General features: G+C 42.4%; 4 protein-coding genes and 1 pseudogene across 4 annotated transcripts; all 5 read right to left on the minus strand.

Annotated features, from left to right (window-relative positions):
• Positions 1-17,179: 17,179 nt before the first annotated feature.
• On the minus strand, positions 17,180-18,485 carry LOC146606969 (dynein axonemal heavy chain 5-like). Its single transcript, XM_085349102.1, has 3 exons — positions 18,459-18,485; positions 17,565-17,751; positions 17,180-17,349 (listed from the first exon to the last, which is right to left on the minus strand). The coding sequence occupies exons 1-3, from the start codon at positions 18,483-18,485 to the stop codon at positions 17,180-17,182; spliced, it is 384 nt and encodes a 127-aa protein (XP_085205228.1).
• A 74,250-nt stretch (positions 18,486-92,735) lies between these two features.
• LOC146606970 (NACHT, LRR and PYD domains-containing protein 12-like) lies at positions 92,736-201,743 on the minus strand. Its single transcript, XM_085349104.1, has 9 exons — positions 201,470-201,743; positions 195,267-197,037; positions 195,014-195,187; positions 191,922-192,098; positions 189,638-189,814; positions 99,484-99,660; positions 97,179-97,376; positions 94,632-94,805; positions 92,736-93,956 (listed from the first exon to the last, which is right to left on the minus strand). The coding sequence occupies exons 1-9, from the start codon at positions 201,741-201,743 to the stop codon at positions 93,947-93,949; spliced, it is 3,132 nt and encodes a 1,043-aa protein (XP_085205230.1). The 3' UTR covers positions 92,736-93,946.
• On the minus strand, positions 114,448-117,005 carry LOC146606971 (ribonuclease inhibitor-like). Its single transcript, XM_085349133.1, has 3 exons — positions 116,920-117,005; positions 116,096-116,275; positions 114,448-114,756 (listed from the first exon to the last, which is right to left on the minus strand). The coding sequence occupies exons 1-3, from the start codon at positions 117,003-117,005 to the stop codon at positions 114,564-114,566; spliced, it is 459 nt and encodes a 152-aa protein (XP_085205259.1). The 3' UTR covers positions 114,448-114,563.
• On the minus strand, positions 117,512-126,935 carry LOC146606972 (protein NLRC3-like; annotated as a pseudogene).
• A 35,976-nt stretch (positions 201,744-237,719) lies between the features above and the next one.
• On the minus strand, positions 237,720-243,756 carry LOC146606973 (NLR family CARD domain-containing protein 3-like). Its single transcript, XM_085349118.1, has 2 exons — positions 243,483-243,756; positions 237,720-239,494 (listed from the first exon to the last, which is right to left on the minus strand). Exons 1-2 carry the CDS (start codon positions 243,754-243,756, stop codon positions 237,720-237,722), a joined length of 2,049 nt encoding a protein of 682 aa, XP_085205244.1.
• Positions 243,757-288,358: the final 44,602 nt, after the last annotated feature.

Raw genomic sequence — 288,358 nt, forward strand, 5'->3', positions numbered from 1 at the left:
AGACACTTGTTTTCAGATTTTAGTGAGGACACCAAAAAGCCTCAAAAATATCCTCAAACTCGTGAGGACGGCCATTTTGTGGGACTCTATTAGCCCACATAGTAGCATACCAACTCTTTGTCCTCACAAACATGTCTAAACAGGTACACACACACACACACACACACAGACACACACACAAACAGGTTTGTCAGGTTCCTCGGCTCGTTCTCTGCGTTCAGTCCATTGAAGGTGATTATTGAGCCAATCACAGCTACAGAGCTCACTGTGACTCTTCTTCTCTCTACAGTCACACAAACAAACACACTCAGAGACTCTGACAGCAAAACTACAACAATGTGGTGTTAACACTCACCCTGCCTCAGCTCCACCGTCCTCCTGCTGCTCTGACGGAGGCTCAGCTGTTTCTCTTCCTGTTCCCACCTGCTCGGGTGGCTCCTCCCCTCTGCAGTTACAGGAAATCAGGTGTGTGTGTCTCTTGTTGAGACTGGTTCTTCCTGCTCTCTCTCTGGTGGTGCAAAAATTTTTTATAGCGGGTGTGTTGTTAGGCTCTGGGCATCTGCATAGACATGTTCTTTTTTTGAGAATGTGAGGACAAACTTGAAAGAGAGACACTGTGAGAGTGGACACATCCACACTGCTGCTGCATCTGTGCTCACCACGATGGCCTCCTTCAGAGAGATGGAGGACTCACTCTGTCTTCTGGCTGATGTAAGTGTTCAGCTTTGAACAGCTGTCGTTCCAGCTGCTTTTAACTTTGTAGTTTCACATTTGTACAGACTTTATATTTTTTATAGACGTGTCATAAACCAGTCCTTAAATCATTTTCATTATCACAGATACAGTCTACACTCTGCATCATGAGCTGGTCAAAGGGATTAATATCGCAAAAGTTGTAATTCGTTTCATGTTTCATGTAAACTGCTCTGAGGTCACAGTGACACCAGCAGATGTAGTTACAGCCTCTCTGTCCCCACCATCCCGAGGCTGACGGCGCTCTGTAAGCTCTTCATAGAAGTTTTGCTTCTTTTTTTTGGCTGTCAATCTTTAACGGCTTTGAATCTCAGTGACCTCCACCTCAAGGAGAATTTTACTCAGCTTCCTCCTAATATTTCACAATAAAAGCTGTGCTCAGTGTTTTTGTGAACATGTTGCTTGTGGTGTGAGGCCGAGCGTCCCAGCAGGAAGCGCCTTTATGGCTGTTGTTTGGCTCCTGTGGGACTTTCTGAAAGAGTGTGAGTAAATTCCTGGAGTGCTGCAGTGTTTCTGACAGCAGACTGAGCTCAGACGTGTCTGCCACCGAACCCTCAGTGAAAACACACCAAATAAGACGTGAACTGAAGCAACATGGCCGTCTGCTTTGTGCTCTGTACAATAATCATATTCATGCTATTTATTTCAGACCGTAACAGACCAGCTCAGCTTCCCCGTTCTCCACTGACGTCCTCGCTGTGACCCAGGCCCCAAAAAACAAGTTCCCCTCAGCTGTGGACTTTCTTGGAGCTCCAGAGATCCACCCAGCAAGGTTTAGAATCAGAATCAGAATCAGAATCAGAAAGGGGTTTATTGCCAAATGTTGAGCAGGTTTACAACATCAGGAAATTGCTGCGGTGCTTCAGTGCAAACATAGTGTCATAAGTTGCGCTTAAATAGACATGAAAAAATAAAAGTAAGAATAAGAATTAAAAGTGCTACGTAGAAAGATATATACATGATATATACATGAGTGCAGGTGGTGATCAGTGCCAAACATGGAATGATGCAGTGAACACAGCATAGGGTCATGTGTTAGTGGCGGGAACAGTCATACGGTTATTGTTCATGTGTCCGACAGCAGAGGGGAAGAAACTGTTCTTATGGCGAGAGGTTCTGGTGCGAATGGACCGGAGCCTCCTGCCTGAGGGGAGCAGGTCAAACAGACTGTGTCCAGGGTGAGAAGGGTCAGCTGAGATCCGAGCTGCACGCCCCAGTGTCCTGGAGGTGTATAGGTCCTGCAGAGATGGGAGTCTGCAGCCAATCACCTTGTCAGCAGAGCGCACAACACGCTGCAGTCTCTGTTTGTCCCTGATAGTGGCTCCAGCGTACCACACAGTGATGGAGGAGGTGAGGATGGACTCGATGATTGCAGTGTAGAATTGCATCATCGTCCGTGTTGGCAGGTTGAATTTCTTCAGCTGCCTCAGGAAGTACATCCTCTGCTGGGCTTTCTTAATGACGGAGGTGATGGTGGGCTCCCACTTCAGGTCCTGGGTGATGGTGGTACCCAGGAAGCGGAATGAGTCCACAGAGGTGCTGGGGGTGTCAGTCAGGATGATGGGGGGGAGTGGGGCTGTGTGCGTCCTGAAGTCCACAATAATCTCCACTGTCTTCTGGGCATTCAGCACCAGGTTGTTGTGGCTGCACCAGGACACCAGACGCGTCTGGTGTCCTGCTGGTGATTTAAAGGTCCTGCTGGTGATTACCTGGGCAGTGTTTTACCTGTGGCTGTGTTCAAACGTGTTCACACCTGAATCCTCACAGCTCCAATCACGTCTGACACATCCTGATAGGAATACTTCAATCAGTGAAGTACTCGAGTAAATGTACTCTGTTACATTCCAGCACCGGTCATATCCACGCTGTCGCCCAATGGGGTCGGTGCCCCCACTGTGGGCACGCCCCTGTGTAGGGGCGGGGTTTAAACTTTTTTTAAAACAGCGTGACAATAAAGAAATGTTCTTTCCAGAGTTTGTGTGTAAAAATGATCCAAATAAAGGTTGAAATCAAAGTGAAAATGTGCAGAACGTTGTTTATTTTATTTATTTATTTATTTGGCACTTTTAATTACAACAGTGGTGCTGTACAAACATACAAATTACACAATAAAATAGCAATATCAATTAACATCAATGCTAAATAGCTAATAAAAATGAGTAAATAACTCTCATGTAGTATTAAAAGCCAGTGAGTAAATGCACGATCACCTCTAAGAACCAGCCTCGACCTTGGTGATCTAAGAGCTGTAGGGGGCATATAAGGCTGCAGTAGGTCTGACAGACACCCTGGGACCTGTCCATTCAGTGCTTTATAAGTCGCCAATAAGATTTTAGGCTTTTAACAGTTTTTATTCATTATCAGGAAAAGCATTAAAACATAACAAAGCAGACAAACAAGAGAAAAAACCCCCAAAGGAAATACATTGAAGTCATTATCCCATATGGAAAAGATATATATAAATCTTATAAAGTTTTTATCTGTCTTGTATGAAACTTGTATGAAAAGCATACAGGAGTGAAAGCACATATAAGATCCCTTGAAAAATTATATAATGAAACTTGTATGTTTTATATACTTACTAAAAAAATATATGAAAGTAATGAGAAAGTGACCACTTTCATGAGTAAATCATATATGTTTTTACTATTTCTTTTCCATATGGGATATACCTGTGCAAATACACATATCGGGGGTGGGGGTGGGGGGACTGAAAGAAGAGAGAAACAAACAAAGAAACAAAAAAGAAAGGAAAAGAGAAAATAAATATTTACTCACAGATTTAGAAAAAAAGATAAACTACAAGAGTGAACTGTTGTGCTTTACACTCACTCCATATTTACCTGAGGACATCTTAGAAGCAGCTCCCCCCCCCCCCCCCCCCCCCCCCCCCCTCAACTGTTGGGACAGATCATTTGGCAAATAAAGAAATCAAAGGGGACCAAACATTTAGAAACAGATCCTCATTTGGACGGGCTTTATGTTTGCTCGTTGTTTGCTAAAGAGACTTTTCTGCAGCATTTCTCTCCCGACTTCTTTGTAGCACCTTTCACTGTCACACATTTGATCTTTACAGCAGGGCTGTGCCATATCATATACCATACTATAGAATTTTGACATAGTAGCTATATAATGTTACTCCTACTTTATAGATCTCCATCACCCGATCCTCCAAAAACCTCTTGGAGTTGGCAGCACTCGACTGAGCCATTTTGTGCAGAAGAAGATTAAAATGATGCTTTAAACTCCAGATGTTATCTGAGCTCAGATCCTAAAGCCAGACCTCTGCATCTTCATTCTTGTGGAAAAGCAGAGCAGATGTTGTTTTCAGGAGGATGCTGCTATAATGGCTTTAGTTCCTTGCAGGTAATTATGACGACAGCGGAAGCAGCAGGAACAACAAACAGCCCAAACTAACAGACAAACTATTAATGAAAGTCCAACCCAATCTCCTCCATCCCCGTATCCTCCACTATTTGCATCTTCATCTGTGAAACCTGCAGAGCAGAAACAGTGTGTGGACAAAGTTAGCCGGTATGCAGACATGTTTGCTTTTGTTACAGGAGTTTGAAACACATCTGCAGCTCATTCAGAGGCTTTGGGGCCGTACACACTTCATTTTAAATCAGTACAGCCGATCTCACAGCTGCTGGATGTTTCTTTGAATCATAAGAACATTAAGACAAACAAGATGATCATGAAAATCATATTAATGATTGATTTGGCCTACGTTTGATGCTGAACTGCAGTAGCTCCTGACATTGTGCTTTTATTTCGTCTGGATTAGTTTGCAGCACTGCTGCACAGTTTACATTAAAGTGCACTTTTGCAGAGCAGACGACCCCCTGCACGACTGATGGGGTGAACCAAGGCCCTGCATCAGACAAAGAAGCATTATTTCAACTGTGAGTCATGCAAAGCAGCTCTAGTAGAGTCCTGTAAATGAACAGACTGGATCCCTGTAACGTACCACCTCAGTGACCAGTGGAAACATTCAAATGTTCAGGTAGTCATCCTAACTGACTTGGGGTTTCTGCCAGTGTGTTACAAGTGAAGCAGCTCGCCTGGTCTACACACTGGGACTCGTTTCTTTAAATCACCATTAATACAGTTTCAGCTGCTGACACATTCACTAGTGGGTAGTAATTAAAGCATGCTGCACCACTCATGAGTGCTATCATTCAGCACTCTCATTCATTTGTCTTAAAGCTGGTAATTAAACTCCCTGATGCCTCACTCTGTCTCACTCTTTTCTGTGTGTGAGAGAAAGAAGATGCAGCTGTGTTTCTAACAGCTTCTCTGGAGGAAGCCCTGCAACTCTAGAATCTCACCTGAGTCTGTGCCTGTGAGCTTGATGGAGTGCCTGAACTCCTTGATGACTCTCTCACCACAGATGCTGTGGTTGGCTGTAATCTTACATTCATATCTTCCTGTATCGCTGATGCTGATGTTCCTCACAATCACAGAAACGTCTCGCTCCTTCATGGATGAGCGTCTCAGCTCCACTCGGCATTTGAAGGACTCGTGCTGATAGTTCTCATCTGAGTGATGGCTTTGGAAGAACACAGAGCCGTCTGACTCGAGCTCGGGTCTGCTCCACTCTAATGCTGTGATATCTGCATCTGTGGGTCCCCGACACTGAAGAGTGACGTCTTGTTCAGACCTCACTTTGACATCTGTGTGGTCTAAAGTGAGACTTCACTCAAATGTGTGCTCAGATGAAATGATCAGAAGAGTTTCGTGATGAGAACTTAGAGTCAGATCAATATTGCTGCAGTTTATTACTCAAGACTATAAATTTCTATAATTCCATAACTATGAGTGTAAGATTATTATATTATCTTATGCCACGTTGTACCCCTAATTAAAGATTGTGAAATTATTATGTAGTTTTAGTTTGCATTATTCTCCAGACTTAGAAGAAGGTGATAACTATTTGATTTATCAGACTGATTTGTATTACATCAGACTGCTGATTTATGGTGAATGAATGATATTGTTTTATGATGCATGATACTGCTGAGTTATAAGAAATACTGTTTTCAGAGAATCAAGGCCTTATTTGTCTGATTAGAAAAGAACAGAACATGCTGCACAGGAAGCCGAGGTCATAACTCAGGCTCACTGAGAGAGAAAGAATGTGGATGTTTAGCTTGGAGGGGCTGAAGCTATAAGAATGTGAGAAACGCTCAGACACTTGGAGATCAGGCGGACACCCTCCCGCGCTCATCTCCCCATCCGGATGGTTTATGGTCAAAGTGTTTGTCTGGAATAAAGAGATTGTTGTTTGAGCATTTATACACCGAGTGCTGTTCTTCCTTCAGCCCAAAGAGCAAAGAACTGGAATATTTAACATGAGAAAATCAAGAGGATTTTTTGCATTTTCTGTATATTTTGCAGTAACAGCAGTAGTAGGATGATCCAAACTCACCCGAGGCCTCACTGTGAGGTTGATGAAGCACTGAACGATCTCTCGTGCTGTTTTTGTTCCTGAACACAATCCGACACTTGTTTGTGCCGTTATCGCTGATGATGACGTTCTTCAGAATCAAAGTGAGGTCTCCATCCTTCAACTCCACTCGGTCTCCAAAGGACTCAGGCTGCTGTCTTTGAAACAAGTTACGATAGAACAGAGGATCCAGGCCACGTCTGCTCCACTGCAGCAGGGTGATGGCTGCAGCTCTGGGACACGGACAGCGAAAGGTGGCCTCTTGTCTGGGCGTCGCTTTGATTTCTGTGTGAGTCATGGACACACACACACCATCAGTGGCTCTGATGCCAATAGACCTGTGTCTGTTTCTGATTGGTCAGAATCGTAAACATGGGAACACTGCCTCTTTCATGTGAACACACTCTTACCTATTGATTGAAAAAGTCTGGGGTAATTTATCAAGTTGAAAAGCACCTTCATGTGACCTCTCATCAGTAGGAGTAACGCAGCTCAGACAGGTAGGTGGGGTGAGAAAATAGAAGGATTTAAAAATAAATACAAGAACTTGGAAATGTTTTCACTGCCCACATGTTTCTATATCAGCACTGCCAGTGAATTTTGTCCCCCCTTTCCTTTAGTCTGTGTGTTGTGGCGTCTCCCCGTGCTTTCTTTTCCTTTTCTCCCTCCTTTTACCACCAATACACCAGCAGATGGCCGCGCCTCCCTGAGCTTGGACCTGCTGGAGGTTTCCTCCTGTTACAAGGGAGTTTTTCCTTCGCACTAAGTGCTTGTTCACAGGGAGCCGTGATTGTTAGCATTTCCTCTGTATTAATGTAAACTATTTCAGTCGAGTACAAAATGCTTTGAGGTCACTGTTCTTGTGATTTGGTGCTAAAAAGATGGAGCAGAACTGAAAGTTTGGGGGACTTTGGTGTGTTAGCCTCGTATGTTGACAAAGGGATAAAATTGCATTTTTTGAAACACACTGTTCTTTACAATCACTGCTCATATTTTTTATAATTTCCTTGTTTGCACATGTTATTAATAATCTGGTATCACAGATGTTTGATGTAGACTAAAGCTCGTCTGCGTCATCATCACCTGACTGCCAGCAGGTGTCAGGCTGACTGTGAACTGCCCGTCTCAAATATACAGTGTGTCATGTTTCGGCTGTGTACAGGCAAGAGAAGGACCCAAACGCAAAACTCACCACGCAGGAATAAAACTCAAAAAGCTGCTTTATTGCAGAATGGCACAAAAATATAACAAAACTAAACTGGGGCATGGATAAACTGACACACAGGGAAACACAGCCATGAGGGAGACTACGACACTGACAAAGAGAAACACAGGGCTTAAATACACTGAGGGATAACGAGGGAATGAGACACAGAAGGAGAGCACAGCTGGGAGTAATCAGGCTGGACGAGACAAGGGAAGCAAAACTAGAAACACTCACATGAGACATGGACCTTCAAAATAAAACAGGAAACACACTGAACTCTAAACATGCAAACTTAACAGCAACTGAGAAGACAGAACATAGGGACCAGAAACATGGTATAAAGAGGTCACAGTAGACACAACATTGAACACAGGGAAGCCATATTACAAAGCCAAAGAACTAAACCTATGATAACCATAACTGAAATCTAGGGAAACAGGAAACAGTACAACAAAGGACTCAAAACATAATCCATAATATAAAAACACGAGATCTCTTCAAAATAAAACAGGAAACACGAGAGGCAGACATGACAACATAAGACAACAGACATGAAACACACGAAGGGCAAGGGAGACTTCACGGGTTGAAAACACAAGGGGGAGCTAATAAGCAAACGAACATAGGAAACCTAATAAGCTTAAACATACACTATAAACATCAAAAGAACTAAAACTCAAAACACTGGGTCATAAGACCCAGGATCGTGACACAGTGGCTTGCAAAAATATTCGGCCCCCATGAACTTTTCCACATTTTGTCACATTACAGCCACAAACATGAATCAATGTTAGTGGAATTCCAGGTGAAAGACCAACACAAAGTGGTGCACACGTGAGAAGTGGAACGAAAATCATACATGATTCCAAACATTTTGTACAAATAAATAACTGCAAAGTGGGGTGTGTGTAATTATTCAGCCCCTGAGTCAATACTTTGTAGAACCAGCTTTTGCTGCAGTTCCAGCTGCCAGTCTTTTAGGGTCTGTCTGTACCAGCTTTGCACATCTACAGACTGAAATCTTTGCACATTCTTCTTTGCAAAACAGCTCCAGCTCAGGCAGATTAGATCAGGGGCGTCAAACTCAATCGCACAGGGGGCCAAAACTCAAGGCACACTTTAGGTCGTGGGCCAAACAAGATAAACATTTATTGAACACACTAAAACAATGTTTTTTTAAACATAAATATGAATAAAAACAGACAGGAATAATATTCCAGATTAAATAAACTTTAAATATTTTGCTCTTCATAAAAATATATCCTGTCAAAATTATGCAAGTTAGAAATATGAACATGCTGCCAAAACCCCCAGAAAAAGCAAAAAAAGCACACACAAGGGCAGTTTCATGTCGGTTACACTTTAACATACGTTTTCAAAAATGTCTTTCCCTGTCGTTGTCCCGTGCATCGATTTAATGTTCAGTATTTCCTCTCCACGGATGAAGATGGCCAGCTGTGCAATGTCCATCATGTCTGTACTTTCATCCACAGCAAGCAATAAAGTTTTTGCTTCTTTCACACAACTGTGTTCTTAAATCAGTGGCCATCTCACAAACCCGATCAGCAATCGTATTTCTGCTCAGGCCCACATTTGCAAAAATCTGCGTTTTGTTTGGACACAAGACGTCGCACAGCTTCATCATGCAGCTCTTCAGAGTGGTATCGGGCTGATTTGGCTCCTCTGCTACAATAAAACTTGCTCTCACAACAGCTTCACTTTGTGATTTTGCTCTGGTGATGTTACACCCTGAAAAGGGGCTGAAAAGGGGATAAGTCAATGACGACGCTCAGACACGATGCTTCTCCTTCAGCAGCTTCATTGCTTCGTGGCCAGAGCTCCCCCTTCCGGCAACGGCAGGCATAACTAATCAATCGTGATCACTAAATCACATGGATTATTCCCCAGGCTCAACAAGTAGATCACAGATTGAATGTTACACAGGTTGTAGTCGCATTAAGGATTATTATCCGGTTGAACATAGTCATGAACTCTTTTAACTATTTTAGCCTGTGTTACATTACATCTCTTTGATGGGACTTCGTTTACCCTTGTTTATACATTTACATATTTGAAATAAATTGAATAATATATTGGGTAACTTTTAACCACAACTTTTTACTCCATTATGAACTTCAACAAATAATCAATCTATCACAGTGACAAACGTCTGCTGAAATGTCAGATTCTTCTTTAGCTCTTCTACTTTCTGTAGTTTCTGCTCTGCATTTAGGTTTTTCAGGTTATCCTGACGTTTTGTCTCGAAGTGCCGTCTTAAATTAAATTCCTTAATTACAGCCACATTAGCTCCACTAATAAGATACATGGGTTTACCAGCATGTCTGTAAACATATATTCAGTCTCCCACTGGCGCTGAAAGGCTCTGCTTTCAGAATCAACTTTTCTCTCCACCATTGTGGGCGGCTAGCTTCAATAACAGAAGTTTGACTTGATTGATGCGGGAATGTTCCCAGTTAGCCTGGGTGCTTCAGCACCCCCCAAAATGAATCAAAGCACCCCCAAAGATTTCTTACTTTTTTGACAATATTTGCTGTTTGTGTGACACACTACTAAAAATATAAAAAGCATACAGACTTGGTTGAGACGTAACACTTTAACAACAAAAGTATAGATAACCTCCCCCCCCTCCTAAAGTGGTTTGTTCCAGCTCTCCCCTGCTCTGGCTTTAGCGCCCTTTCTGCCAGAGGATGGTGGCTGAGACGCAGCAGAGCGGAGGTGTAAGTGCCTGGCTTAAAACAGGACATATTGGCTGCATTTAACCTTCAGTTACTCTTTATATAGTTAGGTAGGAGTCAGGCCATGTTTCTTTTAGCTGAAAAACATTACACCAGGTAACCTGCAGTGTTGAAAGCGTGTTTTCCCACGATGTTTGCTACCCTACAATCCGTCCTGCTCTGTAGTAAAATCAGCGACATTTGACCGTCCTGTTGCTCCCATTGAAATGTATACAGCCTATTTAAAATCTAAAACTTATAATTGTCCGTAGCCTGCTGTTGTTACCACTGTCCTGTTTTAAATGGATGCTAACTAGCTAACTGACTGAATGCCCATTAACCTTATAACTCCTGTTGTGTGTGTGTGTGTGTGTGTGTGTGTGTGTGTGTGTGTGTGTGTGTGTGTGTGTGTGTGTGTGTGTGTGTGTGTGCAGAGAGACAGCCAGGTTCATAATGGATATAAGGAAGTTTTTTCAAAAAAAGGAGCCACATTCAGGAAAAAGTGTAAGATCAAATGATCCGTGAATCAAGAATAATGTTGGATCAGTGTTTCAATGTTTATATCTTTTATTAGATGTTCGTGTGGTTTGGTTATTTGCCTTTTGGTTGAAAGTAGACTGAGAGAGGACTTTTTGTTAGTGATCTTAATAGTATTTTTTCATATTAATTTAATTTTTCATCTGATTGAATACAATCTATTTGTGTATGATTGTCAGTCGAAAGAGGGAGAGAGGAAAGAGGGGAACGTGAGGAGAAAGTACAAGGTCAGGAAGAACCAGGTAAGAAAACAGACAGGGAACAGTGACAGGCACAACAGAAACTGTTAAAGTGACAAAGAGAAAAAACCTGATTTTACTCACAATATCTGGAAGTTGTGTTCTCCCTATATTAAAGCTGCTAAACAGAATCTGCAAAACAAACTGGGTTGAAACATTTTGACCCTCTTTAACAACATTCCAACATAACATTATCATTGATTGGGGAGATTAAAATGAATGATATATTTTTATGTGGTTCAGCCACAACTCTACTAAAACCTCAGCCAGTAATAGGTCGGCCAACTTTTGGACCGTCCAGTTGTCTGTACGACTGCCGCAGTACATGCATCACATTTGCACACTATCAGAGCCAAACAGCCCTGGTGGAGTGAGGAGCTGTAAAGAGAAGCAGATGCTCTGTTTATATTCTACAAATGTTTTAAGCTTGTTTCAAAGATTCTGTACTGCACCTTTAAATGTTTTCCAGAAGCACACATACACTTATCAGTGTTTTTCACACTTTTTACAGTGTGGACCACCTGATAAAAATGTCAAGCTCTCCCAAGCACCACTATGAAAGCATGAAACTCATAAATCTAAAAACACAAAATTAGTATCTGCAGTAAAGATTTTTTCATGCATTGTATACATTCTACCACAGGCAAAGTTGCCTCCATTTTTATATTCGTTTTTTAAATATTTTGTAATAATTTATTTGTAATAATTTATTTATTTATTAATGTAATTATATTTTTTATGTATCTGTATTATATTATACAAACACATTAAAAGTGAATCTCTGTCCAAAATATGCACTCAGTTTACTTCTTACTCACTATGAGCATCATTCATTATTCTCCTCCAGTAATTAAGGTTAGGATATGTATTTTTTTTATTCCAATCCATTCTTCTTTTGCAGCATTTAAATAACCTTGATCAGAATTGATGGTTTTGTTACAGACTTTTCAAAAAAGTGTTTTGCTTTTTTTTCACAAATGTGGGATTAAATTGTTAAAATGTACAAAACAGTGATGTCATGTTTTGTGACGAGGACTCAGACACAGAGAGACTTGATGGATTTAAGAATCTTTTGATTTAATAAAGAAATTTGCAGACTTGCACAGAGATGGTAAAATTATGATGACTGATAAAGGAGACGAAGACAACAGACGATGAGGACAGGGAGGATGCAGGGACAGAGACGGGGAAGAAGTCTCATTGTGACGAGTAAAGTGTATCTTGGCTGGCTGGGCAGCTCTCTGGGTGCTCAGCCCCCCAAAGCTCTGATCCTAGAATCGCTCCTGCAAAAATTTTACATTTTCTGTAAATTCTGTGAATCTCGGGCAGCTCGACTTGCGTGAAGTGTTTCCAGCTGGGCGTCGTGTACCTGGAGTCGAGTGTTTTAATTGAAACGATACATTTTTAGACATAAGTTGTAACGGCCGCCGTTTTCTTTGTGAGTATTTATTACACGGCGTGCTGCAGGGACAAGCCTGTTCTAACGTTTGAGTCTAAGCTTTAGTTTTTGCTTCTCATCCGTAAACACTCTGCATCTTTCACGTGATTCAGTTTATTTTGAAAAGTCTCAACAGGCTTTATGGCTTTATTGTGAAAGGTTTATGTGGAAAATAAACAAGCGGACAGTCGATGGTTTTACCATCGTTGTTGCTAACGACAACGCATAAAAACAGGCGCTTGTCCGTCCGTAGTGTGGTTATATTAAATATAAGAGAAAGAGAGAACTTTAAGAAATGAATATAGCCTCTACAGTGACCATCAAAACATGAAAAAATATTGCTGTAAACAGTTTATTTTGCGACACCACGAAACAAACAATGGCGTAAAATGAAACGATAGATGTTTTTATATCGTCATCCGACACATATCGTTATATCGAACAGCCCTAATCAATACAGTTTTCAAAAAATGCTTCTCTGTGCAGAATCGTTTTAAAAACATAAACAGCTGTGGGATGCTGCTTGTCCGTGATTTGGACATCATATTTTCTTCTTTGGCTTGGAAGGAAGTTGGTTTGGAAACATATCTGGCGACGCTTCATCTTCTGCTTTGCAACTGTGTGGGATTTAAAAACCCGTCCATGATGCTGGCAGTGTCCAAGCATGTTGTTGTTTTTAAGTTCATATCCCCCCTGCAACGGCTCTGAAAACATGTGTTCTAACAGCAGCAGTACTGAGCTCAGTCTCAGAGAGATGCAGATGCAGTTTGCATGTAACTACACGCAGCCTTCCTCTTTCTCTCGCTCCTCTCTCCCTCCTTCTTGTGGAGCAGGTCTCTCTCTCTCTGGTACACAACTGCACGCACACACGCGCGCACACACACAACAGAAGAAAGGAGAACTGGAAAGCCGAAGACTTGTTGACTAGATTCCCAAGCAGTGACGCGGTGGATATTCATCATCATTTGCCCTCCTGTCCACCTTTGATAGTTTACACTCATTCTCTTGTGCCCTTATTTCCCTTTACACCACATAAAGGGGGGGGGGGGGATTAATTTGATGCTACAAGTGCCTAAAGCAGGTGCCCGAGAGGATCACATATGGAGAATGATGTATGGCCACATCTGCGCATCTGGTTTAGTAGCAGCCTTGGATGAATAGACTGTTGTGTTGCTTTAAGAGGCCCCATGGGCAGATTAGCTCTTCTAGTCCAAGACAAAGCTCAGATTATAGAGGCAGTGCCATTTCACATCCTCTGAACACCCACAGTCCCGCACAACTCCTACAGATTAAGCTGTGATGAAGCTCCACTGTGATGATGATGATGCTCCCGTGCGCACATTTTATTACTAACAGTCATGGAGGTCATGCTGAGCAGGGAGGGGATGATACGGATCAATAGCACTGTAGTGTAACATGGGTAAAAAAAGCCATCAGGGGAGATCAGGTAGAGAACATGAAGGTCCAGTCACACTGAATGGATTCATTTTTACCAACAAGTGCTTTAAAGAGAGCTCCTGCTTGGCACAAACACCTGTGTGCCTTCAGAGACTCAACTTCCATCAAATATTTGTTTTTTAATTAAGGCACAAGTGCACAGGCAGCAGTCTGTGTTCAGAAAAACCCAAAACATTTGATTCAAATTTAGAACAAAAACACCACAGTGGGAGGGAAACAGAGAAACTGGCTTCTTTTTTCCACTATAACTGTGTTTACAGGCCGTTCCAGTCTTTATCTGTCTCACACACTCGACCAAATAACAAACACAAAATAAAAAAAGAACATCTCACATAAATAAATACAGAAATAATCCAAAAGTAGCTATATTAGTAGTGAAACAAACAAGAAAAGCATTTAAAAACCAAACGTGTAAAATCAGTCAGTGCATGATTACATTGCTCCGCCCATCAAAAAGTGACCTGTGTGAATATCACCATCTCATTTATAGGACTGATGAACGTTGGTTGGAACATTTGTAGTCCAATCATACTTCACAGACATCTTTAATCCTTCACTGAGTCAGGCTGTTGTTCTCACAAGCCTCAAACTCTCCACCATCATTCCTGTGCTGAAGTAGTCGTGTCCCTCCTGCATGAAGGACGACTGTCCGGTCCCACTCACCTCCATCATTATGAAGAGCTTTGAACAGTTAGTCATGCATCAAATCAAAACTTCCCTCCAACCTGGATCCATGTCAGTCACATACCGCTCAAACCGCTCGACCGATGATGCGATTTCAACTGCCCTCTTATTCAGCCCTCACACATCTGGACACTCATACGTTAGAATGATGTTCACAGACTTCAGCGTTCAACACCATCTTTCCCCAGCAACTCATTCACAAACTGGATCTGCTGGGCATCAGCACCTCGCTGTGTCACTGGCTGCTGGATGTCCTGAGAGGAAGACAGCAGACAGGTCGGCAGCAACACCTCCAGCACAAGAACACTGAACACAGGCTCCCCAAGGATGTGTGTCGAGCCCCTTCTCTTCACTCTGCCTCTCATTTCTTATCATTTTCAGTCTTTTAAAAGGTGAAGTGTTCAAAAGAACAACAGCACCTGATCTCTGCTGAGGTGTTAAAGAGCTCTTATTTTAGGATGTGATGATGAGACAGCATACAAACTTACAATTACATGATAATAATACATTTGTAATACACAACATTTGGCTTGTAATTGGTGACATCTGTAACACCACATTTGTGATTGAGACCTTTTGAGGTCAACATGGTGACTGAGGACAACGGGTCCTGCAGAGTCAGTAGTTTCTATTCAGCTGTTTTGTTTTCATGTCTTCTCCTCCATCATCAGTTATCAGGAGAGCCGACAGTCAAAGTGCAAGAAGTCAAAGAAACACAGAGATTCTCCTTACAGAGCAGACACAGCACAGATGTTTCCTTCATCGTCCTTCTCACTCGTTTCAGCTTCTTTTCATTTCTGTCACTGACACCAAGTAAAGCCGCCCTCTTCCTCTGAGCACCAGCTTTTCTATTATTACAAAGAAGAAGAAACCATTAAAACACCAAAGCACAAACACACTGTGGAGCCTTTTTTGTTTTCTTAACACACTTTTACAGACACTGAAAGCACAAAGCTGCTCCACAAACACAGGATTAAGAACAGAAGAAGATTTCTGTCAGGAAGCATATCTGGAAGAATATTCAGGCCCAATCTGACACACAGACCATAATAATAAAAGTGGAGAATGATCAGAATCATTTCAGAATTTTCAAATAAATCCAGATTCAGTTTTGGCAGCAGAGCACAGGGATGCACATGAGACTGAAAATCAAGTCTTCTGTATCTTTGTAAGTCCTGTGACTGTCTGGCAGTCGGTGACCTTCACCTCTGATGAAAAACTGAAATGAGATCTTTTCTCAGCTGATTTTAAAAAAGAAATGTGAGTAATGATCCAATCAATCATTGTTATTGTTGGCCAATACTGTGAAGACCGAACTAGGATTCACGTAAACGCTGAGATTCAAAGTATAATTCAATGATTATTGTCATAAATGACAGATATAGTATTTTTCTATTTTGTCTCGTATGTTATTCTGTTTATCTGATTCTATTGTTTCCCCTTGAAATCTCCTCCAGTTTGCGCTGATCCAGGACGTCACAGGTCTTGGACTCAGTCGTGGAGACGATGGTCTGGTAGCGAACACAGATCTTCTCCACGCCCTCCACCTGAAACACACCTGAGCTCAGTTTGAATCCGTCTCATTTCTGGAAAATAGACTTTTGACACGATTAATAAATAATAAAAGGAGGAAATACATTTATACAAAATCATTACAAATGTCCATTCATCACTGTAGCTTTGCATCGACTTTAATTCGACCATTTTTATATTATAAATGTCTTATTATAATTATTATTGTGCATTGATGAATATCTGATGGAGTCACTTGTTTCTAATCTGACAATCATCCACCTTCATGCTCTGCAGAGCAGCCAGGCTCTCCAGAGTGGACGCCATGTCAGCCATCTTCTCCAGACGGCGGCAGAAAGAGTCAAACTTCCCGAAGATGTAGTTCTCACTGAAAACACGCACACACATGTGTAAAGGTTAGCGTGACGCTGCTGACACGCTCTGACTCAGAGTCAGTTACTGATCACCTGAAGTCAAACTGTCTGTTCTCAGGTTTCCTCTCAGTTTGTCTCTGACGCTGTGGAAGCTTCGCTGATACGCCGCATTCAGATTACAGCAGTCAGAGACTCACTGCAGCACACACACACACACACACACACACACACACACACACACACACACACACACACACACACACACACACACACACACAGAGTTCAAAGGCTGTTTGCTTGTATTCGTGTCAGTGTTGATGTTGTACTTGCACATAAACTCTACATTGGACTCTGATGTGTCGCGCCATACCTGCCACCTACTGGTCAGCCAGTGTAAGTGCACAAAACATTTCTTCAAACCAAGATGGAAAAATGCATGTTTAAAAAAATGAAGTTCAAAAATCTGTTTTCATCCCTAAAGATGAATAAAAATACTAAAGAATAAATCCTGATTGATGTCGTCATAATTCATGCATGAAAGGGTTAAAAACTATTCTACAAACAAACAAACATGAATATTTTGGAACATTTCAACTTTAAAGAGCAGAAAGAGAAAGAACAGAAAGTTATATTGTGTAAAAGTGGTTTTGTCCTGAAGTCTCAGAGTGGAGACTAAACTGTTGCAGGTCTGAGGAGCTTCTGTCCACAGACGTCAGATCATGTTTGATAAACTGAGTTTAAAGTGAAACCTGTAAATGCTGACGCTGCAGGAGATCCAGCTGAGAGGACGCGTCTACCTGTTGAAGGTCACCGTGCGGCTCTTCCAGCGCTCCAGCTCGGCCGACGGCCCGACGTCGTCGGCCTCTTTCCTCATCTGCTCGCTCTCCGTCAGCACCTGCTTGATTTGATTGGTCCACAGGGTCGACACCTCCTCCAGACGCTCCACCAGCTCACTGTTATTGGCTGAGAGCGAAACACACGAGTTCCTCTAAACACGCGTGAACACGGACTCATTATTTCAAAGAAGCCATCGTCTCAGGTCAGATGCTTCCTTCAGCTTCCACAGATAAACTGGTTTGATTTACCTGAGAGTTGATTTTTAAAGCTTTAAATGATGTTTCCTGTATTTCCAACAGTCTTATTGTTTGTGTGAGATGTGAACAGCTTGAGCTTCATACCTGCTGCTCTGTAGTCTGCAGGGCTGCTCAGCTGGCTGATGGCGTCAGGAAGCTCCACGTGCTGCAGCTGCAACTTTCTCTCCATGTTCAGTCGGGCTGAGCTCAGATTACTGACAAACTGATCCACCGAGGACAGGAAGGACTGGACGTGTGGACACGAGGCGCCGTCCTGCACAGAGCCCCACGACTGGGCACAGGGTCAAAGGTCAGCAATAACAACAAAGGTTAATGTGTTTCCTGTTTCACTTTTTACCTCATTCACAGCCAAAAGCATCAGGAGGAGCACTGCACACAAATAAGACTTTTCATGGATCATTATGTAACAGCTGCTCTACAGTCAAAGCCCACAAAGAGAAACCAGCAGGTACAGATGAGCCCAAGGTGTGGCCTCCAGTAACACTGTGAGGAACCTTGGAGTCATGTTTGACCAGCACATGTCCTTCAACGCACATATTAAACAAACATGTAAGACTGCGTTCTTCCATTTGTGCAACATCTCTAAAGTTAGAAATATCCTGTCTCAGAGTGACGCTGAAAAACTAGTTCATGCATTTATTACTTCCAGGCTGGACGACTGTAATTCATTATTATCAGGATGTCCAAAAAACTCCCTGAAAAGCCTTCAGTTGATCCAAAATGCTGCAGCAAGAGTCCTGACAGGGACTAGAAAGAGAGAGCAGATTTCTCCTACACTGGCTTCTCTTCACAGGATTGACCCCTCATGGCTGCCCCTCCCTGCCCCTTTCTTTGCTTTCAGTCTCTTCCTGTTTAAAGAGAGTTCTTCCTTCCCACCATCAACAAAGTCTTCATATATGGCGTCATGTGATCACTGGAAGCTTAAAACATCTCCCTTTTTGTGCTCAGTGAAAGCCTGAATGGATGGAGGTGTTTTACCTGCTGCGACCTGAGAGCAGGTAACATGATGTGAGTCAGCAGAGTTTCCAGACTGTTCAGGACGCCGCCGCCGCAGTCCAACACGCCAAAGTTCACTTCCTGGAAACATCAGGTTGCACGAGAAGATCAGAATGATTGGCTGCATCCACGTCACAGTCAACCAATGAGGTCTGTGCGGTTTGTTAAATGTGCAGGTGAGGAGGTGACCCAGACCAGTTACTGACCTGCTGCACGTTAGCGGTGGTTATGGCCTTCTCAGTGGTTCTCAGGAAGAACAGACATTTCCCCAGTAAAGGCTGGAAATACAGAACGTGATGGAGTTCAGATTCCTTTAACGTGACGCAGACAGAGCACTTCCTCTGCACTCTGTCACCAAAGTTCACCATGCAAAGGAAAACCTTTCATGGGCTTTAAAGACGGGGTGGTTGGAGAGCTCTGCAGGCTGCTCGTTACCAGTAATGGGAGTAACGGCACTACTTTTTCAGTAAAGAGTAATCTAATTACTATTCCTATCGTTACAACGCCGTTACAATTACTAACAAGAAAATGTGGGGCGGTCCGTTACTATTTTTCAACAAACAGACGGTTGAAGCTGTGTTCAGCTTACAGCAGCTTATATCAGCTGCAGGAAGTAGCTGTAAGTAATCTGGGCGCTGCAGCTTTAAGCAGCTGTGCGCTCCCGCAGACAGACCATCGCTTTTTGGCACAACAGCTGGAGCTCAGGGGGCAAAACAATCGCATGAGTGCTGCTGTTTGCCTGAGGAAGAATAAAGGAGTCGTGGTAAGACAATCACATGACCACTTACAGACAAAGCAACAAGGTGACATATACCAGTTTATAAACTGTGTTGATAGGCCAGTAAAACCAGAGTCATGATAAACAATATATACGCGTGTTTGTTCCTCAATAGTTTCATGTTTAGTGTCTAAGGACAGCAGCGAGCACTCTCTGCTTATGAGCTGCTGTCAGACCTGCAGGTATCAGGCTGTGATCTTGTCCTTTATACTGGACACTAATTATTATTTTGGAGTCGCACAAATAATTCGTGTGGCGTCTTATTGAATGCAGAACAGCTGATTGTTCTGGAAATAGTTTAATGGTTATTAAAAAAAGGGTAAAAGGTAAATGGCTGCAAATAACTTTGTTGTTTGCAAAACTTGTGTGTATAATTTTCAAATTTATATTTACATTTAAAGTTATGAAAATGATTCGTTAAACATGTTCGTGGTTGTTACAGTAAAAAATATAACTTTTTTGTTTTCTGTCTGATTTTAGATCAATTGTGTTAATACAGTTTGTCAAAATGAAAACATAACTGCAGATTCAGACACGTGAGGTTGTGCTGAAAAGAATGATACCAAACACGGCAAAGTAAATAATTTTTAAAGGTAAATGTAGAGGAAACATAAAAAGCTGTCACGGCTGGGGCAGCAGTCGTGTGGTGGAGTGAATGAGGACCAAGATGCAGACGGCGGTGGAGATTTATTTACAGTGAAAATAACAAAGGTGAGGGAAGAAGTGAACATCAACCTAAACTGGGACAAACTAACAGACAAAGCAGAAAACATGAGGGCAGCAGGGAAACACAGAGATGACACGAAGAAGGCAGAGAGACGTGGAGACACACCGATGGACACGGAGACACACAGAGTAATGCAGACGACGCCACAAGCAACACAGGCAGACACACACTATAAATACACACGAGGTAATGAGGGGATGACACACAGGAGGGGAGCACAGCTGAACCACAAGACGAGACACAAACCTTCAAAGTAAAACAGGAAACACACAGACTGTTTTACAACACAAGGACACGAACAGAGCACAGAGGACAGACACAGGCAGGGCTGATAAAACACGGAAGCACTAAACATAAGAACCAAACCCTAAGAACTAAAACAAAATCAGAATAAACACCAAACACAAGATGAAACCAAAAGGAAACACAAAACGCTGCGACCCAGGACCCTGACAAAAGGAGTCACAATGGCCGATTATACCCTGGAGCCCAGAGGGTATTTTTAAAGTTACACAATAGTTACTTTTCCTAGTAATTAATTACATCTAGAACCTTGTCACTCAGTTACTAACTAAGTTACTTTTTGAAGAAGTAATTAGTAACTATAATTAATGACTTAATTAATTTTGAATGACTATTTGAAGGTAACTTGCCCAACACTGGATATGAGTGAGTTTCCCAGCTGATGCAAACTGGAAAGCTTCTCCTGTTTGAAGTGGATCTATTCAGCTTTTATTTCCTGATCATTTTAAGCATCAACAAAGTTTCTAAAAACAAGCAACAGTTTGTCATCATTCATAAACTCTGACGTCACAGGAGTGTTTTTATTCCTGTCCCATGTTTGAACGTTTCTGCATATCAGAGCTGCCAACACGGCACCGACTCAGGCTGGAACTGACTTTAAATACTTCATCATTCATGATCCTGTTAAAACCACATCCAGGGGAAATGTTATTAGCATGTAGCCTTTAGCTCATGTTCTGATTGCTGCTCCTCCATGTTTGTAGTCCTTTTTTCTGTGAATAAGTGTTTGTGGAGCTTTGAGCTCCTCAGACTTTGGCCTCTCGACCTCCTGATGTTCAGCCTGCAGCTGTCAGTCATCCAGTGTTTGCTCAAAGACTTTAATCACCTCGTTAACCAAACAAAGCAGCACAGTTTGATCCATGGAAACACAAACACGCTCAGGCTCATCATCTCTGAGCAGGACGATGATGAATCGTAGGCTCGGTATTGTTTGGAGCTTAAAGAGAAACCAGATACATCAGAACACAAAAACCCCGAGAGGTGGATCAATGTGACGTCACACACCTGAGCTCTGAGTCCTCGAGTCTGATCCAGGCTCGTGCTTTAAGACACGTTTCTGTGTAACCCTCAGCTCAGGTGTGTTCAGGACATTTGCTTGGAAGAAGCCGTCTGTGGATAAATCCTGCTCTCCACCTCAGCTGTCAGGTTTATCCAGAGAACGGCCGTCCTGACTTCCAGCAGCCCCACAGTCCTCGTTTCTAATAAACTGGCATCACTGAAATGAACTGTCTGCCTCGCTGTTCAATAATCTGCTCTTTGCCAATTTCCCAGCAGAACCTTCCACTCATATCAGCATTTTTCTGTGATTCTCACATTAACTAAACACAAAAAGCTGAAGCCAACCTCAGAGTTCCCCGTAGTGAGGAAGAGTTTCCTCTGAGCCACAGCTGAGTTTGATGCGTCCACAAAGGAAGACTGACGGGAGGACAGACTCTGGGAGAAAGGCAGATATTAAAAGATATGAATACAAAGTACGCTGCAACAAACAGGACAGCGATTATGAAGAGCGGTTAGACCTTCATGTGTCAGTCATTGAAATGTGATCAAACTGGGACAGTGGCGCGGCTGCCCCTCTGTTGGTCTTCCTTGGTCTCTTGTGTTCTGGGGGCCTCTGGATGTCTGGAGTTTTGATCTCCTCCATACCTGCTTCATGCCCTGGAGGACGGGGCTGTGGCTCCCCACACTCCCTAGCAGATCGTTACATGGAGAAACCTTTGGAATGCAAGCATGCTGATCCACACAGGTATGCACACAGGTGTACACACGGGTGTTCACAGACGCGGACTACAGCTTTCTTGGCTGCTGCCTCAAAGCACATTGTGCGCTGTCTATCTTGCGTGCTGCACAATATCGTTTATTATTTAGTATCTACTGATATCTACTGCTAGCTAGTTTATTGTGATGGTGCTGTTTTTTTTATTATGTTGTTCTTTGTTGTTTGCTTTCTCTTCTGTTTTTTTTCTCCATACAGGTGACCCAGGTGTTTTTTTTTTTTTTTGTTGGTGTTTTTTTTGTTTTTTGTTTTTTCTTTCTTCCCCCCCTTCTCACCGTCTCTTCTCCCCTTTGGTTTTCTTTCTCTCCCTCTCTTTCTTTCATTCTTTCCCCCTGTCCTATCCCACAGTCATGTCTGTCCCGTTTGTAGCAACTGAAAATAAAATAAATTCATAATTATAATAAAGGTCAATCAAATGGACCAATATGGCAAGGCCATGATGATCCACTTGGTAAAATAAATCCGCTTGGCATCTTTCTTGGCCTTAAGACAACAATTCTGATGGCTAAAGATCCAAACGGGACACACACAAAAAAAAAAAAGTGAAATGTTACAATTAACCCCATAGTCTGGGTTAGTTGTAACACATCCTGGGGTAAAATGTAACACAATGAAATAAGGGTACTAACAAAACATTAACATGTAATCTTTGTTTATTCAACACATGAATGCACTTAGAGCCATTTATGTAGCTCTGTGTGTGTGTGACAGAATGCAGAAATCTAACCTTTGAACATATTCCAACCCCCCAAAAAAGACAAATTATGGAATTTTCTGCAACTGAATATTTCATTAATTTTGGTTGGTCTTCCTTGAGTTTGGCCTCATTGGCTCAGTGGGCATTATAACCTACAACTCTTGCACCAATTTTGAACATAACAATGAAGCTGAAAAAATGTAGTTGTTCACCAGCATCGCAGTTCCATTACTTTTTATCATGGCTTACCTTGGTGTGGTTTGCAAAGTGCTTCAGAAAGATGAGGAAATCTGTTTCTTGCACCCATCCTGATTTATTTCCACTACCAGTATTTCCTACTGGTCCATCTCTGATGCAGAGGTCTGCATAATGTATGTGTGGGAACACAAACAGTGAAGTAATTGTGTTGCCAATGGCATTAACCACATATAGAAATGTGACCAGTGAACCTCTCTCTGCTGATGTCGTTGCCCCAACTTGTTTAATATAAGTTAAAGTAAAAGTGTGGTAAGTTGTAACATCTGCATTATTGTTACAACTAACCCAGACTGTTGCTGTTACAACTGACCCAGACTCCTATAGCCATGAACTAGCTAACATTACAGCCAACGGCTAAAACATTAGCACTAAAGACCTACACAGAATATATCCCCATAGACATACAAATAACATAATTCAAGTTTGATGAGTTTAACTGCAAAGCAGATAATGCTATTAGAAATTGAAATAAAGTAGAAAAACTTACTTTTTGGCATACAAATTACTTTTTTTCGTGTTAAATTGTCTGTGTTTGACAAAATGTGCTGATTTTTCACATGTGATAGCAGAACTGAGTTGGGCATGCACAGGATGAGTCACATCATTTGAAACTTAGCCCTGATTGGAGAAATTGGAAGTGTTACAACTGACCCACGTTACAACTATCCCCGGTCTCCCCTACAATATCCTTCTCTTAACTTTTACTCAACTTTTAGCATTTTTGTGCATATGGTACAGTGTTTGTTTGAAATGCTTTGTAACCATATGGTATGGTGTTTGTTTGAAATGCTTTGTAAAGCCTCTGGCGCAAATTTATTCAAATAGCACTGGGTGAACCTTGGAGTGGTTATATGTTAATTGCTGACTGGCAAGCTATTCTATACTTTTCTCTTGGCAAAACCGAGTAACCCACATTCCTGCAGGACTCTGTCTCTCTTTGTTGGCCCTGTGGCAGACTGGCAACCTGTTCAGGGTGTGTCCCCTGCATCTCGTCCTGTGAAACTGGGACAGGCTCCAGCTCCACCACAACCCTGAATTGAATAAAGCAGTAGAAAGTGACTGAACAGATGGATCTGAGTCTGATCTGAACTGTAGTTTCATTTTGAAAGAAACCTGCCTGCTGATGAAAACCATCCCACGTTTGCTTCCAAGAACTGCATCAAAGAGTTTTTCTGTTTTATTGAGTTCTTTGAACTGAACGTCAGATATGTCTGAGCTTGTTTTTATCCTCCTGCCTCCTGAATTTCCCAACCTCCCCACCACTTCTGATGTTATGTCTCTGATCTGATTCCAGTAAGATCCAAATTTTTCTTCAGCTTGCTGACTCCGGCAAACATGCAATAATTATGTCAGTTTAAGCAAGTTACTTGTCTTCCTTGGAACCCTTAAAATCCCCCGAGAGGTCACTTACGTTAAAAATAAATCTGACAAAATTTAAGCCGAGCTTTAAATCTTAACTGGAAATGTAGAAGATAATATAATAAAGGTATTACAAATTGTTACTTACAGATTTACATTTCAACATTTCAACTTCTAAACGTGTATTTTACTATGATCCTTCCTTCTTAGTTTAAATAATTTCAAAGCGCTATGACAGTAATCCCTGCCTTGACTCTTACACTGTCAGTTTTTTTAAATTTTAAAATACACAAGATAGTAAAATAATCAAGGACAGTCATATAAAAAAATTAAATAACTGCAAAAAACAAAACAAAACATATAAGTAGGTTAGGATCTCAAAAACCCATGTATCAAATATGACACCCTTGTCAATAGGGAAACCTGGTCATTTCTATTATGAAATATTCACTAATAACTTGGGGGGAATTATCTCTGACACAACATTAAATGACATCCTCCGGATTTCCAAATGTTGTGGTTTTAAACCTTTGAACTTTTCCATTCAGCTGTCTGCTGTTGCTGGTGAATGAAATCATCTCCAGCTTCACATTTTACAGTGAATCCAAAGCTGAATGTGTGACCCTTCAGTCACTGAGTTTATGGTGCTCTACATGTCTGATCGTCTCTCTGAGTCACTGCCAACATTCCTCTGAGTGATGCTTTTTCAGAGGAGCAAAGTTCTTGAAACTTCACAAATAGTTTACCAGGAAGGATAGAAATCTTCATTGTGTTTACAAACTAAAAATAGTTCATTGACGAGAGCCATGATGGTGGCAAAACATACACATAGGACTCTCAGTTGTAAAATTAATAATTTATTTGGCTTAATTTATAAATCAAATCAATACAATGGCAAATTTATAATGACAGGTAAAGAATACATTTGTAATAGAGGTTTATACTGCTACTACTACTAATAATAAGAATTTGTTCTGAAATTGCAATGAACCCAAATGATGTCTGATACAAATACACATTTACTGGTTTTATTGGATAGTCATATTTTGGATTCAAATCCAAATTCTACTATCATCAGAAGTTTGGAGAAAATATTATGATAGTTCAAAACATAAATAAACAGAAACAAATAAATGAAATAATACAGTGATTCACAAATAGACACTTGTTCAAAAGATTTTATTTTATTCCTGTTTTCATTTGTGCTTTTCTTTGTTCGCTAAAGGTGCGCTGGAGGTCCAGAAAAAGAGAAGGAAAAGTTGCAGCCGTCTTTATTTCAAAATGTCCTTCCATTACAGAGGGAAGCTCCTCTCTTTCCTTGCAAGATTAGAGACTGCAGTGTGGAACCACCCATTGCAATGAATACCTTAAATAGTATAAACATATTTTACATAACAATGAACTGAATAATGTTATCATAGCCATAGCAAGATCAGCGAGTCACATTTCAGCATTTTTCTCCTTACAATAGGTGCTGCCATACGACAGAAACACTGTAGTGCTCCCCACTGCTCTGAGAAAATGTTGACGTCATTGTTGGCATTTTCACCACTGCTTTTTTGGAGTTGCCAATGACCATATTTAGATAAAAAGCTTGACGGCTAAGCTAGCTGCTAATACTAGCAAACTTGATTGGCAAGACACATATCTGCTAATTAGTGCTAAGAAACAAACTAAGTGCGCACAGTTTGTTCCTCCTGTGCAGAGAGGGTTAGTCTCCGAGCACTAAAAAGAAGAGAAAAGAGGAAGAGAGTAAAAAAAAGAAGAGAAAAGAAAAAAAAGAAAAGAAAAAAAAAAAGAAATGTGATCAAAGTTACCTGTTTGACATCCTGATAGAAGAAAATCAGCTTCTTGGATCCGTTTGCAGCAAAGAATTCATGGATCAGACTGAACTGGAAGAATCAGACATTAATGACTCAAAGGTTCAACTCTGAGGAAGGATCACGTCTCTGAACTTACTCTGTCATCAGAGACGATGGCGTCTTCCACCGCCGCCTCCTCCAGGCTGCCGGCGTCTGCCAGCCTGCTCATCAGGTATTTATGTCGGGCATCCAGAGCTGCCCGCCGTTCCTCCTTCACGGCTCTCGCCTGTTTGGCTACTTCTCTCCTCGCCTCATTGGACAGCAGCATCGTCCTTTTACCAGACACCTGGAGAAACATCAGCTCAGTCTACAGACGCAGAGACCAGTGAGAGCTTGGCCCAAACATCTGCAGGTTTCTGAGGACCACGTTTGACCCTGACTGGAGGCATCGATTCTGAGTGTGACTGCCTAAACTGAGCTACTGTCCCCCCTCCACTGAGACGTTGTCCTGTGATGTGTCATGGGGGGAAGTGTTCCTCACGGTTGGACTCGTGAGAAGTTCAGTCAGTTTATTCAAACTTTAAAAAGACGCATTTTCAGTCTCTGGATTTCAGCAGAAACAAATGTGAACACAGCACTTTTTGATTGAGTATAAAAGGATGAAAGAGTCAGTGATTAGTAACATTGTTGCTGACTGATGCTGTTGTAGAGCTGTCTTTGGATCCTCACCTTCCTGGAAGCCTTCCCTGGATTGCTCATATATCATTAACTTGTTTGTGTTCAGTAGAATCAGGTGTTGTGGATGCAGGTCGTAGCTGTGTGAGGCCTGTACAGTCAGCGCTGTGTGAGCGCTGTGTAACGTTAGCTTAGACTTCTTTCTGTTGTTATCATCCTTCAGGTTAATGTTGTTTTCATTATGCATCACAGGAAGTGTGGGTGGCTGTTAGCCTCACAGCTCATGGAGAGTTGCTGCTGCTCTGCCTCCTTTTTGATGTTTCTGCTCTTTGTGGCTTTGTGTTACTTTGTGTCGTGTCTGAAACAAAGTGAGTCCATGTTACTAACTGTAGTCGGCTCTCTGTCTCGTGCACAGCTGACTGTTGTCTGAATGAAAGTGTTTTTGTACTTTGTGTAATCTGTTGGGTCTTTGAGGCCTTTTTAAACAGCATATGAGCCATATGTATGTGTGTATATGAAAGGTTGTTTGTAATACATCAAATTGTTGCTTATTCTAGAGCTGCTGCTGTGCCTGATTGGTCTACTCGCTCGAAACTGAAGGTTGACTTGATTCTTTTGGTTTTTTACATTTTGTCAATAAACCAACTTCTTTATGATTTGAACGGCGTCTCTGACGTGTCACAGGCCTGTCAGCTTTCTTGGTGATTGGTATAGATTTGAGCTTCATGCTCTGGCTGTTGTTGGGTTTTCCTCTTTCATATTAAAGCTTTTGTCCTACATTTGGCTCTAAAGTCTAATTCTAATCCCAGCACTGTGTCTGGGTGTGTGATGCTTGTTTTCCTGCTCTTTCTCATGAAACAGTCACAACATTCTCAGTCCAACTTTCACTCTTTGCTGCGTTTGCTGCAGCTGCAGTGAACATGGTGCCGTTTGCCTTTAAGAAAGTTGTGCACAAAGGCTTTTTCTCTAGCAGACAGCTGTGTGGCTAAAAGTCAGATCATTTTTTACCACCTCAGTCACACTGGACTGAAACAAGAGTGAAACTAGGAAGAATCAGAGTTTGTCCAGTGACTGCACTGATTTTCTTCATATTCACAAACTGATTCTAAGTAGTTGCATCAGCTAATCACCCGGACACTGAGCGTCCAACACGCTCCCTGAAGGGAAACGATTACATCCTCCAAACAATCACAATCTGTCTCTGAACGACTGGAATTATTCTCTGATTTGTCAATAACTGGAGTTTATCAATGCAGACACGTTGCCAACATGATGAAGTCAGTCTGAGTCGCATCTCTTTGGCTAACTTAACTCAAGTGGTTGCCGACTATTCTGGTTCTATTCCCATATAACAGCAGGGTTGCTGAGCACCTCTGTCACTCTGCACTTATGTTCCCAGTTCTCTTTTGTGGAGGAATTTTCCAGGAATTCCTGGGACCAGCTTTCCATGAGAGACCCGATCAGGAGCGACTGTCCTGGACACTCCCAGCATCACAGGGACTCACAAACCCGTCTACCACAGTGAGAAGACTGATGGTCACAGGCCCACATGTAGCTTTAGATCACACGTGTGCACTTCCTGTGGTCACTGCTGTAACTCTAGACTCACCGAGGGGCCAGTGGTTGGTGAGGCAGCAGCAGCTGAAGTCATGTGACTAATGGCTCTCAGCTTCTGTCCTCCTATTCGCCGGTGTCCTTCACCTGTCACACCTGGTCAAGAAAGAGTGAGAATGTTCAGAGCTTTAATGGAAAAGAATATTATTACATATAAAAGGCCTCTAACAAGTATTGTAGTGTTAATCAGGATGAAGTCCATCATGAACACTTCAGAGTGGTTCAGACAGTCGGTGGTTTCATCCACAGAGCCTCCAGTCTGCATATCAAAGCATCCTGAGGAATGACAGTGAAGCCCGAGTTCCCCTCATTACATTCATGTGTGTGACTGTGAGGAAAAGGTGATTGTATGAACGTGTGTGAGCGAGTGAATGAGGCTTGTATCAGAGTGGAGATAATGTCAGCGGCACAAGCTGGACGCTGCAGGTGTCACATGTGAATCTGTGCATCAGTGTCTGCACCTTTGTGGAGGTGAAGCTCAGGAGGTTTGGATTTGTTCAAAGCTCTGTCTGCTCCATCTTTCTTTCCCTCAGGCCTCTCCAGATCAGGAAGGAGGTCCTGTTCTCCTTCTCCCTCCTGGATTTCTGGATCCAGGGAAGGATCAAAGTCTCTCAGCCCAGCATCAGAGCTTCTGGCTGGGGGAGGACTGGAAGTTTCAGCTGGAGGCTGAGAGCCTGGATCTGCCATCTGAGTCACAATTCAAATATTCTCAATAATCTCAAAAAGCAACAGAAAGGTGCCATTTTCATGAGCAGTGGGTTATCCAGCAGTTTGATTCATGTCAGCAGCATTTAGTTTGTAACTGCTGACTCACCTCTGGCTGTGTCCTGCTCTCAGGGTCACAGTGGACACTGTACCTTTGACCGAAGCTGCAAAGACAGTCAGCAGGGGTCTGGATGCATTCAGCACCACGTCCTTGTTGGGCAGACACCTTCAGTGACAGGACAGACAGTCCAAAGTAAGGAGACGTGGGACACAGTGAAGACACAGAAACAGAAACCAGAACTATAATCACAAAACAAACTCAGAAACATAAAGAGTGAATCAGCTGATTCAGTGTTTGTGACAAAAACATGGATCCTGGTTAATAACTTTTATTTGTTTGTTTCTGTATTATTTTGTGTATCGTTCTTATCAGCTGTTGTTTTGTCAGTGAAATATTATTTCATTGTTTTAAGCTTTTTGTTGACTTTGAAGTGCTTAAGTTGATATTTTTGAACATTTAATTTGTTCGATTATTGTCGAGTCGATAAAACTGTCAAACGCACAGCTGCTTCCAGCACGGCCGGAGGAGAGGTGGCCGAGCAGACGCACAACACACACAGCTCACAGGTTTGCATTTCTAGATATTGCAGAATTTGAGAGTAAAGAACTCAGAGATCCAGCGCTGTCTCCTGCCCCTTATTTATACACCACAACACAACGACAGGCGTAACTCACACAAATGGGTAACATGAGGCTCAGATGCTTTGGACGTGTTCACATATACTGGACACAGAATGATGAAGATGGAGCTGCAGGAAGGAGGAAAAGAGGAAAAACACAGAAAAGATTCACAGATGTGGTGAAAAAGGACACGACAGCTTCTGTTTGTTCGTTTGGTTTTTCTTTATTTGGTAAAGATTCAGAAATAAAGAGAAGATCACATGTTTGAATATTATATTAACGTTCTGTAATTACAACAAGTTGTAAAATCTTTCCAGAGTGAGACAGAGACTGTGCAGAGACTGTAGAAGGACAGAGCAGCAGCAGAGCAGTCCAGATACACTGATGATCCTCTGTCAGATCCAGAGGGACACACAGGGCTGATGCTGGACTCTACATTGTGTCTGACAGTGGAGCTGTTCTCAGAGCAGTTCACTCTGCAGCACTGACAGTCATCTGCACTTCATTCCTCTGTCAGTCACTGCTGGATGAAGCTCTCCTCTCCACCTCCCAGTAACATGGCCCAGTCAGAGCGTCTCTACACACAAGCTGCTGCTGCTTCAACCTCTCTGGATCATCAGGACACAGCTGCTCCTCTCTCAGCACACACACCGTCCTGTTTACCATCATCAGCTCCACCTGCAGAGAGAAGGAGGAAGAGCAGAGGAGATAAACGAGTGTTTCCAGAGACTCTTCATCAGCTGTCAGTCAGTGATGCAGCACATCCAGTATAAAGAGCAGCAGGGACGTCAGTGCTGGGACTGTACTAGGACTCATTGTTGCTTCACTTTTTCTAATCTTTGGATTTTTATTGAAGTTGCTGAAAATGTTTTTCCCTCCTAGTTTGAGTTTGGACTTTCATTCATTAGAAGAACCTTGGTGTGTCCACTCTGAGCTCTGTAGGAACCCCAACAACAAGCCCAACAATCCAGATGGACGGTTCCAGCTGTTAACTGGAGGAATTCCATCCAAACATCTGCTCTCACTAAATTCTTCCTCACCTACAGACTGTGTTCTTCACTGCTTTAAACTTGGAAATCAATGCAGTCATTGGTCTGCGTGCTGCTTTGTTCAGAGAGCTGATTGGCTGTTGACAGTGTTTGATCAGAGCGTGTCAGCCGTTACTATGGTGACCATAAAGGTGAGAAACAGGAAGTGTTTGTGTCCAATCCTGAAGCCTGTCACCGTTCTCCTCTCACAGCTTCACTGAGAAGCTGCAGCTTTACAGGAAACACTGGATCTTTGTTTCATACTGACTGTGTTTAGTACAATACTGCTGACAGCACCACCCACTCACTCCATCACTCTACTGACCTCAGAGTCTCCAGTCTGTAGTCTGGACTCTGCTGAAGATCAGACAGCTGCTTCACATCTGGATCCTTCAGGTTGTTGAAGTACAGGTCCAGCTCTCTCAGATGGGAGGGGTTGGACTTCAGTGCTGCTGCCAGATAATCACAGCTGATCTCTGACAAACCACAGTTCACCAATCTGTATAAAGAATGAAAGATGTAAGTTTATTAGACAAAGTGCTTGAAATCATTCAGTGTTTCATCATCTGTTCAGAGCTGAAGAAGGTTCAGAATGTAGAAGTTTAGAAAATGGAAACTCCAAACAGCTGAAGCCAACAGGAAGCAGCTTCAAACAGGAAACTGTGCAGAGTTTCAGACTATATGTCCTGATGCAGCCAGTTGGATTTTGGAGATTTGAATCTCTGTTCTGTGACTAAGTCCTTGAATCATTTCTTCCAGTTGGTCCAACAAGACAGACTAAGTATTGGACATGTGTTGTGGCTCCATCAGGGGAGCTTCTAAATGTGATGTGATGGCCCCTCTGGGTCTGTCAGGTCACAGCACTGAAGAGAGCTCAAACTGGGCACACAGTTGTTCCAGTCTGGACCAAAGACTCTATACTGGGACTGAGGGACTGCTTTGACTGCACCCACTGGGACTTTTGAAAGGCTCATGTTCTCACTTAGATCATCGATTTCTACTGACATTTCTTTCTGGGAAAAATGGGGATTACTTTGGAAACAGGAAGTATTTTCCCCAATAAGCAGCCCTGGATTAGTAAATCACTCCAACATGTTCTCAGGCAGAAGAAGCTGTCTTGTTATGAGGGAGAGAAGAAAAAGATTGAGGCACAGAAACCTGTTGAAAGAGAGATAAAGCAGCTAAAATCAGGTGTAAAAGTAAAGCAGAGGATGAGCTGAATAAAGGACACTCAAGGCTGGCTTGGAAAGGAATGAAGTCCATGGTGGGGATGCAGAACAAGGAGCAAAGATGAATGTGATGCTGAATCAGCAGAAGACTTGGACTCATTTGATTCCAGCTTTGATATCATTGATTTCAATGAAGAGCTTTGTGATTGTAGCAAAGGGCTGGTAGCTCTGAGAGTCCCACTGATGAGGTGTTTGTGTGGAAATCTCTTAGTGGGACCAAAGAGAGAAAAAGCCCTGGTCCTGATGCTGTGGGAGGGAAATGATTGAAGTGTGCTGTGAGGAACTGACTGGGAGATTTTCACACATTTTCCAGTCCTCCTTGGAACAACAGGAAGTTCCCAGCATATGGAAACAAAGGTTAAGTGTCCTATGGCACTCAGTGATGATGGTGCTGTGGCCCCACCACCTCCACCTCTTTGTAAAGGAACTAACTGTAATCTGAAGCTTCAAATGGAACTAAGACTTCCTCCACTAGGTGGCAGTGTCTGATGAGAAAGTGTTAGTGGAGCTGGCCTGGAGTCAGAAACAGGAAGATGCAGGATTTGGGCTGAAATGGGCAAAAGTGGTTAGCACTAGTGCCTTAGAGCAAGAAGGTTGTAGGTTGAAGCTTGTTGGTCAGCTGGGCCTTTCTGTGGAGGTTGGATGTTCTCCCACAGTCCAATGAAATGCTGCTTAGGTTCATTGGTGCTTCTACATTGGCTGTAGGTGTGGATGTGAGGGAGTGCTTCTCTGTCGCTCTCTGTTGGCCCTGTGATGGACTGCTCACCTGTGCAGGTGGACCACGCCTCTTGCCCTATGACAGCTAGGGCACAGGCTGCAGCCCTGTGAGCCTAAGCTGAATAAACAGTTAGCAAAAATGATCCATAGATGGCCTGAAATCCCCCAGTTAGCAGTTTGGTAGATAGCTATGACATGCTAATCCCATCCAGCAGCTGTATTCTACCTGTAAGCTGATCCCTGCTGAGCCAAAGCACTTTTTCATATACAAATTACAACCTTTAATAGAAACCTATTGGTCAGCATCTTATTAGCCTGCTGTTAGCTTCATTCCACAGAAAACTGAGAGAAACTAACAGAGTTGATAAAGAATAAAGAGAAATGTGCTGATTTAAAGCCTTTGAAGTGCTTCAGATGATCTCTGTCCACTTCTGTCCACTCATTCATTCATGTAAGCTTTCTAATGCAGCTTTGATCTTCACAGTCTGCTTGATGAAACTCATTCTAACCCTGAATGTCAGAGTGTTCCTCCTTCTCTTTCCCATCATTCATGCTGGCAGTGGAGGAGATTTGGATGTTGGACTGTGTTTTGGATGATGTGTGTATGTTTGTGTTGGACTGCTGTCTGTAAAGCAAACGCACATTTTGCTTTGGATTTCAGTGTCACACAGACTTTAAGGTGCAATGAAGAGTTTGAGAGTTTCACAGTGAATTTTCCAGTGGAGGATTTTTCTTCTTCTTTGAAGCTTTGAAATGTGAACATTGTTCTGCTGCAGTCAATGGACTAAACCAGAGAAGAAGAAAACAGACTTTACCATGAAGATCCTCAGTGTGGATCAGTATAATATCAGCCTGATGTCTGCAGTTTAGTGTCAGCACAACTTTCACATCATATTCATCTCAGCACAACTAAAACATGCTGACTGACCCCAGAGTTTCAAGTTTACATCCTGGACTCTCCAGGAAACCACACAGATGCTTCACTCCTGGATCCTGCAGCTTGTAGTTGTTTCTCAGGTCCAGCTCTCTCAGATGGGAGGGGTTGGACTTCAGTGCTGCTGCCAGATAATCACAGCTGATCACAGACAAACCACAGCTCTTCAATCTGTATAAAGAATGAAAGATGTAAGTTTATTAGACAAAGTGCTTGAAATCATTCAGTGTTTCATCATCTGTTCAGAGCTGAAGAAGGTTCAGAATGTAGAAGTTTAGAAAATGGAAACTCCAAACAGCTGAAGCCAACAGGAAGCAGCTTCAAACAAACACAACAAGAGAAAAAACTCTGAATGTTTCACATTAAAGTCGTACATTTCTCATAAAAACAGGACAAAGACTTGAAAAAGTCGTGTTTTTCCTTCCAGGAACCACATGGCTTCACTTTTAAAGGTGAAGTGTGACAGAAATGGACATATTTGAAGTCCAACACCTTTTTCCAGTCACATTATTAAAGCAGACAAACTACAAGCTCATTTTCATTCCAACAAGTCATCTTCTGACCTGGACTAACAACACTGGTCTCTATGTGCAGCTGGCTGTGAGACCAGTGCTCAGGGAGCGTCTACAAAGTGCAACACTGAAAGAACATCACACACTCATTTGCTTCCAGCACTTTCACACAAACATCTACTGTCATTATTGTCACCAAACTCTGTGGATCCTTTATTGCAAATTCAAATGGGATCAAATGGTCAGACAAAAGAGGGTTATGAGGAAATATGATGAAATGTTGTGTATTAGCAGCAAGTTATTGAATCATTTTCCTCAGAAACCAAACAAAATGATTGACAAACATGTTTTTACAAACTCAGTGTTGGACTTGGATCAGCAGGATAAGCTGATGTTTAAAGGCATTTGAGTCTCGCTGTATGAGAGTCCAGTTATTACTCAATATTTATGGATGATGTTCTTTCAGTGTTGCACTTAGTTTGGCACAAAATGAAATTATTTGGCCTCTCAGATGCTTTTAGAGATTCCCAAATGACTGATGATGACATCTCTGGGGTCTGATTGATAGAAAAAAAATCTCTTTGAGACCTTTTGTAACTGACAAACTCTTCATCTGCTAACAACACTGAGTTGAATCTCCATGGCTGATAGTTGGAGCAGGCATCAGGAATACACATTGAAAAAACAAGAGGAGAAATCATCAGAGTCTTATAATCACATTCTGTAACTAAAGGGAGACGTTTTTCTATACAAATATATGTTTTATGGACATTAGAAAAAAAAGAGTATTGATGTGAAGCAGGATTATGAAATCTCCATACATCAGCCAGCCCATAATGATCAAGAAAGCTCTGAATGACGCATGCTGACTTTGGACTAAGTGTACTTTTGTGTGAACTGTGGTCCATAGCAGATAATGAGCAGTTTAGGTCTCCCTCAAAGATGATATTGTGTGATGACATATTGGGGAGCCGCGCAAAGACATTAGTGAAAAATCTGTGATCGTTCCAATTAGAGGCGTAGATATTTGCTAAGATCAAATGAAAACCATAAACTATATTTTCTGCACTTAAAATCCTGTAATTTTCTCATAAATCGACAGTGCGGCTTATGGATGAATTCTGGTTGTGCTTACTGACCTCGAACCGATTTTATGTGGTACACGGCGCTCAGAAACCTTTCAAAAGATGTTTTGGTACGACTTTGCTCAGCTACGAGGCCGCACCGCTTGATGGATTGTTGGAGCATTACAGCTACGAGGAGCCTCGCGGAGTGATACGTACTCTGCTTCAACGTAATATTACTGTATTGAGTGTGTATAAGGACCATAAATGGCACCTGTAAGAGACACGGTTACAAAGAGGGTTTCAAACTCCAGGCTGTCAGTCACGCAGTAGAACCTGGGAACAGAGCAGCTGCTTGTTATTATGCTCAGCGTCTGTTTACATTTTGACTGCACGATTGTGAGCTTTTTGTTATGCACAAAAACAACATTGTTTTCTTTTATTTATGGAGCATTATTATTTAATAAATGCTGATCATTTATTTCTGAGTAATTGTTTCATGTACATCTACGCTGTATGTTAATAAATGTGCCTGTGTGAGATTTGGGACACAGCTTTGACTAAGAACTCTCTTTTTGTTCGAACTTTCTGGCTTTAAAAATATCGAGATATATATCGTATATCACCATCCAGCTAAAGAATATCGAGATATGAACTTTGGGTCATATCGCCCAGTCGTAATATTGCAATAGGCTGTCCGTTAAACTCAAGCGGGGCTTGGGCCCTGGCACGGCGTAGCCACACAATCCTGGTAGTAGTGACGCTCGGCTATGACGGCGTGCGGGTTACCAGCTGGCTTTCTCAGGATAGGGCTCCTGTGTGAGCGGTCGACAATAACGTCTTTATCCATACCCAGCACTTCACGTAGTAGCACGGATACGGCCGTGGAGGAGCTCGAGTCCAGGCCCTCTGGGATCCCTATGATGTGGATGTTAGCTCTCCGCTTCCTGCCTTCATCACATTTATCCTTCAGGTCAGACAGCTCCTCCTTCATACTCTCTACTGTAGACTGCAGGGTGGTCACCTCATCGCTCCACATTGACAGCCCATCCTCAGCTTCTTTCACTCTAACCTTTACTCCATCAACTTCGCCGCACGTCGCCGCCATGCTGTTAGCGATCTCATTTCTCAGTCCTTGCACGTCAGCCCTTATATTGTCAAAATCTTCTTTCAATGCATTTCTGACTTCTTCTTTTAACAGCGTACTAATGTCCTCTTTAATGGATTGAAGAAGCTCCAGTTTTAGAGCAGTAGGATCCACATCACGCGCGTCTGTTGAGTCTGCTCTTCAGCGGCCGTAGAGCTGGACGCTGCCCTTTGGCCATCATCGATACTCTCGCCCGAGATCGCACCGGGGCTAAAATATTCACCTGCTCAGCTGTTTTTGATCAGTTTGAGCCTGTGTGGTTTGATCAGGTGGAGGAACGATGTGATGCTATAAAGACATCATCTTGTCCAAATGATGTTGTTCCAACACGTGTTTAAAAAGATTTTAAAGGTTGTCGGTTCCGACATCTTAGCGATTTTTAACAGCAGTCTTAGTTCAGGTGTTGTACAGCCTGTTTTAAACATGCTGTTGTACAGCCTGTACTAAAAACCTGATCTGGATCCTCTGTCTGCTCAAACTTCAGGCCTATTTCAAAGCTTCCCTTCCTGTCGAAGATTTTGTAAAAGATTATATTTGTTCAGCTGCAATCTGTTGTAAAGGTTTCAGTCTGGTTTTAAAGCTCTTCACAGCACTGAAACTGCACTTTGAAAAGTTCTTAATGATCTTTTATCAGCCACTGATCAGGAGACTCAGCTGTGCTTTTGGATCTGACCGCTGCCTTGACCACAGCATCTTGACCTCACCATTGGAGCATGGCGGCATCAAGGGCGCTCTATTAGACTGGTTCAGCTCTTTTATTAAATCGCATTATTACATTTGGGGCTTATATTTGACGGCAATTTGAAAAACAGCTGAGCTCAGTTGTACAGCGGTCTTTCTTCAAACTGAGGCTTTTATCTAAGGTGAGATCATTTATATCTTTTAAAAACCTTGAACGGGCGATCCACGTTTTCATGACGTCCCAGCTGGATTATTGTAACTCCTTATATGTTGGAGTTAGTGGGACCTGCCTGGCAAGACTGCAGCTGGTCCAGAAAGCTGCAGCTCGTCTTCTGACACAAGCTCAAAGACATTTATCGTCCCAACAACCACATATACGCTGGTCCCTCGCTGTAACACAGTTCACCTTTGGCGGCCTCGCTGTTTCGCTGATCTTTTTTGTGCAATTTTGCATGTTTTTGTTTTTTACAGCGCGTTGTGTTCTGCGTCCTGATTGGCTGTAGACCATTGTCAGCCAATCTCGTGCCGTGTCTCCTGTACAGTACAGAATGTGTTCAAATTTACAGCAGTGTGACTCTGCAGTGCTGCACTGTATGTTTGTACGTTTTGTCCCAACAAACAACAATGATGACGAGACGTTTTGCACCTGTGGTAGCAGCCAAAGGCAGAGGAAGATGCTGACCATCATAGTTTCAACAAGGAGGCAAAAAGGTTGTAACTGTCCACAACAAGAACATCGTAAGGATGGAGTCAGCTTTGGCTTTGTGGCTCAGTGACCGCAGGAAAAAGAACATCGTGCTGGACACCAACATTATCTGCAGAAAAACTCAAAAGCTTTATGAAACTTTACCTGACAGCGAGGAGCCCAGGCCATGGACGAGTGCTCCTCACACAGAAGCTCATTTAATGCCAGCAAAGGCTGATTTGACACGTTTCAGAAACACTTTGCTTTCACTCTTTAATAATGAACTTATTTTTCTATGAAGGTTTGAACTTTGTTTAAACAAGAGAGAAAAGTGTGAAAATGTTCATGCCTGTCTGAGAAAAGTGTAGAAAGTGTGCAGTGAGGGTTTAACTGCCTTAAAACTTCTATAATACTTGTAAAACATAAAGCTGCTACTTCATTCTGAGACTTATTTTTAGAACGTAACTCGATAAACGAGCGACCGCAGTACTGTATTGTGTTTATTTTGAAAACTCTCAACAGGATCTTCAGATTTATTTTGAAAGCTTTATCTGGAAAACACAAACACATAAGCAGGAAACAAAGAGCGTGATATGAAACGATAGACGTTTTCATATGGTCATCATATATACATCGTTCTATCGAACAGCCCCAGCTCCTGCTGTCAGTCTCTGTAAATCTGCTCTGAAAACACATTTGTATTCACTGGCTTTTAATACAGCATGAGAGTTATTTGATATTTGATGTGTGATATTAATATTAGGAGTTATTTTAATAGTTATTTTGGATTCTTGTACAGCACTGTGGTCAACGCTGCTGCTGTAATTAATGTGCTATAAACACATAAACAATCTGCAGTTAAACATCCAAAACTAAAGATGTGATCGCTGCCTTTAGAAAATGTGCTGATGCACAAGATATCAGCTCCATTAAGGTGGAATGTGGCCGTGTTAGAAACATGTTGGAAGAAGTTTGAAGCTGAAACTGTGAAGCTGAGAGTGAAAGAGCTCCAGCGTCTGTCACAGGAAACTTTCTTATTTCCACACTGATGAAAGCATCAAGCTTTGATTTCCTGCTGCTTTTATTGAGTCACACTGTGAAACTGAGCCACAGCTGAACCAGCATCCCTGTACAGCAGACACTTACAGCGCTTGGCTGCTTCCATTGGACCCTCTGCACAGAGCTTCAGTTTCCTCTTCTGGTCCCAAAGTGCAGAACAACAAGGTTTCAAACAGCTTCGTTCCAGCAGCATCAGCCACAGACATGCATAGAGAATCCTTTGGTTGTGTTGTGCGTTTGCATATCTGCTGTCTGTGTTGCTTTGTGAGGATGGATCATCTCCTGCAGCTCCAGATAAACAAGCTGCACCTGAACCTGGTAGCTTCACTTAGAAGACACTTGTGACGGGAACGTGTGAGAAGTTTTGTGCAGACAAGTGTGGATTTAGAGTGTGGGACGAGCTCTCCACAGTCTTTGTGGAGATCCACATTCTGCATACTGCCTGTGAGAAGCTGCAGACATTTGTCCTCCAAATCCACTGAGCAGCTGCTCGTGGTGGTATTAGCTTCATGTGTGCGTGTTAGCATGAAGCCTCAGTCACACTCTGCTGTGGACACGGTCACGGACAGCTGGACGCCTGATGGACGAGTCGTCCTTCCTGTTAAACTTCTTTGAGCATGAGAATAGCATGAGAAGCTCAGTGGACACTGTTCAGGGTTTTAACTCTCGCTTTCACTTCAGCTTCACCAACAACAGCACAAGCAGAGCAGCCCACTGCCTGCATGGCTGGGACAGCGCCCCCTGGTGACTGTAAACCACTACAACATGTAGACGGCCGTCTGCAGGCTGGATGTAGCACCACCGCAGAGACGTGCTGCAGCTCTGTTTAGTTACCCAGCTGACAGCAGAGGCTGTAGTTTACTGTTACCAACATGGAAAACTGAAGCTTCACCAGCTGGAGCTACAGAGCTGGAGAACAAAGGAGACTGAGAGGCCAGAATGATGTGGGAGGAAACATCAAGAGCCTGTTTGAAAGGAGACACATGTGGATGCTGTGCCAGTCTGTGGTCTGTCAGAAGTCAGCTGAGTCACACTGCAAGAAGCTGCAGAATCTCAGAGGAGGAGATTTGGAAGTGTTTGTGGGACAAACTGGACTCAAAGAAAGAAGATGTTTGTGAAGTCTTTGGTGGAGGTGAGCAGTGTGAAGCAGAACACATGCAGATGAATCAGGAGGTCAGCATCAGTGTCTCCTTGTGGTGGACGGTAAAAGAATCAGAGCCAACGCTCCCGTCCACCCTCGGCATGAAGCAGTGCTGTTTCTGAAACAGGAGGACAAGTCCAGAGAAGACAGAGGAAGCAAAGATGAGGGTGGGACAGGACAGCAGGACTTCCTTCACACCTGCAGCTCCATCACACTGCTGTAGCTCCTCTTCATCACACATGTACCTGCAGCCTGTCTTCGAGTCCAGGAGTCACCTCCACACAGTGTAGAAGCCTCCTGTGCAGACCATGGAGTCCAGCCTCTGTCAGGGAAGTCGGCACTAAAGCCGGAAAGACTTCAATCTGTCTCTGCTCCACCCGAGAAAGACCAGCACCGTACTTGTTGTGCATTCAAGGAGGGAACATCAGCGCTGCATCGTGGGAACAACACCGCAGGAACAAAGACACAGCACGGCCGATGAAGGACGAGGACAAAGGAAAGGTGAGTGAGAAGACCCTGGTGGTGTGGACGGACCTGCAGGGGCTCCAAGACTGAGGAGCAGAGACGTCCATGTACCAGCTGAGGATGCTGCAGTGATCCAGGGAGCTCGGTCCAATCTGAGGCCGTGTGAACTACGTGGACCACAGTTTCTTCACAGACTTCAGCCACGTGAACATCTGGAGATCCAACAGTGCACGAGCTGTGAGCCATCAGCTGTTTCTCTCATCAGCTGCTGGAATGAGAGCTGCTGGAATCATCTCGAGCAGCAGGAAATCACTGATGTTGTTTCTAACCAAAGATATGGGACTGAGCTCCGCTGAGCTCCTTCTACTTTCATCCAGATAGAAACTGCTACAGTCTGCTGATTATTGCTTTGCCTCCATCACACGAGCTCTTTATCCTGTTCTTCACTCTCATTGGTTCTTTGTCTGCTTGTTTTTACAACAGTAGTCTTCTGATTGGTCAAAGAAGACAATCAGCTGTGACTAAATGTAGCTCCTACAGCAGTGATGGGAATAACTACTGAAGCTAATCCAGTATCAAAGCTCAGGAATCAGCAGCTCCCACCTCGTTTTCTTTCAACAACTATTTTTAGCTGCTGTGTTTTTGTGTTTCTGCAGACCTCAGACATCCTGCTGCTCTGGACAGCTTTTTCATTCTTTTTTATCATTCTTTTGCTTTTCTTTTATTATTATGTTATATGTATTAATATGTGAAACACTTATTCTTTGTGTTTTTGCTTTGCTCCTGTCAAACTGCTTTAATAAAATCTGCTGCAGTCTAAACTGTGGACATTCCCTTTTTAACCCTTTGTGAAACAATAAAGGTTTAAATCTGAGTATTCATCTATGTTAGTGTTTAATGGGTCTAATAGGTTGCTTTTAGGGGGTGGGTTTTTATAATCGATTTATCGATTAAAATCGATTCTGGCTTGGATAACGTAAAATCGATTAATTAAAATCCTGAATCTATTTTTTAATATAAATTTATTTTGCTTGAAATTCCAGAATTTCTGGTGAAATCTCACAAAATCTCAACAACAGCTAAGACAGTAAATGAGAGCAGGAACACGGATTCTGCACAAAGACTTAAACACACAGCGCGACCCGCGAATCAGAATCAGTGAGATGTCGCTTTTCTCACCCGATGACACGGACACGGTCGGGGTTGAAAGCCGACAGCTCGCTGATTCTGATGTTTCGGCGGCTCCGCGCTTTGTGTTTAACCTGTTTGAACCTGCTTAGCTATACCATACCGTCACTGCCATTATATTATGCTGCTATTCATACTGTCATTATAGTAATGCTGCTATCCTGCATATATCTTACTATTGTTTGAATACTTGCGATTGTTTTATTGTACTTTTTATATTTTACATTTATATTTATTTTTGAATCTTGCACCAAGGGAGTGGCACTCCAATTTCGTTGTACTCTGTACAATGACAATAAAGGCTATTCTATTCTATTCTATTACGTCCTTTTTACACTGATTCTAAAGCTGTTAGTTTTATCTCTCTCCAAACAATATTGACTGAACCAGCAGCAAAAGAAGATCCAAACTACGCTTCACATAAACATCGTCATGAACTCACTCTGACTTTTGCTGTTTTGCTTCCACCAGGATAAAATCACACTTCATGCACAGCTCTCTCTCTCTCTCTCTCTCTCTCTCTGTACTTCAAAAACAGTTTCCTGTCTAAAAATCTGTTTTCTGCATTATTCACTTGCTTGTTACGCACAAGTCTACCGTTGTTTACAGCGCTGTCGGCCGCTGTTTTTTTTCCTTTTACTTACTTTCGAAAAGAAAGCCTCATTTCTGCCGTTCAATACTGAACAAATTTAAACTTTTTAAAATTATGCAAAACTGCAAAACGCTGTGTTTGTAATAAAAACGGTGTAACTTTGCTCTGCTTCACTTCAGCAGCATCAGGTAATGTTTATGTGTTTTTGATCTACTGCAGAATATTTTTATAAAATCCCAGGAAAATCAGCTTCATGTTTTTCTGTGTTTTATCTTCAGCTACTTTGACACAAAGGCCTCTGCTGTGATGCTCACACCTTTGATAAAGTCGCGAAAGTGCCAGCTTCCCTTTTATAGATACAAAAATATGTAAATATACTGATCTGAATTATAATATTTCTGACTGTCTGAGGCAACATTTCCCAGATTCCAATCGAATTGAATCGAATCGATTCTAGAAATCAGTGACGATACCCAGCCCTACTTTGAATTGTGTTACACAAAAATAAGCAAAGTTTCTCGTTGTTCAGGCAGAATCGAGCGTTGAAGAATGAATTCACACGTCAATAAACATTTTCATCAGCACAAGCAGGACAATGAAAGCAGGAAATACCCCAAACTGCTATTTCTCATTCTACAACTTCAACAACTGCACATGAATTATACTTCATACACAGACCCACAGTCTCTGATTGCTCTGAAATCTCACTGACAGCCAATAGAAATAAAGAAAAGTCCAGACTGACAGTCTCTGTGGGGTTAGGCAGTGAACTGCTCACGCTGCGTTAAAGTGCATCACAAACTATTGGAATTGGATCCAACTTTGTGAAGCAGATTTTTTCTCAGCTGCTGTTTTGAACATTTCCTCATGAACTGTATTAAACTCTGTAAATGAACTGAGAACTATTTCTACATTTGAAACTATGGATTCATTTTCCCGTTCACTTCTGTACGTTAGTGTATAAATGAATGTTAGACTGGGCTCCATGGAAACACTTGGACTGGTCTCAGCTGCCTTCTTTCTGTAGTCCTTTCTCTTCTCCAGCTTCTGTTTGAAATCCTCTCACAGAGCCTGAAACCTGCTTTGCTGTCATGTTTGGGCCTGTGTTCCTCTGCTTTAACACAAACCTCACCACAGCAGCTGTGTGGGTCGTCTCTGTAGCAGCCCGATCAGCTTCTGATACATGAACATCATCACAGCTCCTAACTTCACCTTTATTAGCTTTGACATTCATGTCTTTCTTTTCTCTGTCTGTTTCCACACAAGCTCAAAGTCTCTGCAGCCTGTTTTTATCTGCTATCATCAGATCTCCAACAGCCTCATTCACATCCCTCACACACTCTACAGCCTCACCAGTACTGACTTCATCTTCACTGACTGACGGAGCACAACATGAACCTGTGGAGGCTGAAAAGCTGTCCTGACAAACATCTCCCCGTCACCACTGCACTTCTGTCAGCCTTTAAATGAACCCTGCTCAAGTCTGTCACTTCTATTTGGAGCCAAGAGGAAAAACTGTTGTTCAGTCGTTTGGAAAGACACAACATTTCTGAAAGCACTCAAAGACACATTTCTCTTCAGACACATCCTGAACATTTAGGAACTAAAGAACGTTTCAAATATCAAAGATCTGAAATATAGAAAAACAACAACAGCTGCAGTCAGTGAACTCACCTCAGAGTCTCCAGTCGACAGTTTGGACTCTCCAGTCCAGCACACAGAAGCTTCACGCCTGAATCCTGCAGCTCGTTGTTACTAATGTCCAGCTCTGTCAGATGGGAGGGGATGGACTTCAGAGCCGAGGCCACAACTTCACAGTGAGTCCCTGAGAGTCCACAGTCAGCCAGTCTGTGATCATAGAAAATACAAAATGTGTTATTATAAAAGCAGAAAGTCTGCATTATAAACACAGACTGAATGTATATGAAGACAAAACAGAGTGAGGTCATAATCTGATGAACATCTGCTCTTCACATCTGTGCTTCAGCTCCTCTTACTGTGTTTGACATGACACAACGATTGAGTCTCTCTCAGACCTGCAGACTTTTAATGAGAATCTTTGTTTGGCTTTAATCTGCAGATGAAGGAGGAAGATGGTGTCACATTTAGGCTTCCATAATGTCCACAGTCTGTCAGTGAGATCTGATCCAGAGTCAGAGTGAAGACACACATGTGGACTGTTTCCTGTCTTGAATCCAGAACATTTTGAATGAGCTCAGCTCAGTGAAGAGTTCCAGCTGGAAAGACGATCTCTGTTTGCTACCTGCTGCTGTCAGGTACGACTGTTCACGTCCACACTCAGGAAAAATCTGCTGACTGTCACCAAACGGAGCAGAAATGTCATCACTGGACAATAATGATGAATGAACTCAGAGCTGCTGATATCACATCTGATTTCAGGGGAACTAAACACAGAAATGATTGGCTCCTTTTAGCTTTCTGAGCCATTAGTCTGCAGGTTTATCACTAGTTGGCAGAAACACACTTGTATTAATGTTCAGCGCTTCAGTGTTTATGACTCCAGATCCAGGTGACAGCAAGTCAAAATGATGTTACCTGTCTGTGTCCAGCAGCAGCCTTTGAATATTGTTATAAACTCACATGGATCAGTTTGTCTTTGATTGGTTTGTAAAGTTCAAATTCATTTATATTCATCAACTCTAAATGAAAAATGTTTTTCTTCTTCTTTGTTTATTATTAGAGTAACAAATTCTTATAGTTTCCTGTTGTTGAGAATTTCAGTGTAAAACCACTCGGACCTGTGCATCACTGCACACTGTGAAAGTATTACTGCAGTTTAATCTATAATCCTAATCAGTGTGTTTACTGGACTGTAGTCAGACCTCCGTTATACCAAAGGAAACACTGAACGTCTTCAAAGTCACAATAAATTTATAATAAATGCTAATAAATACTGGAGTGTTAGAAAAGATGCTTCCAGCGTGTTTGTCTTTGATAGGGTTTATTCTGTTCGTCTATTGTCTGACCACTTGGGGGCGCTTTTGTCTCTTTTGCTCTGAGCCTTGGGTTTATTCAAACTGATTTTAATAAACTATTTTCTGCAAGTTGAAGCTTCATCTCCATCTCCAGTGGTTGTTGCATATTTTATGACTATATTAGTAACAGTCAGAGAGTTTAGAGTAAATTAGATCTTCACGTTTGATTTTTGACACAACATAAATGGTGAGCCGTGTCAGAGGAAGTGACAGCATCCACCGAGGACCGGGGGGAGTGGGAGGACTGGGGGACCAGGCCAACAAAAAGGTGATCACTGATACAGGTCAGCAAACATTTGCTCATTTGGTGTCTTAGAGCAGACTCCGCCCAGCTTTGTCGTCCATGGTTGCTCTTTCAAAGGAATCTAGTTACATATTATTTTACTTAATGATCTACTGACACCACTGACTATGCAGGACAACCCCACGTCTGGAGCCAGTGCACATGTGCAGTTCAATTCCTGGGCAGGTTCTGAAGATGGCCGAGCTGTCGAGGACAAAGTTACTAATGTGAAGCTAATGTGGTTAATCAAGATCTTCATAACTATGTGGAGCACAGTGTGCTTTCATCGTGGAGAAATCACACTGAAGAACTCGGCACACATTTTGGGGGCCTTTCTGTTTGTTGCTACAATCTGCAAATTTCATTAAAAGTTTAATAAACTATCATCTGGTCTTTATTTTTAGTTAGCACATACCTTAAAAACTCTAGCTGTAAGCTAATGATAGTTATATAACAGCAGATGCATGCTGGTGCAATAAGCTGTATGTTTTATTTTTGATCTGATTAGTCAAATAATCACAAAAATAATCGTTTGTGGCAGCCCTACTGTGACCTCAAATAAGAAATGATTGCAGTTTATGACTGAGTAACTAAACTATCACCAACTGATAATATTAATGATCACATCTGGACTCACCGAGCCTTTCTGAAGTTCCTCACAGCTGGAATCAGTCTCTGTCGTCCCTCCTTTGTTGTGTTGTACTTCTTCAGGTCCAACTCATCCAGAACCTCCTCTGACATCTGCAGCATGAAGGCCAGAGCTGAGCAGTGGATCTCAGAGAGTTTCTTTGATTTGTTCTCTGACTTCAGGAACTCTTGGATCTCCTGAGATAATAAGATGTCGTTCATCTCCATCAGACAGTGGAAGATGTTGATGCTTCTGTCAGGAGAGGATTTTGTCTTCCTTTCTTTAAGATTCTTGATGACTCTCTGGAGGGTTTCTGGACTGTTCTCTGTCTGACCCAGCAGACCTCCTAAGAGTCTCTGGTTGGACTCCAGACAGAGGCCATGAAGGAAGCGAACAAACAGGTCCAGACGACCATTTTTACTCCTGAAGGATTTTATTAGTGTTTCCATCAAAAAATCATCCAGAGATGACTCGTTGTATTTTTTTCCCAAGAAGTTCTTCAGCACCTCTGACTTCCTGTTGGTGAAACAGTGGAACATGTAGACTGCAGCCAGAAACTCCTGGATGCTCAGATGAACAAAGCAGTAGACTGGTTTCTGGAAGATCACACACTCTCTTTTGAAGATCTCTGTACAAACTCCTGAGTACACCGAGGCCTCTGTCACATCCAGACCACACTGCTCCAGGTCTTCTTGGTAGAACATGATGTTTCCTTTCTCCAGATGTTCAAACGCCAGCCTCCCCAGCTTCAGAAGAACTTCCCTGTCAGCCTCTGTCAGCTCCTGTGGACTCGTCTCATGTCCCTCGTGGTACTTGTTCTTCTTCCTCTTTGTCTGAACCAGCAGGAAGTGTGAGTACATGTCAGTCAGGGTCTTGGGCAGCTCTCCTCTCTGCTCTGTAGTCAACATGTGCTCCAGAACTGTAGCAGTGATCCAGCAGAAGACTGGGATTCTACACATGATGTGGAGGCTCCTGGATGTCTTCATGTGGGAGATGATTCTGCTGGACAGCTCTTCATCACTGAATCTCCTCCTGAAGTACTCCTCCTTCTGGGCGTCAGTGAATCCTCGTACTTCTGTTAGCCTGTCAACACATGTAGGAGGGATCTGATTGGCTGCTGCAGGTCGGGAAGTTATCCAGACGAGAGCCGAGGGAAGCAGATTCCCCTGGATGAGGTTTGTCAGCAGCTGGCTGACTGATGACTTCTGTGTGACATCAGACAGCAGCTTCCTGTTGGTGAAATCCAATGAAAGTCTGCTTTCATCCAGGCCGTCAAAGATGAACAAAAGCTGAGAGACAGCCAGCTTCTCTGCTGTGACCTTCTGTAATGTTGGATGGAAAACATGGAGCAGCTCCAGAAGACTGTACTGCTCCTCTCTGATCAGGTTCAGCTCCCTGAATGAAAGCAGAACCACCACACTGACATGTTGGTTCTCCAAGCCCTCTGCCCAGTCCAGAGTGAACTTCTGCACTGAGAAGGTTTTTCCAACACCAGCCACGCCGTTGGTCAGAACCACTCTGATGGGTCTCTGTTGGTCAGGTAAGGCTTTAAAGATGTCCTGGCACCTGATTGGAGTGTCATGGAGGGCGTCCATCTTGGAAGCTGTCTCCAGCTGCCTCACCTCATGTTGGCTATGAACCTCTTCACTCTGTCCCTCTGTGATGTAGAGCTCAGTGTAGATCCTGTTGAGGAGGGTTCTACTTCCTGTTTCATCACTTCCTTCAGTCACACGTTCACATCTCCTCCTCAGACTGATCTTATGTTCATCTAAAACCTCCTGCAGACCAACATCTGCTGAAAGAAAGAAAAACAGAAAGAAACCTCTTCAATGTCTGAACAACAACAAGAAGTCCAGTTTTCAGAAATGAGTCCATCAGCAGACAGATGTTCAGTCTTACTTTGTACACAGCTGCTCTGACTGGCTGTCTGCAGTCCAGCTCTGCTTCTGGATCTTTCTCCACACTGGGGACAGGACCAGTCTCCTGATGAAGCAGACTGGTCCCAGTATGAGGAGATGCACTGTCTGCAGAACCAGTGTCCACAGCTGGTAGAGACTGGATCCTTCAGGACGTCCTGACACAAAGCACAGCAGGACAGCTGCTCCTCCTCACAGACACCACTCCTCTTCCTCCCTCTGTGAACACATTTCTTTATCACTAAAATCATTGACTGTCAGTGACAAACATCCAGATTTGATGACACTGTGCAGAAGCTCTGATGGTCACAGAGAAAAGTCAAAGTGGAGAAACTTGTGTTTGAGTTCAGAATCCAAGTTTCCTTTGCTGTTCCTGCCTGTCTTATTAAACACAGAGTGATCAGCCTACAAACTCCACAGTAAAAGCCTTCATCACAGAGCTGATTATGTCCTTCACTGGATGTACTGGAAGTTTGGGATCCATCACTTTCAACTGACCTTTGACCTCCTCTAAAAACTGTGGTGGAGCAGCGGTGTCACATTCAGAGCTTTCAGCTTTATTTTGAAAGAGTTCAGTCATCAGGAAGTGAACTTCTGGGTTCTGATTTCCTTTCTATTCTTTTACAGAAGTGAAGAAGAAGAACTAAAAGCTTTGAAATGATCTGAGTGATATTTTTGAACATTGCCACCAAATTGAGTTCAGCCTCCAGCAGTAACTTTGTTTCATGATGCCTCCCTGATGATGTGATGTTTGATTACAAACCTGTTTATGTGTTAGACATTAATCACATGAACACAGGCAGAAAAAAGAAGCCAATGAAACAAATGACAGAAACGTGTTCATTCACTGCCATGATCCATATTTGATATGTACAGATGTTTGTAAAGAACACGTGTGCAGCGCTTTGTTCTGAGTATCTGCTGTCAGCACACAGTGCAGCAATAACTACAACCACACGTTTCTGTAGATCCTGAACATCAGCCTGGAGGAATCTGACCTCAGGTCTGCACACAGAGGAGCTTCACCTCTGGGATGATGCTGGCTTCAGCTCCTTCTACAATCAGGCAGAAGCTTCTGCACCATCAGGACACAAACAGAGAGGAGCTTCTATCCTCAGACCATCCAAGTCCTAAATCAGAACATGCTCCCCTCATAGCATCACCATCAGGGTTTAAACAGGACCTTACATCATGTTCTTGTCTCACTGTCATATTTCAGATCATACCTGATTCATTATGACGTCACACGCTGCTACACTGATCCTGCTGCTTCATTACTGCTGATATTACTCTGCTCACTCTGTTCAGTTACTCTGTTTACATCACTTTGCTCATTTGCTTTGTTCTGCTTGCACTGCTCTGTCAGTACATGCTGTGCTAATGTGGCACAAAGCACTTTAACATTACATCTGCACAATGTTTCATTATTTCATTTAATGATTGTTTATAATGTTTTGTCCAGTCACAGGAGCAGCTCAGCACATTTCACTGTGTTGTACGTGTATGACGATGCCTGTGACAAATAAACAGCCTCGGACTCTTCAATCTTCTGCATTTCTTTGGAGATCAGCTCAGTGGCCTGTTGAGACCATCTTTCTATTTCTGATGACTCAGTTCAGATTATTATCCTGATACTTTCTTTTAAAATGTGATGAAATCATTTATCTGATGTTCTGACACAAATACACCAAAACAATCCCAAACAGCACAAACCACCACGTTACACACAGTGTAATAAAAATACAGGCAACTACAAATAAAAACACTTTTAAAATATAAACTAAAATTACAAAGTGGTCACAGAATTTCAAACACCCGTAAATGAGTCAGCAGCTCTCTTACATGGTCAGCTGAGCTCCATGATTGAAGAACATTGTTGCTGCAGGTTCATGACTGAAATATGGAGGTGTGTTTTTGGACCGGTCACTCCTCACAGACACACAGCTGGATGCTGGAGACTGTGACCTCTGACCTCTGCAAACACAACCACATTGCATTCATTTCACATCAATTAGTACACCACAAAAGGCATGCAAGAAACACAGTATGAAGGCAAACTTCTGGCTTCAATAACATTCAACAGGTCAGGTGGAAACTTTTCTCAGATTTGATTCATGTTTTTATAGAACGATCCAGCTAAAAAAAATATACCATTAGGTCAGGGGTCAGCAACCTTCAGGACCCAAAGAGCCATTTGGAGCCAGTTTCCACGCAAAAGAAAACACTGGGAGCCACAAATACTTTTTGACATCTAGAATGAAGATAACACTGTATATACTGTTTTTTACCTTTATGCTTTGTATGAACAACTAAGGTGTGTTGCTTATGAAATCCATGAAGTGCTACAGAGAAAATTACATGTTATTTACGTAATGAACATATTTGAACTCTTAAAGAAATATAACCAAAGGAAAGACACCCAGCTGAACTAAAATGATGTAGCAAACAAAAACTGCTGTGAGCCGCCACCCTTATATCTCCTTTGGGCTTTTGGAGCCTTGACCTGACTTTTAAAAAATAATTGGAAAAAAAGCTCTATGCTGCTGAAAGATGAAAAATAGATATTTGCAAAATTCTGCCTAAATATGTATTTTACCTGGTTAATGTGTGTGGCGGGGCGTGGTCTGCAGCGCCGCTGCAGGGGAGGCGGACGCACCTGAGCGGCACCCGCAATCACGCCTCGCCGCCTTAACGTCTGTGCTGTTGTGTTGGTGTGTGTCGGGCTGTGAGCTGCAAAGCTACAGCCGGCTGTGTGCGTACAGCAACCGTGTGTGAAAAGTGGTCAATAAAGAGAAGCTGAAAAGCGAGTTCATGCAAACACCGTCGGGTCTGCCGTGATATGTTTACAACGGGACTTCTGCTCCTGAACCTCTGCGCACAGCGTCTGCAGGTCGGGGCTGTACGAAGTCACTTTCATCTTTACAGGACTGTAAGCTGTCGTCTGTGAGGCGTGAGCGGTGTTTGTTTTTAACATAGTTCACGGTGGAGAACAGCTGCTGACATAATGTGGATCCGAAGATCCATAATTGGCCTTCCTGGGGTTGAAAGTCTCGATAAATGCACGGCGTTTCGGCGGGTACACCGGCTTCCACGAGTGTGACGCTTATTTGAGCGATGAAAAAATAAAAAATATAATTTTATTTTTATATTTCAATATCACAATAATCTTCCAATTTAGAACTACAAGTTAAAAAAGAACATAAATAAAATACACTTCAGCTAAATACTTCTAATTTATTTTCCCAAACCACGAGGAGCCGCACTGTAAGGACTAAAGAGCCGCAGGTTGCCGACCCCTGCATTAGTGTTAGTCAATGTTGCAACTGAACTGAAAAACAACATATTTTGGTCAGGTCCAAAGAAACAAAGTCACTATTAATACAACACAACCCCCCCAAAAAGAGCCATGTAGACCCCGGGCTCTATGGGTCTTGTGCTCGGAGCTTGTTCCTGTGCTGCCATGATTAGTGCCTCTGTGCTGTCTTTCAGTCCAGCTTTGTTCAGCCACTGGTAGGATTTCTGGATGTCAGCCACTTCCTCTGCCTGCTGGTGGTGCAAACTGTGTTGTTCTGAGTTTCATTGGACGTCTTTGTCCAAAGCACCAGACAAAGGGCAAAGTAGATGCATTTGCATCAGCAGGAAAATACACCCCAAACTAGCATCATCATTATACAACTTTAACAACGGCCACTAAATGATACTTCATACACAGACCAGGGGCCCGTTCTTCGTACCTCGCTAAGTAGGTTAGCCGGATTAGATTGTTGACGATTTCGCGTGATCCTGGATCAGTCGGTTCCCCGAAGCTCATCCGGGACTTGCTGTCATAGCAACAGAGCCGTAAGCGTAAACCTGCTCGGGAGCAGGTTTACTTTATGTAAACAGGATTAGATCGCGGCCACGCAGGTATGTCCGCGTCATCATACGAAAGCAACAGCGACATTCCGCCACCGTTTCACCACAAATAAATAACATCAATGTAACTAAAGATAATGCAGCACTTGATCCTTTTATTGATTCCACACAGATACATACAGGTCAGTCCCTAAAAAAAGGGAAATGTACGAGTAATCACGCTATGGCATGTAGGTGATCACGCCAGATGCAACACACATTCCACAGTAGAGGAATAGCAAATTACGTCGTGTAATCAAGATGACAGACCACGGCTATAAAAGCGAAGGTGGAAGTGGGAAGTTTGTCGCAGCCATGTCCTGTCCGTTTCTACGCGAGCCACCCATTGCGGAAGGTGCAAGAGTGATAAGGAGAGTGTTCAGAATCCAACGTATATTGCGGGATAGACAGGATCCTTTAGCACAGCGCGACAGTGTGCTCATAGAGAGATACTGATTTTCCCGTGAGGGTATCATCTACCTAACCAACTTGCTGGATCCCCGGGGGGCGCTCGTGTGCAGCTATGGAGTAGACGTGTTTTCTGTGCTCTCCGTGCCTTCTCACTCATAAAGTTGCACTTTAAGTTTATTTCTAGCTGGGTAGTTTTAAAATCTGTTTCGCGGACTGTCGGGGCCGATCTTTTGTCATCATGCCGAAGAAAGATGAGAGCCAGAGGGATACGTCCAAGGCGAGCCAGTCGGCGGCAGGTAATGATGCCATATTAGCGGCTATCGCTAACCATGGAGCTGAGCTTTCCAAAATAACCTCGCTCGTGGACGGGTTGAAGAAGTCGGTTGAGGGCCGTCTCGATGCAATTGATGCAACGCTAACTTCTCTCCAGAAGAAATATCATGAGTCTGAGCGCCGGTTTGAAGACCTTGATGAAGCTATGTCCGCTAACGATAGCCGATTAGCAGCGCTGGAAGCATCGTGCAAAGAGCTACAGGTGGTTAACACTCTCCTCAAAGCTAAAGTCAACGATCTGGAGGGGCGCTCTCGCCGACTCAACGTGAGGATTGCGGGAGTTAAGGAAGGGGATGAGAAAGGCAGCCCTACCGACTTCGTTGCTAACCTACTTCCAGAACTTTTGGGTTGTGAGAACTTCAGCAGGCCGATAAAAATAGACCGAGCCCACCGTAGCCTGAGACCGAAGCCACAGCCCAATGAACGGCCACGTGTCATCATCGCTAAAGTCCACAACGACCGTGATGTGTTTGACATACTACGACTCAGCAGGCAAAGGTCTCCTTTGCTGTACCGCGGAGACAGAGTTTCCATTTTTCCTGATTACACTGCGGAGGTCTCGGCGCAGCGGCAGGCCTTTGGTGGTGTGAGGAAGCGGCTGATCGACGCCGGTGCTAAGTGCTCTCTTCGCTTTCCCGCAAAGCTCCATGTCGAATATAACAACACATCGAAGACTTTTATGTCGCCGGAGGAAGCTGCACGGTTTGCTGACTCCATTGGCTCTGCAAATGAATAATAATTCACAAGTGACTTACTAATTTCACGACATGTTTACATATTCGCGCATTTTCTGCAGTAATGTTCTCTACCCAGCTATGTTGAATGTTTTGATCCAACATCTTTGTCCTCAGCTGATCAATGCGCAATATAAAGGTTTTTTTGGTTTGCATACTGTGATTTACATACTGTAGAGTTCATCTCTTTCCCGCACTGAAACGGTGTACAGTGCCTATTTTGCCTATTGGGTTTTGCCTCTACAGTATTTGTGTTACGTTGTGATATTGGGAATATGCACATGTTTCTGTATGCTCTGTCTCATTTCTGCATATTTGCAGTTTTGTTGCAACGGTTAAAGTTTTATGTCCATCTAGATATTTGAGTTGGATCTTTCGTACTTGGTGCACAATTTTGTTTTTCATGTTTGTTAAATAGATTATATGTGGGGCGCACGGGGCTCCACGGTATTTTCTTTGAGTATTAGTGTTCAGTCAGGCTGGCCCTGGTTCCCGGCTGCCTCCCTGTTGGATATTGGGGGTGTTCCGCTATCTTTTTTTCTGCGGTTTGTGGGGTGGGAGGGGGGGGGTCTACTTGTTTCTAAATATGTGTCGTTTTTGTTTTTTGATGTAAGTGCCAGCTCTTTATTTGTCAAACCTCAAAGCCTTCATTTTGTCCTTCCACATCGTCGTACACCATCCACTCACTTAAGATGGGGATGAGCCACATCACTTTTACAACCTGGAATTGTCGGGGTATGGGCAAAGCTCTTAAACGTGGTAAAGTATTTTCGCATTTAAAATCTCTGTCTTCTGATATAATTTTTTTACAGGAGACCCATATCCAACCTTCAGAGCAGAGGCGATTAAGATCGGTATGGGTGTCACAGGTGTACCAGTCCGCCTTTTCTTCCAGGGCGAGAGGGGTTGCCATTCTTGTTCGCAGAACTATTCCTTTTATATTCAAAACTCAGATATGTGATCCAGGTGGGAGGTTCATACTTGTTACAGGTACAGTCAACTCCACCCCTGTAGTCCTCTTGAACATCTATGCCCCTAATTTTGACAACCCTGACTTCTTTAGTAAAATATTCAATCTTGTCTCACAATACAATGACCATAATATCATTATCGGTGGTGATTTTAATTGTTATTTCGATCCATTGTTGGATAGGTCTTCTGCGTCCCTGGCCCCAACCTTGAGAGCTGTTTCTGTACTCAATACTCTTACTAAATCTTTGGACTTGGTTGACATTTGGAGGCACCAGCATCCGTTAGAAAAGCAATACTCTTTCTTCTCCCCTGTCCATGGCAGCTTCAGTAGAATTGACTATTTTCTTATTGATTCCAGGCTTATTTCGAAAGTGGTTAGTTCCACTTATCACAGTATTTTAGTTTCGGACCACGCACCTCTCTCAACGGTAATTGACTTCAACCTATATACCCCCCAATACAATTGGAAATTTAACCCCTCTTTATATCTAAATGACTCTTTTACGGTTTACCTATCTACTAAAATCGCAGAATTTTTACAATTTAATGATAATGGTGTAGTTTCAGACTCTGTTTTGTGGGAGTCCTTTAAAGTCGTTATTAGAGGCCATATTATTGCTTATCAAGCTTCTCAGAAGAGGGACAAACTCAGGCTGCGTACTAATATTGAGGCAGAGCTGTCTGTGTTGGAGGAGAAGTATCGCGATACCGGGGCTGCTGACACACTTAATACCATTCTCAAATTGAAATATGACTACAACCACATGTTGGGGGAGCAGGTCATGAATTGTATTCGTCGATTAAAACAGAAGCATTTTGAGCTTGGTGAAAAGGCTGACAAGGTGCTTTCCAGACAGCTGAAGGGCATTCAAGCTGAAAGGGCGATACACAGAATTCTCTCTGCAACTGGCCAGTTGCTGTCCGATCACAAGCAGATAAATGACAGATTTCGCAGTTTTTATTGTCAGTTATACACATCTAGTACTACGGCCACAGTTGCTGAAATCACTAATTTTCTTAATGCTTTAGACATCCCGACTCTTCCTGAGGCTGCACGGGGCTTACTCGATGCAGACTTTACGCTGGAGGAAATTAGAAATGCAATCTGCTCCTTTCCTAATGGAAAAGCATGTGGTCCGGACGGTTTCGGGATAGAGCTTTATAAGACACATATTGACGTTATCGCTCCCCTGCTACTTCGGATGGTAAATTGCGCAGTGTTAAACGGCTCATTCCCTCATTCTTTCTACGATGCCCATATATGTCTCCTCCTGAAAAAAGACAGAGACGAAACTAATGTTTCTTCCTATCGTCCCCTAAGTCTTCTCAACTCAGACCAAAAGATAATTGCTAAAGTCCTAACCAACCGGTTAAATAAGCACATAGGCTCTATAATTCATCCTGACCAATCGGGTTTTATCCCCAATAGATTCTCTTTTTCTAATACTAGATGTCTCTTAAATGCGATGTACTCAACGACACTGCCCAATTCTGTGGTGATTTCACTCGATGCCCAGCAGGCTTTCGACCAAGTGGAATGGAGTTATTTGTTTGCTACTCTTGAAAAATTTGGTTTTGGGTCGAATTTTTTGAATATGATTAAGTTGCTTTACGCTTGCCCTCGTTCCTCGGTCCTTACCAACCATGAGAGGTCGCTCCCGTTCCTCTTACACCGTGGGACAAGGCAGGGTTGTTGCCTCTCTCCAATGCTTTTTGCTTTAGCTCTTGAGCCGTTGGCCATTGCCATCAGAGCCAATTCCCATATCTCTGGTATAAATTGTGGCACGTCAGAGTACACCATCGGTCTGTATGCAGATGATATCATATTGGCTCTTTCAGATTTAAAGATCTCCCTTCCTCCACTTCTTAAGCTGATTGACAGCTTTGGCCACCTATCAGGGTTCACCATAAATTGGAAGAAGTCTGTTCTTATGCCGCTGTCGTCTGGTCTGGGCCCTGATTTCCTGTCTAGTTTGCCCTTTAAGGTCTCCCAGGATTACTTTTCATACCTGGGTATTAACATCCCTAGGAACTCAAAACTCCTCTTCAGGCTTAATTATTCGGTTCTAACTGATGAGCTCAAGTGTATGATAGATAGGTGGAAACTTCTCCCACTTTCAATGATTGGCCGTATCAATATAATCAAAATGGTTGTGCTCCCTAAATTCATGTACCTATTCCAGAACGTTCCTATTTTTCTCAGGTCTTCCTTTTTCAAAGCGTTGGATGCCATTATCATGCCTTTCGTTTGGGCCTACAAGCCCCCCCGCATCTCGAAGTCTCACTTGCAAAAGCCCTCGGACGAGGGTGGTCTGGGCCTTCCAGTTTTCAGACATTATTACTGGGCCTGTAATGCCAGAGCCTGGGTCTTCTGGAATCTGCCTATAGTTGGTGATGCTGTGGGATGCAGGTCCAGCCCTAAATGGCTCGAATTGGAGCTTAGCACTGCTATCGAGCACACTGGAGCATCCTTGCCAGCTATCTTATTTTCAAAATCGGTTATTAAAAGTGCATGTGATGACTTTATTCTTTGCAACTCCGTAAAAATATTGAATCAAATTAAGAGAATCTTGAACCTCCCGGTAGTGTCAACTTTTGCCCCGATCTGCCACAATCCTAGCTTTACGCCTAGTACAATGGATGCTGCTTTCAAACAATGGCCTGTCAAAGGGTTAATTGCTATAAAGGATCTTTATATCGACAATCATTTTGCCTCTTTTGCTCAGCTTCAGACAAAGTACAATCTCCCTACAAGTCATTTTTTTCGGTACTTACAAATTAGGAATTATGTCAAGCAAGCATTCTCAAATTTAGATACCATCCCCATACAGCATGTCTTTTACAATATGATGAACGAACCTCCCACCTCAAAACACTTAATTTCTCGGCTTGTCAACCTTTTTTCTTCGGCAGCCCCCTCTTGCCATATTAAAGAGGCTTGGACAAGGGACACTGGTTTGGTTATCTCTGACGATCTATGGGCTGAAGTGTTAAGTCGGATAAAACTATGCTCTGTTAACGCCCGGCTTCAGTTAATTCAATTTAAGGTTGTCCATAGACTGCACTATTCCAAAACCAAATTGAACAAGATTTTTCCTAACGTTTCCCCCAAATGTGATAAATGTAAACTTGTGGACGGTACTCTTGGGCATCTTTTTTGGTCCTGTTCTACGCTTACAGCCTTTTGGACTAGTATTTTTAGTTTCTATAGCACTGTTTATGATAGGCAACTGTATCCTGACTGTCTTATGGTGATCCTGGGCTGCTCCGGCGACTCCTTGGCACTTCCCTTTGCTGTTCAACAGGCCCTCATGTTTGGTATGGTGATTGCCAAACGTTTGATTCTGGGGGAGTGGAAATCTGCCTCCCCTCCCTGCTTCAAGAGGTGGCTCGAGGAGATGGTCTCCTGTCTATACCTGGAAGAAATTCGGTTCTCTACGTCTGATTCCATGGAGAAGTTCAGGAAGATATGGGGGCCCTTTATAGACCACATTAAGAAGGACAGTCCACGCCCTGGGTCCTGACCACATTGTTTTAACTGCTTTCATTCTGAGCTGTTGCCCATAACTGTTTTTGCATGATTGTTATCAGCTCCTCCTAGCGATCTTTGGATTTGATCTTGTGGATTGGACTCACTAGATTGTGAGTTGTTTGACATGTATACCACTTGCTTTGTTTGCTTCTCTGCTGTTTTTAATAAGTGCTGGCCTTGTACCCTGTTGTGTGGTTTGTTGCTCTGTTTTTTTTGTTTGTTTGTTTGTTTTTTTTGGTTGTTATTGTCTTTATTGTCTGTGTTCTTCTGTCCCGCTGTTTGTGAATGTGTAAAAAAATTTTGAAACTTGCATAAATAAATACATTAAAAAAAAACTTGCTGGATCCCCATGTTAAGAGTACCACCCACCGTAGTCGGGCATTAACAACTGCACAAACTGTGTGCATTGCCTTGCGCTACTTTGCGAGTGGCACGTTCCTGTACACTTGTGGAGACGCAGAGAACGTTGGGAAAAGTGCCGTCTGCCGGGCCATTCGCAAAGTGTACCTGGCACTCAAGCATTTCCTGGGTGTGTTTGTGGTTTTTCCAAGCCACTTAAGACCACAGGTCGTCAAACAGGGCTTTTTCGCCATTGCAGGTACAGTAAATTGGATAGTGAATGTGATGCAATCATGACCTATGTCGGTAACTGTAGCTCCAACGTCCGCAGGCTTCCCGAATGTGATTGGCACCATAGACTGCACACACATTGCGATCAAGGCCCCCCCAGGCCCCACTGAAGGGGACTTTGTCAACCGAAAGGGGGGCCACAGTATAAATGTGCAGGTGAGCAATACTAACACTCCAGATGGCAATATACGATGGGAGGAGTGTGGTCACACATAATGGAATCCCACAGATGGTGTGTGACTCGATGTGCCATATCACAAATGTGGAAGCAAAATGGCCCGGATCAGTGCATGACTCACGGATCTTCAGAGAGTCAGGGTTATGCACATCATTTGAGCGTGGTAAGTAAAAGAGGCTTATGTTGATGCTACATACTCATGTCGGGCCTAACATAACAGCATTTCTTCATTACACAGGGGCCTACGATGGGATCCTCCTCGGAGATAGAGGTTATGCATGCAGGCAGTACTTCATGACACCGTTCCCTGACCCCAACCCTGGGCCACAAACCCGCTACAATGCAGCCCTAGCCAGGACAAGGGCACGCATTGAAATGACCTTTGGGCAACTGAAGGAACGATTCCAGTGTCTAAAACGCCTGAGGGTTGCACCTGACAGGGCATGTGACATTATTGTTGCATGTGCCGTACTGCACAACATTGCCACCATCAGAAGAGAGAGGACCCCCGTGGTGGAGGTGCAGCCTGATGATGACCTCCAGCCAGTGCACCTGGACCAACCTAGTGGCAGAGCTGCACGGGACAGGATTGTGCAACACAATTTCGCATAATAAAAACATGACATGACACATTTTCTATTGACGTTTATTTGAGCATCGTTGTCTGTCCCACCACACACAGGCCAGTCATCAGTTGCCTGGGAAAACAGAGCATGTATACTGCGTCACGCAGGGTCAGCAATAGTGCTCCGTATGAACATGTATTCCTACTTACTCTGGAGTTCCTTTTGAAGCACCTCGATTTCCAATTGTAGTTTATGCCTCATTAGGGCTTGTAGTTCGATCTCACCTAGGAGCTTTTGTTTCTTCAGCTCAGTATACTCCATTTTTTGCTGGAGACTTCTCTTGTAGAGCAGACGTATGTCACCCTGTGTCAATTGTGGTGACAACATTTAACGGGGAATACATGTCATATAGGCAGTATAATTGATCACAACACTGCCCACCTCTGCATCAGCAGGCCTCTCTGCCGGCCTCTTGGCCTGCAAATCATACTGCAGTCAGACACACATGGCAGTACACAAGTAGATGGTATTTCAGGCCAATTCATGCATGTACTCACAGGGTCTTCCGCCACACCACAGCCATCTGACAGGGTTGCGTCACTGTCCTGTGCAATGGTAACACAATGGTGTTACTAAGGGGTGTGGTACAGCCTATAGGTCTGTACAATTGGGTGGGGACAGATATATGTATATCTCCCAACTTACTGTGCATGTTCCAGTCACCCCTTCCATGGGAACAGGTAAAAGTGATGGTGTGTCATGTAACACTACACACAGAGAAAACCCACAGTGCCAATGAATGAATGTCACAGTTCGAATAGCATTTTCATTTAGGCAACAACCACATATTTGACATTGTGCACATGGAATCATGAGCCCATTCACCAGTTATGTAGGTGCTGCTGCTACTGCACCCCGGCTTCTGGTCTCCGGAAGAGCTGCCCCCAGGGATGCCCTCAACAATGGGTCTGGTGGCATTCAACCTTAGGGCCAGCTCCTCTGCTGGGGTGTGACGAGGGGGTGCAGGACCACCACCTGTCTTTTGTTGCTCTGCCCTTTTCTTGGTTGCTGTTATACACAAACACAGGGATTGTTTCAGGGGTGTCTTTTCAAGTGACTGACAGCAATATGAGTGTTGGATATTACCATTCTGTAGTATGTTCTTGTATTTCACTCTTACTTGTTCCCATGTTCTGGTGGGTCCGGTTGTGGCTCTAATGTGTAAGAGGATATCATGTGGTATGATTTGATATGATAAAATATGATATGGTATGGTGCCATGTAATATGTTGCATTACTTACGCGTTTAATTTGTCAGCAACTTTCTGCCAGCCCTCTCTCCTTGCTTTTGCAGCCTTCGCACTGTTACCTTGCGTTTTAATTTCACTCTGGTACTCCTGAAATCCCTCAATCAGGAGTTCTTGCTCCGCTGCGGTGAAGTACTGTGCGCGCTCCTTCGACATTTTCGCCGACCAATCAGAGGCTTGCCGATCACTGTTTCTGCTATCGATGCGTAGCCCCTTTTACGGCACCCAGTGATCGCGCATTACTTCATCCAGCTGTAGTAATCGTCAACAGCAGGTGTGTTCGGGGAACCGGATTAGCGAGCTCACGGTTAGCGCGATGATTTGATCTTGGATGTGTCATTTGATCTTGGATGTAGTAAGCGACGTACGAAGAACAGGCCCCAGTGTTAGGTTAAGTTATGATGTCACTGGCAGAACATTTATAGAAACAACCTTTGAACTCTGAGTCAGCAGCTCTCTTACATGGTCAGCTGAGCTCCATGATTGAAGAACATTGTTGCTGCAGGTTCATGACTGAAGCCTGGAGGAAGTATTTCTCTGGACCAGTCACTCCTCACAGACACACAGCTGGATGCTGGAGACTGTGACCTCTGACATCTGCAAACACAAACATCAATAACTGATCAGTTCTCTCTGACAGCCATATGATCAGCTGATCCCTCTGTGATATTGTGTCTGCCTCATAACGCTGACAGGTCAGCCAATCATCAGCCAGTTTTTCTGTCTCTGAATGAACTCAGTTTGTTCTCAGCTCTTCTCTCTGATTCTGCTGCACTGACTTCACTTAAACTTACAGAGTTCAGATCTTAGCAAGAAAACAAGTCAATAAAAATCAAACTCAGATCAAACAGTTTGAACCAATCACAGATCAATGATTCTGTCATGGTTATGTTGAAATGACTAATAAAGTTAGTAGTGTTCTTACATTGTTGCTGCAGGTCCATGACTGTAAGGTGGAGGTGTTTGTGTAACTCCGTCACTCCTCACAGACATACAGCTGGACGCTGCTCCGTCCTCTTCCTCCATCTTCTTGATGTCAGGGTGGAGTTAGTCTGAGAGGTAAACACACACACTCAGAGGTGCTGTTGTACTGGAAGCATCACACTGTGTTTGGGATCATCATCATGGTGAGGAGCCCACATGTTACGGCTCCTTTGGAGAGAAGCTGAGGATCACTGCAGGAAGTGAGCTCATGAAACCAAACTGCTGTTTGTGAGCAGCATGACTCTGTTATTGGACCTGCTCTGTGTTCTACATATGATCAATACTTCAAATATCTGTAAACATCTCATCTTATATTTGTTGCACTTGGTCACATCTGTCTTTAAAAATAGATTTTTAATGTCACTGAGAGTTCTTTTCTACCTTTATTGATTTATTTTGGAATAAATTAAATATAAAGGTGCCAAAAACTGCCTGCAGCTTCTGCTCTGTGACAGGAAACTACTGTCAGGCTCAAAATGACTTCAGATTATTCATCACAGAGTGTTTATAGATCACAGGACACGTTACAGTTTCACTGTTGATGTTTTAGTTTTAAAAAAAATGCTGTGTTAAGGTCTTACTGTGAATCTGCGCGCTCATTGGCTAATAACTTGAGACTGACAGGTGGTTATCCAATCAGCGTGCGGCCTCACACGGACATAAAACTCTTAAAGTTTGTTTCTGAAGGGATTTTCAGATCTGGGCCCTGTTTCAGGAAGCCGGTTTAGTGGAAAAACTGAGTAAGTATACCCTGAGTTAACGAAAACTCTGGGTTTTCGGTTTCACAAAGCGAGTTCAGCTGAAGCCTGAGTGAGTCACTATGACGACACACGCCGTGAAGCTAACCTGCCCCCTAGCAGGTTTACTACAACTAACCCTGACTGTCTCCGCCCCTTTGTCGGAAACCTGACAGTAGGAAGTGTCAGACATGGCGTGTCCCTTCCCTGAAGAGCCAGTAGATCGTGAAGCCCAAATTCTCCGCAGAGCTCTCCGCCGGGAGAGAGTGATCAGAGCGCGTTTGGACATTTTATCATTTCCTGATGACTGTCTGTGCGAACGTTACCGTTTCTCAGCACAATCTATAATTTATTTGAATAACATCCTCAGGCCATATATTACGCATGTGACACATCGCGGACATGCTCTCAGTTCTGTACATATTATTTGTATTGCACTTCGGTTTTTTGCAAACGGGAGCTTTCTGTATAATATTGGTGACGCTGAGCACGTTTCCAAGGCTACCGTCTGTCGGGCAGTCAGGAATGTTACAGTTGCACTGAAACGTCTCCTGTACACGTTTGTGGTGTTCCCCGGTCATAGACCCACAAGATTTATCAAAGAGGGATTCCACAAAATTGCAGGTATCAGGATGACCAAAACTTAATTTATGATGTGGTGATACTTGAACTACTACTTAAATTTTACATTTATTTTCAGGGTTCCCAGGCGTGATTGGCTGTATAGATGGCACTCACATTCCAATCATTGCTCCTTCAGTAAATGAAGGAGACTATGTGAACAGGAAGTCTTTCCACAGCATTAATGTACAGGTACATAGTTCCCTGTAGCATTTCAAACTAACAAATTATTTCATTATAGTAATGGATGCTAATTTGTGTTCTCTGCACTGTGAAGATCATATGTGATGCTGCCAACATTATCACAAATGTGGAAGCCAAACGGCCAGGCTCTGTCCATGACTCACAAATATTCCGTGAATGTACACTGAGCACAAAATTTGGACATGGTGAGTTGAAAATACTTTAAAATATATAAAGACCAATTGCTTCAGGGACATTTGAACTGAAGTGTATCCTTCTGTCTTAGGAGAGTTCACTGGCTACTTGCTTGGTGATAGGGGTTATCCATGTTTACCCTATTTGCTTACCCCTTACTCTGACCCTGAACCGGGCCCACAGCAGCGATATAATCTGGCTAATTGCAGGACAAGAACCAGAATTGAAATGACTATCGGAATGCTTAAGGCCCGGTTACAGTGCCTGCAAAGACTCAGGGTCACCCCAGAAAGGGCATGTGACATTATTGTGGCATGTGTGATTCTTCACAACATTGCCACAATTAGAGGAGAACACTGTCCTTCTGAACCAAACATCAGCAGTGATCCAAACCATGAACATCCTGACCCTCGCACGGACATACAAGATGGAAGAGCAGTCAGAGACACCATATGTCACAATCATTTCCTTTGACCCATCACCTCAACATGTTGAAAGAAGAATAAACAGGTTTTTTGTTCAACTGGCTTTATTGGTCGCCTGTGTTTCCTGTACACAAAGTATTACTAGTACTGCATTTCGTTGCCCTGTACCTGTGCATGTGCAATGACAATAAAGTTGAATTCTATTCTATTCTATTAAAAGATGTAAACCTCATAAAGTGTCTCTGTTGCTTCCTCCTCTGTAACAGCTGTCAATGTTTCTTCATTATTTTCCTGTAGTAAAGAAATAAACAACATTGCTGTTCTACTGTACACTCATATAATCTGTGGAGTATTACTCACAACTGCATGTTGGTCTGGCTCAACAGGAGGCTGCACCAGATGCAGTACACCATCACCATCAACTGATAGAATATGAGGTTCATACAGGTCACTTATAACTTACAAGGGACCAAATGGCAATTAACAAACATATACCAATCACCTTACACTTCATTGTCATTATGCTCTCAAAGACAACCAAGACTGAGGGAAGGCAAAATCAGTCGGAAAATAACTTCACTACAAAATAATTCATTATGGTAAAGAGTTTATCAAATGAATGAGTAGCACTGCAAAGGTGACTGTGAAGAAAGGATGTATGCACATCATGTATTATTTTGAATTTACCCCCTATGTAGGCACTTGTGTCTTGCGGGGTTATTGACTCAGAGGATGTCCCCGCAGAGATGCCTTCGGCCACAGGGCGCCCACTGTTTTGGCTGAGGGCCAACTGCTCAGCCTCTGTGAGTGGTGGTGGTGGAGGACCCCCACCTGTTTTTCGGGCCTCCGCTTTTTTTCTAGTAGCTATAACGGGTCACATTTGAGCATACAGAGTAAGCAAATATGTACTTGTAATGTGCTCAGATAATTTTAATAAGTGCTTACAGAAAGAAAATTAATGTAGCCTCTAACTGCAATTGATTTACATGGGACAAACAGACCAAGCACTATGGCTCATAATACAATTCCACCTCACCTGTTTGGACTATATTTTTATATTTCATTTTTACTTGCTGCCAGGAACGTTTGGGGCCTGTTGGGTTGCACCTGCGCTCACATCACATCACAAAATAAAATGTATAAAATAACAAATAAAATAACATATGATAAAATAACGTGTTAAATGGGTGGAAATCCCTAGATCAATGTTTAAATTAACACTCACGCATTGACTCTGTCGGCTTTGTTTTGCCATGCATGCTCCCTTTCTTTTGCAGCTGAGGCTGTGTTACTTTTTTCTGCAAAATTTGCATGTTATCGGCATATGCTGCCATCAGAATTTCGGCCTCAAGCGCTGTGAAATACATTGACCGCGCCTTCTTTCCCTCCGTCTCCATGGTGACTCGCTTAATCTGTGCTCCGCTTATCAGGGCTTTATGTATCCTCGTCCGCGCGCTTCACTTGGGGTTAAAGCAACTCCGCGTTGATTGAACTAATTGTTATCAGCCTTTCTGAAACCGAATATTCCGAGTTGGACAGTTCGGGGTTACTCAACCCTGAGTATCGTTTTTCACTCTGAGTTTTCTAAACCGGCTTCCTGAAATAGGGCCCAGACCTGATGTTTCTGCCTACAGCCTGTTTACCGATATAATCAATATCAGATATCAGAGCAACAGAAACCTCGGTGATCAGGACGCCGGGACTGAGAACAGGAAGTGGCTCAAACAGTTTAAAGTCAGCCTGAAAGGAGTTTCTGTCGCCATTTTTTTTTGTCGTGATAAGGGCGGGTCTTACTGTGAACCTGCGCGCTCATTGGCTAATAACTTGAGATTGACAAGTCGTTATCCAATGAGCGCGCGGCTTCTCCCAACATAAAGTAGTTTCCTTTGAAAAACCAAAGTCTGATTATTTTTGCCTCCACTGACGGAGCCTGTTGTTCCCGCCACAGAGACACAGTAATGTCAGAGCGGTGTTAACACTCACCTGCCTCAGCACAGCTCTCACTCTCCTCCTGCTCTCTCAGCTAAACTCACTTCCTCTCTACTTACAGGAAACCAGCGCTCAGAGGAGCCGACCGGCCTCACGTTTCACCCACAGACACGAACAGTGTGGAATTATTTTATATCATAAGAAGAAACATATTCATGTTAACACTCACCTGCCTCAGCTCCACCTTCCTCCTCCTGCTGCTCTGAATGGAGGATCAACACTTTCACTTTCACTGCTCCTCCCTAAACACAGAGGATGCTGGGACTTGTAGTTTTTACCTTGTGTGATATTTATGGCTGTGACACTAAATCACAGCATGAAAACTTCCTGCAAACATGTCACAGGCGATAAAAGTTTCACATTAAAGGTGAAATTATTTTTCTGTCTCATGTTCAATAAACAGTGAGCTGGGAAAACTGAAGAACAGACTTCAGACGTTCCCTGCAGAGTTTCTGCTGCTCGGTCGTCTGCATGTTGCTGAGACTGAGCTGATGATGAAGCTGTGATGGGTTTATGGCACGTTTGGTTGTGGAGAAGAGTTTTACTGCCGGTGCAGGTGAAATGATCAGAGGTTACAGCCTCTGGTTAAAGTGGAGGCAGCGATCAGGACGGCTGAGCAGCAGAGGTCTCGAGGGTCCTAAAGTGTAAAAGCATCAGAATCAGAATCAGAAAGGGTTTTATTGCCAAATGTTGAGCAGGTTTACAACATTAGGAAATTGCTGCGGTGCTTCAGTGCAAACATACTGCCATAAATTACGCTTAAATAGACATGAAAATAAAAATAAGAATAAGAATTAAAAGTGCTAAGTAGATAGATATATACATGATATATACATGAGTGCAGGTGGTGATCAGTGCCAAACATGGAATGATGCAGTGAACACAGCGTAGGGTGTTAGTGGTGGGAACAGTCATACGGTTATTGTTCATGTGTCCGACAGCAGAGGGGAAGAAACTGTTCTTATGGCGAGAGGTTCTGGTGCGAATGGACCGGAGCCTCCTGCCTGAGGGGAGCAGGTCAAACAGACTGTGTCCAGGGTGAGAAGGGTCAGCTGAGATCCGAGCTGCACGCCCCAGTGTCCTGGAGGTGTACAGGTCCTGCAGAGATGGGAGTCTGCAGCCAATCACCTTCTCAGCAGAGCGCACAACACGCTGCAGTCTCTGTTTGTCCCTGATAGTGGCTCCAGCGTACCACACAGTGATGGAGGAGGTGAGGATGGACTCGATGATTGCAGTGTAGAATTGCATCATCGTCCGTGTTGGCAGGTTGAATTTCTTCAGCTGCCTCAGGAAGTACATCCTCTGCTGGGCTTTCTTAATGACGGAGGTGATGGTGGGCTCCCACTTCAGGTCCTGGGTGATGGTGGTACCCAGGAAGCGGAATGAGTCCACAGAGGTGATGGGGGTGTCAGACAGGATGATGGGGGGGAGTGGAGCTGTGTGCGTCCTGAAGTCCACAATAATCTCCACTGTCTTCTGGGCATTCAGCACCAGGTTGTTGTGGCTGCACCAGGACACCAGACGTTCAACCTCCCTCCTGTAGGCAGACTCATCCCCGTCCGAGATGAGTCCAATAACGGTGGTGTCATCAGTGTTAGTAACACAAAGATCACAGAATGGGATCATCCACACAACACTAACATCTAAATCCACGGCAGGAACTCTTCCAGTGTCCTGAAAAATCTGTGTGCACGATGCTGAGATTAAAATCTGTCTGCTCATCTTAATGCAATATTTACTAAAGTCTGGTAGAAGTTTTACTGATTTCCAGTCCACTTAGCAGACGTGTGGATAGGTGGTGGGTTGTAGAGCAGACTGAAAGCTTTAAATTCATCCTCTGATTAAAAACTCAGACCCATAGATACAGGAAGTATAACCCTGGTGTAAGAAAGGAAACAGCAACATGGCAGCCATCTTTTTCCTCCCATGATGACCAGTGTCCCAGCAGAAGCTGGGGTTTGTTAGATCCTGTTCGATCCAGAGAAAACAGGCTAAAAGAGTCGATCAGGGGGATCATGGTTTTATTATGTGCTCGTTATGATTGAAGCTCTGGTTGTGTGTTAGAGACAGAACCTGCAGATTCCTCCACTCTGCCTCCTCCTCTGCAGGAATCAGCCTCTTGGCTGGTTTTATTCACCAACGTGAATAAAATCATCAAACTAATCCAAGTTCATTGTGAAATGCCTGAAAATGGAGGAATAAATCTGTCAGTTACCGTATAAAGTTTGAGTTTGTCAGTGTTTTACACGGAGACGGTCGTCAGATGTTGAATGTTTAGCATGAAAGTTCCACATCTGGAGAAACCTTCAAGATTAAAGCCAGTGAAAAGTGAAGAGTTTCTGCAGCAGCCGCACTTCCTGCAAATCTGTTCTTTCAAAATAAAGTGAAAAGTCTAAATTTATATTCACGACAGGTTTAAAGGTGAAGGTGGTCACATGGTTTTAGTGGAATGCCTACGTGGGCGCGTCTGAGTGATTTTGATTCAGATTCGTGCAGCGTGGAGCAGTAAACACTTGTTTTTGTTCATCTGGACTCATGAAGGATTCCAGTTAGCACATTTCCAGCCAATGAAACGTAACTACAGATGAAGACAAACACATTTAAGCTGCCTGACTCTCGAGTGTGGGTGCGTGTTCCCATTTTCAGTCTGTTTTAGTTTTCAGTTTAGAGGAACGCTGCAAACTCATAAAAACTTCTTTCTTGTGAGGTTTTGTTGTCAGACTGATAAAAGCAGCAGCAGCTGGTGTTTGATGAGCAGACGTGTGTTTCCTGTTCTGTAATAATCAGCTTGTTACCATCACATAATGAACTCAGCCGTGACCAATGAGGCCGTCCTTGTGCGGTTCTCTGGCGCTGATTCTGACTGTGACCTTCACCTCTGCAGGGTCGCCTCTGCTCGTGGCTGAGCTCGTGTTTGTCAGGCTGACAAAATAAAAGCTTCTTTATTTCTGTGGCTGAAGAGGAGTCTGCTCTTCTTCACCAACAGGAAGTGAAACATTTCTCACTGATTCTGAAATCTTCACTTGTCTCACAAATTCACAGTAACACACACACACGGTTGTGTTTTCATATCCTTGTGGGGACATCTATTTGACATCATGCTCTCCTCAGCCTTTTACTCTAACCATTAAGACTGAATGCCTAACCCTGACCTGACTGTCCCTGACACTAAAACCACATTCTGAGTCTCACAAATGTCTTCAAACTTGTGGGGACGGGCATTTTGGTCCCCACAAGTTTCCCACAAGGTCCCCGGAGCTTCCACAGATTCAGTAACATTAGCAAGTGGTGGAAGCCAGCAGGTGGAGGAGGGAAAGGGGGATGCAGAAGGAAAAGAGACCCGAGGCAGCCGCCGGTCCAAGTGTGAACTGAACTTCAGGTAAGAAGTTATGACCTGCAGTCTCTCTGGGTCAGATAGGAACCAAGTTTAGGTGGAGTTTATTTTTGTTATTCTGACTTTTTCCGTACTGCATACTAGCTAGCATGACAGAGTTTCTATACAGCTGGGTGGTGCTATGAAGTTAATGATGTTGAACTTTATTTTGTTCATAAGTTATTAGAATTGCCAACCGTCTCATCTGGTATTCAGAGAAAATATTACGCATTTCTTATTGAGGTGAAAAGGAACAGTTAGTCCCGTAATTCAGCTACAATGAAAAAGGCACAAAGCTGGAGTTATTCTGTGTCTTTGCTGCACAGCTGCCTCTTCTTCTCTCATTCTCCACCCTCCCTCTCCCGTTTCTACTTCAATCATGAAAACTGATCAATGATCAGCTGATCGTCTCTCTTGTTTGTTTATCTCCCACTTTGCATCAGAAAGAGGAAACCAGCGGAGTTCACGTTAAACAACAGCAGCACGTTTAAGCTTGATCAGCTGTTGTTAGAATTTATTTAATATTAATTTCTAGTATCAGCTGATGTTTGCTGGAGCCACAGCTGTAAAAAAGCTGCTGGTCATGATGTCGGTTTGGTTATGTGGTGAGAGGGAAACATGAAGATGAAACCAGGAGATGTCCTTACTGAATCATCAGAGCTGTGATGGAGAAACAGGTTTACCTTTTAGGTGACATGAATGAGTTGAAGGGAAGTTATGAACTGTTTCTGAGAGACAAATAACACCAGGATCCTTTTTTAGGTAGCTGACAGCTGGTAACTGTGCAGGGGCAGCTCTAGCAAAGTTTTGCCAGGGGGGCCAGGTAGGGCATTAACAGGGAAAGGGGGGCACAAGGAAATACTTTTCTATCTTATTCTCATTTAAAGTGTCTCGCTTTTAAAAAATCATTATCTGAATCTTACAACAAACGATTGATAGATTGATGCATATACACCATCAAGACAGTGAGCATCACTGTCACAACAGCGTTTGTTTTCATTCAAAGGCTTTAGGATTTTTGCTATAATGGTGGGCCGGTCTCTAGTCACAATGCCCAGGCTGATTTTTTTGTCCCAGTCCAGCTCTGTATGCAGCTCATCTGCAGTCTGGTGTTACCTACATCTTCCTATTCAGAAGGCAGAATTTCCGAGTTCTGAGTACAATCGACAGCACCACGACTGCAGTTTTTGTGTTGGATGTAAAAGGCGCACATGATGCTGTGACGTAGGCTAGAATCATGGTGGCGGTCAACGGCGGTCCAGGCGTGGGATTTCTCTCGTGGAAATATGCACATTATCTTTTCCTTTCTATTGGTAGGTGGCACAGTGCACTTGTGGCAGGTAAGCAAGCTAGAAGACTGGCAAAGTTATGGAAGCAACACATTAACAAGAGAATTCTGAGTAAAACCAAAGTTACTTTCCCTAGTAACTAGTTACTTTGAAAGTAACGAGTAACTTGAAGTAACTGAGTTACTTTTGATAGAAGTAACTAGTAATGTAACTAAGTTACTAATTTAAAGTAACTTACCCAACACTGGTCAATCATTAAAAATAAATCCTGGTCTTTCATTTTGCTGCTGCATTGTTCACAGAAACACATATTTTTCTGTTTCTTTCTGTTTGTGTGTTTCTGCTTTTGCCTGTTTAGAGCTGCTGAGCAGGAAAACCCAGACGAACAAAAACCTCTTTTAAGTAAATGTTTGAGTCACTTTGGGTCTGAAATGTAAAAATCTGCAGACTGAAACAGATTTGAAGGCATCACAGGAACAGCCTCACATTCAAAACATGAAAGAGAGGACTTTTATTTTGAAACACTCAGGAAATGACAGAGGGAAAGTTTTTTAATTAAAACAAATTATTAATTTATACAACCACCAAAACTATGATGATCCTCCTTCTCCCTAAGATGGCAAACTGAAACACAAGTTTCCTTGTGGCTCAGGAAACTAACCACTCCAAGTTGGTGACTTTTGGAGATTTATTTTCCTGGATGATTGAGAATGCATCAAGACGAACACAAAAGGAAGTTCACCGCTTTTAGCAGCTCCCCCCCAGACAAACAAAGAGGCAGTTGGCAGTTATAAATCAGCAATCATTCACACACCCCTACTCCCCTCCAGAATTCTCAGGTAACAACCTAATTTACATATGAATGACTAGCCAATTTAGCTTCCACTTGGCTGAAGCTAAAGCCTAGCTAAAAGCCTACCAGCCATTTGGCAACTCAGCCCATCACACGTCCACGTCTCTCCTTGTTTCGTCTTTTATTATGAAAGGGTTGTGTTTCCATGTTCAGTGTGTTTCATTTTGCTTCCCCTGTGGTGTCAGGTTCATTTGTGTCAGCTGTGTTTCCACTTCCCTCCATTCTCTTCTGTGTATTTAAGTCCGCTGTCTTCCTCTGGGCAGTGTTGGTGCGTTTTCCTCCGTTCACGTTATTCCGGGTTTCAGGTTATCTCCTGATTCTGTTTAGGTCCATGTTCATGTTCATGTTTTTTCATCAGAGTTTCTCGCATGCACCTCCTCGGATTCATGTTCATGTTTTTCTTGTCATAGTTGTCATAGTCATACCGAGTTATTCCCAGTATAGGTTTTAGTTTTAGTTTCCGCCCCTGATTGCTGGGCCTTGTTTTGTGTTCGTGTCTTTCAACCTAATAAATGTTTTTTTTTTTTTTTCTTTTTTTTCTTTTTTTTTTGGCCTGTCCCGTTTGGCTCTTTTGCCATCAGAATTGTTGTCTAAAGGCAAAGAAAGATGCCCAATGGATTTACTTTACCAAACTGACCATCCCAGCCTTGCCGTAATGGTCCATTTGATTCACCTTTTATTGTTTATTTTATTTTCACTTACTGAATACGGGACAGACTTGACTGGGGGAAAGAAGGGGAGAAAGAAAGAGGGAAAGAGAAACAGCTGAGAAGAGGGACGGGGGAGAAGGGCAAAAGACAAAAACCAACAGAACGGGCAGAGAAAAAAAAATGCATCTATCAATCACCTGGATCACCTGCTGAGAAAGAAAAAAGAAAGCAAGCAGAAGAGAACAAGAGTAATAGAATAAACAGCATCACAATGATATATGGGAATATGACAGTAAATACTAAATATTAAACATTATTGTGCAGCACATAAGATCAACAGAACACAGTGTGCTTTGAGGTAGGAGCCAAAAAGGGTGTAGTTTGTGGGTGTGATCACCCGTGTGTACACCTGTGAGCATGGACGCGCTTGTTTTTTGTTTTTTTAAAAGGTTCCTTCATGTAATAATCTGCAAGAGGGTGTGGGGGGGCCACAGCCCCGTCCTCCAGGGCGTGAAGCAGGTGTGGAGGAGATCAAGACTCCAGACATCCAGAGGCCCCCAGAACACAAGAGACCAAGGAAGACCAACAGAGGGGCAGCTGCGCCACTGTCCCGGAAAGAGCTGAGGAGAGTCCCAGATGAGGGCTCACTCAGCAGCCGCGGAGCAGAAGCCAGGGGGAGTTGCAGTGACGCGCCCGTGAGCTCCGCCGGCAGCCAGCTGCGCCTGAGTGACCGAGCCCCAGGCCGAGAGGCCGGGGGCACCCCACCTCCGAAGTGGCCCGAGCGAGCCCCAGGCTCCAGGCCCCGATAAGCGGCCGTCAAGGAGTGAGCCGGTGTGTACCTGGACGCCCATCCCCGGACACAAAGAACCACCAACGCACCGATGTCTGAGGGAGTCCGCCACTGGCAGGGGAAGTGGTGGTAGGGGGAGATAGGCCTCCAAACCTTGGAGGGCCTGAGATGTCCCCAGAGAGGTGGCGCCTGACACCCAACCTGACATATAGACACAGACATACAGGCACACACAGATACAAACATCCATTCCCACCCTCATGCTCTCATATGCACTTACTCCACACTCAACCAACGTGGAGACAGACATAAAGAGACGCTGTACACACGATCACACTCCCCAAGCGTACTCTACAAACCGGGTCTAGGTGCCCCCGCCCCTGGAGGGGGGAACTGCACCCAGACCCAGGTGGCGTTTCCCTTTTCCCTGCGGTGGGGGGAGGCAGACCGCCCCGACTCCGCAGCAGCAGGAAGGCTCCACACTCCAGACCGCAGTCGGACGGCCAACTCCTCCTCCTAGTCCTAGCCCCCCTGCTCCAGCAGGTCGCAGAGAACGGGGGTGAGAGAAGACTCCAAACCTCCCTCCACCCGCTCATTGTAATGTTGATGCATGTGTGTTCTAAGGTGCAATTAAAACCCAGGAGGGCTTGGAGCTACCTGCCAGAGAGCAGCAGGTAAGCGCATGGTCCCTCCTGCTAGCCCTCAATGTCTACGTGTATTTAAAATTGAGAGGTGGGCAACGATGCCAAGGGTGGGGTGTACACCCTGATGGTACTTTGGACTCCGTGTATCGTGCCCACCCCCAAGATCCTATATGTATGTGTAATGAGAGTGTGAGTAATGTGAATGTCTAAGTTGTGGGATAAAATTGAGGCAGAGGCAGCCAGAAGGGGACAGAGGGGGGGGGGGGGGGGGGGGGGGTAGCCTCCTCTGCACCCTGGTGACATACCCCCACTCCAAGGCCCTGCATGTGTGGGTGGTTGTGGTGGAGCGGGAAGAGGGAGGCAGCTGGAGATGGGGAGGGAAGGAAGGGAGGGGCAAGTGACCCCTCCCTGGGGCCAGCTCCCCCGCTGACCCCAGTAGGCACCCCCATACTCCGCGACCCGCCAGGGAAAGGGGGCCCAGGCCCATCCAGACCGGGCCCAGTGCAGCAGCGCCGCCCGGCCCCACAGAGCCCGGGACAGTCCACCCAACCCCACCACAGAGAAAACTGCACCCACCCCACCATCCACTCATCTTCCAGACTACATAAGACAATAAACACCCAGGCTGAGATCTTCCTCCACCTCTCCTGTATCTCCCCCTCCTGCAGAGGCAGCTCCTGAGGAGAGGAAAGCTCCTGCAAGATGTGACAATCTCCCCCACCAGTTGAAGAGCCCCCCAGGTGGCTCGACGCACCGGCGGCACCCTGCTCCAGGGCTGGGCCCCCATGCACCCACCTGCCCACAACCCCGGCAACACACCAACCAGGACCCAAGCCCCCGAGGCCCGGTCCGGGTCCCAGCCCAGAGACGGAGCGCCCCCAGAACCTCACGCCCATCCCGGACCCACCCAGGGGCAGCCAGGCTACCAGGTCAGTAACCCACGTCCGTCAGCACAGACCCTCCCCTAGCCCCGCTGCACGCAGCCGCGAGGAAACAGTCACCTGAGAGCCAACAGAGCCCCTAACCGGACATGACCGCTACCCCGGGTTGAGCCCCCCAAGGAAGTTTTTGTTTTTTTGTTAAGATTCAGGTCCATCTCTCCCTTGTCTGCTTCCGGGTTCATATTGCAATCACATCAGCCACAGTGACAATAAACTTATTTTGATTTTTAACTTTCTTTATTTTTTCAACAATATTATGTATATATAAACATTTTGCATCTTACAATATAAAGCTTGGATCCTGCACATATTGCACTTTGAACTTGAACTGTGTTGTCTGTTTATTGGAGATTGTACTACTTGAATTCATTATCCTGGTGATATAACACATTAATTCTCCATTTGGAATCAATATAGTATATAATACAGTATCTGTCTATCCATCTATATAGCTATTGAATTGAACTGGAGTGAATGGAAGAGAATTAAATAATGGATTTCATGTTCATGTTTATCTATGTTGTAACAGTGACGACTTGAGACATCTGTTTGGCCGTATATGAAGAGAATTAAATAAAATTTAAATAAAAATGATATTAACTGTATTTATACATTTTATATTTTTGGATGAGACACTGTCAGTGTGCTGTTATATAACTCAGTATTTTTAAGGCCTGACTGGTGGCATTGGTGCCCATTGCTTTACTGTGCTGTTGGATGTGTATGTGGGCTATCCCTTGTACCTGACATTTGATTGGGCATCACTGTGTTGCTATGGCATGATCCTGGTAGTTGTTGTTAATAAAACAATAACAAATTCAAATTCAAACATTGCTGCATTCTTCTGTCACTGAGGATTCCAAACCTGCACTCAGTCTCCTCATTACTTTGGTATTGAACAGACAAACTTTGGAGCTCCTGCTAACTTTATTAACAAACTGCAAATATTTTACACAAATCTGCGACTGACAACAAGCACAGAGACTTCAAACAATCACTGAAGTAAGGACTGAAAGATTTACTTTAAAACAATAATGATTAAGACCTTTTTCGTAAGGTTGTTTTCCCTTGATTGCCAGCTGTTACTGTTTTTATCTTCATATCTTTCATATTTGTCCACCTAAACAATGCTTTAATGATACAGTTTGAGAAGTGTGATATGAATTTATCCAACTGACTTGAAAATGAAACTGACAACTGTCCTGTAATCTTACACAGAGAAACCAAATCCTGCGTCTTTGCCTTGACAGACGCCTAAAATGGCTCGAGCTGTGGTAAGTTACCCTTCACTGTGTCTGTTTCTAAACATTAAATCGTGTGAATTTTTAAAGAAAAATCCAACAACAACAATAATAATATGTAACAGAGCAAAACGTCAGATGACTTGAATGTTCCTCTGCAACACAAAGTCAAAGTCTGCCTCCTCCACAGGCAAAGGAGAAGCTCCCACGCTCATCCAGTGCAGACCGTTGTGCTCTGGACAATGAAGTTCCCGCTTTCATGTTCCGACCTATCAGTGCACCTGCATGTGAGCTCCTAAGTCCACCACCTGCTGATGCCAGCCTTCAGTCGAAGGACACAGACAAGATCATGCATCCAGATTTGAAAAACGATCGTTCATCCCTGGATGATGACGTGACATTTTTCATGTGTCCTAGCGATGTTCCTCTGCCTCCGAGACCTCCACCCACTGCAGAGGTAGGTCTCTGCAGAAAGCGCAGGTATTCTACTGCTTTTTCTGTTAATGATGAAGAGGAACATTTGATGCCCAAACGCATGAGGCTGATGAGTTCTGATGTACCAGTTTCTTCAAATCCTCCACCTGCTGATGCCAGCTTTCAGTCGAAGGACACAGACAAGATCATTAATCCAGATTTGAAAAACGATCGTTCATCCCTGGATGATGACGTGATGTTTTTCATGTGTCCTACTGATGTTCCTCTGCCTCCGAGACCTCCACCCACTGCAGAGGTAGGTCTCTGCAGAAAGCGCAGATATTCTACTGCTTTTTCTGTTAATGATGAAGAGGAACATTTGATGCCCAAACGCATGAGGCTGATGAGTTGGGATGTCTCTAAGTCTCCAGCTGCTGAGAAGGAGTATGTTTGCTTTACGTGTCCTGAAGACAAGAGGTCTGAGTTACCTCTCAGCTCCCTCCAAGGCCATCCACCATCACAGGTCAATAATAATGACACTGACCAGTGTACCATTCTGCTGCCTCCTGAAATCCCAGTACCTCCAAGTCCTGCCCCTGTTGGAGTTCTAGAAACTGTTGATTTTCCTTTTGTTGATAATTAAATACGTGTTTGTGGTAATAAATACATTTTTGAGCAAATACATGTTGAGATGATTCGGTTGCTTATGATGGTTATAATTATCCAAACAGTATTATTCCTAATAAGATCTTTACTTTTTCTACTTATTTTCTCCATGACCTATTTTGATGTCTGTTTTGAAGATCCACTCATATCATGACAGTATGCTTATTCTCAGTAGAGTGTATAGCCACATGTGAACAAATAATAAATTAAAGTCACTCATTAACAACTTACCACATACGCCGGAGCTGAATTCAAGATGTAAGCAGACGTTTCACAGATATCTTGGTTGTCTTTCCATTTCCTACACTAACAGTATCCTGAGAATTGGCTTATAGAGCTGATATAAAGGTGAAATTTGATGACTTAATCGAAGCATCATCAGCTTAAATGCAAATGAATCCACTGTACTTGAGGTAACCTAACACTGACCATGAACGCCACAATCACTGTGCGCCAGTCCAACACAGTGCTTTACTGTGAACTCACCACAGTACTGCAAACTAAAGTGTTTATCTTCCAGTCCAATCCAATCCATCTTTATTGAGAAAGCACTTTAAAAAACCCAGGACAAAACCAAAGTGCTGTACAGTAAATGAGTTAAGAACAATAGAATAAAACATAACAGTAAAAAAATAAAACACATAATACATAAAAAATGTAAACAGCCCTATATTTCAAAACAAGATAAAACAGCAAAAATAAACTAAAAAACTCAAACTAAAAACCAACATCTTACAAGGTGTCAAAGGTCAGGGTGAAGAGATGAGTTTTCAGGAGTGATTTAAGAACAGGCAGAGAAGGAGCCTGTCTAATCTCTAAAGGCAGATCGTGTCACAGTTTCAGAGATGCTGCAGCAAAAGCACGATGTCCTCTAAGTTTACGCTCAGTCCTGGGAACATTCAGGAACAGCTGATCAGCTGACCTGAGACAGCGGGTGGGTTTATAAGACTGTGGCAGCTCAGAGAGTTAAGATGCAGCTAGGTCATGGAGAGCTTTAAGAGACATTAATACCAATAAGCTGCTAACATGATGTTGTATTTTATTTACATGTCTGTTTTAGCTCTTTAACATTTGCATCTGTCTAACTGGCTAACCATGCAAGACTATTGTAAGCATTGCTCTGTAATAGTGCGACATTTTGGACCCCAGGAGGTCCTTCTGTATCTGCACGATGTTTGACCTGCAGTCTTTATAGCCGCCTATGTATATTCTTTTAAATCTTTTTATTGTTTTTAAATGATAGTTACGGACCAAATGCTAAACTATATAGTTGAATATATAGTTAAAGTGTTTCTCTAGATACAGAGAAAGGTTTTACATCAAAAGGTCATCTGTCTGCATATAAAACAGAAGCTTTCATGCAGATGCACTTCCTGTTTAGAGACTTTGAGGTTTAGGTAGTGACGGGGGTGATTTACTGAGCGTGTAAGTTTTCCTCCTGTCAACACACTCTACAATGCCGCCCACATGCCACTCCTGTCCAGTCTTGAAAGCAAAACATGTATGTATAGTATAAAATGGTGAAATGCTGATTTCCATGTTTCAATTGAATCACTTGATTGTAATCAATTGATTGCAGAGACTTTTGTCAAGACCCTATAGAATCAGAAGTCCCGTGAACATGCACTAATAAAAGCTGCAGTTGTAATAGGGGATAAAGTGGTGTGCACAATGTGTGTTTGGATAAGATGTCAGTAATGCATTCACATTAAAATCACAGGGTTTCTTTCTTTTTCTTATTTTTCTTACATATCATGTAAAAAAACACTCCTGCAACATTTTTTCTCTGCCACAGATTTAGGAGAGGAAGAGTCCAGCATTTCAACACCTGTGCAAATGTTAGTTTATTTGATAGGTGCATCAGTAGTAATTATTTAAATTAGAGTTTTCAGCAGTGTTGTTGTATTTACAGCAAAGTGCCTGCAAAGTGTAAAAACTAATTAACTGATGATACTAGACCCTTAAAAGAGATAAACACCACTAGTCAAGTCATAATGGCTACTTACAAATACATAACCACTCAACACAACCCACACAGTGATCTAATGCACAAAAACAAAGGAGACTTAAACTGGCTGAATCAATTACTGTAAAGAAAACATGGAGGAAGGCTTCCTGTGGCGTCTGGCTGCAGTATAGGTCATAAACCTGCCTCCTGCATTACAGCAGACAGGTCAGGGGTCAAATGAAAAGCAAAATGTTTACCTCAGATAAGGGATGCACCGATACCACTTTTTTGGAAACGAGTACGAGTACGAGTACTTGCATTTCAGTACTCGCCGATACCGAGTACTTAATAAAAACATGATTTAAATTTACAGGTAACAGCTTTAGTCCTATAATTTAACAACAAACAAACAAGGGACTGGTTTGGAATTAAGAACATTTATTTAAAATAAAAGCATGTTGTATGCAACATATTACAGAATAAATAATTATAAAAAAAATGTAAACAGTGACAGTGCAACTCAAGTATTTTTCAGTTTATTTTAAACTCTGCTGCTTTGGACAACACAAGGGGCATTAATAAACATCTTTGCCATTTAGTGCACAATATGTGAATAAACTAACAACATCCACTGACATAGAACTGTGGCAGTCAGTGCAACTGAGGTAGGTATTAACATCAAGTCTAAGATGACTCACTAAATGGAGAGAAACAGTGAGTGGCAGGGTTTTTTAAGAAAAGTAGCTTTTCTGCATCATCAGCAGTCAGACTGTTTCTGTTTTCATCTATAATGTGTGACACTGAGCTAAAAAGCCTTTCACTGTCCACACTGCTACATGGGGCTGAGAGCTATTTACAGGCTATTTTAGCCAAAGTGGGGAACCTGATTTTGTTGACACCCCAGTACTTCAGAGGACTGTCTTCACGAGGGCTTGGGGCCTCTCCGAGGTATGTGTCGAGCTCAATGGCAGCACCTGCTGCCAGCGGCAGCCTGGGCCTTGAGGAACAGTTTAGCAGGAGGTTCTGCAGCTTCTGCCCGACTCCCCTCTGCCTCACCTCTAGAAGCTCCTGCTTCAGGTGCAGCTTGGCCTCTGGAGCAGTGTTGTTGGAGAAGAAGCGATCTTTATACCTGCACAAAATTCATAAATGTATTAATATGTGGAAAAATAGGACTGATGTCATGTAATATGTGCTGTTCCAGCGTGTCTGTACGTCCTGCTGCAGTCTCTTTATTGGCTGGTTGAGCTGTCCCTGAATGTCCTCGAGGCGGGAGTAGGCTAAGTCGGAATGTTTAAAATGCCCAACTATTTTCCGTCCCACTGCTTTAGCATCAGCTATGCTCCTCTGTGCTAATAAGCGTGGGTAAATAAGCGTGGGTAAACTCTTTGTACTCGTTGTCGTGTTGGGATTTTAGGTGCTTGATTAAATTACTTGTGTTAAATGCGCTACCTTTAGAGCCTCCTCTGGACAATTTCGATGAGCACAATTTGCAGTCCGCCTTTGTTTTCGTGTCTTCGTTCACTTTGAAATAGTTCCACACGGCTGACTTGTCTCGCCTCGCCTTCTCCCAGCTCTGAGACGCAGCCGGGGCCTGGGGGCGGGCACTCGGTGCCTGTGATTAACCCCTTACATGCCGCTCAAACATAGACAGGTCTCAGACCGTGGTATCGGTCCTCGATATCGGGGAACTTTTAACGAGTACTTTAGAAAATGTGGTATCGAGGCCGATACCAGATACCGGTATCGGTGCATCCCTACCTCAGATTAAATATTTCCCAAAGTAAATTGGACTGAACTGGCCAGTTAAATACACGAGAGGATACGAATAGAAAAAAAAAATCTAAAAACAAAGAATGAAAACCAACTATTAATTTAATACTTAAGTCTGTGAAGGTTCTCAGTCATCCAGGTCATCGTAGTCTAAGGAGCTTGGAAGGAAAAGCGTCTGGACTTCTTGAGTTGCTTGAAGACGTTTCACCTCTCATCCGAGAAGCTTCTTCAGTTCTAAGGGTCAATGGTGGGGAGTCCCAGACTTAAAACCAGTGGGAGTTTCCCCCCAAAGAGGGACAAAGGACCCCTGATGATCCTCTACCTAATCACATGAGCCAAGGTGTGAAAGCGGGTGTGGGTCCTAATCAGCCAGGGTTTCGGGTGAGCTCATTGTGAAACCTGGCCGCACCTTATCATGTGATTTCCTGAGGTCAGATGGCCCAGGATGTAAATGGTCTGAGATCCCTTCCCAGACGCCTTAACGTCCAATGAAAACAACACATCATTTTCTCTCCAGTTACCCTCAGCAGTCCAACAGACCTCCAGCACCAGTAAAACTTTAACCAGAAATTGTTTATGGGACATGTGTCGTTATTTATGTTTGTGGAAATGTGCATTAAAATTAAAATAAAGATGCTGGTGTCTGACGTTACTGACTTCCCAATTGTGTGGCTTCTGGTGTGGCCTTCACAATTCAATTTTCAATTCAATTTTATTTGCACAGCGACAAATCACAACAATATAAAGTCACCTCAAGGCGCTTTATATTGTAAGGCAGACCCTACAATAATACATACAGAGAAAAAGCACAACAATCATATGACTCCCTATGAGTGAGCAGTCTGGAGACAGTGGGAAGGAAAAACTCCCTTTTAACAGGAAGAAACCTCCAGCAGAACCAGGCTCAGGGAGGGGCGGGGCCATCTGCTGCGACCGGTTGGGGTGAGAGAAGGAAGACAGGATAAAGACACGCTGTGGAAGAGAGACAGAGGTTAATAACAGGTATGATTCAATGCAGAGAGCTGCATTAACACACAGTGAGTAGGAAAGGTGACTGAAGAAGAAATACGCATTGCATCATGGGAATCCCTCAGCCACATACACCTGTTGCACTACACAACAAATGCAAGCATGTCAGTTTTATTCATTTTATGCTCATCTTCGTACAAATTTTAAAGGTAATGCAGTCAAAACTTTGTAAGTATCTGAGTGATTGGATGAAGCGGTTTGATGACGTAACACGCTATTTTAGTTTAAAATGCTTATAATGTTATGATAAATGGTAGTTTTGTTGTTACTTTTACAATATTATCCATCCTTCAGTTTCAGCGAACATGACAGTTAGCAGTGTAATAATTCCTCTGTGATAAAGAAAAATTAGCTTGTTTTCTTTTTGTGTGGGAGCTCGCACAGTGTTTCAACTTTACAGCCTTTTAATATGAAAGTCCTGTCAGTACACTTCCTTTTTACATCATTTCACACTTGCCCCGTGAAGGGCAACAGTCTGACGTCTGCTTAGCCAGGAAAGCTTCAGCTTGTTTCTTTCCGCACATCTTCCTCTTCACTGTCGGTGGCTCACAGACATGTTAACAAGCATGGACGTATCAAAACTTTGCTTGATTTTGCTGTTACCACTAGCTGTGTCCCATGATGCTGAAGGTAATACAAGGAAACTATTTTCATTATGCATTATTAATATTTTTAAATTTATAACCTCCTTGCTTTTAGTTTAAACTAAACACATTATTATGGGATTAAAAAGATGGTTTAACATTCACAAAATATAGAAACTAAAGTCCTCTCTGACACAGGCTGAATCTTGTATTTACCGTATTTTGCTGTCCCTGTTTACAGAGACTGTTGTGAAGACAGTCAGGAGAGAACACGATGTCACTCGGATTTGCAACAAGGAAAGTCAGACTACTATTGTTTTGATTATCTGTAAGATCAAAAGACAGAGGGACACAGGAGGAGAGTGTCATCTGCTGTATCGACACGGAGAGAACGTTACTCAGGAATGTGACCCCAGGTTCTCAATAACAAAAGAAAATCAGACTGCCTTTCTGGAGCTGACCAGTTTAACACCAGCTGATAGTGGGAACTTCACCTGTGAGTGTACAAACACTGAAGGGACATATATTGTCCATATCAGTGTCACTGTGGAAGGTAAATGCATTTTGGTTTCTTTATCTGACACAGTTATTCAGCACTGTGTTAGCATTGTATTGACCTGCTTATGTGTTTTTTATTCTTGTAATTTGTTCATTTCTTTTCTTCTTATTTTCACTTACAGCAGTTTAAATACTCTCACTGACTCATTTATCAGGTACATCTTTGAACCGAGTTGGACCACCTTCAGCCATCAAACATGTCTTCATTTTTTGTGGCACAACAAGGCGCTAAAAACATTCCTCAAAGATTCTCAAGACATATTGAAATTACATCATCACACAGTTGCTGCAGATTTGTCAGCTGCTCTTACTTGAAGCAAACTTTCCGTTCCACCACATCCCAAAGGTGCTCTGCTGGATTGAGATCTGGTGACTGCGCAGGCCGTACATGATTTGAGCGCCGTGACATGGTGTGGTATCCTGCTGGAAGCAGCCATCAGACGATGGGTATTTTTTGGGCATAAAGACATGAATGTGGTCAGCAACAACCTTCAGGCAGGCTGTGGTGTTTAAATGATGCTCAGTGGTTACTACAGGGTCCAAAGTTTGCAAAGAAAATCCCCCACAGAGCATTACACCACCAGCAGTCTGAACTGTTAGAAATCAACTCATCGGGCAAGGCATCGTTTTTTTAGTCTTCTGTTGTCCAGACTTGCAAACTGTAGCCTCAGCTTGCTGTTGTTAGAGGACAGCAGTGATATCCAGTGTGGTCCGCTCTGCCTCAAGGTTTGATGTGTAAACAGCATTTTTACCCAGAGAATCACAGCTCACTGGATATTTTCTATTTTTCAGACCATTGTCTGTGAACAGAGATGATTGTGTGGGAAAATCCCAGCAGATCAGCAGTTTGTGAAGCACTGGGACCAGTAACATGTGCCATGTTGCTCTGTTTGAGCATTGATTTGCTGACATTTTATTATTTTATTAACCTTTATTTAACCAGGAAGATGAAGCTGACATGTGATTGACAAATGAAATGAACACTGAAATATTTGTGTTACACCCTGAACAAGTATACCTCATAAAGTGGCCAGTGAATGTATATAAGCAGTTGGACCAATTTCAGTTCATAGTAATATTCAGAAAAGATGCAAAAGAAGAAGAAGAAGACAAAAGAAAAGAGCACAGTGACAATATTTAAAGCTCTGTGGTTATAAAACTGGGGTTTCATTACTTCACTCAGAGTTTCAGTAGACGTAAACTGTGTTTGATTTGTGTTTTGATTTCCAGGAAATGAAAGTAAATGATTTTACTGACAAATGCATCTTTTCAATGATTTAGACACAAACGAGGCCCACACTTCAGCAGACAAATCTTTTTCCGTTTATCTGCCCGGTGTTGTGATCATCTTTATAACTGGAGTTATCGTGGGATTTATCTACTGGAGGAAAAGTAATGGGTGAGACTATTTTTGCTGCAGTAATTCAAAGATGATATAGATGTAGAGAAAGTAAAAGGAAACATCACATTTCAATAAATGAGAATTCGGTGTATGTTAAACATCATGTCTAGAATGAACACTTTTTATCCTTCCAAAAATAATTATCATTATTAAGAGAGAAGATAATATAAATGTAGATGTTCTTACTTGATTTTTCTCTGTTTGAATGTGAATAGTGTTACACTAATGCTGACATCCTTTCTTATCAACGTGGCTGCTTAAGGTCAGGAACATCTGGAGTGTCTGTACCTGAAAATCCCAACGGTTTGGTGAGCAATTTATTGCTACGATCTACAGCAGCTAGTTAAAAGTTTGCCAGTAAACATAAAACATGTACATTTATGTTTTAGGATGTTAACTACTTATATAGATAATTACAGATTAGTGTTATAATACTATTAGTGCCAACTTCAGTGTCCTTTATTTTGTGAAGAAGCTCTTACAGAAATGAGCAGAAACATTAAATAATCCAGGCAACAGATGGAGAGATTTAAAGATCAATAGAGTGTGTGGGTAGACCGGGTTGAACTTGATTAATACCTAAAATATTTCACTTTTCTAAAGGATGACGATGAGCCAGATCAGCCCTATACAAACCTTCAGCAGCCATCGAGTGATTCCTACCAGACTATCATCTCAGTGAACCATCAACACGACAACAAGACACGCTCAGCAAGAAGCGCAGGAACTGTGGGAGTGGATAATAAAGCTCTATGAAACATTTTAAAGTATATAAAACTTTAGGTGACATACTAATATAATAATATTCATATATTATAATAAACGTCCATCTTTTCACACTGGATAGTTGTTTCCCAGTAATGGAGACCATTCAGTCATAATACTCCAACTCAGGCTCTCAGATTTAATACAATACAAACACAATAAACTGTGGCAAACATGACTCTTTGTATCAGACTAGTTTTGTTTTTGAACAAACATCTCATCATAATTTGAACACAATGTCCATCCAGATAAACAGAGAGATCAGTCTGGCTTAAACAATGTTGGTGGTTTACCTTCTACTGTCCTTCCACTTTTATGCACTTCTATTTTAGACATAGTAAAAGTTTCAGTGTAGACACAAGAGGTGAAATAAGGAGGGTGCAAGTCTTCCTGCTTTCACTATAGTCTACCTCACACTGTCAGCCACAGTTACTTCCTCACCAGCATGACTGCACGGAAACTCTGCTTTCTCCTGCTTCTGCTTGTGGTTTTTAGCAGTGAAGGTAAATATATATAATTAAAAAAGAAAAGCTGTAAAGCCAGGTGTTTAAGAAGAAAGCTTTAGTTAGGTTAGTGAAATAATATATGTGATTGATTTTCCCACAACAACAAATATATAGAAACTATAATCCTGATTTTGTTTCATTTTAACTGGAACAATTTATAGAGACTCTTGTGAAGACAATTGGAAAGAAACCCGATTCCACTCAAATATGCAGCAAAACAACTCTGAATGTTACTGTGATGATACTGTGTGAGATCAGCACAGAGAGGAGCCGAGGAGAACAGCGTCGTCTGCTCTATCGTTACGACCGAGGCTTTATTCATGGCTGTGACTCCAGGTTCACACTGATCAAAGAAAATGAGACTGTGTTTCTCCACCTGCTCAACTTAACATCTGAAGACAGTGGGAACTACACCTGTGAGTGTGGATTTCGTGGTGGATTGTATGTTCTCCATCTCAGTGTGACTGTGAGAGGTAAAAACATTTTCTATTTATACCCACACCGCAGATTCAAGGTGGATGTTTGGAACTGCGTTAACACTTTCTTTTCTGTCATACATGGTTTGAGGTCGTCATTCCCGCCTGCAGCGGATTAATGAAAGGTTTCAGTCAGGAGATGAACATCTGGAATGTTTTTAAGCTCTTCTTCTGGCTAATTTGTTTAAAATTTCATTATAAAACTGCTCCAATCACAACTTTGTTGTTATTTCATCAGTGAAATGTTTGAATGATGCAATTGTAACTCTAATGTAATGAAAAGATAAACATGTTTTCCACTTTAATATAACAGGTTAATGCAAATTTCGTGACTTTTCATGTTTTCAAAATGAAGTTTTTTTGTTGTGTGTGTGGCAACATTCAACAGACGATGGAGATTCTTCTGGCATGAAGTTCATGGCTACAGTTCCCATCATTTCTGCTGCTGCTTCACTCATCAGTGTGGCTGTGATAACCTGTGGTTACAGCCTGAGGAGAAATCCTCGCAGGTGAAAACTTTTACTGACGCACTTAAACTCATGAAATGACCCTTTGAAATCACTTGAGCACATTACTGCATACAGCAGCCACTGTGGTGTTCAAAGTATCTCATAGGTTCTTTTCAAACACCACACATTAGTTGTAGACATAGCTAGTCTTGTTTTTGAGGTATTTTTCACCCCATGACCTCTGATGTTTTTATCCTAACAGAGAAAACAGATCAGGTCTAACTAACTTAACAGGATCTGAAACTCGCCAGATGTTTGTGAGTTTTCCATAGTTCTGTTTTACACTTAATTGTGCCGAGGCTGCAGTGCGTTATGTCTGTGTTTAAGCTGCACTTTAATTAAATGTAAATGACAGTGTAAATTGTTGTTTAGGACAAAGAGGACCGCTACATGAGCCTTCATCAGCAAAACATCGATGTCTACCAAACTATCTCCTCCGGTCGCCTTCATCATGATGCTGAGGCCACTGCATGTCACAGTCATGTACAATAATAATCAGAGATGGAGTTTTTACCCTGACTACGTGATCTATAAAACTATGATGCTAGACATGCTATCTATAAAAGACACTGACATTTTAACTTGCCAGCATCATGTGTACTGTTAGTTTGTTTTGCACTGAAAAAAGAGAAAAATATTAACGTCCAGTAAAACTTGTAATTATGTTGTGAATGAATTGCCTTAATTCATGGCTTTTAACACCATTTAATTTCTGTTTTTTATCTGGTTTGAACGTTGAAAATCCTGCCACTTGGCTCTGTGGCCTCTGCCACCATTATGGTTTTTGCTATACTGGTCCACTTGATAGTCATATTTGATGATGATTTTACTTTATTTTGAGTCATTAGAATCAGAACGGGGGTCAGGAAAGAAGAAAAAAGATAAGCTGGGGAGAAAGTTAACAGAAGAAGAGGGAGAAATAGAGAAGAAGAGAAATAGATGGAGAGGAAGAGAGAAAAAATACTGAAAATCTATTTCATCATCTGGATCCGGTCTTTTATCAGTTCCCAGAGTCAGAACCAGACACGGAGAAGCTGCATTCAGCTTTTATGCTCCTTATATCTGGAACAAACTCCCAGAAAGCCTCAGATCAGCTGAAACACTCAGTTTATTTAAATCCAGGTTGAAGACTCACCTGTTCTCAGCTGCATTTGAATAAAGCACCAAATCCACACTTTTAAGCTTAAATTTCAAAACTTACATTTAACTACTGATTTTATATACTGTTTTGTTTGTTTGTTTTTGTTTGTTTGTTAATTAGTTAGTTAGTTTATTTGCTTGTTTTAATCAATTTTAAATCATGCTTTTTATTTGTTTTTGTTTCTAATGTCTCTGTAAAGCACTTTGAATCACCTTGTTGTTGAATTGTGCTATACAAATAAACTTGCCTTGCCTTGCTGAAAAACACAAGGAAAAACCAACACAGTGGGGAACCCACAGCAACAACCAATAATATGCAGTAAGTAGGCTAGTAAGTAGTAGTAAATAATAGATATTAAATGTTACTGAGCAGTAAATGGGCCCAGAGGGCCGAGACCTGAGGGCACCCCACCCGCAGCACAGGCCCAACAGAGCCAGGGGGCCGGGCCCCACCGAGCAGCCGCCCAGAGTGAGCCACTAAACACAGAGAACCACTAATGCACTGTGGGTGGGGGCACCAGCTACTGGCAGGAAGTGTGGTGGGGGGAAATAATACGTGACTATTTTTATGTGGAGTGGAATTAAACTGCCATAGAATATGCTTGTGGTGGATTTGACTCAACACAAGCGTATTGTCAAAGTGTTCTTTGGCATGCATCGAGACAGTTTCTCAGATACTGAAGTGACTTGAGCAGAGCCAGTTAAAGCCTACTGTGCTTGAGTGGGCAGCTCAAGTTTCCACGTGGAAGGTTTAGTGAGACAAAGACAGGAAGTTAAAGCTGCTGACTAATAATCTGCAGGTTCCTGATTTGAGTCTCTGTTAAGAGGATGGTGTCTCTGAGATAATTGCTTTTGTGCATCGATAAATAAACAGGGAAATAAATGAATAGAAAAAAGCATCCGAGCGGATGTGCACCGATGGTGTGCCCACTGGTCTTAAAGTGCCTTTGCGCCCCTTACCATTTATGGAGGTCCCATTTGGGCACATTGGCATGGACCTATAGTGTACATGGATATTGCTTTGTATTAGTTCTGGTATATTATACAACACAATAACATGATGCAGTGCTGCTGTGCACCATTTCTGCAAAGAGTGTGGTGCAAGCAAGGAAGATAAGATAACTCTTGCACAGTCATACCTAGTACAATAATACAACAAAATTGGAAACTGTCCCACCATAACACAATCATTTAGATACAATATTGGACTTTGTTTACATGTAACTGCACAAATAGAATTTAGAAATGTAATTATTGACAAGAGTGAACAACCACTTATAATGTAATCTACAGCTGTGACCAAACAGCTAGATAGAGAATCAGAAGTGTTGTGTTTTCTACAAAGTTTGCTGTTTCAGTGAGAGTCATATGTCATATCATTTCAAACAGTGGCGATCCAGAAATGTTGTACAAACGAGTAAGACTAACTATAGACTTTAGCCAAAGTTGTTAAGTTAGCTAAAGAGTTGGGATTGTGTGTAAGGCATAAATAAACCTAAAATGCAATGTTTTGGACGTTCTTTGGCACATTTCCCTACTGTAGGGGTCTCTGCAAGCATACGGGGCTCTGAGAGGGAACAAGATGACAACGAGGAATTCTACTGGAAACAGTCGATCATGTCTGTCAAAGCTGAATTCAGGGCAAACTAGGCTAAATTAGTGTTTTTAGCTAACAGCTACAGTAAGCATAAAAGTGACTGTTGGGCTATTATTTGTTAACTGGGGCGATTTTAGCCCATTTTTGGGGTGCTTTGGTTCATTTTTGGGGTGCTTTGGTTCATTTTTGGGGTGCTTTGGTTCATTTTTGGGGTGCTTTGGTTCATTTTTGGGGTGCTTCAGCACTTACTTACTTTTTTTTGACAATATTTCCTGTTTGTGTGACACACTACTAAAAATATAAAAGGCAGAACTTGGTTGAGAGGTAACATTTTAACAACAAAAGTATCCATAATATTTTTTAATATTTTGTAATAATTTATTTGTAATAATTTATTCTGTTTCAGGAGTGTTTTTATGCATCTGTATTATATTATACAAACACATTAAAAGTGAATCTCTGTCCAAAATATGCACTCAGTTTACTTCTTACTCACTATGAGCATCATTCATTATTCTCCTCCAGTAATTAAGGTTAGGATATGTATTTTTTTTATTCCAATCCATTCTTCTTTGGCAGCATTTAAATAACCTTGATCAGAATTGATGGTTTTGTTACAGACTTTTCAAAAAAGTGTTTTGCTTTTCTTTCACAAATGTGGGATTAAATTGTTAAAAAGTACAAAACAGTGATGTCATGTTTTGTGACGAGGACCCAGGCACAGAGAGACTTGATGAATTTAAGAATCTTTTGATTTAATAAAGAAATTTGCAGACTTGCACAGAGATGGTAAAATTATGATGACTGATAAAGGAGACGAAGACAACAGACGATGAGGACAGGGAGGATGCAGGGACCGACAGAGACGGGGAAGAAGTCTCATTGTGACGAGTAAAGTGTATCTTGGCTGGCTGGGCAGCTCTCTGGGTGCTCAGCCCCCCGAAGCTCTGATCCTAGAATCCTCCCTGAATTGTGTTAATACAGTATGTCAACATGAAAGCATAACTGTACAGGGTGGGCCAGTTATATGGATACACCGTAATAACATAGGAATGGTTGGTGATGTTAAAGTCCTGTTTGTGGCACATTAGTATATGTGAGGGGGCAAACTCCTCAAGTTCGGTGGTGACCATGGTGACCATTTAGAAGTCGGCCATCTGATACCAAATGATACCAAACAAGGCAAAGTAAATAATTTTTAAAGGTAAATGTAGAGGAAACATCAAAAGTTGTCACGGCTGGGGCAGCAGTCGTGTGGTGGAGTGAATGAGGACCAAGATGCAGACGGCGGTGGAGATGCGAGTGGAGATTTATTTACAGTGAAAATAACAAAGGTGAGGGAAGAAGTGAACATCAACCTAAATTGGGAAGAACTAACAGACAAAGCAGAAAACATGAGGGCAGCAGGGAAACACAGAGATGACACGAAGAAGGAAGAGAGACGTGGAGAAACACCGATGGACACGGAGACTTTTCACCTGTTCCTTTTGTTTGAAGTGGCCGAACTTGGCCACAGTAGGACGTGGTCTCCCGGTCGCAGCCCGCATGGGGCCGATGCGATGCACTCTATCAAAGGCGATGTTCTTCACCGTGTCCTCCAGCAGCTTCAGGTGGGTTTTGATGAAGGTTTTGCACTCTGAGCCTTCTTCATCACAAGATCCTGGAAGCACTGATCAATGTAATCTTGGAGAGCCTCTAAACTCTCCCCGTTGTTCTCCAGGGTGTTGGAGATGATTTAGACAAATATTGTTAGTTAGAAGACTATTGATAAGTGTATTTGGTAATACTGAAGCTTAAAGGAATTTGTTCAATTCTAAACTACCATTCGCTTTAATTTCCGCCAAAATCTCCGGCGTCTGACGTCAGTTACAACATGAGTCGCTTACCTCTGTCACTCTGAAGTCACATTGAGTTTTCCTCACTGACTGTTTTAGACAGGATTGTGGGAGCAACACAAAAAGCAGCTTCAGCTGGAAACACACAGTTTAGTGTCTTTGCTGCTCGCTTTAAGTCACAATAAACAGGAAACTCATTGTGTCTCATGTCAGAATCACTCATATACAGGAAAGGAAGAGGCGGAGCTTATTTCCTGCAGGGAGAGGTTAGCAGTCTGTGTCTTTCTCATTTCTGACTCCTAAAGAGCTGAAAAACACAGGCTGTTATTGGCTGGCTGACACTGGGATTAATGTCCTTGAAGCCAGCAGTCTTTAATGTCCAGGTTCAGAACGGGCAGGTGAAAAACAGTCCTTTATGTCCTCTGATGTTCAATAAACTGTCCTGATTACTGAGGGAGCAGAGAAAGTGTCTCCATCACTCACCACAGCTGGATGCTCTGAAATCCTGGAATCCAGCTGTGGAGAGGAGCGCCGGCGGCGTGGACGCAGTTTAGTAATCAGGGAACGGGAGGCAGGAGGGAAACACAGCTGGGACCAATTACACACACGAGACAGGAAACAGTAACACAGGACTGTCAAAGTAAAACAGGAAATATAACACAGAGTCCAAAGTAAGGAGACGTGGGACACAGTGAAGACACAGAAACAGAAACCAGAACTATAATCACAAAACAAACTCAGAAACATAAAGAGTGAATCAGCTGATTCAGTGTTTGTGACAAAAACATGGATCCTGGTTAATAACTTTTATTTGTTTGTTTCTGTATTATTTTGTGTATCGTTCTTATGAGCTGTTGTTTTGTCAGTGAAATATTATTTCATTGTTTTAAGCTTTTTGTTGACTTTGAAGTGCTTAAGTTGATATTTTTGAACATTTAATTTGTTCGATTATTGTCGAGTCGATAAAACTGTCAAACGCACAGCTGCTTCCAGCATGGCCGGAGGAGAGGTGGCCGAGCAGACGCACAACACACACAGCTCACAGGTTTGCATTTCTAGATATTGCAGATGTTGCAGAAATTGAGAGTAAAGAACTCAGAGATCCAGCGCTGTCTCCTGCCCCTTATTTATACACCACAACACAACGACAGGCGTAACTCACACAAACGGGTAACATGAGGCTCAGATGCTTTGGACGTGTTCACATATACTGGACACAGAATGATGAAGATGGAGCTGCAGGAAGGAGGAAAAGAGGAAAAACACAGAAAAGATTCACAGATGTGGTGAAAAAGGACACGACAGCTTCTGTTTGTTAGTTTGGTTTTTCTTTATTTGGTAAAGATTCAGAAATAAAGAGAAGATCACATGTTTGAATATTATATTAACGTTCTGTAATTACAACAAGTTGTAAAATCTTTCCAGAGTGAGACAGAGACTGTGCAGAGACTGTAGAAGGACAGAGCAGCAGCAGAGCAGTCCAGATACACTGATGATCCTCTGTCAGATCCAGAGGGACACACAGGGCTGATGCTGGACTCTACATTGTGTCTGACAGTGGAGCTGTTCTCAGAGCAGTTCACTCTGCAGCACTGACAGTCATCTGCACTTCATTCCTCTGTCAGTCACTGCTGGATGAAGCTCTCCTCTCCACCTCCCAGTAACATGGCCCAGTCAGAGCGTCTCTACTAGAGATGGCACGATACCACTTTTTTATGTCCGATACCGATATTATAAATTTGGATATCTGCCGATACCGATATGAATCCAATATGGTGTTTTTTAATCAACAAAACTGTTTTTTAAATATCTTGCTGCATTTTGCAAGTCTGCAAGTTCATACTCAAGTTTAAAACAACAACTACACTAAAGCTATTCTGTTATACCTGTATACATAAAAAATATTTCATAGTTCAGCAATACTGATCAATCTAATAAACATAAACCTACACCATCCTCCCTATTCTGGTATTTTAAAGAGTACTTAGCGTAAATATTAAGCAACCTAAATAATAGGGTTCCAACTCCCAGCAACAACAAAAATAAATAAATAAAAAATAGGGAACCACCCCTCACGCTCCACCTCATGATGCTTAATCGACGTAATCAACCTTAATTTGATGCAGTGTGAAAAAAAATGCACAGAAATCAATTATTTTTCAAGAAATATTAAATAGATTCAACATCTTTCTTCAACAAAATTGCAGACTGCACAGATGGTACCTTCCCAAAGGAAAAAGTACTATAGCTTACTAGGGTATATATATTAGACTTAATAGTCACTATATACAGTAATGGACTTCTATTTATTTTGCATCAAATTAAAACTTTGGGTGTCAGATAATTATTTATTAAAAGCTAGACATTTTAAATGAGAATAAGAAAGAAAAGTATGTCTTTGTGCCCCCTTTTCCCTGTTAATGCCCTATCGGCCCCCCTGGCTAAACTTTGCTAGATCCGCCCCTGCACAGTTACCAGCCGTCAGCTGTAGAAAAAGATCCTGGTGTAGAAAGAAATATTAAATAAATTGTAACAACAGCTTATCAAGCTTAAACATGCTGCTGTTGTTCAGCCGCTGGTTTCCTCTTTCTGGCGCAAAGTGGACCAAAAACAAACAAGTGAGGCGGACTCGCGACAGAAAAGCCGATCAGCTGATCATTTAAGCAGTTTCATGATTGAAGTAGCAGCAGGAGAGCGAGAGGCAGTCGCTCGTTAAGCTTAACGTGGGAATGCTTTACAAACATTCAGAGATGGACTTACACACTTGCTTTACTTCTCTCGGGGATAACTTTGTCGGAGATGAAATGCCGGGTTGCTAGCGAAGCTCCAAATGCTATCCAGACCACCACAGGTCCCGCATGCCACAGCTGCTCTATCACGTGATGCATACTGCTCCGAGTGCTAACGTTCTGAGGTGAGTTACGGGGTGTTGCAAGTTTTGTGAGGTGCTTTCATGATATTTAATGGATCGGATTACATTTTTTATTTTTCTCCGATATCCGATCCAGTAATTTAGGTCAGTATCGGACCGATACCGATACGTAATATCGGATCGGTCCATCTCTAGTCTCTACACACAAGCTGCTGCTGCTTCAACCTCTCTGGATCATCAGGACACAGCTGCTCCTCTCTCAGCACACACACCGTCCTGTTTACCATCATCACCTCCACCTGCAGAGAGAAGGAGGAAGAGCAGAGGAGATAAACGAGTGTTTCCAGAGACTCTTCATCAGCTGTCAGTCAGTGATGCAGCACATCCAGTATAAAGAGCAGCAGGGACGTCAGTGCTGGGACTGTACTAGGACTCATTGTTGCTTCACTTTTTCTAATCTTTGGATTTTTATTGAAGTTGCTGAAAATGTTTTTCCCTCCTAGTTTGAGTTTGGACTTTCATTCATTAGAAGAACCTTGGTGTGTCCACTCTGAGCTCTGTAGGAACCCCAACAACAAGCCCAACAATCCAGATGGACGGTTCCAGCTGTTAACTGGAGGAATTCCATCCAAACATCTGCTCTCACTAAATTCTTCCTCACCTACAGACTGTGTTCTTCACTGCTTTAAACTTGGAAATCAATGCAGTCATTGGTCTGCGTGCTGCTTTGTTCAGAGAGCTGATTGGCTGTTGACAGTGTTTGATCAGAGCGTGTCAGCCGTTACTATGGTGACCATAAAGGTGAGAAACAGGAAGTGTTTGTGTCCAATCCTGAAGCCTGTCACCGTTCTCCTCTCACAGCTTCACTGAGAAGCTGCAGCTTTACAGGAAACACTGGATCTTTGTTTCATACTGACTGTGTTTAGTACAATACTGCTGACAGCACCACCCACTCACTCCATCACTCTACTGACCTTAGAGTCTCCAGTCTGTAGTCTGGACTCTTCTTAAGATCAGACAGCTGCTTCACATCTGGATCCTTCAGGTTGTTTCCCCACAGGTCCAGCTCTCTCAGATGGGAGGGGTTGGACTTCAGTGCTGCTGCCAGATAATCACAGCTGATCTCTGACAAACCACACTTCCACAATCTGTATAAAGAATGAAAGATGTAAGTTTATTAGACAAAGTGCTTGAAATCATTCAGTGTTTCATCATCTGTTCAGAGCTGAAGAAGGTTCAGAATGTAGAAGTTTAGAAAATGGAAACTCCAAACAGCTGAAGCCAACAGGAAGCAGCTTCAAACAGGAAACTGTGCAGAGTTTCAGACTATATGTCCTGATGCAGCCAGTTGGATTTTGGAGATTTGAATCTCTGTTCTGTGACTAAGTCCTTGAATCATTTCTTCCAGTTGGTCCAACAAGACAGACTAAGTATTGGACATGTGTTGTGGCTCCATCAGGGGAGCTTCTAAATGTGATGTGATGGCCCCTCTGGGTCTGTCAGGTCACAGCACTGAAGAGAGCTCAAACTGGGCACACAGCTGTTCCAGTCTGGACCAAAGACTCTATACTGGGACTGAGGGACTGCTTTGACTGCACCCACTGGGACTTTTGAAAGGCTCATGTTCTCACTTAGATCATCGATTTCTACTGACATTTCTTTCTGGGAAAAATGGGGATTACTTTGGAAACAGGAAGTATTTTCCCCAATAAGCAGCCCTGGATTAGTAAATCACTCCAACATGTTCTCAGGCAGAAGAAGCTGTCTTGTTATGAGGGAGAGAAGAAAAAGATTGAGGCACAGAAACCTGTTGAAAGAGAGATAAAGCAGCTAAAATCAGGTGTAAAAGTAAAGCAGAGGATGAGCTGAATAAAGGACACTCAAGGCTGGCTTGGAAAGGAATGAAGTCCATGGTGGGGATGCAGAACAAGGAGCAAAGATGAATGTGATGCTGAATCAGCAGAAGACTTGGACTCATTTGATTCCAGCTTTGATATCATTGATTTCAATGAAGAGCTTTGTGATTGTAGCAAAGGGCTGGTAGCTCTGAGAGTCCCACTGATGAGGTGTTTGTGTGGAAATCTCTTAGTGGGACCAAAGAGAGAAAAAGCCCTGGTCCTGATGCTGTGGGAGGGAAATGATTGAAGTGTGCTGTGAGGAACTGACTGGGAGATTTTCACACATTTTCCAGTCCTCCTTGGAACAACAGGAAGTTCCCAGCATATGGAAACAAAGGTTAAGTGTCCTATGGCACTCAGTGATGATGGTGCTGTGGCCCCACCACCTCCACCTCTTTGTAAAGGAACTAACTGTAATCTGAAGCTTCAAATGGAACTAAGACTTCCTCCACTAGGTGGCAGTGTCTGATGAGAAAGTGTTAGTGGAGCTGGCCTGGAGTCAGAAACAGGAAGATGCAGGATTTGGGCTGAAATGGGCAAAAGTGGTTAGCACTAGTGCCTTAGAGCAAGAAGGTTGTAGGTTGAAGCTTGTTGGTCAGCTGGGCCTTTCTGTGGAGGTTGGATGTTCTCCCACAGTCCAATGAAATGCTGCTTAGGTTCATTGGTGCTTCTACATTGGCTGTAGGTGTGGATGTGAGGGAGTGCTTCTCTGTCTCTCTGTTGGCCCTGTGATGGACTGCTCACCTGTGCAGGTGGACCACGCCTCTTGCCCTATGACAGCTAGGGCACAGGCTGCAGCCCTGTGAGCCTAAGCTGAATAAACAGTTAGCAAAAATGATCCATAGATGGCCTGAAATCCCCCAGTTAGCAGTTTGGTAGATAGCTATGACATGCTAATCCCATCCAGCAGCTGTATTCTACCTGTAAGCTGATCCCTGCTGAGCCAAAGCACTTTTTCATATACAAATTACAACCTTTAATAGAAACCTATTGGTCAGCATCTTATTAGCCTGCAGTTAGCTTCATTCCACAGAAAACTGAGAGAAACTAACAGAGTTGATAAAGAATAAAGAGAAATGTGCTGATTTAAAGCCTTTGAAGTGCTTCAGATGATCTCTGTCCACTTCTGTCCACTCATTCATTCATGTAAGCTTTCTAATGCAGCTTTGATCTTCACAGTCTGCTTGATGAAACTCATTCTAACCCTGAATGTCAGAGTGTTGCTCCTTCTCTTTCCCATCATTCATGCTGGCAGTGGAGGAGATTTGGATGTTGGACTGTGTTTTGGATGATGTGTGTATGTTTGTGTTGGACTGCTGTCTGTAAAGCAAACGCACATTTTGCTTTGGATTTCAGTGTCAGACAGACTTTAAGGTGCAATGAAGAGTTTGAGAGTTTCACAGTGAATTTTCCAGTAGAGGATTTTTCTTCTTCTTTGAAGGTTTGAAATGTGAACATTGTTCTGCTGCAGTCAATGGACTAAACCAGAGAAGAAGAAAACAGACTTTACCATGAAGATCCTCAGTGTGGATCAGTATAATATCAGCCTGATGTCTGCAGTTTAGTGTCAGCACAACTTTCACATCATATTCATCTCAGCACAACTAAAACATGCTGACTGACCTCAGAGTTTCAAGTTTACATCCTGGACTCTCCAGGAAACCACACAGATGCTTCACTCCTGGATCCTGCAGCTTGTTGTTCTTATTCAAAGAGGAGGAGTCATTACTCAGGTCCAGCTGTCTCAGATGGGAGGGGTTGGACTTCAGTGCTGCTGCCAGATAATCACAGCTGATCTCTGACAAACCACAGTCCATCAATCTGTATAAAGAATGAAAGATGTAAGTTTATTAGACAAAGTGCTTGAAATCATTCAGTGTTTCATCATCTGTTCAGAGCTGAAGAAGGTTCAGAATGTAGAAGTTTAGAAAATGGAAACTCCAAACAGCTGAAGCCAACAGGAAGCAGCTTCAAACAAACACAACAAGAGAAAAAACTCTGAATGTTTCACATTAAAGTCGTATATTTCTCATAAAAACAGGACAAAGACTTGAAAAAGTCGTGTTTTTCCTTCCAGGAACCACATGGCTTCACTTTTAAAGGTGAAGTGTGACAGAAATGGACATATTTGAAGTCCAACACCTTTTTCCAGTCACATTATTAAAGCAGACAAACTACAAGCTCATTTTCATTCCAACAAGTCATCTTCTGACCTGGACTAACAACACTGGTCTCTATGTGCAGCTGGCTGTGAGACCAGTGCTCAGGGAGCGTCTACAAAGTGCAACACTGAAAGAACATCACACACTCATTTGCTTCCAGCACTTTCACACAAACATCTACTGTCATTATTGTCACCAAACTCTGTGGATCCTTTATTGCAAATTCAAATGGGATCAAATGGTCAGACAAAAGAGGGTTATGAGGAAATATGATGAAATGTTGTGTATTAGCAGCAAGTTATTGAATCTTTTTCCTCAGAAACCAAACAAAATGATTGACAAACATGTTTTTACAAACTCAGTGTTGGACTTGGATCAGCAGGATAAGCTGATGTTTAAAGGCATTTGAGTCTCGCTGTATGAGAGTCCAGTTCTTACTCAATATTTATGGATGATGTTCTTTCAGTGTTGCACTTTGTAGACGCTCCCTGAGCCTCACAGCCAGCTGCACATGGACCAGCTGACATTACCCAGCATTAGAGGCGGCTGTAAAAAATTCATGTTCCCATTTAAATGGTTTTAATTTGAATAAAACGATGTTGATTCATTCAATCCTGAATCGATGTTTAATATAAATGTATTTTGCCAGAATCTCAGGTTAAAGCTCACAAACTATTTCAACAAGCAGCAAACAGATAAAACAGTAAATGAGAGCAGCTAAACACACAAAGATGGAAACACAGAGCGTGGATCGTTCACTCGACGGCACGTACACGGACACGCCGTCGGGGCTGAAAGTGGACAGCTCACAGATCCTGAAGCTGCAGGTTTCATCTGTCTCCAACCAAAACTGAGTGAAGCAGCAGCAAAAGAAGATCCAAACTCTGCTTCACGTTTGATCAATATGCTCATGAATTCTCTCTGACTTTGGCTGTTCCTGCCTGCACAGCTCTCTCTCTCTCAGTGTACTCCAAGAACAGCTTCAAACATCTGTTTCTGCATCATTCACTGTTTATTAGCCACCAGTCTGCTGTTGTGTTCAGTGCTGTCGGCCTCTGACAGTAAAGCCTCATTTCTGCTGTTCCATGGAAACTTTTTAAAATGATGACAGATTACAAACTCTCAGCTGTGTCTGTAATCAAACCTCTGTAACTTTGCTTCACTTCAGCAGCATCAGCTCATGTTCACATGTTGCTTCATGGTTTGCTTCAGTTTTTGATCGACTGCAGAATATTTTGAAGGTTATCTGCTATAAAAAGCCAGAAGAGGAAAATCTGCTTCATGTGTTTCTGTTTGATCCTCAGTGACTTTGACACAAAGGCCTCTGCTGTGATGATCACACCTCTGATCAAGTCTCACAGTGTCACAACTGATAAATGATCAGAGTTAGAATATTTCTGACTGTCTGCTGTGTGCCGTGACCTTTGACCTGCTAAAGACAGTCAGCTGTGGATTATTCATTGTTGTGTCTGATACTTAGAACTGTGAGGAAGAAGCTACACAGTTAATCAGGGTCCCCTCTCTCTGAATCAGGAAAGGTGGGCAGGCCGCGTGTGGGCCGCGGGCCATACGTTGAGTATCACTGTTTGAAATGTGAACATTGTTCTGCTGCAGTCAATGGACTAAACCAGAGAAGAAGAAAACAGACTTTACCATGAAGATCCTCAGTGTGGATCAGTATAATATCAGCCTGATGTCTGCAGTTTAGTGTCAGCACAACTTTCACATCATATTCATCTCAGCACAACTAAAACATGCTGACTGACCTCAGAGTTTCAAGTTTACATCCTGGACTCTCCAGGAAACCACACAGATGCTTCACTCCTGGATCCTGCAGCTTGTAGTTGAAGCTCAGGTCCAGCTCTCTCAGATGGGAGGGGTTGGACTTCAGTGCTGCTGCCAGATAATCACAGCTGATCTCTGACAAACCACAGTCCATCAATCTGTATAAAGAATGAAAGATGTAAGTTTATTAGACAAAGTGCTTGAAATCATTCAGTGTTTCATCATCTGTTCAGAGCTGAAGAAGGTTCAGAATGTAGAAGTTTAGAAAATGGAAACTCCAAACAGCTGAAGCCAACAGGAAGCAGCTTCAAACAAACACAACAAGAGAAAAAACTCTGAATGTTTCACATTAAAGTCGTACATTTCTCATAAAAACAGGACAAAGACTTGAAAAAGTCGTGTTTTTCCTTCCAGGAACCACATGGCTTCACTTTTAAAGGTGAAGTGTGAAAGAAATGGACATATTTGAAGTCCAACACCTTTTTCCAGTCACATTATTAAAGCAGACAAACTACAAGCTCATTTTCATTCCAACAAGTCATCTTCTGACCTGGACTAACAACACTGGTCTCTATGTGCAGCTGGCTGTGAGACCAGTGCTCAGGGAGCGTCTACAAAGTGCAACACTGAAAGAACATCACACACTCATTTGCTTCCAGCACTTTCACACAAACATCTACTGTCATTATTGTCACCAAACTCTGTGGATCCTTTATTGCAAATTCAAATGGGATCAAATGGTCAGACAAAAGAGGGTTATGAGGAAATATGATGAAATGTTGTGTATTAGCAGCAACTTATTGAATCTTTTTCCTCAGAAACCAAACAAAATGATTGACAAACATGTTTTTACAAACTCAGTGTTGGACTTGGATCAGCAGGATAAGCTGATGTTTAAAGGCATTTGAGTCTCGCTGTATGAGAGTCCAGTTCTTACTCAATATTAATCAAAGCTCTGTAACTTTGCTTCACTTCAGCAGCATCAGCTCATGTTCACATGTTGATTCATGGTTTTCATGGTTGATTCACCTCATTTTTTAAAAAATGACCTCTGACAGGAAAGTCTCATTTCTGCTGCTCAACACTGAAGAAATGTAAACTTTCAAAACGATGACAAATTGGAAAACACAGAGCTGTGTCTCTTTTTTTTGTGTGTCCCGTTTGGATCTTTAGCCATCAGAATTGTTGTCTTAACGCCAAGAAAGATGCCAAGCGGATTTATTTTACCAAGTGGATCATCATGGCCTTTCCATATTGGTCCATTTGATTGACCTTTATTATAATTATGAATTTATTTTATTTTCGGTTGCTACAAACGGGACAGACATGACTGGGGGACAGGACAGGGAGAGAGAATGAAAGAAAGAGAGGGAGAGAAAGAAAACCAAAGGGGAGAAGAGACGGTGAGAAAGGGGGGAAGAAAAAAAGAAAAACAAACAAAACACCTGGATCACCTGTATGGAGAAAAAAAAACAGAAGAGAAAGCAAGCAACATAATAAAAACAGCACCATCACAATAAACTAGCTAGTAGTAGATAACAGTAGATACTAAATAATAAACGATATTGTGCAGCACGCAAGATAGACAGCGCACAATGTGCTTAGAGGCAGCAGCCATAAAGGTGTAGTCCGCGTCTGTGAACACCCGTGTGTACACCTGTGTGCACACCTGTGTGGATCAGCATGCTTGTATTCCAAAGGTTTCTCCATGTAATGATCTGCTAGGGAGTGTGGGGAGCCATAGCCCTGTCCCCCAGGGTATGAAGCAGGTATGGAGGAGATCCAGGCCCCAGATATCCAGAGGCCCCAGAGTACAAGGACCCGAGGAGGACCACCAAAAGGGGGGGAATCGCCAATCGGCCACCAGGAGTGAGCCGGTACATACATGAGCGCCCAGCCCCAGACGACAAGGACCACCAACACACCAACGTCTGAGGGCATCAGCCACCGGCAGGGAGTGTGGTGAGGGGAGATAGGCCTCCGTACTTTGGAGGGCCTGAGATGTACCCAGAGAGGTGGAGTCTAAGACCCAACCTGACACATAGACAGGCGCACGCGGACACAAACGTGCATTCCCACCCCATATGCACAACCAAATACTCGGCACTCACCCAACGTGTAGACAGACACAAATAGAAACTGCACAGACCGTCGCACTCCCCAAACATACTCTATATCCCAAGTCCAGGTACCCCCGCCCTCAGAGGGGCAAGCCGCACCTAAACCCAGGAGATGTAACCCTTCTCTCTGGGGCGGAGGCAAGCGGACCACCTCTTTGATTAGAGCTGTGTCTCTAGTCAAAGCAGAGATGGAACGATGCCACTTTTTATGTCCGATATCGATATGAATCCAATATAGTCGATTTTATAATCAAACGTTTTTTTAATATCTTGCTGCATTTTGTATAAGTTCATACTCAAGTTTAAAAAATCTAAACACTAAAGCTGTTCAGTTATACCTGTCTGCAAAAACACACTGCAGCCAAAACATTAGACAATACTGATCTTTGTATTTTGATGCGGACGTCAAAAACTCTTTGGTTGTGAATAAAAGAAGTGCAACATCAGCACAAAATAATGTTTCTATTGAACAACTAACACAAACAGGTTGTAGAATGGAGCCTTTTATACTCACAGCTGAACAGAAACAACATCCAGAGTGGAAAACAGTGCAAACAACTGCAAACAGGCTTCATGACACTCATGTTTGATCAGGATGGATGTCAGTGTGAGCTGTTTCTATCACATTTAACCTCACAATCAATTTTGTCTCATTTCTATACAAAACTTAACACAAGTATGAAAAAAGTGTTTTTGATTGTTTTGTTTTTTGAACCATGAAACTGTTTAACAACACAGTTTGATTCAAAGTCAAACTTGAGTCTGTCCATCGTTCGGTCAGACTGAGCAATGACAGCACACAGACGTAGACAACAGCTCTCGGAAACACCAAACTCAGGTCCTGTTGATGCTGATATACAGTGACACAGTTACATGGGTGATTCATCCTTTTAACTTTATCTTTAAACAGCTGCAGCTGTCACTGACAGCGCATGTGGTACTTTAACCTTTGGACTGTTTTCATCAGTTAATTATGGAGTTACTACAAAGAGTGAAACTATAGGATGATCTGTCTGCTGTCACTGGGTGGTGCTGAGGTCTGAATCTGAGGACGGCTCCTGTAGTCACAACAAGAACACAATCATCACAAACTGAAATATAAATATGATGGAGTAGAGCTTGAATTAGCTCCAGAATTTAAATATCTTGGGGTCCTTCTAGACCCAACATTATCCTTCAAGAGTCACATAAATAAAGTGTCCCAGGTACTTAAATTTAATAATCGAAATTTTAATCATATACGTAATAATTTAAATATGAATGTTGCAAAAACTTATTTTTACTCAATGATCATCTCTCATATGGACTATTGTTTGACGTCCTGGTCACTTGCTTGTCCAACAACACTTAAAACTATTGAAAACATTTATAAAAGACGTTTAAAACTACTTGACAAAAAACCGACTTCCCACCACCACTGTCATGTGTTAAAAAACATAAATTACTGAACTTCAATAACTAGGTGAAACTTAAAAGAGTGAGTTTAATATATAAAGTCTTACACTCCCTTGCTCCACCACCATTAAAGCAGTTCATTAGGCATAAAGAAAGCTCAGACAGGACCACTCGAGCTACAATCCGAGGAGACTTGTTTATACCCCACAGACGGACAGCATTTGGGCAGAACGTCCTCTCTGTTCAGGGAGGCCATCTGTGGAACAGTCTTCCTCAACCCATTAGAGAATGCTCTACACTCAGTTTGTTTAAGGCAAAGGTTAAAAACTGGTTATGGACAAATCAAGTGTGCGATCATGTATGAATTGTACAGTTTTAATGTTTTATTTGGGAACAGAATGGTGTGTATGTGTAAGTTTGGTGACGGAGTTTTTATTATGAATGAATGATGAATTTTTTATGAATTATTATGTCTATTTTTTATGCTTAAGGACAACAGATGGAAATTAGTCCTTGGCTATAATCTGGTATGTTTACATTCATGTAATTTTTTTTTTTACATTTATGTTCATTAACATGCACTGTCCTAAATAAATAAATAAATAAATAAATAAATAAATAAATAAATAAATAAATAAATAAAGTTTATCTCTCAAATCTGAAATAAAGCTGATCCTTCTGTCCTCACACACTCGGGAGTGTTCTTCTCTTCTCTTACATTTTTTCAGTCCTACAGTTCTGCTGACAGCTGACATATGAGCTGTTTATTTAAAAAAAGCCTTATATACGAACAGATGTTCCTATATCATGTTCACCTTTGAGTTGTTGGAGCTTTATAAATGGACATCTGCAAAGATGTGATGATGGAGCAGTTCCCTTTCAGTCGATTCACTCGGTACAACACATAAGTATGGGATATCACGCCCTCGCGTGTCCTGGCTGAAGAAACCTTTATTCACGCCTTTACGGCAGATGACGTGTGATGACACGCGCAAGGCCCCGCCCGCACATATAGCCGCTGCCATCACCGTCATCCCTCAGTTCTTACGCTCTTCACCTCGCTGAGAACACCTCTGCTGAGTTGGGCTAGCTAGCTACTGCTAGTTAGCTCCGTTGTCTGCCAACTTGAACCTAGCTTAACTGCCCCTGTTGGTGTTAGCCTCCACCGCCCAGCTGGTGCGTAGGCTGCCCGTGGAGCGCTATTTTCAAGTTTTTCTTGTGCAGCGTTTCGCTTTGCGTTTTGGGAATGGACTCCAAACCGAAGCGAGCAAAGCAGAAATCTTCTGTTCGCCCCTGTCCTCAGGGATGTGGTTTCTCTTTGCACGACAGCGACCAGCACGATGCCTGCCCTGTCTGCCTGGGGATCGTCCACGCTAGGAGAGCGTTGACGGAGCCCGAAGCTTGTGCGTTTTGTCGCCAGCTCCGACGCTCGACCCTGGAAAGACGGGTGACGTTTGTGGAAAGAGTGCTGGGACGCTCGGCTGTCGCACGGCATGACCCTCTTCTTTCCGAGTCTGGAGCCCCGGCTTCGTCCGAGTCCGAAGACGAAAATTTTCAGGTCGATGTCCCCGCGATTAGCTGGGCTGACCACATGGAATACGTTGACGGGTTAGCCGATGACGAACCGGAACCATGCAGGAGCGCTGACGGGCTTCAGCCTGGGTTGAAGCCCGCCAGCGCTCCCCAGGAAGACGATGACGTGCTGGACATCGGCCTGGACATCCATGGTTTGTCGGAGGATGAGCAGGAGAGCTCATTGTCGACCCAATATGCCGCCGCTGCTGCGCCGGTCGGCCACGATGACACCTCTCTTTTCTCCCTGTTTCGCCGTGCCGCTGAGAAGCTGCAGGTGGACTGGCCCTCTCCTCCACCAGCTCGGAAGCCGTCGCGGTTTGCGGGTTTTTTCCTTCCACCGGAGCCCGCAACGGCCAAAAACTGCCTCCCCATGTTCCCAGACTTTCTCTGCGAGCTAACAGCGTCATGGGACAAACCTCTGTCTACCCGCGTCACTGTGCCCGGCTATGGACAGTACATGGAATTGGACGGCGCCGAGGGAGCTGGTTTAGCTAACCCACCCCCTATGGAGCCGTCTCTGGCTGCTTATCTGGCCCCGTCCCATAACCATGGTGTCGGTGGCCCCGCAACTCTGCCGTCCAAGCACTGCAGATTCTCGGCCTCGCAGCTGGAGAAGATTTATCGGGCTCAGGCCGGCACCGCTCGAGCCATGAGCTCCGTCACCATGCTCCAGACGTACCAAGCAATGTGCCTGGCGGAGCTTGGATCGCTGGTTCCGGAGGACAGCCCGCTGTCACCTCTTCTTAACGAGGTTAGAGTCACCACGGATTACATCCTCCGTGCGTCTCGCTGTGCAGCGCTCTCCCTGGGCAGAGGGATGGCTTCGACAGTGGTGGCGCAGAGGCACCTGTGGCTGACCCTCTCCGACGTCCCTGATAGAGACAGAGCTGTGTATCTGGACGCACCAGTGTCTGCGGCTGGGTTATTCGGACATTCACTTGAAGCCATTCAGGCTAGATTCGATCTGAGGAAGAAGCAGACGGAAGCTCTGCGCGACATCATCCCCAGACGCCAGCCCCAGCCCAAGCCCACTGCTAGCTCTCACAGGCCCGCCGCTCCTCTGACAGCTGGCAAGAGACCGGCGCCCACTGCTGGAGTGGGAGGGCCGCCGGCGAGAGCACGTACTCCGGCCCGAGCTCCACGCCAGTCGGCCTGGGGCAAAGGCCCTCCCCCGGGCCCCCGACGGGACCCGACGCCCAGGAGGAAGAAGCCTCAGCCCTCCTAGCTGTGATTGCGAGTGGGGAAGGGATCCGGCAGCAGGGAGACGCTGCTCTTACCCCTCTGTTGCCGCACAAGAGGTGCCGCTTAAGTTCTGTTCAGGTTGTCAGCCCCAGAAGGCGCTGTACTTCCCTATCGCGGTCTCCCAAGCACATAACCCCTGCACACGGTTCAGATGTGTTGAATGTTCAAGCGACCACATCGAGTGTTCCCGCTGTTTTTCATTGTTATGCCCCGGAAAAGGTGCACCCAACAAAATGTATAAATGTACATGTTCCCATGTTGCAATCAATAAAGAGTGTTGTTTACTCTCAAACAATCTCAAATGCTCAACCTGCAGGCGAAATGAGCCAGGTCAGGCAGGGGATGCAGTCCCCTGCAGACACACTGGGGGGCGACGGCGCCCCGCCGTCAGTGCTGCAGGCCAGCCGGCTGGCTGCTCACTTCCCTCAGTGGCGCGCTTGCGCCCCCTCTCCGTGGGTGCTGCAAACCGTTGCCATGGGTTACCGGTTGCAGTTCCGGGTCAAGCCGCCTCGTTTCCAAAGAGTCGTGAACACGATTGTCAACCCCGAGGCAGCCTTGGTACTCAGAGAGGAAATACAGGCGCTATTACAGAAGAGAGCAATACGGGTGGTCCCCGCTTCGGAGACGGACAAAGGTTGGTACAGCCGTTATTTTGTCATTCCGAAGAAAGGGGGAGGGCTTCGTCCCATCCTCGACCTGCGAGTCTTGAACACGTACCTGCGAACGTACAGGTTCAAGATGCTAACACTCAGACAGCTCCTGAGTGCAGTCGGCCCGGGAGATTGGTTTGCGACAATCGATCTAACAGATGCTTATTTTCATGTCGCTATACACCCGAAACACAGGCAGTTTCTGAGGTTTGCATTCGAGGGCGTAGCCTACGAATACCTAGTGCTGCCGTTCGGGCTGTCGCTCGCTCCCCGCACCTTTACGAAATGTGCCGAGGCAGCGCTAGCGCCCCTCAGGAAGAGGGGCATCCGCATCTTGGCCTACCTGGACGACTGGGCTCTCGTGGCTTGCTCCAGAGAACAGGCGGAGACGCAGCTGTCGCGGGTTCTGTCACACATTCAGACACTGGGGTTCTCTGTGAACTTTCAGAAGAGCTCGCTAATCCCAGGTCAACAGATCGCTTTTCTCGGTCTGGAAATATGCTCTCTTTCCAGCCGCGCACGGTTGTCAGAGCACAGAGTGGCCGCGTTTCATCGCTGCCTCGCTCAATTTCAGCTGGGACGCAGACTGCGTTTCCAGACGATATTGCGCTTGTTGGGCATGATGGCATCTATGATCGCCGTAGTGCCGCTTGGGCTGTTGAAAATGAGAGCGTTTCAACGCTGGACTCTCTCTCACCGTTTGTGTGCTTCGCGTCACCTCCGGAGGAGGCTGCCGGTAACTGCGTCTTGCATGCTAGCTCTCCGTCCTTGGAGGGAGCCCGGGCTACTGCACCAGGGCTCTCGGATTGGGAGGGTGTTGTTTCGCAAGGTGGTGTCCACAGATGCTTCCCTAAGTGGGTGGGGAGCGCTGTGCGAGGGTGCGTCAGTGAGAGGGATCTGGTCCGCGGCTCAGCGCCAGCTGCACATCAACCACTTAGAGCTGTTAGCAGTGTTCTTAGCTCTAAAGCGTTTCCGTCCAGTCCTGCAGGGCCAGCATGTCTTAGTCAGGACGGACAATTCAACAGTGGTGTCTTATATAAACAGGCAGGGAGGAACACGCTCTCTTCCCCTGTTGCAGCTGTCTCGCTCTCTGCTGTTATGGTGCAGTGTTCATTTTCTGACTCTAAGAGCCACCCATGTCCCGGGCCACCTGAACCTGGGGCCGGACCTTCTCTCCAGGGGGGGTCCTCTGGTGAGAGAATGGAGGTTACACCCTTCAATAGTGGCTCAGATTTGGGATCTATTTGGCGAGGCGCAAATAGATCTTTTTGCTTCCAGGGTGAATGCTCACTGCCCCCTGTACTTCTCCATAATCGACCACGATGCACCCTTGGGCTTGGACGCGCTAGCGCACCAATGGCCAGACGTGCTCCTGTATGCATTTCCCCCAGTGGAAATGATATCTCCAATTCTGGAGAGGGTGCGTCGGCATTCCCTCTCTCTGATCCTGGTGGCCCCTTGGTGGCCCGCGAAGTCGTGGTATGCAGAAATAATCGGCCTGCTTGCAGCAAGTCCTTGGCAGCTTCCTCTCCGCAGGGATCTCCTCTCTCAGGCGGGGGGGGAAGTGTTTCATCCGCGCCCGGATCTGTGGCACCTTCATGCTTACCTGCTGAGAGGTTAAACTTGGTTGCTAAGGGTCTGCCACCTAGTGTGGTAGCGACGATTCAGAGCGCCAGGGCCTCGTCTACTAGAGGCTTGTACGCTTACAAATGGCGAGCCTTCGAGCGATGGTGCCAGGACCGCCACACTCTCCCATTTCAGTGCTCTATTGTGGATGTTTTGACATTCCTGCAGGAGCTGTTGGATAAAGGCCTTTCGTTTTCGACGATCAAGGTTTATTTAGCGGCTATATCTGCTTGTCATATCGGTTTTGACGGGGTGACACCAGGTGCGCATCCCCTCGCCGTGCGTTTTCTGAAAGGGGTTCGCCGGCTGAGGCCCGTGCTTAAGTCCAGTGTCCCGGCTTGGGACTTGTCTTTGGTGCTGGAGGCCCTTTGTGGCCCTCCGTTTGAACCCGTTGAGTCGGTAGATATGAAACTTCTTTCGTATAAGACCGCATTACTTCTCGCTTTGGCCTCGGCGAAGCGGGTGGGGGACCTTCATGCGCTGTCTGTGCATCCTGCCTGCACACAGTTTTCTCCTGATGGCCGCAAGGTCGTATTGCGTCCGAATGCCGCCTATCTTCCCAAGGTCATGCCTGCATCTTATAGTTCAATGGAGTTTGAGTTGCTGAGCTTTTGCTCCCCTCCTTTTGAATCTGAGGAGCAGAGGAGGGTGCATTCTCTTTGTCCGGTGCGTGCGCTACGCACCTACATTGAGCGCACTCGGGATGTGCGTTTGTGTGACCAGTTGTTTGTCTGCTTCGCTAATCCGAATAGAGGTAGAGCTCTGTCCAGACAGAGGCTGTCCCACTGGATTGTAGAAGCTATCTCGCTGGCATACAGCACCGGAGGTTTTGCGTTGCCCCACGGGGTGGGAGCTCATTCCACCAGGGGGATGGCGACCTCATGGGCTCTTTTTAGAGGGGTGCCTGTGGCTGATATTTGTGCAGCGGCTAATTGGGCGTCGCCGCACACTTTTGTGCGGTTTTATCGGTTGGACGTTACAGCCCCTTCGGTGGCTCATGCTGTCCTTTCTGCTGGGTCTACCACTCACTAAGGATGTGGTGGTCCCGTTCCGGTTCGGTGGCTGCTCTGCGGGGCGTGTATATAGGTCCCATACTTATGTGTTGTACCGAGTGAATCGACTGAAAGGGAACGATTAGTTATGTCTATAACTTCTGTTCCCTGAAGGAGAGGAACGAGGTACAACACAGGGTGGCCCCACTGAGCAGTTGGCTCGGTGAAGAGCGGCTATCGAACTGAGGGATGACGGTGATGGCAGCGGCTATATGTGCGGGCGGGGCCTTGCGCGTGTCATCACACGTCATCTGCCGTAAAGGCGTGAATAAAGGTTTCTTCAGCCAGGACACGCGAGGGCGTGATATCCCATACTTATGTGTTGTACCTCGTTCCTCTCCTTCAGGGAACAGAAGTTATAGACATAACTAATCGATTATTGTAACTCCTTATATGTTGGAGTTAGTGGGACCTGCCTGGTCCAGAAAGCTGCAGCTCGTCTTCTGACACAAGCTCAAAGACATTTATCGTCCCAACAACCACATATACGCTGGTCCCTCGCTGTAACACAGTTCACCTTTGGCAGCCTCGCTGTTTCGCTGATCTTTGTTGTGCAATTTTGCATGTTTTTGTTTTTTACAGCGCATTGTGTTCTGCGTCCTGATTGGCTGTAGACCATTGTCAGCCAATCTCGTGCCGTGTCTCCTGTACAGTACAGAATGTGTTCAAATTTACAGCAGTGTGACTCTGCAGTGCTGCACTGTATGTTTGTACGTTTTGTCCCAACAAACAACAATGATGACGAGACGTTTTGCACCTGTGGTAGCAGCCAAAGGCAGAGGAAGATGCTGACCATCATAGTTTCAACAAGGAGGCAAAAAGGTTGTAACTGTCCACAACAAGAACATCGTAAGGATGGAGTCAGCTTTGGCTTTGTGGCTCAGTGACCGCAGGAAAAAGAACATCGTGCTGGACACCAACATTATCTGCAGAAAAACTCAAAAGCTTTATGAAACTTTACCTGACAGCGAGGAGCCCAGGCCATGGACGAGTGCTCCTCACACAGAAGCTCATTTAATGCCAACAAAGGCTGATTTGACACGTTTCAGAAACACTTTGCTTTCACTCTTTAATAATGAACTTATTTTTCTATGAAGGTTTGAACTTTGTTTAAACAAGAGAGAAAAGTGTGAAAATGTTCATGCCTGTCTGAGAAAAGTGTAGAAAGTGTGCAGTGAGGGTTTAACTGCCTTAAAACTTCTATAATACTTGTAAAACATAAAGCTGCTACTTCATTCTGAGACTTATTTTTAGAACGTAACTCGATAAACGAGCGACCGCAGTACTGTATTGTGTTTATTTTGAAAACTCTCAACAGGATCTTCAGATTTATTTTGAAAGCTTTATCTGGAAAACACAAACACATAAGCAGGAAACAAAGAGCGTGATATGAAACGATAGACGTTTTCATATGGTCATCATATATACATCGTTCTATCGAACAGCCCCAGCTCCTGCTGTCAGTCTCTGTAAATCTGCTCTTAAAACACATTTGTATTCACTGGCTTTTAATACAGCATGAGAGTTATTTGATATTTGATGTGTGATATTAATATTAGGAGTTATTTTAATCGTTATTTTGGATTCTTGTACAGCACTGTGGTCAACGCTGCTGCTGTAATTAATGTGCTATAAACACATAAACAATCTGCAGTTAAACATCCAAAACTAAAGATGTGATCGCTGCCTTTAGAAAATGTGCTGATGCACAAGATATCAGCTCCATTAAGGTGGAATGTGGCCGTGTTAGAAACATGTTGGAAGAAGTTTGAAGCTGAAACTGTGAAGCTGAGAGTGAAAGAGCTCCAGCGTGCGTCTGTCACAGGAAACTTTCTTATTTCCACACTGATGAAAGCATCAAGCTTTGATTTCCTGCTGCTTTTATTGAGTCACACTGTGAAACTGAGCCACAGCTGAACCAGCATCCCTGTACAGCAGACACTTACAGCGCTTGGCTGCTTCCATTGGACCCTCTGCACAGAGCTTCAGTTTCCTCTTCTGGTCCCAAAGTGCAGAACAACAAGGTTTCAAACAGCTTCGTTCCAGCAGCATCAGCCACAGACATGCATAGAGAATCCTTTGGTTGTGTTGTGTGTTTGCATATCTGCTGTCTGTGTTGCTTTGTGAGGATGGATCATCTCCTGCAGCTCCAGATAAACAAGCTGGACCTGAACCTTGTAGCTTCACTTAGAAGACACTTGTGACGGGAACGTGTGAGAAGTTTTGTGCAGACAAGTTTGGATTTAGAGTGTGGGACGAGCTCTCCACAGTCTTTGTGGAGATCCACATTCTGCATACTGCCTGTGAGAAGCTGCAGACATTTGTCCTCCAAATCCACTGAGCAGCTGCTCGTGGTGGTATTAGCTTCATGTGTGCGTGTTAGCATGAAGCCTCGGTCACACTCTGCTGTGGACACGGTCACGGACAGCTGGACGCCTGATGGACGAGTCGTCCTTCCTGTTAAACTTCTTTGAGCATGAGAAGAGCATGAGAAGCTCAGTGGACACTGTTCAGTGTTTTAACTCTCGCTTTCTGATGGGTTTAGATTTTATTATTGTCATTTGTATTAGGAAATATTTAACCATATATTCTTAGAGGTGTATAATCAATTGTGTAGTGATAGGATGTGTGATCATTAGCAGGCTGCAGGGGCTTGGTGTGTATTCCACACTGGAATGCACACCCACATCCTGGGAGCACGAGAGAGGTCGTACCTTCTCTTATTGTTTTATGGCAGGATTAACGTAGCTACGTCTGTTCTAGTCTAAGTGCTTTTTGTTTAGATGAACTGCTGGACTTCCTCACCATGTTATCTAGGGTGAACCATCTAGGGTGAAGGGGGGTCTACCCTCTTCCTGACCAAGGATGTTATATGACCCTTTGATCAGCAGTACCACACACACACACACACACACACACACACACACACACACAGTATTCTTTGTTCACATGTATACATATGTGAGATGCTATATGTTAATGACCCTATGCATATTCATGTAACCACAATAAAAGGAGTGCTATGGGGAGCCTGGCTGAGAGTCTGATGGTGGTCAAGTGGTGGAACGACGCTTGGCTCCAGCCAGGTCTCCCTCATGCATGAGTAAACCAGAGAACTTTGGTGCCTTGTGTCTTGCTTTTTGCTGCGTAGCAGATTGTCCTTAACGTTCCAGTGGATAGGTTCAAACTACAAACCTATCACTTTCACTTCAGCTTCACCAACAACAGCACAAGCAGAGCAGCCCACTGCCTGCATGGCTGGGACAGCGCCCCCTGGTGACTGTAAACCACTACAACATGTAGACGGCCGTCTGCAGGCTGGATGTAGCACCACCGCAGAGACGTGCTGCAGCTCTGTTTAGTTACCCAGCTGACAGCAGAGGCTGTAGTTTACTGTTACCAACATGGAAAACTGAAGCTTCACCAGCTGGAGCTACAGAGCTGGAGAACAAAGGAGACTGAGAGGCCAGAATGATGTGGGAGGAAACATCAAGAGCCTGTTTGAAAGGAGACACATGTGGATGCTGTGCCAGTCTGTGGTCTGTCAGAAGTCAGCTGAGTCACACTGCAAGAAGCTGCAGAATCTCAGAGGAGGAGATTTGGAAGTGTTTGTGGGACAAACTGGACTCAAAGAAAGAAGATGTTTGTGAAGTCTTTGGTGGAGGTGAGCAGTGTGAAGCAGAACACATGCAGATGAATCAGGAGGTCAGCATCAGTGTCTCCTTGTGGTGGACGGTAAAAGAATCAGAGCCAACGCTCCCGTCCACCCTCGGCATGAAGCAGTGCTGTTTCTGAAACAGGAGGACAAGTCCAGAGAAGACAGAGGAAGCAAAGATGAGGGTGGGACAGGACAGCAGGACTTCCTTCACACCTGCAGCTCCATCACACTGCTGTAGCTCCTCTTCATCACACATGTACCTGCAGCCTGTCTTCGAGTCCAGGAGTCACCTCCACACAGTGTAGAAGCCTCCTGTGCAGACCATGGAGTCCAGCCTCTGTCAGGGAAGTCGGCACTAAAGCCTGAAAGACTTCAATCTGTCTCTGCTCCACCCGAGAAAGACCAGCACCGTACTTGTTGTGCATTCAAGGAGGGAACATCAGCGCTGCATCGTGGGAACAACACCGCAGGAACAAAGACACAGCACGGCCGATGAAGGACGAGGACAAAGGAAAGGTGAGTGAGAAGACCTGGTGGTGTGGACGGACCTGCAGGGGCTCCAAGACTGAGGAGCAGAGACGTCCATGTACCAGCTGAGGATGCTGCAGTGATCCAGGGAGCTCGGTCCAATCTGAGGCCGTGTGAACTACGTGGACCACAGTTTCTTCACAGACTTCAGCCACGTGAACATCTGGAGATCCAACAGTGCACGAGCTGTGAGCCATCAGCTGTTTCTCTCATCAGCTGCTGTAATGAGAGCTGCTGGAATCATCTCGAGCAGCAGGAAATCACTGATGTTGTTTCTAAACAAAGATATGGGACTGAGCTCCGCTGAGCTCCTTCTACTTTCATCCAGATAGAAACTGCTACAGTCTGCTGATTATTGCTTTGCCTCCATCACACGAGCTCTTTATCCTGTTCTTCACTCTCATTGGTTCTTTGTCTGCTTGTTTTTACAACAGTAGTCTTCTGATTGGTCAAAGAAGACAATCAGCTGTGACTAAATGTAGCTCCTACAGCAGTGATGGGAATAACTACTGAAGCTAATCCAGTATCAAAGCTCAGGAATCAGCAGCTCCCACCTCGTTTTCTTTCAACAACTATTTTTAGCTGCTGTGTTTTTGTGTTTCTGCAGACCTCAGACATCCTGCTGCTCTGGACAACTTTTTCATTCTTTTGTATCATTATTTTGCTTTTCTTTTATTATTATGTTATATGTATTAATATGTGAAACACTTATTCTTTGTGTTTTTGCTTTGCTCCTGTCAAACTGCTTTAATAAAATCTGCTGCAGTCTAAACTGTGGACGTTCCCTTTTTAACCCTTTGTGAAACAATAAAGGTTTAAATCTGAGTATTCATCTATGTTAGTGTTTAATGGGTCTAATAGGTTGCTTTGGCCTTTCCCAGTAATATCTTCCCTTGCAGTCTGTGGTCCAGGCTTCTAAAACCATCCCAGGTTAACAAGAACTACAATCTAGAGGAGAGCTGCCATAACAGGTGTGACTGATGAGATCTGACCTGCAACGTTACTCAGGTTTGTTTGTATCAGGACAAGCAGGGAAGCCGCCTGGACGTCAAAGTAGTTAGAGCTGGGCGAGTGTCCTCACCCACGTCGGCTTCACAACTCTGCATCATCTACTGAGTAAGACTCAGAGCATCAGAGATTAGAAGGTCTACAAAGAGCTGAACCAGACTTCCTGTATAAAGGTTTTAGTTCCACAGATCGACAGTGTCAGCACAACTAAAACGTGGAGACTGACCTCAGAGTTTCAATTTGATGTTGTGGATTCTCCAGAAGAACACACAGCTGCTTCACTCCTGAATCCTGCAGCTTGTGGTAGCTCAGGTCCACCACTCTGGGATACGAAGGGTTGAGCTTCAGCACTGCTTCCAGATAATCACAGCTGATCTCTGACAAATCACAGCGCTCGACTCTGTATAGAGAATGAAAGATGTAAGTTTATTAGACAAAGTGCTTGAAATCATTCAGTGTTTCATCATCTGTTCAGAGCTGAAGAAGGTTCAGAATGTAGACGTTTAGAAAATGGAAACTCCAAACAGCTGAAGCCAACAGGAAGCAGCTTCAAACAAACACAACAAGAGAAAAAACTCTGAATGTTTCACATTAAAGTCGAACATTTCTAACAAGAGTGTTTTAAAGACAGAGTCACTGATGATCATCTTCTGCCCAGTAAAACTTTGGTTTTCCACATGTGAGTGTTAATGATGCACAAAGACTGTGAGTGCAAAGAGGGAGCGAGGAGGATGACAGAGAGATGGTACAGGAGCATCAAGAACCCGGCGAGGAAATGAGCAGAAGGACTTTGGAGCCTGTTGGATTGAAGCTTTCACAGAGACGTGTTTGACTGGACACCACCAGGACAGACTTTTAATCCCAGGATTTGGATGAGCTTTCTGTCTTTATGTTCACAAATGATGCTGTAACTCTGGGACTGTCCTGGAACTGTCAGCAGTGTGGTTACGTCCTTTTGACCTGAGTTTCCACAGCTCTTATAACAGCAGTGTACATTCAGACTGAGACACGCTTCAGTCTGTATGGACCTGTTTCTGTAGCTGCCACCATCATTCTACATGTTTGTACATCAGCTTATCAAATCCTGTCTGCTGTCTTCATTTATTACTCTTCACCTGCTTCACTGTCACTGTGTGGGCGGAGCTGCCTGAGCCTCGCCCACACAGTGACAGCTCCTCTCTAGAGCTTAACTTCTGCTTCATCTCCGCCTCTTTTCTTCATCCTCCGCCTCTCTTTTCTCTTCTTCAGTGTTCTGCAGCCACAGAGTCTCACAGCCGTTACCACACCCATACCTGAGCAGCTAGCATTACCCAGCATGCCGTGCAGCAGTGTCAGTTTGTAAATGTGCAAGAATTCCTGCTCCAAACTGTTTCACAGAGTGCTGAGTGCCGTGACCTTTGACCTGCTAAAGACAGTCAGCTGTGGATTATTCATTGTTGTGTCTGATACTTAGAACTGTGAGGAAGAAGCTACACAGTTAATCAGGGTCCCCTCTCTCTGAATCAGGAAAGGTGGGCAGGCCGCGTGTGGGCCGCGGGCCATACGTTGAGCATCACTGTTTGAAATGTGAACATTGTTCTGCTGCAGTCAATGGACTAAACCAGAGAAGAAGAAAACAGACTTTACCATGAAGATCCTCAGTGTGGATCAGTATAATATCAGCCTGATGTCTGCAGTTTAGTGTCAGCACAACTTTCACATCATATTCATCTCAGCACAACTAAAACATGCTGACTGACCTCAGAGTTTCAAATCGACATCGTGGATTCTCCAGGAAATCACACAGATGCTTCACTCCTGAACCCTTCAGGTTGCTGTAGGTTCCACTCAGGTCCACCTCTGTGGGATACGAGGGGTTGGACTTCAGCGCTGCTGCCAGATAATCAAGGCCAATATCTGACAAATCACAGCTCTTCAATCTGTATAAAGAATGAAAGATGTAAGTTTATTAGACAAAGTGCTTGAAATCATTCAGTGTTTCATCATCTGTTCAGAGCTGAAGAAGGTTCAGAATGTAGAAGTTTAGAAAATGGAAACTCCAAACAGCTGAAGCCAACAGGAAGCAGCTTCAAACAAACACAACAAGAGAAAAAACTCTGAATGTTTCACATTAAAGTCGTACATTTCTCATAAAAACAGGACAAAGACTTGAAAAAGTCGTGTTTTTCCTTCCAGGAACCACATGGCTTCACTTTTAAAGGTGAAGTGTGACAGAAATGGACATATTTGAAGTCCAACACCTTTTTCCAGTCACATTATTAAAGCAGACAAACTACAAGCTCATTTTCATTCCAACAAGTCATCTTCTGACCTGGACTAACAACACTGGTCTCTATGTGCAGCTGGCTGTGAGACCAGTGCTCAGGGAGCGTCTACAAAGTGCAACACTGAAAGAACATCACACACTCATTTGCTTCCAGCACTTTCACACAAACATCTACTGTCATTATTCATGTTTGCAGTTCATGCTGTAACTCTGTGAATGTCCTGGAACTGTCAGCAGTGTGGTTACGTCCTTTTGACCTGAGTTTCCACAGCTCTTATAACAGCAGTGTACATTCACCTGCAGGCACACGCTGCCTCTGCTTCAGCTCTGTTTATGAAGCACAAACTGCAGGAACCAAACTCAGACTGGCTCATTTCAATCATGTCTGCTTACAAAGACACTTTGAAACTCTTATCAGTATGTTTCCTGTCCTACTAGGAGGGATCAAACTCTGGACCTTTGTTGTGGATCAGTGAAGGATGCTTAGAAATCCCTCCTGCTGCCTGAGCTTGAACATCATCAGCACTTTAACACTGAGCAGAGGGACGTGGAAAAGGCCTTCTGTCTTTATCTGACTCAACTGTTTCCTTATGTGGGCTGAAGGAAACACAGTTGTAGACTGTATTTATATGAAACATGTATATTTAATGCATTTAATGTATTTGAACCATATTTAATGCATATTACAGGATGTAACAGCTGCATATGTGTCAACAATAATGGCTTTGATTTTGCCCCCTATGAACATTTCTGTAGCTCCGCCCCTGCAGCAAACGTGTGTGAGAGCAGCCACGGCCCGCTCCTCCATGGTTTCGTTCACACTCATCTCATACTGAACACACACACTTTGTAGGAATCATCAGTACTTTGACTGTTTCTCAGGTTAGCTTCAGGTTAGCCATTTAGCATTTCTCCAGTCTGAGTCACAGAGCGTCACATGACGTGACAGAAGCTGATTGGTCAGCTGCAGTGATGGTGGTGGAGCAGCATTAATGATGATGCTGTAGAACAACAGGAACACGGGGATATCAGACTGTTAGTGGGTTTAGTCATTCCTGCTGCACTTTGTCCTTCTTATTGAAGTGAGCTGCTGAGAGCTCACACTGTTCTCTGTAGAAATGATGTCAGTCTGACTCGTCACATGTTTGGAGGCGTGTTTGATGTTTGCTCTTCTGGAAACTCTCAGTATCAAATATGGAAGATGCAAAGGAGACACGCTTCAGTCTGTATGGACCCGTTTCTACATGTTTGTACATCAGCTTATCAAATCCTGTCTGCCGTCTTCATTTATTACTCTTCACCTGCTTCACTGTCACTGTGTGGGCGGAGCTGCCTGAGCCCCGCTGTTAGGTTTTGTATTGTTGATTGTCATTTATGCTTAGAAATATTTAACCATATATGCTTAGAGGTGTATAATCAATTGTGTACTGATAGGATGTGTGATCTTTAGCAGGCTGCAAAGGCTTGGTGTGTATTCCACACTGGAATGCACACCTACATCCTGGGAGCATGGGAAGAGGTCGTACCTTGTTTTATTGTTTTATGGCAGGATAAACGTATCTATATCTGTTTTAGGCTAAGTGCCTTTTGTTTAGATGAACTGTTGGACTTCCAGACCAGCAGGTTTAGGGAAGTCATTTATGGGGTCACACTCTGACCCCCCCCCACACACACACACACACACACACACACACACACACAAACAGTATTCTTTGTTCACATGTATACCTATGTAGACGTCATATGTTAATGACCCTATGCATATTCATGTAACCACAATAAAAGGAGTGCAATGGGGAACGACACTTGGCTCCAGGCAGGTCTCCCTCATGCATAACTTTCTGCTTCTCATTTCAGATAAAACTGAGCTTATTGTACTCGGCCCTGAAAAGCTTAGAAATATGGTATCTAAGCAGATTCTTACTCTGGATGGCATTACCTTGGCCTCCAGTAACGCTGTGAGGAACCTTGGAGTCATTTTTGACCAGGACATGTCCTTCAATGCACATATTAAACAAACATGTAAGACTGCGTTCTTCCATTTGCGCAACATTTCTAAAGTTAGAAATATCCTGTCTCAGAGTGACGCTGAAGAACTAGTTCATGCATTTATTACGTCCAGGCTGGACTACTGTAATTCATTATTATCAGGAAGTCCAAAAAACTCCCTGAAAAGCCTTCAGCTGATCCAAAATGCTGCAGCAAGAGTCCTGACAGGGACTAGAAAGAGAGAGCAGATTTCTCCTGTTAAATCCAGAATTGAATTCAAAATCCTGCTCCTCACATACAAAGTCTTAAATAATCAGGCCCCATCTTATCTTAATGACCTTGTAGTACCATATCACCCTATTAGAGCACTTCGCTCTCGCTCTGCAGGCCTACTTGTTGTTCCTAGAGTATTTAAAAGTAGAATGGGAGGGAGAGCCTTCAGTTTTCAGGCCCCTCTTCTGTGGAACCAGCTTCCAGTTCGGATTCGGGAGACAGACACTATCTCTACTTTTAAGATTAGGCTTCAAACTTTCCTTTTTGCTAAAGCATATAGTTAGGGCTGGACCAGGTGACCCTGAATCCTCCCTTATGCTGCAATAGACGTAGGCTGCCGGGGGATTCCCATGATGCATTGAGTTTGTCCTTTCCAGTCACCTTTCTCATTCACTATGTGTTAACAGACCTCTCTGCATTGAATCATATCTGTTATTAGCCTCTGTCTCTCTTCCACAGCATGTCTTTATCCTGTCTTCCTTCTCTCACCCCAACCAGCAGATGGCCCCGCCCCTCCCTGAGCTTGGTTCTGCTGGAGGTTTCTTCCTGTAAAAAGGGAGTTTTTCCTTCCCACTGTCGCCAAAGTGCTTGCTCATAGGGGGTCATATGATTGTTGGGTTTTTCTCTGTATCTATGAAGCGCCTTGAGGCGACTTTTGTTGTGATTTGGCGCTATATAAATAAAATTGAATTGAATGAGTAACAAGAAGAACTTTGCCTACTTCGTGTCTTGCTTGCTGTGTAATTATATTGTCTTCAACGTTCCAGCGAATAGGTTCAAGCTACAAACCTATCACCCACCCACACAGAAACATTTCCTCTCTGGAGCTAAACTTCTGCTTCATCTCCGCCTCTTTTCTTCATCCTCCACCTCTCTTTTCTCTTCTTCAGTGTTCTGCAGCCACAGAGCCTCACAGCCGTTAGCACGCCCATACCTGAGCAGCTAGCATTACCCAGCATGCCGTGCAGCAGTGTCAGTTTGTAAATGTGCAAGAATTCCTGCTCCAAACTGTTTCACAGAGTGCTGTGTGCCGTGACCTTTGACCTGCTAAAGACAGTCAGCTGTGGATTATTCATTGTTGTGTCTGATACTTAGAACTGTGAGGAAGAAGCTACACAGTTAATCAGGGTCCCCTCTCTCTGAATTAGGAAAGGTGGGCAGGCCGCGTGTGGGCCGCGGGCCATACGTTGAGCATCACTGTTTGAAATGTGAACATTGTTCTGCTGCAGTCAATGGACTAAACCAGAGAAGAAGAAAACAGACTTTACCATGAAGATCCTCAGTGTGGATCAGTATAATATCAGCCTGATGTCTGCAGTTTAGTGTCAGCACAACTTTCACATCATATTCATCTCAGCACAACTAAAACATGCTGACTGACCTCAGAGTTTCAAATCGACTTCGTGGATTCTCCAGGAAACCACACAGATGCTTCACTCCTGAATCCTTCAGGTTGCTGTAGGTTCCACTCAGGTCCACCTCTGTGGGATACGAGGGGTTGGACTTCAGTGCTGCTGCCAGATATTCAAGGCCAATATCTGACAAATCACAGCTCTTCAATCTGTATAAAGAATGAAAGATGTAAGTTTATTAGACAAAGTGCTTGAAATCATTCAGTGTTTCATCATCTGTTCAGAGCTGAAGAAGGTTCAGAATGTAGAAGTTTAGAAAATGGAAACTCCAAACAGCTGAAGCCAACAGGAAGCAGCTTCAAACAAACACAACAAGAGAAAAAACTCTGAATGTTTCACATTAAAGTCGTACATTTCTCATAAAAACAGGACAAAGACTTGAAAAAGTCGTGTTTTTCCTTCCAGGAACCACATGGCTTCACTTTTAAAGGTGAAGTGTGACAGAAATGGACATATTTGAAGTCCAACACCTTTTTCCAGTCACATTATTAAAGCAGACAAACTACAAGCTCATTTTCATTCCAACAAGTCATCTTCTGACCTGGACTAACAACACTGGTCTCTATGTGCAGCTGGCTGTGAGACCAGTGCTCAGGGAGCGTCTACAAAGTGCAACACTGAAAGAACATCACACACTCATTTGCTTCCAGCACTTTCACACAATCATCTACTGTCATCATTCATGTTTCTGCTCCTCTGGATTCACACGGAGCCTCTGCTCATGCCGTTGCCATGGTGAATCATAGTATGTGGCTCCATAACTCAGACTGAGCATGCTCAGAGCTGATTGGCCTGACTCTGATCAGCTGATCCAGAAGAGGAAACTCTGCTATATGTACATTATTACATCTACACCTGAATCACAACACTCACACAAATATATCAACTGTGTTTAATATTTTGGCACGTAGATCATTTATGTGCTTCAGCTCTTCTTACATTTTACCACCAACATGTTTCAAAAGGAGCAGCTTTTACTTTGAAGGCCAGCTGTCTGTGTTTCCTGTTTTCATTGTTGGATAATGAAATAAGTCGATGCTTCAGTGCTTTGAATTGTGTTACACAAAAATAAGCAAAGTTTTCACGTTGTTCAGGCAGAATCGAGCGTTGAAGAATGAATTCACACGTCAATAAACATTTTCAAGCAGGACAATGAAAGCAGGAAATACCCCAAACTGCTATTTCTCATTCTACAACTTCAACAACTGCACATGAATTATACTTCATACACAGACCCACAGTCTCTGATTGCTCTGAAATCTCACTGACAGCCAATAGAAATAAAGAAAAGTCCAGACTGACAGTCTCTGTGGGGTTAGGCAGTGAACTGCTCACGCTGCGTTCAAGTGCATCACAAACTATTGGAATTGGATCCAACTTTGTGAAGAAGATTTTTTCTCAGCTGCTGCTTTGAACATTTCCTCATGAACTGTATTAAACTCTGTAAATGAACTGAGAACTATTTCTACATTTGAAACTATGGATTCATTTTCCCGTTCACTTCTGTACGTTAGTGTATAAATGAATGTTAGACTGGGCTCCATGGAAACACTTGGACTGGTCTCAGCTGCCTTCTTTCTGTAGTCCTTTCTCTTCTCCAGCTTCTGTTTGAAATCCTCTCACAGAGCCTGAAACCTGCTTTGCTGTCATGTGTGGGCCTGTGTTCCTCTGCTTTAACACAAACCTCACCACAGCAGCTGTGTGGGTCGTCTCTGTAGCAGCCCGATCAGCTTCTGATACATGAACATCATCACAGCTCCTAACTTCACCTTTATTAGCTTTGACATTCATGTCTTTCTTTTCTCTGTCTGTTTCCACACAAGCTCAAAGTCTCTGCAGCCTGTTTTTATCTGCTATCATCAGATCTCCAACAGCCTCATTCACATCCCTCACACACTCTACAGCCTCACCAGTACTGACTTCATCTTCACTGACTGATGGAGCACAACATGAACCTGTGGAGGCTGAAAAGCTGTCCTGTCAAACATCTCCCCGTCACCACTCCACTTCTGTCAGCCTTTAAATGAACCCTGCTCAAGTCTGTAACTTCTATTTGGAGCCAAGAGGAAAAACTGTTGTTCAGTCGTTTGGAAAGACACAACATTTCTGAAAGCACTCAAACTTCTTCACATTTGTCTTCAGACACATCCTGAACATTTAGGAACTAAAGAACGTTTCAAATATCAAAGATCAGAAATATAGAAAAACAACAACAGCTGCAGTCAGTGAACTCACCTCAGAGTCTCCAGTCGACAGTTTGGACTCTCCAGTCCAGCACACAGAAGCTTCACTGCTGAATCCTGCAGCTTGTTCTCACTCATGTCCAGTTCTGTCAGATGGGAGGGGATGGACTTCAGAGCCGAGGCCACAACTTCACAATGAGTCCCTGAGAGTCCACAGTCAGCCAGTCTGTGATCATAGAAAATACAAAATGTGTTATTATAAAAGCAGAAAGTCTGCATTATAAACACAGACTGAATGTATATGAAGACAAAACAGAGTGAGGTCATAATCTGATGAACATCTGCTCTTCACATCTGTGCTTCAGCTCCTCTTACTGTGTTTGACATGACACAACGATTGAGTCTCTCTCAGACCTGCAGACTTTTAATGAGAATCTTTGTTTGGCTTTAATCTGCAGATGAAGGAGGAAGATGGTGTCACATTTAGGCTTCCATAATGTCCACAGTCTGTCACTGAGATCTGATCCAGAGTCAGAGTGAAGACACACATGTGGACTGTTTCCTGTCTTGAATCCAGAACATTTTGAATGAGCTCAGCTCAGTGAAGAGTTCCAGCTGGAAAGACGATCTCTGTTTGCTACCTGCTGCTGTCAGGTACGACTGTTCACGTACACACTCAGGAAAAATCTGCTGACTGTCACCAAACGGAGCAGAAATCTCATCACTGGACAATAATGATGAATGAACTCACAGCTGCTGATATCACATCTGATTTCAGGGGAACTAAACACAGAAATGATTGGCTCCTTTTAGCTTTCTGAGCCATTAGTCTGCAGGTTTATCACTAGTTGGCAGAAACAGACTTGTATTAATGTTCAGCGCTTCAGTGTTTATGACTCCAGATCCATGTGACAGCAAGTCAAAATGATGTTACCTGTCTGTGTCCAGCAGCAGCCTTTGAATATTGTTATAAACTCACATGGATCAGTTTATCTTTGATTGGTTTGTAAAGTTCAAATTCATTTATATTCATCAACTCTAAATGAAAAATGTTTTTCTTCTTCTATGTTTATTATTAGAGTAACAAATTCTTATAGTTTCCTGTTGTTGAGAATTTCAGTGTAAAACCACTCGGACCTGTGCATCACTGCACACTGTGAAAGTATTACTGCAGTTTAATCTATAATCCTAATCAGTGTGTTTACTGGACTGTAGTCAGACCTCCGTTATACCAAAGGAAACACTGAACGTCTTCAAAGTCACAATAAATTTATAATAAATGCTAATAAATACTGGAGTGTTAGAAAAGATGCTTCCAGCGTGTTTGTCTTTGATAGGGTTTATTCTGTTCGTCTATTGTCTGACCACTTGGGGGCGCTTTTGTCTCTTTTGCTCTGAGCCTTGGGTTTATTCAAACTGATTTTAATAAACTATTTTATGCAAGTTGAAGCTTCATCTCCATCTCCAGTGGTTGTTGCATATTTTATGACTATATTAGTAACAGTCAGAGAGTTTAGAGTAAATTAGATCTTCACGTTTGATTTTTGACACAACATAAATGGTGAGCCAGTGTCAGAGGAAGTGACAGCATCCACCGAGGACCGGGGGGAGTGGGAGGACTGGGGGACCAGGCCAACAAAAAGGTGATCACTGATACAGGTCAGCAAACATTTGCTCATTTGGTGTCTTAGAGCAGACTCCGCCCAGCTTTGTCGTCCATGGTTGCTCTTTCAAAGGAATCTAGTAACATATTATTTTACTTAATGATCTACTGACACCACTGACTATGCAGGACAACCCCACGTCTGGAGCCAGTGCACATGTGCAGTTCAATTTCTGGGCAGGTTCTGAAGATGGCCGAGCTGTCGAGGACAAAGTTACTAATGTGAAGCTAATGTGGTTAATCAAGATCTTCATAACTATGTGGAGCAGAGTGTGCTTTCACCGTGGAGAAATCACACTGAAGAACTCGGCACACATTTTGGGGGCCTTTCTGTTTGTTGCTACAATCTGCAAATTTCATTAAAAGTTTAATAAACTATCATCTGGTCTTTATTTTTAGTTAGCACATACCTTAAAAACTCTAAGCTGTAAGCTAATGATAGTTATATAACAGCAGATGCATGCTGGTGCAATAAGCTGTATGTTTTATTTTTGATCTGATTAGTCAAATAATCACAAAAATAATTGTTTGTGGCAGCCCTACTGTGACCTCAAATAAGAAATGATTGCAGTTTATGACTGAGTAACTAAACTATCACCAACTGATAATATTAATGATCACATCTGGACTCACCGAGCCTTTCTGAAGTTCCTCACAGCTGGAATCAGTCTCAGTCGTCCCTCTACTGATGTTTTGTACTTCTTCAGGTCCAACTCATCCAGAACCTCCTCTGACATCTGCAGCATGAAGGCCAGAGCTGAGCAGTGGATCTCAGAGAGTTCCTTTGATTTGTTCTCTGACTTCAGGAACTCTTGGATCTCCTGATGTACTGAGAGGTCGTTCATCTCCATCAGACAGTGGAAGATGTTGATGCTTCTGTCAGGAGAGGATTTTGTCTTCCTTCCTTTCTTTTAGATTCTTGATGACTCTCTGGATGGTTTCTGGACTGTTCTCTGTCTGACCCAGCAGACCTCCTAAGAGTCTCTGGTTGGACTCCAGACAGAGGCCATGAAGGAAGCGGACAAACAGGTCCAGGTGGCCATTTTTACTCTGGAGGGATTTCTCCATGGCTCGTTTAAGGAAATCATCCAGAGAGGACTCTGTATTTTTTTCCCAGGAAGTCCTTCAGCACCTCTGACTTCCTGTTGGTGAAACAGTGGAACATGTAGACTGCAGCCAGAAACTCCTGGATGCTCAGATGAACAAAGCAGTAGACTGGTTTCTGGAAGATCACACACTCTCTTTTGAAGATCTCTGTACAAACTCCTGAGTACACCGAGGCCTCTGTCACATCCAGACCACACTGCTCCAGGTCTTCTTGGTAGAACATGATGTTTCCTTTCTCCAGATGTTCAAACGCCAGCCTCCCCAGCTTCAGAAGAACTTCCCTGTCAGCCTCCGTCAGCTCCTGTGGACTCGTCTCATGTCCCTCGTGGTACTTGTTCTTCTTCCTCTTTGTCTGAACCAGCAGGAAGTGTGAGTACATGTCAGTCAGGGTCTTGGGCAGCTCTCCTCTCTGCTCTGTAGTCAACATGTGCTCCAGAACTGTAGCAGTGATCCAGCAGAAGACTGGGATTCTACACATGATGTGGAGGCTCCTGGATGTCTTCATGTGGGAGATGATTCTGCTGGACAGCTCTTCATCACTGAATCTCCTCCTGAAGTACTCCTCCTTCTGGGCGTCAGTGAAGCCTCGTACTTCTGTTAGCCTGTCAACACATGTAGGAGGGATCTGATTGGCTGCTGCAGGTCGGGAAGTTATCCAGACGAGAGCCGAGGGAAGCAGATTCCCCTGGATGAGGTTTGTCAGCAGCTGGCTGACTGATGACTTCTGTGTGACATCAGACAGCAGCTTCCTGTTGGTGAAATCCAATGAAAGTCTGCTTTCATCCAGGCCGTCAAAGATGAACAAAAGCTGAGAGACAGCCAGCTTCTCTGCTGTGACCTTCTGTAATGTTGGATGGAAAACATGGAGCAGCTCCAGAAGACTGTACTGCTCCTCTCTGATCAGGTTCAGCTCCCTGAATGAAAGCAGAACCACCACACTGACATGTTGGTTCTCCAAGCCCTCTGCCCAGTCCAGAGTGAACTTCTGCACTGAGAAGGTTTTTCCAACACCAGCCACGCCGTTGGTCAGAACCACTCTGATGGGTCTCTGTTGGTCAGGTAAGGCTTTAAAGATGTCCTGGCACCTGATTGGAGTGTCATGGAGGGCGTCCATCTTGGAAGCTGTCTCCAGCTGCCTCACCTCATGTTGGCTATGAACCTCTTCACTCTGTCCCTCTGTGATGTAGAGCTCAGTGTAGATCCTGTTGAGGAGGGTTCTACTTCCTGTTTCATCACTTCCTTCAGTCACACGTTCACATCTCCTCCTCAGACTGATCTTATGTTCATCTAAAACCTCCTGCAGACCAACATCTGCTGAAAGAAAGAAAAACAGACAGAAAACTCTTCAATGTCTGAACAACAACAAGAAGTCCAGTTTTCAGAAATGAGTCCATCAGCAGACAGATGTTCAGTCTTACTTTGTACACAGCTGCTCTGACTGGCTGTCTGCAGTCCAGCTCTGCTTCTGGATCTTTCTCCACACTGGGGACAGGACCAGTCTCCTGATGAAGCAGACTGGTCCCAGTATGAGGAGATGCACTGTCTGCAGAACCAGTGTCCACAGCTGGTAGAGACTGGATCCTTCAGGACGTCCTGACACAAAGCACAGCAGGACAGCTGCTCCTCCTCACAGACACCACTCCTCTTCCTCCCTCTGTGAACACATTTCTTTATCACTAAAATCATTGACTGTCAGTGACAAACATCCAGATTTGATGACACTGTGCAGAAGCTCTGATGGTCACAGAGAAAAGTCAAAGTGGAGAAACTTGTGTTTGAGTTCAGAATCCAAGTTTCCTTTGCTGTTCCTGCCTGTCTTATTAAACACAGAGTGATCAGCCTACAAACTCCACAGTAAAAGCCTTCATCACAGAGCTGATTATGTCCTTCACTGGATGTACTGGAAGTTTGGGATCCATCACTTTCAACTGACCTTTGACCTCCTCTAAAAACTGTGGTGGAGCAGCGGTGTCACATTCAGAGCTTTCAGCTTTATTTTGAAAGAGTTCAGTCATCAGGAAGTGAACTTCTGGGTTCTGATTTCCTTTCTATTCTTTTACAGAAGTGAAGAAGAAGAACTAAAAGCTTTGAAATGATCTGAGTGATATTTTTGAACATTGCCACCAAATTGAGTTCAGCCTCCAGCAGTAACTTTGTTTCATGATGCCTCCCTGATGATGTGATGTTTGATTACAAACCTGTTTATGTGTTAGACATTAATCACATGAACACAGGCAGAAAAAAGAAGCCAATGAAACAAATGACAGAAACGTGTTCATTCACTGCCATGATCCATATTTTCTATGTACAGATGTTTGTAAAGAACACGTGTGCAGCGCTTTGTTCTGAGTATCTGCTGTCAGCACACAGTGCAGCAATAACTACAACCACACGTTTCTGTAGATCCTGAACATCAGCCTGGAGGAATCTGACCTCAGGTCTGCACACAGAGGAGCTTCACCTCTGGGATGATGCTGGCTTCAGCTCCTTCTACAATCAGGCAGAAGCTTCTGCACCATCAGGACACAAACAGAGAGGAGCTTCTATCCTCAGACCAGCCAAGTCCTAAATCAGAACATGCTCCCCTCATAGCATCACCATCAGGGTTTAAACAGGACCTTACATCATGTTCTTGTCTCACTGTCATATTTCAGATCATACCTGATTCATTATGACGTCACACGCTGCTACACTGATCCTGCTGCTTCATTACTGCTGATATTACTCTGCTCACTCTGTTCAGTTACTCTGTTTACATCACTTTGCTCATTTGCTTTGTTCTGCTTGCACTGCTCTGTCAGTACATGCTGTGCTAATGTGGCACAAAGCACTTTAACATTACATCTGCACAATGTTTCATTATTTCATTTAATGATTGTTTCTAATGTTTTGTCCAGTCACAGGAGCAGCTCAGCACATTTCACTGTGTTGTACGTGTATGACGATGCCTGTGACAAATAAACAGCCTCGGACTCTTCAATCTTCTGCATTTCTTTGGAGATCAGCTCAGTGGCCTGTTGAGACCATCTTTCTATTTCTGATGACTCAGTTCAGATTATTATCCTGATACTTTCTTTTAAAATGTGATGAAATCATTTATCTGATGTTCTGACACAAATACACCAAAACGATCCCAAACAGCACAAACCACCACGTTACACACAGTGTAATAAAAATACAGGCAACTACAAATAAAAACACTTTTAAAATATAAACTAAAATTACAAAGTGGTCACAGAATTTCAAACACCCGTAAATGAGTCAGCAGCTCTCTTACATGGTCAGCTGAGCTCCATGATTGAAGAACATTGTTGCTGCAGGTTCATGACTGAAATATGGAGGTCTGTCTTTGGACACGTCACTCCTCACAGACACACAGCTGGATACTGGAGACTGTGACCTCTGACCTCTGCAAACACAACCACATTGCATTCATTTCACATCAATTAGTACACCACAAAAGGCATGCAAGAAACACAGTATGAAGGCAAACTTCTGGCTTCAATAACATTCAACAGGTCAGGTGGAAACTTTTCTCAGATTTGATTCATGTTTTTATAGAACGATCCAGCTAAAAAAAATATACCATTAGGTCAGGGGTCAGCAACCTTCAGGACCCAAAGAGCCATTTGGAGCCAGTTTCCACGCAAAAGAAAACACTGGGAGCCACAAATACTTTTTGACATCTAGAATGAAGATAACACTGTATATACTGTTTTTTACCTTTATGCTTTGTGTGAACAACTAAGGTGTGTTGCTTATGAAATCCATGAAGTGCTACAGAGAAAATTACAGGTTATTTATGTAATGAACACATTTGAACTCTTAAAGAAATATAACCAAAGGAAAGACACCCAGCTGAACTAAAATGATGTAGCAAACAAAAACTGCTGTGAGCCGCCACCCTTATATCTCCTTTGGGCTTTTGGAGCCTTGACCTGACTTTTAAAAAGTAATTGGAAAAAAAGCTCGATGCTGCTGAAAGATGAAAAATAGATATTTGCAAAATTCTGCCTAAATATGTATTTTACCTGGTTAATGTGTGTGGCGGGGCGTGGTCTGCAGCGCCGCTGCAGGGGAGGCGGACGCACCTGAGCGGCACCCGCAATCACGCCTCGCCGCCTTAACGTCTGTGCTGTTGTGTGTCGGGCTGTGAGCTGCAAAGCTACAGCCGGCTGTGTGCGTACAGCAACCGTGTGTGAAAAGTGGTCAATAAAGAGAAGCTGAAAAGCGTGTTCATGCAAACATCGTCGGGTCTGCCGTGATATGTTTACAACGGGACTTCTGCTCCTGAACCTCTGCGCACAGCGTCTGCAGGTCGGGGCTGTACGAAGTCACTTTCATCTTTACAGGACTGTAAGCTGTCGTCTGTGAGGCGTGAGCGGTGTTTGTTTTTAACATAGTTCACGGTGGAGAACAGCTGCTGACATAATGTGGATCCGAAGATCCATAACTGGCCTACCTGGGGCTGAAAGTCTCGATAAATGCACGGCGTTTCGGCGGGTACACCGGCTTCCGCGAGTGTGACGCTTATTTGAGCGATGAAAAAATAAAAAAATATAATTTTCTTTTTATATTTCAATATCACAATAATCTTCCAATTTAGAACTACAAGTTAAAAAAGAACATAAATAAAATACACTTCAGCTAAATACTTCTAATTTATTTTCCCAAACCACGAGGAGCCGCACTGTAAGGACTAAAGAGCCGCAGGTTGCCGACCCCTGCATTAGTGTTAGTCAATGTTGCAACTGAACTGAAAAACAAAAGATTTTGGTCAGGTCCAAAGAAACAAAGTCACTATTAATACAACACAACCCCCCCAAAAAGAGCCATGTAGACCCCGGGCTCTATGGGTCTTGTGCTCGGAGCTTGTTCCTGTGCTGCCATGATTAGTGCCTCTGTGCTGTCTTTCAGTCCAGCTTTGTTCAGCCACTGGTAGGATTTCTGGATGTCAGCCACTTCCTCTGCCTGCTGGTGGTGCAAACTGTGTTGTTCTGAGTTTCATTGGACGTCTTTGTCCAAAGCACCAGACAAAGGGCAAAGTAGATGCATTTGCATCAGCAGGAAAATACACCCCAAACTAGCATCATCATTATACAACTTTAACAACTGCCACTAAATGATACTTCATACACAGACCAGTGTTAGGTTAAGTTATGATGTCACTGGCAGAACATTTATAGAAACAACCTTTGAACTCTGAGTCAGCAGCTCTCTTACATGGTCAGCTGAGCTCCATGATTGAAGTTCACTGTTGCTGCAGGTTCATCACTGAAGTCTGGAGGTTTGTTTCTGGACCAGTCACTCCTCACAGACACACAGCTGGATGCTGGAGACTGTGACCTCTGACCTCTGCAAACACAAACATCAATAACTGATCAGTTCTCTCTGACAGCCATATGATCAGCTGATCCCTCTGTGATATTGTGTCTGCCTCATAACGCTGACAGGTCAGCCAATCATCAGCGGTTTTTTCTGTCTCTGAATGAACTCAGTTTGTTCTCAGCTCTTCTCTCTGATTCTGCTGCACTGACTTCACTTAAACTTACAGAGTTCAGATCTTAGCAAGAAAACAAGTCAATAAAAATCAAACTCAGATCAAACAGTTTGAACCAATCACAGATCAATGATTCTGTCATGGTTATGTTGAAATGACTAATAAAGTTAGTAGTGTTCTTACATTATTGCTGCAGGTCCATGACTGTAAGGTGGAGGTGTTTGTGTAACCCCGTCACTCCTCACAGACACACAGCTGGATGCTGCAGATGCTGCTCCGTCCTCTTCCTCCATCTTCTTGATGTCAGGGTGGAGTTAGTCTGAGAGGTAAACACACACACTCAGAGGTGCTGTTGTACTGGAAGCATCACACTGACGGCTTTCTAATGTTGGAGCTTTGGCCCTAAAGTCCAAACCAGTTATTTTAGAGGCTCAAAGTCTTTAAAAAACACCAAAACCATCACATTATTTAATAAGTACATGATCAGGTGGATGAAGGAACTCAGTGTGTTTGGGATCATCATCATGGTGAGGAGCCCACATGTTACGGCTCCTTTGGAGAGAAGCTGAGGATCACTGCAGGAAGTGAGCTCATGAAACCAAACTGCTGTTTGTGAGCAGGATGACTCTGTTATTGGACCTGCTCTGTGTTCTACATATGATCAATACTTCAAATATCTGTAAACATCTCATCTTATATTTGTTGCACTTGGTCACATCTGTCTTTAAAAATAGATTTTAATGTCACTGAGAGTTCTTTTCTACCTTTATTGATTTATTTTGGAATAAATTAAATATAAAGGTGCCAAAAACTGCCTGCAGCTTCTGCTCTGTGACAGGAAACTACTGTCAGGCTCAAAATGACTTCAGATTATTCATCACAGAGTGTTTATAGATCACAGGACACGTTACAGTTTTACAGCCTCACGGACATAAAACTCTTAAAGTTTGTTTCTGAAGGGATTTTCAGATCAGACCTGATGTTTCTGCCTACAGCCTGTTTACCGATATAATCAATATCAGATATCAGAGCAACAGAAACCTCGGTGATCAGGACGCCGGGACTGAGAACAGGAAGTGGCTCAAACGTCGCACTTTCATAAAGTGAACTCCACTCACAGAGTTTCTGTCGCCATTTTAGTTTTAAAACCCGTCGTGATAAGGGCGGGTCTTACTGTGAACCTGCGCGCTCATTGGCTAATAACTTGAGATTGACAAGTCGTTATCCAATGAGCGCGCGGCTTCTCCCAACATAAAGGTTTTTTTTTTTGTTTTTTTTTTAATCTTTTGGGTTTTTTTTATTAGTAATATAAACATACAAACAAAATGCACCATATATTACAGATTCAGAGAATAAACATTTCTTACATATTAGCCTCCCAACATAAAGTAGTTTCCTTTGAAAAACCAAAGTCTGATTATTTTTGCCTCCACTGACGGAGCCTGTTGTTCCCGCCACAGAGACACAGTAATGTCAGAGCGGTGTTAACACTCACCTGCCTCAGCACAGCTCTCACTCTCCTCCTGCTCTCTCAGCTAAACTCACTTCCTCTCTACTTACAGGAAACCAGCGCTCAGAGGAGCCGACCGGCCTCACGTTTCACCCACAGACACGAACAGCGTGGAATTATTTTATGTCATAAGAAGAAACATATTCATGTTAACACTCACCTGCCTCAGCTCCACCTTCCTCCTCCTGCTGCTCTGAACGGAGGATCAACACTTTCACTTTCACTGCTCCTCCCTAAACACAGAGGATGCTGGGACTTGTAGTTTTTACCTTGTGTGATATTTATGGCTGTGACACTAAATCACAGCACGAAGACTTCCTGCAAACATGTCACAGGCGATAAAAGTTTCACATTAAAGGTGAAGTTATTTTTCTGTCTCATGTTCAATAAACAGTGAGCTGGGAAAACTGAAGAACAGACTTCAGACGTTCCCTGCAGAGTTTCTGCTGCTCGGTCGTCTGCATGTTGCTGAGACTGAGCTGATGATGAAGCTGTGATGGGTTTATGGCACGTTTGGTTCTGGAGAAGAGTTTTACTGTCGGTGCAGGTGAAATGATCAGAGGTTACAGCCTCTGGTTAAAGTGGAGGCAGCGATCAGGACGGCTGAGCAGCAGAGGTCTCGAGGGTCCTAAAGTGTAAAAGCATCAGAATCAGAATCAGAAAGGGTTTTATTGCCAAATGTTGAGCAGGTTTACAACATTAGGAAATTGCTGCGGTGCTTCAGTGCAAACATACTGCCATAAATTACGCTTAAATAGACATGAAAATAAAAATAAGAATAAGAATTAAAAGTGCTAAGTAGATAGATATATACATGATATATACATGAGTGCAGGTGGTGATCAGTGCCAAACATGGAATGATGCAGTGAACACAGCATAGGGTCATGTGTTAGTGGTGGGAACAGTCATACGGTTATTGTTCATGAGTCCAACAGCAGAGGGGAAGAAACTGTTCTTATGGCGAGAGGTTCTGGTGCGAATGGACCGGAGCCTCCTGCCTGAGGGGAGCAGGTCAAACAGACTGTGTCCAGGGTGAGAAGGGTCAGCTGAGATCCGAGCTGCACGCCCCAGTGTCCTGGAGGTGTACAGGTCCTGCAGAGATGGGAGTCTGCAGCCAATCACCTTGTCAGCAGAGCGCACAACACGCTGCAGTCTCTGTTTGTCCCTGATAGTGGCTCCAGCGTACCACACGGTGATGGAGGAGGTGAGGATGGACTCGATGATTGCAGTGTAGAATTGCATCATCGTCCGTGTTGGCAGGTTGAATTTCTTCAGCTGCCTCAGGAAGTACATCCTCTGCTGGGCTTTCTTAATGACGGAGGTGATGGTGGGCTCCCACTTCAGGTCCTGTGTGATGGTGGTACCCAGGAAGCGGAATGAGTCCACAGAGGTGATGGGGGTGTCAGTCAGGATGATGGGGGGGAGTGGAGCTGTGTGCGTCCTGAAGTCCACAATAATCTCCACTGTCTTCTGGGCATTCAGCACCAGGTTGTTGTGGCTGCACCAGGACACCAGACGTTCAACCTCCCTCCTGTAGGCAGACTCATCCCCGTCCGAGATGAGTCCAATAACGGTGGTGTCATCAGTGTTAGTAACACAAAGATCACAGAATGGGATCATCCACACAACACTAACATCTAAATCCACGGCAGGAACTCTTCCAGTGTCCTGAAAAATCTGTGTGCACGATGCTGAGATTAAAATCTGTCTGCTCATTTTAATGCAATATTTACTAAAGTCTGGTAGAAGTTTTACTGATTTCCAGTCCACTTAGCAGACGTGTGGATAGGTGGTGGGTTGTAGAGCAGACTGAAAGCTTTAAGTTCATCCTCTGATTAAAAACTCAGACCCACAGATACAGGAAGTATAATGCTGGTGTAAGACAGGAAACGGCAACACGGCAGCCATCTTTTTCCTCCCATGATGACCAGTGTCCCAGCAGAAGCTGGGGTTTGTTAGATCCTGTTCGATCCAGAGGAAACAGGCTAAAAGAGTCGATCAGGGGGATCATGGTTTTATTATGTGCTCGTTATGATTGAAGCTCTGGTTGTGTGTTAGAGACAGAAGCTGCAGATTCCTCCACTCTGCCTCCTCCTCTGCAGGAATCAGCCTCTTGGCTGGTTTTATTCACCAACGTGAATAAAATCATCAAACTAATCCAAGTTCATTGTGAAATGCCTGAAAATGGAGGAATAAATCTGTCAGTTACCGTATAAAGTTTGAGTTTGTCAGTGTTTTACACGGAGACGGTCGTCAGATGTTGAATGTTTAGCATGAAAGTTCCACATCTGGAGAAACCTTCAAGATTAAAGCCAGTGAAAAGTGAAGAGTTTCTGCAGCAGCCGCACTTCCTGCAAATCTGTTCTTTCAAAATAAAGTGAAAAGTCTAAAATTATATTCACGACAGGTTTAAAGGTGAAGGTGGTCACATGGTTTTAGTGGAATGCCTACGTGGGCGCGTCTGAGTGATTTTGATTCAGATTCGTGCAGCGTGGAGCAGTAAACACTTGTTTTTGTTCATCTGGACTCGTGAATGATTCCAGTTAGCACATTTCCAGCCAATGAAACGTAACTACAGATGAAGACAAACACATTTAAGCTGCCTGACTCTCGCGTGTGGGTGCGTGTTCCCATTTTCAGACTGTTTTAGTTTTCAGTTTAGAGGAACGCTGCAAACTCACAAAAACTTCTTTCTTGTGAGGTTTTGTTGTCAGACTGATAAAAGCAGCAGCAGCTGGTGTTTGATGAGCAGACGTGTGTTTCCTGTTCTGTAATAATCAGCTTGTTACCATCACATAATGAACTCAGCCGTGACCAATGAGGCCGTCCTTGTGCGGTTCTCTGGCGCTGATTCTGACTGTGACCTTCACCTCTGCAGGGTCGCCTCTGCTCGTGGCTGAGCTCGTGTTTGTCAGGCTGACAAAATAAAAGCTTCTTCATTTCTGTGGCTGAAGAGGAGTCTGCTCTTCTTCACCAACAGGAAGTGAAACATTTCTCACTGATTCTGAAATCTTCACTTGTCTCACAAACTCACAGTAACACACACACAGTTGTGTTTTCATATCCTTGTGGGGACATCTATTTGACATCATGCTCTCCTCAGCCTTTTACTCTAACCATTAAGACTGAATGCCTAACCCTGACCTGACTGTCCCTGACACTAAAACCACATTCTGAGTCTCACAAATGTCTTCAAACTTGTGGGGACGGGCATTTTGGTCCCCACAAAGACATGTAAACATGCACACACACAGGTATTAATGACCTCACAGGTTCATGTTTGGGGCTTTTAGCATCTTTGTGTGTCGCTCAGATTTAATTCACTCTTGTTTTGAGGTTTTGTGCCTTTTTGTTTCATTCTTTGTGCGTTTATTTTCTCTTTAAGCCTTTCAGGACTCGTGCTGTTGGCTTTTTCCTGGTGTGTTATTAGTATTTTTCATTTCTAAACTTATTGTAAAAGAAGGACCGATGGAACATTTATGTGAAAATAAACATGATCATTTAATGTTTTTGTCAGTCATTAAAAGATAAATCCTGGTCTTTCATTTTGCTGCTGCATTGTTCACAGAAACACATATTTTCCTGTTTCTTTCTGTTTGTGTGTTTCTGCTTTTGCCTGTTTAGCGCTGCTGAGCAGGAAAACCCAGACGAACAAAAACCTCTTTTAAGTAAATGTTTGAGTCACTTTGGGTCTGAACTGTAAAAAACTGCAGACTGAAACAGATTTGAAGGCATCACAGGAACAGCCTCACATTCAAAACATGAAAGAGAGGACTTTTATTTTGAAACACTCAGGAAATGACAGAGGGAAAGTTTTTTAATTAAAACAAATTATTATTTTATGCATTCTAAGTTCATACAACCACCAAAACTGTGATGATCCTCACATCAGCTTTACTGTGTGAGGTCACATACACGATCATTAATGTTACTATTATTATTATTATTATTATTATTATTATTATTAGAGACTTGCAGAGAGAAGAGGTGGAAACATTTTGATTTTCATAAATTTAACAGACTAAAAACCTACAAACATGTTTGGTGCTGAAGAAAAATGGAAAATATCAGAACATCAGAGCTTAGACGACCTCCCTCATCATCTTGGTGACATCGTTGCTAAGGGTGACCATGTCCAAGGCCCAGCCCCTGGACAGGTTGGAGCGTGTCGTCTCCTGGCGCATGGCGGTCAGGAAACCCTAAAGCAGTGGTTCCCAAACTTTTTTTTGCTGGGCCCCTCTTGTTTTACAAGATAAATGTTCGCGCCCCCTCTCGCGCGCGCACGCACAAACACAACCTCCAACCACACACGCCCATATTTTGCTCCATTGCGGTTTATTTCACACCTCAAACATTTAGTAAACAATTAAGCAAATACAAATAATCTGCAATAAATTACAGGTAGTAAGAAAATAAACTACTAACTCTTTTACGCTACGTCCACATCTACACGGGGATTTTTGAAAACGCAGCTGTTTCTATGCGTTTGGACCTTTCGTCCACATGTAAACGGCGTTTCGAATCACCGAAAACTGAGATTTTTTAAAACTCCTTTTTTGCGTTTACGTGTGGACGAGGAATACAGAGTTGGTCACGCAACGTCAAAGATATGTGCCTTTTTTTCACGTCACGCTGTGCGCACATTCTTTTTTACATGAGATGAATTGCAGAATGGCAGATAGAGACAAAATACTGTTAATCTGACTATCTGCAGGTTTTACACACTTACATACACACATGCAGTTGCTGTCCCTCCATTTACAAAGGCAGAGGCGTCACGGTGTGATTATCTTCCCTTTGGTTTCACCTGCACAAGTGCCGAGGTAGGTATTGATAGCAATGTTGAATATTATTACACAGGAAAAAACAACTACATGTAAAATATGCTTCACCATATTTTCTAGTCTTTGGCTTAGAATGAAGTTGATTTGGAAACATATTCAGCGATGCTTCATCTCCTGCTTTGCGTTTCTGTGGGTGCGCCCAATTTCTGTGGGCACAAAGTGTTAAGTGTGAAACAGGGCAGATCTGTCGTGGTCCTGAGTCATTGACCCAGTGTTTTGAGTTTGTTGGTATTATTTTCCAGTTTCTGCTGTTTTGTATTTGTTCTTAGGGTTTGAGTTGTGTGTTTAGTGTTTCTATTGTCCCTACCTGTGTCTTTCCTCTGTGTTCTGTTCGTGTCCCCAAGTTGGTATTGTGAAACAGCCTGTGAGTTTCCTGTTTTACTTTGTAGGTTTGTGTCTCGTTATGCCCATTAGTTCCAGCTGTGTCCCCTCCTGTCTGCCTGTGCTCCTCGTCGCATCGTCTGTGTTACACTCACCTCTTCCAGGCTCGCACGCTCACTCCTCTTCAGCCACTCACCCTCACACCGTTACACTCTCATGCCAATCCAGCAACAGGCAATCCACACAGGGTCAGGGACGCGTCCAGGAAATCTAGGTACAGGAAAGAACAGGTCAGGAACTCTAATGAACAGTACTGAGAATCAACTCAATGATTTAGCACAAACTGAGAAGACTCAACAAATCACCAACCTGTGGCCTAGAGTGTCCTGGTGCCACGTGCACTTATGGACACTCTTATGTTCGAACATGGTGTTCGTTATGGCCAAGCTGTGGTTTGCACAGAAGTTCAATAACAAAACACCACTCGGGTTCAGGTCCTGGGGTCCATTCCTCCCAATCACGCCCCTCCAGGTTTCACTGTTGTTGCCCACATGAGCATTTAAGTCTCCCAGTAGGACCTTCCAGTGTCCCACCCAGGGACTCCAAGAAGGCTGGGTACTCTGAACCCCAACCCGGAGGCACAGATAACAAACCCTCTCATCCACTGGGAGGAACCCCAACATACAGGCAGCAAGCTGAAGGGACACCAGGATACCCACCCCAGGCCGCCGCCTCTCACCAGGGGCAACTCCAGACTGAGACAGAGTCCAGCCCCTCTCCAGGAGGCTGGTTCCAGAGCCCAAGCCGTGTGTTGAGGTGAGCCTGACTATATCTAGCCGGTTCCTCTCAACCTCACGCACTAACTCAGGCTCCTTCCCCACCAGAGAGGTGACATTCAATGTCCCAATTGCCAGTCTTGGGGTTTGGTTCGCTCCTGGACGGCGCTCACAATGCACCCAACACACATTAGTTGGTATCAAATGAGCACAACTCATCATTAATCCCACTCCATGGTCCTTAGGGTGGCACAGTTGCTTCACTCTCTCCTCTTATTCCATTAGAAAGCATTCTGTATGTCCCTAATATAACTGAGAACTTCAATAAAATCTCTGAATCTAACAATATAAAAATGGCACTGAGTCTGTGTCTGCATTTGTGTGACATTAATGTTCCACTTTAAGTTGGAGGTTTTGACTCCCACTTTTAACTCCTTCTCTTAATGTGGACGATCATACAGCTGGCTTCTTGAAAGGGGGGTGGGTGGGGGGCACACTACAGCCAAACTACACAACAGGACAAATGAAAATAAAAATCACAACTTCTCCTGTATCAGTGTGTTGCAGTGATTGTTTAGTTTTACTATCACTCAGTGTTTCTCATCAAAGGCAGTGCAACTGTCTGTGACACTGTGGCACTCTGTCAAGATTGTTGCACATTTGTGTCTCCTTTATAAAGTCAAACAGGATTTTGAATTGTCTGACATTTGCACGGGAACCTGGAGGAGGGAGACGGGCCTTCTTCAGTTTCCTAAGAAACTGTAGTAACTCTAACTCTACTCTAAGAGAGAGATCCACTAATGCCTCGCACCAACACAAACTGGGTTGTGGAGTCAAAGAGCTGTTAGTGTTTACAAATTGAGCGCAGCGACAGGATTGTGTGTCAGAGACAGAATCTCAAAGATTTTTGTGGCCCTGATGAAGACCCAATTCTGGACATTCAAACTGTGTTATTAATGTTTTTAACATCTACAGATCATTATCCAGATATTTAATACAAATAAGCATGTCTTATTTTTGTGTTTTATACATTTGAACTCACATCTCCTGTGTTTAGAAAACAGCAGAACTTTTGTAATTGGCCCAAAAAACGAACCATGTCTGTAAGCGCTGTTTTGAGCCTTTTAGCAAATCTTGCCCTAAACAGCCTGTTGCTGTTACAAAGCAGAGAAAACATAGTGGAGTCTAATTGTTGCACCGTGGAGCTCAGCTGAACTCAGTTCTGGGAGTTGAAATCAACAGAAAGTGTTTCATTTGACACTGAAACAGTTTCTTTTCCATCCATGAAGGAAGCTTTTGTATTTCACTCAGCAAAATATACAGTCTGGACTGCACAACATTTCAGACTGCATGTGATCTGTGCAGAAAAACATCGAGCTTCATGGACACACGCAGGTCCTGCTCCACTTCCTGCTGTTGCCATGGCTTTGCTCTCGTCTTGCATTCAGTCTAATTACAGCTTCTTATTCAAACTCTGCACGTCACTAATTCCTGGTCTCTCCTTGTTGAATACTTTTTATCTTCAGCTGTCCTTGAAATCATTGAAAATCATACAGTTATGTCTATAAGACTTTGGACAGAAACAACTTTCTCTAACTTTGGTTCTGTAAATTACAACAATGAATTTGAAATGATACAACTCAGATGTAGTTTCAGCTTTAATTCAGTGGGTTGCATTAAAATGTGAGGAACTAAAGCATTTTTTAGAATTATCCTATGGAGCCCCGCAGGATGTGCTGTATCAAGCATGCACCGGGACGAAGGAAAGACGGGTGGACTTCCTGGTGGAGCTTGCAAGAGAGCTGGCTCACTCTCATGTAGCTGGGAAGAAGGCAAGAAAAGAACAGTTGCTTCGGACACAACCCTCCACACCGAGCCCTGGAAAAAGAGCCATGTGTCAGGTCAAACACAAATGCAAGAACAATCATGCCACTGTGCGATGTGTTCACTGCTACAGATACACATGTGGTAAATGCAGACTACAGATACCATGGCAGTGCCAGGATTGTGAGTGATTGCTGAAAATGTTGAAATGTACTCACTCACTTTTTATTATTATTTGTAAATATGTGTACAAATGGTTGGTTTTTTTGTACTGTTTTTATCAATAAATCTCAGCAACAAAGGACATACACCCATGTGTGTTGATTTCTCCCTAAGATGGCAAACTGAAACACAAGTTTCCTCGTGGCTCAGGAAACTAACCACTCCAAGTTGGTGACTTTTGGAGATTTATTTTCCTGGATGATTGAGAATGCATCAAGACGAACACAAAAGGAAGTTCACCGCTTTTAGCAGCTCCCCCCCAGACAAACAAAGAGGCAGTTGGCAGTTAGAAATCAGCAATCATTCACACACCCCCACTCCCCTCCCTCCAGAATTCTCAGGTAACAACCTAATTTACATATGAATGACTAGCCAATTTAGCTTCCACTTGGCTGAAGCTAAAGCTTAGCTAAAAGCCTACCAGCCATTTGGCAACTCAGCCCATCACACGTCCACGTCTCTCCTTGTTTCGTCTTTTATTATGAAAGGGTTGTGTTTCCATGTTCAGTGTGTTTCATTTTGCTTCCCCTGTGGTGTCAGGTTCATTTGTGTCAGCTGTGTTTCCACTTCCCTCCTTTCTCTTCTGTGTATTTAAGTCCGCTGTCTTCCTCTGGGCAGTGTTGGTGCGTTTTCCTCCGTTCACGTTATTCCGGGTTTCAGGTTATCTCCTGATTCTGTTTAGGTCCATGTTCATGTTCATGTTTTTTCATCAGAGTTTCTCGCATGCACCTCCTCGGATTCATGTTCATGTTTTTCTTGTCATAGTTGTCATAGTCATACCGAGTTATTCCCAGGATAGGTTTTAGTTTTAGTTTCCGCCCCTGTTTGCTGGGCCTTGTTTTGTGTTCGTGTTTTTCAACCTAATAAATGGTTTGTTTTTTGTTAAGATTCAGTTCCATCTCTCCCTTGTCTGCTTCCGGGTTCATATTGCAATCACATCAGCCACAGTGACAATAAACTTATTTTGATTTTTAACTTTCTTTATTTTTTCAACAATATTATGTATATATAAACATTTTGCATCTTACAATATAAAGCCTGGATCCTGCACATATTGCACTTTGAACTTGAACTGTGTTGTCTGTTTATTGGAGAATGTACTACTTGAATTCATTATCCTGGTGATATAACACATTAATTCTCCATTTGGAATCAATATAGTATATAATACAGTATCTGTCTATCCATCTATATAGCTATTGAATTGAACTGGAGTGAATGGAAGAGAATTAAATAATGGATTTCATGTTCATGTTTATCTATGTTGTAACAGTGACGACTTGAGACATCTGTTTGGCACTATATGAAGAGAATTAAATAAAATTTAAATAAAAATGATATTAACTGTATTTATACATTTTATATTTTTGGATGAGACACTGTCAGTGTGCTGTTATATAACTCAGTATTTTTAAGGCCTGACTGGTGGCATTGGTGCCCATTGCTTTACTGTGCTGTTGGATGTGTATGTGGGCTATCCCTTGTACCTGACATTTGATTGGGCATCACTGTGTTGCTATGGTATGATCCTGGTAGTTGTTGTTAATAAAACAATAACAAATTCAAATTCAAACATTGCTGCATTCTTCTGTCACTGAGGATTCCAAACCTGCACTCAGTCTCCTCATTACTTTGGTATTGAACAGACAAACTTTGGAGCTCCTGCAAACTTTATGCACAAACTGCAAATATTTTACACAAATCTGCGACTGACAACAAGCACAGAGACTTCAAACAATCACTGAAGTAAGGACTGAAAGATTTACTTTTAAACAATAATGATTAAGACCTTTTTCGTAAGGTTGTTTTCCCTTGATTGCCAGCTGTTACTGTTTTTATCTTCATATCTTTCATATTTGTCCACCTAAACAATGCTTTAATGATACAGTTTGAGAAGTTTGATATGAATTTATCCAACTGACTTGAAACTGAAACTGACAACTGTCCTGTAATCTTACACAGAGAAACCAAATCCTGAGTCTTTGCCTTGACAGACGCCTAAAATGGCTCGAGCTGTGGTAAGTTACCCTTCACTGTGTCTGTTTCTAAACATTAAATCGTGTGAATTTTTAAAGAAAAATCCAACAACAACAATAATAATATGTAACAGAGCAAAACGTCAGATGACTTAAATGTTCCTCTGCAACACAAAGTCAAAGTCTGCCTCCTCCACAGGCAAAGGAGAAGCTCCCACGCTCATCCAGTGCAGACCGTTGTGCTCTGGACAATGAAGTTCCCGCTTTCATGTTCCGACCTATCAGCGCACCTGCATGTGAGCTCCTAAGTCCACCACCTGCTGATGCCAGCTTTCATTCGAAGGACACAGACAAGATCATGCATCCAGATTTGAAAAACGATCGTTCATCCCTGGATGATGACGTGATGTTTTTCATGTGTCCTACTGATGTTCCTCTGCCTCCGAGACCTCCACCCACTGCAGAGGTAGGTCTCTGCAGAAAGCGCAGGTATTCTACTGCTTTTTCTGTGGAGGATGAAGAGGAACATTTGATGCCCAAACGCATGAGGCTGATGAGTTGGGATGTCTCTAAGTCTCCAGCTGCTGAGAAGGAGTATGTTTGCTTTACTTGTCCTGAAGACAAGAGGTCTGAGTTACCTCTCAGCTCCCTCCAAGGCCATCCACCATCACAGGTCAATAATAATGACACTGACCAGTGTACCATTCTGCTGCCTCCTGAAATCCCAGTGCCTCCACCCACTGCAGAGGTAGGTCTCTGCAGAAAGCGCAGATATTCTACTGCTTTTTCTGTGGAGGATGAAGAGGAACATTTGATGCCCAAACGCATGAGGCTGATGAGTTCTGATGTTCCAGTTTCTTCAAATCCTCCACCTGCTGATGCCAGCTTCCATGCAAAGTACACTGACAAGATCATTAATCCAGATTTGAAAAACGATCATTCATCCCTGGATGATGAAGTGACATTTTTCATGTGTCCTAGCGATGTTCCTCTGCCTCCGAGACCTCCACCCACTGCAGAGGTAGGTCTCTGCAGAAAGCGCAGATATTCTACTGCTTTTTCTGTTAATGATGAAGAGGAACATTTGATGCCCAAACGCATGAGGCTGATGAGTTGGGATGTCTCCAAGTCTCCAGCTGCTGAGAAGGAGTATGTTTGCTTTACGTGTCCTGAAGACAAGAGGTCTGAGTTACCTCTCAGCTCCCTCCAAGGCCATCCACCATCACAGGTCAATAATAATGACACTGACCAGTGTACCATTCTGCTGCCTCCTGAAATCCCAGTGCCTCCAAGTCCTGCCCCTGTTGGAGTTCTAGAAACTGTTGATTTTCCTTTTGTTGATAATTAAATACATGTTTGTGGTAATAAATACATTTTTGAGCAAATACGTGTTGAGATGATTTGGTTGATTATGATGGTTATAATTATCCAAACAGTATTATTCCTAATAAGATCTTTACTTTTTCTACTTATTTTCTCCATGACCTATTTCGATGTCTATTTTGAAGATCCACTCATATCATGACAGTATGCTTATTCTCAGTAGAGTGTATAGCCACATGTGAACAAATAATAAATTAAAGTCACTCATTAACAACTTACCACATACGCCGGAGCTGAATTCAAGATGTAAGCAGACGTTTCACAGATATCTTGGTTGTCTTTCCATTTCCTACACTAACAGTATCCTGAGAATTGGCTTAAAGAGCTGATATAAAGGTGAAATTTGATGACTTAATCGAAGCATCATCAGCTTAAATGCAAATGAATCCACTGTACTTGAGGTAACCTAACACTGACCATGAACGCCACAATCACTGTGCGCCAGTCCAACACAGTGCTTTACTGTGAACTCACCACAGTACTGCAAACTAAAGTGTTTATCTTCCAGTCCAATCCAATCCATCTTTATTGAGAAAGCACTTTAAAAAACCCAGGACAAAACCAAAGTGCTGTACAGTAAATGAGTTAAGAACAATAGAATAAAACATAACAGTAAAAAAATAAAACACATAATACATAAAAAATGTAAACAGCCCTATATTTCAAAACAAGATAAAACAGCAAAAATAAACTAAAAAACTCAAACTAAAAACCAACATCTTACAAGGTGTCAAAGGTCAGGGTGAAGAGATGAGTTTTCAGGAGTGATTTAAGAACAGGCAGAGAAGAAGCCTGTCTAATCTCTAAAGGCAGATCGTGTCACAGTTTCAGAGATGCTGCAGCAAAAGCACGATGTCCTCTAAGTTTACGCTCAGTCCTGGGAACATTCAGGAACAGCTGATCAGCTGACCTGAGACAGCGGGTGGGTTTATAAGACTGTGGCAGCTCAGAGAGTTAAGATGCAGCTAGGTCATGGAGAGCTTTAAGAGACATTAATACCAATAAGCTGCTAACATGATGTTGTATTTTATTTACATGTCTGTTTTAGCACTTTAACATTTGCATCTGTCTAACTGGCTAACCATGCAAGACTATTGCAAGCATTGCTCTGTAATAGTGCGACAATTTGGACCCCAGGAGGTCCTTCTGTATCTGCACGATGTTTGACCTGCAGTCTTTATAGCCGCCTATGTATATTCTTTTAAACCTTTTTATTGTTTTTAAATGATAGTTACGGACCAAATGTTAAACTATATAGTTGAATATATAGTTAAAGTGTTTCTCTAGATACAGAGAAAGGTTTTACATCAAAAGGTCATCTGTCTGCATATAAAACAGAAGCTTTCATGCAGATGCACTTCCTGTTTAGAGACTTTGAGGTTTAGGTAGTGACGGGGGTGATTTACTGAGCGTGTAAGTTTTCCTCCTGTCAACACACTCTACAATGCCGCCCACATGCCACTCCTGTCCAGTCTTGAAAGCAAAACATGTATGTATAGTATAAAATGGTGAAATGCTGATTTCCATGTTTCAATTGAATCACTTGATTGTAATCAATTGATTGCAGAGACTTTTGTCAAGACCCTATAGAATCAGAAGTCCCGTGAACATGCACTAATAAAAGCTGCAGTTGTAATAGGGGATAAAGTAGTGTGCACAATGTGTGTTTGGATAAGATGTCAGTAATGCATTCACATTAAAATCACAGGGTTTCTTTCTTTTTCTTATTTTTCTTACATATCATGTAAAAAAAACACTCCTGCAGCATTTTTTCTCTGCCACAGATTTAGGAGAGGAAGAGTCCAGCATTTCAACACCTGTGCAAATGTTAGTTTATTTGATAGGTGCATCAGTAGTAATTATTAAAATTAGAGTTTTCAGCAGTGTTGTTGTATTTACAGCAAAGTGCCTGCAAAGTGTAAAAACTAATTAACTGATGATACTAGACCCTTAAAAGAGATAAACACCACTAGTCAAGTCATAATGGCTACTTACAAATACATAACCACTCAACACAACCCACACAGTGATCTAATGCACAAAAACAAAGGAGACTTAAACTGGCTGAATCAATTACTGTAAAGAAAACATGGAGGAAGGCTTCCTGTGGTGTCTGGCTGCAGTATAGGTCATAAACCTGCCTCCTGCATTACAGCAGACAGGTCAGGGGTCAAATGAAAAGCAAAATGTTTACCTCAGATTAGGGATGCACCGATACCACTTTTTTGGAAACGAGTACGAGTGCTTGCATTTCAGTACTCGCCGATACCGAGTACTTAATAAAAACATGATTTAAATTTACAGGTAACAGCTTTAGTCCTATAATTTAACAACAAAAAAACAAGGGACTGGTTTGGAATTAAGAACATTTATTTAAAATAAAAGCATGTTGTATGCAACATATTACAGAATAAATAATTATAAAAAAAATTAAACAGTGACAGTGCAACTCAAGTATTTTTCAGTTTATTTTAAACTCTGCCGCTTTGGACAACACAAGGGGCATTAATAAACATCTTTGCCATTTAGTGCACAATATGTGAATAAACTAACAACATCCACTGACATAGAACTGTGGCAGTCAGTGCAACTGAGGTAGGTATTAACATCAAGTCTAAGATGACTCACTAAATGGAGAGAAACAGTGAGTGGCAGGGTTTTTTAAGAAAAGTAGCTTTTCTGCATCATCAGCAGTCAGACTGTTTCTGTTTTCATCTATAATGTGTGACACTGAGCTAAAAAGCCTTTCACTGTCCACACTGCTACATGGGGCTGAGAGCTATTTACAGGCTATTTTAGCCAAAGTGGGGAACCTGATTTTGTTGACACCCCAGTACTTCAGAGGACTGTCTTCACGAGGGCTTGGGGCCTCTCCGAGGTATGTGTCGAGCTCAATGGCAGCACCTGCTGCCAGCGGCAGCCTGGGCCTTGAGGAACAGTTTAGCAGGAGGTTCTGCAGCTTCTGCCCGACTCCCCTCTGCCTCACCTCTAGAAGCTCCTGCTTCAGGTGCAGCTTGGCCTCTGGAGCAGTGTTGTTGGAGAAGAAGCGCTCTTTATACCTGCACAAAATTCATAAATGTATTAATATGTGGAAAAATAGGACTGATGTCATGTAATACGTGCTCTTCCAGCGTGTCTGTACGTCCTGCTGCAGTCTCTTTATTGGCTGGTTGAGCTGTCCCTGAATGTCCTCGAGGGGGGAGTAGGCTAAGGCGTTTAAAATGTTTAAAATGCCCAACTATTTTCCGTCCCACTGCTTTAGCATCAGCTATGCTCCTCTGTGCTAATAAGCGTGGGTAAATAAGCGTGGGCAAACTCTTTGTACTCGTTGTCGTGTTGGGATTTTAGGTGCTTGATTAAATTACTTGTGTTAAATGCGCTACCTTTTGAGCCTCCTCTGGACAATTTCGATGAGCACAATTTGCAGTCCGCCTTTGTTTTCGTGTCTTCGTTCACTTTGAAATAGTTCCACACGGCTGACTTGTCTCGCCTCGCCTTCTCCCAGCTCTGAGATGCAGCCGGGGCCTGGGGGCAGGCACTCGGCGCCTGTGATTAACCCCTTACATGCCGCTCAAACATAGACAGGTCTCAGACCGTGGTATCGGTCCTCGATATCGGGGAACTTTTCACGAGTACTTTAGAAAATGTGGTATCGAGGCCGATACCAGATACCGGTATCGGTGCAACCCTACCTCAGATTAAATATTTCCCAAAGTAAATTGGACTGAACTGGCCAGTTAAATACACGAGGGGATACGAATAGAAAAAAATTATCTAAAAACAAAGAATGAAAACCAACTATTAATTTAATACTTAAGTCTGTGAAGGTTCTCAGTCATCCAGGTCATCGTAGTCTAAGGAGCTTGGAAGGAAAAGCGTCTGGACTTCTTGAGTTGCTTGAAGACATTTCACCTCTCATCCGAGAAGCTTCTTCAGTTCTAAGGGTCAATGGTGGGGAGTCCCAGACTTAAAACCAGTGGGAGTTTCCCCCCAAAGAGGGACAAAGGACCCCTGATGATCCTCTACCTAATCACATGAGCCAAGGTGTGAAAGCGGATGTGGGTCCTAATCAGCCAGGGTTTCGGGTGAGCTCATTGTGAAACCTGGCCCCACCTTATCATGTGATTTCCTGAGGTCAGATGGCCCAGGATGTAAATGGTCTGAGATCCCTTCCCAGACGCCTTAACGTCCAATGAAAACAACACATCATTTTCTCTCCAGTTACCCTCAGCAGTCCAACAGACCTCCAGCACCAGTAAAACATTAACCAGAAATAGTTTATGGGACATGTGTCGTTATTTATGTTTGTGGAAATGTGCATTAAAATTAAAATAAAGATGCTGGTGTCTGACGTTACTGACTTCCCAATTGTGTGGCTTCTGGTGTGGCCTTCACAATTCAATTTTCAATTCAATTTTATTTTCTCAGCGACAAATCACAACAATATTATAAGGCAGACCCTACAATAATACATACAGAGAAAAAGCCCAACAATCATATGACTCCCTATGAGTGAGCAGTCTGGAGACAGTGGGAAGGAAAAACTCCCTTTTAACAGGAAGAAACCTCCAGCAGAACCAGACTCAGGGAGGGGCGGGGCCATCTGCTGCGACTGGTTGGGATGAGAGAAGGAAGACAGGATAAAGACACGCTGTGGAAGAGAGACAGAGGTTAATAACAGATATGATTCAATACAGAGAGCTGCATTAACACACAGTGAGTAGGAAAGGTGACTGAAGAAGAAATACGCATTGCATCATGGGAATCCCTCAGCCACATACACCTGTTGCACTACACAACAAATGCAAGCATGTCAGTTTTATTCATTTTATGCTCATCTTTGTACAAATTTTAAAGGTAATGCAGTCAAAACTTTGTAAGTATATGAGTGATTGGATGAAGCGGTTTGATGACGTAACACGTATTAGATTATAATATTATTTTATGCCATGTTAGACCCCTAATTAAAGATGGTGAATTATTATGTAGTTTTAGTTTGCATTATTCTCCTGAATTAGAAGAAGCTGATAACTATTGCATTAGTTAAACTGATTTGCATTACATTAAACTGCTGACTTGTTGTGAATGAATGATATTGTTTTATGATGCATTATACTGCTGAGTTATAAGAAATACTGTTCGCAGAAAGTAATTGTCTTATTTGTCTGATTAGAAGAGAACAGAATATACTGGAGTTTTCTGCCCCATCTCAGCAGGAGCAGATAGACGGGGAGCCAAGGTCGTAGCTTAGGCGCTGTGTGAGAGAAAGCATGTGAATGTTTAGGCTTTTTATGATAAGGTGGAGGCACCAGAGGCTATAAGAGTTTGAGCAATGCTCCACCATTTTGAGATCTGAGGCTGTCTGCATCAGTGTCCATCTCCCACGCGTGTGTTCATTAAAATCATTGTTTGACTCAACCCGACCGGACCAGTGTTGTTATTGTGGTTTTTTCTCTTGTCTCCATCCCCAATATTTTGAACCATAACATTTTGGGGGCTCGTCCTGTGGTATTGGGGTGGAATTTAAAAGTTTGGACGGTCCGAGGTTGTCGAACGGACAGGCACGAGCCAGTGGTCTTATGTGAGTGGGCATAAGCCGGCTTATCTAAAGGTAAGGCACTACCTGTTGAATTATTTCCAAAGTGTGCCAAATTGGATATGACTAAATTAAAGTCTACTCACTGAAATTACTGGTAGAGGGTCTGTTTTGATTTTGATGAGGATCCGTGTGTGTTATGCAGTTAAAGTCGGCTAAGAGTCTTTAATGAAGTTGAAAAAGGAATTGAAAGAAATGCTGGGTTCGAGTCCCAAGGAATTGAGTTAGAGTCTCAAGTAGTTTGATAGGGAATTGGTCATTTTGTTGGTTAGAGTCCAAATTGGTTATAGAGTGGACCTGAGTGGTCAGTTTGTGGGTTCGAGTCCCCATTGACCTCTAGGTGGCACTTGCCTTAGTCATACTCTTGTTTTAGGGCGTTGACTGGTGTTTGAAATTGTTATAAATTATTATAGAACGGCGGTTAGAGTCCGCTAAGAAGCGCATATCTTTGATGTGACCCTGACCAAATGCTAAAGCAGCTGGACCCACAACAACAACTTGAAAATGTCAACAGTGCTGCAGGAAAACGATCTCATGCAGCGGAGACGGAGAGCGTTAAATCCAAGGCCCGTTTCACTACACGGGGAGATTTCCGTCAGCGTCTCTTCTTTCTGAGAAGACTGAGAAAGGCCCGGCTCCCACCACCGATTCTGACCACCTTCTATAGAGGAACTATCGAGAGCATCCTGAGCAGCTGTATCACTGTCTGGTTCGGGAACAGCACCATGCCGGACAGACAAGCTCTACAGAGGGTTGTGCAATCAGCTGAGCGCACCATCCGCTCCGAGCACCCTGACCTGCACTCAATCTACAGCAGGCGGTGCTGGACCAAGACCAGGAAGATCGTGAAGGACCTCAGCCATCCCAACAACAGACTGTTCTCTCTGTTGCTGTGTACGTGACAAATAAACATCTGGATTTGGAAAACGAGGCATTCGCAAAGCCAACAGCATTGTGCCTGATCGGACACACCCCTCTCACACACTCTTCACACTCTTGCCATATGGAAAAAGACAGCTTCAGCTGACAGAGCTGTGATGAGACGCCCATTAAGCCCAGATGAAAAGTGAGGCCGAGCAAAACAATGCTGACCTTAACCACTCTGCATTAAAACTGTGCAGGACAGTGACGGACCAACAATGATCGTCGGGCAGCAAAAAGGGCGTGCCAGAGACAGGAGGAGTAACTGAGGTCAGGAGGCACCTCAGAATGGACAAAACACCAGGAGAAAATAAGCTGAAGGCACAGGTGTCGGGGCTTGGCCAGGAGCTGATCTCTGAGAAGAGCCGAACAGCAGAGCCGCAAAAGGCCGTGGAGCAAAGCAAGGAAAACATCGATGGACTTCAATCTGAAGTGGACGGAAAAGATTCTGAGGTTTCTGCCCTCAGTAACAGCTCAAGGCATCAGAGCAGAAACTGACCATGGCTCAGGAGGAGCTGGCTGATAATCGAACCCATCAGGCTTGGAGTCCCAGACACAGGACTTGGAATCAGGCCAGAGCTTGCTGGAGCAGGAGGTCGCCAAACCTGACGAAGAAGCTCCAACAGCAGGAGCAAGCCCTGAAGGAGCTACAGAAGAAAAAGGGTCAAGTTAAGGAGGAGTGGAACAGGGAGAAGTTGCAGGACACTGGAGAAAAGCACTGCCTCAATTGGGGCCAGAACCAGTATGGACAGAACTTTGAGCAGCAGCACCAACGGATGCAAACAGACTGAAAAGGAGGAGGGCAGGACCCCAGGGCACGCTTCAGGCCGTGGTTTACCCAGAACACCAGAACAGGAAAGTGATGAACACAAACACCCACACAAACACACACATCTACATGCATTGACTCAGAATGAAGAGAAACACACATATGAACATATGCACTCGTTGATTGAGTGAGAAATGACACACACACGTGCAAAAAAAAAAAAAAATCGAAATGCTGATTCAACTCACTGAGGAGTGATCCACACACACACATTTACAAGCTTGTGCAATAAAGAGTGATACACACACGCTGTTGCAATGAAGAATGCTTTACTAACAAATGCTGCACACAAACATCCAAATATGGAGTCGGTTACAACAACAAGAAGCCATTGATTGTTTATTGGTTAAATGCATTTCATGCCACACAGAGGGCATCTGTGTAGATTTAGGGGACAAGGTCTAAAGTAGTTTGGTTGTGAAAACAATGTCTGTGCGTGATGTCTGTTTATGGCTCAAGGCCTCCACTGAATTGTTTACTGTGCTTCACACAGCCTGATAAGGAGCAGTGGTACAGAGTGAAAATGATGAATTAACGGTGTGAGTTTTATTTCGGAGAGAATATGAAAAGGTTGTGTTGATTTGACTCAGTTGTTTAAGTTTCTGCCAAAGCAAAACATTTGTGTGCAACCAGTGTCCACTATTGAATTAAGTCAATCCAACATGTATTTGTCAGTGCAAAAAGGAGTTACGGTACCTGTATGCCTACACAATATAGTGTGTGAAGTTTTGGTTGATTTTTGGGTTTTGTTTGACACTAGGTTGATACTATCAGTGAGGTTTGGATTGTTCTCTTTCTCTAACATAGAGAAAGAGGGTTTGATCTTTGGACATGTTTGTAATGGGCCCCAGTATTTGTTATTATATGAGTGTTTTATTGGTTACGTTTGTTTTTGCTTTTGTTACAGTGCACTGAGATAAGAACATCAGAGAGGTGTGATCCACCGGTGGTGATATTTTGGTATCTTGTGAGTTCCTGATTGAACAAATCAGCTCTTTAATCCAGGCCTGAGAGATTGAACTTTAAAGCGCTATAAAATATTCTTACTGAAAACAGTCGCAAAGTATTTTTCTCCATGATTATAATGGGCTTGGGAGAAATTCACTTATATGGGACATTGATCACATGAGAAGTCCTGAGCCTAAAAGGATTGCAGCGAGTCGATCCAGTCCAAAAAAGAAAAAAAAACAAACAAGGAACTGTTTCCTTTAAAATGATGACGTCATCTTGCTGGTGATGGAGGCTCGAATAGGTTGCGCGTGAGACTCCATTATCAGCAATATCTGGTATGAATGTGTGTGGATGTATGCATGTGACTGGACTGTGACGGACTGACGACTAAAAGTTTTAACTGACTTGATATTGAGACAAAAACGGTGCCGACTTTAGGATTATTGAATGTCCACAGACAATTCACCCAGCCTGTAAAAGAAGGGTGGATGTTTTGTTTTTGCAAGAACAGAAGGATGACAGAGACTAAAGAGCTGTAGCTTCACAGGAGTGTGAACTGCAGACTGAACCCTTTGGTTGCTAATTTTGAGTTACTGATGTTTGCATTAAGAAAATTGTGTTTTAGTAGCTGTGTTTCGATTAATGTATCATATTATATGGTGGGGAATGTTAAATGCTAAAGTGAAGAAAAGGTTTGATTCCACTCATGACTGAACATGTTATTATTAACCATAGTGGGTCACTGTAAAGAGTCAATTAATTTTTATAGAGGTAAAAAACAACAACAACAAAAAAAAAAAACCTCCACCGAGGTCTATGAATAACAGGGGAATGATAGACAGCCACACTCAAAATGGAGATATGTAATGATAAACACTGGTCCCCGTCTTTTGGGCGCTTTCTTGAAGTAGTCAACAATTTAAAAGTAAGATAAAATAACAGGGGCATGTGCTGAGGGGTGGTGCTGCACAAGAACAAGAGTAAAATAAAGAGAATATTGTTTTCAGTTTTGAGAAGTGCAAATTAAAATGTACCATTACACTAAGAGGATCAATATGAAGCTTGATATTTGTTCATTTTGAATGAAGTACATGATTGGTGACTGTTCTGTCCTGAGCTTTTGTTTTTACAGCACCCGCTTGATCACACCAACAGTTTCTCGCCACCGAAGAGGGGTACTTGCAAAAAATAGAGAATGGGGAGGAATATCATCAAAACTGGAAAAGGTAATCCCCAAAGGGGGTGATAACGCCATAACTTTCACTTATGGTCAAATTCTCAAAATTTGACCCCGAACTTGAAAAATTCTTCAAACATTTAGAGACAGAGTGGAGGTTTAGATCAACACATGTCACAAACCACATAAGGCTGGAGCATTTGAATCAAAAAGGTGAATTGATACGCAGCAAAATGTTGATCATATTGATTATGTTTATTCCAGGGTGCAGAGAAGATTATTATTATTAAAGACAACAAATGAAATAACGAAAACTAGAAGTGGAAAAATTTGCGTTAACGGTAATAAAATCAAAACAAAAAGGAAAACTAACTAAAACTGTACTGAATGTTCACAAAACTAACTAAAATTAACTAGATTTATAGCAAAATGTGTTTAGTTGCATTGATGTGTGCGTGCCCTGCAATAGTAAAGTCAAGGCAGTACGTTAGTCGAGTCGTCTGTGTTGCTGCTCCGTCCACGCGCAGAATCATGTCAGGAAAAGTCGGGAGAAAGCGCCAGAGTCCAATTTAGGATTACTTTGAATATGACTGTTTTTTAGATATAGCAAGAGTCTTGTAGTGGAGAGAGACACAATGTCCTCCTGAGACCCAGGGAAAGAAAAAAGGGAAAAGTATTTTCATTTTTTTCTTTTTCTTTTTTCTTTTTAAGATAAATCAAGTGCTGGGATGGTAAAATAAACACATTACAAAAACAAAATTGTTTTTAACTAATTTTATTTAAATTTTACAACATGTGCACTACAGTGCACAAGGGGAGTTCATTGATCACGAATGTGAAACTAACAACATTCAAGAGCTATTTAAGAAGATTACATGTTCCACTGAAATTTTTGTAAGCAGGATATTAAAACTTATTTATATAACAATATCATAAAAATGTAGATCAGGGATCAACTTAGAAGTCACTGACACTTCACTAGCTGTAAGCCATTGGTTCAGGAATAAGTGATTGCACTGGGCTTTCTATTTCACAAAAGTCAATTCATTTATGATATCTGAGGAAGTACTGTGATTTTTATTTTTATTTGGAGACACAAAGGAACATTTGGCACTTCCCACATCTCACATATGTTTTACTGTTGCACCCATTCTACAACTTTTCATTGCAGGTGTAACCATGATCATTTTTATACATATTGCAACTTGTTGCTCATTGTAGAGTTGTGCTCAAGTTAATAAGGGTTAAAAGCTACAGTCAGCGCGAATGTCTGACTGATCTATTGAGGGAAAAGGCTTCGAGCATAGAAGGCCGCACGCGCTTACAAAACACTGATATCATGTTATTTTTTGTGATCTTTTCTTCAATTATGTCTTTAAGTTTAGTTTAAATAGTGGCAGTTAATTAAACGACATTTATTAAAATATTAAATACCTGAGTCAGAACATTACACGCAGATCACCTTAACGATCTGGGAAACCTTGTAGCTGCCTAACCTTTTCTTTTAATGTTCTAGCTCCGTTGATTTGACACATGGGGATGTGTCAAAAAAAAAAAAGGGGGGGGAAGTTGAGCTTTAACATCAAACAAGGATTATTTGAACATTTTATAACTTCATTTGTGTCTTTAATACCTTAGGAATGGTAAAACTTAAGCTAATAGCGGCCCGAGAAGTTTCCGGTCTTTTGTAGAGAATCAGTAAGAAGCATAAATCATTATTTCCATGTGTAAGCATCAATCATTGAAATGAACTGAATAGCGTTTAGAAGATTTGTTAATTTCTTTGTCTTTTGTTAAAAAGAGTGGTTTCAATAATGTTCAGACACACCTTGCAAATGTGCTTATAATGAGTTGGCACTTGGTCTTTTGAAGGTCATAAGCTTCGTTCGGCGTGATGGTCCGGACTGATATATTGCAGGTATTGACTTTGAGTGCAGAGGGCTAAATGCAAACACGCTTACACACACATAGGATATGATTAGAATAAGTCCCTGGGACATTCTGAATGTTTTAGACCAATTTTGAATCACTAGAAGGTCAGTAGATAACAACATTAGATTATTAGGGTTAGGAAGAGAGGTGTTTTGGTTTTCTGTCTCTTACAGAGAAAGGAACAGACACCAGACGAGGTCACAGATATACGAGGATCCTCCGCAGCAGAGACAGACACAGTGACTGCCGAGACATCAACTGGGTCCAAGGGTCATGGCGTTTGGGCTCCAGCTAGTCACCACAAAAGGATGGATCCCATAAACACAGCAATAACCATGAAGGGAATCCGGGAACACCAGACCAACGAAGTTCGAGAGGCTCTTGGGCAAAAAGGGGGACACGTTCCTGTTCCTTTTTCTGGAGGATACACAGATCGTTGTTTGAAATCGGGGCAGAATAATCCCCTGATCTGTGCCACGACTGAAGGGTTGTCTAACCCCTGAGGTTGAAGAATGAAGAGCAGAGGATCACCCAACTGGACGACACTGGTAGCTGCAGCAATAACATAAAAGGCTAAAAGCTCCTTGGACAGAGGTTCTAGTCTGAGTACGTCTGGAGGGTATAAGGTAGCACCAAATAAAGCTGTGGGAGACCTGGGGAGTGTCATCTGTACCTGCTATTGTTGGAATAATAGTTTGTCTTGCATCTGAACTGCGCAAACACAGAGGTCATCCCACATATGGTTCGCCCCTCAGGGGGACAAAGGACCTCAGGAGTGAGAAGAGATGAACCCAGCCACACTGGATTATGGGGTGTTGGTGAGCTCATTATTCTAATGAGCTCATCAGGGGGAATTATTAGATTATAATATTATTTTATGCCATGTTAGACCCCTAATTAAAGATGGTGAATTATTATGTAGTTTTAGTTGGCATTATTCTCCTGAATTAGAAGAAGCTGATAACTATTGCATTAGTTAAACTGATTTGCATTACATTAAACTGCTGACTTGTTGTGAATGAATGATATTGTTTTATGATGCATTATACTGCTGAGTTATAAGAAATACTGTTCGCAGAAAGTAATTGTCTTATTTGTCTGATTAGAAGAGAACAGAATATACTGGAGTTTTCTGCCCCATCTCAGCAGGAGCAGATAGACGGGGAGCCAAGGTCGTAGCTTAGGCGCCGTGTGAGAGAAAGCATGTGAATGTTTAGGCTTTTTATGATAAGGTGGAGGCACCAGAGGCTATAAGAGTTTGAGCAATGCTCCACCATTTTGAGATCTGAGGCTGTCTGCATCAGTGCCCATCTCCCACGCGTGTGTTCATTAAAATCATCGTTTGACTCAACCCGGCCGGACCAGTGTTGTTATTGTGGTTTTTCCTCTTGTCTCCATCCCCAATATTTTGAACCATAACACACGCTATTTTAGTTTAAAATGCTTATAATGTTATGATAAATGGTAGTTTTGTTGTTACTTTTACAATATTATCCATCCTTCAGTTTCAGCGAACATGACAGTTAGCAGTGTAATAATTCCTCTGTGATAAAGAAAAATTAGCTTGTTTTCTTTTTGTGTGGGAGCTCGCACAGTGTTTCAACTTTACAGCCTTTTAATATGAAAGTCCTGTCAGTACACTTCCTTTTTACATCATTTCACACTTGCCCCGTGAAGGGCAACAGTCTGACGTCTGCTTAGCCAGGAAAGCTTCAGCTTGTTTCTTTCCGCACATCTTCCTCTTCACTGTCGGTGGCTCACAGACATGTTAACAAGCATGGACGTATCAAAAGTTTGCTTGATTTTGCTGTTACCACTAGCTGTGTCCCATGATGCTGAAGGTAATACAAGGAAACTATTTTCATTATGCATTATTAATATTTTTAAATTTATAACCTCCTTGCTTTTAGTTTAAACTAAACACATTATTATGGGATTAAAAAGATGGTTTAACATTCACAAAATATAGAAACTAAAGTCCTCTCTGACACAGGCTGAATCTTGTATTTACCGTATTTTGCTGTCCCTGTTTACAGAGACTGTTGTGAAGACAGTCAGGAGAGAACACGATGTCACTCGGATTTGCAACAAGGAAAGTCAGACTACTATTGTTTTGATTATCTGTAAGATCAAAAGACAGAGGGACACAGGAGGAGAGTGTCATCTGCTGTATCGACACGGAGAGAACGTTACTCATGAATGTGACCCCAGGTTCTCAATAACAAAAGAAAATCAGACTGCCTTTCTGGAGCTGACCAGTTTAACACCAGCTGATAGTGGGAACTTCACCTGTGAGTGTACAAACACTGAAGGGACATATATTGTCCATATCAGTGTCACTGTGGAAGGTAAATGCATTTTGGTTTCTTTATCTGACACAGTTATTCAGCACTGTGTTAGCATTGTATTGACCTGCTTATGTGTTTTTTATTCTTGTAATTTGTTCATTTCTTTTCTTCTTATTTTCACTTACAGCAGTTTAAATACTCTCACTGACTCATTTATCAGGTACATCTTTGAACCGAGTTGGACCACCTTCAGCCATCAAACATGTCTTCATTTTTTGTGGCACAACAAGGCGCTAAAAACATTCCTCAAAGATTCTCAAGACATATTGAAATTACATCATCACACAGTTGCTGCAGATTCGTCATTTGTCAATTAAATGATGCTCAGTGGTTACTACAGGGTCCAAAGTTTGCAAAGAAAATCCTTCACAGAGCATTACACCACCAGCAGTCTGAACTGTTAGAAATCAACTCATCGGGCAAGGCATCGTTTTTTTAGTCTTCTGTTGTCCAGACTTGCAAACTGTAGCCTCAGCTTGCTGTTGTTAGAGGACAGCAGTGATATCCAGTGTGGTCCGCTCTGCCTCAAGGTTTGATGTGTAAACAGCATTTTTACCCAGAGAATCACAGCTCACTGGATATTTTCTATTTTTCAGACCATTGTCTGTGAACAGAGATGATTGTGTGGGAAAATCCCAGCAGATCAGCAGTTTGTGAAGCACTGGGACCAGTAACATGTGCCATGTTGCTCTGTTTGAGCATTGATTTGCTGACATTTTATTATTTTATTAACCTTTATTTAACCAGGAAGATGAAGCTGACATGTGATTGACAAATGAAATGAACACTGAAATATTTGTGTTACACTCTGAACAAGTATACCTCATAAAGTGGCCAGTGAATGTATATAAGCAGTTGGACCAATTTCAGTTCATAGTAATATTCAGAAAAGATGCAAAAGAAGAAGAAGAAGACAAAAGAAAAGAGCACAGTGACAATATTTAAAGCTCTGTGGTTATAAAACTGGGGTTTCATTACTTCACTCAGAGTTTCAGTAGACGTAAACTGTGTTTGATTTGTGTTTTGATTTCCAGGAAATGAAAGTAAATGATTTTACTGACAAATGCATCTTTTCAATGATTTAGACACAAACGAGGCCCACACTTCAGCAGACAAATCTTTTTCCGTTTATCTGCCCGGTGTTGTGATCATCTTTATAACTGGAGTTATCGTGGGATTTATCTACTGGAGGAAAAGTAATGGGTGAGACTATTTTTGCTGCAGTAATTCAAAGATGATATAGATGTAGAGAAAGTAAAAGGAAACATCACATTTCAATAAATGAGAATTCGGTGTATGTTAAACATCATGTCTAGAATGAACACTTTTTATCCTTCCAAAAATAATTATCATTATTAAGAGAGAAGATAATATAAATGTAGATGTTCTTACTTGATTTTTCTCTGTTTGAATGTGAATAGTGTTACACTAATGCTGACATCCTTTCTTATCAACGTGGCTGCTTAAGGTCAGGAACATCTGGAGTGTCTGTACCTGAAAATCCCAACGGTTTGGTGAGCAATTTATTGCTACGATCTACAGCAGCTAGTTAAAAGTTTGCCAGTAAACATAAAACATGTACATTTATGTTTTAGGATGTTAACTACTTATATAGATAATTACAGATTAGTGTTATAATACTATTAGTGCCAACTTCAGTGTCCTTTATTTTGTGAAGAAGCTCTTACAGAAATGAGCAGAAACATTAAATAATCCAGGCAACAGATGGAGAGATTTAAAGATCAATAGAGTGTGTGGGTAGACCGGGTTGAACTTGATTAATACCTAAAATATTTCACTTTTCTAAAGGATGACGATGAGCCAGATCAGCCCTATACAAACCTTCAGCAGCCATCGAGTGATTCCTACCAGACTCTCATCTCAGTGAACCATCAACACGACAACAAGACACGCCCAGCAAGAAGCACAGGAACTGTGGGAGTGGATAATAAAGCTCTATGAAACATTTTAAAGTATATAAAACTTTAGGTGACATACTAATATAATAATATTCATATATTATAATAAACGTCCATCTTTTCACACTGGATATTTGTTTCCCAGTAATGGAGACCATTCAGTCATAATACTCCAACTCAGGCTCTCAGATTTAATACAATACAAACACAATAAACTGTGGCAAACATGACTCTTTGTATCAGACTAGTTTTGTTTTTTAACAAACATCTCATCATAATTTGAACACAATGTCCATCCAGATAAACAGAGAGATCAGTCTGGCTTAAACAATGTTGGTGGTTCACCTTCTACTGTCCTTCCACTTTTATGCACTTCTATTTTAGACATAGTAAAAGTTTCAGTGTAGACACAAGAGGTGAAATAAGGAGGGTGCAAGTCTTCCTGCTTTCACTATAGTCTACCTCACACTGTCAGCCACAGTTACTTCCTCACCAGCATGACTGCACGGAAACTCTGCTTTCTCCTGCTTCTGCTTGTGGTTTTTAGCAGTGAAGGTAAATATATATAATTAAAAAAGAAAAGCTGTAAAGCCAGGTGTTTAAGAAGAAAGCTTTAGTTAGGTTAGTGAAATAATATATGTGATTGATTTTCCCACAACAACAAATATATAGAAACTATAATCCCGATTTTGTTTCATTTTAACTGGAACAATTTATAGAGACTCTTGTGAAGACAATTGGAAAGAAACCCGATTCCACTCAAATATGCAGCAAAACAACTCTGAATATTACTGTGATGATACTGTGTGAGATCAGCACAGAGAGGAGCCGAGGAGAACAGCGTCGTCTGCTCTATCGTTACGACCGAGGCTTTATTCATGGCTGTGACTCCAGGTTCACACTGATCAAAGAAAATGAGACTGTGTTTCTCCACCTGCTCAACTTAACATCTGAAGACAGTGGGAACTACACCTGTGAGTGTGGATTTCGTGGTGGATTGTATGTTCTCCATCTCAGTGTGACTGTGAGAGGTAAAAACATTTTCTATTTATACCCACACCGCAGATTCAAGGTGGATGTTTGGAACTGCGTTAACACTTTCTTTTCTGTCATACATGGTTTGAGGTCGTCATTCCCGCCTGCAGCGGATTAATGAAAGGTTTCAGTCAGGAGATGAACATCTGGAATGTTTTTAAGCTCTTCTTCTGGCTAATTTGTTTAAAATTTCATTATAAAACTGCTCCAATCACAACTTTGGTGTTATTTCATCAGTGAAGTGTTTGAATGATGCAATTGTAACTCTAATGTAATGAAAAGATAAACATGTTTTCCACTTTAATATAACAGGTTAATGCAAATTTCGTGACTTTTCATGTTTTCAAAATGAAGTTTTTTTGTGTGTGTGGCAACATTCAACAGACGATGGAGATTCTTCTGGCATGAAGTTCATGGCTACAGTTCCCATCATTTCTGCTGCTGCTTCACTCATCAGTGTGGCTGTGATAACCTGTGGTTACAGCCTGAGGAGAAATCCTCGCAGGTGAAAACTTTTACTGACGCACTTAAACTCATGAAATGACCCTTTGAAATCACTTGAGCACATTACTGCATACAGCAGCCACTGTGGTGTTCAAAGTATCTCATAGGTTCTTTTCAAACACCACACATTAGTTGTAGACATAGCTAGTCTTGTTTTTGAGGTATTTTTCACCCCATGACCTCTGATGTTTTTATCCTAACAGAGAAAACAGATCAGGTCTAACTAACTTAACAGGATCTGAAACTCGCCAGATGTTTGTCAGTTTTCCATAGTTCTGTTTTACACTTAATTGTGCCGAGGCTGCAGTGCATTATGTCTGTGTTTTAAGCTGCACTTTAATTAAATGTAAATGACAGTGTAAATTGTTGTTTAGGACAAAGAGGACCGCTACATGAGCCTTCATCGGCAAAACATCGATGTCTACCAAACTATCTCCTCCGGTCGCCTTCATCATGATGCTGAGGCCACTGCATGTCACAGTCATGTACAATAATAATCAGAGATGGAGTTTTTACCCTGACTACGTGATCTATAAAACTATGATGCTAGACATGCTATCTATAAAAGACACTGACATTTTAACTTGCCAGCATCATGTGTACTGTTAGTTTGTTTTGCACTGAAAAAAGAGAAAAATATTAACGTCCAGTAAAACTTGTAATGATGTTGTGAATGAATTGCCTTAATTCATGGCTTTTAACACCATTTAATTTCTGTTTTTTATCTGGTTTGAACGTTGAAAATCCTGCCACTTGGCTCTGTGGCCTCTGCCACCATTATGGTTTTTGCTATACTGGTCCACTTGATAGTCATATTTGATGATGATTTTACTTTATTTTGAGTCATTAGAATCAGAACGGGGGTCAGGAAAGAAGAAAAAAGATAAGCTGGGGAGAAAGTTAACAGAAGAAGAGGGAAAAATAGAGAAGAAGAGAAATAGATGGAGAGGAAGAGAGAAAAAATACTGAAAATCTATTTCATCATCTGCTGAAAAACACAAGGAAAAACCAACACAGTGGGGAACCCACAGCAACAACCAATAATATGCAGTAAGTAGGCTAGTAAGTAGTAGTAAATAATAGATATTAAATGTTACTGAGCAGTAAATGGGCCCAGAGGGCCGAGACCTGAGGGCACCCCACCCGCAGCACAGGCCCAACAGAGCCAGGGGGCCGGGCCCCACCGAGCAGCCGCCCAGAGTGAGCCACTAAACACAGAGAACCACTAATGCACTGTGGGTGGGGGCACCAGCTACTGGCAGGAAGTGTGGTGGGGGGAAATAATACGTGACTATTTTTATGTGGAGTGGAATTAAACTGCCATAGAATATGCTTGTGGTGGATTTGACTCAACACAAGCGTATTGTCAAAGTGTTCTTTGGCATGCATCGAGACAGTTTCTCAGATACTGAAGTGACTTGAGCAGAGCCAGTTAAAGCCTACTGTGCTTGAGTGGGCAGCTCAAGTTTCCACGTGGAAGGTTTAGTGAGACAAAGACAGGAAGTTAAAGCTGCTGACTAATAATCTGCAGGTTCCTGATTTGAGTCTCTGTTAAGAGGATGGTGTCTCTGAGATAATTGCTTTTGTGCATCGATAAATAAACAGGGAAATAAATGAATAGAAAAAAGCATCCGAGCGGATGTGCACCGACGGTGTGCCCACTGGTCTTAAAGTGCCTTTGCGCCCCTTACCATTTATGGAGGTCCCATTTGGGCACATTGGCATGGACCTATAGTGTACATGGATGTTGCTTTGTATTAGTTCTGGTATATTATACAACACAATAACATGATGCAGTGCTGCTGTGCACCATTTCTGCAAAGAGTGTGGTGCAAGCAAGGAAGATAAGATAACTCTTGCACAGTCATACCTAGTGCAATAATACAACAAAACTGGAAACTGTCCCACCATAACACAATCATTTAGATACAATATTGGACTTTGTTTACATGTAACTGCACAAATAGAATTTAGAAATGTAATTATTGACAAGAGTGAACAACCACTTATAATGTAATCTACAGCTGTGACCAAACAGCTAGATAGAGAATCAGAAGTGTTGTTTTCTACAAAGTTTGCTGTTTCAGTGAGAGTCATATGTCATATCATTTCAAACAGTGGCGATCAAGAAATGTTGTACAAATGAGTAAGACTAACTATAGACTTTAGCCAAAGTTGTTAAGTTAGCTAAAGAGTTGGGATTGTGTGTAAGGCATAAATAAACCTAAAATGCAATGTTTTGGACGTTCTTTGGCACATTTCCCTACTGTAGGGGTCTCTGCAAGCATACGGGGCTCTGAGAGGGAACAAGATGACAACGAGGAATTCTACTGGAAACAGTCGATCATGTTCGTCAAAGCTGAATTCAGGGCAAACTAAGCTAAATTAGTGTTTTTAGCTAACAGCTACAGTAAGCATAAAAGTTACTGTTGGGCTATTATTTGTTAACAGGGGCGATTTCAGTCCATTTTAGGGGTGCTTTGGTTCATTTTTGGGTGCTTTGGTTCATTTTGGGGGGCTTTGATTCATTTTGGGGGTGCTTCAGTACTTACTTACTTTTTTTTGGACAATATTTCCTGTTTGTGTGACACACTACTAAAAATATAAAAGGCAGAACTTGGTTGAGAGGTAACATTTTTTTTTTTTTTTTTTTTTTTTGGCCTGTCCCGTTTGGCTCTTTTGCATCAGAATTATTGTCTAAAGGCAAAGAAAGATGCCCAACGGATTTACTTTACCAAATTGACCATCCCAGCCTTGCCGTAATGGTCCATTTGATTCACCTTTTATTGTTTATTTTATTTTCACTTGCTGAATACGGGACAGACTTGACTGGAGGAAAGAAGGGGAGAAAGAAAGAGGGAAAGAGAAACAGCTGAGAAGAGGGACGGGGGAGAAGGGCAAAAAACATAAACCAACAGAACGGGCAGAAGAAAAAAAAATGCATATATCAATCACCTGGATCACCTGCTGAGAAAGAAAAAAGAAAACAAGCAGAAGAGAACAAGAGTAATAGAATAAACAACATCACAATGATTTTAGTATTTATTTATTTATTGTCATTGTCAAGAACAATGAAATTGCGTTTGGGGCTTCCATACAACCCCAAAAAAAGAAGAAAATAATAAATACCCCTTAAAACCCAAGTGTACATATTTAACCCAGTGTGACTCCAATGCAATAAGACAATCCTTAGCAATAATGTTCGTAGAAATTCAGACAAAGACCTGAGAAACATGACAAAATACAACAATGCAACCCATTCAATATTATTGTACTGTGAGATATGATATCAGATATGATAGTTATCTATTTAAGAAAGAGGGGGGGGGGGGGGGGGCAGGAGGGGGAAGAGAATAAAGATATGATGCACCAATGCAGACCAGTTCATTGCTATTAAGAAGTTGGATATGGTTATTGTCCGTGAGAGGGGGGCAGAGAGTTCAGGAGCCTCACAGCCTGTGGATATGGGAATATGACAGTAAATACTAAATATTAAACATTATTGTGCAGCACATAAGATCAGCAGAACACAGTGTGCTTTGAGGTAGGAGCCAAAAAGGGTGTAGTTTGTGGGTGTGATCACCCGTGTGTACACCTGTGAGCATGGACGTGCTTGTTTTTTTAAAAGGTTCCTTCATGTAATGATCTGCTAGAGGGTGTGGGGGGGGGGGCACAGCCCCGTCCTCCAGGGCATGAAGCAGGTATGGAGGAGATCAAAACTCCAGACATCCAGAGGCCCCCAGAACACAAGAGACCAAGGAAGACCAACAGAGGGGCAGCTGCGCCACTGTCCCGGAAAGAGCTGAGGAGAGTCCCAGATGAGGGCTCACTCAGCAGCCGCGGAGCAGAAGCCAGGGGGGGTTGCAGTGACGCGCCCGTGAGCTCCGCCGGCAGCCAGCTGTGCCTGAGTGACCGAGCCCCAGGCCGAGAGGCCGGGGGCACCCCACCTCCGAAGTGGCCCGAGCGAGCCCCAGGCTCCAGGCCCCGATAAGCGGCCGCCAAGGACTGAGCCGGCGTGTACCTGGACGCCCATCCCCGGACACAAAGAACCACCAACGCACCGATGTCTGAGGGAGTCCGCCACTGGCAGGGGAAGTGGTGGTGGGGGGAGATAGGCCTCCAAACCTTGGAGGGCCTGAGATGTCCCCAGAGAGGTGGCGTCTGATACCCAACCTGACATATAGACACAGACATACAGGCACACACAGATACAAACATCCATTCCCACCCTCATGCTCTCATATGCACTTACTCCACACTCAACCAACGTGGAGACAGACATAAAGAGACGCTGTACACACGATCACACTCCCCAAGCGTACTCTACAAACCGGGTCTAGGTACCCTTGCCCCTGGAGGGGGGGACTGCACCCAGACCTAGGTGGTGAGAGGTAACATTTTAACAAAAGTATCCATAATATTTTTTAATATTTTGTAATAATTTATTTGTAATAATTTATTCTGTTTCAGGAGTGTTTTTATGCATCTGTATTATATTATACAAACACATTAAAAGTGAATCTCTGTCCAAAATATGCACTCAGTTTACTTCTTACTCACTATGAGCATCATTCATTATTCTCCTCCAGTAATTAAGGTTAGGATATGTATTTTTTTTATTCCAATCCATTCTTCTTTGGCAGCATTTAAATAACCTTGATCAGATTTGATGGTTTTGTTACAGACTTTTCAAAAAAGTGTTTTGCTTTTCTTTCACAAATGTGGGATTAAATTGTTAAAAAGTACAAAACAGTGATGTCATGTTTTGTGACGAGGACCCAGGCACAGAGAGACTTGATGGATTTAATAATCTTTTGATTTAATAAAGAAATTTGCAGACTTGCACAGAGATGGTAAAATTATGATGACTGATAAAGGAGGCGAAGACAACAGACGACATGAGGACAGGGAGGATGCAGGGACAGAGACGGGGAAGAAGTCTCATTGTGACGAGTAAAGTGTATCTTGGCTGGCTGGGCAGCTCTCTGGGTGCTCAGCCCCCCGAAGCTCTGATCCTAGAATCCTCCCTGAATTGTGTTAATACAGTATGTCAAAATGAAAGCATAACTGTACAGGGTGGGCCAGTTATATGGATACACCGTAATAACATAGGAATGGTTGGTGATGTTAAAGTCCTGTTTGTGGCACATTAGTATATGTGAGGGGGCAAACTCCTCAAGTTGGGTGGTGACCATGGTGGCCATTTAGAAGTCGGCCATCTGATACCAAATGATACCAAAGAAGGCAAAGTAAATAATTTTTAAAGGTAAATGTAGAGGAAACATCAAACGTTGTCACGGCTGGGGCAGCAGTCGTGTGGTGGAGTGAATGAGGACCAAGATGCAGACGGCGGTGGAGATGCGAGTGGAGATTTATTTACAGTGAAAATAACAAAGGTGAGGGAAGAAGCGAACATCAACCTAAACTGGGAAGAACTAACAGACAAAGCAGAAAACATGAGGGCAGCAGGGAAACACAGAGATGACACGAAGAAGGAAGAGAGACGTGGAGAAACACCGATGGACACGGAGACTTTTCACCTGTTCCTTTTGTTTGAAGTGGCCAAACTTGGCCACAGTAGGACGTGGTCTCCCGGTCGCAGCCCGCATGGGGCCGATGCGATGCACTCTATCAAAGGCGATGTTCTTCACCGTGTCCTCCAGCAGCTTCAGGTGGGTTTTGATGAAGTTTTTGCACTCTGAGCCTTCTTCATCACAAGATCCTGGAAGCACTGATCAATGTAATCTTGGAGAGCCTCTAAACTCTCCCCGTTGTTCTCCAGGGTGTTGGAGATGATTTAGACAAATATTGTTAGTTAGAAGACTATTGATAAGTGTATTTGGTAATACTGAAGCTTAAAGGAATTTGTTCAATTCTAAACTACCATTCACTTTAATTTTCCGCCAAAATCTCCGGCGTCTGACGTCAGTTACAACATGAGTCGCTTACCTCTGTCACTCTGAAGTCACATTGAGTTTTCCTCACTGACTGTTTTAGACAGGATTGTGGGAGCAACACAAAAAGCAGCTTCAGCTGGAAACACACAGTTTAGTGTCTTTGCTGCTCGCTTTAAGTCACAATAAACAGGAAACTCATTGTGTCTCATGTCAGAATCACTCATATACAGGAAAGGAAGAGGCGGAGCTTATTTCCTGCAGGGAGAGGTTAGCAGTCTGTGTCTTTCTCATTTCTGACTCCTAAAGAGCTGAAAAACACAGGCTGTTATTGGTTTGATTTGATTTGATTGATTTTTATTGATTAGCATTCAAATATCTCAGTGAAGACAGAACAAAGATCTACCACAAAGAAAGCATGAGACAAGGCTAATCAAAAGGTATTGGCTGAAGCATTTGCTTATTACGCCAACCCTTTTAACAAAAGATCTTTTTGCATGCAGCTCCTGTACACAGGGCTCGAAGCAAATAATAAAACAAAGCAAAAACAAAACAAACAAACAAACAAAAACAACTTTCCACCTTAGATAAGTAACGACATCAATATATATATTTTTCTAATACTCTATTTTTAAACATATTTTTAAACAAGGAAAATGAATTACACCTTTTTAAATCACTGTCATAACTATTCCACAGGTTAACTCCTCTAACAGAAACACATCTCTGCTTTATGTTCGTCCTTATTAGAAATCTGTTCCCCTTAAGTCATATTGACTCTCTCTGACTTTGAACAGCTTCTGAGTACTGGGGCAAAGCAAGTTATTTTGTGCTTTATACATTATCTGTGCCATTTTATATTCAACTAAATCATAAAATTGCAGGGTATTCAGATTAACAAACAAAATGTTAGTTGGTTCTATATAGTTTAATTGGTTTATAATTCTTATAGCTCTTTTTTGTAACTTGAAAATATGAAGAGTGTTTGTTTTATATGCATTACCCCATATCTCCAGACAGTAAGTCATATATGGAAGCAACAGAGTACAATAAAGTGTGTGTGTATAATGATTTTTTGTTCAGGACATGCTTTGTTTTATAGAGAATAGCAATGGTTTTTGACATTTTTGTTTTCACATGGTTTATATGAGACTTCCAACTCAGCTTATCATCAATTATCACTCCAAGAAATTTATTTTCGTTCACTCTTTCAATTTCAATTCCATTAACCCTGATTTTAGATACATTTTTCATTTGTCTAGTGCCAAAAATAATCAATTTTGTTTTCTTTATATTTAATGATAACTTATTTACATCAAACCAGTTTTTTAATATATTTAACTCCTTTTCCGCTGTAGTCAGAAGCTGTTCTAGGTTTTTACCTGAGCAGTACAGAGTGGTATCATCAGCAAACAATACACATTTTAACAGTTTGGAAACACTACATTTGTCATTTATATATAATATAAATAATTTAGGGCCCAGCACAGAGCCCTGAGGAACACCACAAGTTACCTTCAACTGCTTAGATTTTACATTATTGAATTTGACATATTGATATCTTTCATCCAGGTAACTTTTCATCCACTTGTATGCTATCCCTCTTATGCCATATCTCTCTAGTTTATTCATTAATATAGAATGATCAATTGTATCAAACACCTTTTTTAAGTCTATAAAAACACCAACAGTATATTCCTTATTATCTATTGCATTAGATATCCCTTCAACAAGTTCCATCACTGCCATCGAAGTGGACCTTTTCACTCTAAAGCCATATTAGTTATCACTTAGGAGATTATGCTTCTCAATATATTTATCAAGTCTATTAACAAATAACTTTTCTAAAATTTTTGAGAACTGTGGGAGTAGTGATATTGGCCTGTAATTGGTAAACTGACATCTCTCTCCGTTTTTATGGATTGGAATAACTTTTGCTATTTTCATTTGTGAGGGAAACACACCAGTTTGAAAGGACAGATTACAAATGTATGCGAAAGGTTGCACTATATATTCTATAATACTTTTAACTAATATCATGTCAATACCAAAACAGTCAGTGGACTTTTTATTTTTAAATGTCTTCACAATGTTAATTATTTCATTGGGGAATAAATCACGCCTGAGCTCTACCCACTTCGAGTCCAGAGAGTTTTATTCACACAGCGCTGGAAAGAGAAGCTGACCAGGGGTTACATTGGTGCCGTGAGCCGTCAATCGAGTGTTTGGACGGTGGACTCCTCTCAGCAACGTGGGCCAGTTTCAGCGCTGCACGTTTGTGATTCATTGTTGTTCTTTCTGACACATTTAAAAAAAAAAAAAAAAAAGGAGCATATATAGCATTTTTGTTCTATTCTAGTTGTTGTGATGGACATCACAGAGGAGGGATCGAGTACTCCTAATGTTGTTGGTAGGGGTAGGGGGTTGTTATGTTCCCCTTTGCGTTTGCGTTATGACACTCCTGTTAGTGGGCGTGGTTTTGTTAGGGGGGATAGTCAGGGGATCCCAGGGCCCCAGTCCAGTGAAGGGGTTGTTGTCCCCCCCCCCCCCCCCCTAGCCCTGTGTCACACACGTCTCAGAACAACAGTTCACCTTCTCCTAACCCAGATACTATTGCCACGGAGATTGTGAGTCAGATGGGGGATGTGATCCAACTGGTTGGTCAGAGAGTAGCGCAGAGTATCTTAACCCAGCTCAGCCCGTCTGCTAGTACCCCCTTACCTGCACCCACGGCCACACCTTTCCATGCTGTGTCATCTACATCTGCTGTTGATGCTGCGCCGGTGCAGTTTGTGTCCCACAGGAAGCTTAAGGACCCACCATGCTTCAGAGGGGATGGTTCTGATCTCATTTCTGTGAGAGAGTGGGAGGATCTGATGAGAGCCTTTATAAAGCTGGGGAGTCTGAGACCTGAAGAACAGGCTGAGGAGATTCTTGTTCATTTGAGAGGCAAGGCTAAGGATGTGGTCCAGGTTGGCATTAGAAACAGTGTCGTAGATGTCACACGTGATCCTGAGGCTATTTTTGGAATCCTGAGGAGACACTTTGACTCTGCTCAGTGCTCACCTCTTCCACTGGCAGACTTCTACACCACTCTCCCAGAGAAAGGCGAAAGTGCATTCGATTACTGGCTTAGGCTGCACCGTGCTGTTGATCTTGCTGTTGAGCGCCTGAAGGAACGAGGACAGGCATTGGGTAGCCCCAGCACTGAGGTCACCCGAATGTTCATCAAAAACTGTCCCTCCCCTGAGCTTGCCATGATCTTTAGATCAAAGACAATTGATAAATGGACAGCCAATGAGGTCCAGGAAATCCTGTGTGAGTCCCACTCTGGAGGAACGTTGAACTCAAGCAGCACGACGGCCGAGAGAGTTGCAGTGAATGCGCAGCAGATATCAACAGCGTTGCCTGTCCAGCCAACAGAGAAGCACATTCAGCCACAGTCGACAGATTCAGCTACTTTGGAGCGGCATGCTTGAGAAGGTTCTTCTGCAAAGATCCTTTCAGCCTGGTTTGACCACGCGGCCTAACTCCAGACGTTCCAGGATTGAGGGCCTACATGATAAGCCCTGCTCCGTCTGTCATGATATGTCTCACACAGCTTTCATGCACTGCCGAGATCACAAACTCTGTTTTCTGTGCCACTCAAATGACCACACCAGGCGTGCCTGTCCTGGATCCTCGTCGTCTTCTGCCCCTCGACGGTCGGAAAACTAGTTGATCCACATTTGAGGGAGGAAAGTGTGGATCATCTGAGTGACTCTCCCACTTGCGACAGCGATGACCTGGGATCCATGTATGAATCTCTGTGCTCCACTTCGCCACCTGGTACGACAGTTGTCTTCCAAATGACGCAAAGAATTAAGAAATCTGACAATTTGTTTTATACGACTGTGGGGACTGTGGGCGGAGTTTCACTGAGAGCCATGATCGACAGTGGCTCTATGTCGTGCTCTATTAGTGAGGCTACTGCTACGCGGCTTTTACAGTCCTGCCCTGATCTGAAGCTCGAACCAGCTAATGACATTGTTGTTGTTGGTGCTGGGGGTCACCAGTTCCAACCTAAAGCAGTTTGTGATTTGGAAGTGACTCTTTATGGTTTCAAGCTGCTCATCCCCATGCTGGTTATTCCAGGCCAAAGTGACGACATGATTATTGGCAGTAACGCTATTAAGTCGTTGATTCATGTAATGAAGAATACGGATGAGTATTGGAGGCTTGTATCTATCTCAGGTGATGTCACCAATGATGAGTGTAGACAGTTTTTATCCATGCTTTCCAATGTTGAGCGTTGGCGAGGAGGGGCGGTGCCTGATAAGATTGGCACAGTGAAGTTGAGACAGCGTGTTACGCTGGAACCCTTTCAGGAACACCTTGTGTGGGGTAAATTACCTCCCTCTTCACCTCTATCAGCAGGCTGCACTGTTATTGTTGAGCCTACACAGTCTAATACTGAAGCTTAAAGGAATTTGTTGAAAGGAAGAGGCGGAGCTTATTTCCTGCAGGGAGAGGTTAGCAGTCTGTGTCTTTCTCATTTCTGACTCCTAAAGAGCTGAAAAACACAGGCTGTTATTGGCTGGCTGACACTGGGATTAATGTCCTTGAAGCCAGCAGTCTTTAATGTCCAGGTTCAGAACGGGCAGGTGAAAAACAGTCCTTTATGTCCTCTGATGTTCAATAAACTGTCCTGATTACTGAGGGAGCAGAGAAAGTGTCTCCATCACTCACCACAGCTGGATGCTCTGAAATCCTGGAATCCAGCTGTGGAGAGGAGCGCCGGCGGCGTGGACGCAGTTTAGTAATCAGGGAACGGGAGGCAGGAGGGAAACACAGCTGGGACCAATTACACACACGAGACAGGAAACAGTAACACAGGACTGTCAAAGTAAAACAGGAAATATAACACAGAGTCCAAAGTAAGGAGACGTGGGACACAGTGAAGACACAGAAACAGAAACCAGAACTATAATCACAAAACAAACTCAGAAACATAAAGAGTGAATCAGCTGATTCAGTGTTTGTGACAAAAACATGGATCCTGGTTAATAACTTTTATTTGTTTGTTTCTGTATTATTTTGTGTATCGTTCTTATGAGCTGTTGTTTTGTCAGTGAAATATTATTTCATTGTTTTAAGCTTTTTGTTGACTTTGAAGTGCTTAAGTTGATATTTTTGAACATTTAATTCGTTCGATTATTGTCGAGTCGATAAAACTGTCAAACGCACAGCTGCTTCCAGCATGGCCGGAGGAGAGGTGGCCGAGCAGACGCACAACACACAGCTCACAGGTTTGCATTTCTAGATATTGCAGATGTTGCAGAAATTGAGAGTAAAGAACTCAGAGATCCAGCGCTGTCTCCTGCCCCTTATTTATACACCACAACACAACGACAGGCGTAACTCACACAAACGGGTAACATGAGGCTCAGATGCTTTGGACATGTTCACATGTGACAGGTTGCTTCTCCCCAAGACAAGAACTAACAGACTTAAAAACTCCTTTGTCCCACACGCCATCAGACTGTTTAACTCCTCTCTGGAGGGGAGAGGGAGGGGAAACAGGAGGACAAAGGAGGGGGGAACAACTAAGCTGTAGTGCCTCTTCACCTGTGCAATACTTTTGTAAATAGTCAATGGTGCAATAGACCTCAATACTTGAAATGTGCAATTCACTTGTATTTTTATTTTTATTCCTATTTATTCTATTTATCCCCTTCGTAAATTTTATTTATATTTGTCACTGTATTTGATGACAGTCATCTGCACTTCATTCCTCTGTCAGTCACTGCTGGATGAAGCTCTCCTCTCCACCTCCCAGTAACATGGCCCAGTCAGAGCGTCTCTACACACAAGCTGCTGCTGCTTCAACCTCTCTGGATCATCAGGACACAGCTGCTCCTCTCTCAGCACACACACCGTCCTGTTTAATGCCACGACCTCCACCTGCAGAGAGAAGGAGGAAGAGCAGAGGAGATAAACGAGTGTTTCCAGAGACTCTTCATCAGCTGTCAGTCAGTGATGCAGCACATCCAGTATAAAGAGCAGCAGGGACGTCAGTGCTGGGACTGTACTAGGACTCATTGTTGCTTCACTTTTTCTAATCTTTGGATTTTTATTGAAGTTGCTGAAAATGTTTTTCCCTCCTAGTTTGAGTTTGGACTTTCATTCATTAGAAGAACCTTGGTGTGTCCACTCTGAGCTCTGTAGGAACCCCAACAACAAGCCCAACAATCCAGATGGACGGTTCCAGCTGTTAACTGGAGGAATTCCATCCAAACATCTGCTCTCACTAAATTCTTCCTCACCTACAGACTGTGTTCTTCACTGCTTTAAACTTGGAAATCAATGCAGTCATTGGTCTGCGTGCTGCTTTGTTCAGAGAGCTGATTGGCTGTTGACAGTGTTTGATCAGAGCGTGTCAGCCGTTACTATGGTGACCATAAAGGTGAGAAACAGGAAGTGTTTGTGTCCAATCCTGAAGCCTGTCACCGTTCTCCTCTCACAGCTTCACTGAGAAGCTGCAGCTTTACAGGAAACACTGGATCTTTGTTTCATACTGACTGTGTTTAGTACAACACTGCTGACAGCACCACCCACTCACTCCATCACTCTACTGACCTCAGAGACTCCAGTCTGTAGTCTGGACTCTGCTGAAGATCAGACAGCTGCTTCACATGTGGATCGTTCAGGTTGTAGTTGTATCTCAGGTCCAGCTCTCTCAGATGGGAGGGGTTGGACTTCAGTGCTGCTGCCAGATAATCACAGCTGATCTCTGACAAATCACAGCTCTTCAATCTGTATAAAGAATGAAAGATGTAAGTTTATTAGACAAAGTGCTTGAAATCATTCAGTGTTTCATCATCTGTTCAGAGCTGAAGAAGGTTCAGAATGTAGAAGTTTAGAAAATGGAAACTCCAAACAGCTGAAGCCAACAGGAAGTAGCTTCAAACAAACACAACAAGAGAAAAAACTCTGAATGTTTCACATTAAAGTCGTACATTTCTCATAAAAACAGGACAAAGACTTGAAAAAGTCGTGTTTTTCCTTCCAGGAACCACATGGCTTCACTTTTAAAGGTGAAGTGTGACAGAAATGGACATATTTGAAGTCCAACACCTTTTTCCAGTCACATTATTAAAGCAGACAAACTGATGATGACATCTCTGGGGTCTGATTGATAGAAAAAAATGTCTTTGAGACCTTTTGTAACTGACAAACTCTTCATCTGCTAACAACACTGAGTTGAATCTCCATGGCTGATAGTTGGAGCAGGCATCAGGAATACACATTGAAAAAACAAGAGGAGAAATCACCAGAGTCTTATAATCACATTCTGTAACTAAAGGGAGACGTTTTTCTATACAAATATATGTTTTATGGACATTAGAAAAAAAGAGTATTGACGTGAAGCAGGATTATGAAATCTCCATACATCAGCCAGCCCATAATTATCAAGAAAGCTCTGAATGACGCATGCTGAGTTTGGACTAAGTGTACTTTTGTGTGAACTGTGGTCCATAGCAGATAATGAGCAGTTTAGGTCTCCCTCAAAGATGATATTGTGTGATGACATATTGGGGAGCCGCGCAAAGACATTAGTGAAAAATCTGTGATCGTCCCAATTAGAGGCGTAGATATTTGCTAAGATCAAAGGAAAACCATAAACTATATTTTCTGCACTTAAAATCCTGTAATTTTCTCATAAATCGACAGTGCGCCTTATGGATGAATTCTGGTTGTGCTTACTGACCTCGAACCGATTTTATGTGCTACACGGCGCTCAGAAACCTTTCAAAAGATGTTTTGGTACGACTTTGCTCAGCTACGAGGCCGCACCGCTTGATGGATTGTTGGAGCATTACAGCTACGAGGAGCCTCGCGGAGTGATACGTACTCTGCTTCAACGTAATATTACTGTATTGAGTGTGTATAAGGACCATAAATGGCACCTGTAAGAGACACGGTTACAAAGAGGGTTTCAAACTCCAGGCTGTCAGTCACGCAGTAGAACCTGGGAACAGAGCAGCTGCTTGTTATTATGCTCAGCGTCTGTTTACATTTTGACTGCACGATTGTGAGCTTTTTGTTATGCACAAACACAACATTGTTTTCTTTTATTTATGGAGCATTATTATTTAATAAATGCTGATCATTTATTCCTGAGTAATTGTTTCATGTACATCTACGCTGTATGTTAATAAATGTGCCTGTGTGAGATTTGGGACACAGCTTTGACTAAGAACTCTCTTTTTGTTCGAACTTTCTGGCTTCAAAAATATCGAGATATATATCGTATATCGCCATCCAGCTAAAGAATATCGAGATATGAACTTTGGGTCATATCGCCCAGTCGTAATATTGCAATAGGTTGTCCGTTAAACTCAAGCGGGGCTTGGGCCCTGGCACGGCGTAGCCACACAATCCTGGTAGTAGTGACGCTCGGCTATGACGGCGTGCGGGTCACCAGCTGGCTTTCTCAGGATAGGGCTCCTGTGTGAGCGGTCGACAATAACGTCTTTATCCATACCCAGCACTTCACGTAGTAGCACGGATACGGCCGTGGAGGAGCTCGAGTCCAGGCCCTCTGGGATCCCTATGATGTGGATGTTAGCTCTCCGCTTCCTGCCTTCATCACATTTATCCTTCAGGTCAGACAGCTCCTCCTTCATACTCTCTACTGTAGACTGCAGGGTGGTCACCTCATCGCTCCACATTGACAGCCCATCCTCAGCTTCTTTCACTGTAACCTTTACTCCATCAACTTCGCCGCACGTCGCCGCCATGCTGTTAGTGATCTCATTTCTCAGTCCTTGCACGTCAGCCCTTATATTGTCAAAATCTTCTTTCAATGCATTTCTGAGTTCTTCTTTTAACAGCGTACTAATGTCCTCTTTAATGGATTGAAGAAGCTCCAGTTTTAGAGCAGTAGGATCCACATCACGCGCGTCTGTTGAGTCTGCTCTTCAGCGGCCGTAGAGCTGGACGCTGCCCTTTGGCCATCATCGATACTCTCGCCCGAGATCGCACCGGGGCTAAAATATTCACCTGCTCAGCTGTTTTTGATCAGTTTGAGCCTGTGTGGTTTGATCAGGTGGAGGAACGATGTGATGCTATAAAGACATCATCTTGTCCAAATGAAGTTGTTCCAACACGTGTTTAAAAAGATTTTAAAGGTTGTCGGTTCCGACATCTTAGCGATTTTTAACAGCAGTCTTAGTTGAGGTGTTGTACAGCCTGTTTTAAACATGCTGTTGTACAGCCTGTACTAAAAACCTGATCTGGATCCTCTGTGCGCTCAAACTTCAGGCCTATTTCAAAGCTTCCCTTCCTGTCGAAGATTTTGTAAAAGATTATATTTGTTCAGCTGCAATCTGTTGTAAAGGTTTCAGTCTGGTTTTAAAGCTCTTCACAGCACTGAAACTGCACTTTGGAAAGTTCTTAATGATCTTTTATCAGCCACTGATCAGGAGACTCCGCTGTGCTTTTGGATCTGACCGCTGCCTTGACCACAGCATCTTGACCTCACCATTGGAGCATGGCGGCATCAAGGGCGCTCTATTAGACTGGTTCAGCTCTTTTATTAAATCGCATTATTACATTTGGGGCTTATATTTGACGGCAATTTGAAAAACAGCTGAGCTCAGTTGTACAGCGGTCTTTCTTCAAACTGAGGCTTTTATCTAAGGTGAGATCATTTCTATCTTTTAAAAACCTTGAACGGGCGATCCACGTTTTCATGACGTCCCAGCTGGATTATTGTAACTCCTTATATGTTGGAGTTAGTGGGACCTGCCTGGCAAGACTGCAGCTGGTCCAGAAAGCTGCAGCTCGTCTTCTGACACAAGCTCAAAGACATTTATCGTCCCAACAACCACATATACGCTGGTCCCTCGCTGTAACACAGTTCACCTTTGGCGGCCTCGCTGTTTCGCTGATCTTTTTTGTGCAATTTCGCATGCTTTTGTTTTTTACAGCGCATTGTGTTCTGCGTCCTGATTGGCTGTAGACCATTGTCAGCCAATCTCGTGCCGTGTCTCCTGTACAGTACAGAATGTGTTCAAATTTACAGCAGTGTGACTCTGCAGTGCTGCACTGTATGTTTGTACGTTTTGCCCCAACAAACAACAATGATGACGAGACGTTTTGCACCTGTGGTAGCAGCCAAAGGCAGAGGAAGATGCTGACCATCATAGTTTCAACAAGGAGGCAAAAAGGTTGTAACTGTCCACAACAAGAACATCGTAAGGATGGAGTCAGCTTTGGCTTTGTGGCTCAGTGACCGCAGGAAAAAGAACATCGTGCTGGACACCAACATTATCTGCAGAAAAACTCAAAAGCTTTATGAAACTTTACCTGACAGCGAGGAGCCCAGGCCATGGACGAGTGCTCCTCACACAGAAGCTCATTTAATGCCAGCAAAGGCTGATTTGACACGTTTCAGAAACACTTTGCTTTCACTCTTTAATAATGAACTTATTTTTCTATGAAGGTTTGAACTTTGTTTAAACAAGAGAGAAAAGTGTGAAAATGTTCATGCCTGTCTGAGAAAAGTGTAGAAAGTGTGCAGTGAGGGTTTAACTGCCTTAAAACTTCTATAATACTTGTAAAACATAAAGCTGCTACTTCATCCTGAGACTTATTTTTAGAACGTAACTCGATAAACGAGCGACCGCAGTACTGTATTGTGTTTATTTTGAAAAGTCTCAACAGGATCTTCAGATTTATTTTGAAAGCTTTATCTGGAAAACACAAACACATAAGCAGGAAACAAAGAGCGTGATATGAAACGATAGACGTTTTCATATGGTCATCATATATACATCGTTCTATCGAACAGCCCCAGCTCCTGCTGTCAGTCTCTGTAAATCTGCTCTGAAAACACATTTGTATTCACTGGCTTTTAATACAGCATGAGAGTTATTTGATATTTGATGTGTGATATTAATATTAGGAGTTATTTTAATAGTTATCTTGGATTCTTGTACAGCACTGTGGTCAACGCTGCTGCTGTAATTAATGTGCTATAAACACATAAACAATCTGCAGTTAAACATCCAAAACTAAAGATGTGATCGCTGCCTTTAGAAAATGTGCTGATGCACAAGATATCAGCTCCATTAAGGTGGAATGTGGCCGTGTTAGAAACATGTTGGAAGAAGTTTGAAGCTGAAACTGTGAAGCTGAGAGTGAAAGAGCTCCAGCGTCTGTCACAGGAAACTTTCTTATTTCCACACTGATGAAAGCATCAAGCTTTGATTTCCTGCTGCTTTTATTGAGTCACACTGTGAAACTGAGCCACAGCTGAACCAGCATCCCTGTACAGCAGACACTTACAGCGCTTGGCTGCTTCCATTGGACCCTCTGCACAGAGCTTCAGTTTCCTCTTCTGGTCCCAAAGTGCAGAACAACAAGGTTTCAAACAGCTTCGTTCCAGCAGCATCAGCCACAGACATGCAGAGAGAATCCTTTGGTTGTGTTGTGTGTTTGCATATCTGCTGTCTGTGTTGCTTTGTGAGGATGGATCATCTCCTGCATCTCCAGATAAACAAGCTGGACCTGAACCTGGTAGCTTCACTTAGAAGACACTTGTGACGGGAACGTGTGAGAAGTTTTGTGCAGACAAGTGTGGATTTAGAGTGTGGGACGAGCTCTCCACAGTCTTTGTGGAGATCCACATTCTGCATACTGCCTGTGAGAAGCTGCAGACATTTGTCCTCCAAATCCACTGAGCAGCTGCTCGTGGTGGTATTAGCTTCATGTGTGCGTGTTAGCATGAAGCCTCGGTCACACTCTGCTGTGGACACGGTCACGGACAGCTGGACGCCTGATGGACGAGTCGTCCTTCCTGTTAAACTTCTTTGAGCATGAGAAGAGCATGAGAAGCTCAGTGGACACTGTTCAGGGTTTTAACTCTCGCTTTCACTTCAGCTTCACCAACAACAGCACAAGCAGAGCAGCCCACTGCCTGCATGGCTGGGACAGCGCCCCCTGGTGACTGTAAACCACTACAACATGTAGACGGCCGTCTGCAGGCTGGATGTAGCACCACCGCAGAGACGTGCTGCAGCTCTGTTTAGTTACCCAGCTGACAGCAGAGGCTGTAGTTTACTGTTACCAACATGGAAAACTGAAGCTTCACCAGCTGGAGCTACAGAGCTGGAGAACAAAGGAGACTGAGAGGCCAGAATGATGTGGGAGGAAACATCAAGAGCCTGTTTGAAAGGAGACACATGTGGATGCTGTGCCAGTCTGTGGTCTGTCAGAAGTCAGCTGAGTCACACTGCAAGAAGCTGCAGAATCTCAGAGGAGGAGATTTGGAAGTGTTTGTGGGACAAACTGGACTCAAAGAAAGAAGATGTTTGTGAAGTCTTTGGTGGAGGTGAGCAGTGTGAAGCAGAACACATGCAGATGAATCAGGAGGGAACAAACTGAGTGGGCGGAGCTGCCTGAGCCCCGCCCACACAGACACAGCTCCTCTCTGGAGCTAAACTTCTGCTTCATCTCCGCCTCTTTTCTTCATCCTCCACCTCTCTTTTCTCTTCTTCAGTGTTCTGCAGCCACGGAGCCTCACAGCCGTTAGCACGCCCATACCTGAGCAGCTAGCATTACCCAGCATGCCGTGCAGCAGTGTCAGTTTGTAAATGTGCAAGAATTCCTGCTCCAAACTGTTTCACAGATTGCTGTGTGCCGTGACCTTTGACCTGCTAAAGACAGTCAGCTGTGGATTATTCATTGTTGTGTCTGATACTTAGAACTGTGAGGAAGAAGCTACACAGTTAATCAGGGTCCCCTCTCTCTGAATCAGGAAAGGTGGGCAGGCCGCGTGTGGGCCGCGGGCCATACGTTGAGTATCACTGTTTGAAATGTGAACATTGTTCTGCTGCAGTCAATGGACTAAACCAGAGAAGAAGAAAACAGACTTTACCATGAAGATCCTCAGTGTGGATCAGTATAATATCAGCCTGATGTCTGCAGTTTAGTGTCAGCACAACTTTCACATCATATTCATCTCAGCACAACTAAAACATGCTGACTGACCTCAGAGTTTCAAATCGACATCGTGGATTCTCCAGGAAACCACACAGATGCTTCACTCCTGTATCCTTCAGGTTGCTGTAGGTTCCACTCAGGTCCACCTCTGTGGGATACGAGGGGTTGGACTTCAGTGCTGCTGCCAGATAATCAAGGCCAATATCTGACAAATAACAGCTCTTCAATCTGTATAAAGAATGAAAGATGTAAGTTTATTAGACAAAGTGCTTGAAATCATTCAGTGTTTCATCATCTGTTCAGAGCTGAAGAAGGTTCAGAATGTAGAAGTTTAGAAAATGGAAACTCCAAACAGCTGAAGCCAACAGGAAGCAGCTTCAAACAAACACAACAAGAGAAAAAACTCTGAATGTTTCACATTAAAGTCGTACATTTCTCATAAAAACAGGACAAAGACTTGAAAAAGTCGTGTTTTTCCTTCCAGGAACCACATGGCTTCACTTTTAAAGGTGAAGTGTGAAAGAAATGGACATATTTGAAGTCCAACACCTTTTTCCAGTCACATTATTAAAGCAGACAAACTACAAGCTCATTTTCATTCCAACAAGTCATCTTCTGACCTGGACTAACAACACTGGTCTCTATGTGCAGCTGGCTGTGAGACCAGTGCTCAGGGAGCGTCTACAAAGTGCAACACTGAAAGAACATCACACACTCATTTGCTTCCAGCACTTTCACACAAACATCTACTGTCATTATTGTCACCAAACTCTGTGGATCCTTTATTGCAAATTCAAATGGGATCAAATGGTCAGACAAAAGAGGGTTATGAGGAAATATGATGAAATGTTGTGTATTAGCAGCAAGTTATTGAATCTTTTTCCTCAGAAACCAAACAAAATGATTGACAAACATGTTTTTACAAACTCAGTGTTGGACTTGGATCAGCAGGATAAGCTGATGTTTAAAGGCATTTGAGTCTCGCTGTATGAGAGTCCAGTTCTTACTCAATATTTATGGATGATGTTCTTTCAGTGTTGCACTTTGTAGACGCTCCCTGAGCCTCACAGCCAGCTGCACATGGACCAGCTGACATTACCCAGCATTAGAGGCGGCTGTAAAAAATTCATGTTCCCATTTAAATGGTTTTAATTTGAATAAAACGATGTTGATTCATTCAATCCTGAATCGATGTTTAATATAAATGTATTTTGCCAGAATCTCAGGTTAAAGCTCACAAACTATTTCAACAAGCAGCAAACAGCTAAAACAGTAAATGAGAGCAGCTAAACACACAAAGATGGAAACACAGAGCGTGGATCGTTCACTCGACGGCACGTACACGGACACGCCGTCGGGGCTGAAAGTGGACAGCTCACAGATCCTGAAGCTGCAGGTTTCATCTGTCTCCAACCAAAACTGAGTGAAGCAGCAGCAAAAGAAGATCCAAACTCTGCTTCACGTTTGATCAATATGCTCATGAATTCTCTCTGACTTTGGCTGTTCCTGCCTGCACAGCTCTCTCTCTCTCAGTGTACTCCAAGAACAGCTTCAAACATCTGTTTCTGCATCATTCACTGTTTATTAGCCACCAGTCTGCTGTTGTGTTCAGTGCTGTCGGCCTCTGACAGTAAAGCCTCATTTCTGCTGTTCCATGGAAACTTTTTAAAATGATGACAGATTACAAACTCTCAGCTGTGTCTGTAATCAAACCTCTGTAACTTTGCTTCACTTCAGCAGCATCAGCTCATGTTCACATGTTGCTTCATGGTTTGCTTCAGTTTTTGATCGACTGCAGAATATTTTGAAGGTTATCTGCTATAAAAAGCCAGAAGAGGAAAATCTGCTTCATGTGTTTCTGTTTGATCCTCAGTGACTTTGACACAAAGGCCTCTGCTGTGATGATCACACCTCTGATCAAGTCTCACAGTGTCACAACTGATAAATGATCAGAGTTAGAATATTTCTGACTGTCTGCTGTGTGCCGTGACCTTTGACCTGCTAAAGACAGTCAGCTGTGGATTATTCATTGTTGTGTCTGATACTTAGAACTGTGAGGAAGAAGCTACACAGTTAATCAGGGTCCCCTCTCTCTGAATCAGGAAAGGTGGGCAGGCCGCGTGTGGGCCGCGGGCCATACGTTGAGTATCACTGTTTGAAATGTGAACATTGTTCTGCTGCAGTCAATGGACTAAACCAGAGAAGAAGAAAACAGACTTTACCATGAAGATCCTCAGTGTGGATCAGTATAATATCAGCCTGATGTCTGCAGTTTAGTGTCAGCACAACTTTCACATCATATTCATCTCAGCACAACTAAAACATGCTGACTGACCTCAGAGTTTCAAGTTTACATCCTGGACTCTCCAGGAAACCACACAGATGCTTCACTCCTGGATCCTGCAGGTTGTTGTTGTCGCTCAGGTCCAGCTCTCTCAGATGGGAGGGGTTGGACTTCAGTGCTGCTGCCAGATAATCAAGGCCAATATCTGACAAACCACAGCTCCACAATCTGTATAAAGAATGAAAGATGTAAGTTTATTAGACAAAGTGCTTGAAATCATTCAGTGTTTCATCATCTGTTCAGAGCTGAAGAAGGTTCAGAATGTAGAAGTTTAGAAAATGGAAACTCCAAACAGCTGAAGCCAACAGGAAGCAGCTTCAAACAAACACAACAAGAGAAAAAACTCTGAATGTTTCACATTAAAGTCGTACATGTCTCATAAAAACAGGACAAAGACTTGAAAAAGTCGTGTTTTTCCTTCCAGGAACCACATGGCTTCACTTTTAAAGGTGAAGTGTGACAGAAATGGACATATTGAAATCAATGATATCAAAGCTGGAATCAAATGAGTCCAAGTCTTCTGCTGATTCAGCATCACATTCATCTTTGCTCCTTGTTCTGCATTCCCACCATAAATATAAAGAGGCAAAACTCACATTTTCCAAAATCCTCTTTAAGCTTCGACAATAAAGGAAGATAGTTTTATACAAGTCTTTGTGGTTTTCTTGTCACCCAGATGCCCGAGTACTTAAACTTCTTATAGCTGGGTTTAAAAGGGGCTAAAATACACAAAACTCCCCAGTTGTCGTACAGATAGACTTTGCCTCGCTCTTCCCAAAATTCACATTATATCCAGAAATTGTCCCAAATTCCTTAAGTATGCATTAAGGTGACCTTGAGGCTCTTAAAAGCGCCTATAAATAAAACGTATTATTATTATTATTGTAAGTCTATCCAAAAGTTTGTGGAGGCTGTTCGATGGGTTGGAAATAAATAAAATCATGTCGTCGGCATAAAGAGAGACTTCATGTTCGATACCCCCTCCATGTTTTCCCTCAACACCAACACATTGTCTCAGAGCAACAGCTAGCGGTTCAATGGCAAAAAGGAGACAGAGGGCATCCCTGTCCTGGAGGGCAGATTATTGTTAGTCCGGACGGCTGTTAGAGGGGAGCAATACAATACTTTTATCCAAGATACAAAATTAAAGACACATTTTTTAAGCGTATAAAAAAAAATCCCATCTCACCCGATCCAACGCCTTTTCTGCGTCAAGCCAAATTACAGTTTCCAATGTATCACCTTTAACATGGGTATAAATGATATTTAATAGAGCTCTAATGTTCAAAAAAGAGTGCCTAATAAAGCCCGTCTGGTGAAATAATGGAGGACAAATACTTGTGTAAGCGACGGGCCAACACTTGAGCCAGGATCTTGGTGTCTGTGTTGAACAAAGATATTAAACGACATGAACGACAATCTAAATGGTCTTTTTCCTGTTTTACAATTAAACACATCACTGCTTGATGCATTGTTGGAGGCAACGACTGTGAGAGGAAGGATTCTTCAAAAGTTGATTTTAACAGTGAATTCAGTCGGTCAGAAAACTTTATGAAAAAATCAGATGGATACCCGTCGGGGCAGCAGATTTTCCAGACTGCATGCTCCGTACGGCCGTTTCAATTTCAACATTAGAGACAGGTTCCTCCAGACTAGCGATCGCATCTTCTCCCAAGGAGGGAATATCAAACACCTTATTGAAATCATTGTGGATCTCAAGGATAGTTTGGTTGTCTGTAGACCTTATTCCCTGGTCATTGTAGATCTCAAGGATAGTTGGTTAGCTGTTCTTAGTCGTAGCTGGTGAGCTGATAACTCGCCTGTTTTTTCTCCATGTTCATAAGCGTAGCTGCAACTTTGACTAAGCTTGTTTTGTAGATATGAGATTGTATTCAGTTTGTCATTGTAACCGCTGTGTATATAATACAGGCTCAGGAGAGTGGCTGTACACAGCATGTAGTTTAGTCATTTCATCAGCTAACTGAGAGAGGCGCTCGGTCCCTATTTTATTCCAACCGCCCCCAACATGTCCGGCTGGATAACCACTGCTCATCTACCATCACAATGAACACCGGAGTACCACAAGGCTGTGTGATGAGCCCTTTCCTCTACTCCCTCTTCACCCACGACTGCAGACCTGCTGATGGTTCCAACACCATCATTAAGTTTGCAGATGACACCACGGTGATTGGCCTCATCAGTGACAACGATGAGGCCGCCTACAGGGAGGAGGTGGATCGTCTGGCTGAGTGGTGCGACAGAAACAACCTGCTGCTTAACACTGAGAAGACCAAGGAGCTCATCGTGGACTACAGGAGGAATGCTGACCCACATCCACCCATCCACATTAAGGGGACAGCTGTGGAGCGTGTGAGCAGCTTCAAGTTCCTGGGAGTCCACATCTCCGAGGATCTCATCTGGACGACCAACTGCTCCAAGCTGGTCAAGAAGGCTCATCAGCGCCTCTTCTTCTTGAGGACTCTGAGGAAGAACCACCTGTCCTCAGACATCCTGGTGAACTTCTATCGTTGCACCATCGAGAGCATCCTGACCAACTGTATAACAGTCTGGTACGGGAACTGCTCTGCCTCGGACCGGAAGGCGTTGCAGAGGGTCGTGAAAACTGCCCAGCGCATCGCCGGAGCACCACTTCCTGCCATAAAGGACATCTACAGGAAGCGGTGTCTGAAAAGGGCTGGGAAAATCATCAAAGACCCCAGTCACCCATCACATGGACTCTTCACCCTCCTGCCCTCCGGGAGGCGCTACAGGAGCCTCCGAACTAAGACCACCAGGTACCGGAACAGCTTCTTCCCCACAGCTGTCAGACTCCTGAACTCTGCCTCCTGACATCTGACCCACGTTAAACTCATGGACTGAACATACACACACCCACAATGGACAACTGTACCCTCAAACACACAATAATAACATGGACTGAACCACCACTCACAACCACCAGCACTTTATATAGCCTCTGTAGAAACTATCTACATATCTCACTTATCTTAACTGCACTAGCTCTGTGTAAATAATCATTCTGTACATTCGATAATCTTTAATCCTACAACTGTTTACAACTTGCATAGTTCCCATTTCTGTATAGCTGTATATCTCAGATTCTGTAAAGTTATTTATTTCATATTCTGTATAGTTTTTCATATTTATATCCTGTTCATATTCTGTACATAGCTCGTACTCACTACAGCCTGTACATACTTATAGTTATAGAATATTCACAACATACTTCATACCGTGTACATTATAACATACCATAATAGACCCATTTCTGTAATATACTCACATATCTATATTATTGCTAATATATATTGTAATATATCTATGTCACTAAAGCACTTCTGGATGGATGCAAACTGCATTTCGTTGCCCTGTACCTGTGCATGTGCAATGACAATAAAGTTGAATTCTATTCTAATTCTATTCTATTCTATTCTGTTTGGCACAAAATGAAATTATTTGGCCTCTCAGATGCTTTTAGAGATTCCCAAATGACTGATGATGACATCTCTGGGGTCTGATTGATAGAAAAAAAATGTCTTTGAGACCTTTTGTAACTGACAAACTCTTCATCTGCTAACAACACTGAGTTGAATCTCCATGGCTGATAGTTGGAGCAGGCATCAGGAATACACATTGAAAAAACAAGAGGAGAAATCACCAGAGTCTTATAATCACATTCTGTAACTAAAGGGAGACGTTTTTCTATACAAATATATGTTTTATGGACATTAGAAAAAAAGAGTATTGATGTGAAGCAGGATTATGAAATCTCCATACATCAGCCAGCCCATAATTATCAAGAAAGCTCTGAATGACGCATGCTGAGTTTGGACTAAGTGTACTTTTGTGTGAACTGTGGTCCATAGCAGATAATGAGCAGTTTAGGTCTCCCTCAAAGATGATATTGTGTGATGACATATTGGGGAGCCGCGCAAAGACATTAGTGAAAAATCTGTGATCGTCCCAATTAGAGGCGTAGATATTTGCTAAGATCAAAGGAAAACCATAAACTATATTTTCTGCACTTAAAATCCTGTAATTTTCTCATAAATCGACAGTGCGGCTTATGGATGAATTCTGGTTGTGCTTACTGACCTCGAACCGATTTTATGTGCTACACGGCGCTCAGAAACCTTTCAAAAGATGTTGTGGTACGACTTTGCTCAGCTACGAGGCCGCACCGCTTGATGGATTGTTGGAGCATTACAGCTACGAGGAGCCTCGCGGAGTGATACGTACTCTGCTTCAACGTAATATTACTGTATTGAGTGTGTATAAGGACCATAAATGGCACCTGTTACATTCGCGCTGTCTTCTCTGCATCTTTCCCCTTTTCCTCTGGTAGAGTCGGACTCATCCAGAGGAAACATTCCTGTTTACCCTCAACTTTCTCAAGATGTTTGTCCACTCCTGACTCGGTTACAAAGAGGATTTCAAACTCCAGGCTGTCAGTCACGCAGTAGAACCTGGGAACAGAGCAGCTGCTTGTTATTATGCTCAGCGTCTGTTTACATTTTGACTGCACGATTGTGAGCTGTTTGTTATGCACAAAAACAACATTGTTTTCTTTTATTTATTGAGCATTATTATTTAATAAATGCTGATCATTTATTTCTGAGTAATTGTTTCATGTACATCTACGCTGTATGTTAATAAATGTGCCTGTGTGAGATTTGGGACACAGCTTTGACTAAGAACTCTCTTTTTGTTCATACTTTCTGGCTTTAAAAATATCGAGATATATATCGTATATCGCCATCCAGCTAAAGAATATCGAGATATGAACTTTGGGTCATATCGCCCAGTCGTAATATTGCAATAGGTTGTCCGTTAAACTCAAGCGGGGCTTGGGCCCTGGCACGGCGTAGCCACACAATCCTGGTAGTAGTGACGCTCGGCTATGACGGCGTGCGGGTTACCAGCTGGCTTTCTCAGGATAGGGCTCCTGTGTGAGCGGTCGACAATAACGTCTTTATCCATACCCAGCACTTCACGTAGTAGCACGGATACGGCCGTGGAGGAGCTCGAGTCCAGGCCCTTTGGGATCCCTATGATGTGGATGTTAGCTCTCCGCTTCCTGCCTTCATCACATTTATCCTTCAGGTCAGACAGCTCCTCCTTCATACTCTCTACTGTAGACTGCAGGGTGGTCACCTCATCGCTCCACATTGACACCCCATCCTCAGCTTCTTTCACTCTAACCTTTACTCCATCAACTTCGCCGCACGTCGTGTGAGTGTAAACCACTACAACATGTAGACGGCCGTCTGCAGGCTGGATGTAGCACCACCGCAGAGACGTGCTGCAGCTCTGCTTAGTTACCCAGCTGACAGCAGAGGCTGTAGTTTACTGTTACCAACATGGAAAACTGAAGCTTCATCAGATGGAGCTACAGAGCTGGAGAACAAAGGAGACTGAGAGGCCAGAATGATGTGGGAGGAAACATCAAGAGCCTGTTTGAAAGGAGACACATGTGGATGCTGTGCCAGTCTGTGGTCTGTCAGAAGTCAGCTGAGTCACACTGCAAGAAGCTGCAGAATCTCAGAGGAGGAGATTTGGAAGTGTTTGTGGGACAAACTGGACTCAAAGAAAGAAGATGTTTGTGAAGTCTTTGGTGGAGGTGAGCAGTGTGAAGCAGAACACATGCAGATGAATCAGGAGGGAACAAACTGAGTGGGCGGAGCTGTCTGAGCCCCGCCCACACAAACACAGCTCTCTGAATCAGTAAAGGTGGGCAGGCCGCGTGTGGGCCGCGGGCCATACGTTGAGTATCACTGTTTGAAATGTGAACATTGTTCTGCTGCAGTCAATGGACTAAACCAGAGAAGAAGAAAACAGACTTTACCATGAAGATCCTCAGTGTGGATCAGTATAATATCAGCCTGATGTCTGCAGTTTAGTGTCAGCACAACTTTCACATCATATTCATCTCAGCACAACTAAAACATGCTGACCAGGGCTCTAGAGTGCGACCAATTTGGTCGCAAATGCGACCAAATTTTTCAGTGGTGCGACTAAAAATAAATATTTGGTCGCACAGGTGCGACCAACTGTTCCGGTAACAAAAAAAAAATCTCTGTAACTCTCCGTGTGGTCAACAACAGACACACATTATGCACCTATCGTGGACTAAACCAATCAGAGATAGTCAGGGGCGGGACCTCTCTGATTGGCCGTGGTCCAGTTGAAAGTGCAGGTGGAAGAGAGAGGTGAGTAGCTTGAATAAAGCGATATCAATTCATTAACGGATTCCACACAAAGACCTAAACACGGAGCGGACCCAACACATCAGAATCAGCTTCGTCTTTCTCGGCTTTCTCACCCGACGGCCCGAACACGGACACGCTGTCGGAGCTTAGCGATTCTTCGGGTCCGCGCTGTGTTTACGTCTTTTTGCGCTGATTCTGAGCTGCAGGTTTTGCCTCTCTCCAACCAAAATTCACCGAGCCTGCAGCAAAAGAAGCAGCAAACTGCGCTTCACATTTGATCAATGTCGTCATGAATTCCCTCTGACTTTTGCTGTTTTGCTTCCACCACGATAAAAATCACACTTCCTGCACAGCTCTCTCTCTCTCTGTACTTCAGGAACAGTTTCCCGTCTCAAATCTGTTTTCTGCATTATTCATTCGCTTATTACCCACCAGTCTAGCGTTGTTTACAGCGCTTTTTCTTTTTTCACTTAAATGACCTCGGACAAGAAAGCCTAATTTCTGCTGTTCAATACTGAAGAAATTTAAACTTCTTAAAATTATGCAAAATTGCAGAATATTTTTAAGGTTATCTGCTATAAAAAGCCAGACCAGGAAAATCTCCTTCATGTTTTCCTGTGTTTTATTCTCAGTTACTTTCACACAAAGGCATCTGCTGTGATTTTCACAATTCTGATGAAGTCTCATGTGTATCAGTACTGATACATGATCAGAATTATAATATTTCTGACTGTCTGAGGCTAAATTGAATCAAATCAGGACTTTGAGAACTGGAATTGAATGGATTATAGAAATCAGTGATGATACTCAGCCCTAGTGAGCAGCCTAGGCCTGAGAGAAGTGGATGTACTGTAGCTGTGGGTAATAAGAAAAGATGAAAAGAACTATTGATAACTTTTTTGTTAAGTTAAGGCCTGATCTGTCTGAAATTCATAGCCAGTGCTCTGACACGGTGCCATCAATCTTTGAATGCTGAAAAAGCACAGTGTATCCAGAAAACACATTATATGCTGCAATAAATGCACTGCCCAAGTGTCCCCTCTCCCCACGGCCTTTCAGCAGCAGACAGCAGCAAACAGGTCGTCAGAGGAGGCCAAGATGATGATTAAGTTTTTAACATTTTCTACAATATTGACAAAGCACTTTAAGCACAAGTTTGTTAGTTAATAATTTAGAAATTAATATTGTCTGTATGGACTTCCCCCCCCAAAGAAAGTGCACATGTAAAACTGCGGTGTTAAGCGATGCGGTTGAAAAATTTGAGTGCGCCTAACTTTTGTGCCGGTACGCCTAAATTTTTAAAGTTAGGCGTACCGGTGCGCCCATGTCAAAAAGTTAGTCTAGAGCCCTGCTGACTGACCTCAGAGTTTCAAGTTTACATCCTGGACTCTCCAGGAAACCACACAGATGCTTCACTCCTGGATCCTGCAGGTTGTCGTTGTTTCTCAGGTCCAGCTCTCTCAGATGGGAGGGGTTGGACTTCAGTGCTGCTGCCAGATAATCACAGCTGATCTTTGACAAACCACAGCTCTGCAATCTGTATAAAGAATGAAAGATGTAAGTTTATTAGACAAAGTGCTTGAAATCATTCAGTGTTTCATCATCTGTTCAGAGCTGAAGAAGGTTCAGAATGTAGAAGTTTAGAAAATGGAAACTCCAAACAGCTGAAGCCAACAGGAAGCAGCTTCAAACAAACACAACAAGAGAAAAAACTCTGAATGTTTCACATTAAAGTCGTACATTTCTCATAAAAACAGGACAAAGACTTGAAAAAGTCGTGTTTTTCCTTCCAGGAACCACATGGCTTCACTTTTAAAGGTGAAGTGTGACAGAAATGGACATATTTGAAGTCCAACACCTTTTTCCAGTCACATTATTAAAGCAGACAAACTACAAGCTCATTTTCATTCCAACAAGTCATCTTCTGACCTGGACTAACAACACTGGTCTCTATGTGCAGCTGGCTGTGAGACCAGTGCTCAGGGAGCGTCTACAAAGTGCAACACTGAAAGAACATCACACACTCATTTGCTTCCAGCACTTTCACACAAACATCTACTGTCATTATTGTCACCAAACTCTGTGGATCCTTTATTGCAAATTCAAATGGGATCAAATGGTCAGACAAAAGAGGGTTATGAGGAAATATGATGAAATGTTGTGTATTAGCAGCAAGTTATTGAATCTTTTTCCTCAGAAACCAAACAAAATGATTGACAAACATGTTTTTACAAACTCAGTGTTGGACTTGGATCAGCAGGATAAGCTGATGTTTAAAGGCATTTGAGTCTCGCTGTATGAGAGTCCAGTTCTTACTCAATATTTATGGATGATGTTCTTTCAGTGTTGCACTTTGTAGACGCTCCCTGAGCCTCACAGCCAGCTGCACATGGACCAGCTGACATTACCCAGCATTAGAGGCGGCTGTAAAAAATTCATGTTCCCATTTAAATGGTTTTAATTTGAATAAAACGATGTTGATTCATTCAATCCTGAATCGATGTTTAATATAAATGTATTTTGCCAGAATCTCAGGTTAAAGCTCACAAACTATTTCAACAAGCAGCAAACAGCTAAAACAGTAAATGAGAGCAGCTAAACACACAAAGATGGAAACACAGAGCGTGGATCGTTCACTCGACGGCACGTACACGGACACGCCGTCGGGGCTGAAAGTGGACAGCTCACAGATCCTGAAGCTGCAGGTTTCATCTGTCTCCAACCAAAACTGAGTGAAGCAGCAGCAAAAGAAGATCCAAACTCTGCTTCACGTTTGATCAATATGCTCATGAATTCTCTCTGACTTTGGCTGTTCCTGCCTGCACAGCTCTCTCTCTCTCAGTGTACTCCAAGAACAGCTTCAAACATCTGTTTCTGCATCATTCACTGTTTATTAGCCACCAGTCTGCTGTTGTGTTCAGTGCTGTCGGCCTCTGACAGTAAAGCCTCATTTCTGCTGTTCCATGGAAACTTTTTAAAATGATGACAGATTACAAACTCTCAGCTGTGTCTGTAATCAAACCTCTGTAACTTTGCTTCACTTCAGCAGCATCAGCTCATGTTCACATGTTGCTTCATGGTTTGCTTCAGTTTTTGATCGACTGCAGAATATTTTGAAGGTTATCTGCTATAAAAAGCCAGAAGAGGAAAATCTGCTTCATGTGTTTCTGTTTGATCCTCAGTGACTTTGACACAAAGGCCTCTGCTGTGATGATCACACCTCTGATCAAGTCTCACAGTGTCACAACTGATAAATGATCAGAGTTAGAATATTTCTGACTGTCTGCTGTGTGCCGTGACCTTTGACCTGCTAAAGACAGTCAGCTGTGGATTATTCATTGTTGTGTCTGATACTTAGAACTGTGAGGAAGAAGCTACACAGTTAATCAGGGTCCCCTCTCTCTGAATCAGGAAAGGTGGGCAGGCCGCGTGTGGGCCGCGGGCCATACGTTGAGTATCACTGTTTGAAATGTGAACATTGTTCTGCTGCAGTCAATGGACTAAACCAGAGAAGAAGAAAACAGACTTTACCATGAAGATCCTCAGTGTGGATCAGTATAATATCAGCCTGATGTCTGCAGTTTAGTGTCAGCACAACTTTCACATCATATTCATCTCAGCACAAATAAAACATGCTGACTGACCTCAGAGTTTCAAGTTTACATCCTGGACTCTCCAGGAAACCACACAGATGCTTCACTCCTGGATCCTTCAGGTTGTAGTTGTCGCTCAGGTCCAGCTCTCTCAGATGGGAGGGGTTGGACTTCAGTGCTGCTGCCAGATAATCACAGCTGATCTCTGACAAACCACACCAGCTCAATCTGTATAAAGAATGAAAGATGTAAGTTTATTAGACAAAGTGCTTGAAATCATTCAGTGTTTCATCATCTGTTCAGAGCTGAAGAAGGTTCAGAATGTAGAAGTTTAGAAAATGGAAACTCCAAACAGCTGAAGCCAACAGGAAGCAGCTTCAAACAAACACAACAAGAGAAAAAACTCTGAATGTTTCACATTAAAGTCGTACATTTCTCATAAAAACAGGACAAAGACTTGAAAAAGTCGTGTTTTTCCTTCCAGGAACCACATGGCTTCACTTTTAAAGGTGAAGTGTGACAGAAATGGACATATTTGAAGTCCAACACCTTTTTCCAGTCACATTATTAAAGCAGACAAACTACAAGCTCATTTTCATTCCAACAAGTCATCTTCTGACCTGGACTAACAACACTGGTCTCTATGTGCAGCTGGCTGTGAGACCAGTGCTCAGGGAGCGTCTACAAAGTGCAACACTGAAAGAACATCACACACTCATTTGCTTCCAGCACTTTCACACAAACATCTACTGTCATTATTGTCACCAAACTCTGTGGATCCTTTATTGCAAATTCAAATGGGATCAAATGGTCAGACAAAAGAGGGTTATGAGGAAATATGATGAAATGTTGTGTATTAGCAGCAAGTTATTGAATCTTTTTCCTCAGAAACCAAACAAAATGATTGACAAACATGTTTTTACAAACTCAGTGTTGGACTTGGATCAGCAGGATAAGCTGATGTTTAAAGGCATTTGAGTCTCGCTGTATGAGAGTCCAGTTCTTACTCAATATTTATGGATGATGTTCTTTCAGTGTTGCACTTTGTAGACGCTCCCTGAGCCTCACAGCCAGCTACACATGGACCAGCTGACATTACCCAGCATTAGAGGCGGCTGTAAAAAATTCATGTTCCCATTTAAATGGTTTTAATTTGAATAAAACGATGTTGATTCATTCAATCCTGAATCGATGTTTAATATAAATGTATTTTGCCAGAATCTCAGGTTAAAGCTCACAAACTATTTCAACAAGCAGCAAACAGATAAAACAGTAAATGAGAGCAGCTAAACACACAAAGATGGAAACACAGAGCGTGGATCGTTCACTCGACGGCACGTACACGGACACGCCGTCGGGGCTGAAAGTGGACAGCTCACAGATCCTGAAGCTGCAGGTTTCATCTGTCTCCAACCAAAACTGAGTGAAGCAGCAGCAAAAGAAGATCCAAACTCTGCTTCACGTTTGATCAATATGCTCATGAATTCTCTCTGACTTTGGCTGTTCCTGCCTGCACAGCTCTCTCTCTCTCAGTGTACTCCAAGAACAGCTTCAAACATCTGTTTCTGCATCATTCACTGTTTATTAGCCACCAGTCTGCTGTTGTGTTCAGTGCTGTCGGCCTCTGACAGTAAAGCCTCATTTCTGCTGCTCAACACTGAAGAAATGTAAACTTTTCAAAATGATGACAAATTGGAAAACACCTAAATCCAGGAGATGTAACCCTTCTCTCTGGGGCGGAGGCAAGCGGACCATCTCTTTGATTAGAGCTGTGTCTCTAATCAAAGCAGAGATGGAACGATGCCACGTTTTATGTCCGATATCGATATGAATCCAATATAGTCGATTTTATGATCAAACTTTTTTTTTTAATATCTTGCTGCATTTTGTATAAATTCATACTCAAGTTTAAAAAATCTAAACACTAAAGCTGTTCTGTTATACCTGTCTGCAAAAACACACTGCAGCCAAAACATTAGACAATACTGATCTTTGTATTTAAACTTTTTTCAGAACTTTAAATCTAAGTATTTAAAGTAATATTCAAAAGTCATTTAAATCAGTTTGATGCAGACTTCAAAAACTCTTCGGTTGTGAATAAAAGAAGTGCAACATCAGCACCAAATAATGTTTCTATTGAACAACTAACACAAACAGGTTGTAGAATGGAGCCTTTTATACTCACAGCTGAACAGAAACAACATCCAGAGTCGAAAACAGTGCAAATAACTGCAAACAGGCTTCATGACACTCATGTTTGATCAGATTCACTCCCTGCTCTCACACACCAACTCCAGACCTGCATTCATCTTTTCCCTCTGAACCCCCCAAATATACAAACCCTGAGCCACCACCATTGCCCTTTCACTGACTGCCCCACTCCACCATTTGACTCTTAGAACTGAAGACACTTCTCTCATAAGAGGTGAAACATCTTCAAGGAAGTCCAGACGCTTTTCTTTCCAAGCTCCTTAGACTACGATGACCTGGATGTCTGAGAACCTTCACAGACTGATTTTACAAGAACAACTTGTGTCAAAAATCCCTGGCAGTGCCTCTCTGTCACACACACAAATCACTACAGTTACAAATTTAATAACTTAAAAAGTAAAAAGACCACTTTTGAGCCGTGTCTTTTTGGCCATAACAAATACCAAAAGAACCGGAATTTAATAACATTAAAACCAAACAATAAATGAGCAAAGTAGTGCATGATAAATATAGACAAATACAAAGTGCAATATAGAAACACTGGGTAAAAAGAAATGAACAATTAAAAAGGAGGATAAAAGATGTGAGCAGTAGTTAAACAGTAGAAATAAATATATAATAAACAAACAAAAATAGATAATAAATGAAAGCCAGGTCTGAAAGGTGAGTTTGGCTTTAAAAGCATGAAAACACACTGCTGTCTTCAGGAAGGCTGCTCCAGTAACAGAAAGTCATCTACATGTGGGTTTAGTTCTGACTTTAGGGACAAGTAAAAAAATAAAATAAAATAAAAACATCTGTCCAGACAACCTGACAGTCAAAAATATAAACTCAGGAACTTAAAAGGAAAATTGTGCTGACTTTGAACGTCCACATCAAGATAAACTTACAGATTTAAGAGTCAAAAAGTGTCAAAACGTCTGTATCCTTACCTGAGAGTTTCAAGTTTACAGTCAGGACTCTTTAGTCCAACACACAGCAAATCCAATTCTGAATCCTGCAGGTAGTTCGAGCTCAGGTCCAGCTCTCTCAGATGATTGGATGGGGAGCTGAGAATTTCAGACAAAGCTTCAAAGCTTCTTTTTGAGAGTTTACAATCTCTCAGCCTGAGGAAGAATAACAATGGAGACATATTCTTTTATTCATCTAGCATTATTAAACATATTTGTTCATAGATTCACTTACAGCACTTTCTTGGATGCTTTGACCACTGGCAGCAGCTTCAACAATGCCTCCTCTGAACGGGAGTATTTCTCCAGGTCGAACTCATCCAGATCTGATGACAGTAAGATGAAGACCAGAGCCGACCACTGAGCAGGAGACAGTTGATCTGTGGAGAGACGTCCTGATCTCAGGGACTGTTGGATCTCCTCCACTAGAGAACGATCATCCAGTTCATTCAGACAGTGGAACAGGTTGATGCTTTTCTCTGCAGACAGTTTCCCACTGAGCTTCTTCTTGATGTAGTGAACTGTTTCCTGATTGGTCTGTGAGCTACTTCCTGTCTGTGTCAGCATGCATAGGAGATCCTGATTGGTCTGCAGTGAAAGACCCAGGAGGAAGCGGAGGAACAAGTCCAGGTGTCCATTTGGACTCTTTAAGGCTTTGTCCACAGCACTCTGGTAGAAGTCTTTTACAGTAAGTGTTTTCTGGAAGATTTTAAAGCGAGGAGATTGTTTCTTAAGCAGGTTGACTCCAGAGTTGATGAAGGTCAGATAGACATGAAGAGCAGCAAAGAACTCCTGAATGCTCAGATGGATGAAACAGTAAACAACGTTGTTGAACATGTGGCACTCATCAGCTTTAAAGATCTGTGTGAACACTCCTGAGTACACTGAGGCTGCTCTGATATCGATGCCACACTCTGTCAGGTCTGATTTATAGAAGATCAGGTTTCCTTTCTGCAGCTGATCAAAGGCCAGTTTTCCCAGAGACTCAATGATCTTCCTGCATGACTCTGTCTCAGCTCCTCCATCATACTTGATGTCCTTCGTTTTTAGGTGAAATAGCACAAGGCGTAGGTAGAGCTCTGTGAGAGTCTTAGGCAGATCTTTGCTCTCTTTGTTCTTCATGACAAACTCCAGAACTGTAGCAGTGATCCAGCAGAAGACTGGGATGTGGCACATGATGTGGAGGCTTCGTGATGTCTTGATGTGGGAGATGATGCTGCTGGCCTGCTCCGAATCTCCGAATCTCTTCCTGAAGTACTCCTCCTTCTGTGGGTCAGTGAACCCTCTGACCTCTGTCACCACGCCAACACAGTCAGGAGGGATCTGATTGGCTGCTGCAGGTCGTGTGGTTATCCAGAGGCGAGCAGAGGGAAGCAGTTTCCCCCTGATGAGGTTTATCAGCAGCACATCCACTGAGGTGGACTTTCTAGGGTCAGTCAGGATTGTAGTTTTGTGGAAGTCCAGAGGAGGTCGACACTCATCCAGACCATCAAAGATGAACACAACCTGGAAGTCTTCAAAGATGTAGATTCCTGCTTTTTTGGTTTCAGTGAAGAAGTGATGAACAAGTTCCACCAAGCTGAACTTTTCCTCTTTCAGCAGATTCAGCTCTCTGAAAGTGAATGGAAACATGAACTGGATGTCCTGGTTGGCTTTGTCTTCAGCCCAGTCCAGAGTGAACTTCTGTGTTAGGACTGTTTTCCCAATGCCAGCCACTCCCATTGTCAGCACTGTTCTGATTGGTTTATCTCTTCCAGGTGGGAGTTTAAAGATGTCTTCTTGTCTGATGGTTGTTTCTGGTCTGTCTGGTTTCCTGGATGCTGTTTCAATCTGTCTGACCTCATGTTCATCATTGACCTCTGCAGTCCCTCCCCCTGTGATATAGAGCTCTGTGTAGATCTGACTCAGGAGGGTCGGGTTTTCTGTTGTAGAAATCCCCTCGAGCACACACTGGAACTTCTGCTTCAGGTCTGACTTGAGTTTGAGCTGACACTCAGTGAGAATCTCTGCATGAATAAACAGCAAATGACACAAATGAGAAAACTGCATTCTGGTTACTGTGGTTATGTGTTCAGTTCACTGGACTCTTGGTGTCATGATCCGGGTGAGTCTGAGTAACTTTCCACAGCATCAGCTCTCCTCCCCTGGGTGGAGCCCTCCTCACTCCTCCGTGCTCCTCACCTGTTGCCAATTACTCCGGCAGTATTTATGAGCAGCACTCACAATGAACCTTCTCCAGATTGTGTGCTTAGCACAGTCAGTTCTCTGCCTCACATTTTGTCTTGTGCTCCTCAGCTTGTTTCGCGTAACCCTCTTTTCCTGTTCCCTAGTCGGCACCTGGATACATCTTCCAACTCTTGCCATAAGTCACGCCTCAGGATTCTGGCCTGCCACTGCTGGGAAAACTCACTCTTGCAAACTGCCATCCTCACCTGCCTGCCTCCCTGTGCACCCACATCTCACTCTGTACCCAGATTTAATTCATCTCCTCCTCCAGCTGATCTCCACCTGCAGCCACGTAACACCTCTTAGTTTTTAAATCTTGGACTCATTCACTACACTGTGGACCACTCTGATTATTATCTCCTTTGTTCCAGTGATCCTGGATAGTTTCTATTCGCCCGATTCTGCCCCTGTTGTTCCTTTGACCTGCCTCAGCTTATGTTCTGGCCTCAGCTCTGCACTTCTCATAATACCTCGCTTGCTGTTGAATTTAGCCGTGATTCAGCTTTCTCCGTCAAGAAATCTAGTAAAATACATTTCTGTTAAAAGTCACTCAGCCTCCGTTTTTTGGTTCTGTGTTTGACTCCATTCCTTTTCATGAGCCATTGAGCCCTGACACTTGGGTTATAACTGAGGGCAGGTTTTATAGAGACACATTTGATTTAATTGTGTTTATTTATACAGCACCAAATCAATACTAGCAACATTTCACATATTACATAAACAACACTATGGAGCCAGTGATGAATAAATATGTAGAATAAATGAAAGAATTTCAAGTATAAAAGTTTTTTTTTAATTCCTCCAAATAACAACAACAGTCACCCCAATGTGCTTTATATTGTAAGATAAAGAACCTACAATAATACAACTGAAAAAACCCCAACTATCTTTTTGGGTCCTGAAAACTGAAGGCTCTGCCTCCCATTCTACTTTTAAATACTCTGTGAACAACAAGTAGGCCTGCAGAGCGAGAGCGAAGTGCTCTAACAGGGTGATATGGTACTACAAGGTCATTAAGATAAGATGGGGCCTGATTATTTAAGACCTTGTATGTGAGGAGCAGGATTTTGAATTCAATTCTGGATTTAACAGGAAGCCAATGAAGGGAAGTCGATACAGGAGAAATCTGCTCTCTCTTTCTAGTCCCTGTCAGGACTCTTGCTGCAGCATTTTGGATTAATTGAAGCCTTTTCAGCGAGTTTTTAGGACTTGCTGATAATAATGAATTACAGTCGTCCACCCTTGACGTAATAAATGCATAAACTTGTCACGGCTGGGGCAGCAGTCGTGCGGTGGAGTTAAATGAGGACCCAAGTGGCAGACAGTGGTGGAGATGCGAGTGAGGTTTTATTTACAGTGAACAAACCAAGGTGAGGGCAGAACTAAACATAAACCTAAACTGGAAAAACTACAGTGGCTTGCAAAAGTATTCGGCCCCCTTGAACTTTTCCACATTTTGTCACATTACAGCCACAAACATGAATCAATGTTAGTGGAATTCCAGGTGAAAGACCAACACAAAGTGGTGCACACGTGAGAAGTGGAACGAAAATCATACATCATTCCAAACATTTTGTACAAATAAATAACTGCAAAGTGGGGTGTGTGTAATTATTCAGCCCCCTGAGTCAATACTTTGTAGAACCAGCTTTTGCTGCAGTTACAGCTGCCAGTCTTTTAGGGTCTGTCTCTACCAGCTTTGCACATCTACAGACTGAAATCTTTGCCCATTCTTCTTTGCAAAACAGCTCCAGCTCAGGCAGATTAGATGGGCAGCGTTTGTGAACAGCAGTTTTCAGATCTTGCCACAGATTCTGGATTGGATTTAGATCTGGACTTTGACTGGGCCGTTCTAACACATGGACATGTTTTGTTTTAAACCATTCCATTGTTGCCCTGGCTTTATGTTCAGGGTCGTTGTCCTGCTGGAAGCTGAACCTCCGCCCCAGTCTCAAGTCTTTTGCAGACTCCAAGAGGTTTTCTTCCAAGATTGCCCTGTATTTGGCTCCATCCATCTTCCCATCAACTCTGACCAGCTTCCCTGTCCCTGCTGAAGAGAAGCACCCCCAGAGCATGATGCTGCCACCACCATATTTGACAGTGGGGATGGTGTGTTCAGAGTCATGTGCAGTGTTAGTTTTCCACCACACATAGCGTTTTGCATTTTGAACAATAAGTTCCATTTTGGTCTCATCTGACCAGAGCAGCTTCTTCCACATGTTTGCTGTGTCCCCCACATGGCTTGTGGCAAACTGCAAACGGGACTTCTTATGGTTTTCTGTTAACAATGGCTTTCTTCTTGCCACTCTTCCATAAAGGCCAACTTTGTGCAGTGCACGACTAATAATTGTCCTATGGACAGATTCCCCCACCTGAGCTGTAGATCTCTGCAGCTCGTCCAGAGTCACCATGGGCCTCTTGGCTGCATTTCGGATCAGCACTCTCCTTGTTCGGCCTTGTTCGATTACACACAGGTGCACTCTATTTAGTCATTAGCACTCATCAGGCAACATCTATGTGCAACTGACTGCACTCAAACCAAAGGGGGCTGAATAATTACGCACACCCCACTTTGCAGTTATTTATTTGTAAAAAATGTTTGGAGTCATGTATGATTCTCATTCCACTTCTCACGTGTACACCGCTTTGTGTTGGTCTTTCACCTGGAATTCAAATAAAACTGATTCATGTTTGTGGCTGTAATGTGACAAAATGTGGAAAAGTTCAAGGGGGCCGAATACTTTTGCAAGCCACTGTAACAGACAAACCTGAAAACATAAGGACAGCGGGGAATACACAGAGATGACACAAAGAAGGCTGGATAGAGAGACGAGTAGTAACACTGATTAACACAGTAATGCAGACGACACAACGAGGAACACAGGCAGACACATACTATAAATACACACAAGGTAATGAGGGAATGACACACAGGAGGGGAGCACAGCTGATCCTAATTCACAAGACGAGACACAAACCTTCAAAGTAAAACAGGAAACAGACTGTTTTACAACACAAACTCGGGGACACGAACAGAACACAGAGGAAAGACACAGGTAGAGATCAACCTAAGAACTAATACAAAATCAGAATTAACACAAAGTACACAAGGTGATACCAAAAATGAAACAAAACGCTGAACGACCCAGGACCATGACAGAACTAGTTTTTCAGCGTCACTCTGAGACAGGATATTTCTAACTTTAGAGATGTTGCACAAATGGAAGAAAGCAGTCTTACATGTTTGTTTAATATGTGCGTTGAAGGACATGTCCTGGTCAAAAATGACTCCAAGGTTCCTCACAGCGTTACTGGAGGCCAAGGTAATGCCATCCAGAGTAAGAATCTGCTTAGATACCATATTTCTAAGATTTTCAGGGCCGAGTACAATAACCTCAGTTTGATCTGAATTAAGAAGCAGAAAGTTAGCGGCCATCCAGGTCTTTATGTCTTTAAGACGTTCCTGCAGTTTAACTAATTGGTGTGTGTTATCTGACTTCATGGACAGATGGAGCTGGGTATCATCTGCATAGCAGTGTAAATGTATGCTATGTCTTCTAATGATGCTGCCTAAGGGAAGCTTGGTAACGGGAGCGTTGCCAGCAGAAGGCTGAAGTGGAATCTCCCAGAAAGCTGCAGAAGAAAAAACATGAGCTGAAATGGTGGATTTCAGTCAAATAAGGAGAACTGTGGCTTTCCTCCAACCTTTGACCAATCACCTTAGTGTCCTGTTTATCAACCATAATAAAAAGCATTTACTGTGTGGGCATTTTTTTGTTTGGGTCTCCAAACAGCAGAAAGAAATGGCAGCCATTTTTTTAACTTTACCTTCAACTGGTAAATAGATTTAAGAGAAAGCACTTTGATCATATTTGTGACGTGTCCCAAACTGTTGTTGTCGCCTCATTTATGTTGATAAAACAGCTCTAAAACCAATCTCACAATATAAATCTGTAAAATGGGCAGAAAACCTGCTGCTGGTCCCATTTTAATCAAACCAACCCAAAGAGCAGATATTCATGTGTGTACACAGGAGGTTATTTGTGCAGATGCATAAAACATAAACTGTTGGCTTTCTGCAGTCTCTCACTCCTGAAAGTGTTGGCAAGTGTTTTGGATTTATTATTTATATGGATTTTAATGGCACCTGTGTAATGTTAACTAAGGTTTTTATTGTTTATGTGTTTTTTGTTTAGTCATTCCCTGACTTACCTGTGGGTTCTGGGATGGTTTTATTTAAATTCTCCAACAGATCATTCCTGTTTATCCTCCCCAAAAGATTTTTAGTGACTTCAAAAGTGTTGATAGAGTAGGTATCAAACATCAGATCCACTATGTCCGTCCTCTCTGCATTCTCCAGTTTACTCACTGGGATTGCTGGTAAACCTTCTACAGACCCGTTCTTCAGATGCCACTTAAATTCTTCAAAGTCATCACGTCCCAAATCCTTCAAAGTCCCCAGAAGGATTTCTTTAAGTGTCGTCATCTTTTACCCTGTAAGGACCCGATAAACAAAGACTGTAACAACAGCTGGAGAGGTAATTGTCTGATTTATCAGAATTTAACTTGATTCTAACAGCAGTTCATCACTACCACCAATAAATTTCTAAGGCTCAGAATGCAACAAAATTGCACATGAAGAAGCACATAGAGAAGTATCCAAGTAACACTTTGCTACAATATAAAACAAACTATTATAAATAAAGAAAATATATAAACTAAATATATACACTACCCGTCAAACGTTTTAGAACAGCCCAATTTTTCCAGTGTTTTTGTCACGGTTTGCGAGCCGTGTGTAAATTATTAAAGGACCCTTTATGCAGGCAGCTCAGATGCAAGTGAGTTTATTCATCACATGGTGATACAAACAGAAATGGCGAAGGTGAGCATGGAAACTAAGCAAAAACCTAAACTGGGAAAACTAACAGTACACGAATATGAAGAAGTACACGAAGGGAAGACGAAAACACGGAACACAAGGGGTGGGAGCAAAGCACCACAACACATCACTATATAGTAGTGATGGGTCCAGCAACACTGATGCACCGACGCTTGTATCAAGCTCACAGAGCGAAACCTGTATCGGTGCGTGTGTCGCTTTAAGAAAAAGTCACGTGATCGATACAGCTGCTGTATCGCTCATTACCAACGCGCTAAACTGTGTTTAAAAGGTACCGCATCTGCATCTGTCAATGGGATGAGTCGCCACCAAAAAACCCCCAAAAAACCAAAATTACTCTCGCAAAGATAAAAAAAAAAAAAAAAAAAACATCTCTCCATAACAAAATTGAGCTTGAAAGAAAAAAAAATGTTTCTGCTGTGTGGGATCATTTTGATCTTTTAACTGCAAATAAGGGAATAGTTTGTCTGTCTTTGTTTCAGTGTAATCTATCAGAATAGGAAAAACAGCAACGTGACTTGCAGTGTAAATTATTTATTTTCTATTCTGCTGAGCTTTGTTACACAATCAAAAGCACCTCCTCAGTGTTCAGGCATTACAGAACCAAACATGAAAATGAGGAGACAAACACACCGAGAATGAACACAGGTCGGCCTATATTGACACTGAACTGCTTTATCGTCATTTTTTAATTAACATGCGTTTTATTATTTTGAAATCAAGCACCTAGGAAGTCTGTTCTGGACCATGCAGTCCTGAGTTTTATTATAACGGACTGCCAACCCCTTAGTATTGTGGAGAGTGTCGGAGAGAAACATTCCAAGATCAGAGGATCCTTTAACGTACTGGGGGAACAGGAAGACATCTTATCTGAACCTTTTCCACCTGGCTTTACAGTTTTTGTGTACCCCAGCTTCATCTGTGCCTCTGAATTTTCCAAAGCTGGGGAAATGCACCTTAGAACACACATGCATCAACACTACAATGAGCGGGCGGAGGGAGGTTTTGGAGTCTTCTCACACCCCCGTTCTCTGCGACAGGCACGTGCAGAGGGGGGGGGGGGGGGGGGGGGGGGGCTAGAGGGGCTTGAGCACCCGCCCCTTTCCTGATGGGTGCCCAAGGTGCCCTTTTGTTGAGGCAACTTTTTAAAAAAAAAAAGTATTATTTTTTTTTAATGTGTGCGTGCGTGCGGAGTCCTGTCTGTGCCCCTCAACAATAATATTTAACTATTAATCACAGTTTTGCTAAATAAAAGGATCTGGCTTGCATCTGTCACATGATCACATTTAACCAATGATCGCCCTCGACGGCAGAACGCGCTGGTTACGAGCCGGGAACGAGCTCACAAAGAGCACGCGCATTTTTTGCGGTCCGGAGCTGTAAGAGAAACACAAGTTAACTCAGAGACACAGACTGATGCGACAAACCCAGTAAGTAGCTGTACAGCGTACACTGTAGTGTGTAGCACACAGGAGTATTAGCTTATTACGTACACGTTGGTAAGTTGTCTTGTGGCAATTTGACGAACTGAAACAAACGAGCGTGCTGTGTGTGCAACAGCGTGACAAACATTACCTGTCCTTTTATTAACTGCACAAGTAGTGCTGGTCATAGCTGCTGGCTACCTGTGTAAGGCTGTCATGGGTCTGTAGCTCTGTCACCGTTTTAGTGAACATATTTAGTTTTAAAGTAAGTTACAGAGCATTTCCTGCCCTTCTGGGGGGATTATATTTCACTAAAAACGATCTAATATACATGTCCACATAATTATGCATTATTATAATTATAATATATTAAAAAACACACTGTATTTTAAAGAACATACATTAAGATGCAGATTATATTAGATTTATATTTTAGATAAGACAAAATTTGGATTTTACAGCAGTAAAATGATTGTATCTCTATACATGTAATAAGCTTTGCCCTGCACAGAGTGGATAGTGAAACAAATGGAATCATCATAAATACATTATTTCATATTTATTACTTCCCCCTCCTCATTGCTTTATTATTGTAGCTCTAGTAATAAATAATAATGTAAGGATTCTGGATCAGCACCATGATGCCCATAGTATATACAGTATTCTGAAGAAGGTCTAAAATGTCAGTGTGTTGCACCAAAATATTTAAGTAATTATCAGTTTTAGTTCTTAGAGTGTACCTCAAAGCACACTGTGTTCTGTTGATCTTATGTGCTGCACAATAATGTTTAATATTTAGTATTTACTGTTATATTACTATATATCATTGTGATGTTGTTTATTGTATTGCTCTCGTTTTCTTCTGCTTGTTTTCTTTTTTCTTTCTCAACAGGTGATCCAGGTGATTGATGTATGTGTGTGTGTGTATATATATATATATATATATTTTTTTTTTGTCTGCTTATTTAGTTGGTTTTTGTTTTTTTGCCCTTTATCCCTGTCCCAGGACACAGCTGGGAGTGATTGACAAGATGAGACAGAGGAAACGCAAACTAAACACACTGACATGAGACACGGACCTTCACCACAAAGCAGTAAATACATAGACTGAGGCTACGTCCACACGTACACGGGTATTTTTGAGAACGGAGATTTTCCGTTTTTGTTTTCAAAAATAATCCCGTCCACACGTAAAGGCAGAAATGAAGGAAAACACTGCTAGGAACATGCCAAAGCAACAGGTGGAGATATATTCCTAACCGTGCAGAAATGCTGGCCAATCAGAAGTCTAGAAGCCTCGGTGGGAAAAAGTAAACAAAGCTGGGGCATAGAAGGAGAACCAAGTCGTATGTGTGGAGGGACAGTAACTGTGTGTATATGTAATCATTTAAACACTGCAGAAAGTACAATTAACACTAATAGTATAATAATAGTACCTGAATTGTACGGAGCCCCTCTGATGACATGGTCCAAAAATAAATAAATTGTGGCCACAAAATACCCTCGAAATACTATTTTCGAGAGCACGAAATGGGTATAACGTGGCAACGAATTACACATTTGTGGCAACATCATATTGATACAATTCCTGGACAGCTGCGTAGAGACACAAGCATGAGAGTAGGCTAAACCTATACACCGTGGACAGAGACGGTATGAGTGAGTTTTATTTTAGGCTGGGAATGAGCTACAATGCATTTTGAAAAGCCTGCAATGCAAGGAACCATTATTACGGAGAGACATTTAAACAGGATACTGAGAGCCCAGTTGCTTCACAGGACCTGGATGCCGGGATAGATTTTATTGTCAACCAACTGCAAGGGCCTGGGAAGGATCACGGTTATTGGTCAAGTGTTTCGTGCCCACAAATTAGCATTTCGTGCGCACGAAGTAGTATTTTGTGGCCACAATTGATTTATTTTTTGGACCATGTCATCAGAGGGGCTCCGAAGAATTGGGATACAGCCTCTGAGATAGAAAGTGTGCGACCGTGAACTCGACTCTCTTTATGACACATACACACACAGACACACACACAGACACTTGTTTTCAGATTTTAGTGAGGACACCAAAAAGCCTCAAAAATATCCTCAAACTCGTGAGGACGGCCATTTTGTGGGACTCTATTAGCCCACATAGTAGCATACCAACTCTTTGTCCTCACAAACATGTCTAAACAGGTACACACACACACACACAGACACACACACAAACAGGTTTGTCAGGTTCCTCGGCTCGTTCTCTGCGTTCAGTCCATTGAAGGTGATTATTGAGCCAATCATAGCTACAGAGCTCACTGTGACTCTTCTTCTCTCTACAGTCACACAAACAAACACACTCAGAGACTCTGACAGCAAAACTACAACAATGTGGTGTTAACACTCACCCTGCCTCAGCTCCACCGTCCTCCTGCTGCTCTGACGGAGGCTCAGCTGTTTCTCTTCCTGTTCCCACCTGCTCGGGTGGCTCCTCCCCTCTGCAGTTACAGGAAATCAGGTGTGTGTGTCTCTTGTTGAGACTGGTTCTTCCTGCTCTCTATCATCACATTGGGTGTTTCCAAATTCAGGGAGAGGATGCTTCGAATGCCACATTTGTAGGAAATTGTATCACATGGACGCGACGAAGGCTGTTCAAATTTGAAGTCTTCCAAATGCGTCCTTCATTTCCCTGAATTTGAAGGATGGGTCAGGTGTGTCCTTTGTGGCCCAACATATCCCAGGATTCATTGCGGGCCATACAGGAGATATTTTTCTGATAATGATAGTGATCGAAGTGGGAGTTAATGCAGGAGACAAACACTTTCAAATGTAAGTATATGAAAATCTGGTGGTGCAAAAGTTTTTATAGCGGGTGTGTTGTTAGGCTCTGGGCATCTGCATAGACATGTTCTTTTTTTGAGAATGTGAGGACAAACTTGAAAGAGAGACACTGTGAGAGTGGACACATCCACACTGCTGCTGCATCTGTGCTCACCACGATGGCCTCCTTCAGAGAGATGGAGGACTCACTCTGTCTTCTGGCTGATGTAAGTGTTCAGCTTTGAACAGCTGTCGTTCCAGCTGCTTTTAACTTTGTAGTTTCACATTTGTACAGACTTTATATTTTTTATAGACGTGTCATAAACCAGTCCTTAAATCATTTTCATTATCACAGATACAGTCTACACTCTGCATCATGAGCTGGTCAATATCGCAAAAGTTGTAATTCGTTTCATGTTTCATGTAAACTGCTCTGAGGTCACAGTGACACCAGCAGATGTAGTTACAGCCTCTCTGTCCCCACCATCCCGGCCCACGTAGACCGCAAAGGCCGGGTCCTCCGAAGGATGCAGCCGACGAATTGGAACACAGCTCATGTCTGACAGCAGTTTGAAGAGGAAATGGATTCTGTTCTGTTCTTCACTCATCACCTACCTGACAGCTGACACCTCACACCTGTTTCTCAGCTGCAGGTCAGACAGAAGGACACACAGAGGATGGAGGGAAGGAGGATGGATCTGCTAGTCTGAAAGTTGGTATGTCAGTTTCTGGTCAAGTTTTTGTTCAACAGGAAACATAAACAGAAGCAGGATTCATACCAGCCTCCACTTGAACAGCAGCCTGCTTAAACTGTCTGCGTGTCTCTAGCTGATCTCTGTCTCCTGCTGATGTCACAACGTCTCCGTTTTATTTGAACACTGGAGGTGAAGATGGCAGATTGTTGGCTAAAATGGATGTCTGTGGCATCCTGCATTTAATGTTCAGCATCTTTGTGAAAAACCCTTTAAAAGTTGTTTAACATGTCCAAAAATCCAAAACTGTTACAGATTACAAAGATGTTGTTTCTATGGGCTCAGGCTGTACTTGCTAGTTCACATTTCGGTAGTAATGTTGATGATGAGGATCATTATTTGTCATTGCTTTAGTTTTTATTCCACTGTTTCAAGGACATGCACTTAGTAGGGACAGCGGACTGGACAGGTCTTCAGTCTGTCTCGCTCTAAGACAGCTGGGTTAGGCTCCAGCGCCCCCGCGACCCTGAAAAGGATCAGCAGAAGTGGATGGATGGAGGGTCAGTTTGTCAACATTAGAAAAACAAACATACTACCTGCCTTAAATGTGAAATGGACGGGCTTTATGTTTGCTCATTGTTTGCTAAAGAGACTTTTCCGCAGCATTTCTCTCCCGACTTCTTTGTAGCACCTTTCACTGTCACACATTTGATCTTTACAGCAGGGCTGTGCCATATCATATACCATACTATAGAATTTTGACATAGTAGCTATATAATGTTACTCCTACTTTATAGATCTCCATCACCCGATCCTCCGAAAACCTCTTGGAGTTGGCAGCACTCGACTGAGCCATTTTGTGCAGAAGAAGATTAAAATGATGCTTTAAACTCCAGATGTTATCTGAGCTCAGATCCTAAAGCCAGACCTCTGCATCTTCATTCTTGTGGAAAAGCAGAGCAGATGTTGTTTTCAGGAGGATGCTGCTATAATGGCTTTAGTTCCTTGCAGGTAATTATGACGACAGCGGAAGCAGCAGGAACAACAAACAGCCCAAACTAACAGACAAACTATTAATGAAAATCCAACCCAATCTCCTCCATCCCCGTATCCTCCACTATTTGCATCTTCATCTGTGAAACCTGCAGAGCAGAAACAGTGTGTGGACAAAGTTAGCCGGTATGCAGACATGTTTGCTTTTGTTACAGGAGTTTGAAACACATCTGCAGCTCATTCAGAGGCTTTGGGGCCGTACACACTTCATTTTAAATCAGTACAGCCGATCTCACAGCTGCTGGATGTTTCTTTGAATCATAAGAACATTAAGACAAACAAGATGATCATGAAAATCATATTAATGATTGATTTGGCCTCCTTTGATGCTGAACTGCAGTAGCTCCTGACATTGTGCTTTTATTTCGTCTGGATTAGTTTGCAGCACTGCTGCACAGTTTACATTAAAGTGCACTTTTGCAGAGCAGACGACCCCCTGCACGACTGATGGGGTGAACCAAGGCCCTGCATCAGACAAAGAAGCATTATTTCAACTGTGAGTCATGCAAAGCAGCTCTAGTAGAGTCCTGTAAATGAACAGACTGGATCCCTGTAACGTACCACCTCAGTGACCAGTGGAAACATTCAAATGTTCAGGTAGTCATCCTAACTGACTTGGGGTTTCTGCCAGTGTGTTACAAGTGAAGCAGCTTGCCTGGTCTACACACTGGGACTCGTTTCTTTAAATCACCATTAATACAGTTTCAGCTGCTGACACATTCACTAGTGGGTAGTAATTAAAGCATGCTGCACCACTCATGAGTGCTATCATTCAGCACTCTCATTCATTTGTCTTAAAGCTGGTAATTAAACTCCCTGATGCCTCACTCTGTCTCACTCTTTTCTGTGTGTGAGAGAAAGAAGATGCAGCTGTGTTTCTAACAGCTGCTCTGGAGGAAGCCCTGCAACTCTAGAATCTCACCTGAGTCTGTGCCTGTGAGCTTGATGGAGTGCCTGAACTCCTTGATGACTCTCTCACCACAGATGCTGTGGTTGGTTGGTTCACTCACTATGTATTAACAGACCTCTCTGCATTGAATCATATCTGTTATTAATCTCTGTCTCGCTTCCACAGCATGTCTTCATCCTGTCTTCCTTCTCTCACCCCAACCGGTCAGCAGATGGCCCCGCCCCTCCCTGAGCCTGGTTCTGCTGGAGGTTTACGTTGAAACCAAGCACACCATTGTTTTTCTTGTGACATTACCAATAAGTTTGATGTGTCACATGGCCCTCTTCCTATTGAAAAAACAAAAGTTGTATCCAAGATGGCCGACTTCTAAATGGCCACCATGGTCACCACCCATCTTGAGGAGTTTGCCCCTCACATATACTAATGTGCCACAAACAGGACTTTAATATCACCAACCATTCCCATGTTATTACGGTGTATCCATATAAATGGCCCACCCTGTACTTACATTATAACCAATCCGCTCCTTTATCCCCACTTAAAATATTTTTACTGAACTATTGTAATATTTGCTGCCATTGCTGCTGTCCTCTTGGCCAACTTACTCTTACAAAAGACATGTTTAATGTTAATGAGATTTTTTTTAACTACATAAATAAAGGTTATATAAAAGTCGCTGCCAAAAACTGATCGCGGCTTCTACCTTGTTACACGAATGTGGCTCAAGATGACTTTATGTCATCCATGAGGGAAGCATTTGACATATGTTTCACATATTATAGCCCAACAAGTTACTTATAGCAGTTTAAATACGAGCAATCACTTTTTGGCAAATACCAGAAATCAGTTTTTGGCAGACAATCACTTTTTGGCACAACACCGGTGTCTAGCAGGTTTTATATTTTAGAAAGTTTAAAGCTCAGCTTAATAGAAGTAGTGTGGTCGTGAGTTTTGCATAAACAAATTTGTGCAAACCTCAATGAAGTGAAGCAACATTATAAAGAAGAGTGAGCCTAAATGACTCCCCAATGATGTGAGAGACTGATAGTCATACAGAAAACAATGACTTTGAGCTGTTGCTGCTAAACGTGCTTCTACAAGCAACTGAATCTTGGAGTGTACTTTGGTTTGTCTGCTCATAAATTGGTGGTTCATGATGATAAATGAACTTCTGAACTGGTTTAACATCAGTGCAGTGGCTGGTCCATTCCTTGATGTATATGTCAACGTTCAAAATGAGCCATTTAAATCAGCTGTGTTGGATCAAGGACACATCTAAACCCTGCAGGACAGCGGCCCCGAGGCCTGGAGTTCCCACCCTCAGTGCAGTGGAAATAGTCTCGTGCCAGTCTTGGTGCTGCCTTTGAGTCTATATTGCCGAACACTGTGCGCACACATTTCTTTCCTTCCTAAACAAACACACATTTGTAAAGGAAAATTTAAATTGAACTCACAGTTGGCGGTTAATCGTTATATAGTTTAGATGTACACCGAGAGACGCATTTAGTGGGACTTTTACACCGCCACAGATTTTCTTCTTCTTTTTTGTTACATTATTGACATATACTAGATATTTTAACCTAAGCAGCAACAATCATGTCTCTGGTACAGGCACTTTCCACCATGTAGGTTAAGCTAAAATGTGACTTGAAACAAATTCTGGGTTTCCGTTCCATAAAGGTTCATTTCATCTGGTAAGTTAGCCCCTGAGGTAACAGTCTATGTGAACATAACATACTCACTGACTCACACTCAACTTGATTGATAGTGATTTCCTGAATTAGGCAAAGCGCACAGAGGAAATTCATTTGCATATGTTTGTTTTCACAATCACTGAAATCCAAGTTAGGCATGTTTCCCTTTTTTGTTGTTGTTCTTGACACGAGTGCTTCAGTTATTTTCTCATCAGTATGTTAGGACAGAAAGGATTCTGTTGTGGATTTATGATCATCTCATGTGTGTCCATCTTTCAAACTCTTAGATTGTGTAGACATTAATGCAGCTGTCAGACTGTAGGCCAGTTTCTTTGCACTGTAAGCATTGATTGGATGCTACTGTAGCAATCAGCGCTTACACAAAACGTCCCTGTGTAAACCCTCAGACACACAACAAACAGATCAATAGTATCTGAAATTCAGAGTACGGATCTTTTTACACATTTCTCACAGAAAATCACCTAAATCGCTTTCGTGTGAGATGCATATCATGTTTGCCTCATAAAGACTTGCCCTGTATGTATTCATTTCTTTTGACTTTCACGTGGAATTGTCACCTAATATAACAGGTCCATCAGTAAATGGTGTCTATCTTCAGTTTCTGTCTCCTAGACTTTGTCCCTGTCAGGTTACAGCTGAATAGATAGTCATATCATGCAGAGACTGCATCGTACTATAATGCTCGTATGATCGCGTTTGTCATAAGTGGACTGGTCTTGTTGAAACGTTGCATAAACCTTGCCCAGTAAACTGTGAGTGCTAACATTTCTATGGCATATGCAAATACTTTAGACAAATCCCACAGTTGTCTATATTTGTATATTTGACAGTTTAATGAAGCATTTAGAAATCAAAGGTCAGATTAAAATGCTGTATCACAATAGAATGTGATATCACACAATACAATATTTTTAATATCACACACAGCATGAAAGCTTGCTAGTGTATATTATAAAAATATTACAGTATGTTGGTATAACTTTATCCCCTCCTAGTTTTTAAGATACAAATTTTGGCCCACACTGATTTGTGATCATATTCCTCTGTCCACTAAATGAAGATGGAGGCTCTGCTCTTTATTTCTGTGTTTCTCTGGAGAATCCTGGTAACATGATGGCTTTCTGTCTCTAAACACACACGAGCTTAACTCCGAATGAACATGATCAGAGTTCATTGAACCAACTCTGATCAGTCTTTTCTAAGGGTTTCAAGCCTTTCTTGTTCGAGCCTCTCTTTGTTGTTGCTACAGTTATGTGTAATTATTAATAGTATTGCAGACGTTAGCCTCTGCCTGCAGTGTTGATGTGGGTAAAGGCTTTAACCATGGATTAGCGGCAGGTCCCAGCTTGTAAATTGTGGAGCATTAATGCCCACTCCAGCTCCTGTAACCAAATATAAACAGTTGGGATGAGAGTTAGCTCAAGCCACTACAACAGCCAGCAAGAATGATCTGTTCATGCTAGCATTAACAGTGCCTATACACATAGCGACACACGGGGGAGGGGCCTAACTAATAACCAAGATGACTACAGGCTTGGAGGTGCTAAAAGTCAGATATACCAGGAGCAGTTTGGGCTTTAGAACAAATTTTGTGTAATTATAACAATATGTAATTTAGGACCTGGTTACATATGATGCTGCTGATTTTTTAAATCTAATTTTTACGTTGCATTAATTTCTTTTTGTCAGACAGGGAATCAAACAAGTTCTGTTTTCTCGAATGAATCCCACTGTTATTTGTTTGTCCTACCAACAGGGATGTTTACATGGTATTCATGACTGCTGCACCTGATGACTTTCACAGCTTGAGGACTGCAAACATTTCCCAACAAGACATGAGTGGTGGGGTGATCGTTGGTATTCCTGATCAGGTGAGGATCTGTTCCCATCAAACCACCAAAACCAGTTGTTCAGGATGTTTACAGGATGAAGAATCCCCAGTTATTCTTTGTGGTTGGAATGTGCCTACATATGGCTGTGTGGGATTCTGGCTTACTTTAGGGTCAGAGCAGTTGGTATGTGGAGCAAATACTGACACAGTCAGAGTGGGCAAACCAGCAATAGGCTTGTTGTCATACCTGGAAGTCTGAAAGCTCCCGATGCTGGATGGTCTTTCTAGTTTTTAATGACAGGTCGTCTAACAAAGCTTCCATGAGGTGCTATAATGGAGACTGTCCTTTTCAACGAGTTTCTCATGTCTTATCCTACTTTTTTCTTTTTTTTAATTAACAGGAGTGAGAATTTGAAATCCTCTATATTGACATGATTACATTTCTTCTATTAAATGAGAAGTACATTTTGAACACAGTATAGTGAACACAATATCCAAGAAGCTAAATCTGGTGAAATGGTTTCTTTAGCTGTCAGCTTGAAAGGCTGATTGGGGTATTTTTGTCACCTTGCATGCGGGTGGCATGGACACCCGACTTTTGTGTGCATTTATCAAAAAGCTTGGATGATTTTGAAGATCAGTGGCATTCAACTCATGATCAGCGTTCAAGTTTTCTTAAAATCTTGTAACATGATAACTAGAAAGAAGACAGCTAGGATTTTCAAACTGATCCATAGATGGATCTACTATGAAGCTGAGGGACAGCACTGCTTAAAAGATCCTTTTTAAATGACTCCAGCTGTCTGATTTAATGAGACCACGTGTGCTCAAGTTTCCTGCTCTGACTCGGCCTCAGAATGTCTAGAGGCAGAAATCAAGCACACTCAAAGGAAATAAGCGTATCAGTGGGCATGTGCTCAGCACGCAGAGTGGGAGTGACTAAAGGTGCCACTGCAGAGCATCGCAGTTGTTTCGTGTGATTAAGTTGTGTGTTTATGAACCTGTGAGTGTTAGTCCTTTTGGCAGGATGACTCGCATGAAGCTGTTATAATTGTTTGTGCATGTTAAAGTTATGCCTCAGTTCTTTGATACCATGTTGGTAGGATTATTTGGCACTAAGTTAATAGCAGTGGCTGTAATCTCCCGCAGTCATTACATCCAGCGGTATTACAAATAAAGGACTTTTCTATTGTTTAGTTTAACTGTGGCTAGCTTGCCATGTCCGTGCCTTATGATTGGCAATTTGTATGACGTGCTATTTAGGCAATATATGATCTATAGTGACCCCTTGTGGATATTGTGAGATATTGCTGTGTTGAGTACATTATGTTTTCAATTGTTTTTCTAGTTATTTGTGACTCTACTAATGATAAAATTGCCTGTTTCTGTTTCCAGAAAACCATTGCTCATAGTCCCACATACTATACAATGATAAGTTCAAGTATGGCTGTACCTAATTTGGATTAAGCCTGGCAAGCACTTTGATGTAAACATTTCTTCTGTGGGACTTAAAGACAGTTAACCCAACTCCTGGACTGCTGCAGTCTTCCTGACAGAAAGCTTAGGCCAGGCTTGTATGCCCAGTATATATATTCTATAACGTGTGTAACTACTTCGTTTAGTTGTTTTTGTTTGGATTTAGTTTTGTTGTTTTTCTTTTCAGTGTATTTCAGTGTCAGTAATTTGTGTAGTGCTCACTCACATTTTCAACTGGAAAAGACCTGCAATAGAAACGTATTTAGGAGCAAACAAGTGAATGAAAAGTTTGACATCATTAAGCCCAAACAGCACCTAGTTTTCAACAAAAACACATAACATAAGAGCAGCAGTGACGATGCAGCTGACACACATGAACCCATTTAAACTGGTCCCAGTGTTTTTAGCCTAACTTGAGTCTTGAACCATTGGGGCAAATGAAAAATTCCAGCAGTTCTTGAAAGCAGCAACTCTGTGCTTTTTTGTGATGTTAGGGACATTATGGTAACTCGAGGCAGAACACCATCCAAATCTTGGTAAATAACACATGAAAGAACAAAACAAACAAACATGGTAAAAAGAAGCCAAACGTGTGATAACATTGTTCCATCACGCTCACTCACTATTCTCTCAACCTTTGCCTTCACGGGGCTGCTGCAACAATGTACCTGGGATTACCGTAATGATGCAAATATTAATGAAAAGTGCAGAGTTGCTGCTCTCAGGAATCATTGGACTTCTTTTAATTGAGGAAATGGATCAGGAGTTACGGTAGTTACAGATGTTTAATACAACCCTAGAAAAGAGCTTTCTGTAGTGCTGTGCGATACGGAAAGATGTTTTATGTATCCGATACAAGTAAATACAGGGCTGATATGATCTCTACTTTTTAATGTGGATGATGCATCATCAAAATGCCAAATTGTTTACATTTTCATGACCTTTACGTTGTTTTTTAGGGGGCTTCATCCTAATGATTATTAATGAGTTAAAACCGAGGACAGAAATAATAAAAGGATTTAGTTTGTAGCCCATAGTTTAAAAACAGTAATCACACATTATCCCTTTCTTTAACAGCAACACAAAAGGATCATTATATTCCATTAAATCTGAGCCATATTATATTCAGTATATTTATTTTAATTTCAGTAAATGTTTTTATTTAAATGACATGTTTCAGTGAGATAAATGTGTTATTTCAAGGTCGTTGCATCATTTTTACTTTTTGAGTTGGCTAAAATAAGAATTAGCCAGTTGCACTTTAAAGTAATATAACCAACATATCGCCACAGTTATCTACCTGGATATTCTTCAGAGCATGCTTTCTTGCATGTGACAACAAGAGACCTCTCGGTTGTCTGGTGGAGCATTTAGCGCCTCGCTACATGTTTCCAAATCGGCATTTCTTCTCAGTGAAAGCTGTCCTAGAGAAGTAAAGCAAGTTTGTACGTTTCTCTCTCAATGTTTGTAACGCATTCCCACGTTAAGCTTAACAACCGATATATGGAGCGACTGCCGCGTCTCCTCTCCCCCTCCCTCTCCTGCTGCTACTTCAATCATGAAACTGATCAATGATCAGCTGATCGCAAGTTCCGTCTCTCTTGTTTGTTTCCCACTTTGCGCCAGAAAGAGGAAACCAGCAGATAAACCACAGCAGCACGTTTAAGCTTGATAAGCTGTTGTTAGAATTTATTTAATATTACTTTAATGCCTAATGCTATAAGTAGCTGACAGCTGGTAACTGTGCAGGGGCGGGTCTAGCAAAGTTTTGCCAGGGGGCCAGCTGGGGCATTAACAGGGAAAAGGGGGGCACAAAGAAATACTTTTCTTTCTTATTCTCGTTTAAAATGTCTCGCTTTTAATAAATAATTATCTGAATCTTACAACCAAAGTTTTTATCTAACGTAAAATGTATAGAAATCTAATATTGTATATAGTAACTATTAAGTCTAATATATACCCTAGTAAGTTATAGTACTTTTTCCTTTGGGAAGATACCATCTGTGCAGTCTGCAGTTCTGTTGAAGAAAGATGTTGAATCTATTTAATTGTTGTTGAAAAATAATTGATTTCTGTGCATTTTTTTTTTAAATACATGCATTAAATTAAAGTCGATTATGTGGATTAAGCATCACGAGGCAGAGGGTGGGCGATGGTTCCCTTTAGTTTTTTTTTTTGCTGGGAGTTTGCAACCCTATTAGTTAGGTTGTTTAATATTTCTGCTAAGTACTCTTTAAAATACCAGAATAGGGAGGATGGTGCAGGTTTAAGTTTATTAGATTGATCAGTGTTGCTGAACTATGAAATATTTTGGGTGCAGTGTGTTTTTTGCATACAGGTATAACTAAATAACTTTAATGTTTTATTTTTTAAAACTTGAGTATGAACTTATACAAAATAAAGAAAGATATTTAAAAAACTGTTTTATTGATTATAAAAATAGGCTGTATCGGATTCATATCGATACTGGACACAAAAAAGTGGTATCGTGCGTTCTCTAGTCCATACAGGAGAGAACCAGAAACTAAAGAAACTAAATTGCGTGTTTACCTTTATGTTGACATCAGTGTCTGTTTTTTTTATTATTATTATTTCAGCATTTCAGCATCTCAAAATATTTTTTAGATAAAAGCAGTCAAAATATTTTTTTTAACAGATGAATCATTAAAGGATGGCAATTTCTAAAATGGTAACCAAAAGACCCGTGTGTTTTCTCTTTTGAATAATAATTATTATTGCTCATTAATAAGAAAACTATTTCTAATCCAATTCAATTTTCGAACAATCAATAAAATGATTGATGACTAAAATGATGAATAACTGCAGCCCTAGAATAAACACATTTTAGAGAAACTTGTGATTTTTGAGATGATGCAGTTTTAATTTGATAGTTTTTCCCCTTTGGTAACTTTGCTGTCCTCGCCCTGAGTTCCTTAGTTTCACCAGCTAGACAGCGAGATAACGATGCTCCAATAACCAGACTTATTTTCCTTTCTGTGCTGATTTATTGAAGAATGGCCTCTGACCATTGCCTTCTCTTTGACCATCGTAAAACTGAAAGTACAAAATACTGTATTAGCTAACTAACATTGTAAACTAGCTTGTTACACTCTTACTGCAAGCTAACAGTAGATTACAGCTCAGCATTCAATACCATCGTTCCCTCGAAGCTGGACAGGAAACTGCAGGATCTAGGACTGAGCAGCTCCCTCTGCAGCTGGATCCTTAACTTCCTGTCTGATAGATGCCAAGTAGTCAGACTGGGCAGCATCACCTCATCCCCCATCACACTGAACACTGGTGCACCACAGGGGTGTGTACTGAGCCCTCTCCTGTACTCACTCTACACCTACGACTGCACAGCCACTAACAACTCCAACATCATTGTGAAGTTTGCGGACGACACTACAGTGGTGGGTCTTATCACCAACAGTGATGAGACGGCTTACAGGGAGGAGGTCAGCGCCCTGACCCACTGGTGTCAAGACAACCATCTCACCCTCAACGTCGCAAAGACAAAGGAGTTGATAGTGGACTTCCGGAGGTGCAGAGAAGTACACACCCCCATCACCATCAACGGCGCTGCTGTGGAGAGTGAGCAGCTTCCGCTTCCTTGGAGTACACCTGGCTGAGGATCTTACGTGGTCAGTACACACAAACAAAACAGTGAAGAAGGCGCAGCAGCGCCTCTTCTTTCTCAGGAGACTGAAAAGATTCGGCATGAGCCCCCGCATCCTCAGGACCTTCTATCACTGTGCCATTGAGAGCATCCTCACTGGATGCATCACCACCTGGTACGGCAACAGCACCGCCTACAACTGCAAAGCTCTCCAGCGAGTAGTGCGGTGCTCTGAACGGATAATTGGAGGTGAGCTTCCCTCCCTCCAAGACATCTACAGGAAGCGCTGCCTGAGGAAAGCGGGGAGGACCATCAAGGACTCCAGTCCCCCCAGCCATCAACTGTTCAGACTACTTCCATCAGGAAGGAGGTTCTGCAGCATCCGGTCCCCAACCAGCAGACTGAGAGACAGCTTCTTCCACCAGGCCATCAGACTGCTGAACACGTCATAGACACCTCAGCTTCACTACTGGAACTTCAACATTATGCACTACACACTGTATATAAATGCCACTTGTTTTGCACATGTCCAACTACCAACCTCTGTATATTTTATTTATTGTTTACTCTATTTAATTTGTAAAATATGTACACACACACACACGCGCGCACGTAGAAAAACATATTTAGTATACACATCCAGTAATGCATGTACTATTATATATTGTACATATATTTATTAGTCTCAGATTTAGCCGTTCTTATATTTTGCTTGTTTTACGTTATTGTATTTTTGCACACCTCTGTTGCTTGTGAAGCTCGCACACAAGAACTTCACTCACATGTACTGTACCAGTGTACCTGCACATGTGATGTGACAATCAAAGTGATTTGATAACAAGATAAAACTTTCAAATGTACAAATTATCGTACCATTTTTACACAAAACAAAAGAAAATAATTATTTTATCGTCACTCATACTTACAGACATATCTTGTCCAAGGCAACAACATTTTAAGGTCCATATCAGCTTAGAACGATAACTTTCCGCCATCTTTGATTTTTTCACCTTCTCATTGTTCCTTTCCCAAAGTAGTCAAACCCATATTACAAAGCAGCCACTAGAGGGAGCTCTAGGGCCGTTTGCAACCATAATATCCAGTTTACCTTATAAAAGGCAGAACAGTAACTATAGTGTTTGCAATAAATGCAGACATTTAAAAACAGAAAGCTATCATCTACTGTGATTCAAGTGTATAAACTAAACCACATAAAATGGCTTAAACTGAATATGGTCACGTTTTATTTTTTGTGTGGCCATTACTGCATTTTAATGGTGTTATAGATACTGTTGAGGCTAAGCCTACATTTAAAGCCACTGAGCTGTTTGTTGGCAGGTTAATGCAATGTCACTGGTATGAATAAACGTATTAAACTTAGTTCAATAACTGAAACCATACTTATCTTGTCCTTTAGATTCTTTATTCCAACACAATTTAACATAACAGCGCAGCGGTCACAATCTGTTTGCTCCTTCCCAACAACAACACACCTGCTGCTAATGACCTATCTACCTTAAATAGACACACCATATGTAACACAAAAGGTGACCCCTAGTGGCATACATGAGGTACCCACACAAAAATGGCTCCTACAGATACTGAGCACAAATATGAGTACAGAGAATTTCCAGCAAGCTTTTAATACTGTCACAAAAAGGTCTAGAGGGATTTATCAGCATCATCCTGTCAAACTGGTTTTATGGTGGTTTTGATGAGAACAGATTATAGCTTGATCAAGAAGACCAACCGTCGAAGTCCTGTTGGGAAACCTTTGCACTTTTTCAAGGTGTGAGTATCATCAAGTGTAGCAGTGATGTCCTCATTGGTCGTTGACACAGTTGACAACTTGTTTGAGGGATGAAATTGTGGCGTTTTGGTCAGAAAGTTTATACTTGTAAATCAGACTGCAGAAATATTTCTGAAAATGTAGTGGTTTGTTTGTTTGTGGTTTGTTTGTTTGTGGTTTGTTTGTTTGTGGTTTGTTTGTTTGTGGTTTGTTTGTTTGTGGTTTGTTTGTTCATGTTTTTTGTTTGTTTTTATTTCAAATATCTTATAACAAGATGAAACTACAATTGTAAACGCAATTTGGTTTTTTGGTTTTTTCTCAAACTTAAGTAACTGAAACCTTTCATTGAACTACAGCAGAAACAGATTGGAAATGCCAAGTTATTCTAACACTAGTGGACTTGTTAAACAAAACATTTGTTTCACTTCTTTCTCAACATGCAGCACCATTAAGAACAGTGGACCAGCATAGTTGGTCTGCATGAGCACACTTACTGCAACAGTTGTACATGCTGAAACTGGTTGCTGGCAGCTGATGTGAAGAAATGTCTGGACACATCAAAAGTTTTCTTTTTCATTTTCTTCCTCCCTTGGATAACATACACATGGCAAATAAAAACATGTAACTAGGGTGACGTGAAGTGTGTATCATCAGATTTAACTAAAATATAATGAGGCTGTCCATCTGTGAAGTAATTGTTCCTTCAAAAACCACTGTGACAACAGATTTTATTTCATTCATTTGATGGTTTTCTATTCTGTATACTGGAACTTTTTAATAGCCCCCCTGTCCACACATCCTTGACATGAGACTTTCTGCAGAGTTGCACATGATGAATGCACACAAAACTTAAAGTGTTGCTGTCATATTTTTTTGGATGTGGTTTGTTGTCATAATCAAGAACGTGTCTTATTTTTTTATTTGTTTTGTTGCTGATCGGCCATTGGACTGCTGAGCCTGCAGTGAACAGCCAGTCACTGACTCTTGATGCTAGAGCAAGGACAACTGAGCTCTCTCTCTCTCTCTCTCTCTCTCTCTCTTTTAAATAAATAATACGTTCGAGCTGTTTATGTTTTTGACTTGTTATGGACTATGACTGGCAATGGGAGGGCTGGCGGACTCATATTATGGAGGTGGAGGGTAGACACATTTTGTGTGCAAGAGACCACATACTACAGTGGTGATTGACACAGACTTCAATGGACATTTAGGTGAAGGGAACAGAGGTTATGAGGTGTTGGGTAGGTGTGGTGTTTAGGAGAGAAATCTAGAAAGACAGATGTGGGGCAGATTTTCCAAGTGGAAATGGCCGTGGTGCACACATACTTCAAGAACAGGGAGGAACTTGTAGAAATATATGAAAGTGGAGGAAGCTGCACACAGGGCAACTAAATATTATGCAGAAGGTGAAATCAAAAAGACAGGAGACAAGGAGGTGTCAGGGAGAATGCAGCTATGCAGCATCAAATGGTAGTTTGAAGGATGAGTTTGGACATCAAGAAGAGGAAGTGAGTGAAGGCAGAGACATGCAGGAGTATAAACAGGCTCTGGGTAGTAGGGAAGACTTACCAGATGGCTGGGATAGTACAGCTTTATTGAGATAAACTGCCAAGAAGGGGTTTGACGTCTTCTCTGCACAGAAGTGATTTTGAAAGTATTTGAAGGAAGAGATTTACAAAGAAAAAGAAGTGTAGTTAGTGAAATGAAGAAAATAGACCAAGAAACTGGGAGGCTAGGCATGTAGCAGAAAGAGGTGACAAAGGAAAAGGCTCAGTGCCACGTATGTGAAGCTGGACCCCAAGGAAATGAGGGAATGACACTTGCTAGGCAGAGAGTGAGTTTGAATGGATGTTCAAACCCAAAAAAAAAAGATATATTCACATAACGTAGATTGAAAGAAGCTGCAGGTGGCACAGCAGCTTTAATGTCTTCCAGACAGGAAGTTTTGGAAAGAAATATCATCATTTCCCAGATTTTACTATCTTAGTGTTCTGTAACAAAATCACTGTTGTGCGCATGATGTTAGAGATGATGATGATTACAAACAAACTTAATGTGCTAGTCGTGCTTTTCTTGAGGGATTTGTCCTTCCACCAGTTTTCATGTCATTGGAATCATTTGTATTCACTGATTCTGGCACTTATTTCATCAAACCAAACTCCAAGTAAATACTTTCAGGTTTTTGGTTTTGTCAAACGAACTAATGTAAAGAATGCCTGGCTGTGCACTACACCACGCAGTGGGAATTTGTCTTCTCCAGTTAAATTCAGGATTAACTTGCTTTATAACACAGACCTCAAAAGTAACCGTTATAACCCCAAACACAAGAAAATGTGATCTACAGCACAGTGAGAACTGGCAACGCTTATCTGGAGGGGTCAGAGTGAATGAACTGGACACCTGTAGAAGCAGGATTTGATTTCCACTGATTTCCTTTCCGATCCGATACCAAGTAAAATTCAGGGTGGTATCGACGATACTGATCTGATACGATACTCTGAACAAAAACTTATTTTTTTACTCTATCTTTTATTTTATCTCAAATTATAGCGTCGTAATGATCACAGGACATCAGATTACTTGTTCTTATCACTTAATGATGCAGAATTATCATATAGAAATGAAAAACCTGAAGTTGTGGCTATTTGTTGCCTGCCTGCAGCATTAAAGGACTCCGTGAGAGACGTCTGTCTCGCCCTGGCAGCACCTCTCCCTCTCCTCCTCTTCAGTTCGCCTCAACATACGCTCGTCATATTCTGTGATATGATTCACTCTGAGGTGTTTGACCAGGTCAGCGGTGTTACCACAACACCTCACATTCTTGCCACATGTATGGCAAACCACGTCTCAGCTGTTCGTGGAGGTAAAATACGTCTGCACATGACTCTGTTTACGCTCAGCCATTGTTGTGAGTGTGCACGCCAAGGGGCCGGACACAATGACGGGTATCGGAGGAATCGATATTTCAGTATTGATCCGCACATCACTAGTTGAGATACGTTTTAAAGTAGTCCAAAAAACAAATGCATATTTTCCCGAACCACTGTTCCTTGACTAAGGTGGATAACGTGATGAGGTCAAGGAAGGGTGTGACGGAGATTTGATTGAAAAACTTTGTCGTCCGTTAAAGTTTCACGTTGGCTTTTTCATCTTGAAAGCCCTCTCTGCTCGTGTCCAACCCGTGTGAACAATCACAGATGTGAGAAATGTAAACAAACCGTCCGCAGAACGCTGATCAGGTTATTTTAAGCGCAAGAAAACAAAAACGTTGCGCTCACCGTCGGCGTCACGGACGAGGCCTGGGGGTCCGGGCCCGTCCACAAAGGTCATTGTAACACAAATCATACGATTGCTAATGAAAATGCTATAAAGCTACATCGCAGATAAGTCTCTGGAGTAACAATCAAGGCCATGTTAGTTATTTGATGAATAGTATCTGTGCCACTCATGGCGCATGACTGAGGAGGACGTTGACCTCTGCAAGTCAGGAAAGTCTGCTACTCATTGTATAAATATGAGATGTTTTTCAAAAACCAGCCAGCCATCATCTCGGGAGGCTGACTCCAAAGTACCATCTCACTTCAAACTTGCAAAACAAGTCGAGTCGATGCGAGCGCACTGCTTGTTTCTAGTTAGTCTTTAAGGATGACAGCATTAGTCTGCTCCTTTGTATGAAATAAAGTGAGTCGAGTCCATGTGGTCTGGCACCCACCCACATTTCTCTGCTAGTGATCCATGAGGACTCCACCTTGTTGCCAGTTCTCTTGTGTGGAAGCTTCAGGAAATGACAGCTTCACTCTGACGTGTGTGAGCTGTGTGAGGTCTGTGGTTAGAAGTTTACAGTGTTTGCTCTTTGTGTCGTCTGTAATATGCTCTATGGCTTTAAAAAAATGGCCACATGTTTCTGTAGCTGAATTTGTCCATCTCTGACCTTCTGAGACTGGATTTTCAAATAGGGACGTTCTGACTTTTCTTCACCTTGTACTTCATTCTGCAAATGTTTTATACTCTATTAGAGTTATTACATTATTCTGTTATGCTATAAAATCAACCCCCATATAAGATCGTACTTAAGAAATACATTTAAAAAACCTTCCTGTGCAAATAACCCAGGTTATCTAGAAGAAATAAAAACTGCACCGCAAACCAAACTCAGGTGTTCGACCTGTTGAGCTCGGGAAACTAACTGGTGTTTCATTTTAGTGAGTGCTTTGTTAGATTCCTTCATTTGAACCAAATGAAGTTGATTAAAGTTGATGCATTGATGTGTTTGAAGTGTTTTGTTAGTTGCGATGGATCTCCTGCTGTCTTTTTTCCTCATTATTAAAAGAGGATTTCTTTGAATTTCAAACATCCATTTCCTGTTTATCTGGTCCCGGGTCACAGGTGCAGCAGTCTAAGCAGAGAATCCCAGACCTCCCTAAACAACCACTTCCTCCATCATATCCAGGACAATACTGAGGCATTCCCAGGCCTGCTGAGAGATATAACCTCTCTAGTGTGTCCTGGGTCTGCCCTGGAGACTCCTCCTCATGGGACAGGCCCCAAACACCTCACCCAGGATATTTTTAATGAAAACATCACAAATAAGTCGTCAGGTCTGATGGTCACATTTGTGAGATTCAACCACCATAAAGCAGAGATCACACAGGACACACTGTGTAACCCTCAGCTCAGGTGTGTTCAGGACATTTGCTTGGAAGAAGCCGTCTGTGGATAAATCCTGCTCTCCACCTCAGCTGTCAGGTTTATCCAGAGAACGGCCGTCCTGACTTCCAGCAGCCCCACAGTCCTCGTTTCTAATAAACTGGCATCACTGAAATGAACTGTCTGCCTCGCTGTTCAATAATCTGCTCTTTGCCAATTTCCCAGCAGAACCTTCCACTCATATCAGCATTTTTCTGTGATTCTCACATGAACTAAACATAAAAAGCTGAAGCCAACCTCAGAGTTCCCCGTAGTGAGGAAGAGTTTCCTCTGAGCCACAGCTGAGTTTGATGCGTCCACAAAGGAAGACTGACGGGAGGACAGACTCTGGGAGAAAGGCAGATATTAAAAGATATGAATACAAAGTACGGTGCAACAAACAGGACAGCAGATTATGAAGAGCGGTTAGACCTTCATGTGTCAGTCATTGAAATGTGATCAAAGTTACCTGTTTGACATCCTGATAGAAGAAAATCAGCTTCTTGGATCCGTTTGCAGCAAAGAATTCATGGATCAGACTGAACTGGAAGAATCAGACATTAATGACTCAAAGGTTCAACTCTGAGGAAGGATCACGTCTCTGAACTTACTCTGTCATCAGAGACGATGGCGTCTTCCACCGCCGCCTCCTCCAGGCTGCCGGCGTCGGCCAGCCTGCTCATCAGGTATTTATGTCGGGCATCCAGAGCTGCCCGCCGTTCCTCCTTCACGGCTCTCGCCTGTTTGGCTACTTCTCTCCTCGCCTCATTGGACAGCAGCATCGTCCTTTTACCAGACACCTGGAGAAACATCAGCTCAGTCTACAGACGCAGAGACCAGTGAGAGCTTGGCCCAAACATCTGCAGGTTTCTGAGGACCACGTTTGACCCTGACTGGAGGCATCGATTCTGAGTGTGACTGCCTAAACTGAGCTACTGTCCCCCCCTCCACTGAGATGTTGTCCTGTGATGTGTCATGGGGGGAAGTGTTCCTCACGGTTGGACTCGTGAGAAGTTCAGTCAGTTTATTCAAACTTTAAAAAGACGCATTTTCAGTCTCTGGATTTCAGCAGAAACAAATGTGAACACAGCACTTTTTGATTGAGTATAAAAGGATGAAAGAGTCAGTGATTAGTAACATTGTTGCTGACTGATGCTGTTGTAGAGCTGTCTTTGGATCCTCACCTTCCTGGAAGCCTTCCCTGGATTGCTCATATATCATTAACTTGTTTGTGTTCAGTAGAATCAGGTGTTGTGGATGCAGGTCGTAGCTGTGTGAGGCCTGTACAGTCAGCGCTGTGTGAGCGCTGTGTAACGTTAGCTTAGACTTCTTTCTGTTGTTATCATCCTTCAGGTTAATGTTGTTTTCATTATGCATCACAGGAAGTGTGGGTGGCTGTTAGCCTCACAGCTCATGGAGAGTTGCTGCTGCTCTGCCTCCTTTTTGATGTTTCTGCTCTTTGTGGCTTTGTGTTACTTTGTGTCGTGTCTGAAACAAAGTGAGTCCATGTTACTAACTGTAGTCGGCTCTCTGTCTCGTGCACAGCTGACTGTTGTCTGAATGAAAGTATTTTTGTACTTTGTGTAATCTGTTGGGTCTTTGAGCCCTTTTTAAACAGCATATGAGCCATATGTATGTGTGTATATGAAAGGTTGTTTGTAATACATCAAATTGTTGCTTATTCTAGAGCTGCTGCTGTGCCTGATTGGTCTACTCGCTCGAAACTGAAGGTTGACTTGATTCTTTTGGTTTTTTACATTTTGTCAATAAACCAACTTCTTTATGATTTGAACGGCGTCTCTGACGTGTCACAGGCCTGTCAGCTTTCTTGGTGATTGGTATAGATTTGAGCTTCATGCTCTGGCTGTTGTTGGGTTTTCCTCTTTCATATTAAAGCTTTTGTCCTACATTTGGCTCTAAAGTCTAATTCTAATCCCAGCACTGTGTCTGGGTGTGTGATGCTTGTTTTCCTGCTCTTTCTCATGAAACAGTCACAACATTCTCAGTCCAACTTTCACTCTTTGCTGCGTTTGCTGCAGCTGCAGTGAACATGGTGCCGTTTGCCTTTAAGAAAGTTGTGCACAAAGGCTTTTTCTCTAGCAGACAGCTGTGTGGCTAAAAGTCAGATCATTTTTTACCACCTCAGTCACACTGGACTGAAACAAGAGTGAAACTAGGAAGAATCAGAGTTTGTCCAGTGACTGCACTGATTTTCTTCATATTCACAAACTGATTCTAAGTAGTTGCATCAGCTAATCACCCGGACACTGAGCGTCCAACACGCTCCCTGAAGGGAAACGATTACACCCTCCAAACAATCACAATCTGTCTCTGAATGACTGGAATTATTCTCTGATTTGTCAATAACTGGAATTTATCAATGCAGACACGTTGCCAACATGATGAAGTCAGTCTGAGTCGCATCTCTTTGGCTAACTTAACTCAAGTGGTTGCCGACTATTCTGGTTCTATTCCCATATAACAGCAGGGCTGCTGAGCACCTCTGTCACTCTGCACTTATGTTCCCAGTTCTCTTTTGTGGAGGAATTTTCCAGGAATTCCTGGGACCAGCTTTCCATGAGAGACCCGATCAGGAGCGACTGTCCTGGACACTCCCAGCATCACAGGGACTCACAAACCCGTCTACCACAGTGAGAAGACTGATGGTCACAGGCCCACATGTAGCTTTAGATCACAGGTGTGCACTTCCTGTGGTCACTGCTGTAACTCTAGACTCACCGAGGGGCCAGTGGTTGGTGAGGCAGCAGCAGCTGAAGTCATGTGACTAATGGCTCTCAGCTTCTGTCCTCCTATTCGCCGGTGTCCTTCACCTGTCACACCTGGTCAAGAAAGAGTGAGAATGTTCAGAGCTTTAATGGAAAAGAATATTATTACATATAAAAGGCCTCTAACAAGTATTGTAGTGTTAATCAGGATGAAGTCCATCATGAAGACTTCAGAGTGGTTCAGACAGTCGGTGTTTCATCCACAGAGCCTCCAGTCTGCATATCAAAGGATCCTGAGGAATGACAGTGAAGCCCGAGTTCCCCTCATTACATTCATGTGTGTGACTGTGAGGAAAAGGTGATTGTATGAACGTGTGTGAGCGAGTGAATGAGGCTTGTATCAGAGTGGAGATAATGTCAGCGGCACAAGCTGGACGCTGCAGGTGTCACATGTGAATCTGTGCATCAGTGTCTGCACCTTTGTGGAGGTGAAGCTCAGGAGGTTTGGATTTGTTCAAAGCTCTGTCTGCTCCATCTTTCTTTCCCTCAGGCCTCTCCAGATCAGGAAGGAGGTCCTGTTCTCCTTCTCCCTCCTGGATTTCTGGATCCAGGGAAGGATCAAAGTCTCTCAGCCCAGCATCAGAGCTTCTGGCTGGGGGAGGACTGGAAGTTTCAGCTGGAGGCTGAGAGCCTGGATCTGCCATCTGAGTCACAATTCAAATATTCTCAGTAATCTCAAAAAGCAACAGAAAGGTGCCATTTTCATGAGCAGTGGGTTATCCAGCAGTTTGATTCATGTCAGCAGCATTTAGTTTGTAACTGCTGACTCACCTCTGGCTGTGTCCTGCTCTCAGGGTCACAGTGGACACTGTACCTTTGACCGAAGCTGCAAAGACAGTCAGCAGGGGTCTGGATGCATTCAGCACCACGTCCTTGTTGGGCAGACACCTTCAGTGACAGGACAGTTTATTATGCTGGTAACGTTAATAAGTCTGATCACCTGTAGAGCTCATTTAAACACATCAGCTGTAGAACATCATGTGTCATGGCGTGTCCAAACTCACAGGCTGCATCCTCCTGAGGACCCGGCCTTCAAGGTCTACGTGGGCCGGGTCCTCCAAAGGTCGGGTAGGCGGGAAGTGAGCGGCTGTGACGGTCTGGCCTTCAGATCCGCGTCACCGCTGTCTCGGTGGAGTTTAATAAACTCAGCCGTCTGCTCCTTGCTGTCTAAAATCTAACAGGACACTGGAGTAAACTCTCGACCGTCTCACACTTCTGTTTAATCACTTTTCTGTTTGACGTTTATTCAGCTGTGTGAAAACTGTAACTTCAGCCAAACCAAACAAACAACACTGAAAAAAGCCAAACGATAACATTTTTACGTGATCTAAGTGACTTATATATCATGTTTAAACCTGAACAGCCAAAGGCCGTGGGGGTCTAAAAACGATGTGCTGGGAGTCCGCTGTTCTCGCCGGCTCTAATGACCCTCGACCTCCCGGTTAGCTATCCAGATGGTGGGTAACAGACGTCTCCAAAAACGTCAGAGCACTTTTGCAAATATGTGATATCTTGACAAACCGAGCAGATATTTGAAGTTTACACTCCTACATTCTCAAACAGGAGCCCCAGCAGAGATGGATGGCTGGCGCGGCTCTCCGGAGCCCCCAGTCAGAGCAGATGCAGGGCCAGCAGGTGTGGAGACCCCTGGCTGAGGCAGCTGAAGCTGTGGGTGGCTGTCAGCCAGCTCAGGATGCCTTTTGGGCTGCAGCAGCATAAAATCCTCAGCAGGCTGGGTAAGCTTGCGTGAGCTCTCTGTGGAGGCTGTTGCAGCTGAGATGGCTCACCCGAGCGGTGCAAACTTAGTTACCTTCAAGGCTCCAGAGTCAGCTGAGGTCAGCAGCTCAGCCTCTGGGGAGGTTACAATCCCTGGAACAGCCAGGTCTCTACAACCAGAAACAGTCTTTGCATGTGCAGCTTCAGAACCAGACTTGAAGTTCCAGTTAGTGTCCGATGTCCCAGAAACACTCAGGTGCTCACTGAGCAATCTCTTGAGGCCAACACTCAGAAAATCAAACAGTCTTTGAGCCTTTGTGGGAACATTTATCGTTTGTGCTGGAAAGGTGGAAACATCTGGGAGATGCAGCCTTAACACACTGGGTTTCACAAGTCCTTGGAGGCAGCTCACTAAACTCAGGGATGCAGACAAAATCAGCACTTGCAGGAACACAATGTGCCCTCTCACAATGAGCTTGGAAGCATAAACTGAGTTTTCCTCACTGACTGTTTTAGACAGGATTGTGGGAGCAACACAAAAAGCAGCTTCAGCTGGAAACACACAGTTTAGTGCAATGGTTCTTAACCTGGGTTCGATCGAACCCTAGGGGTTCGGTGAGTCAGTCTCAGGGGTTCGGCAGAGCCTTCGCCATGACATGCATGGCTCATTTTGTGCACCAGTAAAAAAATCACATTTTATTTTTCACTAAAGAGGGGTTCAGTGAATGCGCATATGAAGCTGGTGGGGTTCGGTACCTCCAACAAGGTTAAGAGCCACTGGTTTAGTGTCTTTGCTGCTCGCTTTAAGTCACAATAAACAGGAAACTCATTGTGTCTCATGTCAGAATCAAATCACTCATATACAGGACAGGAAGAGGCGGAGCTTATTTCCTGCAGGGAGAGGTTAGCAGTCTGTGTCTTTCTCATTTCTGACTCCTAAAGAGCTGAAAAACACAGGCTGTTATTGGCTGGCTGACACTGGGATTAATGTCCTTGAAGCCAGCAGTCTTTAATGTCCAGGTTCAGAACGGGCAGGTGAAAAACAGTCCTTTATGTCCTCTGATGTTCAATAAACTGTCCTGATTACTGAGGGAGCAGAGAAAGTGTCTCCATCACTCACCACAGCTGGATGCTCTGAAATCCTGGAATCCAGCTGTGGAGAGGAGCGCCGGCGGCGTGGACGCAGTTTAGTAATCAGGGAACGGGAGACAGGAGGGAAACACAGCTGGGACCAATTACACACACGAGACAGGAAACAGTAACACAGGACTGTCAAAGTAAAACAGGAAATATAACACAGAGTCCAAAGTAAGGAGACGTGGGACACAGTGAAGACACAGAAACAGAAACCAGAACTATAATCACAAAACAAACTCAGAAACATAAAGAGTGAATCAGCTGATTCAGTGTTTGTGACAAAAACATGGATCCTGGTTAATAACTTTTATTTGTTTGTTTCTGTATTATTTTGTGTATCGTTCTTATGAGCTGTTGTTTTTTCAGTGAAATATTATTTCATTGTTTTAAGCTTTTTGTTGACTTTGAAGTGCTTAAGTTGATATTTTTGAACATTTAATTTGTTCGATTATTGTCGAGTCGATAAAACTGTCAAACGCACAGCTGCTTCCAGCACGGCCGGAGGAGAGGTGGCCGAGCAGACGCACAACACACACAGCTCACAGGTTTGCATTTCTAGATATTGCAGATGTTGCAGAAATTGAGAGTAAAGAACTCAGAGATCCAGCGCTGTCTCCTGCCCCTTATTTATACACCACAACACAACGACAGGCGTAACTCACACAAACGGGTAACATGAGGCTCAGATGCTTTGGACGTGTTCACATATACTGGACACAGAATGATGAAGATGGAGCTGCAGGAAGGAGGAAAAGAGGAAAAACACAGAAAAGATTCACAGATGTGGTGAAAAAGGACACGACAGCTTCTGTTTGTTAGTTTGGTTTTTCTTTATTTGGTAAAGATTCAGAAATAAAGAGAAGATCACATGTTTGAATATTATATTAACGTTCTGTAATTACAACAAGTTGTAAAATCTTTCCAGAGTGAGACAGAGACTGTGCAGAGACTGTAGAAGGACAGAGCAGCAGCAGAGCAGTCCAGATACACTGATGATCCTCTGTCAGATCCAGAGGGACACACAGGGCTGATGCTGGACTCTACATTGTGTCTGACAGTGGAGCTGTTCTCAGAGCAGTTCACTCTGCAGCACTGACAGTCATCTGCACTTCATTCCTCTGTCAGTCACTGCTGGATGAAGCTCTCCTCTCCACCTCCCAGTAACATGGCCCAGTCAGAGCGTCTCTACACACAAGCTGCTGCTGCTTCAACCTCTCTGGATCATCAGGACACAGCTGCTCCTCTCTCAGCACACACACCGTCCTGTTTACCATCATCAGCTCCACCTGCAGAGAGAAGGAGGAAGAGCAGAGGAGATAAACGAGTGTTTCCAGAGACTCTTCATCAGCTGTCAGTCAGTGATGCAGCACATCCAGTATAAAGAGCAGCAGGGACGTCAGTGCTGGGACTGTACTAGGACTCATTGTTGCTTCACTTTTTCTAATCTTTGGATTTTTATTGAAGTTGCTGAAAATGTTTTTCCCTCCTAGTTTGAGTTTGGACTTTCATTCATTAGAAGAACCTTGGTGTGTCCACTCTGAGCTCTGTAGGAACCCCAACAACAAGCCCAACAATCCAGATGGACGGTTCCAGCTGTTAACTGGAGGAATTCCATCCAAACATCTGCTCTCACTAAATTCTTCCTCACCTACAGACTGTGTTCTTCACTGCTTTAAACTTGGAAATCAATGCAGTCATTGGTCTGCGTGCTGCTTTGTTCAGAGAGCTGATTGGCTGTTGACAGCGTTTGATCAGAGCGTGTCAGCCGTTACTATGGTGACCATAAAGGTGAGAAACAGGAAGTGCTTGTGTCCAATCCTGAAGCCTGTCACCGTTCTCCTCTCACAGCTTCACTGAGAAGCTGCAGCTTTACAGGAAACACTGGATCTTTGTTTCATACTGACTGTGTTTAGTACAATACTGCTGACAGCACCACCCACTCACTCCATCACTCTACTGACCTCAGAGTCTCCAGTCTGTAGTCTGGACTCTGCTGAAGATCAGACAGCTGCTTCACATCTGGATCCTTCAGGTAGTTGTATCTCAGGTCCAGCTGTCTCAGATGGGAGGGGTTGGACTTCAGTGCTGCTGCCAGATAATCACAGCTGATCTCTGACAAACCACAGAGACTCAATCTGTATAAAGAATGAAAGATGTAAGTTTATTAGACAAAGTGCTTGAAATCATTCAGTGTTTCATCATCTGTTCAGAGCTGAAGAAGGTTCAGAATGTAGAAGTTTAGAAAATGGAAACTCCAAACAGCTGAAGCCAACAGGAAGCAGCTTCAAACAGGAAACTGTGCAGAGTTTCAGACTATATGTCCTGATGCAGCCAGTTGGATTTTGGAGATTTGAATCTCTGTTCTGTGACTAAGTCCTTGAATCATTTCTTCCAGTTGGTCCAACAAGACAGACTAAGTATTGGACATGTGTTGTGGCTCCATCAGGGGAGCTTCTAAATGTGATGTGATGGCCCCTCTGGGTCTGTCAGGTCACAGCACTGAAGAGAGCTCAAACTGGGCACACAGTTGTTCCAGTCTGGACCAAAGACTCTATACTGGGACTGAGGGACTGCTTTGACTGCACCCACTGGGACTTTTGAAAGGCTCATGTTCTCACTTAGATCATCGATTTCTACTGACATTTCTTTCTGGGAAAAATGGGGATTACTTTGGAAACAGGAAGTATTTTCCCCAATAAGCAGCCCTGGATTAGTAAATGTCAATGGAAAATTGTATTTAGTAGTCAGTATAATCTTTTAGTGATATAAGTTTGCTTATGGTAGGATGCTGTTTGTAGTTATTTGTATTAGGAAATGTTTAACCATGTATACTTAGAGGCATATAATCAATTGTGTAGTGACAAGATGTGTGATCTCTAGCAGGCTGCAGGCTTGGTTCACCCCCCACATCCTGGGAGCGTGGGAGAGGTCGCACCTTGTTTTATTGTTTTAACGTAGCTATGTCTGTTTTAGTCTAAGTGCTTTAACTGCTGGACTTCCTCACCGTGCCATCTAGGGTGGGGGAGACTACCCTCTTTATGACCAAGGATGTACCTTTTGTGTTTGTATGTTATATGACCCTTTTGATCAGCAGTGACACACACACACACACACACACACACACACACACACACACACACACACACACACACACACACACACACACACACACACCATACACACACACATACGCTCAAGAGTATAAATAAAGACCAGGGCAGTTCTCTCACTGGAGTCTCTTAGTGTGGAGACTGCCCTTGCTAGCAAGAACTTCTGTGTGTTTCTCTTCTCTGAGTCTTTACTGAAGAAGTGTTTTAGAACATTTTCCCTAACAGTAAATCACTCCAACATGTTCTCAGGCAGAAGAAGCTGTCTTGTTATGAGGGAGAGAAGAAAAAGATTGAGGCACAGAAACCTGTTGAAAGAGAGATAAAGCAGCTAAAATCAGGTGTAAAAGTAAAGCAGAGGATGAGCTGAATAAAGGACACTCAAGGCTGGCTTGGAAAGGAATGAAGTCCATGGTGGGGATGCAGAACAAGGAGCAAAGATGAATGTGATGCTGAATCAGCAGAAGACTTGGACTCATTTGATTCCAGCTTTGATATCATTGATTTCAATGAAGAGCTTTGTGATTGTAGCAAAGGGCTGGTAGCTCTGAGAGTCCCACTGATGAGGTGTTTGTGTGGAAATCTCTTAGTGGGACCAAAGAGAGAAAAAGCCCTGGTCCTGATGCTGTGGGAGGGAAATGATTGAAGTGTGCTGTGAGGAACTGACTGGGAGATTTTCCAGTCCTCCTTGGAACAACAGGAAGTTCCCAGCATATGGAAACAAAGGTTAAGTGTCCTATGGCACTCAGTGATGATGGTGCTGTGGCCCCACCACCTCCACCTCTTTGTAAAGGAACTAACTGTAATCTGAAGCTTCAAATGGAACTAAGACTTCCTCCACTAGGTGGCAGTGTCTGATGAGAAAGTGTTAGTGGAGCTGGCCTGGAGTCAGAAACAGGAAGATGCAGGATTTGGGCTGAAATGGGCAAAAGTGGTTAGCACTAGTGCCTTAGAGCAAGAAGGTTGTAGGTTGAAGCTTGTTGGTCAGCTGGGCCTTTCTGTGGAGGTTGGATGTTCTCCCACAGTCCAATGAAATGCTGCTTAGGTTCATTGGTGCTTCTACATTGGCTGTAGGTGTGGATGTGAGGGAGTGCTTCTCTGTCGCTCTCTGTTGGCCCTGTGATGGACTGCTCACCTGTGCAGGTGGACCACGCCTCTTGCCCTATGACAGCTAGGGCACAGGCTGCAGCCCTGTGAGCATAAGCTGAATAAACAGTTAGCAAAAATGATCCATAGATGGCCTGAAATCCCCCAGTTAGCAGTTTGGTAGATAGCTATGACATGCTAATCCCATCCAGCAGCTGTATTCTACCTGTAAGCTGATCCCTGCTGAGCCAAAGCACTTTTTCATATACAAATTACAACCTTTAATAGAAACCTATTGGTCAGCATCTTATTAGCCTGCTGTTAGCTTCATTCCACAGAAAACTGAGAGAAACTAACAGAGTTGATAAAGAATAAAGAGAAATGTGCTGATTTAAAGCCTTTGAAGTGCTTCAGATGATCTCTGTCCACTTCTGTCCACTCATTCATTCATGTAAGCTTTCTAATGCAGCTTTGATCTTCACAGTCTGCTTGATGAAACTCATTCTAACCCTGAATGTCAGAGTGTTCCTCCTTCTCTTTCCCATCATTCATGCTGGCAGTGGAGGAGATTTGGATGTTGGACTGTGTTTTGGATGATGTGTGTATGTTTGTGTTGGACTGCTGTCTGTAAAGCAAACGCACATTTTGCTTTGGATTTCAGTGTCACACAGACTTTAAGGTGCAATGAAGAGTTTGAGAGTTTCACAGTGAATTTTCCAGTGGAGGATTTTTCTTCTTCTTTGAAGGTTTGAAATGTGAACATTGTTCTGCTGCAGTCAATGGACTAAACCAGAGAAGAAGAAAACAGACTTTACCATGAAGATCCTCAGTGTGGATCAGTATAATATCAGCCTGATGTCTGCAGTTTAGTGTCAGCACAACTTTCACATCATATTCATCTCAGCACAACTAAAACATGCTGACTGACCTCAGAGTTTCAAGTTTACATCCTGGACTCTCCAGGAAACCACACAGATGCTTCACTCCTGGATCCTGCAGCTTGTTGTTGTTGAACAGGTCCAGCACTCTCAGATGGGAGGGGTTGGACTTCAGTGCTGCTGCCAGATAATCACAGCTGATCTCTGACAAACCACAGCCCATCAATCTGTATAAAGAATGAAAGATGTAAGTTTATTAGACAAAGTGCTTGAAATCATTCAGTGTTTCATCATCTGTTCAGAGCTGAAGAAGGTTCAGAATGTAGAAGTTTAGAAAATGGAAACTCCAAACAGCTGAAGCCAACAGGAAGCAGCTTCAAACAAACACAACAAGAGAAAAAACTCTGAATGTTTCACATTAAAGTCGTACATTTCTCATAAAAACAGGACAAAGACTTGAAAAAGTCGTGTTTTTCCTTCCAGGAACCACATGGCTTCACTTTTAAAGGTGAAGTGTGAAAGAAATGGACATATTGAAATCAATGATATCAAAGCTGGAATCAAATGAGTCCAAGTCTTCTGCTGATTCAGCAGAAGACTTGGACTCATTAGGACTCATTACCTAATCAAACCTCTGTAACTTTGCTTCACTTCAGCAGCATCAGCTCATGTTCACATGTTGATTCATGGTTTTCATGGTTGATTCACCTCATTTTTAAAAAATGACCTCTGACAGGAAAGTCTCATTTCTGCTGTTCAACAGTGAAGAAATGTAAATTTTCAAAATGACAAATTGGAAAACACAGAGCTGTGTCTCTAATCAAAGCAGAGATGGAACGATGCCACTTTTCATGTCCGATATCGATAGGAATCCAATATAGTCGATTTTATAATCAAACGTTTTTTTTAATCTCTTGCTGCATTTTGTATAAATTCATACTCAAGTTTAAACAATCTAAACACTAAAGCTGTTCTGTTATACCTGTCTGCAAAAACACACTGCAGCCAAAACATTAGAATATAGTGATCTTTGTATTTAAACTTTTATCAGAATTTTAAATCTAAAGTATTTAAAGTAATATTCAAAAGTCATTTAAATCAGTTTGATGCAGACTTCAAAAACTCTTTGGTTGTGAATAAAAGAAGTGCAACATCAGCACAAAATAATGTTTCTATTGAACAACTAACACAAACAGGTTGTAGAATGGAGCCTTTTATACTCACAGCTGAACAGAAACAACATCCAGAGTGGAAAACAGTGCAAATAACTGCAAACAGGCTTCATGACACTCATGTTTGATCAGAATTCACTCCCTGCTCTCACACACCAACTCCAGACCTGCATTCATCTTTTCCCTCTGAACCCCCCAAACATACAAACCCTGAGACACCACCATTGCCCTTTCACTGACTGCCCCACTCCACCATTTGACCCTTAGAACTGAAGACGCTTCTCTCATAAGAGGAGAAACATCTTCAAGGAAACTTAAAGAAGTCCAGACGCTTTTCTTTCCAAGCTCCTTAGACTACGGTGACCTGGATGTCTGAGAACCTTCACAGACTGATTTTACAAGAACAACTTGTGTCAAAAATCCCTGGCAGTGCCTCTCTGTCACACACACAAATCACTACAGTTACAAATTTAATAACTTAAAAACCTCAGAAAAACAGAACTGAGCAAACCAAACAAACAAACAAACAAACAAATAAACAAACAAACAAACAAACAAACAAACAAACAAACAAACAAACAAACAAACAAACAAACAAACCAGAGACCAGGTAAGAACATTGTTGAGGTTTAAATTTATAATCTTAAATACTTATATGCTGATTATATTGCTTTATAAGAAAGGCCCAACTCTGAGTACACTCTGTGCCGACAGGACTGACAGGAAATTACATGCTTTTGCAGGCAAAAAGTGAAACTAAGCAGAGTGTTTGATCGAAACTTAAAGTGTGTGTGACGTCTATATAAATGACTAGGCTTCCTGTTTTGTGCTTCAGACCTGGGGTTGTGTGTTCAGGTCTCCATATCCGGATATGTAAAATAAAGATAATTTTTTAAAGTAAAAAGACCACTTTTGAGCCGTGTCTTTTTGGCCGTAAAGAATACCAAAGGACCGGAATTTAATAACATTAAAACCAAACAATAAATGAGCAAAGTAGTGCATGATAAATATAGATGACAAATACAAAGTGCAATATAGAAACACTGGGTAAAAAGAAATGAACAATTAAAAAGGAGGATAACAGATGTGAGCAGTAGTTAAACAGTAGAAATAAATAAATAATAAACAAACAAAAATAGATAATAAATGAAAGCCAGGTCTGAAAGGTGAGTTTGGCTTTAAAAGCATGAAAACACACTGCTGTCTTCAGGAAGGCTGCTCCAGTAACAGAAAGTCATCTACATGTGGGTTTAGTTCTGACTTTAGGGACAAGTAAAAAAATAAAATAAAATAAAAACATCTGTCCAGACAACCTGACAGTCAAAAATATAAACTCAGGAACTTAAAAGGAAAATTGTGCTGACTTTGAACGTCCGCATCAAGATAAACTTACAGATTTAAGAGTCAAAAAGTGTCAAAAAGTCTGTATCCTTACCCGAGAGTTTCAAGTTTACAGTCAGGACTCTTTAGTCCAACACACAGCAAATCCAATTCTGAATCCTGCAGGTAGTTCCAGCTCAGGTCCAGCTCTCTCAGATGATTGGATGGGGAGCTGAGAATTTCAGACAAAGCTTCAAAGCTTCTTTTTGAGAGTACACAACAACTCAGCCTGAGGAAGAATAACAATGGAGACATATTATTTTATTCATCTAGCATTATTAAACATATTTGTTCATAGATTCACTTACAGCACTTTCTTGGATGCTTTGACCACTGGCAGCAGCTTCAACAATGCCTTCTCTGAACGGGAGTATCTCTCCAGGTCGAACTCATCCAGATCTGATGACAGTAAGATGAAGACCAGAGCCGACCACTGAGCAGGAGACAGTTGATCTGTGGAGAGACGTCCTGAACTCAGGGACTGTTGGATCTCCTCCACTAGAGAACGATCATCCAGTTCATTCAGACAGTGGAACAGGTTGATGCTTTTCTCTGCAGACAGTTTCCCACTGAGCTTCTTCTTGATGTAGTGAACTGTTTCCTGATTGGTCTGTGAGCTACTTCCTGTCTGTGTCAGCATGCATAGGAGATCCTGATTGGTCTGCAGTGAAAGACCCAGGAGGAAGCGGAGGAACAAGTCCAGGTGTCCATTTGGACTCTCTAAGGCTTTGTCCACAGCACTCTGGTAGAAGTCTTTTACAGTAAGTGTTTTCTGGAAGATTTTAAAGAGAGGAGATTGTTTCTTAAGCAGGTTGACTCCAGAGTTGATGAAGGTCAGATAGACATGAAGAGCAGCAAAGAACTCCTGAATGCTCAGATGGATGAAACAGTAAACAACGTTGTTGAACATGTGGCACTCATCAGCTTTAAAGATCTGTGTGAACACTCCTGAGTACACTGAGGCTGCTCTGATATCGATGCCACACTCTGTCAGGTCTGATTCATAGAAGATCAGGTTTCCTTTCTGCAGCTGATCAAAGGCCAGTTTTCCCAGAGACTCAATGATCTTCCTGCATGAATCTGTCTCAGCTCCTCCATCATACTTGATGTCCTTTGTTTTTAGGTGAAATAGCACAAGGCGTAGGTAGAGCTCTGTGAGAGTCTTAGGCAGATCTTGACTCTCTTTGTTCTTCATGACAAACTCCAGAACTGTAGCAGTGATCCAGCAGAAGACTGGGATGTGGCACATGATGTGGAGGCTTCGTGATGTCTTGATGTGGGAGATGATGCTGCTGGCCTGCTCCGAATCTCCGAATCTCTTCCTGAAGTACTCCTCCTTCTGTGGGTCAGTGAACCCTCTGACTTCTGTCACCATGTCAACAATGTCACAAAGGATCTTATTGGCTGCTGCAGGTCGTGTGGTTATCCAGAGGCGAGCAGAGGGAAGCAGTTTCCCCCTGATGAGGTTTATCAGCAGCACATCCACTGAGGTGGACTTTCTAGGGTCAGTCAGGATTGCAGTTTTGTGGAAGTCCAGAGGAGGTCGACACTCATCCAGACCATCAAAGATGAACACAACCTGGAAGTCTTCAAAGATGTAGATTCCTGCTTTTTTGGTTTCAGTAAAGATGTGATGAACAAGTTCCACCAAGCTGAACTTTTCCTCTTTCAGCAGATTCAGCTCTCTGAAAGTGAATGGAAACATGAACTGGATGTCCTGGTTGGCTTTGTCTTCAGCCCAGTCCAGAGTGAACTTCTGTGTTAGGACTGTTTTCCCAATGCCAGCCACTCCCATTGTCAGCACTGTTCTGATTGGTTTATCTCTTCCAGGTGGGAGTTTAAAGATGTCTTCTTGTCTGATGGTTGTTTCTGGTCTGTCTGGTTTCCTGGATGCTGTTTCAATCTGTCTGACCTCATGTTCATCATTGACCTCTGCAGTCCCTCCCCCTGTGATGTAGAGCTCTGTGTAGAACTGACTCAGGAGGGTCGGGTTTTCTGTTGTAGAAATCCCCTCGAGCACACACTGGAACTTCTGCTTCAGGTCTGACTTGAGTTTGAGCTGACACTCAGTGAGAATCTCTGCATGAATAAACAGCAAATGACACAAATGAGAAAACTGCATTCTGGTTACTGTGGTTATGTGTTCAGTTCACTGGACTCTTGGTGTCATGATCCGGGTGAGTCTGAGTAACTTTCCACAGCATCAGCTCTCCTCGCCTGGGTGGAGCCCTCCTCACTCCTCCCTGCTCCTCACCTGTTGCCAATTACTCCGGCAGTATCTATGAGCAGCACTCACAATGAACCTTCTCCAGATTGTGTGCTTAGCACAGTCAGTTCTCTGCCTCACATTTTGTCTTGTGCTCCTCAGCTTGTTTCGCGTAACCCTCTTTTCCTGTTCCCTAGTCGGCACCTGGATACATCTTCCAACTCTCGCCATAAGTCACGCCTCAGGATTCTGGCCTGCCACTGCTGGGAAAACTCACTCTTGCAAACTGCCATCCTCACCTGCCTGCCTCCCTGTGCACCCACATCTCACTCTGTACCCAGATTTAATTCATCTCCTCCTCCAGCTGATCTCCACCTGCAGCCACGTAACACCTCTTAGTTTTTAAATCTTGGACTCATTCACTACACTGTGGATCACTCTGATTATTATCTCCTTTGTTCCAGTGATCCTGGATAGTTTCTATTCGCCCGATTCTGCCCCTGTTGTTCCTTTGACCTGCCTCAGCTTATGTTCTGGCCTCAGCTCTGCACTTCTCATAATACCTCGCTTGCTGTTGAATTTAGCCGTGATTCAGCTTTCTCCGTCAAGAAATCTAGTAAAATACATTTCTGTTAAAAGTCACTCAGCCTCCGTTTTTTGGTTCTGTGCTTGACTCCATTCCTTTTCATGAGCCATTGAGCCCTGACACTTGGGTTATAACTGAGGGCAGGTTTTATAGAGACACATTTGATTTAATTGTGTTTATTTATACAGCACCAAATCAATACTAGCAACATTTCACATATTACATAAACAACACTATGGAGCCAGTAATGAATAAATATGTAGAATAAATGAAAGAATTTTAAGTATAAAAGTTTTTTTTATTAATTCCTCCAAATAACAACAACAGTCACCCCAATGTGCTTTATATTGTAAGATAAAGAACCTACAATAATACAACAGAAAAAACCCCAACTATCTTTTTGGGTCCTGAAAACTGAAGGCTCTGCCTCCCATTCTACTTTTAAATACTCTGTGAACAACAAGTAGGCCTGCAGAGCGAGAGCGAAGTGCTCTAATAGGGGGATATGGTACTACAAGGTCATTAAGATAAGATGGGGCCTGATTATTTAAGACCTTGTATGTGAGGAGCAGGATTTTGAATTCAATTCTGGATTTAACAGGAAGTCGATACAGGAGAAATCTGCTCTCTCTTTCTAGTCCCTGTCAGGACTCTTGCTGCAGCATTTTGGATTAACTGAAGCCTTTTCAGCGAGTTTTTAGGACTTGCTGATAATAATGAATTACAGTCATCCAGCCTTGACGTAATAAATGCATAAACTTGTCACGGCTGGGGCAGCAGTCGTGCGGTGGAGTTAAATGAGGACCCAAGTTGCAGACAGTGGTGGAGATGCGAGTGAGGTTTTATTTACAGTGAACAAACCAAGGTGAGGGCAGAACTAAACATAAACCACACTACAGTGGCTTGCAAAAGTATTCGGCCCCCTTGAACTTTTCCACATTTTGTCACATTACAGCCACAAACATGAATCAATGTTAGTGGAATTCCAGGTGAAAGACCAACACAAAGTGGTGCACACGTGAGAAGTGGAACGAAAATCATACATCATTCCAAACATTTTGTACAAATAAATAACTGCAAAGTGGGGTGTGCGTAATTATTCAGCCCCCTGAGTCAATACTTTGTAGAACCAGCTTTTGCTGCAGTTCCAGCTGCCAGTCTTTTAGGGTCTGTCTCTACCAGCTTTGCACATCTACAGACTGAAATTCTTGCCCATTCTTCTTTGCAAAACAGCTCCAGCTCAGGCAGATTAGATGGGCAGCGTTTGTGAACAGCAGTTTTCAGATCTTGTCACAGATTCTGGATTGGATTTAGATCTGGACTTTGACTGGGCCGTTCTAACACATGGACATGTTTTGTTTTAAACCACTCCATTGTTGCCCTGGCTTTATGTTCAGGGTCGTTGTCCTGCTGGAAGGTGAACCTCCGCCCCAGTCTCAAGTCTTTTGCAGACTCCAAGAGGTTTTCTTCCAAGATTGCCTTGTATTTGGCTCCATCCATCTTCCCATCAACTCTGACCAGCTTCCCTGTCCCTGCTGAAGAGAAGCACCCCCAGAGCATGATGCTGCCACCACCATATTTGACAGTGGGGATGGTGTGTTCAGAGTCATGTGCAGTGTTAGTTTTCCACCACACATAGCGTTTTGCATTTTGAACAATAAGTTCCATTTTGGTCTCATCTGACCTGAGCACCTTCTTCCACATGTTTGCTGTGTCCCCCACATGGCTTGTGGCAAACTGCAAACGGGACTTCTTATGGTTTTCTGTTAACAATGGCTTTCTTCTTGCCACTCTTCCATAAAGGCCAACTTTGTGCAGTGCACGACTAATAATTCCCCCACCTGAGCTGTAGATCTCTGCAGCTCGTCCAGAGTCACCATGGGCCTCTTGGCTGCATTTCGGATCAGCACTCTCCTTGTTCGGCCTTGTTCGATTACACACAGGTGCACTCTATTTAGTCATTAGCACTCATCAGGCAACGTCTATGTGCAACTGACTGCACTCAAACCAAAGGGGGCTGAATAATTACGCACACCCCACTTTGCAGTTATTTATTTGTAAAAAATGTTTGGAGTCATGTATGATTCTCATTCCACTTCTCACGTGTACACCGCTTTGTGTTGGTCTTTCACCTGGAATTCAAATAAAACTGATTCATGTTTGTGGCTGTAATGTGACAAAATGTGGAAAAGTTCAAGGGGCCGAATACTTTTGCAAGCCACTGTAACAGACAAACCTGAAAACATAAGGACAGCGGGGAATACACAGAGATGACACAAAGAAGGCTGGATAGAGAGACGAGTAGTAACACTGATTAACACAGTAATGCAGACGACACAACGAGGAACACAGGCAGACACATACTATAAATACACACAAGGTAATGAGGGAATGACACACAGGAGGGGAGCACAGCTGATCCTAATTCACAAGACGAGACACAAACCTTCAAAGTAAAACAGGAAACAGACTGTTTTACAACACAAACTCGGGGACACGAACAGAACACAGAGGAAAGACACAGGTAGAGATCAACCTAAGAACTAATACAAAATCAGAATTAACACAAAGTACACAAGGTGATACCAAAAATGAAACAAAACGCTGAACGACCCAGGACCATGACAGAACTAGTTTTTCAGCGTCACTCTGAGACAGGATATTTCTAACTTTAGAGATGTTGCACAAATGGAAGAAAGCAGTCTTGCATATTTGTTTAATATGTGCGTTGAAGGACATGTCCTGGTCAAAAATGACTCCAAGGTTCCTCACAGTGTTACTGGAGGCCAAGGTAATGCCATCCAGAGTAAGAATCTGCTTAGATACCATATTTCTAAGATTTTCAGGGCCGAGTACAATAACCTCAGTTTGATCTGAATTAAGAAGCAGAAAGTTAGCGGCCATCCAGGTCTTTCTGTCTTTAAGACATTCCTGCAGTTTAACTCATTGGTGTGTGTTATCTGGCCTCATTTATGTTGATAAAACAGCTCTAAAACCAATCTGACAATATAAATCTGTAAAATGGGCAGAAAACCTGCTGCTGGTCCCATTTTAATCAAACCAACCCAAAGAGCAGATATTCATGTGTGTACACAGGAGGTTATTTGTGCAGATGCATAAAACACAAACTGTTGGCTTTCTGCAGTCTCTCACTCCTGAAAGTGTTGGCAAGTGTTTTGGAGTTATTATTTATATGGATTTTAATGGCACCTGTGTAATGTTAACTAATGTTTTTATTGTTTATGTGTTTTTTGTTTAGTCATTCCCTGACTTACCTGTGGGTTCTGGCATGGTTTTATTTAAATTCTCCAACAGATCATTCTTGTTTATCCTCCCCAAAAGATTTTTAGCAACTTGAAAAGTGTTGATAGAGTAGGTATCAAACATCAGATCCACTATGTCCGTCCTCTCTGCATTCTCCAGTTTACTCACTGGGATTGCTGGTAAACCTTCTACAGACCCGTTCTTCAGATGCCACTTGAATTTTTCAAAGTCATCACGTCCCAAATCCTCCAAAGTCCCCAGAAGGATTTCTTTAGGTGTCGTCATCTTTTACCCTGTAAGGATCCGATAAACAAAGACTGTAACAACAGCTGGAGAGGTAATTGTCTGATTTATCAGAATTTAACTTGATTCTAACAGCAGTTCATCACAATAAATTTCTAAGGCTCAGAATGCAACAAAATTGCATATAAAGAAGCACATAGAGAAGTATCCAAGTAACACTTTGCTACAATATAAAACAAACTATTATAAATAAAGAAAATATATAAACTAAATATATACACTACCCGTCAAACGTTTTAGAACACCCCAATTTTTCCAGTGTTTTTGTCACGGTTTGCGAGCCGTGTGTAAATTATCAAAGGACCCTTTATGCAGGCAGCTCAGATGCAAGTGAGTTTATTCATCACATGGTGATACAAACAGAAATGGCGAAGGTGAGCATGGAAACTAAGCAAAAACCTAAAAACTAATAGTACACGAATATGAAGAAGTACACGAAGGGAAGACGAAAACACGGAACACAAGGGGTGGGAGCAAAGCACCACAACACATCACTATATAGACAGTTACACAGAGGGAGACACAGAAGGCAACAACACAGGGCGGAACAAATGGACAGAGAAGACTAAACACAGAACAGAGCGCACAGAGAAACAAGGGGGGCAGGGAATCAAAACCTAGGAAGCATAGAATAACTCACAAACGACATAATACAAAAATCACAAAGAACTGAAACCACTAGATCAGGAGACCCAGGACCCTGACAGATACGCAGACGAACCAGCAACTAACAGAGGCAAACACAAGGTTTAAATACACAGAGGGATAACGAGGGAATGAGACACAGAAGGAGGACACAGCTGGGAGTGATTGACAAGACGAGACAGAGGAAACGCAAACTAAACACACTGACATGAGACACGGACCTTCACAACAAAGCAGGAAATACAAAGACTGAACTTAGAGGTACAACAAAACACAGAACCAAAACGTAAGAATAAACAAAGATACATCATGAAATCAAAGATTAACAATACAAAACAGAAAACACTGAGTCACAGACCCAGGATCGTGACAGTTTTATTGAAAATATCCTTTTTATTTCTCATTGCACTCTGAAATGAAAGCATAGTACAAATAAGCAGTTGGAATTAAAAATAAATCATGAAACACATTTATAGACCAAAGTTTATTCTAAACGTTTGACTGAACACACCCGTGGCTTCTGTCTACAATAGAAATCAAATATTCTCCCATATCTGTAGCAGATGTTCCCGTAAACGTGGACCTTGTAATAATAATAATAATAATAACTTTATTTATAAAGCGCTTTCAAACAAAGTGCTGTACAACTAAAGAGATAAATTAAATAAAAGCGATACATAGCAATACAGGTAAAAGACACAATACAAGTTAAAAACAATAAAAATGTAAAAACTAAAAGCCATAGAATTAAGACATGTAGGATCGGGTGAACAAATGTGTCTTCAACTTGGTTTTAAAAACCTCCACAGAGCAGCCTGCCGAATATCTTGTAGGAGGTTGTTCCACAGAAACGGGGCATGAAAAGAAAAAGCTCTCCAATTGTCTTTTTTCTGGCTCTAAGAACTTTTAGAAGACCAGAGTCCTGAGATCGGAGAGCACGAGATGGAACATAAAGGTGTAAAAGGTCGGAGAGGTATGAAGGTGCCAAGCCTTGTAGGTGAGCAGCAGGACCTTAAAATCTGCTCGAACCTGACAAGGTAGCCAGTGAAGAGATCTCAGAACAGGGGTAATGTGCTCAAATTTCCCAGTTCTTGTTAAAATGCGAGCAGCTGCATTTTGCACCATCTGCAGACCTCTAAAACTTTTCTTTGGTAGGCCAGAAAGAAGAGCATTGCAATAATCAATACGGGAAGACACAAATGCATGGACAAGAACCTCTGCAGTGTCGCTTGACAAAACTTGTCTGATTCTGGCTGATGTTCCTCTAATGATAAAAGGCGGTCTTTGTTATCTCTTTTACATGAGATTCGAAAGAGAGCACCATGTCGAACCACACGCCCAAGTTTTTTACCTTGTTCCTGCAATTTATGACACTGTCATCAATTCTCAAGATCAAATTTTGGGACAAGTGCTGAAATTTGTGTGGCCCAATGACCATCACCTCTGTCTTATCAGTATTTAGGAGCAAGAAATTATCTGATAACCAGCCCTTAATTGCAGATAAACAACATTCTAGTTTAGAGACTTCAGCACAATTTCCAATGGTTAAAGGAACATAAAGCTGCAGGTCATCAGCGTAACAATGAAAGGTTACATTAAAAGAACGTAAAAGAACACCAAGAGGCAGCAGGTACATAGAAAACAGCAATGGTCCCAGTATGGAGCCCTGAGGGACCCCATGCCTCACTGCACAAGTCTCGGAGAGATCGTTTTTAAAACTAACAGTCTGAGACCTCCCAAACAGGTGAGATCTCAGCCATGATAAAACATTTCCTGTAATTCCAATAAAATGTTCAAGCCTATCCAATAAAATGCAGTGATGCACAGTGTCAAACGCAGCACTTAGATCCAGCAGTAATAAAACTGAAGTGCGATTGTTGTCTGCATTTACCAGCAGATCATTTACCACTTTGACTAAAGCTGTTTCTGTGGAGTGATTTGGTCTAAAAGCAGACTGAAATGGTTCAAACAGATTGTTAGTTGACAGATGCTCAGTGAGCTGCTTAAAAAGCACTTTTTCAAAGATTTTAGATAAAAAAGACAGATGTGAGATGGGTCTATAATTTGCGACTAGTGGTGGGTTTTGATAATCGATTTATCAATTAAAATCGATTCTGGCTTGGATAACGTGATATCGATGCATTAAAATCCTGAATCGATTTTTTAATATAATTTTATTTTGCCCGAAACGCCAGAATCTCAGGTTAAACCTCACAAAACTTTAACAACCACCAAACAGCTGAAACAGTAAATGAGAGCAGGAACACGGATTCTGCACAAAGACGTAAACACAAAGCGCGGAGCCGCCGACGCATCAGAATCAGTGAGATGTCGCCTTTCTCACCCGATGGCACGGACACGGTCGGGGCTGAAAGCCGACAGCTCGCTGATTCTGATGTTTCGGCGGCTCCGCGCTTTGTGTTTACGTCCTTTTTACGCTGATTCTAAAGCTGTTAGTTTTATCTCTCTCCAAACAATATTGACTGAACCAGCAGCAAAAGAAGATCCAAACTACGCTTCACATAAACATCGTCATGAACTCACTCTGACTTTTGCTGTTTTGCTTCCACCAGGATAAAAATCACACTTCATGCACATTTCATGCATTTTAGACCTTCTTCAGAATACTGTATATACTATGGGCATCACGGTGCTGATCCAGAATCCTTACATTATTATTTATTACTAGAGCTACAATAAAAAAGCAAAGAGGAGGGGGAAGTAATAAATATGAAATAATGTATTTATGATGATTCCATTTGTTTCACTATCCACTCTGTGCAGGGCAAAGCTTATTACATGTTTAAACTGCAGAGATACAATAATTTTACTGCTGTAAAATCCAAATTTTGTCTTATTTAAAATATAAATCTAATATAATCTGCATCTTAATGTATGTTCTTTAAAATACAGCGTGTTTTTAATATATTATAATTATAATAATGCATAATTATGTGGACATGCATATTAGATCGTTTTTTAGTGAAATATAATCCCCTCAGAAAGGCAGGAAATGCTCTGTAACTTACTTTAAAACTAAATATGTTCACTAAAACGGTGACAGAGCTACAGACCTATGACAGCCTTACACAGTGAGCCAGCAGCTATGACCAGCACTACTTGTGCAGTTAATAAAAGGACAGGTAATGTTTGTCACGCTGTTGCACACACAGCACGCTCGTTTGTTTCAGTTCGTCAAATTGCCACAAGACAACTTACCAACGTGTACGTAATAAGCCAATACTCCTGTGTGCTACACACTACAGTGTACGCTGTACACCTACTTACTGGGTTTGTCGCATCAGTCTGTGTCTCTGAGTTAACTTGTGTTTCTCCTACAGCTCCGGACCGCAACAAATGCGCGTGCTCTTTGTGAGCTCGTTCCCGGCTCGTAACCAGCGCGTTCTGCCGTCAAGGGCGATCATTGGTTAAATGTGATCATGTGACTGATGCAAGCCAGATCCCTTTATTTAGCAAAACTATGATTAATAGTTAAATATTATTGTTGAGGGGCACAGACAGGACTCCGCACGCACACACACATAAAAAAAAAAAAAAAAAAAAAAAAAAAGTTTTTTAAAAGTTGCCTCAACAAAAGGGCACTTTGGGCACCCATCAGGAAAGGGGCGGGTGCTCAAGCCCCTCCAGCCCCCCCTCTGCACGTGCCTGCATAAGTCACTTAGACAACCTAAAAATGTTATTGTTTGGCTTTTTTCAGTGTTTTGTTTGTTCGTGAGTAAATCGGTTTGGCTGAGATTAAAGTTATTAGATTAGATTAGATAAAATAAAACTTTATTAATCCCCCGGGTGGGTTCCTCCTTGGTTTTTACACAGCTGAATAAACATCAAACAGAAAACTGATTAAACAGAAGTATGAGACGGTCGAGAATTTACTCCAGTGTCCTGTTATATTGCAGATAGCAAGGAGCAGACGGCTGAGTTTATTAAACTCCACCGAGACAGCGGTGACGCTAATCAGAAGGCTAGACTGTCCAATTTCCCCAGCCGTTTACTTCCAGCATATCCAACCTTCTGAGGACCCAGCCCACGTACGCCGCGAAGGCCGGGTCCTCGGGAGGATGCAGCCGATGAATTTGGACACTGTCACAACCCGATCGGGGGTGTGCCAAATGGCGGAGTGAGTAGACGCTCTCTACCGAGTTCTGCACAGAAAGTTCGTGAACAACGGTAAAACCTCAACTTTATGCTGCTAACACTAACAATTCACTAAATAAGAGAAGATACAGCAATCATAGGGCAAGAAGCAGCAGAATGCTTAATCAGAAAGGAGCGACATTTTGAGGTGTACTTCACAATCTAAAATCTCCAATGCACCCCTTTCTGATCACTGTTTCATTGATCTTGTCTTAGAACCAACAAGGATGAGACGTAGTAGCAGAGGATATTGGAAATTTAATGCCAGCCTTTTAAATAAGGACAAGTATTGTGATAAAATTAGACATATAATTACAGATATAAAAAATGATGACTCAGTAGTGGGTAATATACAGAAATGGGAATTTGTTAAATTCAAAATCAGAGAATTCACTATAAAATTCTGCAAAGAACTGAACAGGGAAAAACGGGAATATGAAAGTAATTTACTCCGTGAAATAACTCAGTGCTGTAGTAAAGAAAAACTAAACGTGCAAGAGAAGAATAAATTGATGGAGTTACAAACTAAATTGGACGATCTTTACCTAGAGAAAGCCCACGGTGCCTTTATAAGATCGAGAGCCAAGTGGATTGAGGCAGGTGAAAAGAATAGTGATTGGATTTCCGGCTCTTTTTAGAGAACCGGCTCTTTCGGCTCAGATCACTAAAAAGAGCCGGCTCTTTCGGCTCCGAACCGGCTCTTCAGGTTGTTTTATTGCTTTAAGTAATTTATTATTAACAACAATATAAAATCATGCACACAATGAACTACTAATGTAAAAAATGTCTTTTTTATTTATAAATGTTTATCATATAAATATTCTTGTATTTATTCACAGCACACAAAATGTAAAAAAAAATAAATTATAAGTACAAAAACCAACTATTTACAATTCAACTTTTTTCCTTTTAAATTTTCAGCTTTTTTCCTTTTAAACCAATTCAAAACGAAAGAACACAAAACACTACAAACCACAACACAATAAAATATCAATTAAAATATGCAAAACAAAAAGAAAACATGAACAACCAGATCTTTAATTGACGGAAAGGTTGGCATTCAGGAATATCAAGTGCCTTAGCTTTGAGGAGCTGATCCGGTTTCTTCTGTCATTCATTATCTGTCCTGTTTTGGAGAAGATTCTCTCTGAGGGGACTGATGTTGCTACAATGCAAAGTCTCCGTGTCATCACCTGGGTAAGACGTGGATAAGTATAAGCCTTTGTCTCCCACCAGCTCAGTGGATCTGCACTTCTCTGGCAAAGGGGCTCATCAATGTAGGATCTCACTTCCAGTATTACATCTGCTGAGGGATTCCTTCTGGTAGTGTCTCTATTTGCTCGTTCTTCAAAGAACCTCCAAACAGCAGATGCTTGTTGCTCCTTTTGTTCATCCTCTTCTGCCTCTTCTCCCTCTTGGTTCCCTGGCAGTGGAGTTGGTTGGCTGGATCTTGCTGCTGCAGTTATTCTCTGAAGAGCTTCATCCACCGCTCTGTTGTCATTAAAGACCAGCTTCTTGAATCTTGGATCAAGAATGGTGGTTTCAGAGAGAACAGCATTATATTCCATTCTGTGGAATTTTCTGTCCATGGATGCACAGAGAGCATCCACCAACTCTTTCACTTTTCCAGTAGTTACTCTGGTTTGGTGTTCAGCTGTCACTCTCTGCAGACCCTTGCACAGGATTAACATTTTGGAGGCTGTGACATGGCTGAAAAAGAGTACATAACAAGTTTCAAAATTATGCTTTTTAAAAATTCAGCAGTATATTATTATTTATGATCATGTCTAATCTACTTTTCATACCAGCAATGCAACTAACTACGACTACTACTAATAATAATAATAATGCAATAACATTTGCACACTCACCTGTCTGCACTGATCTCCACGGTGACCTGCTCAAATGGCTCCAAAACAGTGCATGCCTGCTGTAGTACCTCCCATTCCTCATGGCTCAGAGGGTCAACCGGTGCATTGATAACTGCCAGGGTAGAGATGACAGCATCCTTGGACTCCAGAATCCGTTTTAGCATATGAAAGGTTGAGTTCCACCTTGTGATACATTCTTGTTTGAGCTTTAGCTCAGGCATGCCCATCTGTTGTTGGGTAGATTTGAGCTTGTGTGTGGCTGTTGTGCTTCTGTGGAAAAATTCCACTATTGCCTTCACTTTGTCCACAGCTGGCTTCATCACCTTCAAAGCATCTCTCACAACAAGGTTAATTGTGTGCGCAAGACATGGGTGGTGGGTCCATTTCAGGATTTTAATTGCTTTTGTTATGTTAGCTGCATTGTCAGTAACACAGCAAACCACTTTCTTTTCCACATCCCACTCTTTTGCCACTTTGAGCAGCTCTTCTGCTAAGTTCTCAGAAGTGTGTCTGTCACTGAACTCAAAACAATCCAGAAGACAGGATACCATTTTATAATTTTCAATAAAGTGACACGTAACTGACAAGAAGGATGTGGTGGTTTGGGATGTCCAGCTGTCAGTTGTTAGACACACTGCTGTGGCTTTTTTAACCCTCTCTTGCAGTGATGCACGTTCTCTTTCATATATGCCTGGGATGATTTTTTGGGAGAGAGCCTTCCTGCTTGCCTATTCATATTGTTTGTGGAGCCAGCTCTATATGAAATTCTTTTCTTGCAGACTCTACACTCTGCCTTTGTACTGTCAATAAAATTGAAGTGGTTCCAGATTTTGCTTGTTTTCTTGGTTGCTTCACTCATTTTCTTTACTGTACCTTTCTAAATTGACGACGTTGTCTCTTGTTGTTGCTCTCTTTCTCTCTCTCCCTCCTGCTCTGTTCGTGTTCTACTGCTGCTGTGAGTGTAACTACCGCCCCTCCCCCCTCTGCCCAGCGCTGAGCAGAGGCGGGAGGGGCACAAACGCACAGCTGTGTTTGCTTCCCTCCCCCCTCTGCTCAGCGCAAACACAAGGCTCAGGTGTGGCATTAAGCGAAAAAGGTTAGTGAGAGGGCAAGAGAAAGAAAAAAAAAACCCCACGGCTCCCAATAAGGAGCCGGCTCCCGTCGTTCACTTCAAAGAGCCGGCTCTAAGAGCCATTTCGTTCGCGAACGACCCATCACTAGAAAAGAACTCATCATATTTTAGTAAGCTGGAAAAGTGTAGACAGCAGAGAAATCTAATCTCAAGCTTGTTGATAAATGGGACTGAATGTAAAGATTTCAGAAAGATTGAAAAGGAAGTCTTCACTTTTTATTCCAAATTGTACTCCTCAGAATATTCAGCAGCTGATTCTGATAGTTTCTTTGATAAAATTCATAATCTCATCCCATGTATTGACAAGCCTTTCAAAGATCTGTGGGATTCAGAGTTTAAAATTGAGGAACTGGATTTGGTGGTCATGAAAATGGCATTAAACAAGTCCCCAGGGACAGATGGACTTACTACTAATTTTTGGACAGGAGAATTCAGTTACCACATTTGACAGTGACAGTAATAAAATTTGGAATACTTGCTGAGAATGCAGATTTTGACCTGTTGATTAGGACGATTTTGTTAATGGGAAAATTTTTTCTTCACAAATGCAGATACTTTAAAGCTAAACCATGTATAAACAGATGGCTGAATGACTTTAGACTCTGGGCTAAATCGCTGAAACTTGTGAATAACAAGAAAGCCCATAAACTTGTTGTTTTATTTAAAGAGTTTAATCTATGTTAAAAAAAAACCTCCCTATTTTATAATCACGACTGCCCTTTTTTTGGACGTTATTTTTTGCCTTTGGTTCAAGTCCTTCAATGACTGCTTTGTGCTTATTGTTGTTGTTGTTGTTGTTTTTTTGGTCGTTTTGTTTGTTTGTTTGTTTTGCTATAATGCTCATCAACCAAGGATGTAACATAATCGGATTAATTATGGTGCCTTGTATGTTATACTGTTGTTTGTAAACAAAGTTTAATTAAAAAAAAAAAAAAAAAAGTTTCTGTCGCCATTTTAGTTTTTAAAAGACGTCGTGATAAGGGCGGGTCTTACTGTGAACCTGCGCGCTCATTGGCTAATAACTTGAGATTGACAAGTCGTTATCCAATGAGCGCGCGGCTTCTCCCAACATAAAGTAGTTTCCTTTGAAAAACCAAAGTCTGATTATTTTTGCCTCCACTGACGGAGCCTGTTGTTCCCGCCACAGAGACACAGTAATGTCAGAGCGGTGTTAACACTCACCTGCCTCAGCACAGCTCTCACTCTCCTCCTGCTCTCTCAGCTAAACTCACTTCCTCTCTACTTACAGGAAACCAGCGCTCAGAGGAGCCGACCGGCCTCACGTTTCACCCACAGACACGAACAGCGTGGAATTATTTTATGTCATAAGAAGAAACATATTCATGTTAACACTCACCTGCATCAGCTCCACCTTCCTCCTCCTGCTGCTCTGAACGGAGGATCAACACTTTCACTTTCAAGGTTCAAGGTTCAAGGTTCTTTATTTGCCACATGCATAGTTATATAAGTATAACACACAGTGAAATGTAGCCTGACACGCTCCTCGACATGTGCAAAAATTGGGGGGGTAGAGGAAGAACATATATATATATATATTGGGTGAATTTACAGTAGTAGCAGCAAGCAGGTGAATTCTGTACATTAATATGAATAGACATCTGACTATTTTACAGGATAGACAATATAAACATATTTAAAATTAAAGGAATTTGAAATGTACATTGTTTCACTGCTCCTCCCTAAACACAGAGGATGCTGGGACTTGTAGTTTTTACCTTGTGTGATATTTATGGCTGTGACACTAAATCACAGCATGAAAACTTCCTGCAAATATGTCACAGGCAATAAAAGTTTCACATTAAAGGTGAAGTTATTTTTCTGTCTCATGTTCAATAAACAGTGAGCTGGGAAAACTGAAGAACAGACTTCAGACGTTCCCTGCAGAGTTTCTGCTGCTCGGTCGTCTGCATGTTGCTGAGACTGAGCTGATGATGAAGCTGTGATGGGTTTATGGCACGTTTGGTTCTGGAGAAGAGTTTTACTGTCGGTGCAGGTGAAATGATCAGAGGTTACAGCCTCTGGTTAAAGTGGAGGCAGCGATCAGGACGGCTGAGCAGCAGAGGTCTCGAGGGTCCTAAAGTGTAAAAGCATCAGTGTTAGTAACACAAAGATGACAGAATGGGATCATCCACACAACACTAACATCTAAATCCACGGCAGGAACTCTTCCAGTGTCCTGAAAAATCTGTGTGCACGATGCTGAGATTAAAATCTGTCTGCTCATCTTAATGCAATATTTACTAAAGTCTGGTAGAAGTTTTACTGATTTCCAGTCCACTTAGCAGACGTGTGGATAGGTGGTGGGTTGTAGAGCAGACTGAAAGCTTTAAGTTCATCCTCTGATTAAAAACTCAGACCCACAGATACAGGAAGTATAACCCTGGTGTAAGAAAGGAAACAGCAACACGGCAGCCATCTTTTTCCTCCCATCATGACCAGTGTCCCAGCAGAAGCTGGGGTTTGTTAGATCCTGTTCGATCCAGAGGAAACAGGCTAAAAGAGTCGATCAGGGGGATCATGGTTTTATTATGTGCTCGTTATGATTGAAGCTCTGGTTGTGTGTTAGAGACAGAACCTGCAGATTCCTCCACTCTGCCTCCTCCTCTGCAGGAATCAGCCTCTTGGCTGGTTTTATTTACCAACGTGAATAAAATCACCAAACTAATCCAAGTTCATTGTGAAATGCCTGAAAATGGAGGAATAAATCTGTCAGTTACCGTATAAAGTTTGAGTTTGTCAGTGTTTTACACGGAGACGGTCGTCAGATGTTGAATGTTTAGCATGAAAGTTCCACATCTGGAGAAACCTTCAAGATTAAAGCCAGTGAAAAGTGAAGAGTTTCTGCAGCAGCCGCACTTCCTGCAAATCTGTTCTTTCAAAATAAAGTGAAAAGTCTAAATTTATATTCACGACAGGTTTAAAGGTGAAGGTGGTCACATGGTTTTAGTGGAATGCCTACGTGGGCGCGTCTGAGTGATTTTGATTCAGATTCGTGCAGCGTGGAGCAGTAAACACTTGTTTTTGTTCATCTGGACTCATGAATGATTCCAGTTAGCACATTTCCAGCCAATGAAACGTAACTACAGATGAAGACAAACACATTTAAGCTGCCTGACTCTCGAGTGTGGGTGCGTGTTCCCATTTTCAGGCTGTTTTAGTTTTCAGTTTAGAGGAACGCTGCAAACTCACAAAAACTTCTTTCTTGTGAGGTTTTGTTGTCAGACTGATAAAAGCAGCAGCAGCTGGTGTTTGATGAGCACACGTGTGTTTCCTGTTCTGTAATAATCAGCTTGTTACCATCACATAATGAACTCAGCCGTGACCAATGAGGCCGTCTGCTCTTCTTCACCAACAGGAAGTGAAACATTTCTCACTGATTCTGAAATCTTCACTTGTCTCACAAATTCACAGTAACACACACACGGTTGTGTTTTCATATCCTTGTGGGGACATCTATTTGACATCATGCTCTCCTCAGCCTTTTACTCTAACCATTAAGACTGAATGCCTAACCCTGACCTGACTGTCCCTGACACTAAAACCACATTCTGAGTCTCAAAAATGTCTTCAAACTTGTGGGGACGGGCATTTTGGTCCCACAAAGACATGTAAACATGCACACACACAGGTATTAATGACCTCACAGGTTCATGTTTGGGGCTTTTAGCATCTTTGTGTGTCGCTCAGATTTAATTCACTCTTGTTTTGAGGTTTTGTGCCTTTTTGTTTCATTCTTTGTGCGTTTATTTTATCTTTAAGCCTTTCAGGACTCGTGCTGTTGGCTTTTTCCTGGTGTGTTATTAGTATTTTTCATTTCTAAACTTATTGTAAAAGAAGGACCGATGGAACATTGATGTGAAAATAAACATGATCGTTTAATGTTTTTGTCAGTCATTAAAAAATAAATCCTGGTCTTTCATTTTGCTGCTGCATTGTTCACAGAAACACATATTTTCCTGTTTCTTTCTGTTTGTGTTTTTCTGCTTTTGCCTGTTTAGAGCTGCTGAGCAGGAAAACCCAGACGAACAAAAACCTCTTTTAAGTAAATGTTTGAGTCACTTTGGGTCTGAACTGTAAAAAACTGCAGACTGAAACAGATTTGAAGGCATCACAGGAACAGCCTCACATTCAAAACATGAAAGAGAGGACTTTTATTTTGAAACACTCAGGAAATGACAGAGGGAAAGTTTTTTAATTAAAACAAATTATTAGTTTATGCATTCTAAGTTCATACAACCACCAAAACTGTGATGATCCTCACATCAGCTTTACTGTGTGAGGTCACATACACGATCATTAATGTTACTATTATTATTATTATTATTATTATTATTAGAGACTTGCAGAGAGAAGAGGTGGAAACATTTTGATTTTCATAAATTTAACAGACTAAAAACCTACAAACATGTTTGGTGCTGAAGAAAAATGGAAAATATCAGAACATCAGAGCTTAGACGACCTCCCTCATCATCTTGGTGACATCGTTGCTAAGGGTGACCATGTCCAAGGCCCAGCCCCTGGACAGGTTGGAGCGTGTCGTCTCCTGGCGCATGGCGGTCAGGAAACCCTAAAGCAGTGGTTCCCAAACTTTTTTTTGCTGGGCCCCTCTTGTTTTACAAGATAAATGTTCGCGCCCCCCTCTCGCGCGCGCACGCACAAACACAACCTCCAACCACACACGCCCATATTTTGCTCCATTGCGGTTTATTTCACACCTCAAACATTTAGTAAACAATTAAGCAAATACAAATAATCTGCAATAAATTACAGGTAGTAAGAAAATAAACTACTAACTCTTTTACGCTACGTCCACATCTACACGGGGATTTTTGAAAACGCAGCTGTTTCTATGTGTTTGGACCTTTCGTCCACATGTAAACGGCGTTTCGAATCACCGAAAACTGAGATTTTTTAAAACTCCTTTTTTGCGTTTACGTGTGGACGAGGAATACAGAGTTGGTCACGCAACGTCAAAGATATGTGCCTTTTTTCACGTCACGCTGTGCGCACATTCTTTTTTACATGAGATGAATTGCAGAATGGCAGATAGAGACAAAATACTGTTAATCTGACTATCTGCAGGTTTTACACGCTTACATACACACATGCAGTTACTGTCCCTCCATTTACAAAGGCAGAGGCGTCACGGTGTGATTATCTTCCCTTTGGTTTCACCTGCACAAGTGCCGAGGTAGGTATTGATAGCAATGTTGAATATTATTACACAGGAAAAAACAACTACATGTAAAATATGCTTCACCATATTTTCTAGTCTTTGGCTTAGAATGAAGTTGGTTTGGACATATATTCAGCGATGCTTCATCTCCTGCTTTGCGTTTCTGTGGGTGCGCCCAATTTCTGTGGGCACAAAGTGTTAAGTGTGAAACAGGGCAGATCTGTCGTGGTCCTGAGTCATTGACCCAGTGTTTTGAGTTTGTTGGTATTATTTTCCAGTTTCTGCTGTTTTGTATTTGTTCTTAGGGTTTGAGTTGTGTGTTTAGTGTTTCTATTGTCCCTACCTGTGTCTTTCCTCTGTGTTCTGTTCGTGTCCCCAAGTTGGTATTGTGAAACAGCCTGTGAGTTTCCTGTTTTACTTTGTAGGTTTGTGTCTCGTTATGCCCATTAGTTCCAGCTGTGTCCCCTCCTGTCTGCCTGTGCTCCTCGTCGCATCGTCTGTGTTACACTCACCTCTTCCAGGCTCGCACGCTCACTCCTCTTCAGCCACTCACCCTCACACCGTTACACTCTCATGCCAATCCAGCAACAGGCAATCCACACAGGGTCAGGGACGCGTCCAGGAAATCTAGGTAGAGGAAAGAACAGGTCAGGAACTCTAATGAACAGTACTGAGAATCAACTCAATGATTTAGCACAAACTGAGAAGACTCAACAAATCACCAACCTGTGGCCTAGAGTGTCCTGGTGCCACGTGCACTTATGGACACTCTTATGTTCGAACATGGTGTTCGTTATGGCCAAGCTGTGGTTTGCACAGAAGTTCAATAACAAAACACCACTCGGGTTCAGGTCCTGGGGTCCATTCCTCCCAATCACACCCCTCCAGGTTTCACTGTTGTTGCCCACATGAGCATTTAAGTCTCCCAGTAGGACCCTCCAGTGTCCCACCCAGGGACTCCAAGAAGGCTGGGTACTCTGAACCCCAACCCGGAGGCACAGATAACAAACCCTCTCATCCACTGGGAGAAACCCCAACATACAGGCAGCAAGCTGAAGGGACACCAGGATACCCACCCAGGGCTGCCGCCTCTCACCAGGGGCAACTCCAGACTGAGTCAGAGTCCAGCCCCTCTCCAGGAGGCTGGTTCCAGAGCCCAAGCCGTGTGTTGAGGTGAGCCTGACTATATCTAGCCGGTTCCTCTCAACCTCACGCACTAACTCAGGCTCCTTCCCCACCAGAGAGGTGACATTCAATGTCCCAATTGCCAGTCTTGGGGTTTGGTTCGCTCCGGGACGGCGCTCACAATGCACCCAACACACATTAGTTGGTATCAAATGAGCACAACTGATCATTAATCCCACTCCATGGTCCTTAGGGTGGCACAGTTGCTTCACTCTCTCCTCTTATTCCATTAGAAAGCATTCTGTATGTCCCTAATATAACTGAGAACTTCAATAAAATCTCTGAATCTAACAATATAAAAATGGCACTGAGTCTGTGTCTGCATTTGTGTGACATTAATGTTCCACTTTAAGTTGGAGGTTTTGACTCCCACTTTTAACTCCTTCTCTTAATGTGGACGATCATACAGCTGGCTTCTTGAAAGGGGGGTGGGTGGGGGGCACACTACAGCCAAACTACACAACAGGACAAATGAAAAGAACAATCACAACTTCTCCTGTATCAGTGTGTTGCAGTGATTGTTTAGTTTTACTATCACTCAGTGTTTCTCATCAAAGGCAGTGCAACTGTCTGTGACACTGTGGCACTCTGTCAAGATTTTTGCACATTTGTGTCTCCTTTATAAAGTCAAACAGGATTTTGAATTGTCTGACATTTGCACGGGAATCTGGAGGAGGGAGACGGGCCTTCTTCAGTTTCCTAAGAAACTGTAGTAACTCTAACTCTACTCTAAGAGAGAGATCCACTAATGCCTCGCACCAACACAAACTGGGTTCTGGAGTCAAAGAGCTGTTAGTGTTTACAAATCGAGCGCAGCGACAGGATTGTGTGTCAGAGACAGAATCTCAAAGATTTTTGTGACCCTGATGAAGACCCAATTCTGGACATTCAAACTGTGTTATTAGTGTTTTTAACATCTACAGGTCATTATCCAGATATTTAATACAAATAAGCATGTCTTATTTTTGTGTTTTATAGATTTGAACTCACATCTCCTGTGTTTAGAAAACAGCAGAACTTTTGTAATTGGCCCAAAAAACGAACCATGTCTGTAAGCGCTGTTTTGAGCCTTTTAGCAAATCTTGCCCTAAACAGCCTGTTGCTGTTACAAAGCAGAGAAAACATAGTGGAGTCTAATTGTTGCACCGTGGAGCTCAGCTGAACTCAGTTCTGGGAGTTGAAATCAACAGAAAGTGTTTCATTTGACACTGAAACAGTTTCTTTTCCATCCATGAAGGAAGCTTTTGTATTTCACTCAGCAAAATATACAGTCTGGACTGCACAACATTTCAGACTGCATGTGATCTGTGCACAAAAACATCGAGCTTCATGGACACACGCAGGTCCTGCTCCACTTCCTGCTGTTGCCATGGCTTTACTCTCGTCTTGCATTCAGTCTAATTACAGCTTCTTATTCAAACTCTGCACGTCACTAATTCCTGGTCTCTCCTTGTTGAATACTTTTTATCTTCAGCTGTCCTTGAAATCATTGAAAATCATACAGTTATGTCCAGTGTTGGTCAAGTTACTTGAAAAAAGTAATCAGTAAGTAATTACTGATTACTTCCCCCAAAAAGTAATCCCGTTACTTTACTGATTACTTATTTTCAAAGTAATTAATTACTTAGTTACTTAGTTACTTTTTAAAAACACGATTTACAACCTGAATAGGTGATAAAGCGATAGATCTCTCAGCCCAATTCTACTTTTTCTACATAATCCATCATACAAAATGCAATCAAATGGAAAAGTCTCTTTTTAAAACTTGTTTTATCTGTTTTAATCTTTTAACTTTATGCATCAAGCAAAAATGTAATTATATGCAACATTCTCTGATTGGAAGATATTTGTTTAATATTTAAACCTATTTTCTGCACATTCCAGCACATAATTTTTTTTGTGTGTGTGTTTACACTCAGTCTTTCAAATAGATGAAAGTAAAACACAGCAGAAAATAAATAAAGTCAAAGACTAGCGGTCCTTTTGCTCTATTTTCACCTGTAAAGCAGGAGCAGGGTAGGCGGAGGTTTACCCTGGTGCAGGTGTGCTGCAGCGGTCAGTGGAAGGATATGGCAGCTCTGTGAATTTCCCATTACGTCGTAGCTACTCGGTGCTTGTTGGAAGTTTAGGGGTTTTTTTGCTGTAAAAAGAAGTTTTCTTCCCACGCACAACGGACGCTAATGTTTTTGTCACTCTTTATGGAATCAAACTCAAAGTAAGGTCAGTACTTCCACGCTTTAAACGCTGCACGCTCATACTCTCTCCCGCACTCGATATATGATCCATTGTTGATCTGCACACAGCTGTTGTCACAAACGTTGCACTTGCTTACGTCACTGTCATGAGACACTCTCGCAAAAAAAATCACGGTTTTAGTAACGCAGTAACGCAGCGTTCCTACGGGAAAGTAACGGTAATCTAATTACCGTTTTTGCAATAGTAATCCCTTACTTTACTCGTTACTCGAAAAAAGTAACCGGATTACAGTAACGCGTTACTGCCCATCTCTGGTTATGTCTATAAGACTTTGGACAGAAACAACTTTCTCTAACTTTGGTTCTGTAAATTACAACAATGAATTTGAAATGATACAACTCAGATGTAGTTTCAGCTTTAATTCAGTGGGTTGCATTAAAATGTGAGGAACTAAAGCATTTTTTAGAATTATCCTATGGAGCTCCGCAGGATGTGCTGTATCAAGCATGCACCGGGTGGACTTCCTGGTGGAGCTTGCAAGAGAGCTGGCTCACTCTCATGTAGCTGGGAAGAAGGCAAGAAAAGAACAGTTGCTTCGGACACAACCCTCCACACCTAGCCCTGGAAAAAGAGCCATGTGTCAGGTCAAACACAAATGCAAGAACAATCATGCCACTGTGCGATGTGTTCACTGCAACAGATACACATGTGGTAAATGCAGACTACAGATACCATGGCAGTGCCAGGATTGTGAGTGATTGCTGAAAATGTTGAAATGTACTCACTCACTTTTTATTATTATTTGTAAATATGTGTACAAATGGTTGGTTTTTTTGTACTGTTTTTATCAATAAATCTCAGCAACAAAGGAAATACACCCAGTGTTGGGTAAGTTACTTTAAAATAGTAACTTAGTTACATTACTAGTTACTTCTCTCAAAAGTAACTCAGTTACTTCAAGTTACTCGTTACTTTCAAAGTAACTAGTTACTAGGGAAAGTAACTTTGGTTTTACTCAGAATTCTCTTGTTAATGTGTTGCTTCCATAACTTTGCCAGTCTTCTAGCTTGCTTACCTGCCACAAGTGCACTGTGCCACCTACCAATAGAAAGGAAAAGATAATGTGCATATTTCCATGAGAGAAATCCCACGCCTGGACCGTCATTTACTGCTGCCATGATTCTAGCCTACGTCACAGCGTCATGTGCGCCTTTTCCAACACAAAAACTGCAGTCGTGGTGCTTTCGATTGTACTCAGAACTCGGAAATTCTGCCTTCTGAATAGGAAGATGTAGGTAACACCAGACTGCAGATGAGCTGCATACAGGGCTGGACTGGGACAGAAAATTGGCCCGGGCATTTTGACTAGAGACCGGCCCACCATTATAGGAAAAATCATAAAGGCTTTGAATGAAAACAAATGCTGCTGTGACAGTGATGCTCACTGTCTTGATGGTGTATATGCATCAATCTATCAATCGTTTGTTGTAAGACTCAGATAATTATTTATTAAAAGCTAGACATTTTAAATGAGAATAAGAAAGAAAAGTATTTCTTTGTGCCCCCCTTTAATGCCCTACATGCCCCCCTGGCAACACTTTGCTAGATCTGCACCTGCACAGTTACCAGCTGTCAGCTACCTAAAAAAGGATCCTGGTGTTATTTGTCTCTCAGAAACAGTTCATAACTTCCCTTCAACTCATTCATGTCACCTAAAAGGTAAACCTGTTTCTCCATCACCTGTTCAGCTCTGATGATCCAGTAAGGACATCTCCTGGTTTCATCTTCATGTTTCCCTCTCACCACATAACCAAACCGACATCATGACCAGCAGGTTTACAGCTGTGGCTCCAGCAAACATCAGCTGATACTAGAAATTAATATTAAATAAATTCTAACAACAGCTGATCAAGCTTAAACGTGCTGCTGTTGTTTAACGTGAACTCCGCTGGTTTCCTCTTTCTGATGCAAAGTGGGAGATAAACAAACAAGAGAGCCAATCAGCTGATCATTGATCAGTTTTCATGATTGAAGTAGAAACGGGAGAGGGAGGGGGAGAGAATGAAAGAAGAAGAGGGAGCTGTGCAGCAAAGACACAGAATAAATCCAGCTTTGTGCCTTTTTCATTGTAGCTGAATTACGGGACTAACTGTTCCTTTTCACCTCAATAAGAAATGCGTAATATTTTCTCTGAATACCAGATGAGACGGTTGGCAACTCTAATAACTTATGAACGAAATAAAGTTCAACATCATTAACTTCATAGCACCCACCCAGCTGTATAGAAACTCTGTCATGCTAGCTAGTATGCAGTACGGAAAAAGTCAGAATAACAAAAATAAACTCCACCTAAACTTGGTTTATATCTGACCCAGAGAGACTGCAGGTCATAACTTCTTACCTGAAGTTCAGTTCACACTTGGACCGGCGGCCGCCTCGGGTCTCTTTTCCTTCTGCGTCCCTTTCCCTCCTCCACCTGCTGGCCTCCACCACTTGCTAATGTTACTGAATCTGTGGAAACTCCGCGATGCCACCACACGAAGTAACGAATAACGAGCCTATCTAAATCCCAGTAACGACTAACGCGTTCCTGATTTTAGCATAATAACTAGTTACCGTGCTCGTTACCACAATAATAACGTAGTTACTGTAACGCGTTACTTAATAACGCGTTAGTCCCAACACTGAATACACCCATGTGTGTTGATTTCTCCCTAAGATGGCAAACTGAAACACAAGTTTCCTTGTGGCTCAGGAAACTAACCACTCCAAGTTGGTGACTTTTGGAGATTTATTTTCCTGGATGATTGAGAATGCATCAAGACGAACACAAAAGGAAGTTCACCGCTTTTAGCAGCTCCCCCCCAGACAAACAAAGAGGCAGTTGGCAGTTAGAAATCAGCAATCATTCACACACCCCCACTCCCCTCCAGAATTCTCAGGTAACAACCTAATTTACATATGAATGACTAGCCAATTTAGCTTCCACTTGGCTGAAGCTAAAGCCTAGCTAAAAGCCTACCAGCCATTTGGCAACTCAGCCCATCACACGTCCACGTCTCTCCTTGTTTCGTCTTTTATTATGAAAGGGTTGTGTTTCCATGTTCAGTGTGTTTCATTTTGCTTCCCCTGTGGTGTCAGGTTCATTTGTGTCAGCTGTGTTTCCACTTCCCTCCTTTCTCTTCTGTGTATTTAAGTCCGCTGTCTTCCTCTGGGCAGTGTTGGTGCGTTTTCCTCCGTTCACGTTATTCCGGGTTTCAGGTTATCTCCTGATTCTGTTTAGGTCCATGTTCATGTTCATGTTTTTTCATCAGAGTTTCTCGCATGCACCTCCTCGGATTCATGTTCATGTTTTTCTTGTCATAGTTGTCATAGTCATACCGAGTTATTCCCAGGATAGGTTTTAGTTTTAGTTTCCGCCCCTGTTTGCTGGGCCTTGTTTTGTGTTCGTGTTTTTCAACCTAATAAATGGTTTGTTTTTTGTTAAGATTCAGGTCCATCTCTCCCTTGTCTGCTTCCGGGTTCATATTGCAATCACATCAGCCACAGTGACAATAAACTTATTTTGATTTTTAACTTTCTTTATTTTTTCAACAATATTATGTATATATAAACATTTTGCATCTTACAATATAAAGCCTGGATCCTGCACATATTGCACTTTGAACTTGAACTGTGTTGTCTGTTTATTGGAGATTGTACTACTTGAATTCATTATCCTGGTGATATAACACATTAATTCTCCATTTGGAATCAATATAGTATATAATACAGTATCTGTCTATCCATCTATATAGCTATTGAATTGAACTGGAGTGAATGGAAGAGAATTAAATAATGGATTTCATGTTCATGTTTATCTATGTTGTAACAGTGACGACTTGAGACATCTGTTTGGCACTATATGAAGAGAATTAAATAAAATTTAAATAAAAATGATATTAACTGTATTTATACATTTTATATTTTTGGATGAGACACTGTCAGTGTGCTGTTATATAACTCAGGTATTTTTAAGGCCTGACTGGTGGCATTGGTGCCCATTGCTTTACTGTGCTGTTGGATGTGTATGTGGGCTATCCCTTGTACCTGACATTTGATTGGGCATCACTGTGTTGCTATGGTATGATCCTGGTAGTTGTTGTTAATAAAACAATAACAAATTCAAATTCAAACATTGCTGCATTCTTCTGTCACTGAGGATTCCAAACCTGCACTCAGTCTCCTCATTACTTTGGTATTGAACAGACAAACTATGGAGCTCCTGCAAACTTTATTCACAAACTGCAAATATTTTACACAAATCTGCGACTGACAACAAGCACAGAGACTTCAAACAATCACTGAAGTAAGCACTGAAAGATTTACTTTAAAACAACAATGATTAAGACCTTTTTCGTAAGGTTGTTTTCCCTTGATTGCCAGCTGTTACTGTTTTTATCTTCATATCTTTCATATTTGTCCACCTAAACAATGCTTTAATGATAAAGTTTGAGAAGTTTGATATGAATTTATCCAACTGACTTGAAACTGAAACTGACAACTGTCCTGTAATCTTACACAGAGAAACCAAATCCTGCGTCTTTGCCTTGACAGACGCCTAAAATGGCTCGAGCTGTGGTAAGTTACCCTTCACTGTGTCTGTTTCTAAACATTAAATCGTGTGAATTTTTAAAGAAAAATCCAACAACAACAATAATAATATGTAACAGAGCAAAACGTCAGATGACTTAAATGTTCCTCTGCAACACAAAGTCAAAGTCTGCCTCCTCCACAGGCAAAGGAGAAGCTCCCACGCTCATCCAGTGCAGACCGTTGTGCTCTGGACAATGAAGTTCCCGCTTTCATGTTCCGACCTATCAGTGCACCTGCATGTGAGCTCCTAAGTCCACCACCTGCTGATGCCAGCTTTCAGTCGAAGGACACAGACAAGATCATGCATCAGGATTTGAAAAACGATCGTTCATCCCTGGATGATGACGTGACATTTTTCATGTGTCCTACTGATGTTCCTCTGCCTCCGAGACCTCCACCCACTGCAGAGGTAGGTCTCTGCAGAAAGCGCAGATATTCTACTGCTTTTTCTGTGGAGGATGAAGAGGAACATTTGATGCCCAAACGCATGAGGCTGATGAGTTCTGATGTACCAGTTTCTTCAAATCCTCCACCTGCTGATGCCAGCTTTCATGCAAAGGACACAGACAAGATCATTCATCCAGATTTGAAAAACGATCGTTCATCCCTGGATGATGAAGTGATGTTTTTCATGTGTCCTACTGATGTTCCTCTGCCTCCGAGACCTCCACCCACTGCAGAGTTACGTCTCTGCAGAAAGCGCAGATATTCTACTGCTTTTTCTGTTAATGATGAAGAGGAACATTTGATGCCCAAACGCATGAGGCTGATGAGTTCTGATGTACCAGTTTCTTCAGTTCCTCCACCTGCTGATGCCAGCTTTCATGCAAAGGACACAGACAAGATCATGCATCCAGATTTGAAAAACGATCGTTCATCCCTGGATGATGACGTGACGTTTTTCATGTGTCCTAGCGATGTTCCTCTGCCTCCGAGACCTCCACCCACTGCAGAGGTAGGTCTCTGCAGAAAGCGCAGATATTCTACTGCTTTTTCTGTTAATGATGAAGAGGAACATTTGATGCCCAAACGCATGAGACTGATGAGTTGGGATGTCTCTAAGTCTCCAGCTGCTGAGAAGGAGTATGTTTGCTTTACGTGTCCTGAAGACAAGAGGTCTGAGTTACCTCTCAGCTCCCTCCAAGGCCATCCACCATCACAGGTCAATAATAATGACACTGACCAGTGTACCATTCTGCTGCCTCCTGAAATCCCAGTACCTCCAAGTCCTGCCCCTGTTGGAGTTCTAGAAACTGTTGATTTTCCTTGTGTTGATAATTAAATACGTGTTTGTGGTAATAAATACATTTTTGAGCAAATACATGTTGAGATGATTTGGTTGATTATGATGGTTATAATTATCCAAACAGTATTATTCCTAATAAGATCTTTACTTTTTCTACTTATTTTCTCCATGACCTATTTCGATGTCTATTTTGAAGATCCACTCATATCATGACAGTATGCTTATTCTCAGTAGAGTGTATAGCCACATCTGAAGAAAGAATCAATTAAAGTCACTCATTAACAACTTACCACATACGCCGGAGCTGAATTCAAGATGTAAGCAGACGTTTCACAGATATCTTGGTTGTCTTTCCATTTCCTACACTAACAGTATCCTGAGAATTGGCTTATAGAGCTGATATAAAGGTGAAATTTGATGACTTAATCGAAGCATCATCAGCTTAAATGCAAATGAATCCACTGTACTTGAGGTAACCTAACACTGACCATGAACGCCACAATCACTGTGCGCCAGTCCAACACAGTGCTTTACTGTGAACTCACCACAGTACTGCAAACTAAAGTGTTTATCTTCCAGTCCAATCCAATCCATCTTTATTGAGAAAGCACTTTAAAAAACCCAGGACAAAACCAAAGTGCTGTACAGTAAATGAGTTAAGAACAATAGAATAAAACATAACAGTAAAAAAATAAAACACATAATACATAAAAAATGTAAACAGCCCTATATTTCAAAACAAGATAAAACAGCAAAAATAAACTAAAAAACTCAAACTAAAAACCAACATCTTACAAGGTGTCAAAGGTCAGGGTGAAGAGATGAGTTTTCAGGAGTGATTTAAGAACAGGCAGAGAAGAAGCCTGTCTAATCTCTAAAGGCAGATCGTGTCACAGTTTCAGAGATGCTGCAGCAAAAGCACGATGTCCTCTAAGTTTACGCTCAGTCCTGGGAACATTCAGGAACAGCTGATCAGCTGACCTGAGACAGCGGGTGGGTTTATAAGACTGTGGCAGCTCAGAGAGTTAAGATGCAGCTAGGTCATGGAGAGCTTTAAGAGACATTAATACCAATAAGCTGCTAAGATGATGTTGTATTTTATTTACATGTCTGTTTTAGCACTTTAACATTTGCATCTGTCTAACTGGCTAACCATGCAAGACTATTGTAAGCATTGCTCTGTAATAGTGCGACATTTTGGACCCCAGGAGGTCCTTCTGTATCTGCACGATGTTTGACCTGCAGTCTTTATAGCCGCCTATGTATATTCTTTTAAACCTTTTTATTGTTTTTAAATGATAGTTACGGACCAAATGTTAAACTATATAGTTGAATATATAGTTAAAGTGTTTCTGTAGATACAGAGAAAGGTTTTACATCAAAAGGTCATCTGTCTGCATATAAAACAGAAGCTTTCATGCAGATGCACTTCCTGTTTAGAGACTTTGAGGTTTAGGTAGTGACGGGGGTGATTTACTGAGCGTGTAAGTTTTCCTCCTGTCAACACACTCTACAATGCCGCCCACATGCCACTCCTGTCCAGTCTTGAAAGCAAAACATGTATGTATAGTATAAAATGGTGAAATGCTGATTTCCATGTTTCAATTGAATCACATGATTGTAATCAATTGATTGCAGAGACTTTTGTCAAGACCCTATAGAATCAGAAGTCCCGTGAACATGCACTAATAAAAGCTGCAGTTGTAATAAGGGATAAAGTAGTGTGCACAATGTGTGTTTGGATAAGATGTCAGTAATGCATTCACATTAAAATCACAGGGTTTCTTTCTTTTTCTTATTTTTCTTACATATCATGTAAAAAAAACACTCCTGCAGCATTTTTTCTCTGCCACAGATTTAGGAGAGGAAGAGTCCAGCATTTCAACACCTGTGCAAATGTTAGTTTATTTGATAGGTGCATCAGTAGTAATTATTTAAATTAGAGTTTTCAGCAGTGTTGTTGTATTTACAGCAAAGTGCCTGCAAAGTGTAAAAACTAATTAACTGATGATACTAGACCCTTAAAAGAGATAAACACCACTAGTCAAGTCATAATGGCTACTTACAAATACATAAGCACTCAACACAACCCACACAGTGATCTAATGCACAAAAACAAAGGAGACTTAAACTGGCTGAATCAATTACTGTAAAGAAAACATGGAGGAAGGCTTCCTGTGGTGTCTGGCTGCAGTATAGGTCATAAACCTGCCTCCTGCATTACAGCAGACAGGTCAGGGGTCAAATGAAAAGCAAAATGTTTACCTCAGATAAGGGATGCACCGATACCACTTTTTTGGAAACAAGTACGAGTGCTTGCATTTCAGTACTCGCCGATACCGAGTACTTAATAAAAACATGATTTAAATTTACAGGTAACAGCTTTAGTCCTATAATTTAACAACAAACAAACAAGGGACTGGTTTGGAATTAAGAACATTTATTTAAAATAAAAGCATGTTGTATGCAACATATTACAGAATAAATAATTATAAAAAAAATTTAAACAGTGACAGTGCAACTCAAGTATTTTTCAGTTTATTTTAAACTCTGCCGCTTTGGACAACACAAGGGGCATTAATAAACATCTTTGCCATTTAGTGCACAATATGTGAATAAACTAACAACATCCACTGACATAGAACTGTGGCAGTCAGTGCAACTGAGGTAGGTATTAACATCAAGTCTAAGATGACTCACTAAATGGAGAGAAACAGTGAGTGGCAGGGTTTTTTAAGAAAAGTAGCTTTTCTGCATCATCAGCAGTCAGACTGTTTCTGTTTTCATCTATAATGTGTGACACTGAGCTAAAAAGCCTTTCACTGTCCACACTGCTACATGGGGCTGAGAGCTATTTACAGGCTATTTTAGCCAAAGTGGGGAACCTGATTTTGTTGACACCCCAGTACTTCAGAGGACTGTCTTCACGAGGGCTTGGGGCCTCTCCGAGGTATGTGTCGAGCTCAATGGCAGCACCTGCTGCCAGCGGCAGCCTGGGCCTTGAGGAACAGTTTAGCAGGAGGTTCTGCAGCTTCTGCCCGACTCCCCTCTGCCTCAGCTCTAGAAGCTCCTGCTTCAGGTGCAGCTTGGCCTCTGGAGCAGTGTTGGAGAAGAAGTGATCTTTATACCTGCACAAAATTCATAAATGTATTAATATGTGGAAAAATAGGACTGATGTCATGTAATACGTGCTGTTCCAGCGTGTCTGTACGTCCTGCTGCAGTCTCTTTATTGGCTGGTTGAGCTGTCCCTGAATGTCCTCGAGGCGGGAGTAGGCTAAGGCGTTTAAAATGTTTAAAATGCCCAACTATTTTCCGTCCCACTGCTTTAGCATCAGCTATGCTCCTCTGTGCTAATAAGCGTGGGTAAATAAGCGTGGGCAAACTCTTTGTACTCGTTGTCGTGTTGGGATTTTAGGTGCTTGATTAAATTACTTGTGTTAAATGCGCTACCTTTTGAGCCTCCTCTGGACAATTTCGATGAGCACAATTTGCAGTCCGCCTTTGTTTTCGTGTCTTCGTTCACTTTGAAATAGTTCCACACGGCTGACTTGTCTCGCCTCGCCTTCTCCCAGCTCTGAGATGCAGCCGGGGCCTGGGGGCAGGCACTCGGCGCCTGTGATTAACCCCTTACATGCCGCTCAAACATAGACAGGTCTCAGACCGTGGTATCGGTCCTCGGTATCGGGGAACTTTTAACGAGTACTTTAGAAAATGTGATATCGAGGCCGATACCAGATACCGGTATCGGTGCATCCCTACCTCAGATTAAATATTTCCCAAAGTAAATTGGACTGAACTGGCCAGTTAAATACACGAGGGGATACGAATAGAAAAAAAATATCTAAAAACAAAGAATGAAAACCAACTATTAATTTAATACTTAAGTCTGTGAAGGTTCTCAGTCATCCAGGTCATCGTAGTCTAAGGAGCTTGGAAGGAAAAGCGTCTGGACTTCTTGAGTTGCTTGAAGACGTTTCACCTCTCATCCGAGAAGCTTCTTCAGTTCTAAGGGTCAATGGTGGGGAGTCCCAGACTTAAAACCAGTGGGAGTTTCCCCCCAAAGAGGGACAAAGGACCCCCTGATGATCCTCTACCTAATCACATGAGCCAAGGTGTGAAAGCGGGTGTGGGTCCTAATCAGCCAGGGTTTCGGGTGAGCTCATTGTGAAACCTGGCCCCACCTTATCATGTGATTTCCTGAGGTCAGATGGCCCAGGATGTAAATGGTCTGAGATCCCTTCCCAGACGCCTTAACGCCCAGTGAAAACAACACATCATTTTCTCTCCAGTTACCCTCAGCAGTCCAACAGACCTCCAGCACCAGTAAAACATTAACCAGAAATTGTTTATGGGACATGTGTCGTTATTTATGTTTGTGGAAATGTGCATTAAAATTAAAATAAAGATGCTGGTGTCTGACGTTACTGACTTCCCAATTGTGTGGCTTCTGGTGTGGCCTTCACAATTCAATTTTCAATTCAATTTTATTTTCTCAGCGACAAATCACAACAATATAATAAGGCAGACCCTACAATAATACATACAGAGAAAAAGCACAACAATCATATGACTCCCTATGAGTGAGCAGTCTGGAGACAGTGGGAAGGAAAATCCCCCTTTTAACAGGAAGAAACCTCCAGCAGAACCAGACTCAGGGAGGGGCGGGGCCATCTGCTGCGACTGGTTGGGATGAGAGAAGGAAGACAGGATAAAGACACGCTGTGGAAGAGAGACAGAGGTTAATAACAGGTATGATTCAATGCAGAGAGCTGCATTAACACACAGTGAGTAGGAAAGGTGACTGAAGAAGAAATACGCATTGCATCATGGGAATCCCTCAGCCACATACACCTGTTGCACTACACAACAAATGCAAGGATGTCAGTTTTATTCATTTTATGCTCATCTTCGTACAAATTTTAAAGGTAATGCAGTCAAAACTTTGTAAGTATCTGAGTGATTGGATGAAGCGGTTTGATGACGTAACACGTATTAGATTATAATATTATTTTATGCCATGTTAGACCCATAATTAAAGATGGTGAATTATTATGTAGTTTTAGTTGGCATTATTCTCCTGAATTAGAAGAAGCTGATAACTATTGCATTAGTTAAACTGATTTGCATTACATTAAACTGCTGACTTGTTGTGAATGAATGATATTGTTTTATGATGCATTATACTGCTGAGTTATAAGAAATACTGTTCGCAGAAAGTTATTGTCTTATTTGTCTGATTAGAAGAGAACAGAATATACTGGAGTTTTCTGCCCCATCTCAGCAGGAGCAGATAGACGGGGAGCCAAGGTCGTAGCTTAGGCGCTGTGTGAGAGAAAGCATGTGAATGTTTAGGCTTTTTATGATAAGGTGGAGGCACCAGAGGCTATAAGAGTTTGAGCAATGCTCCACCATTTTGAGATCTGAGGCTGTCTGCATCAGTGTCCATCTCCCACGCGTGTGATCATTAAAATCATCGTTTGACTCAACCCGACCGGACCAGTGTTGTTATTGTGGTTTTTTCTCTTGTCTCCATCCCCAATATTTTGAACCATAACATTTTGGGGGCTCGTCCTGTGGTATTGGGGTGGAATTTAAAAGTTTGGACGGTCCGAGGTTGTCGAACGGACAGGCACGACCAGTGGTCTTATGTGAGTGGGCATAAGCCGGCTTATCTAAAGGTAAGGCACTACCTGTTGAATTATTTCCAAAGTGTGCCAAATTGGATATGACTAAATTAAAGTCTACTCACTGAAATTACTGGTAGAGGGTCTGTTTTGATTTTGATGAGGATCCGTGTGTGTTATGCAGTTAAAGTCGGCTAAGAGTCTTTAATGAAGTTGAAAAAGGAATTGAAAGAAATGCTGGGTTCGAGTCCCAAGGAATTGAGTTAGAGTCTCAAGTAGTTTGATAGGGAATTGGTCATTTTGTTGGTTAGAGTCCAAATTGGTTATAGAGTGGACCTGAGTGGTCAGTTTGTGGGTTCGAGTCCCCATTGACCTCTAGGTGGCACTTGCCTTAGTCATACTCTTGTTTTAGGGCGTTGACTGGTGTTTCAAATTGTTATAAATTATTATAGAACGGCGGTTAGAGTCCGCTAAGAAGCGCATAGCCCGGAGGTTACGCTCCCTCCTGGCCGTGGACGCGCGGTCTTGACCTGTCGGCGAACAGGGTTAGTTCAGTTTGGCTTATCTGTGGGGTACAGGGCATCCTGAAATAAGCTAGGAGTTAGAGTCTCCTCACCGTTTGGAACGGTGTGATGTGCTTTTTTGAATACTGTTAAATTGAGTTAGGGACCTTAGGGATTAGGCCAGATAAAGTTAGAGTCTGATACTGGTTAATTGATTACAAAAAAGTTGGACTTTCTTCGGTTGGACCCGTTATGGTTAAATTTGTCGAAATTGTGTAGGTGCTCTTTAGAAATTAGGTCAGAAACTGTTCCAGAAGTAACAGATACTGTTTGATTGATTACAAAAAAGTTGGACTTTCTTCGGTTTCTTCGGTTGGACCCGTTAACTTAAATTTGTCGAAATTGTTAGGCGCTGAATCTGTCAGGCCTGTCAGTGATTGTAAATATAAGACGTCTTTGTAATATAAAATAAAAGAGTTTTGTCTGAGCTTTGTGTGACCCTGTGTGTGACGACAGCGCACTGCAGCGCTGCGAGCTATTTTTAGACTGTGTGTGAACATGCAAATGAGCTGTGGAGCGCACAGAGGACTTTTGTTGCTGTTTAGCGTGTTTTTGAGTTTTATAATTATGATTTGCAAATAATGATACATGCCTGTAATTAAAACGCTGATTTTGCTGATTATAATACTACAGATAAGGTTTTGAATGACTACGCTGAATGTTTGATGTTCGGCTGGGTTTTGATATAGAAGAGACAAATCGAGCATGATTAAGACCGGCACGTCAGCCGGCAGAGTAAGATTGTGAGGAAAATGATATTAAATAAATCTCTCAGTGTGTTGATACAGGTGGCTACGGGCCTGGACCAACTGCCCCCACAAGCACAGCGGCCGAAGCAAATTATAGTAATGGAAACCACACTCAGCAAGAATCAGCAGCTGTGGAAAAGACAGCAGCTAGCAGAGAATTAAAGGAGAAATTAAGAGAAGCTTTAACACATAAAATTGGGGCCAACAGACTTGTGGAGGCTGGGAAGGCTTCCGGAGCATCACAACAAAAGGTGAAACAAAAACACACACAAGCAGAGTAATGTGAGAGAGAGGCACATGTTAGAGAAATGCCTTGTTTGAGGAAAAAACGTTAAATTAGCCCACCTACAAACGCACATACACGCAATGAAGAAACAGCTTACACCCATGAACACGTGAAGATTTTCCAGCAAGTTTAAAGCAGTGAAACTTAACATACACCCGCCGTTAAATAATAAAGTTTATCCACTACTAACAAATAAACCCTCTGGGTTGCAGGACAACAACATAACTTCAAAAAAAAAAAAAAGGCACTGGTCTGACCAACCAGTGATAACACAACAAATTTAGTGGTTAGAAAAGTCAAATTGTGACATGTTTTCTGCTGATTGATTAATACAAGTGATTACCAGATGAAAGAAAATTCCAATTTTTGTGCTTTTAAACACGATCTTAAGAATTTTAACATGTACCTGTGATGTCCTGTCAGCTTGGTGGGTCATGAGTGGATTATATGGTGAGAAAAAACAAAAAAAGGGGGAGAGAAGGCTGACACAGGGCCTGGTCCCGTTGTTTCTCCCCTCTCTGAATAACGCAGCCAAAATAACATCATTTTCCTGTTCATCTGTTTTTGTTTTGTTTTTGTTTTGTTTTTTCTCTTTATGCTTGATTACAGGCTGCTTTGTCGGCCCTGAAAGCCGAAGCTGACCCTGGACTCCTGCTCTCCCCCCTACCATCTTTGCTCGCTCCTCTACCATCTTTGATGTGACCCTGACCAAATGCTAAAGCAGCTGGACCCACAACAACAACTTGAAAATGTCAACAGTGCTGCAGGAAAACGATCTCATGCAGCGGAGACGGAGAGCGTTAAATCCAAGGCCCGTTTCACTACACGGGGAGATTTCCGTCAGCGTCTCTTCTTTCTGAGAAGACTGAGAAAGGCCCGGCTCCCACCACCGATTCTGACCACCTTCTATAGAGGAACTATCGAGAGCATCCTGAGCAGCTGTATCACTGTCTGGTTCGGGAACAGCACCATGCCGGACAGACAAGCTCTACAGAGGGTTGTGCAATCAGCTGAGCGCACCATCCGCTCTGAGCACCCTGACCTGCACTCAATCTACAGCAGGCGGTGCTGGACCAAGACCAGGAAGATCGTGAAGGACCTCAGCCATCCCAACAACAGACTGTTCTCTCTGTTGCTGTGTACGTGACAAATAAACATCTGGATTTGGAAAACGAGGCATTCGCAAAGCCAACAGCATTGTGCCTGATCGGACACACCCCTCTCACACACTCTTCACACTCTTGCCATATGGAAAAAGACAGCTTCAGCTGACAGAGCTGTGATGAGACGCCCATTAAGCCCAGATGAAAAGTGAGGCCGAGCAAAACAATGCTGACCTTAACCACTCTGCATTAAAACTGTGCAGGACAGTGACAGACCAACAATGATCGTCGGGCAGCAAAAAGGGCGTGCCAGAGACAGGAGGAGTACTGAGGTCAGGAGGCACCTCAGAATGGACAAAACACCAGGAGAAAATAAGCTGAAGGCACAGGTGTCGGGGCTCGGCCAGGAGCTGACCTCTGAGAAGAGCCGAACAGCAGAGCCGCAAAAGGCCGTGGAGCAAAGCAAGGAAAACATCGAGGGACTTCAATCTGAAGTGGACGGAAAAGATTCTGAGGTTTCTGCCCTCAGTAAGAGCTCAAGGCATCAGAGCAGAAACTGACCATGGCTCAGGAGGAGCTGGCTGATAATCGAACCCATCAGGCTTGGAGTCCCAGACACAGGACTTGGAATCAGGCCGGAGCTTGCTGGAGCAGGAGGTCGCCAAACCTGACGAAGAAGCTCCAACAGCAGGAGCAAGCCCTGAAGGAGCTACAGAAGAAAAAGGGTCAAGTTAAGGAGGAGTGGAACAGGGAGAAGTTGCAGGACACTGGAGAAAAGCACTGCCTCAATTGGGGCCAGAACCAGTATGGACAGAACTTTGAGCAGCAGCACCAACGGATGCAAACAGACTGAAAAGGAGGAGGGCAGGACCCCAGGGCATGCTTCAGGCCATGGTTTACCCAGAACACCAGAACAGGAAAGTGATGAACACAAACACCCACACAAACACACACATCTACATGCATTGACTCAGAATGAAGAGAAACACACATATGAACATATGCACTCGTTGATTGAGTGAGAAATGACACACACGTGCAAAAAAAAAAAAATCGAAATGCTGATTCAACTCACTGAGGAGTGATCCACACACACACATTTACAAGCTTGTGCAATAAAGAGTGATACACACACGCTGTTGCAATGAAGAATGCTTTACTAACAAATGCTGCACACAAACATCCAAATATGGAGTCGGTTACAACAACAAGAAGCCATTGATTGTTTATTGGTTAAATGCATTTCATGCCACACAGAGGGCATCTGTGTAGATTTAGGGGACAAGGTCTAAAGTAGTTTGGTTGTGAAAACAATGTCTGTGCGTGATGTCTGTTTATGGCTCAAGGCCTCCACTGAATTGTTTACTGTGCTTCACACAGCCTGATAAGGAGCAGTGGTACAGAGTGAAAATGATGAATGAACGGTGTGAGTTTTATTTCGGAGAGAATATGAAAAGGTTGTGTTGATTTGACTCAGTTGTTTAAGTTTCTGCCAAAGCAAAACATTTGTGTGCAACCAGTGTCCACTATTGAATTAAGTCAATCCAACATGTATTTGTCAGTGCAAAAAGGAGTTACGGTACCTGTATGCCTACACAATATAGTGTGTGAAGTTCTGGTTGATTTTTGGGTTTTGTTTGACACTAGGTTGATTCTATCAGTGAGGTTTGGATTGTTCTCTTTCTCTAACATAGAGAAAGAGGGTTTGATCTTTGGACATGTTTGTAATGGGCCCCAGTATTTGTTATTATATGAGTGTTTTATTGGTTACGTTTGTTTTTGCTTTTGTTACAGTGCACTGAGATAAGAACATCAGAGAGGTGTGATCCACCGGTGGTGATATTTTGGTATCTTGTGAGTTCCTGATTTAACAAATCAGCTCTTTAATCCAGGCCTGAGAGATTGAACTTTAAAGCGCTATAAAATATTCTTACTGAAAACAGTCGCAAAGTATTTTTCTCCATGATTATAATGGGCTTGGGAGAAATTCACTTATATGGGACATTGATCACATGAGAAGTCCTGAGCCTAAAAGGATTGCAGCGAGTCGATCCAGTCCAAAAAAGAAAAAAAAACAAACAAGGAACTGTTTCCTTTAAAATGATGACGTCATCTTGCTGGTGATGGAGGCTCGAATAGGTTGCGCGTGAGACTCCATTATCAGCAATATCTGGTATGAATGTGTGTGGATGTATGCATGTGACTGGACTGTGACGGACTGACGACTAAAAGTTTTAACTGACTTGATATTGAGACAAAAACGGTACCGACTTTAGGATTATTGAATGTCCACAGACAATTCACCCAGCCTGTAAAAGAAGGGTGGATGTTTTGTTTTTGCAAGAACAGAAGGATGACAGAGACTAAAGAGCTGTAGCTTCACAGGAGTGTGAACTGCAGGCTTAACCCTTTGGTTGCTAATTTTGAGTTACTGATGTTTGCATTAAGAAAATTGTGTTTTAGTAGCTGTGTTTCGATTAATGTATCATATTATATGGTGGGGAATGTTAAATGCTAAAGTGAAGAATAGGTTTGATTCCACTCATGACTGAACATGTTATTATTAACCATAGTGGGTCACTGTAAAGAGTCAATTAATTTTTATAGAGGTAAAAAAAAAAAAACCTCCACCGAGGTCTATGAATAACAGGGGAATGATAGACAGCCACACTCAAAATGGAGATATGTAATGATAAACACTGGTCCCCGTCTTTTGGGCGCTTTCTTGAAGTAGTCAACAATTTAAAAGTAAGATAAAATAACAGGGGCATGTGCTGAGGGGTGGTGCTGCACAAGAACAAGAGTAAAATAAAGAGAATATTGTTTTCAGTTTTGAGAAGTGCAAATTAAAATGTACCATTACACTAAGAGGATCAATATGAAGCTTGATATTTGTTAATTTTGAATGAAGTACATGATTGGTGACTGTTCTGTCCTGAGCTTTTGTTTTTACAGCACCCGCTTGATCACACCAACAGTTTCTCGCCACCGAAGAGGGGTACTTGCAAAAAATAGAGAATGGGGAGGAATATCATCAAAACTGGAAAAGGTAATCCCCAAAGGGGGTGATAACGCCATAACTTTCACTTATGGTCAAATTCTCAAAATTTGACCCCGAACTTGAAAAATTCTTCAAACATTTAGAGACAGAGTGGAGGTTTAGATCAACACATGTCACAAACCACATAAGGCTGGAGCATTTGAATCAAAAAGGTGAATTGATACGCAGCAAAATGTTGATCATATTGATTATGTTTATTCCAGGGTGCAGAGAAGATTATTATTATTAAAGACAACAAATGAAATAACGAAAACTAGAAGTGGAAAAATTTGCGTTAACGGTAATAAAATCAAAACAAAAAGGAAAACTAACTAAAACTGTACTGAATGTTCACAAAACTAACTAAAATTAACTAGATTTATAGCAAAATGTGTTTAGTTGCATTGATGTGTGCGTGCCCTGCAATAGTAAAGTCAAGGCAGTACGTTAGTCGAGTCGTCTGTGTTGCTGCTCCGTCCACGCGCAGAATCATGTCAGGAAAAGTCGGGAGAAAGCGCCAGAGTCCAATTTAGGATTACTTTGAATATGACTGTTTTTTAGATATAGCAAGAGTCTTGTAGTGGAGAGAGACACAATGTCCTCCTGAGACCCAGGGAAAGAAAAAAGGGAAAAGTATTTTCATTTTTTTCTTTTTCTTTTTTCTTTTTAAGATAAATCAAGTGCTGGGACGGTAAAATAAACACATTACAAAAACAAAATTGTTTTTAACTAATTTTATTTAAATTTTACAACATGTGCACTACAGTGCACAAGGGGAGTTCATTGATCACGAATGTGAAACTAACAACATTCAAGAGCTATTTAAGAAGATTACATGTTCCACTGAAATTTTTGTAAGCAGGATATTAAAACTTATTTATATAACAATATCATAAAAATGTAGATCAGGGATCAACTTAGAAGTCACTGACACTTCACTAGCTGTAAGCCATTGGTTCAGGAATAAGTGATTGCACTGGGCTTTCTATTTCACAAAAGTCAATTCATTTATGATATCTGAGGAAGTACTGTGATTTTGATTTTTATTTGGAGACACAAAGGAACATTTGGCACTTCCCACATCTCACATATGTTTTACTGTTGCACCCAACCATTCTACAACTGAAATGCCTTGGACTGTTAACCATTTCAGGCAAGTGGAGTGAACCATATTTTGTCATGTTCTCCGTGAAACTAAATGAGCCTAATTCTTAAAGACCCCTCAAATCATTTACTAGATGTTTATTCTTTGAAAATTAATAAAAATCTGAGTTTAACAAAACATTTTAAATGTAAATATCAAGCTTACCTTTCTTTCTTCCATAAAATGTGCTTGTGGGCACGTCAGCCATTTTGAAAAGGTGGGAAAAACAATTGGCAAGGCCACACCCCCACACATGTGATATAATTTTAAAGGTACTGTTGTCCTCGCTAAGAAACATCAGGACTTAGAGGAGTGGCAAGTAGAGTATGAGAGCTACAAGCAAAAACGAAATGTGTACTACAGTGCGCAAAAATGAATTACTGGGCCATCAGGGGGTTATGAGGGACATTTATGACACGAAAAATCCCACAAACCTTAAAGTGCACTTGAAAAGCTCACACAAGAAGGTTAACCTAGCTTACCTTGAAGAGCTCCCCCACTCAACCCGCATCCCCCGAAAACAGCTAACCCCAGATAAGGCAGCGTGATGTATCCCGAGATAACAGGACTGGGACATCTAAATAAATGTGTGAAACAATCGCCTTCAAAAAGGTTATCAATTCACTTCAACCAAAATTAGGAACACTCGGTGCGGCAAGAGTTAATAGTTATTAGTCTCAACACCCAAGGATAACCAGAAGAGCATGATTGATATGATGGAACTGAGATTTTGTTACACTTAATTTTTGCAAAACACAACTAAAACTAAACTGAAACTAAGGATTTTCAGGAAAATAAAAACTAGACTAAACTAGCAAAGAATTGGTAAAAACTGATTCCAACTGGTAAAAAAAAATTGAAAATCTGGAGGCAAAACTAGAAAAAACATAGAAACTAATGAAAATTGCAAAATAGTTAAAACCCTGGGGCGGAGATTGGCAGATCTGACCAGGAAATGTTATAAGATGGATTGTCAGGACAGTCAGCGTTAAAGCCACTTTCAGTCCATACTAGGATGGCATTGGACATCTTCGGGGCGGAAGAGAGTTGGTGTGACCAAGGTGTGGTTTGGCTTGTTTTATGTATATTTGAGATCATATGGCTCTGGATGGACCAGTTACCAGGGCATGGAAGGAGGACAGACTCATTGACTGAGGAGAAGGAATTTCCTGGGATTGGAGATCCTCTGGGTGAGTGGTTGATTAAAAGCATGCATAAAATAGAAGTTATCTGTTGTTATTGATTGGTAATAGATTGATAATTGGCCACATTTACAGCTGTATTGACTTGTTGTGGACGTAGTCGACTTCAGGTTTAAGCACTCTAATTAACAGGTTGAAAATAGTGACATTAAAGGAAGAATATGCAGCGCCACCCTGTCAGACGCCAGTGATGGTGGAGCTCACTGATGAATCAGGTGAGCTGGATTCATGGCTGATTCAAAACTAAGATCCCCCTGCTGTGGTCAGGAAGGGGAGAACAGGGGGAAATAAAATTTAAAAGAGGCATTTATAAACGTTTATGGGTCAAGCGAAACGGGATAAAAGGGGGTGTTTTACTGTTATTTTAATATCAGCATTATTATTGTATGAGAATCATGCAACAAGTATTGCATCGATGATCATATATTGAAGCTTTTGACCTTATACTAACATCTGTGTTCCTGTGATGGTTATAACCTCTGATGAATCTTCTATTTACAGGTGTTAGGATAATGATATAATTTTTATTGCAGGTGTAACCATGATCATTTTTATACATATTGCAACTTGTTGCTCATTGTGGAGTTGTGCTCAAGTTAATAAGGGTTAAAAGCTACAGTCAGCGCGAATGTCTGACCGATCTATTGAGGGAAAGGGCTTCGAGCATAGAAGGCCGCACGCGCTTACAAAACACTGATATCATGTTATTTTTTGTGATCTTTTCTTCAATTATGTCTTTAAGTTTAGTTTAAATAGTGGCAGTTAATTAAACGACATTTATTAAAATATTAAATACCTGAGTCAGAACATTACACGCAGATCACCTTAACGATCTGGGAAACCTTGTAGCTGCCTAACCTTTTCTTTTAATGTTCTAGCTCCGTTGATTTGACACATGGGGATGTGTCAAAAAAAAAAAAAGGGGGGGGAAGTTGAGCTTTAACATCAAACAAGGATTATTTGAACATTTTATAACTTCATTTGTGTCTTTAATACCTTAGGAATGGTAAAACTTAAGCTAATAGCGGCCCGAGAAGTTTCCGGTCTTTTGTAGAGAATCAGTAAGAAGCATAAATCATTATTTCCATGTGTAAGCATCAATCATTGAAATGAACTGAATAGCGTTTAGAAGATTTGTTAATTTCTTTGTCTTTTGTTAAAAAGAGTGGTTTCAATAATGTTCAGACACACCTTGCAAATGTGCTTATAACGAGTTGGCACTTGGTCTTTTGAAGGTCATAAGCTTCGTTCGGCGTGATGGTCCGGACTGATATATTGCAGGTATTGACTGTGAGTACAGAGGGCTAAATGCAAACACGCTTACACACACATAGGATATGATTAGAATAAGTCCCTGGAACATTCTGAATGTTTTTAAACCAATTCTGAATCACTAGAAGGTCAGTAGATAACAACATTAGATTATTAGGGTTAGGAAGAGAGGTGTTTTGGTTTTCTGTCTCTTACAGAGAAAGGAACAGACATCAGACGAGGTCACAGATATACGAGGATCCTCCGCAGCAGAGACAGACACAGTGACTGCCAAGACACCAACTGGGTCCAAGGGTCATGGCGTTTGGGCTCCAGCTAGTCACCACAAAAGGATGGATCCCATAAACACAGCAATAACCATGAAGGAGTTGGCGGAAATCCGGGAACACCAGACCAACGAAGTTCGAGAGGCTCTTGGGCAAAAAGGGGGACACGTTCCTGTTCCTTTTTCTGGAGGATACACAGATCGTTGTTTGAAATCGGGGCAGAATAATCCCCTGATCTGTGCCACGACTGAAGGGTTGTCTAACCCCTGAGGTTGAAGAATGAAGAGCAGAGGATCACCCAACTGGACGACACTGGTAGCTGCAGCAATAACATAAAAGGCTAAAAGCTCCTTGGACAGAGGTTCTAGTCTGAGTACGTCTGGAGGGTATAAGGTAGCACCAAATAAAGCTGTGGGAGACCTGGGGAGTGTCATCTGTACCTGCTATTGTTGGAAAAATAGTTTGTCTTGCATCTGAACTGCGCAAACACAGAGGTCATCCCACATATGGTTCGCCCCTCAGGGGGACAAAGGACCTCAGGAGTGAGAAGAGATGAACCCAGCCACACTGGATTATGGGGTGTTGGTGAGCTCATTATTCTAAGGAGCTCATCAGGGGGAATTATTAGATTATAATATTATTTTATGCCATGTTAGACCCCTAATTAAAGATGGTGAATTATTATGTAGTTTTAGTTGGCATTATTCTCCTGAATTAGAAGAAGCTGATAACTATTGCATTAGTTAAACTGATTTGCATTACATTAAACTGCTGACTTGTTGTGAATGAATGATATTGTTTTATGATGCATTATACTGCTGAGTTATAAGAAATACTGTTCGCAGAAAGTTATTGTCTTATTTGTCTGATTAGAAGAGAACAGAATATACTGGAGTTTTCTGCCCCATCTCAGCAGGAGCAGATAGACGGGGAGCCAAGGTCGTAGCTTAGGCGCTGTGTGAGAGAAAGCATGTGAATGTTTAGGCTTTTTATGATAAGGTGGAGGCACCAGAGGCTATAAGAGTTTGAGCAATGCTCCACCATTTTGAGATCTGAGGCTGTCTGCATCAGTGTCCATCTCCCACGCGTGTGTTCATTAAAATCATCGTTTGACTCAACCCGACCGGACCAGTGTTGTTATTGTGGTTTTTCCTCTTGTCTCCATCCCCAATATTTTGAACCATAACACACGCTATTTTAGTTTAAAATGCTTATAATGTTATGATAAATGGTAGTTTTGTTGTTACTTTTACAATATTATCCATCCTTCAGCTTCAGCGAACATGACAGTTAGCAGTGTAATAATTCCTCTGTGATAAAGAAAAACTAGCCTGTTTTCTTTTTGTGTGGGAGCTCGCACAGTGTTTCAACTTTACAGCCTTTTAATATGAAAGTCCTGTCAGTACACTTCCTTTTTACATCATTTCACACTTGCCCCGTGAAGGGCAACAGTCTGACGTCTGCTTAGCCAGGAAAGCTTCAGCTTGTTTCTTTCCGCACATCTTCCTCTTCACTGTCGGTGGCTCACAGACATGTTAACAAGCATGGACGTATCAAAACTTTGCTTGATTTTGCTGTTACCACTAGCTGTGTCCCATGATGCTGAAGGTAATACAAGGAAACTATTTTCATTATGCATTATTAATATTTTTAAATTTATAACCTCCTTGCTTTTAGTTTAAACTAAACACATTATTATGGGATTAAAAAGATGGTTTAACATTCACAAAATATAGAAACTAAAGTCCTCTCTGACACAGGCTGAATCTTGTATTTACCGTATTTTGCTGCCCCTGTTTACAGAGACTGTTGTGAAGACAGTCAGGAGAGAACACGATGTCACTCGGATTTGCAACAAGGAAAGTCAGACTACTATTGTTTTGATTATCTGTAAGATCAAAAGACAGAGGGACACAGGAGGAGAGTGTCATCTGCTGTATCGACACGGAGAGAACGTTACTCAGGAATGTGACCCCAGGTTCTCAATAACAAAAGAAAATCAGACTGCCTTTCTGGAGCTGACCAGTTTAACACCAGCTGATAGTGGGAACTTCACCTGTGAGTGTACAAACACTGAAGGGACATATATTGTCCATATCAGTGTCACTGTGGAAGGTAAATGCATTTTGGTTTCTTTATTTGACACAGTTATTCAGCACTGTGTCAGCATTGTATTGACCTGCTTATGTGTTTTTTATTCTTGTAATTTGTTCATTTCTTTTCTTCTTATTTTCACTTACAGCAGTTTAAATACTCTCACTGACTCATTTATCAGGTACATCTTTGAACCGAGTTGGACCACCTTCAGCCATCAAACATGTCTTCATTTTTTGTGGCACAACAAGGCGCTAAAAACATTCCTCAAAGATTCTCAAGACATATTGAAATTACATCATCACACAGTTGCTGCAGATTCGTCAGCTGCTCTTACTTGAAGCAAACTTTCCGTTCCACCACATCCCAAAGGTGCTCTGCTGGATTGAGATCTGGTGACTGCGCAGGCCGTACATGATTTGAGCGCCGTGACATGGTGTGGTATCCTGCTGGAAGCAGCCATCAGACGATGGGTATTTTTTGAGCATAAAGACATGAATGTGGTCAGCAACAACCTTCAGGCAGGCTGTGGTGTTTAAATGATGCTCAGTGGTTACTACAGGGTCCAAAGTTTGCAAAGAAAATCCCCCACAGAGCATTACACCACCAGCAGTCTGAACTGTTAGAAATCAACTCATCGGGCAAGGCATCGTTTTTTTAGTCTTCTGTTGTCCAGACTTGCAAACTGTAGCCTCAGCTTGCTGTTGTTAGAGGACAGCAGTGATATCCAGTGTGGTCCGCTCTGCCTCAAGGTTTGATGTGTAAACAGCATTTTTACCCAGAGAATCACAGCTCACTGGATATTTTCTATTTTTCAGACCATTGTCTGTGAACAGAGATGATTGTGTGGGAAAATCCCAGCAGATCAGCAGTTTGTGAAGCACTGGGACCAGTAACATGTGCCATGTTGCTCTGTTTGAGCATTGATTTGCTGACATTTTATTATTTTATTAACCTTTATTTAACCAGGAAGATGAAGCTGACATGTGATTGACAAATGAAATGAACACTGAAATATTTGTGTTACACCCTGAACAAGTATACCTCATAAAGTGGCCAGTGAATGTATATAAGCAGTTGGACCAATTTCAGTTCATAGTAATATTCAGAAAAGATGCAAAAGAAGAAGAAGAAGACAAAAGAAAAGAGTACAGTGACAATATTTAAAGCTCTGTGGTTATAAAACTGGGGTTTCATTACTTCACTCAGAGTTTCAGTAGACGTAAACTGTGTTTGATTTGTGTTTTGATTTCCAGGAAATGAAAGTAAATGATTTTACGGACAAATGCATCTTTTCAATGATTTAGACACAAACGAGGCCCACACTTCAGCAGACAAATCTTTTTCCGTTTATCTGCCCGGTGTTGTGATCATCTTTATAACTGGAGTTATCGTGGGATTTATCTACTGGAGGAAAAGTAATGGGTGAGACTATTTTTGCTGCAGTAATTCAAAGATGATATAGATGTAGAGAAAGTAAAAGGAAACATCACATTTCAATAAATGAGAATTCGGTGTATGTTAAACATCATGTCTAGAATGAACACTTTTTATCCTTCCAAAAATAATTATCATTATTAAGAGAGAAGATAATATAAATGTAGATGTTCTTACTTGATTTTTCTCTGTTTGAATGTGAATAGTGTTACACTAATGCTGACATCCTCTCTTATCAGCGTGGCTGCTTAAGGTCAGGAACATCTGGAATGTCTGTACCTGAAAATCCCAACGGTTTGGTGAGCAATTTATTGCTACGATCTACAGCAGCTAGTTAAAAGTTTGCAGAAATGTAGTTTTTTACCATCAGGGCCTTATGAGCCTATACTGGTGTTTTTAAAAGTTATGTTTGACTTTATGACTTTCTGTGTCGTTTCTGGGATGCTTAGAACTCATATTGCACTGCTGGAAATAGTTTATTTTGATGATTAATTTTGCATTATAATATTTATTTTTGTTTTTCCTGCATTATATAAAAATTGGTGTATTTCAGAAATAAAACTATGAAGACACTCAAAATAAATTTCCTGTGGTGGGAAACTATTTTGTGCAACTATTTTGTATTTACAGTTTTGAGAGATAAGCCTCTTAAATTTCTCTAACTAGAAATATATGTTAAAAAACAAAAACTATTTTCAATTTTTTGGTAGTTTATTGCATTTTTTTGCAATTTATGTAATTACTGTGCACTTAATGCAGACATATTATTAGAATTTGGGCTATAATGGTTGTATTGATGTATATCAACTTGAAATGCTCCCAAAAATGGCACTACAGCATGTAAAAATATAATATGAGCTCTGGCAGACTTGGTAAAACATGTACATTTATGTTTTAGGATGTTACTTATATAGATAATTACAGATTAGTGTTATAATACTATTAGTGCCAACTTCAGTGTCCTTTATTTTGTGAAGAAGCTCTTACAGAAATGAGCAGAAACATTAAATAATCCAGGCAACAGATGGAGAGATTTAAAGATCAATAGAGTGTGTGGGTAGACCGGGTTGAACTTGATTAATACCTAAAATATTTCACTTTTCTAAAGGATGACGATGAGCCAGATCAGCCCTATACAAACCTTCAGCAGCCATCGAGTGATTCCTACCAGACTCTCATCTCAGTGAACCATCAACACGACAACAAGACACGCTCAGCAAGAAGCACAGGAACTGTGGGAGTGGATAATAAAGCTCTATGAAACATTTTAAAGTATATAAAACTTTAGGTGACATACTAATATAATAATATTCATATATTATAATAAACGTCCATCTTTTCACACTGGATATTTGTTTCCCAGTAATGGAGACCATTCAGTCATAATACTCCAACTCAGGCTCTCAGATTTAATACAATACAAACACAATAAACTGTGGCAAACATGACTCTTTGTATCAGACTAGTTTTGTTTTTGAACAAACATCTCATCATAATTTGAACACAATGTCCATCCAGATAAACAGAGAGATCAGTCTGGCTTAAACAATGTTGGTGGTTTACCTTCTACTGTCCTTCCACTTTTATGCACTTCTATTTTAGACATAGTAAAAGTTTCAGTGTAGACACAAGAGGTGAAATAAGGAGGGTGCAAGTCTTCCTGCTTTCACTATAGTCTACCTCACACTGTCAGCCACAGTTACTTCCTCACCAGCATGACTGCACGGAAACTCTGCTTTCTCCTGCTTCTGCTTGTGGTTTTTAGCAGTGAAGGTAAATATATATAATTAAAAAAGAAAAGCTGTAAAGCCAGGTGTTTAAGAAGAAAGCTTTAGTTAGGTTAGTGAAATAATATATGTGATTGATTTTCCCACAACAACAAATATATAGAAACTATAATCCCGATTTTGTTTCATTTTAACTGGAACAATTTATAGAGACTCTTGTGAAGACAATTGGAAAGAAACCCGATTCCACTCAAATATGCAGCAAAACAACTCTGAATATTACTGTGATGATACTGTGTGAGATCAGCACAGAGAGGAGCCGAGGAGAACAGTGTCGTCTGCTCTATCGTTACGACCGAGGCTTTATTCATGGCTGTGACTCCAGGTTCACACTGATCAAAGAAAATGAGACTGTGTTTCTCCACCTGCTCAACTTAACATCTGAAGACAGTGGGAACTACACCTGTGAGTGTGGATTTCGTGGTGGATTGTATGTTCTCCATCTCAGTGTGACTGTGAGAGGTAAAAACATTTTCTATTTATACCCACACCGCAGATTCAAGGTGGATGTTTGGAACTGCGTTAACACTTTCTTTTCTGTCATACATGGTTTGAGGTCGTCATTCCCGCCTGCAGCGGATTAATGAAAGGTTTCAGTCAGGAGATGAACATCTGGAATGTTTTTAAGCTCTTCTTCTGGCTAATTTGTTTAAAATTTCATTATAAAACTGTGCTCCAATCACAACTTTGGTGTTATTTCATCAGTGAAGTGTTTGAATGATGCAATTGTAACTCTAATGTAATGAAAAGATAAACATGTTTTCCACTTTAATATAACAGGTTAATGCAAATTTCGTGACTTTTCATGTTTTCAAAATGACGTTTTTTTGTGTGTGTGGCAACATTCAACAGACGATGGAGATTCTTCTGGCATGAAGTTCATGGCTACAGTTCCCATCATTTCTGCTGCTGCTTCACTCATCAGTGTGGCTGTGATAACCTGTGGTTACAGCCTGAGGAGAAATCCTCGCAGGTGAAAACTTTTACTGACGCACTTAAACTCATGAAATGACCCTTTGAAATCACTTGAGCACATTACTGCATACAGCAGCCACTGTGGTGTTCAAAGTATCTCATAGGTTCTTTTAAAACACCACACATTAGTTGTAGACATAGCTAGTCTTGTTTTTGAGGTATTTTTCACCCCATGACCTCTGATGTTTTTATCCTAACAGAGAAAACAGATCAGGTCTAACTAACTTAACAGGATCTGAAACTCGCCAGATGTTTGTCAGTTTTCCATAGTTCTGTTTTACACTTAATTGTGCCGAGGCTGCAGTGCATTATGTCTGTGTTTTAAGCTGCACTTTAATTAAATGTAAATGACAGTGTAAATTGTTGTTTAGGACAAAGAGGACCGCTACATGAGCCTTCATCGGCAAAACATCGATGTCTACCAAACTATCTCCTCCGGTCGCCTTCATCATGATGCTGAGGCCACTGCATGTCACAGTCATGTACAATAATAATCAGAGATGGAGTTTTTACCCTGACTACGTGATCTATAAAACTATGATGCTAGACATGCTATCTATAAAAGACACTGACATTTTAACTTGCCAGCATCATGTGTACTGTTAGTTTGTTTTGCACTGAAAAAAGAGAAAAATATTAACGTCCAGTAAAACTTGTAATTATGTTGTGAATGAATTGCCTTAATTCATGGCTTTTAACACCATTTAATTTCTGTTTTTTATCTGGTTTGAACGTTGAAAATCCTGCCACTTGGCTCTGTGGCCTCTGCCAACATTAT

Source organism: Diplotaxodon limnothrissa, unplaced genomic scaffold, assembly GCF_057381915.1.
Source record: "Diplotaxodon limnothrissa isolate DT_005_m unplaced genomic scaffold, D_limnothrissa_male_GT1.1 unmapped_scaffold_1, whole genome shotgun sequence".
Classification (NCBI taxonomy): Eukaryota; Metazoa; Chordata; class Actinopteri; order Cichliformes; family Cichlidae; genus Diplotaxodon; species Diplotaxodon limnothrissa.

Coding starts and splice junctions, on each gene's coding strand:
- LOC146606973 (XM_085349118.1), bottom strand. CDS start 243,756: ATGACGACACCTAAAGAAATCCTTCTGGGGACTTTGGAGGATTTGGGA. Junction 239,495..243,482: donor AACCATGCCAGAACCCACAG/GTAAGTCAGGGA, acceptor TTATTCATGCAG/AGATTCTCACTGAGTGTCAG.
- LOC146606969 (XM_085349102.1), bottom strand. CDS start 18,485: ATGTTACCTGCTCTCAGGTCGCAGCAG. Junction 17,752..18,458: donor CTGCTCTCAGGTCGCAGCAG/GTAAAACACCTC, acceptor CCCTGTGCCCAG/TCGTGGGGCTCTGTGCAGGA. Junction 17,350..17,564: donor TGCAGACTACAGAGCAGCAG/GTATGAAGCTCA, acceptor TTTCGCTCTCAG/CCAATAACAGTGAGCTGGTG.
- LOC146606971 (XM_085349133.1), bottom strand. CDS start 117,005: ATGATTGAAATGAGCCAGTCTGAGTTTGGTTCCTGCAGTTTGTGCTTC. Junction 116,276..116,919: donor GAGGCAGCGTGTGCCTGCAG/GTGAATGTACAC, acceptor TTCTTTATACAG/ATTGAAGAGCTGTGATTTGT. Junction 114,757..116,095: donor TGTCGATTTGAAACTCTGAG/GTCAGTCAGCAT, acceptor TTCTCTATACAG/AGTCGAGCGCTGTGATTTGT.
- LOC146606970 (XM_085349104.1), bottom strand. CDS start 201,743: ATGACGACACTTAAAGAAATCCTTCTGGGGACTTTGAAGGATTTGGGA. Junction 97,377..99,483: donor TGTAAACTTGAAACTCTGAG/GTCAGTCAGCAT, acceptor TTCTTTATACAG/ATTGATGGACTGTGGTTTGT. Junction 94,806..97,178: donor TGTAAACTTGAAACTCTGAG/GTCAGTCAGCAT, acceptor TTCTTTATACAG/ATTGTGGAAGTGTGGTTTGT.